The 288,358-nt window shown below is 41.2% G+C and overlaps 3 protein-coding genes and 1 pseudogene across 7 annotated transcripts; 2 read left to right on the top strand and 2 right to left on the bottom strand.

The window, feature by feature from the left end:
• The first annotated feature begins 49,607 nt into the window (after window positions 1–49,607).
• CROT (carnitine O-octanoyltransferase) lies at window positions 49,608–95,555 on the top strand. Of its 3 annotated transcripts, XM_037066131.1 has the most exons (18): window positions 49,608–49,714; window positions 51,107–51,180; window positions 55,669–55,804; window positions 60,593–60,717; window positions 62,229–62,410; window positions 62,575–62,699; window positions 67,296–67,404; window positions 72,362–72,455; window positions 72,889–73,014; window positions 74,506–74,607; window positions 78,819–78,902; window positions 78,982–79,089; window positions 79,318–79,448; window positions 85,443–85,566; window positions 88,825–88,903; window positions 88,991–89,084; window positions 89,204–89,323; window positions 94,371–95,555. In XM_037066131.1, exons 3-18 carry the CDS (start codon window positions 55,690–55,692, stop codon window positions 94,489–94,491), a joined length of 1,839 nt encoding a protein of 612 aa, XP_036922026.1. In that variant the 5' UTR covers window positions 49,608–49,714; window positions 51,107–51,180; window positions 55,669–55,689; the 3' UTR covers window positions 94,492–95,555. The 3 variants fall into 3 exon arrangements, with proteins under 3 accessions (XP_036922026.1, XP_036922025.1, XP_036922027.1); XM_037066130.1 differs by lacking the exon at window positions 51,107–51,180; XM_037066132.1 differs by lacking the exons at window positions 49,608–49,714; window positions 51,107–51,180 and adding an exon at window positions 55,277–55,376.
• A 1,094-nt stretch (window positions 95,556–96,649) lies between these two features.
• ABCB4 (ATP binding cassette subfamily B member 4) lies at window positions 96,650–175,427 on the bottom strand. 2 transcript variants are annotated; one of them, XM_037066128.1, is made up of 28 exons: window positions 175,220–175,427; window positions 174,936–175,021; window positions 170,885–170,936; window positions 167,590–167,740; window positions 161,489–161,546; window positions 157,409–157,600; window positions 156,188–156,359; window positions 155,024–155,148; window positions 152,163–152,334; window positions 150,078–150,191; window positions 148,920–149,030; window positions 147,416–147,541; window positions 142,594–142,797; window positions 142,063–142,233; window positions 130,131–130,292; window positions 125,852–126,028; window positions 122,969–123,115; window positions 121,097–121,201; window positions 120,186–120,263; window positions 118,814–118,897; window positions 117,566–117,769; window positions 113,656–113,756; window positions 106,558–106,698; window positions 104,057–104,213; window positions 102,888–103,085; window positions 101,051–101,257; window positions 98,464–98,610; window positions 96,650–97,742 (listed from the first exon to the last, which is right to left on the bottom strand). In XM_037066128.1, exons 2-28 carry the CDS (start codon window positions 175,013–175,015, stop codon window positions 97,536–97,538), a joined length of 3,843 nt encoding a protein of 1,280 aa, XP_036922023.1. In that variant the 5' UTR covers window positions 175,016–175,021; window positions 175,220–175,427; the 3' UTR covers window positions 96,650–97,535. The 2 variants fall into 2 exon arrangements, with proteins under 2 accessions (XP_036922023.1, XP_036922024.1); XM_037066129.1 differs by lacking the exons at window positions 161,489–161,546; window positions 167,590–167,740; window positions 170,885–170,936; window positions 174,936–175,021; window positions 175,220–175,427 and having other exon boundaries at window positions 156,188–156,282; window positions 157,409–157,497.
• Window positions 175,428–190,357: 14,930 nt separating this feature from the next.
• Window positions 190,358–270,410, bottom strand: ABCB1 (ATP binding cassette subfamily B member 1). Of its 2 annotated transcripts, none has more exons than XM_037066126.1 (28): window positions 270,327–270,410; window positions 269,631–269,701; window positions 264,162–264,222; window positions 251,354–251,525; window positions 244,837–244,888; window positions 242,438–242,629; window positions 241,649–241,820; window positions 236,645–236,769; window positions 229,403–229,574; window positions 227,040–227,153; window positions 226,783–226,893; window positions 226,478–226,603; window positions 226,166–226,369; window positions 225,697–225,867; window positions 223,191–223,352; window positions 222,212–222,388; window positions 221,567–221,713; window positions 219,174–219,281; window positions 216,215–216,292; window positions 212,360–212,443; window positions 206,939–207,142; window positions 204,925–205,025; window positions 203,547–203,687; window positions 200,775–200,931; window positions 199,718–199,915; window positions 194,337–194,543; window positions 191,765–191,911; window positions 190,358–190,940 (listed from the first exon to the last, which is right to left on the bottom strand). In XM_037066126.1, the coding sequence occupies exons 2-28, from the start codon at window positions 269,693–269,695 to the stop codon at window positions 190,734–190,736; spliced, it is 3,855 nt and encodes a 1,284-aa protein (XP_036922021.1). In that variant the 5' UTR covers window positions 269,696–269,701; window positions 270,327–270,410; the 3' UTR covers window positions 190,358–190,733. The 2 variants fall into 2 exon arrangements, with proteins under 2 accessions (XP_036922021.1, XP_036922022.1); XM_037066127.1 differs by having other exon boundaries at window positions 264,162–264,213.
• Window positions 270,042–274,382, top strand: LOC119000931 (cytochrome c oxidase subunit 7B, mitochondrial-like; annotated as a pseudogene).
• The last annotated feature ends 13,976 nt before the right edge of the window (window positions 274,383–288,358 follow it).

Below are 288,358 nucleotides of genomic sequence, written 5' to 3'. Positions count from 1 at the left end.
AGGACTGCATGGAAGGACTTAGGGGGCTGTGCCAGGGAGCAATGGACTCGCACCCCCCCCCCGCCCCCGCACCTCCCTCCGTCCCCGCCTTTGACATAGCCCGAGTCCCCATGTTCTCTGGGAGAAGCACTTCCTGGCTCTAATCCCCTTAAGCCTGAATACCTGCTGGGGAGAGGTGCATTTCCTTGCCTTGCTAGAGCGTGTCCTGGGGGAAAATCTGGCATCACAAAGACTTCCTAATAAACCTGTGAAATCTACTCTGCTAAGAGTGCTTTCATTCATATGTTAAGGGTTCGAGCAGGAAACCCTAAAACTCCGTTCCCAACAGACTCTGAAGCCCTCAGATTTCTTTAAAATGTTATCTACTGTTTGATCGTTGCTACCCTGTATTCCTGTGTATTACAGCCCAATAAAAGGCCCTGGAAGAGCGGGCTTGAGGCCTTTTTCTCCTCGGAGAAACTGGCCACCAGCCCATGACCTTTTCCCTCTGGGAAAATGGCCACTTCTCCTCCCCAAGCAGATCACATCGTATGTGGTCTGTCATGATTACTCTCCATCTGTGGCACATAGGGGGACTTTCGAGGAAAGTCGCTCTCACGGTGGTTGTCATAAATGGCCATGAGTGAGTGCTATGGTCTGGACCCTATGGGACGCTATAGGTATATTTGGGAGGGCACCCACAGCGTCAGGTGGCAGGGGAAGCTTCCTGGAGGGTCCTTGTAAATCAAGAACCGCCCTCCCCCTTCCCCCCCAGACACACAAAAGTGTGATTTAGCCAAGGTAAGGAGGAGCATCAAGAAGGCTGGCCAGAGAGGCCAGATGTTAGTGTCAGGGGTATTTGAGGAGAAAGGTCAGGTCAGGGATAACGATCCTCTCACTCTAGAGCTGCCTAGTCTCTTGTTTCATATCAGTGTTGTGCCTCTGCTCCGTTCTTTTTCCTAAGAACCAATTTCATCATGATTACCGCTCCCTAAAACCTCGACTTACGTAAGACTTTAGCATGTCTTGGGTGCTAAACTCAGGGAAAATGGATCTTGTAGCCCTACTGCCCACCACTGCTTTGGAGGTTCCATTGCTAGTTTTTAGTTCAGATTCTCATGAGAAATTTTCATTGGCTGAGTCCAGAGTATGGATTGGCTTCTACTTGTATCAGTGCCTCCACCCCCAACCTGTCCAGATGGGAGCAGATAGAACATATCTCTTTAAGGTTCACCCTCTCCGCCAGAATATGGTAGAGGACATTTCAATAAAGAACAGAGTATGTATGGAAGTCAGTGACAGGGTTGTCCAGTGTATTGCCAGTCAAAGTGTGTTCCCAGATGACCGAATTGTCATCGCCCAATACCTTGTTGGAAATGCAGAGCTTCAATCCTCACCCCAGATCTGCTGAATTGTAACTTGAATTTTAATAAGATCCCCAGGAGATTTGTGTGCACCTTGAAGTTTCAAAAGCACTTCTTTTATACATCTCTATTTTTGCAAATTGGGCCAAAGTCCATACAGATGACCCTCCCAAATACCATAGCTCCTTATTTTTTTCCCTTATTTTGCTTCAGCCACTCATTACAATGCAACATTCTGGACTTTGTCATCATCCAGAATTGCACCATGTTGCAAAGAAATCCAGGGAGACTATTTGGTTTGCCTTGTCCCCCAATCCTTCCACTTCTCTCCCCCCAACCCCCGGCCCCCACCCCACCCCACCCCCACACACACACACACTCACTCTCACTCTCATCAGTGCTTTGGCAACTTCAGTGTCTCTGATCCTTTGGTAGCTCGACTGTCTCCCTATGGATCTTCTCTCTGTTTTCACTTTCTTCCAACTTAGACTCTGTGTCCCATCATTGCAATTGCTTTTTTTAACCCTCACCTAAGGGCATTTTCTCATTGCTTTAAGAGAGATAAGAAGGAAGAGAGAGATACATCAATGCAAGAGAGAAGAATCAATTGGTTGCCTCCCACAAGCACTCAGACCGTGGATCAAACCTGCAACCTAGGTATGTGACCTGACTAGGACTGGAACCCACAAATTTTCGGTCACGGGACAATGCTCCAATCACTGAACCACATCAGGTAAGCCTGCAGTTGCTTAAAAAAAGAATATGTATATATAGCTCCATATCCTGTTCCCTCATTTTATTTATTTTATCACACTTGTGCAGAAAGTCCCCTGAGATATTAATCTCAACATCTGTGACCAGGTGTCTAGGGCAGGCGGTGGGAAAAAGTCATTAACGTTAGAGTAATTTTAAATTCAGGGCAGCCAACCTCAACTGTGTGTGCCCTTAAAACTAGTTGGAAATCCTGTGTTGCCTGGGCAACACTCCCTTACCCTCAGCAGGTGACTCAGTCACCTATTTCACAGGGAAGAAACCGAAGCCATTAGATGGGAATGCCCTCACCGTGCCCCCCACCCCAGCCCCCAGCAAAGCTGCACACTCATCTACACCACCCTCATCTGTTTCTCCTTCCCTTCAATTAAAATGGGAGAGATGCCAGTCCATCTCTCACATCGATTGCATCCCATAATCACAGGGGTCTCATTATTATGATGACACTTTTTCTATAAAACTCATTTCAACATGCTCGGTTTCAACCATGTTTTTTAAAAAAGTAAGAAGCTTCAATTAAGCTCATGTCTTCCTCTGGCTACCACACTCTCCTTCTCCATGCCCTCTGTGGAACTCTTGGTTGTCCAAATAGCCATCTCTCTCCTCCTCTTCTTCCTTGAAAGCAGAGCCTACCTCCCAGTATAAAGGGAACTAACGCCAGGTGTTCACTTGCTGAAACTCTCTTGTAGCCAGCGGAGACAGTAGTGAGTGTCAAAGCCAAGGAGTCGTCAAGGTGTGTCTGTTGGGAGCTTTCAGGAAGGTTTGCTCCTTAATAAAAGGGAGAGAGGCGCACGAGGAGAGCTGTCCCTCTTGGCCTTGTTCGCGTGAGGACAGGCTATTTGGAGATGCTTTTACTGTCTTAGAACCGTGAAGGAGTGGCCAGTGATATCCCCAGAGAAGCCAACTAGAGTCTAACCCTGTGAACCACCCACCTGGGCTGCTCTTTGATATAGATAGATAGATAGATAGATAGATAGATAGATAGATATAGATATAGATATATAGATATATAGATATACACATACACACATACATATATATAGTGTGTGTGTGTATTTTGAATAGGAGAGTCTCTATTATATACGTCACTTTTACTTGGGTATTCCCACGTTTACAGCTGAAAAAACATGGATATATTTTAAAGCCAAAATTTCTATTAAAAGGTCCGTATAGATTCTATCCACTTCCTTTCCTCTCAGGCGCATTTCAATCACCGAAATCTGGTTTACCCACACCACATGGCTCTACCATGTTCTCCCAAGAGGGGCCGGTGAGGATTTGCTGCTGAACCCACTGGACACTTGTCCAGACTCTCTCCCACATGGCCTCTCAGTGGCACTTGGCATTGTAAAATCCTGGGGAAAGCTCTGCTATAGCTCTGTTGCTCTCCCTCTGCACATCTTCCCTGTCATCTCCTTGGGCTCTGTCCTTAGCGTGTCTCCCTCCTCACTGCATGCTCAGCCAGGGCCAGCTCATCTGCCTCCATGAGTTCCATGTATACCTCTCTGTCTGTGATTTTCAGCCTCTTACATCGCATGGCACACATAAACTAATTACAAAAATTCTGCACACACCAAGAAATGGTATTTTTGCCATTCTGACCAAAAAAATAGGTATAACTTTGATTCATTCATACCAGATGGCTATTGTCATTTTTTAATTTGACAATCAAAGGGAAAAGAGGTCAGTGCCCCTGACTAAATAGTCAGGTATTGCATGTTTTAAGTATTCTGTGGCACAGTGGTTGAAATTCGCTGCTCTCTGCTAATGACTCCCAAACCTACGTGAATAGACTTCTACAAGTCGGCAGGAGGCATATAACTTATGAAAGAAGCCACTTAGAAGTTAAATAACTCTCATTCATGTTGAGCAGGATTTAACTGTTTTTCTCCTCTTTTGTCATCTCTGTAGCAAAGCCATCACAGAGAACAGTACTCTCAGTTCTGGCTGGATATTAAAATACTTGGGGAGATTTTTTAATACCCTGGTGCCTGGGGCTACAGCCCAGACCAATTATATCAGCATCTCTGAGATGAGACTCGGGCAGCAGTATTTTTTTAAAGCGCCTCACATGATTCTGGTGTGCAGCCAAGCAGAGAACCCTGGTCCAGGGGAGAGGACTAAGCTACAAATCTGGGCCCGGGGTTTGTGGGCTCAGTCCACACTCTGATGAGTCAGTAGCAAACCAGGGCAGAACCTGGTTTGAATCCTGGCTTACCCCTCACCAGGATGCATGGTTTTGAGCAACTTACTTTGCCCCCCTAGCCCCACTTTTCACTTGCAAAATGAGCAAAACAATACTTGGTCTACAGTGTTTCATGGCAATTAAATAAAATAGTATATGTTAAACACCTGACACATAGTTAGCACTGTATATTCTGCACATTATGAATCTACTAAAGTGAAGACTGTAGCAAAATGGAAAAATAAAATATGATTTAATGTTAGAAGGAAAAACTAAATATAAAGCCCAGACCGGAAGGGAACAGGTAGAATCTAAGAATAGGGGTTTTTAAATCAATCTTTCTTTTCCGGAATAGTTTCAAAGTTCCATGCCTTTGCAAGAAGTTAGGAAAACTGACAATAAGAATGCATTTTTGCCTCTTTCTTTCTCTTTTTTTTCCCCCTTACTCCATGCTCAGTAGGAACAGTGGCATCATGTGATCCTGCAGTAGCCAAGGAACTGAAACTAGAGGGCAGGAACCGGTGAGGAGAGAACCAGCACTCAGAGGCAGCTGAGGGAGTGGGAAGGAGGGACAAATCACTCCAGTACCCATCAGTGAGGTGGGTTACAGTGGGAATGAAGTGGTTATCCACGTGTAGCCTCCACTGGTATATAGAATTACATCAAGTAGCTGGATTTAGGAAGGGTCATAGAGTGGAATTTTGAAGAAATGTGCACTCAAGGATGAGAAGTGAGCATACCAGGTAATCTGTGCCCGGGTCTTAAGAAAGTGAGATGTCTCTCAAAGGACGGGGGTGGGAGAAACACACATCTCACAATTCTGTTTTCAGGGTGACCCTCACAGCCTCCCTCAGTAGACCCAAGAAAAAAGTCAGAGGCAGGGGGGAGAGTGGGGGAAGCAAGGCAAAATGGAATGAAGGGGGCAGTACCAAAGAAAGGGACAGAAGAAAAAGAAGTGAGCCCTGGCCAGTGTGACTCAGTTGGTTAGAGCATTGTCCCATAACTGAAGAGCACATAACCTAGGTGGCAGATTCGATCCCAGGTTCAGGTGCATATGGGAGGCAACCAATTGATGTTTCTCTCTCCCATCGATGTTTGTCTCTCTCCCTTCCTTCTGCCCTTCCTATCTCTCTCTAAAAGCAATGGAAAAAATGTCCTTGGGTAAAGATAAAAGGAGAAGGAGGAGAAGAAGGAAGAAGAAAGAAGAAAAAGAAGGTATCTTCCTACAAAATGGGCCAGTTACAAAAATTGGTCCACAAATACAAGAAATTTAGGCATTGCAACAGATTGTGTACATCAGTCTGAATGTTCTCCCAAGAGTAGATACGGTCTGTGGGCTTCCTGACAATTTCTTTAATAGAAGGATGGGATTTCTGCACACTCACTGCAAACTGGGACGGGCCTTACAAAAGAAACAGCTGAGTAATTGAGGCTCTCTGGTCTGGCTGAGCTTAGGAAAGTCAGCGCGGTACCAGTATCCTCAGCTGTAAAAGGCAAGACTGTGTTCGATCTTGCCAGTTCTAAAATGCTTGTAAACTGTGACAGCAAATAAAGGATCTCTTGTTAAATCTTTTTTTTTATTTTGAAATACTTTCAGATTTACAGAAAAGTTGTAGAGATAATACAGAGTGTCAGTATATATACCCTTCACCCAGATGTTCCTAATGTTAACATCTACACAGCTATGGGACATTCATCAAACCTTAGAAATGAGCATTGTTATACTATAAACTAAACTACACACTTTATTTAGAGTTCCTTGTTTTTAAATAAGGCTGACGTGTAATACACACCTGTGACCCTGAGCAAATCTCAGAGGCTCAGTTTTATGTGTGCAAAAAATAGAGAAAACAAATTCCTCCTCAGGCTTGCTGTGAGAATTAAATGAGATATGGTGGGTGAAATTGATTTTTATGTTTTGAAGTGTTATTCATTAGAATGAGGCACAACCGATAAGCAGTAATTTGGGGGTGTTTTGATAAAATAGACTCAGTATTGATACTAAAATAGCTAAAATCTGAACCAGTGGTCTGTTGCACACAGCTGAAACACAGCTGAAACAAGGTTCTCAACTTGAAAGTTCAAAATTTGCAGATAAACAAATATGCCAACTTCAGCTAATCCTCTCAAATAGAAGCAAATAGATTTTTGAGCAGGTATACAGTTTACTGAAGTTCCTGCAATAAATTCTGGTGTTGTTTTCATCTTTAATACTCACCGGAGGACATACTTACTAATTTTTAGAGAAAGGGAGGGAGACATCAATTTGAGAGGGAAACACAGTCAGCTGCCCCTCATACATCCCCAGCCCGGGATGAACCTGCAACCCAGGCATGCGCCCCAACCGCGAACGNAGGTTCTCAACTTGAAAGTTCAAAATTTGCAGATAAACAAATATGCCAACTTAAGCTAATCCTCTCAAATAGAAGCAAATAGATTTTTGAGCAGGTATACAGTTTACTGAAGTTCCTGCAATAAATTCTGGTGTTGTTTTCATCTTTAATACTCACCGGAGGACATACTTACTAATTTTTAGAGAAAGGGAGGGAGACATCAATTTGAGAGAGAAACACAGTCAGCTGCCCCTCATACATCCCCAGCCCGGGATGAACCTGCAACCCAGGCATGCGCCCCAACCGGGAGCGGAATGTGGGACCTTTCCGTTTACGGGACAGCACTCTAACCAACTGAGCCACACCGGCCAGGGCAGCTTCTGGGTTTCCAATCCTGTGTGTGCGTATTGTTTTTAACTAATTAATGTCATGGATTCTAAACATGAAAATAAAGATTCAAGGACAAGGTAGAAAATTTTTTAGGTTTTAAACTATAATACATTTCTTAAGCAAGCTTAGGGAAAAGTGATGGGAATAGCCTCAGTTATTCTGTTGTTGTTGTTACCATTTCATTCAAGATGTAGAATATTCCTGAGTACAGTTTTGAGTAACCTGTTTAAAATCCAGGCATTTAGCTTGAGGAGGAGTACATGCTAGGTCCTGGCCTGTCACTTAACGGTGTCCCATTTGGGTATTCATTTAGCACTAAGAGTTTCCATGGTCACGCTGTGGAATGAGAATGATGGAACAGGTAGGTAGCTTTTTAAAGATCTCCGGCCCTAAAATAATGTGACTCTTTGGCCATAAGTGAGGGGGGCCTAAAGTTAAAGGGGAAAAAGAAAAATACAAATGCAAATGTAGTTCACAGAAACAGTGTAGTTATACTGTATTAGCTTTTGATATAGAAACTTTGGATTTTTTTGGCCTTAGGGGCGGGGGTAAGATCTTTTTCACGCAGGTGTTCTCTTTGTGGGAAGATATTTTCAGTTCTGTAAGCCCAGCACCACGCACACTCAAGCCCAACCCTGCGTGCGAGCCCTGCTCCGGTTGCTCTTTCCATACTACTAGAGATGCTCTATAAATAGGCGTAACAATGGGGCAATCACACTTCTGTTCTTAGAATGTCGCTTTAATTGTTTTTAAGGGAAATTAGAGAGGAAATCCGGGCTCATAGTGAAAAATAAACATTTGAAGAAGCAAATAGTATTGCTTAACAATATATGTATGATGTCTGTTGTTAATTATGAAAATTTATCAAGTTACCTTTTCAATTAGGAAAATACAGAAAAGTACACACACACACACACACACACACACACACACACAAACCCCACCAAGAATGAGAAAGTTAACATTTGTCATTCTTACTTGTGACTTTTTAAATAAACAAACAGAACCTGACAGAATGGGTCTTGGGGAAGTTGTTTCTGTTGTTGTTGTGTTTTGTTTTGTTTTGTTTAGAAAAGATATTACTATCAGGGAAAAATAAATAAATAACAATTAAGATAAGTTATTTTACAATCTGTCCATCCCACAGCACACATGTTCTTCCTCCTCCGAGAGTCGTTGATATTCTGCTCAGAAAACATTAGCACCAATTCCCCTTGGCCGGGTTGCCTGCCAGACCTTCCAGTGAGAGAGGACATCTGCTACTGAGCCCCTACTTGGGGAAAAGGTGTTGAGGCTCGGAATACACAAAGGAAGAAACCTCATCTACAACACCCAGCACGTGCTTCTCACCCCATGAGCTAGGAAAGAGAGACGCAGAACCTCTGACAATCCAATGTAATCAGCTTCTCCCATCACAGTGTCTTCTGTTGCCTCCTGCAGTGGGTTGGATTGTGGACTCCCCAAAGATATGTCTACCCAAAACCCATGATTGTGGCCTTATTTGGAAAAGGGGTCTTTGTAGGTATAATTCAGGTAAAATTCTCAAGATAAAACCATCCTGGATTCGGGTAGACGCCAATTCCTTCACTTTTAAGAGAAGGCCTTGTAGAAGCACAGACCGAGGACCGTGTGAAGACAGTCAGTGGTCGGAGTTACACAGCCAAGGGACACCCGGGATGGCTGGCAGCTACCAGAAGCTAGGAGACAGGCGTGGGATGGATTCTCTCTCACAGCCACCAAAGTAAAACAACCCTGCTGACACCTTGATTTTGGACTTCTGATCTCCAGAACTGTGAGAGAATAAACTTCTGTTGTTTTAAGCCACCCAGTGGGAAGTAATTTGTTACAGCAGTCCTAGGAATCTGCTACAGGAACCTCTTCCTCCTTCACTGGAGATGTGCAAGAATCGATGTTGACAAAGCTTTCTCCTGAGATAAGTGCCCTAGAAGAGCCACTTGTCCCAAAGTCAACAGGGTCCTAAGAAAATCATGGAGTAAGAATACAGAGAAGGAAACCTATTGCCTGTATAGTTTGAAATCTAGCTCTAAAATAAGGACCCTGGATTTTAATAGACATACAGAACTTTAGAGTCATCCTACACTGTCATTCTTAGATGCTACACCTAGCTCAAGCTGCCATCTTCACTCATACAATACTTTTGAAAGTCTTCTTTTGTAACTGACCTGTATTAGTCAGCATTCTCTAGAGCATCGTCCTGATATGCCAAGGTTGTAGGTTCGATCCCTGGTAAGGGCTTGTACAAGAATCAACCAATGAATGCATCAATAAGTGGGACAACAAATTTCTCAATCTCTCTCCCTCTTTCTCTCTCTCTCTTCCTTCCTCTCGTTCTCTAAAATCAATAAGTACATTTTTTAAAAAAGAATGGGGTCATTGCAATTATGGAGGTTGACAAGATCCGGGATCTGGCTCCTGCAAATTGGAGACCCTGTAAAGCCTGTGGTATAATTCAGTCTAGGTCTGAAGTTCTGACAACCAGGGAGCTGGTGATGTAGATTCCAGTCCAGATCTAAGGCTTGAGCACTAGGAGTGCGAAGGACAGAGGGAGACTGATGTCCCGGCTCCAGCAATTAGGCAGAAAGGGCTGAATTCTTCCTTCCTCCACTCTCTTGCTTTATTCAGGCCCTTGACACATTGGAAGATTCCCACCCACACTGGAGAGGGCAATCGGCTTTACTGAGTTGGCTGACTCGTACACCAGTTTCATTCGGAAATAATCTCATAGATACACCCAGAAGTAACATTTAGCCAAATATCCAGGCACCCTGTGAACCTGTCAAATTGACACATAAAATTAACCATCATCCAAGAAAGACAATTTCATTTGCTTCTGGTCACAACTCCATATGTTACGATCTAATCCTTCTTCTTAGACAATTTAAATTACAAAGGCAGAAACCAATACTGAACTCGAATCCGCATGGCTTTTATTTTATATTATTATTATTTTCAAATTTTACTTTTCAATTAGTTTCCATTTAATATTATTTTGTATTCGTTTCAGGTGTATAGCATGGAGGTTAAACAATCATAAACTTTTCAAGGTGTTCTCAATAATTCCGAGCACCCACTTGGTGCCATGTACAATTATTACAATAATATTGACTCTATTGCCTAGGCCGTACTTCACATCCCCGTGACTATTTTCTAACCACCAATTCGTACTTCTGCTTTTAAAAAATCCTCACCTGAGGACATGTTTATTGATTTTAGAGAAGGGAAGAGAGAGAAACACTGATGTGAGAGAGAAACATCGATCGATTGATTGGTTGCCACTGGCACACGCTTTGAAAACCTGCAGCCTGGGCACATTCCCTGACTAGGGATCAAACCTTCGACTTTTCGCTCTCCTAACACTCCAGCCAACCAAGCCACACGGGCCAGCGCTAGGAGTAACTCTGGAGCAAATGCAGCAAGAGACTTGTGCCAGACTGTTCACTGTTAATGTTGCTGTTCAAGGTAACATTATTTGTGATAATAAAAATGGAAACAACGGAAATGTTCTTTAACAAAAAAATGGATAAATGGAACATATTCAGACAATGGAATATAGCGGTGAAAATGAATCAACTGAGTTTCATGTATCAACATGCCGATATGGACAAATCTCACGACCATAATTGTGAACAGTGATCAAGAGAAGCAATTGCAGAAGGCTCATGGAGTATGTCACAGATACTGGAAGTGTCCACTCACATCCCCATTAGGGCACAGGCCGGACCAACCCCCGGTGGTCAGTGATTTCCACCCTTTGCCAGAGGGTTTCTCTGCCTGTTTGCCAAGCCTTCTCAGGCCACACACGTGGCAAGCCAGAATGCCAGGGATTTGATGCCCTCTAGAAGCCAGGCCTCAACCAATGGTTTTTGTGTCTATGACTATTAATTTTACGTGTCAATTTAACTGAGCTAAGGGATGCCCAAATAGCTGGCAAACATAACTGGGTGTGTCTAGGAGGCCTGGGAGGAGATTAGCACTTGAGTGGGCACACTGAGTAAAGAAGAGCACCCTTGCCAAAGCAGGGGGCCTCATCCCACCTGTTGAGGACAAAAAGGCTGAGAAGGGGCAATGTGTTCTCTGTGCTTGAGCGGAGACACCTGTCTTTCCCTGTCTTAGACACTGGCACTCCTGGTTCTCAGACCTTCGGGCTGAATTACACCACCAGCCTTTCTGATTCTCCAGCTACAAGTGGCAGGTGGTAGGCTCCGATGCCTCCGCAACTGCGAGGGTCAATTCCTATAGTAAATATAAATCTCTCTCTCTCTCTCTCTCTCTCTCTCTCTCTCTATATATATATATATATATATATATATATATATATGCACATACACACACATATATATACACACATGCATATGCATATATACACATATATATCCTATTAGTTCTATTTCTCTGGAGAGCCCTGACTAATACAGTGGCTCACCTTCCAAATAAACCACTTTTATGAGAATGCATGCCTCAGAGTGTGCTTCTGGGCAAACAAAATGAAGACAGTAGGATTCTATTTGTATGGGATTGAAAAATAAGTAGAACAGCAATTTATTGTTAAGAGTAGGTACAGTGGGTAGTTGGGGTACAGAAGCTAGAGCAGACTGCCAGAGTTTGAAACCAGGGTCTGCCACTTACTGTGTGGCTTTCGACAAGTCTCTTAAACTCTCTGTGCTTCAGTCTCCTCATCTGCTAAATGATGATGATGTAAAGAATTTAGAATAGTGTCTCGCCAGGAGCAAACACAGAAAGAATGGTAGCTATTACTATTGTTAAGGATGTATACATTTGCAACAAAACCATAAGGGAAATGTTAAACTCAGAATTCAGAAGAGTGGTTACTTTTGGAAGGCAGGGAGCTTAATGGTTCAGAGGGTGGAGGGTCTCAAGGGTACTAGTCAGGTTCTATTTTTTAATTCGAGTAATGGGTCTATTTGCGTTCCATTAGTAGTCTTTGTAACATATATAAATTATTTCTTTTGAAATATTTATCAAATAGTGCATCGTTTTAGAAGTCTAAAAATATAAAACGATCTCCACCAAAGATGCTCAGCTTTTTGTGTCCTTTACAAGCTCGGGGTGCCCTGTGCTTCAGCAGTGCCCCCACTCCAACTCCCCAGTGTTCCTGAGGGGCACTAGCCACTGGGACTCTCTCGGGTGGCCCCCTTGAGGGTAGTTCCCGGGACACCTGCACCTTGCAAGGCCCCCGGGGTCCCAACTCTAATCACGTGATCCTCCTGGAGACATTCTGAAGCTTTGCACCGTTCACTCTTTAAAAGATGTTGATTTTAAAAATTCTTTCTTTCTTTTAATAAGAATTGCACTTAAAACATTAAAAAAGTGTATGCTTGTTTTAGGAAAATAGGACTGGTGCAAAACAAAAAAATATGCTCATAATATCATCACTCAGCAATAACTGCTATTCATATCTAGATATTGAAACCAAGGATCCTTATGGCTTTGATTAAATTTAGCTTTAAATCCTAGCTCTCTAGAAATCATCTCTCTCTCTCTCTCTCACACACACACACACACACACACCCCATCCTCCCCAAAGACCTAGCCTATCCCTGAGGATAATCACGAACTCCTCAGGCAGCAGAAGGCGGCAGCCTGGATCTGATTAATGGTCACGGGGCCGGGGCCTCTGGCAGGCTAAAAATAACATCTTGGCCTCAGTTAGGTTTCTGCTCCTGACCCCTACGGTGGAACGACTCCCCAGCCACTTTCCCACGAAACCAAGACAGAGGGACACCTGAACCCACCTCCGAGCTGACAAGACGGAAGAAATGACTCTTTTCCTTAACTCATCTCTGACCAATCAGCACAACCCCAAACCCCTGTCCCTCAGTGTCGTGATTATACCTTATAATCTGTAACCTACAGGCCATCAGGGGGTTCAGGCTTTTGAGCATTAGCTTTCTGTTCTTCTGAGTGTTGCATTCATAATAAACTAGCCAATATTTTTCCACTTCAATTCTCCACGTCTGTAGTTCCTTCATCTCTGCTACTGCAGTGTGAATGAATTCTTTCTGTTCCGTAACGATGTATATACTTCCAGATTTTACACTGAATTACACATTTTAAAACAATGCTACACACATTTTTAAATATTACAGTCTAAAAGAAATGCTATTAAGTGATATCCTTTTCAAAGTTAATGTATGGGGAACATCTTGCTTTTTATTTTTTTAATTAGAGCCTTTTGTAGGAATAAACAGAGGAGACTCCACTGCTGCTTCATCAGCAAAAGGAGGGTTTTCTGTTCGGACCCTCTCCACCCAGGAACGTGCGGATCCCTGCAACTCCCGGAAGGCGGGTCCGGTGAGACCAGGCCGCCCAGAGCTGGGAGCTCCGGGGACGTGGGCAGCAGGGTCCGAGATCTTCCCTCCTGGATTCCACACCATCGATGCGACTGCATTTCTGCTTCATTTGCTGCTCTCTCTTCTTTCCACTGACAGGTTTCCCGCCCTGTGTATCCTTTTCAGCTTGTTACATCTTTCGCTTTTTCAGTTCCTTCTTTCCGATAACTTCAGCTTACAGAAACCCACTCCCGATCCACTTGTTTGGGCTCTGCCACAGACAGCATTCCTGCCCTCCGCGTCTTCCCTGGCCAGAGCCTCGGGTGGACAGTGTGTCTGGCTAGAGTTGTGATGTCCTCTTGTGGAAATATTTGGTGTTACAAGCATGGTGTTTTCTTCTAGAATTTGAAATTATGTATACGTTAATTTAGGATGATAATAAAGAGCTTCCCAGACAAGAAGGTGCTGAAGGAGTTTATCACCACCAGACCAGTATTATAAGAAATGCTACATGGACTTCGTTTTTTAAGTTAATTATTTTATTGTTGTTCAATTACAGTTGTCTGCATTTGGGACTTCTTTAAGAATAAGAAGAAAAAATAAATAATTTGAATAATGAAATGTCAATAACTACATACTATTAACAATTGCTTTAAGTGTAAATGAATTAAATACTTCCATCAAAAGACATATAGTAGCTGAATGGATAAGAAATAAGACCCTAGTAGCTCAATGGATTGAGTGTGAGCCTGCAAACCAAAGGATCACAGTTTGATTCCCAGTCAGGCAGGGCACATGCCTGGGTTGCCGGCCAGTTCCCAGCAGGGGACACACAAGAGGCAACCATACATTGATATTTCTCTCCCTCTCTCCTTCCCTTCCCCTCTAAACATAAATAAATAAATTTTTTTAAAGAAATAAGATCCTTACACATTCTGTCTATGAGAGACTCACTTCAGACTGAATAACACACACAGGCTAAAAGTAAAGGGATGGAAAGAGGTATTTCATGAAAATGGAAACAAAAAAAATAAAAAATAAAAGGCTGGGGTAGCAATACTTATACCAACAAAATAGAGTTTAAAACAAAGAATATAATAAAAGACAAAGAAGAACCCAGCAATTCCATTTCTGAGTATTTATTCAAAGAAGCCCCAAAACCTAATTCAACAAGACATATACACCCATATGTTAATTGCAGCATTATGTACAATAGCAGAGATATGGATGCAACCTGAGTGTCCATCAGTAAATGAAGGACTAAAGAAGAAGCGTTGCATATATACAGTGTAGTGTGACTCAGCCACGACAAAGAATGAAACCTTGCTGTTGGCAACAATGTGGATGGACCTAGTGGGTGTTGTGCTGAGTGAAGTCAGTCAGACAGAGAAAGACAAATGCCATTCGGTTTCACGTCCATGTGGAATCTAAAAAGTAAAATTAATGAACAAACAGAACTGAAAAAACTCATGGATACAGAGAACATTTTGATGGTTGTCAGATGGGGGTGGGATTGAGGGACTGAGTAAAAAATGGAAGGGATTGAGGAGTACAGATTGGCAGCTACAGAATAATCATGGGGATGTAAAGGGCAGTGTAGGGACTACAGTCCATTATGTGTGTCTTACCTATGTATGGTGTCAGATGGGCACTAGACTTATCAGGGCGATCACCAGGTCATATAAATGTCTGATCACTATGTGGTACAACCAAAACTGTAACATTGTACATCGATTGTAATGGAAAAATAAAGCATTTAAAAAATTTAGGGTGATGAAATCAACTAGAGGCTGACACCCAGAATTCTAAGAATGGGACAGAATGGAATGGAACAGAACAGAACAAAAATAGAACAGAAAAGATAAGCATGCATCACATTTCTAAGATGGAGTATTGCTTCATGAAACTTTTGTTTCAGGGGTGTGTGTGCATGCGTATAAAGCAATGTATATAACATTCAAAAAACGTAAGGACTGGCATGACATGGAAATAGACATGCACGAGAAACAAGCAGCATCGTCGTCGTACTGCACCAGCTTACCCTCTGCACCTGTATGGCTGGGCACAGGTATGATGGAAATGCTTATTGCTTGTCATAGACATATCAGTAGAGTTTGAAAAACACAGTACTGGAACACATCTCAATATGGTTATTCATCGTAGCAAACACCTGGCATGGATTGGGGAATAATGACATTTATTGTATAAATGTGCTGGTCTTTGAGTACTAGTGAGGTAGAATAATTTTCCAAAGGCTCACTGGTCATTTGTATGGGACTCCTCAGTAAAACCCCTTGAGAGTGTATCTCCATGTAGAGTGACTTTTACCTGTGCTGCTCTTCCAATGAACCCGGGAGGCTCCCCCTTTTGAATCATGTACTCGGGCTGAGCACAGGTCAGAGTGCTGGGACCCAGCTGGCCCCAGTACATCCTGGCTGAGTGAGGCATCACTGGCACCACATCTGATCTCGGCAATGACTTTTTTTAAGATTTTTTTTTTTTAAGACATAAGGGAAGGGAGGGAGAAAGAAAAGGAGAGAAATATCAATGTGTGGTTGCCTCTCCTGCGCCCCCCACCAGGAACTGAACTCAGCCACAACCCAGGCATGTGCTCTAGACTGGGAATCAAACCAGCAACCCTTTGGTTTGCAGGCCAGCGCTCAATTCACTGAGCCACACCAGCCAGAGCTGATCTCTGCACTGAATTTTTGAGCAGAATTACCTGGCAGTCAGAGAAGGGAAGACATCAGACGGATCTACTCCCAACTGTCTCGAAATGGCCTTGGGCAAAGAGAGGCCCTACCCTTTTCTTGTGCTTCTGAGAATTGGATGATTACAGACGAGCGTTTAAATCTATTTCCTTTTTATTACTGCTTCTGTCTGGTGGTTGTGTGTTGAGATGTTGCCTTTCTCAAAGAGATTTGTTTTCACATTCCAGACTACACAAACACTGTAGTTCTGAATGGGACTGCCTTTTCATCACCAACAAGTATTCACAATGCAGCTACTGTGTGCTAGGCATGGGAAAGGCATGTGCATGGGGTGGGGGAGAATGGCTATACATATACAAAGTATAAAAACCATGTCTTCCCATAAGCAAGCACCGCAGTTGCCCTTTGTCCTTGGGGAATGATATGTTCTAGTACCACAGTGGATACCTGAAAGCAGAGATAGCATGAATCCTATACAATCATCTGTCAGTTAACAACAGGGATACATCCGGAGAAATTAGCCATTAGGCAGTCTGGTCGCTGTGTGAACACCATGGAGTGCACTTACACAAACAGGTGGTACAGCCTGCTACACACCAGGGTGCGGTGGCCTACAGTATCCCATACAGGAATGTGCTGCATGGGCTGCAGCCTGGGAGCACAGGGCCATGCCCCGTACACACCATGGTGTGGCCCCATGCTCCCAGGCTACAGCCCATACAGCACGTTATGGGATACTGTAGGCCACCGTAACACCGTGTAAGTATTTCTGTATCTAAATGTAGAAAAAGCGCAGTAAAGATACGGTGTGAAAAGTAACATGTGTGTACACACATGTCCTGGGGGGCAGAAGAGGGCTGTGGCACGGGGGGTGCAGACTGGGCCTAGGAGCAGAGAGAGAAAGAGGGAAGAGGGGCTTCAATGTAAGAAAAATCACTGATTGCCAAAATTAGATACATATTTTCCTTATTTTTTACTGAACTGTGTTGGAAATGTGCCCCATACTATAGTCATGTGCTGAAGTAAGAATAATGTATCTATTTCTGCCTGGCTACTAGGGAAATTCCAAATTAGTCTGTGCAGTCTTCGCTCGGGGGTGAGATTTGTTTCTTCAGGCAACCATCCCCACCCACCACGCCGGACCCCAGTCTTGTCCCGGTGGCTTGTTTTGCCCTCCGCTATCCAACCACAGCATGGGTGGGTGGCTTATAAACAACCGAAGTTTATTTCCCACCAGTCTGGAAGCTGAAAGTCTGAGGGATTGAGGTGCCATCATGGTGGAGTTCTGTGCAGTCCCTCTCCTGCGTTGCAGACTGCAGAAATCTTGTGTTCTCTCACGGCAGAAAGATGCAAGAGAGCTCTTTGGGGTCCCTTCTGTAAGAGCGGTAGTCCCATCTGTGAGAACTCCACCCTCATGCTGTAATCACCTACGAGTCCCCACTTTCTAATAGCATCACATTGGGAGTTGAGATTTCAACATATGAACTTCGGAGGGACCAAACATTCAGTTCATTACAGGAACCACTGGAAGGTGATTGGCCTGGTGGGCTGGCTGCTGATGGTCCTGGCGCTGCCACAGCCAGGGCCAGAATCTTCCACGTGGTTGCCTGGCACCTGCAATGGGTCCTCCCTGCCTCCCTCCCCCTGACTCGGTTCTCCTCTCTTCCCTCATTCTAGTCTCTTTTCACTCCTCCATCCTCTTCCCCAGTCTGAGTCTTATCTACTTTCTAGATATGCAACTTTGCTTTACAAAATTTGTTTCTAAACAAGTGAGTTACACCTACTGGTGTTTGTGATGAGAAGGAGAAAGCAGAGATTAGAAAAAGCATCAGGAACAATAAACACACAGGACAGACCTATGTTTATATGAGAGGAGACTCAAAAAACCCAGAATTTATTTATAAAAATTGTGTGTTTATTCTTACATATCTATACTTCAGTCGCCTTCAAAGTACTCCCCATGTGATGCAGTGTACCTATAGGGATGTGTTTACCCTGCTCCTAACAGTTTTTGAACTTGTTGATTTGGATGCCTTTCAGTGCTTCTGCCGTTTTCTGTTTCACTTCTTCCACGTTGGCAAAACATTTCCCTTTGAGGACTTTTTTCAGCCGGGGAAACAAAAACAAAGTCTCTCAGGGCAAGATCGGGTGAGTAGGGAGGGTAGAGTAGGACAGGGGTCATGCCATTTTTGGTCAAAAACTGCTGGGCATGTGTGCTCATAAATCATCCATCATGAAATGGGCAAACAGGTTAAAAGAATCTTCCAAAAAATTCACTGGAGCTGAATGCAGTGTCTCACAAAAACCCCAGCTGGTACACTGATACAGATGAGTTCCTAGAACACTCGCTTGGTGGGGGAAGCCTGTACTACAAGGGGCCCACCCTCCAGAAGATAATTCTGGTCTTTGGGGGGGCGGGTCCTCCCTTATATACTTACAGAAGTGAAATAACCATACATGCACTATGTTGAAGACATTTTAAACCTGACTGTGAAAATAGAAGTATCTTAGTTATTACACGATTTCATAAGTCACTACTCCTTTCATTGGGAACTGGACACCTGGTACTTTTCCTTCTTTTTCTAGCTGTCAGCTGCAGGCTCCACATTTATTCTAGGCTTTTTTTTTTGCCTCGGATGCTTTCATTGGGAGCCTAAATTGGCTTTATTTAAAATGGAAAATAGACTTCATAAACATAGGCACTACTGCACATGAGTTTTGTATTTAACTGTTTCAGAGATATTTATAATAAATTTTATCTTCCAACAGCCTCCTATTAAGTTTTCACTATAGTATTGCAGTGCAGGTCAATAGCTTCCATTTTCAGTGCTTTACTCACACGATCAACATTAATTGCAGAAAGAAAACTGAACAATATTAGCTTATTTTCTTCCACTTGTAAACAGGAGAACCTTTCTTGAAATCCATCCTTCAATGCCACAATTTTTTTAGGAATGTAGCTGCCATGAACATCACTTTCATTTCTGGGAACCAACTCCAGTATAGAATAGTGGGACAAATTATTTTTGGCCAAATTTGTGCACCAAAACATGCATTCACCCAACTATTTTTTTAAAAGATTCTATTTAGTTATTTTTAGAGAGAGGGGAAAGGGAAGGAGAAAAAGAGGGAGAGAAATATCACTGTGTGGTTGCCTCTAACACGCTCCCCACTGGGGACCTGGCCCACAACCCAGGCATGTGCCCTGACTGGGAATCTAACCACGACCCTTTGGTTCGTAACCTGTGCTCAGTCCACTGAGCTACACCAGCCAGGGCACCTTCATGCAACTATTGTTAATGTCCTCGCAGAGAAATATATTGGCTGTTATGGAAACTCCAACCACAAAGACTTTGATTTGCCTTTATGGGTGAACTGAGGTAGGAATTTTTCTCTTGGGTGACGTGAACAATCTAATTTCTTTAACTTTAATCAACAAAAAAAAATTACTTGGCGTTTTTCTTCTAAGTTCCCTAAAAAACTAGTGTGTGATAGTTCATTGATAGTTCATTATGTTGTAAATTATCTAAAACATGCCTTGTTTCCTTATATGGCATGGCTTTCATGAGCAGTTTAAACCTGGATGCTGTGTTATCGCAAATGCTTTATACTTCTTTTTAAATCTATTCAGTTACTGCCTCAGAAGAAATACAACTTCAATTTACCTAGCAAGTTTATCTACCAGCTCCTGCTGTTTTTTATGACTAGGGATTTGTGTTTCCATCAGTGTTTTTTCATTTGCTCATTTGTTTTTGTTTTCCTTTTCCTTTGCTTATAAATCCTCAACAGGGTTTTTTCTTTTTTAAAAAAATATTTTATTTATTTACCTTTAGAGGGGAAGGGAAGGAGAGAAGGAGAGAGATATCAATGTATGGTTGCCTTTTGTGAGTCCCCTGCTAGGAACTGGCCTGCAACCCAGGCATGTGCCCTGACTGGGAATCGAACCGTGATCATGTGGTTCGCAGGCCCACGCTCAATCCACTGAGCTACACCAGCCAGGGCAGGGTTTTTTCTTTTTTATCTTTAGCACCACAGATCCCTTCTTCGCTGTTCGGCCACATGTTTGTGTGCCCAAGGAGCAAGCATCGCTAGTGTGTCTGGATATGCGGCTGTAATCCTTGTGTTGTTTTTAGCATCGGTAAGTCTAGAATATAAAAAGCTTGTAAGAAAAATGCCAAGTGAACATTGGAGTGCCAACTAAGGATTTGAGACTTTCAAATTTTCATCTCGTGTTTTTCCGTACATTTAGTAAAAATACTTCTTAAATTGTATTACAAAGGAAGTATTTTTCTCTGAGAGGTAGACTAAGATTAACTAGTATTGTGCCATAGGTATGTGAAACCATGTTCTTCATGGCTTGGTGTTTCAGCAAAGCTGTGGAGTGTTTGATTATCGGCGCTACATGTTAAAGAGGTGGATGAATGATCTGAACCCTGAGAGAAGGAAGGAAGATAGACTCAGTCAGGCAGTGGGGAGATTAGTTGAATCCTTAGCGAAGGAAATTAGAAGCAACTGAAAAAGATGGAGCTACAGAATCTACCCAATAAAATCAGGGGCTAAAAGAAGAAAGAGAGTAGGCTAAAATCTTAAGATGATTGAAATGGAAAGATGCCTGGGGGTTCAGTGCTGTTGTGTGGTTGCATAACCAAGTCCTGGATACAATGGGGTTGGTGATCCCCCATTCACCCTGTTGGCCACGTGCAGCTGGAGGGCGGGGTCGGCATATCTAGCTATGGTTCGGATAAGTCCAACCTGGTGTCCAATTATTGATCGACAAGCGGTGAAGGCCACCTGTCCTCATGGGCTGCTGCTACGTCATATACCACAGCTAGAGAAAAAAATCTAAAATGAATCTAATATAAAATGCTGCCTTAAAATGTGATTTTTTAAAAAGTCACTCTCTCTATCACTAGGTGAAACTGTCACAAAACCAGATTTGACTCTGAAATTGCACAGCTGTCCCTGTCAGTTTAGTGATGATTCTTTTAGATACAACGATCGTGCGGGGGAATGTTGCTTCTCAGGCACAGGCTGACCGATATTGGCAACATTTTCCTTAAATTAGTATTTTGTTTTGTTCGTTTGGTGAACCAATTCTTTTAAAATATGACTCATTCGCAAAAGTTGGTAAGCAAAACTCATTTCCTTTTCTTAATGTTTTTGTTTCTGAATCTCACTTTCACACAGAACTATTTCATGGTTCAAAACCTTGAAATCTTGATTCTGGTAACTTCAGACCCTTAGAGATGGTAACCCTGCTTATAAATTAAAACATTTTAATTGATATCGAGATATATCTAGTTGTTGTTCCACTTACTTATATAGTCATTGGATACTTCTTGTATGTGCCCTGACCCTGACTGGAATCAAACCCATAACCTTGGTGTATCTGGTTGGACAATACTCTACCCAACTGAGCTACCCAGTCAGCGATCTCCTTATAAATTTTGTACTCACTGAGCTAAGCCCTTCAAATCTTGTGATTTAAGGTGCTTGTATATCTGATGTGTTAGGGAATCTGATATTTCAGCCAAGTGATTTTCACTTGAAATGTGTCATTGATATTACACTTTCTACTTTGACTTAGCAGGTATAGAAGAATTTTACTGTTTATAAACTGAATTTGAATGTTTAAGAGAATTTGATGTGTAAGAGTTAAATATTCAGGGAGATCTTGATCACGTGTCCTCTTTGGCTGACTCATTAGATGTGTGAAGTACTCAAGAAAGTCAGAGACTTTGCATCTGTACTTGTTGCTTTAAGGATTCAGTGGTTCTCAGAGGGTGGTCCCCAGACCAGCAACATCAGCATCACCTGGAAACATGTGAGATGTCCACACTCTTGAGCCACATCCTGGCTCTTCTGTGTCTGAAACTAAAGGGTGGGGGGGGGCGGTCACAGCTTGTGTTTTTCTTTATTATTTTTTTCACAAATTTCCAGAAGTTGATAAACCACTGGTTTAAGGTAATTTAATTGAATATGTTTATAAGTAGGTTATTTGCTCATGGGACTTTAAACTGTTAGGGAAACATTAAAGAATGTTTTCTAATATATGCAAAATTATTTTATTTATACATGGAAAATCAAGATCTCTAAGTTAAATTTAGTATCAAAAAAAACTAAGTTTGTGATGTTAATGAATTGAATATTAGTTGAAACACAGGCACGACAAAGCTCCCCTTGAACTTCAGAGAATTCAGCTGACAAAGACCTAGACATATTTTTACTTTATAGATTTTCTTTGGTCACACCAATGTCAGGACAAACAATTATGTGAGCTGAGGAGTTTTTCTCCTACACACTTCATATATTTCAAGATCTAAGAAGAAAAGATGTGCTAGATTAGAAAAGACACAACAAAGAAAAACTATTTTAATTTATTATTTTATTTTTCAATTACAGTTACAAAGAAAAGGTTTTAAGGCTAACTAGAAAATCAGCATGCTTCTCAGATTTCTAAATCTTGATATGAAATGTTGGGTACTTTAAAGTTGTTCATTTTCTGTCTAGCACTAAATTGTTTTCCAAATGTCTCATTTAGGAATGCCCGGGCCTTTTATACTGCTACACTTTAGTGTTAGTGCCAAGGACTGCATTTTTAGCTTTGTAACTCATCTAAATTGGTTCAAAATACACAACTAAATTGCAAAATAACAAACTACACAACTACATCACTTTGGTGTGGCAAAGATTTTAGCAGCTCTGGAAAACCAGTGGCCATACAAATAACCGAACATTCAACACTTGATAATAAAATGTATCATTACTGATAGATATGGCAGAAAGTTTGTTAAAGTATATCAAAATATAATAAATTTATTCAGTTGCGCCTCATTTCTGCAAAATGACTTTAGAATAGAAGCATTTTCCTTTTAAATCATGAAGACCTTATAGTATGCTGAAATCATTTTTTTGTTGTTGTTTAAGGAATTCTGTATTAATATGGATATCTTCCATCTTAAATTGATGGCTGCAAATAAAGTACATAAAATACTACAAAGTACACAAGATACTGCTCTTTTAATCCTCCCTAAATTCCCTCTGCCTTCTGAAGCAGTGGTTTGAGTTCAGCAAACTATTTTCTCTCTGAAATACACTCACACTTTTAGTGGTGAGCTAGAGTCAGTTTCTATCAACTTGCAAGAATGAAATGTGAAATTTCCAGGAAGTCCATGAGCCAGTCATTAAGCTCAGCCATTAGTAAAAGTTAAAGTACAAAAACGTATAATTAAGTTATATTTAAAATAGATACACTCAAAACTCATCATTTCTGAATCATTTTAATACATTACATTGTACCCCCTGCAGGTTGTTTAGGGTATTGCACCTGTACAGTGGCTGCACTACAGAACGATGTGCTACTGCCCGTATCTTCCCATCTTCGCCTTCAGTGAGGGCATTTTAGCAGCTTAAATCAGTCCCGGTGGGAGAATTCACATGATGCAAATTAGCAAGCACTTAGATCAAGGTTTTAGGGTGTGTCATTTGTTTGTTTTCCCTAGAGAACTCCATATTAAACACTCAGTGACAACCCACTGAATATACTGGTTAGGCCAAGCCAAAGCTATTAAAGGTATTCCCACCTATTTAGGGTTGCCAGATAAAATACAGGATGCCCTGTTAAATCTGAATGTCAGACAACAAACAATTGTTCTTGTATACCTGTATCTCATACAGTATTGGCGTGTATTTTTGGTATAATCGTGTCCCAGGTACTGCACGGGATGTGATTATATTTAGTAAAAAGTACTTTTTTAGTATCAGTATATCCCAAATACTTCATGGGACATGCTCATATTTTAAAAATTATTCATCATCTGTTTGAAATTCAAATTTAATGGAGCATCCTGTATTTTTATTTGCTAAATCTGGCAGTCCTACACCTCTTGTCTCTTCTTCAGGGACTATTTTCTGTGGCCTTATCCTACTTTGCTCTCCGTGACCCATCATCAGTGCAGCTGGTTGAACTTCGGGAGGGCACATACCTAAGAAGCAGCCGATGGAAGACCCTGCCCCATCCCACTTCATGGGCCCAAGCTGTTTTCAGTGGCATTTCCATACAAACAAGGCATCCTGGCACATGCTATAGACTTTCCTAAAACCTCTCAAAGCTCCGCAACCCCCAAACAAGTAGCATCTGACCTTGGCATGCCTTGTACCTCTTGCTAAGTGGTCCAGGCTCAGTGCTACTGGCAGCTGGCCTCAGTTCTTGGCCTCAGTTTGCCCCTTGGCCTCTCCCCAGCACCTCCAATGCCAGCACAAGTACCAGCCAAATGCAGATCACTCTGTAGCTCACATTAGGTGGCCCTGAGCAGGGCACTGGTTGTGGCTGATCTTGGCATACACGTCCTTCCAGGCCCCAGAGTCAGTGTACCTGTGGTCAGCTTCAGACCATGCTGGACCAGCATCCCCCAACCATGCTCAAGGGGCAGACTTATCAGGCACAGGAGCCCCATGTAAGTCAGTCCTACTCTGTGGATTGGCCCCTACACAGCAGCTCCTCCTCTCTGGGTGTGGCCAGTCCTCACAGCCCATTGGCCTGGCAGTCAAGGCTCAACTACAACAGAAGGATGCACACAGGCCACTGGTGGGGCACACCTGCAGCACCCAGCTCAGGTCCCTGTGGAATCTGCACCAGTGGGCTCCTCAGGACACCAGCTACATAAGGCCACTGTACAAGTCTGGAAGACATAGCAGTTTTACCTAATACATAGGAACAAATATGGGAAGGCTGCCAAAATGAGGAGACAAAGAAACATGTCTCAAAGAATAGAACAAAACTGCAGGAGAAGAATTAAATGAAATAGAGACGAGCAATCTACCAGATGCAGAGTTCAAAACATTGGCTGTAAGAATGAATGCTCAATGAACTTTGGGGAAGATTAAGTGAACTTAGTGAGAACTTCAAAGAGATAGGAAACATACAAATGGAGATCAAAAACATAAAAAAATACAGTCAGAAGTGAGGACAATAACTGAAATGAAGCATACCTTATCGGGAATCAACAGTAGAGTAGATGAAGCAGAGAATCAAATCAGCAATTTGAAAAAAAAGGAAGCAGAAACACCCAATCAAAATAGCAAATAGAATCCAAAAAATTGAGGATGGTTTAAGGAGTTTCTGGAAAAACTTCAAGCACACTAATATTCACACCATGAAGGTACCAGAAGGAGGGGAAAGAGAGCAAAATATTGGAAACCTATTTGAAAAAATACTGATGGAAAACTACCCTACTTGTTGAAGGAAATAGACATGCATATCCCGGAAGTGCAGAGAGCACTGAACAATAACTGAACCCAGCGAGGCCCACACCAAGACACATAATTAAAATACCAAGGTTAAAAAATACAAAGACAGAATCCTTATTTGGAAATAGGGCCATTGCAGCTGTGATGATTTACAGTCATGTCATACCAATAAGGGTGGGCCTCTAATCCAACCTGACTAGAGTCCTTATAAAAGAACACCGTGTAATCATACAGACAGAACACCCACACACAGACAGCAGTGTGATGACAGCCAGAGAGAAAGGGGGGGGGGGCGGAATGGGGACATCTGTAGTGGTGTCAACAATAAAAATAGTTTAAAAATAAAAATATATTTTTTAAAAACAATGCCGTGTAAGGAAACATACATGCACAGAGGGATAACACCATCTGAACATGAAAACAAAAATTGGGCCGATGTGTCTACAAGTCAGGAAACACTAGAGTTCCTGAAACCCCGGAAACTAGGAGAGTCATGGAACCTATTCTTCTGCAAAGCTCTTTGGGAGCACCAACCCTGCTGAGGGGTTGTCTGGGCCTTCCAGCCTTCTGATCTGTGAGATGATATATTTCTATTGTTTAAACCACCCAGTTTGTGGCACTTTGTAAAGGCAGCCCTAGGAAACTAATACAGCCACACACTCCTGTGACGTTAGGAATCCCATTATTGTGGTAGCTTTCCCCCCACTGACTCCCAGAGTAATAGGACAGGCAATGCCCTTTAACAATGGGTTGGCTACTGTGTACATCCAGAACGAGATCTGGACTGTTGCAAAGACTCCATTGAATTTCTGTCTTATGAAGTCTTCTCTAGGGTGGGACATGTTGCAGAGGGTGTGGAGGATCTGGCCAATAATTCCCATAATTCTAGATAGTTTGTGTCCTTGACACTACTTTGTTTCTCTCTAAGAAACAAGTGGCCAGTAACAGCTGGTGAAATAGAGCACTGTAAACAACCCATTCTCTAACCAATACTCTCACCTACCTTTGGCCCTTTTGATAAGGCTGAATTTGGTCAGTTCACTAAACTTGGTCAGTTGATTCAGCTCTCGATCTAAGCCCAACAGAAGTGAGGACTTCCACAAAGGGGGCCTGCTAGCATGCAGTACTCCGTGTGTACCAGAAGATGTCGCTCCACTCCAGATAGCACGTGCAGAAAGATCCAACTGCTTCTCACTGAACTCATTTCTACAACCAGGTAATCAGTTACCAGGCTGTCCCCAAGTACACATTTTCACCCAGAGGAGTAATGTTATTACCCAGAGGAGATTTGTCAGGACTTCAGATTACTTTTAACTTTTTGAAATACTTTTTAAATGAGTTTCTTTTTTAGTCAGGTATTTTAAGATTCTCAGTAAATGGTGTGTGCTAGGAGCTTTCTTAAAAGTGGGGGTACAATGTATGCTTTGCTTTCTTTCAGGATGAAGTCATTGTAGGAAATCTAGTCTTAATGAATAATTCTGTCAACGTGCTAAGAAATGAAAGTCTATGCTTAGCATTAAAGGGACTGTTTTGAAGACCAGCCACATAGTCTGACGACCTTTGCCAGGAGGTCAGATGTGGTGAGAGCAATGAGGCACAGAGATGGGCAGGATGCCGGTTCTTAAGGCACATTGGCTACTCTCTAGGTACATGGCACATTTTGCCTCAGATTATTCTCTTCCCTTGGGGGAAATGGCATTCATAAATTACACAGAGATTATACATGTAGAAAAGAGAATATGCTTCCCACCCCGGCCTCTCCGGCTGTGCTCTGGACAGAAGGATTGCAGAAGGAAAGAATTCTGTAAGCTTTAAACTGTTCCTCCCCTGCTTTTTGAGTCCAAGGACTCGGTTTGGTCAAAGGTAAAAATAAAGTGACAATCAGTGCTTCTGCTTGGACTTTTTATAGCTACGGGGTAGCCACCAGGGTTATCCTCTCTGCTGTTGGAAAGACACGATAATGGGTCTAATTTGTTTTTATAATATGAAAATATTAGTAGGTTCCTGGGCGAGGTCTGGAGGCAGAGAAATACGCATAGACGGTGCTCCGCACAGTGAAGCACTCTGTCCACTGAGGCAAAAGGACCTGCTCAGGAGGTTGCAGGTAGAGAAATGGTGCTGATCCTTTGTGTGGATGTAGATGCCACTGTGGCTGATTGTCTGTCCTTGCAGGGAGTGAAGCTCCGCTAGGAGCCTGCAGGAAGAATGAAGAGGCACATCCTCACTGCTCACCTGTAGAGAATTCTCAAAGGAGAATGGAAGCCTTGGAAGGGCCAAGCCCACATGGGGCCCACCTGATAAAGCTCTCCCCTCACCACACTCGATGTTAACAGTTGGAGAATTGTTCTGTGGCAACTTGTTGTCTGCAAGATGCCACTGGGGAAGAGATGGGGAGTCGAACTTCAGCTCTGGTAAGGAGCTTTCCTGAAGCATGGTGGTTTCTACTGAGAGATACCAAAAAGCTTTCCTACTCTCCTCTCTTTCTGAAGAAGTGAGTGGACACCGAGACAGGGAAATCCGAAGCGTCCAGGGAAGGGCTTAACTATTTTTGTTTATTTTTACGGTGGTGGTGGTGATATCATGTGGGGCTTAACTATTTTTAAGAAATCTGTAATGTGGGAGGTTATAATTAGCATATATTTTTAAGTTTTTACCTTACATGGAATTTTGCTCTAGTTACTCATGGCTCTTCAGTAAAGTCAGTTATGTGAGCCCAGTCTTAGGTTGGTGATATTACCTTTGCCCCTAAAATGTGGATTGGAGAAATAAAGCAATAGGTAGGCAGACACTCTCCACCTCCTCCCATAACCACAGAGAGAATTACGACTATTTCTCAAAACAAATAACAACCAGAACTGTTAGAACATTGAGCTGTATGTAAATTCAACAACAAAGGATTTAAAGAAGCCACGTTCATCCAGACGGGTAGGAGGGGCAGAGCTCAGAGACAGGTGGAGAAGCCCAGCATAACAGGTGGTCCCACATTCATGTGGGGTGGATACAAATCTGGAGGGATACCTTGGGAGCGGGTGGTCCCAATCCCAAGCCAGACTGCACAGCTCAGGGTTCCAGCACCAGGAAGAGAGATCTCCATAACTTGTGGCTGTAAAAACCAGTGGAGGTTGGAGCAGCAGAAGAAACTGCTGGCTTTTCAGGAGAGTTCATTTAAAGGACCTGCACAGACTTAGAATATATGCAAATTCACACACTCCTGGAATCACCACCTGAGCAACAGCTAAAAGGGCACCAGTCATGTACAGGAAGTGGATGAAGTGACTGGAAATGTGGCGAGTGCCAAGCAAGCCTCCAGCAGCCAGGGAGCAGTGTTGTCCCCTCTCTGAGCCCTCCCTCCACACAGAGCCACAAAACGATGAAGCCGGTTGCCCTGCCCTGGCAGTTGCTTAAGGCTCCATCCCATACAATTTACAGATGCCTTTTTCAGAGAGTCAAAGCAGCTCTACTTAATACATAGAAACAAACCCAGGGAGGCTGCCAAATTGAGGAGATAGAGGAATATGGCCCATAGGAAAGAACAGAACAAAACCCAGAAAAAGAACTAAGAGAAATGGAGATAACCAACCTAACAGATGTAGAGTTCAAAATACTGGTGGTCAGAATGCTGAAAGAACTCAATGAGTACAGCAAACACATTAGGGAAGAAATGAAGATTACACTAACTGAAATAAAGAAAAATCTACAGGGAACCAACAGTGGAGAGAATGAGGCTGAGAATCAAACCAACAATTTGGAACATAAGGAATAAAAAATCATTCAATCAGAACACCAGGAAGAAAAAAATAATTAAAAAAATAAGGATAGGCTTAGGAACCTCTGGGACAACTTTAAACATATGAACGCCTGAATCATAGGGGTACCAGAAGAAGAAGAGGAAGAGCAAGAAACTGAAAATTTATTTGAAAAAATAATAAGAGAAAACTTCCCTAAGTTGGAAAAGGAAATACACATACAAGTCCAAGAAGCACAGAGTCCCAAACAGGACCATACCAAGACACATCATAATTAAAATGACAAAGATTAAAGATAAAGAGAGAATCTTAAAAGCAGCAAGAGAAAAGCAGACAGTTACCTACAAAGGAGTCCCCATAAGACTATTAGCTGATTTCTTGAAAGAAACTTTGCACACAAGAACGGATTAGCAAGAAGTATTCAAAGTTATGAAAAGCAAGGACCTATAACCAGGATTACTCTATCTAGCAAAGCTATCATTTAGAATTGAAGGACAGATAGAGTGCTTTCCAGACAAGGTAAAGCTAAAGGTATTCATTATCACCAAGCTATTATTACATGAAATATTAAGGGATTTATTTAAGAAAAAGAGGGTCAAAACTGTTAAAAGGGCAACAAATTCACAACTATTGACAACTGAATCTAAAAAAAGACAAACTAAGCAAACAACCAGAACAGGAACAGAATCACAGATATGGAGATATTTGGAGGATTCTCAGCTGGGAGGGGAAAGAGGGAGAATGGAGGGAAAGGTGCAGGGATTGCGAAGCATAACTGGTAGGTACAGAATAGAGAGGGGGTGTCAAGAATAATATAGGAAATGGAGAGGCCAAAGAACTTATATGCAGGACCCATGGACATGAACTATGAAGGGCTGCTGGAGGGAATGGGGTACCGGGGGGAGGAGGGCAAAGGGGGAGGTATTGGGACAACTGTAATAGCATAATCAATAAAATATATTTTTAAAAAGGAAATAAAGCACTAGAAAGGGACAAGTGGAGATCAACTATCAGCTCCATTACTAAAAAGTGACTTAGAGAGTGTGGCATTTCAGAAGATCCCAGTCACCAAACGTGGGGTAGTTTGCTACGTAGCAAAAAGCAGCATGGGGTGGGGAAATGATGAGCCAGCAATTGAGGTACATAAGGGAGCTTTGTAAAACAGAGCAGTGTAAATTATTAACTCTCTAACCAGCCCTCTCACCTCAGTTTGCTTCAAAATGGATCTGGGCTGGACCCTGCTCTAATTTTTTTTAATATCCTCTTTAACAGACAAGACAATGTAAAGACTGTCTGGTGTCAGCCCTGGCAAGACTGATGAGAAATGACCCTTTTATAAATGAGTCCTCCTTGGTCTTCTATGGTCATTAACGTTTTTATCCTCACCAGAAGATATGTTTAATGTTTATTGATACTAGAGAGAGAGAGAAAGGGGAAGAGAGAGAGAAACATTGATGCACGAGAGAAACATTGATCAGTTGCTTCCTGTACACTCCCTGACTGGAGATTGAACTCACAACCTAGGTATGTGTCCTGACCAGGAATCGAACCTGCAACCATTTGGTGTATGGCAGGACATTCCAACCAACTGAGCCACCCAGCCAAGCATATGCTTGTTTACTTTTAACCATCCTTGTCATGTATGTTCACAAATAAGCATTGAAACTCAATCCAAAACTTCAGGTTCTAAGGCGAGCTCTGATGCTTTCAACAGCCAGATGTAGAAAACTGATTCACACTGGTTTAGTACGTAAATAGTGAGGCTATTGCTGTGTTTCCACTAGTGTGAAATGAATACTGACTCCAATAATTATCCTAATATTTTAAAAAATATACCATGTACATCACTATAACTGGCCAATAAATAGCATTGTTCCTAGTTCAGAGCAAAGAACAGTAAATTTAAGTAAATGGTCCACATTTCCATAAATCTACACTATTTTTCATTCAGAAGCTCATCTATTAGCTCCTTAAAACATCAGTCCTGTAATGTAGACAAGGATCTGCTTTCTGAAAGTGCATCAAAATTGGGATTCAAGTATTTAAGGTAGGGTTTTGCTGTTTTACTGGCTAACAGCCTGAGTTTAAGAAGGTAAATTGACCCCTCTCTCCCAACCCTAATGCCACTAAAAAGTTAAATATTTATGCCCTGGCTGGTGCGGCTCAGTAGACTGAGCACTGGCCTGCAAACCAGAGGTTGCGGGATGGATTCCCAGCCAGGCCACATGCTTGGGCTGCAGGCCAGGTACCTGGTTGGGGGGTGCAGGAGAGGCAACCTCACAGATCAGTGTTTCCCTCCCTCTCTTTCTCCCTCCCTTCCCCTCTCTCTATAAGTAAATAAATAAACTCTTTTTTAAAAAGTTGAGTGTTTATATCATATAACCATGTTCTCAAGGGAAATTCCATGTGGGCCGGCCTGATCACTTCTCCCGGGATTAATCCTCCCACCTCGGGATAGCTTCAGGCTCCACTCCCCCCAATCACTATTCCCACCCCCTATTCCCAAAGGAAAAAAACACCACTGCCACCCTAAGGGGCCGTGATCATTTATGCCTGGACTATTGCATAGAAATCACCTGGAGATCGTGTGCAAATGCAGATTCTGGTTCTGTAGTTCTGGGCGGGGGCCTGAGACTCTAAGGAGCTCTCAGGAGACACTACGCGTCTGGTTTCCAGAACCCGGGATCAGTACCGAGGATCTCGACCTGCATTCTCGGTAGGGGATCCCTGACACTATTAGAAACAACGATGACAGCAAGCACACATAAATTTAAAAAGTTATTCCTAACCCTTTTCAAAATACGCCATTACAAATTGGAAGAAGTTTTACGTTAATATCTGTAATTATCTGTGAACACTATCCCTTCACGTCCCTCTTATGATGAAGAGTTTCAAACTTCTTATATAGGAGTATGAATCTGATTACGTTTGTTTGTACTCTTAATACAACGTTGATATTTCCTAGTTTCGCACTGATTTAGGTCGGCTCCTCTTGGAGTCCTTCCCAGGACAGAACACAAGTTCCAACTGGTACTTATTTGCCAAAGACTTAAAATAGCTGCAGCACTCGCTCCAAAATTGATTGTATTTGTTTGCTCACGGAAGAAAAATCCAAATAAGGACCGCATTCATTCATCATGGGCCCCAGCAGAGGCACAGAGCTTATCCTAGGAGGTGGGTCTCTTTGGAAACTCATGAGATGAGTGGGGACTGTTTCTGCTCAGCCAACCTCTCTGGAAGTAGGAGCCGCAAGCCTAGGTGAAGACACTCATTTAAGTTTCTGAACATGTGCTCTCTGTTCACACTGGGCTACTTGCCAAGATGCAGCAGCCAGTGCCTTTAGGTATAATTTCCTGCCAGCTGGAGAGAGTAAACAAAGCTATGAGGTTTGTCATGAGGTTTGGGGCCAAACAAATGATAGAAGAATCTTGTCTTTGATGGCTTTCAGCGAGTTACTCCCTAAACCCGTACGGTGATGAAAATGGTATCTTCTGCCTAGAAAATTTGAGAGTATTATACAAGCTGATGTAAGTAAAAGACCTGCCAATGCAAGACACAAGGTAGCTGCTGTTTGTATTAGTATCAACACTGTCAGGTATTAATGAGTAGGAGCGACTCTTCCTATCAGTATTCATACTATCAAGGCTTGTTCAGCAGGGTCTGCCTCAGCATCAGCAGCCAGCTAGCCCAGTCTTGGGGTCTACAATTTACCACCTTGTCTCTCCTCGTCCATGTATGCTTAGTGCTCGGTTTCCACAGACATAGGATTCCTGCAGCCCTTCAGAAGTGCCTTTGGAAAAGTGGCCCAACTGCCTTTATTCTTAAGCTTACTCTTGGAATAAAAATTTGTTCCAACATGGATTCTAAAGGTTTGGCAAGACTGCTAATGAATGACTGGTTTTATTCATTTTTTTCTAGCTTTATTGAGGAATAATTGATAAATAAAAATCATGTCTATTTAGGGTATACAAGGTCATGATTGAATAACAGCATAAATTGTAAATAATTACCACAATCAAGTTCATTGAAACATCCGTCACCTCACAATGACCTCTTTTCTGTGTGTATGAGACACTTAAAATCAACTCTCTCAGCAAATTTTAACTGTAAAATATGGCATTATTAACTATAGTTGCCATGCTGTATGTGAGATCCCCAGAGCTTATATCATAACCCAAAGTTTGGCTGGTTTCAGAAACATCACTTGATGCTTTAGAAATTTCTATTAAACAAATAACTATCTCTGATTGCAAGTGTTCACCTCATACTCAAGCACCATAAAATCACCTTATTTTTAATTCAAGAAACATAGGCTGCTTTTCCTCTATTTTTTGAAATGCCTTATATTTTATTACGTGGAAAATTTTCTCTTTCCTGTGAAAGAGAAATTTGCTGTTGGAATGGCATCCTCCTATAAATCAGATTGTTTATAAATGTGATTTGATAATTAGACAATTTAAATTTTCATTCTCATTATTCTGTATTTTTTAAAGATTTTATTTTACTTTTTAGAGAGAGGGGAAGAGAGAAAGACAGGAAGAGAAATATCAATGTGTAGTTCCCCTACTGGGGACCTGGACCACAACCTAGGCACATGCCCTACACTGGGAATTGAACCAGGGACCCTTCGATTCACAGGCCAGCACTCAATCTACTGAGCAACACCAGCCAGGGCTTATTCTGTATTTTTAAATCTCAAAAATAAGAATGTTATGAAGAAAAGAAACAAAAATTGTGCAGATGATATTAATAATTTTTTAATTAAAAAAGTTGAGATTTAATTTACATACCATAAAATTTACCTTAATTTTAAAAATATATTTTATTGATAATGTTACATTATAATGTTCCATTCCCCCCCTTCATTCCCTCCACCCTGCACACCCTCTCCCACCCACATTCCCACCCTTTAGTTCGTGTCCATGTGTCACAGGTTCTTTAGCTTCTTCATTTCCCATACTATTCTTGCCCTCCCCGTCTATTTTCTACTTACTGTGTATGCACTTTTTCTCTGTACCTTCTCCCCCCTTCTCCTCCTCCCACTCTCCCATTTCTAACCCTCCATGTGATCTCCATTTCTATGTTTCTGCTCCCAATCTAGCTGTCCTTAGTTTGCTTTTGTTTTAGGTATGGTTGTTAATAATTGTGAGTTTGCTGTCCTTTCACTGTTCATATTTTTGATCTTCTTCTTTTTCTTAGATAAATCCCTTTGACATTTCATATAATAAGGGCTTGGTGATGATGAACTCCTTGAATTTGTTCTTATCTGAGAAGCATTTTATGTCCTTCCATTCTAAATGAAAGCTTTGCTGGATAGAGCAATCTTGGCTGTAGGTCTTTGGATTTCATGACTTGGAATACTTCTTTCCAGCCCCTTCTTGCCTGTAAGGTCTCTTTTGAGAAATCAGCTGACAGTCTGATGGGCACTTCTTTGTAGGTGACTGTCCCCTTATCTCTTGCTGCTTCTAGAATTCTCTCCTTTGTTTTCATCTTGGCTAATGTAATTATGATATGCCTTGGTTTGTTCCTCCTTGCATCTAATTTCTTTGGGACTCTCTGAGCTTCTTGGATTTCCTGGAAGTCTATTGCCTTTGCCAGATAGGGGAAGTTCTCCTTTATTATTTGTTCAAATAAGTTTTCCACTTGTTGCTCTTCCTCTTCCCCTTCTGGAACCCCTATAATTCTAATGTTGGAATGTTTAAAGATGCCCTGGAGGTTCCTAAGCCTTTCCTCATTTTTTTGAATTCTTGTTTCTTCGTTCTTTTCTGTTTGGTCATTTTTTTCTTCCTTCTGATCCACTCCATTAATTTGAGTCCCAATTTTCTTTCCATCACTATTGGTTCCCTGTGTATTTTGCTTCATTTCATTTAGTGTAGCCTTCATTTTTTTCATCTAATTTGCGATGAAAATCAACCAGTTCTGTGAGCATCCTAGCCATCATAGGCTGGCTATCTCTTTGTCACTTAGAAGTATTGGCTCTAGGACTTTGACATGTTCTTCTGCTTGAGCCATAATTTTTTGGTTAGGTCACACCTATTATGTATAAGGGGTGAAGGCTTAGGTGATCACCAGGGCGGGTCTAACTAGTTGCTGGGTTGTGACAGGAGGCAGCTGGGTTATGACAGGAGGCAGGGTTAGAGAGGGAGCAATGGTGTTCTGCTCTCTCTTGGATTTTGGTCCCCTCTGCTGCTTTCCTAAGCAAACTGGGCCCTTCTGGTGCTGGTTCCCGGGTGGGTGGGCTTGTGTGCACCATCTAGGACCCTGTGAGTCTCTCCAATGAACTCTCCTGTGAGTCTGGGAGTCTCTCCCGGCACCTCAGCCCCAAAAAGTTTCTCCAATTGGCGCTTTTAGGCTTTATTTCCATCACTGGGGCCCTGGGTTCTGAAGTCTGTCTCACTGACTGTTTTTAAACCTGCCTCATTTATCTGTGTACGAATGTGTGTCCTCGGTCAGCCAGCTACCTTGTGAGCCTTACTGGGTTTGTGTCCCATGCCCACGGCCTTTCCTGCTAACTACCGCCTTTTCCTGCAGGGACCCCTCTCCACCAGCTGCCAACTCTGCCCCTCTTACTGGTCTGGATGAATGGTTCGTTGTTGTTGGACTTTGGAACAGTTCAATTTTCTGTCTGTTTTGGTTGTGTTTTTGTTTCTAAATCTTTGTTGTCCCTAAATTTGGTTGTATGAGGAGGTACAGTATTTCCACCTACACCTCCATCTTGGCTGGAAGTCTACCTCCTTAATTATACAATTCAATAGTTTTAAAAATATATCCACAAGGCTGTGCAACCATCAGCACTATATAAATAGATGGTAGGTAGAAAATAGATGGGGGGAGGGCAAGAATAGTAGGGGAAATATAGAATCTAAAGAACTTGTGACACATGGACATAAACTAAAGAGGGGAGAATGGTGAGGGGAGGGGTGTGCAGGGTGGGGTGAAATGAAGGGGGGAAACAGGACAACTGTAATGGCATAATCAATAAAATATATATTTTTTAAAAAAGGACTATCCCACAAAATCAAGAAAATGACAAGGAAGTACAGTATCACCACTTCTGTTGGAAATTCTGGTCAGAACAATTAGACAGGAAAAAGAAATGAAAGACATCCAAGCTGGAAAGGGAGAAGGAATATCATCTCTGTTTACAGGTGGCATGATCTTGTATACAGAAAACCTCAAAGAAAAACAATAAAAGAATTAGAATAAAAGAATTCAGAAGAGCTGTAGAATAGAATATCAACACACAAAAATGGATTGCATTTCCATAAACTAACAATGAACAATACAAAGATGAAATTAAGAAAATCAATGCTATTTACAATAGCATGAAAAAGAATAAAACACTTAGGAATAAACTTTTCCGAGAAGGTCAAAGACTTGTACAAATAAAATATAAAACACTGATGAAAGAAATTAAAGAAGGCATAAATAAATGGAGAGTCATCCATGTTCATGGATTAGAAAGCTTAATATTGTTAAGATGTCAATACTACCCAAAGTGATCTATACTTATAATGCAATTCCTACCAAAATCCCATGGATGTTTTTGCAGAAATAAAAAAACTCACCTTCAAATTCCCATGGAATCTGAAGTGACCCTGAAGCCAAGAGATTGACATTTCAAAAGAGAGTTAATGGATATGAGGGCGATGATTTGCCAAGTGACCAAAAAGGTAATATTTACATTTAAAAATTATTTCTCTTTCAAATTTCAGATTTTATACAACTGAAGGTCCAGATATTTGTGTAGTTTAACTTAAATTTATATCTACTATATCTCTTTTCAAAAACAATCTTAGAGAGTTTACAACTCAACACATGAATAATATTAATAAAATGGAGGTTAGAAAAATTAGAACCCAGGTGAAAAGGGAGACAGACAGTAACCTTTACAGAAGATAATGATGAGCATGTGGTTGCTCTGAGTATAAGACAGCTAGGCCACAGCAGCTTATTTGCTTTGTATGTGTTCCAAAGGGACTTATTTAAATATTGTATAATTGGTCTCTCTTCTCTCTTCCATTGAAGGAAAGGATTTAGCATCCTGTTTCTTGGGTAGCCAAAAGATCTTTCTGAGCTTGTTTTTCAAAGTAAGCTTTAATAATGCCCTAGCTGGACTACCTTTAAAAAGCTATTCTTCCATGTAAATTCCCAGGGACCATCCCATAAGGCACTTGGCACATCTGTCACTCATTTCAGACTTGAAATGCTCATCTGATTACACGCAAGGCAGTTGCTCACAGACTTAAATGTACCAGAAGCTCCCATTCTTTCAACTTCTCTCCTCTTTATTGTTTTCATGCACTCCAGTCACACACCATAAGAGTGATGCAGTGTATTAAAAGTCTTTCCTAAAGCACTAATGTGTGTGAAGGATGAATGAACTTCCTGTATGAAAAGCACATCATATATTGCTAAAAGTGTAAGCACTCAAGAATTCAAAGTACCATATTTTGCCATGTATAATGCACATGTTTTTGCCTGAATTTTTGAGGGAAAAATAAGGATGCACATTATACATAGGTATAATGATGAAATACTATGGGTATAATAATGGGCAGAATAATCCCGTGTATAATGCACACAAAACCATGGGTGTGCATTATACACGGCAAAACATGGTAAGTAGGTCAGGGTGACAGTATAAGTAGGTGAAGGAGGAAGAGGAGAAGGTTTGGAGAAACAATATTCTTTCTCACTCAAGATTCACTCATGGACTTTGTTGCAATTGGTCTTATATACCACTGCCATGGGGAATTATAACACCAGGAAGACTGATTTGATAGCAAAACCAACTCAAAATACTGCCATGTCCTTTTCATAAATATTTCAGACTTTCATAAAAAAATCTCTAATTGAAATAACTCAGTAGATTCTTCTTCCCTTATTTATATGTAAGTCATATTGCTACAGTAATGTTTGAAGTATGAATTTGAGAGTCAAAGATGATCTGGGTTTAACTTACGATCCATCACTTCTAGTGAAAGGACCTTGAGGAAGTCATTGGTTTATCTATCTCATATTAACTTCCTGTTGCTTCTGTAATCAATTACCACAAATTCAGTGGGTTAAAACACCACAGGTTTTGTTTTTTTTTTAAATCTTTATTTTCTGGAGATCAGCAGTTCGAAATTGGGGTCAAAATCCAGGTGTCAGCAGAGAACTGCATTCCCTCTGGAAGTGCTAGGCCATAATCTGTTTCCTGCCTTTCCCAGATCCCCTGGAGAGGTAGTCCGTCTGGATGTCTGGGCCTCTGGCTCCCTGTCTGTTTTCAAAGCCAGCAATCACCTGACTCCCACCTCTGCTGCTCTAATTCCGACCCACCTGCTTCTCTCCTACAAAGCCGTTGTGATTACGTTAGGTCCACCTAGATAATCCTGGAAAACCTCCCAATCTCAAGATCCTTAATTTACTTAATTACATCTGGGAAATCCTTTTGCCGTCTGAAGTAACATATTCACTGCCCTAATCAGCACACATATGGGGTGATATGATTGCATTTTAAATACTAATTATATAGGTCTAAATAAAACCTTACCTTGTGTTACTGTCCCAAACTGGAACATAGTGAATGTTTATAGTGAGCTTGCCTTACCAATACAAGCTTGCTTTCTTTTCTTTTTCTGTTCTTTCTTCCTTCCTTCCCTTCTTCCTCTCCTTCTCTCTTTCTTTAAACTCTTGGTGGAGCAATCTCCTAGTCAGGTTACTGTAGAACAACGTGGACAATCTCTCTCTGAAGACAATACTGGCTGACGGAAGCACCCCTCTCCCACTAAAGCAGCAGCTGGAACTAACATTCTTCATGCTGGTTGGGACTATGTTAACATTGCTGCCTGAACTTGCTCCTTTCTGACCTCTTTTCTTGACTCCCTTTCTCTGGTTCTTCCCAGAGACATCCTCCAGCCTTCTTGATGTCCTCTGGTTCTTGGGCCTCCAGCCACATGGACCTTTAATAGGTCCCCTCAAAGTCTTTTTTTTTTAAATACTGTATTTACTCATTCATTTGTGGAGAGAGGAGAAAGGAAGGTGAAAGAGAAGGAGAGAAACATCAATTGGTTTCCTCTCACACGGCTCCAACCAGGGACCCCGTCCACAATCCAGGCTGGGAATTGAACCACTGACCTTCCAATTCATAGGCTGGCATTCAGCCCACTGAGCCACGCCAGCCAGGGCTTCCTTGAAGTCTTGAATGTGAGCTCCCTCTAGAGCACTCTCCAATCATCTTCACCTGATAACAATCTGGTTACCAAGTTACACCTTGTAACTTATTCACCCTTCAGATCTCAGTGTAATCTTACCTCTGTAAACAGCCTTTTTAACACCAAGTAAAAATTAAACTATGGATTAAAATAATATTTTATTTCACTTAAAAGAACTTAATTAAAACAATTTCATATTTACTTATGTATTTCGCTGGCCTGGGGCTGTCTCCTCACCTGTCTCCATGGCTTCTACATGCCACTACCACAGTCTTGCCCATGATGTTGCAGGAGCCTTGGGAAGGTCTTTAATTTTCCCCAGGTCCTGCCCAGACTTCCACTGCGCCCCTGTGTCTACCTGTCCAATGCTGCACTGTCCTCAGCAGCATGCCCTCCCCCCTCTTCTCGACAAACTCCCATTCAGATTCCTAATTACAAACCCTGGTACTGGATATTCTCTATTCTTTCCATTTTTTTCTTTCCCTACTTAAAATTCTAAATATGAGATCAACAGACACCTAGAACCTGAGACTCTCACACTTGCTGTGCATTCCATTTCCTTGGAGGGTGGTGAAGGAGTGCCTTGTTAAAAAGAGGCAGATTCCTGGGCCCCGCTCCTGCCTCCAGGTCAGAAAGTCTCCGGCCAGGCTGGGAATGGCGACTCCTACAAGCATCCCGGGTGTTCTGATGAAAACTGTAGCACATGCTTTGAGATGAACTAGGAGGGCTTGAATGAGCTTCAGTGGATCTGTGCACCTCCAGAAATTTTTTTACAACATTTTGTTTCAATATGTGGATTTTTCTAAGGAGAAGTTTCATAACATTTAACAAATTATTAAAGGAGTCTGTGATTGAAAGAATATTTTAAAGTAATTAATTATAATGTTAAATATTTACCAGGAACATATATTTGTCCTTGTTAAATAAAATGTCCTCCCTACTTTAGAAATAAAACATGAACACAGAAATATCAACCTGCTTTTTATTAAGAAAACAGTTTTGATTAATGGCAAACTAAGTAGTAGTTATTACAGAAAAAGGTAAATGAAGCCCTGGCTGGTGTAGCTCAGTGGATTGAGCGCGAGCCTGTGAACCAGGGGATCGCGGTTCAATTCCTAGTCAGGGCACATGCCTGGGGTGCAAGACGGTTCCCTGCAGGCCAGTTCCCAGCAAGGGACCCACGAAAGGCAACCATACATTGATGTTTCTCTCCCTCTCTCCTTCCCCTCTAAAGATAAATAAATAAAATAAAATCTTTTAAAAAAGGTAAATGACAAGGAAAACAATAACCCACAACCCAGAATCAATCACGGTTAATATTCTGTTACATATTTTCTTTAGAGCAAAATATTATTATCAAGAGTCTAATATATGAATTTTACTACATAAGACATCCTTAGATATTAAAAAACAGACATTTTCAAATTGATTAAGGATAGTATACACACACACACAAAAAGTAACCTGGACGGCACACTTTAAGTTCTGGAATACCAGAGATTTAACTTAAAGCTTCTTCTATGAGATGTCCTACCTAAACAGGAAACTGGGAAATACAGAATTGACTTTTTGATTTGTATTTGTATTTTACACAATACTGAGCAAGGACCAGTGCTCGATAAATACTTATTTGCATAGCCTTTTACACTCCATACATACTTATTTGCATAGACTTTTACCTAGTTAGCTTTCTTTAGCCATTATGAAACAAAGAGTGAACCTTTTGCACACCAGAGCAAGAGTGTAAAACACCAGAAATGCCAACAACAAAGTGACTGCCGCAGGCAACCACTGTTAACAAGGGCAAGTTGTCCTGTCCCAGCTCCTGTCCCAGCTAAGCAGCTTGGTAGCTCAGGCCCTCAGGGTGAAATTGCAGCTGAGAGCCATTCACAGTTAGAAAAGGAGGGACAGTGGGAAAGATCTGTGAAGAAAGAGGTTATGCAGTCAGCCTGGATGAGGAGTGAGACAAGGGCGGGAAGGCCGCCAAGGAAGGTTTCCTATAGGAGTTTTATGTGTAAGAAAGAGCAGTTAGTAGACCGAAGAGGTGCTGACATCCATGTTGTTTTCTGAGGATTTCTGTAAGTTCCCTGTGCTGGATTGCAAATCATACCACACCATGACTATTTCACCCTCCCATGGGATTTCTGCCCAGAAGGGGACATGGTCACAATGAACCCTGCTTCAGGATATATTATAAAGCTCACTGGGAGGAGCCATGGAGCTCCAAGAAGAACAATTTCATTTCCCAGAAAATGTGGGAGCCCACCCAAGGATCGAATGATTATCTCAAAAACACACATCCGTTAGCTGTAGAGGGTAAGGGAGGTAGAAAGGGAAGAGACAGAGGCAACATTGGCAGCACTTTACATATAATGTTTTTCCTCAATAAAACAATGATACAGTTGATACATTACTACACACTAATATGATAATGTATCTTTAATATTAGTGCCAACGCGGGCATTGGCAGCACTTTACATATAATGTTTTTCCTCAATAAAACAATGATACAGTTGATACATTACTACACACTAATATGATAATGTACCTTTAATATTAGTGCTTTAAAACAATTTGTTTTTATTGATCTAAAAGTAGGTCATTTGAAGTTTTTCCATAAATATTTTTTTCCCATAAATGTTTAATGAAATTGTCAGGTTTCTGTTTATCAGGAGAATTAACTATTATTAAGGAAAAGTCCTTACATTCTTCTTTTGGTGCCTGATTAAATGGAATATTTTCTCAAAAATAGTTTTGCATCAAGCAATAAATGTAAGCATTAAAATCATAGTATTCAAACTGATTCATAAATTCACTCTCCAAAATGTGGGAAAAGGCATCTTTCAGTGCCTTTCATTTTCCTGAAAAGTAGCAATGAAACAGAATGACTGCTCCATACACTGCAAAGATTTCTACTTAAGAGAATCCCTTATTAAATGTATCGGAGAAGTTGCTCCTAGGATAAACCTTAGTTTGTATTTATATAAATCCATATTACTTATATTAAATTTGCTTGATATAAAGTAATCAAGGAATGGAAACCAGCTGTCTTCCAAGTCAGGTGAGGCAGCTCAGTGAACATTAAGTGAAAGATTAATAATATTCCTAGAAAGGTCCCAGTCCGGGTCAGTAGGAACTCCTGTGTTCTGGCCTTGTCTTTTGCAATGAGGAACGATAGCAATAGTGCAGCAGGGCTCCAAGAGGACTCCTGAGCATCAAGCTCTTTTTTGCCACTTCAGTAAGGAATTCCTTCTTGAAAATGAAAGACTCTTCTTTGGTTCTACCTTTCCATAGCTTTGTTATACTTTCTAAAATCTAATTTTAAGTGTTAGTGTTTAATTTTAGTCACAAGCATAATAGGCAAAAAAACCAAAATGAAACATCACCCTGGAGCTCAGAAGACTTGCAAATTATTGAAGGCACCCTGATGAAATAACACAATAACATGACACCTTCCTTTTTATTTTTATTATTATTTTTAATTTCCATGCGTGTGGGGGGCTCCACTCACAGAGCACCCCTGTCCTCCACAGATGAGAATAATTCTACCAAGACATCTGCTTGGGGAGGAGAGGTGGCCAATGGCTCAGAGGAGAAGGACCAGGAGCCTGTTCCTCAACAGGCTTTTATTGGGTTCAATTTGCACAGGAATACAGGTAAAGGTAATCAATCATTGTCAGACAGTAAGGATCAAACAATAGATGACATTCAAAGAACTATGAGAGCTTATTCTGAGTCAGGGCCAGTTAGCTAAAGGGTCATAAAACCTTGGGGAACAAATTTATTCTATACTTGGGCCCTTATCAGAAAATGGAGAGCATTCTTAGCAAAGCAGATTTCACAGGATTTAACACATTTTTTCTTAGGCCTGATCCCCCTGGGGAACTGCCCATTCCAGGCCAGGGTAGCACTGCCCTCCGTCATTGTTTCAGGCTTAAGTCGAGTGGAGGAAGTAAGGCAGCTAAGAGATTAGGAGACTTCTTGCAGACAGAATGAGGACTCAGGCTATGTCAAAGCTGAGGGGCGAGGGTACATCACCCCCTTTTTCTATAGCCCCCAGGTCCTTCCCTGAGTGCCCCTTAGTGACCATGCCTGTCTTAGGTTGTCCCTCCTTTCAGGAATCTTACCTGTTATTGGCTAACCAGTGATCCATTCAGGGCCAAGCAAGGTGAAGTAAAAGGGGGACAGAAGCAGCACCCCTGCCAGGGAGATAACCTTTGTTTCCTTAGTGGCTTCTGGTCCCAAGGTCTATTTACTCAGCCTTTGCCATGGGGGATTACAGGTTCTGAAACCAGGCAGGGTGGTTCCCAACACATGCAAGGATGTGTTTTTATTGATTTGAGAGACAGAGAAAGAGAGAGAGAGAGGGAAACATTGATTAGTTGCCTCCTGCTCAGGCCCCAACAGGGGATCAAAACCGTAACCTTTTGGTGCTCAGGACAATGCTCCAACCAACTGAGCTGTCACTGGCCAGGGCCACATAAACCCATAATGGAGTTCCCTCTGTTTGGTTTATGGTATCCTTTTTGATACCTAGGTATCAAAATGAACACACAAACCCCAGAATGATGATTAACTACTCAGAAGTATTTTAAATAAGCAACACCAATATACCTTAAAAGAAAATGTACAAGCCCTGGCTGGTGTAGCTCAGTGGACTGAGCGCGGGCCTGTGAACCAGACAATTGCAGTTCGATTCCCAGTCAGGGTACATGCCTGGGTTGCCGGCCAGTTCCCGGCAGGGGCCAGTTCCCAGCAGGGGATGCACAAGAGGCAAACATACATTGATGTTTCTCTTCCTCTCTCCTTCCCTCCCCCTCTAAAGGTAAATAAATAAAATATTTTAAAAAAACAAACAAACAAAAAGAAAATGTACATGTTTCTTTCAACATACCAAATACATTATAAGGTATCTTTTAGAATATGAGGCATAATAATATGGAATGAAAATTTTAAAGACAAAATATTCAGTATATTCCAAAGGTAACAAATTACGAGTTGCCTTCAAAATCTAACATCTAACATTTTCTCCTAAGCACGCAATGCTGATTGATAAACTAAAAGTTGAAAAATATTTCTAAAATGTAAAAAAAGGTCAGGTTTAAATGTCAGCAAGCATGACAAAACAAAATTAGGTAGGTCACCCACAATTCCATGAGTGACCATTTTCTCAGATGACTTTTCCAAGTGAGATTCCTGATAATATAATTTGTGTAGAAACATGTCCTGTTAACTAGCCCCCACTGATGTTCCACTAGAGGGCTGACCACAGTACCATTTTTGTAAACTATGGCATAGTTATTTAAGGTGAAACTGGATATACTGGTTTTTCTTTTGAGGGTACACATATTGGATGTGTGCAAGAATCATTTCTCATTGGATGCTATATACTGTATATTGGGAAAATCCCCTAATACACATTAACATGAATATTATGCTATAGGTAGTTTATAAACTGTTGCAACCCTACAAGGCCTGGCAGGTTCATGATATTCACGCAGATGGAAAATATTCACAGAGCCGTTGGGTAGGCAGGCATGCATTTATTCAGGGGTGGGTGAGCCATGCACACTGCAAGTTGTGTGTCTATCTGCATGTCTCATGTCATGACCTTTGCTCCCCATCATGTCACCCATTGTGACACCTGTGCCCTTGTGTGTGTATCTCATCATCGCCCCCAGAAGGAATCCCTACCTGTTTCAGTACTAGAGGGGAACAAAGCCAGAAAACTGCCAGAACATTACATAACATAATCTGAACATCATGTTATGGTAACAGTTTATCAGACCCAGTCTCAAGGCTCAGAGTATAATGGTTATCAGGCCCCTCCAAGGCTATGGGAACACTGCTTCCCTTAGTTACCCAGACACCTGGGTGAGGAAGCCAGACTGTCTCCACTTACCCTACATAAACCTATTGTTATTAATAAATATTCATATTGAATTTTACATTTGTGAATTCTTTTTTCTATCATAACTGTGAAAGTGATGATATAGCTACTTGCTAGTGAAAAGAACTAAGAACACTGATATTTCCAGTTTACTAGATTAGACTGGTTTCTCAGAAGCATGATATATATGAAAAGTACAATATTTACGCACTAAACATCAATATTTGTGTCCTCTGGTGCCTCAGCTATATTGCAAAATGCTATTTTCTTGGAAAGATGATGAATGGTTTAGACAAAAAACAGGTGTATATAACACACAGACACAGTCAAGAGTGTGGTGATAGCCAGAGAGAAAGGTGGGTGGGGATAGGTAAAGGCGAGTGCACATGGTGAAAACAGAGTGGAAAGACTTTGCTTGGGGCAATGGGCACAGGATGCAGTGAGCAGATGATGTTTTGCTGAGTTGTATACTTGAAACCTGTATATGGTTTTGCTGCAGATAGAGATTGGGTCCAGGCTCTTGATGGTCATGAACAAAGAATTGAATGGACCACACAGAGATAAGCATTGCAAACAAATGTTTCTGGCATCATAACTGACAAATCCTCTGAGAAACAGGAGAAAGCCTAAAACCAGGAACACCGTCCAGAGCCAATACAGACCATCAAAATATCCAGGGAAATAAGTGGAAAACTTGACAATCAGAATCCATTAATTAGAGCTAGACCAAATCCTGAAATGGCCCCATATCTTCCTACAGCTGAAGTGGTCAGGCCAAAGGAGAAAGCACATCATTATACTATGTTAGGGAACATCTCAAAAGTTCCAAGTGAACTGATTTTCTTTCTTTCTTTCTTTCTTTTCATTAACAAATTATCAAAAATTTATGGAATTTTTTAATTTTTAATTCTTTTAATTATTGTTCAAATACAGATGTCTCCATTTCTCCCCCAACACTCCCCCCACCCCAGCCATCCCCACTTCCCAGCCTTGATCCCACCCCACTTTGGTTTGCCCATGTGTCCTTTATAAATATTCCTGGCAACCCTTCCCCCACTTTTCCCCCATTAACCCCTCCCATCTCCCCTCTGGTTATTGTCAGTTTCTTCTTAATTTCTACTCTGTGTGACAGCATGGATGGAACTGGAGAGCATTATGCTAAGTGAAATAAGCCAGGCAGTGAAAGGCAAATACATACGATCTTACCTATAAGTGGAACCTAATCAATAAAAGAAACAAGCAAGCAAAATATAAGCAGAGCTAAGTGAATTCTTTCTTTGCTCTTAAACTAACCCCTTCCCTATTCCCAGCCCTTGGCCTAATCATGAGATAAAAGGAAAAGAAAAGGGGGATAGGGACTCTAATCACACAAATTCCAAAGTCAAAATCATCCCAACGCACAAAATCCTCATGTCTTACAGCAGGGGTGTGAAACTCACTTTCACTGGGGGCCACATCAGCCTCACAGTTGCCTTCACAGGGCCAAGTGTAATGTTAGGACTGTATAAATGTAACTACTCCTTAACTAGGGGCAAGGGGCTCTACATCTGGCCCTTTGAAGGCAACCAGGAAGCTGATGTGGCCCCTAGTGAAAATGAGTTTGACACCCCTGTCTTACAGGAACCAAAGGGATAGTAGCTTCTGCCTTGGTTCTCTCAGCTTCATTATCCCAAAATAAGGAAGCAGGTGGCTCTCTTCCATTCAATGGTTACAGAATTTATAGGGTTTTTACTTAAGTTTCTACACATGCAATTTCCCACAATCCTCCTTGATTGCCCAGTTGAGGAGGAAGCCACAATGCTAATTACTATCAGGTGTCACAAGGACGTTCTCAGAAATCAGGATGCTGACTGATGACAGCTGCTCGCTCTAGGATTTCCCATTCTATGTCCTGCTTCAGTTTTTTGAACCAATGTCACCCCAATACGTTCAATTAACATTTTAAAAACATTATACTGTTTAGTAATAAGGAATTTTTCTGAGGTATAAAAACATCATAGTTATCTTAACTCTTCCCTAGAATTTTGGTGATCAATTTTTAAAATTGATTTTAGAGAGAGGGGAAGGGAGAGAGAAAGAGAAAGATCAATTTGTTGTTCTAACTATTTATGCATTCACTGGTTGATCCTTCGATGTATCTTGACCCTGGACCACACCCACAAGCTTGGCGCATGGGAACCATGCTCTAACCAACTGAGCTACCTGGCTGGGGCTGGTTGTCAATTTTCACATACTAAATATATATAGTAAATATCACAAATGACAACCAAACCAATGATTAGTTCTACAAAGAGGCCTCTGCACATTCATCTGCTGTTGGTCGTGGAACTAATCATCAATAACGGGTTGACCTTTTTGCACTCAACATGTTCAATTTGCTTTGGCTGCTTCCTAAAAGGACCACCCTTCCACTGCCCCCTCCACCCCCATTTAAAAAAGTAAAAGATCAATGTCTTCAGTATGTTCATTTTATGCATCCAAATGAAAGTAAGTTAATGGTATGTCCCATAGATTAGAGCTACTTATAGTATATCTCTTTACTTTTTGGAGTCGTAAAGTTTTAGCAGTAAGCTAGCTACACAGATCAAAATGTAAACCTTTAGATTTTTATACTTTTCATGGTGGAACTTAAAGAGCTACAATTTATACTCTTGTGAAAAATTCTTACTATCAACATCCTTTATGTGCCTGAAACATCTTTCTCATTAGAAAATATCTCCCACCCCATTCAAAGAAATGCAGACTAGTTCAAATTTAACCTGAACATAATATAATTTGGAATCTATTATTAAAAATATATTATGCATTTTGAAGAAAAATGACTTACAAATATATGGTTTGGGGGATTACTGGTGTACCTGCTTATTAGTATATTTTAAAAGTTACCTTTTTTCTCCTGCAAATTCAAGTCTCTGTTCAACTTATTTTCATTCAGTCTCATAGTTTTTTTTTCTTTTTCCAAGAATCCAGAAATCTTTACAGAAATCTTTTGTTTCCCTCTAAATAAATATCAAGGCTAGGATAATGGCAGTGAAGCCAAGTGACCCTAAATTCCATGCCCCCAACATGCATAAACTTTTTCAAAAGTGCTAAAATTCACTAGGAGAAAAAAGTTCAATGAAGGTTTTTGAGTAGCTTTTTATTACTGTTTAAAAATAAGAAAATTTTAACATTATTCACAACACAGTACATAAGTTCTTTATTGCTTCAGCAATTACTAATACGTTTACAATCCCTTATCGGAGACAATTTGGCCCGATATATTTCTGAATTCAGAATTAATGCAAAGGCATGTCTGTCAAATACTTTACAACACCTCCAGTGAGGGCTGGAACTGCATTATAATCAAGCATTATTATTTCTGTAGAAAATTCGTGAATATTCACACCAAGTGAATATTCAGTTATACATAGCTTCAGTTCCATTTAGGTCAGATTTCATCAAGGGAAGGAAAGGTAGATACAGAATTGGGACCTACAAAGACATGTTAATCTGAACTTTAGTTGTCTATATTTGATCTCCAGTTAAAGCTATTGTAAACTGTCGGGTTTTTTTTTAACCGAAAAGGAAAGTGTATTTGAAATGAAACAATCAATTGTATGTCAGGAGGTAAAATAGATTCACCTGTAAACAACAAAGTTAATTACATGATGTTATTCCTTCTAGAACTTGCCTAGCTCCTAAACGGAGTTTGAAAACTCCATTTTTTGGCGCAACAGTAAGACATCATATTAAACTCAAGCTTGCAGTGTGATCATCTCTGGGGGATTGAAGGACCTCAGGCTACATGAAGACCCGCAGAAGGGTAGGGTGGCCAGGGATGGCACAGAATCCTGTAGCATGTCTACGCTGGGCAAACTTCAGCCTTAGTGGATGAAGGTTAAGCAAGGTTCAGTAGGTACCAGTGTAGTTGTTCCCTTACTAGGACACAGGGTGAACAATAAGATTCCTTCATAAGGCGCTGGTGTAACTTTTTGCTTGGAGTTTGCATAAAGGTCGAACGGGGGAGGGGGGCGAAGCGACTGGTAAACCAGAGCTGGAGCTACTAGAGGAAGGGAAACAGGCCGCGGAGTCTTGAATAAGCTGGACATAAAAATCTGAGCCTTCGTTTCCCGCCTCCACCCCAAAGGGTTAGGTACCTGTGTAGCTGGAGCGTGGCCGGCCGAGACCCCATTGAGACCCCGGCCAGGGCGCAGGGCTCAGCCTGCAACAAGTAGTTTTCTATGGCCAGTCCGGGCTTGGACGGTTCCCCAGGAAACCACCGAACCGTTCCCAGGCCCGCACACCAGGGCCCAGCCCCGAACCTAGGATGCCTGCTGGAGGTGGGGCCGGGTCCCAACAGAGCGCAGGCCCGGCCCGCCCCTTAGCTTCGAGTATGGGGAGGGACCTTCGCGGCTCCTACCCAATCCCTGCTCCCTGGTGACTGTGGGGTGGAACCCTTGCAGCTTTCCACCCAATCCCAGCTCCCCGGTGGCCGTTGGGCTGGACCCTCACAGTTTTCCTTCCAATTTCTCGCTAGTTCAGAAGACTTAAGGGAGCGGGCAGGCTCGGCTGTTGGCTGCAGCGGAGTAGGCGAAGCTCGAGGGGTGAGGACGGACTGGCCCTGGGAGACAGCGCTCCCTCCTTCTTCTAACGTCGGGGGTGGGGGAAAGTTAAACAGTGTAGAGTTAAATAATGCAGGACGGCCAAGGTGCCAGGACTCTGCGAGAGAGCCGGGTCAGCAGGCATCTTGCCTGCCGGGGTCGGAGACATCGGGCCCCTGGGCTGGTCTGTCGTGATGCTTAGTTAGATTTCTCTCACTTGGCCGCCTTTTGAGTGTGCACAGCAGACCTCGGGTTGGTGGGAGGAGTCTCCGAGTTTTCGTCGCCCTCTGCGTGCGCCCCGCTTCTTTGGAGCCCAGCCTTGCACTCTGTCGCCCTGCGACTGGGCGCCGGCACCAGATAGAGACTGGGGCACCGAGAGGTTCATTGTATCGCCTGAACCTGTCTAATGGAAGGGAGTGCAGTTGCTTGAAACCTAGTGTAATTTTCATCAGTTTTCTAGCAAATGGACTAATTTATGCGTGTGTTTGCAGTGCTTTCCCAAAAGTTTGTCTTGGGGCCTCCCAACTTCTAGATCCTGTGTTCTCCACTTTCTTTCACCAGTTTTTGTTAGTATCCACTCCTTGACTCCGCCCTTGTTTCTTCCTTCCCATAGTCACCAGCCTTGTTCAGAGCCGTGTGATTTCAAAACAGAGGCTCCTGGCAGTCCTAAACCGTTCATCTGGTGCAGTGGAATGTTGACAGTCAATTTTTTTAAACTTACTGTTCTTAAGTCTCTTTCCCACTTTGAGTCTACAACTTATTGCCGCCAGTAAGCCTATTATAATTAAACCCAGTGTCATCATTTTCTTAATGAGAATATAGGTTTGGGGGGAATTATTTAATCTTTATGGTCGAGTTCAAAACAAATAATCCTTCTTGAAAGAACCTGATAATTTATATTTTCATGTGTACCTCTGGGTTAGTTAAGGCTGCACTGTGTATGGAATTGGAGTCTGTTAAACGGCAGGGAGGTATACAGAGAATAGCTTATCTTTTCTATATATGTGTACTCCTCACCTATTGCTGCCATAAAGATTTATTACAAACAATGGGGGAAAAAAACACATTTGTTACCTCATAGCTTCTATAATAGGATCAGAAGGATCTAAACCTACCTACCTGGGTAGGTTTAGCTGCATACTCCGTTTAGGATCTCACAGAGCTAAAATAAAGGTTTCTGTATGTAGGTCTGGACTCTTTCCTGGAGGCGAATCTATCTCCAGGAGGCTCATTGAGGTTGTTGGCAGAATTCATTTCTGTGAAGTTGTAGAATGGAGGTCCCGCTTTCCTTACTGGCTGTCAGCTGGGGCCTCTGTTAGTTCCTTAAGACCACCTGCGTCTTCAAAGCCAGACAGCACCTTTTGTGGTTTTAATCTCTGACTCTTCTGTCTCCAGCTGGAGAAAACTGTCTGCTCCTAAGGGCTCAAGTGATTACATTAGACTCATCTGGACAGTCACCCTATTTTAAGGTCAACTGTGCTGTGTGAAATAACCTGATCACAGCATGGAAATGAAAAATCTCATGTTCACGGTTCTGGGAATTAGGGAGGGGGTGGAGAATCATGGGGGCCATTCATAGAAATTCTGCTTAGGTAGCATAATATGGTCATTTTTACTAGATTAATTTATTTTTATATTAAATTATATAAATTGGGCAGGCAGTTTTTAAAAACTCTTAGCAACTCTGTCTGATCATTTGATTTTGCTCTCTAGTTAAGGAAGTGCGGTTAAAGTTAGTCTCCTAGGGGTACATGTTTAGAAAGTGGTAAACTTGGTATTTGAACCCAGATCTACATTTCCATTAGATCTAAAGCCATGTTTCTGGATGGTCAAAGTGAAGTGCAGCCAGAGCCATTAGACAAGAAGAGGCTGAGGAAGTATGAGATCTTTGTTGTAGCTCACTTTTGGATTGTCTCTTTATATTGGTAGTATAGGCTAATCAACTCTTGTACCCTTAACAAAGGAAGCACAAAATACAGTGGTGTGAATAAGAGAAAAGTTTCTATTTTTCATATATCTAGAGGGAGGAGTCCAGGGCTAGTAGGAAGATTCTGACAACCTCAATACAAGCATCCCTCATTTTATTGCACTTCACAGATTTGGCTTTTAGAAGTTGAAGGAAAGACACTCCACCAGCAAAACGATTAAAACTCACTTTATTGCAGTGTTTGGAAACCAAGCTCCCAGTATCTCAGAGTTATGCTTGTACATGGCTTCCATGAATGGGTCCAAGGTGCCCATTGCCTAGCCCATTGCCTAGGTGCTCACTGCCTAGCTGGTAGTCCAGTTGGGACTACCAGCTAGGCAGTGAGAAGGAGAGAAAGCACAGGGAGAACACATGTAGTCCTTTACAGGGGGTGACCTGGAGGTGATATGTGTATCACAGAGCCATTCTTAGCTCCAAGGGAGGGTTGGAGGTACAGCTCTGTAGCAGTATGCCCAGCTAAAACTTGAGATTCTGTTGGGAGACAAGGGGAAATTATATTGGTTGAAAAGAGTTTTTGCCACACCCTTGTTTTCATTAATGTTTTATTTTGTAACCTCTGATTGGAACGTTTTGTTTGTCTTTGCTATTAATTTTAAAAGGTAGTATTTAAAAGAATAGAAAATTCTTATTCAATGTTAATGTTCTTTGATTTCTCTATTGCTATTTTTTAAAAATATATTTTATTGATTATGCCATTGCAGTTATCCCATTTCCCCCCTTCAGTCCCCCCCTTTGTTCCCCTCCACCCTGCAAACCCCCTCTCCCCCATTCCCCCCCTTTAGTTCATGTCCATGTGTCACAAGTTCTTTAGATTCTATATTTCCCCTACTATTCTTGCCCTTCCCCATCTATTTTCTGCCTACCATCTATGCTACTTATTCTCTGTACCTTCTCCCCCCTTCTCCTCCCACTACCCTGTTGCTAACCCTCCATGTGTTCTTCATTTCTATGGTTCCACTCCTGATCTAGCTGTGCTCTTAGTTTGCTTTTGTGTTAGGTGTGGTTGTTAATAACTGACTTTGCTGTCCTTTCACTGTTCATAATTTTTATCTTCTTTTTCTTAGATAAGTCCCTTTGACATTTCATATAATAAGGGCTCGGTGATGATGAACTCCTTGAATTTGACCTGATCTGAGAAGCACTTTATTTGCCCTTCCATTCTAAATTAAAACGTTGCTGGATAGAGCAATCTTGGCTGTAGGTCTTTGGATTTCATGACTTGGAATACTTCTTTCCAGCCCCTTCTTGCCTGTAAGGTCTCTTTTGAGAAATCAGCTGACAGTCTGATGGGCACTTCTTTGTAGGTGACTGTCCCCTTATCTCTTGCTGCTTCTATGATTCTCTCCTTCATTTTAATCTTGGCTAACGTAAGTATGATGTGCCTTGATGTGTTCCTCCTTGGGTCCACCTTCTTTGAGACTCTCTGAGCTTCCTGGATTTCCTGGAAGTCTATTTCCTTTGCTAGACTGGGGAAGTTCTCCTTTATTATTTGTTCAAATAAGTTTTCCACTGTTGCTCTTCCTCTTCCCCTTCTGGTACCCCTATAATTCGGATGTTGGAATGTTTAAAGATGGCCTGGAGGTTCCTAAGCATCTCCTCATTTTTTTGAATTCTTGTTTCTTCATTCTTTTCTGCTTGGATATTTCTTTCTTCCTTCTGGTCTACTCCATTGATTTTAGTTCCAGTTCTCTTTCCCTCACTGTTGTTTCCCTGTGTATTTTGCTTAATTTCACTTAGTGTAGCCTTCATTTTTTCATCTAATTTGCGATGAAAATCAACCAGTTCTGTGAACAAGCTGATCACCAGTATTTTGAACTGTGCATCCTATAGGTTGGCTATCTCTTTGTCACTTAGAAGTACTAGCTCTGGGGCTTTGAGCTGTTCTTCTGCTTGAGCCATAATGTTTTGGTCAGGTCATGCCTGTTATGTATGAGGGGTGAAGGCTTAGGTGTTCACCAGGGCAGGTCTACCCAGTTGCTGGGTTGTGACAGGGGGCGGAGTCAGAGAGGGAGCGATGGCATTTGTTCCACTCTCTCTTGGATTTTGGTCCCCTCCACTGTCTCCCACAAGCAAACTGGGCCCTTCTGGTGCTGGTTCCTGGGTGTGTGGGCTTGTGCACATTCTAGGACCCTGTGGGTCCACGAACTCTCCTGTGAGCCTGGGAGCCTCTCCCTGCACTTCAACCCCTGAAAGTTTTTCCAATCTTTTGCTTTTAGGCTTTATTTCCATTGCTGGGGCCCTGGGTTTCGAGGTGTGTCTCACTGCCCATTTTTTTTGCCTAGATGCGAATGTGTGTCCGCAGTCAGCCAGCCACCTTATGAGCCTTACTGGCTTTGTTCATTTTGCCCCTGCGCCCACCCGGGTCCACTAACCTTTTCCTGTGGGGACCCCTCTCTGATGGCCGTCAACTCCGCCCTTCTTACAGGTCTCAATGAATAGTTCATTGTTGTCGGACTTTGGTACAGTTCAGTTTTGTCTGTTTTGGTTGTATTTTTGTTTCTAAATCTTTGTTGTCCTTAAGTTTGGTTGTGCGAGGAGGTAACAATATTTCCACCTATGCCTCCATCTTGGCTGGAAGTCCTCAATTGCTATTTTAATATATAATTTATTTTTAAAAGGCTTTAAGATTTTTTGAGAAATCTCATTTTTCATTTAGCACTTGTATACCTCATTCACATTTTGGGTTAATTTAATTTTTTATGAAAATTAATACATTTTGTTGAAAATGTGCAAGATTGCTTTGGGACACTTGAAACCATTCATATAGGCCTTACATCATCCACACTATTAGGTAGCAGCAGCTTCTCCTGTGATTTTGTTCATTCTGTAATATTCTGTAACTGCAGAATGTTTGCTTTCCAAAGCTCCCCCTGTCAACCTATTACTTTTTTCTGTACATCTGGATTCTGCCCCCCAATTTAGATCTACTCAGGTCCCCTCCCCTCTAGTATGTAGTGTTTGTACGGGAGGGAAGAGTATAGTCAAATGGATCGGGGCTTGCATTTTGGGTTTGGTCTTAGGCAAGCTACTAAATCTGAGTTTCTGTTTCTTCATTTGTAGAATGGCACTGAATGCCACCTTTCAGAGACAATATGAAAATTAGGAAGATAACACATTTTCTGTAACAAGTACTGCAGTATTTGGCAAATAGTAGGTGCTCAGTAACTGATCATTAATCTGGTCCCACTGATCACTCCTTGACTTCTAGTACCTTGAGTTGTGGGGAAGAAACATACTTTTCCTACTCTTCTAAGTTCTTGTGGTTGGCCTAATAATCAAATTGAGGTGAGACAGAGTAACAGGTGAAAATAGCCAAATTCATTATGTAATGCATACAGAGGTTCTGTAAGAATCTGGGCACCCAACCCCCACCCAGGAGAGATCAGGCAGTTTAAGGCTTAAATGCTATCTTCAGCCAAGAAGTGGGAGGTGCTCTGGGACTACAAAGGGCAGGGACGCAATTCACGTGGGTGAGGGTAAAGAAAATGTTTGGTAAATGTTTTCTGGGTCATCTTGACGTTCCTTTCACTGTGGGACACTGAGCAAACTAGAGCAAATAAATGTCTTGCCAGATTCCTCCCTCTGTTCGCACTTGGTTCATACTTAACTGTAGTTACCAATTGCTCCCTTTCTGGAGCAGGTTTTCTATCTGAATGTTTTTAGGCTGTTTGAAGGCAGGTGGGTCAAAGTTTTTCCTAAGTCTTCTTTTTTTTTAAAAAAAAATAATGAGCTTAAACTAATCAATATCCCCAAAAAGGCATGTTTTGGGGTGGCAAATTCTGTTTTCCATCACTCTACAATTTTTTTTTAAGTTGGTTCTTTCTCTGACAGGTTCATGAAAATGTTTATTAAGGACTAGGACCAAGTCCTGAATGTACTGAGGTCCCTAAATATTGATTTTGTGAGTTGGACCTACCCCATATACGAATATTTATGAGATTGAAATTCTGAGGCCTTTTTTTGTTTTTAGTTTTTCAATTGTGATTTCATCATGGAAAATCAATTGGCTAAGTCAACTGAAGAACGAACATTTCAGTACCAGGATTCTCTTCCATCACTTCCTGTTCCTTCACTCGAAGAATCATTAAAAAAATACCTTGAATCAGGTATGTTTGTAATCTTTCATGTAATTACTGTTAGCAACTTAGAGCACTATGAAATTATTAGAGGTTAGTGGGGGTCTAATTGCTTTTTCTTTCAGACTCATGATAATTAAATATCCTTAAATGTCCAAAATGTTCTCCTAACTTTTCCATGTAAGTTTAAAAAGCCAGATCTTACTATTAGGCTTACAGTAAAAAGTGGTGGTCCTTTGCCTCGCCGCCCATGCCCTGCAAACCCTACCCTGTCAAGCAAGCACTTTCAAATAATTTACCATTTTTTATATTATCTCCAGGCTTAAACTACTTAAACTAAATATCTTATTATTTCTTAGATTTTTCGGAAAATATTTTAAAATGTTGATATTATGAGTTGGCTCTTAAAAATACGTGGATTCAGCTCTCTTACTCCCTAACATCCCCCTGCCCGATATGTCCAATCCAACACATCCACATTTCCCTCTCATTCTCTCAGTATAGTTATACAAACCGCCATTTAAGAATTAATTCGTATTTACCTGATTTAACTTAAGGTTCCACCTGATATAACTCAGTCTTTACTGAATTAATTCATCTACTCATTTAGGGTTTATGGTTTTGCAGTTATTCATAACAGAACAGTTGGTACACTTTGATTACCTTCTTGCTGCATTTCCCCCTGTTTTTCATTTGCTTAGTTTGCTTTGTAGTCACAGCTAATTCATTCTCATACACTTGTACACGGAGTGTCCCTGACGATATTCAATAATAAGATATTCTCTTAGTTTCATTTCTCCTTGGAGGCATCCCTCCTGGCACCCTCTACCCTCCAGGCCCAATCAGCGTGTTCTGGGGCTTGCCATTGGTCCTCATCCTGGCAATTCGCTTCACCTCTCCAGTGTTGGATTCCATGGTTCCTGGATTCTGTCTTCCTCTCTGTCTTCCCAGATTTTAGTGTACTATGTTTTCAGTAGCCGCTTGAGAAAGGGTATCTGGGAGGAAAATAATGAAGGACCTGAAAAACATTTATTCTACCTTCATTCCTGGTTGTTTGGCTGACTCTAGAATTCTGGGTTGGAAATTATATTTTTAAAGAGTTTTGAAGGCGCTGTTCCTTTTAAGAAGTCTGATGCTGTTCTGATGTTCAGTCCTTTATAAGTTTTTAACTCTCTGAGTGTGTTTGAAGCCCCCCTTTTTATCCCTACCATTCTGAATTTCTCAATGATATCTCTTACTTTTTAAAATTTATTTCTCTGAATACCCAGTGGGTTCTTTTAGTGTAAAAAGTCATATTCTTTAGTTCTAGGAAATTTTTGAAATATTTGATAGTTTTCTCCTTAGTTCTTTGCTCTCTTTCTGGAACCCCTGTTACTTGGATCTGGGTCCTTCTGGGCTAAGCTTTTCATTTAAAAAATGTTTTCCTTAAGGTATTAGTGTGTTAATTGCTGTTGAGTCAGCTTTTGCTCCTGGTGACTCTATAAATGAGTGATGTCCCCAATGTCCTGTCTCCACTCACCTCCTATAGACTCATACCTATGGCTTCTCCTATGTGATTGATCCACCTGGTCTTCCTCTTTTTCTGTTGTCTTCTGTTGTACCCAGTTTTATTGTCTTTGCCAAAGAACCCTGCCTTTTCATGATATGCCCATAGTATGACAGCTACAGTTTTGTCTTTTTGCCTCCAGTCATATTTTGGGCAAATGCTAGGACACACTTGTTCGTCTTTCCGGTGGTCCAGGGTATCCATAGAGCTCTCCTCCAACAACATGTTTCAAACGAAGCCGTTTCTTCCTAAAAGCCTTCTTCACTGTTCAACGCATGCATCTGGATATAGTAATTGAAAATACATAGGTGTGGGTGACCTAAGCTTTGGTCTCCAACAGCACACCTTTGCCTTGGTGATCTTTTCTAATCCTTCTCTTGCTGCCCTCCCAAGTCTCAGCCTTCTGTTGATTTCTGGGCTGCAGTCTCCGTTTGAATTGATGACTGAAACAAAGTAAGCAAAATCTTAACAATGTCATTATCTTCATTGTCTATGTTAAAGGTGTGTATTTCTTCTATAGTCATGAGTTCTGTCTTGATATTCAAATACAGCCCTGCTTTGGCACTTTATTCTTTCACTTTCGTCAGAAGTCACTTCAAACCATTGCAGCTTTCTGCCAGTCAGATAATGCCCTCTGAGTATCTTCCATTATTGATCTTTCACCAGTTTTCACTCCACCTTCCTTTGATTCTCATCCAGTTTTTCATTTGCTATGTTTGGTGTACAGATTAAACAAGTATCCTTGTTTAATAAAATGTATCCTTATCTGACACCGTTGCCTATAGGAAACTGTTCAGTCTTTCCTTATTCTGTCCTGACAGTGGCTTGCTTGTCCACAGTACAGGTTACATGTCAGGATGACCAAGGGCTGAGGCACGTCCACTCCTTTTTACAGCAACCAGTAGCTCTTCGTGCTTGAGGCAGTCGAAGGCTTTACTGTAGTCTGTGAAACATAGGCTTTCCTTCTTCTGAAACCCGTTGGAGCACTCCGGCATCCAACAAGTGTGTGCAGTTCAAGGGCCCCTTCCTTTTCTGAATCCAGCTTGAATATCCGGCGTTTCCTCAAAGGCACAAGCCTTTGTTGCACCACCTTGAGCGTCACTTTCGGTGTGAGCAATGGTCCTATAGTTATTGTACTCCTCGGCATCCCTTTTCTTGAAGCTTGGGGTGTATATTCATTATTAATGCCTTCCCCTTTTGGTCTGTTTACTGCTTAATATTACCAATCCTTTGTTAGTTCTGCTTTCTGACTCTCATGTGAGAGGCTTCCCTTGAGTATTTGGCAATCCTTAGGAGTTCTGTGTGCATGGGTGAGACTTTGTGGTCGGTGAGCCTTAGATTGAGCCTTTTAGGGTAGTAGGACCGAGATCCAGCAGTTCTATTACATCATACCCAAATACCAGAACTCCTTTCTCTTATACTTACCACTTTAGTCAAAGAAGAATCTTACCATTTGTTTAGAAGGCTCCATTTGTTAACAAAATCTTACATTTTGTAAACAAATCTTACCATTTGTTTATAAGCCTGACTCCCCCTTTTTTGGGAGCTTAGCTGGGGGAGGGGGCTGGAGGACCCATTGTTGTGAGTATAGGCTTTCATTGTGATCCGTTCCTCTTTTTTTCACTTTGAGCTAGAATCCTTGTATTCTGCGTGTCTGCTTCAGCTTTTCCTGAGAGTAAACCTCCACGTTTCTACTGGCATTGGGAGGAAGTGGCCTGGCTTTCTGCACAGAGGAGAGCGTGGATGGAGGGATTGCTGCTTCCAGAGACTTTCAAGCAGTCCTCCTGTTTTCGGTCTCACTTTGCCCCCTGCTTTTGGAAGTCCGTGTGTCTTGAATTCTTGAACCTTTCTGGGATTCTACTACAGGAATGGGCTTGCTTTTTGCTTTGCACCTAACTCTCACATGACCTTCCACTCTCCAGGCTTTTGATACTTTCTCCATTCTACAAAGCCAGTTGTCATTTTCCCATGTGTTTTATAATTTTAAAATGTTAGCTTAATCTGTCTGCTGTTCTCTTTTTTCACTTTTTGTCCTTATGGATTTATACCTTTTTAGTTACTTTACTGTCATTTTAGTGAGTTTCTAGAAGTAGGGGAGGTAAATCTGTGTACAGTCAAACCTTGGTTCTCGAACACTTAGGCTCTTGACCAAGTTGTTCAAGGAAAAATCGTCTCAGTTGTCAAACAAAGCTTTGGTTCTCAGTGCAGCAACCTGTCATGCTGGTACCTGTATGATCACTCACGCATCTCTTAGGTGACAAAGGAGAGAATGCGCGAGTGTGACTGTGATTTTGTTTTCTAACAAACGGCTTCTCCAGTAGGCTTCTGGAACAAATTAAGTTCGACAGCAGAGGTTCCACAGTATTTAGTTTTCTTAATTTAAGTGGAAGCCCTCTGCTTTTTAATTTTTAAAGTTCTTTATCTCTTTTCTTTTTTCTCATCTACTTTCATCTGGGAATTATAGTATTTTTTTTAAAAATTCACTGGTTAATCACTGTTTTTGATCATTCACTTGTATACTTTATGAATACAGATATTTAAATTGATTTTAAGACAAGATTTTAAAGAGGCAAACCACAACAAAAGGAAGATAATAGTGCCCTAAGATTTCTAAAATTTATAGCTTAATTTTCAGAGCACTTGGTTTCTTGGTTTCGATGGACTAAGAACCCTGTATCCTTTCTATCCTTTGTTTTCCTCCCCTTCTTTCTTTCCTTCTTTCCTTCCTTCCCTTCTTCCCTTTCTTTGTTCCTATTCTTTGATTCTTTGTTTCCTTTCTTTGTTTTATTTCTTTCTTTCCCTCTCTTTTTGAAGGAAACCAAAACCAGCACTGCCCTGGGCAGGCTTTGCACTTGCGTGTTGCATTTGCACACAGAATGCCCGAGGCTCTGCTTGAACATTGGTGGAAAGACGCTGATTCGCTATTCGAGGCTAAACAGCATTTACTCTCCTACCGGACTAATAGCTACGCAATAGTCCTGTCTCTGTTATTTGAGTCATCATCATCCAGAGTGATTTTAAAATAATTTCTCAGAAAATGGTTATTAGATTACATAATTTCCAGTTTTATTTTTTTACAGTATTCTGTATTGTTACTTTTGAGATATTTTCAGGTTGTAAATTCTAATTTATTGGATGGCAGTGATAATTAATATATTCATAATTATTTTACATAACCAAGTCTCTGGATTTGTGTAATAATAATTGAGGTGACTTTGTGGTACTTGATGTGCAAGTACTTTAATGCATATATGCGTATTCTTTCTTTATAGTAAAGCCATTTGCAAATGAAGAAGAATATAAGAAAACTGAAGAAATTGTCCAAAAATTTCAAAATGGCATTGGAGAAAAATTGCACCAGAAATTGCTTGAAAGGGCAAAAGGAAAAAGAAATTGGGTAATTATGTTATTATATTTAAGATCAGAAAATTGGTGATGCTTAAAAAATAAAAATGTAAATAACTTTTATTTTTAAATTATTACTGTAAAAATTCTTGCGGTCAGTGTGGTCATTCAAAAGAATTAAGAAATCACTGAACTTTGTAGAGTTTTGAGTGTTGTGAGTTGGAAAACTTATTAAAATGCAGATTTCCTGGGACAAAAAATTTTAAGTATCTCTAAAAATTTTAGTATCTCTGGAATGGGGCCCAGAAATCCTTATTTTAACAATTACTCCAAGTAGTTCTGATGCAGGTGATTTGTAGACCAAGCTTGAGAGAAACATTTTGTTAGGGTATTAATTGCCTAAAAAATTCTGAAACACTAGTAAAATAGATGTGTCACATAGGTGACAAATGTTTAAACAATGCATGTGAAAAAAAGGGCCATTACAAAGATGGAGTGGAGAATGGTTATGAGTATTCTCTGTTTCATATAGATTAATGAGATGTTGCTATAATAATTATACAGGATATCAGTTTTCGACAAGTAATCTTCCTTTGGCTTCTTTAGCTTAACTACTCTAGGTCTGTAGTGTAACTTGAGGGTTTAGTCTAGGAATAATGATTGTGATTATTTTTTAGTTTTAGAAATTAAAAAACAAGCTTATCTTTTCATCAGCTGTTGATGCCTATGATGGAATAATAAAATTTTATACTTCCAGATTCCTTTATTCTCAATCCTGAGTCTTGAGTGATTTTAATTAAATTAGGGTAAAGGTAAGAAGGTGTTGTTCTACCAGCATCTTTTTCATTTATATCTTTTTCTGAATGATTATAATCGAAAACATCAACTTCTTTTTTTAAATTAATTATTTATTTATCTTTAGAAGGGGAGGGAAGGAGAGAAGGAGAGAAATATCAGTGTATGGTTGCTTCTCATGTGTCCCCCGCTGGAAACTGGCCCGCAACCCAGGCATGTGCCCTGACTGGGAATTGAACTGTAATCGTGTGGTTAGCAGGCCCGCACTCAATCCACTGAGGTACACCAGCCAGGGCAAAAACGTCAATTTCTTAAAAAATAATCCCAAGTAATTCGATAAGACCTGCTTATTTGTGCGTGAAATGAAAGTGCTTCTAGTGAAAGGAGGGCACACACATCACTGTGTGAAAAACCTGAACTAGTTTTTAAAAACCTACTGACAAGTTTTTCTATTTCTGATTTAGTGTTTTAGTTTTTGCTTAAAAAGGGAAAATTGTAAATCTCTTAAGAATTTACTGAACCTCTGTTGTGCTCGAGGTGCTCTGAGGAAACACACCCAAGTTCCGTGTTGGGTATTTGTGCCTTCAACATGACCTGTCTGAAGGTGCTTTTTGGTTTAACATTTTTGCTAATGTAGTTAAACTGAATAGTATTTAAGACCCTACCATTTCAAAAGAAATGAAAGGAAAAGAACCATACAGATAGTAACTTTGTTTCTCACACTTTCCCGGATCTTCAGTAGCACTGGGCCAGTGTTCTTTATTTCAGCTGGAAGAATGGTGGCTGAACGTGGCCTACCTGGATGTCCGCATGCCGTCGCAGCTGAACGTCAACTTCGGGGGCCCCGCGGCCCATTTCGAACACTACTGGCCTCCAAAGGAAGGCACACAGCTGGAAAGAGGAAGCATAAGTCTTTGGCATAATTTGAACTACTGGCAGCTACTAAGAAAGTAAGGCTGCTTACGTGAATTTGGTACAAAACTTACCCAAAGTCTTGGGTGGCAGAAGCTGAGATTTAGTTACTTATTTGGGAGTGAATATTACAGCTGCAACTATTTGGTGTAAAGTTTTATAATGACTTCTTAATCAAAATATGTTTCTTTTGTTTTAATAGAGAAAAAGTGCCTGTTAATAAAGTTGGGAATATTCCTCTAGATATGAATCAATTCAGAATGCTATTTTCTACCTGCAAGATTCCAGGAATTAAGAGAGATTCAATTAGGAATTATTTTAGGACTGGTAAGTAGAAACTGCGGGTACTTTCTTTGGTAAAAGCACTGGGATTTTGGGTAGTTCTGTTGTAGTTTCTATGACATGGTGAAACATTATTTTGAAGAGTATTTCTTTTTGGATTTTGACTAATCAAAGGCTTTCTGTGAACCTTATCTTTAAGTCATCCTGATTAGTTGAGAGTGATTTATGGGAATGGATTTTGTAAATTTTGTCTAATGTGGTTCTGTACAAACCTGATGCTTATGTTGCATCATTTGAAAATTTAAATTTTAGTTAAAGAGTGGGATTATGAAGAATATTAGGAAATCTGGGGAATATGATTTGGATCCTTCTGTTTCTGCCCTCATTCTGTCACGGGACGGTGTCCAGGCCCCTCGTGGGTCTGCCTCCATCTGGCTTGTAGTGTGTGGGGTCTTGATTTTGGACAGGACCGATTCCATAATTCCAGGTGATTTTGAGGGTGTATTTACTAAACCTGGGGACAGTGAAACAAAGGAAGGACTTAGGGTAGAAGAAGCAATAAAAGACATCCTAGGTGGGGCTCTGCTTTGGCTCCCTAGAACCGTTACAGGAAAGAAGTGAGTCAAGTTGGGGCTGCTGTTGGCTCACTGGGAAATAAAGGTCACAGTGACGGAAGTAAGCCAAGGTCGGGGCTGCTTTTAGCTCACTGGAAAGTCAGAGAAAAGGGACCTGGAGGTGGCTTGAGCTGCCACTGCCTGCTGTTCCCCTTGTTGCAGGTTTCATGGGGACGCTTCAAGTTGAGGAGGAAGTAAAAAGTTCATGTCCAAGAAGGGGCGTGGGCATGCTCTAGAGAGGGTGCGTGCTGGTGTCCTTTACCTTGAGAGTTTTATTTCTCTCCCACGAGCCAGAATCTTACTGAAGGATTTTAGGAGAATATTCATCAGCTTTTTAGGTGTGTTTTTGTTATGCTGATGCATCAAAATGAGCATATACGGGAGTTTGGGATTATTCTTTGGTCTGCTATACTGTTTTACTTTTATCTTGGGTCTCTCTGGTTCTAAACCGGCTTTTATTTGTTCCCCTGACTTCATCTGTCCTTGCGTTTGGCTGGCACAAATGGCATTAATTGGTTCTCTGTTCTCTATCTCCCTGACCAAGGTGATTGGAGCTGTGTTTTCTCTGATTAGGGAGGGGAGATGCAAACCATTTGCTCTCAAATGTCCTTGGTAAGGAAGATAAGGTCTTATGGCTTTAAGTTCTTCAAATTATTTGGCCTTGTTTAATTATCGTGTCTCTATTTCCCCATTCCACTTGCCCAGGAATTTTCCTAGCATCTTAGTAGCCTGCCTCTATTCCTTCTTACCCGAAGTCTCTTTTTGAGTGTTTGCTTATATGTTGTCATTATGCCCCTTTCATTGTGAATGTACTTTTCTTTCCTCTTGTATGAGGTGAGAAGATGGGGATCAATCTTTTTTAAGGAACGTGAGTTCAGATTGACTCATCAAAGTCTCTGTAAAGTTTTTACTATTAGTTTAATGACAGTTTCTCCTTGGTGTCTTAGCATATATTGAAATGGAAAAGTCTGTGGTAGTAACTGCTAGTTTTGTTACTTCAAGACTTTTATTTTTTACAGATTTAATGATATATATTATAATTATTGCAGAATGTATGAATGGATATCTTTCTTATGTAAAATTTTATGTAAAAGTGAAATTTCTTTAGCCAACTTTGCTTATAGTGTGAGAGGTATGAGTTCATTTTCATGTACAACTCAAGTCCTCTTTGTAAACCTCTTTAGGTGCTTGGGAATAATATCCACAAGCCTATACACATTTACCTGATGCTACAAGGGAAAGAATTTTTTAAAAAAGGATTAAGGAACTTGTTTACTTATGGCATAAAGTTTAAGGCTCAAATATGAATGAAAAAGATGAACAGGAAAAATTGATATGAGAACAACAGTAGCAAAAAGAGATAAATTAGAACTAATCCGTTAAGAATATCAGTACACCTGGCTTTGAATTCAGTATTTATCACCTAGTGTATATCCTGATATGACGTAACTCCTTTAATCTACAGTATGTCAAAGGGGGATTAATTAATTTAACAATGTGCCTCCTGATACAGTGGCATAAGCTGTCATGGTTAGAATATTCTTGAACTTATGGCTCTGTGAAGAGGTGTAGATAGGGATAAAGCTGAGATAATGAGTAGACATGAAAAATCAGAGTTATTATCAGAGACAAATACCATACAGAGAATTCCAACAACATGAGTACTGGGTGGGTGTTTTAGATTCAAAAGTCAGGGGAGACCTCTCCAAATATCTGAATAAGATGATCCAGCACAGTTTTTTGGCGTTTTCTTTTTTTATTTCATTCAGTTTGTTGTTGTCATTGTTGCTGTGTTTGTGTGTGCGTCTTGGGGCAACGCTCTAGGCATCATAAACTTGGCATGTTCAAAGGGCATTTTAGCTCAGTAAGACCATTTCAGTCTTCTGGTCCCCAGACCTGTAAAGTAGTAAGTTTGTGTTGTTAGTGGTAAATTACTGAGTTAGTGGAAATTTGCTACAGCTGTCATAGCAAATATACTCATTTCAGTATTTTCCCATCCTACAACCCCCTTGTATTACATTAATGCAGTCATATGTTTTGCCTTCCCTTTTTAGAAATGGATGAACTGTTCTCACTCCTCAGGATGCTTCTGTGTGGTGCACTAGGCCCCTCCTCCTCTTGCCTAATCAAGGACCTTATTTCTGGATTATCCTTTCTCTCTGTGCTGTGTTACCAGTTTTACCTTCTTACTGGATTGTTCCAATTTGTAACATCTTCCTCCTAGAAGAAAAAAAAAAGTGACCCCTTCTCACCTTCAAGTGTACACCCTAGTCAAAGCCCCCATGACCTGCTTAGGCTATTTTCTCCCAGACTACAGTTACTTCCTAACTGACTTTGCTGTATATGCTCTTTCCTCTTAAAATCTGTTCTCCATATAGCAGCTCGAGTGACCTTTTGAAAGTATTAATTAAATCGTGTCACGACTCTCCCACTTAAAACCCACCATACTGAGAATGGAAGGCCCTTTCCGAAGCTGGTGTCGTTTGGCCCCAAGCTCATCTCCTGCTCTCTCCTCTTCTCTGTCTGCTGCAGCTGCACTGACCTCGTTTTCTCACAAGGAGACCAGCTCATTTTTGTCCCAACGCCTTTGTGCTTGCTGTCTCCTCTGCCTGGAACTCTCTTCCTGCAGATATTTCCATGGTTCGCTCCTCCAGTTCCTTTGGTTCTCTGCTCAGCTAGCCTCTCCAAGGTGGAGCCTGAGGGAGCACCCTCCTCTCCCCCTCCTCCCAACCATTTACTGGTTATTTTTGCATCAAGCTTATTATCCATGTTCTTTTCCAGCCTTACAGTTGGGATAGCTGTGTTCAGTAGAGGACAGCGATAAAAGTAGTGACAATAGTGTAAAAGGGAATGGGGAGCGTGGGAGGGGAAGGGAGCAGGAACGGACTGGGGTGGCCATGAGGGACGGGGAAGATACAGGCCTCACCTCCTAGGACTTGAGGAAATAGGGTCTCAGGGAAAAAACAGCAGTACTCTCAGGAGGCGTTCCTTCCTCATAGCTGATTAGTAGATTTCATGAGATGATAGGTGTAAAGCATTTAGCACGGTTTCTGTACATAGCATCAACCAGTAAATTTCCTTCCAGTGGCAGCGTATATCTTTTCTAAGTTTTATCTTTTTTCCCCCTTTCTTAGAGGGAAGGAGCGGGAGTCATACAGGAAGACCCTTGTTTGAGGGACTAGTACTTGAAAAATGGGGTACAACAGAACAGTCTGAAGCCTACAGCGAACCAGTAGTTCTTGGGAAGTTAGTGTGTATCAGAGGAAACATTGAATCAGTTACCAGTGGCTTACTGGGTATCAGAATAAAGCTACAAATTAGGCAAAATTTCTTTGTCCTTGCCACTCATGCATACACTGCCCTTATTCTACTGGAAACTATTTTCTTGAGAAATCATAGCTAGATATTACTGCAATTAAATTATCTAATGAAAAATGAACATTACAATAATCTGAAAGCAAAACTGGTTAATTCAAATAGCTCTCCCAGCAACATGACAGCTAAGGGCCATGGGGGTCGGTGGTGGGGGAGGGTAGGGGGTGGAGGGATTGAGTGAAAAGGAAAAAGGATTCATGGACATGGACAACAGTGTGGTGACTGCGAGCTGGGAGGTGTGGTATGAGGGGCTAAATAGTAATGGGGGAAAATACAATAAAAAATTAATTAAAAAAAAAACAAATAGATCTCCAGAACTCTTCTGTTACCCTTTCCCCTTCCCATTCCTACCTGTAAATAAAACTAGAATTCCCTGTAGTGGTTTGGGATATAAATGGTTCTCAAGGTGTGTGCATATTTGAAACTCCCATGGATTTCTAGATGTTTCACATGGACAGGTTTCAAGAGCGTGTATTTATATCATAGTAACTGAATTCCATCACCTTATTAAAGCATTTTTGCTCATGTGATATATTAAATACATAATATGTATAATATTGGAGGAATGATTTTTTTCTATTGGATGTAAATATGCAGCTTTACTCTTGTTTGAGATACTTAATCTTGTGTTTTCTGGTTTTTTTCCCCCCAGAGAGTGAAGGGTGTTCCCCAAGTCACGTTGCAGTGCTGTGTCGAGGCCGAGTCTTTGTCTTTGACGCAATATACGAAGGATGTTTGATCACCCCACCAGAGATCCTCAGGTTTTCAAACTGCTTTCTTCAATCTTGTTAGGTCTTAGGCTTTTGTATAGATTGAAAAATAAATGTTCAGAATCGTCTGTTTATAAAGTGACAGAAAAATAAGAATTTTATATGTGGTGAATTTTTTAAAATACATTTTTTATTTAATAAAAGAATATATTTTTATTTTATTTTTAAGTTAAATTAATTTTTATTTTAGTAGACATATATGAATATATTCTACTTGGAGAAAAGGAAAATTTTGCAAAGACTACCATCTCATTTTCTGCCCCAGAATTAATCACTGTTACTAGTTGGGTGTACTCTAGGCTTTCATATTTATTTGTACACACATACATTTTAAAAATATATATATATATTTCATGTATAATATGTATTACATACAAATAGGTTGTACATATAGTATATAGTGTGTATAGTAGTACATAGTATATAGTTGTATATAGTTTGCATGTTTGTAATTTTAAAGTGCATTATGGAAAATTTCAAAATGTGGAGGGAATGTACTCCCCTAGCTTCAATAGGTATCAACTTCTAGCTTCAGCAACGATAAATTCATAGTCTTGTTTCAACCGTACCTCCTTGTGACCCTCCTCTCGTTCTCCCATGGATTATTTTAAAGAAAATCTCAAACATAATCTCCTTTCACTATAAATATTTTATTTTATTTAATCTTTATTTTATTTTCTTGATTACCATTTAGTCCCCTTGTACTCCCCCCCCCGCCCCCGCGATCACCACACTCTTGTCCACATCCGTGAGTCCTTTTTCCTTTTTGCTCAATCCCTCCACCCACTTACCTCCCCCCTCCACTAGCTGTCATCTGCTCTCCATCCATGAGTCTGTCCCCATTTTCCTTGTTAGTTCAGTTTGCTCGTTAGATTCCACCTATGAATGAAATCATATGGTGTTTTCTTTCTCTGACTGGCTTATTTCACTTAGCATAATGTTCTTCAGGTCCTGATGGAGTACAGTAGGTGTAAATGTCCCATAGTTTTGTGCATTCATCTGTTGCTGGACACTTGAGCTGCTTCCATATCTTGGCAATTATAAATAACACTGTGATGGACATAGGGGTGCTTATGTTCTTTTGAATTAGTGGTTTGGGTTCCTTCAGATATATTCCCAGAAATGGAATTGCTGGGTCATAAGGCAGATCCATTTCAGTTTTTTGAGGTATCTCCATCCTGCTTTCCACAGTGGCTGCACCAGGCTGCATTCCCACCAACAGTGCAGAAGGCTCCGCTTCCTCCACACCCTCACCAGCACTTGTTGTGTGTTGATTTGTTGATGATGGCCATTCTGACAGGTGTGAAATGATAATCTCATTGTGATTTTAGTTTGTGTTTCTCTGATTAGTGATGTTGAGCATATTTTCAGATGTCCATTGGCTATCTGTATGTCCTCTTTGGAGAAATGTCTATTCAGGTCCTTTGCCCATTTTTTAATTGGGTTGTTTGTTTTGGTGTTGAGCTTTGTTAGTAATTTATAAATTTTGGATATGAACCCCTTATCAGATGTATCGGAGATTGTGTTCTCCATTCTGTGTGTTGTTTTTTATTTTGTTGATAGTTTACTTTGCTGTGCAAAAACTTTTTAGTTGGAAGTAGTCCCATTTGTATATTTTTCCCTTTGTTTTCTTGCCTCCATACATTCTTCATAGTCATTGATATTTAGAATTCAAATTTGATTATATTCACTGTTGCTTAAGATTCTTAAATTGTTCCTTGTAGTCTAGAATAAAGTCCCCGGGTCCTTAGCTGTGGTCTAGATTTGACCTTTGACCTTTGCCTGTCTTCAGCCCTGTCCCCTGCTCCTTCTCCTGGTGCATCCTATATTCCTACCCCATTTCTCTGCTTGCAGTTCTTGTAATAGGTCAGATTATCTGTGACCTTTGCATGCACTCGTGCCTTCTATGTGGAATGCCCCCTCCTGTCCACCTCTTGAGTAAGCATTCTTACTCATGCTTGTCTCTGTTCACCTGTCACCACAAGGTCAGCTGTTTCCTAATTTCCTATTCTCTTTCCTAACCTCTAGCTGCAAGGATTGCCTCCTTTAGTCTCTTTATATGCCTTATATTTATCTGTTATATTGATGATAATGTTTTATTCAAATCATTTATTTCTGGTTTTACATGCATGTGCTGGGCTAAGATATTAGTTACCAGGTCTTTTTTTTTTTTAATACCCTTAAACAAAGCAAAAGTGTGTGTGTGTGAAAGAGAAAGAGAGAGTGTGTGTGCGTATGTGAATTGAATTGTCAGGCCAGTCTTGTGCATTAGGAAATTTTATATAGAAATGTACAAAAAGATACATATTAGAAGAGGAAGATAGATGGGTCAGATTCTGAATCTTAAGTGACTTGGAGCCACAAAAAGAGATATTAAAATCTACAGTAATCCAGGAAAGAAGTAAGAAGTTGGGACTTCAAAAGATGGTGCAAATGTAGGAAATGTTTTGGAGATAAAATTAATAACACTTGGTGACTGGATTTAGAAAGAAAGATCAAATATGACCTGGGTTTTTCAACTTGGACGAGTAGATGGCATTACAATAGGAGGGGGCAGTAGAAGAGCCAGTACCATTTCAGGTCTTTTTCCCTAGCTTTTAATGACAGCTTTACTGGGATAGCATTCTCACAGCATACTTTTCACCCATTTAAAATGTACAATTCAACATTTTTATTTATTTATTTATATTTTTTATTTTTAAATATTTTAAAAATAATTTTTTATTTTATTCTTGTTCAAGTACAGCTTTCTGTCTTATATTCCCAACCCTGCCCGCCCCCCCCGGTCAACATTTTTAATATGCACCGAATTGTGTAAGCCTAGAAGTCAGTCAGTTCTAGAACATTTTTGTCATCCCTCTATGTAACTCCATATCCGTAAGCAGTGACCCCGCTGCACCCCAGCTCTTACCCCATCTATTAGGAGACACTTCCTGAACCTCGCCAACATTTCCACACCACCAGCCCTAGGCACCTCCCACTTAGTTTCCTGTCCTGTGTCTGTTCAGGACATTTTATAGAAATAGAAACTTAAATGGACTCTTGTGTCTTGTTTTTTCACTTAGCATGCTGTTTTCTAGGTTCATCCATCTTGTAGCATGTAGTTGTACCTCCTCTTTCTGACTGAATAATCTTCCATTCTGTGGATGTGCTGCGTTTTATTTACTCATTCATCAGCTGGTGGACGCTCGGGTTGTTTCCACTTTTTGGCTTCTAAGAATACCCATGTAAAGATTTTTGTGTGGATATAGATTTTCACTTCTCGTGGAATACTTAGGAGTGGAATTACTGAATCTTAACTCTGCTTAACCCTCTGAGGAACTGACACAGTTTTCCAAAGTGACTGCACCATTTCACACTCACAGCAGTGTGTAAGGCTCCAGTTTCTTCACATCCTTACCAACGCTGGCCTTTCTATCACATCCATCCTAGTGGGTATGAAGTGTCCTGTCATTGTGCTTTTGGTTTGCTTTTCCATTAGAATGATGTTGAACATCTTTTCATGTGCTTATTGGTCATTTGCATATCTTCACTAGAGGAATGCCTATTCAAATTCCTTGCCAATTTTTAATTGGGTTACTTGTCTTTTTATCATTGAGTTGTAAATCTCCATTATATATTCTGTGTACAAGTCTCTTATCAGACATATAACTTGCAAATATGCTTCTCCCACTTGGGAACTACCTTTTCACTTTCTTCCAGGCCTCCTTTGGAGCACACACATTTTAATTTTGACAAAGTCTTACTTATCTAATATTTTTTAGTTGTTCGTGCTTTTGTTGTTGTAGCTACAAAAAAAATTGCCTAATCCAAGATCATGAAGATTTATACCTATGTTTTCTTCTAACTTTTTTTAAATTGTGGGATGGAGCAGGGAGATAATTTTAAAATGAACAACTAGTTTGAAGTGTTGGTAGAAACTGACAAAGAGATTTCAGCAAGAATTTGGAAATTTGGTACCAGAAATTTACAGAGAAAATGGAGATGAAATTAGAGATTTGGTGGCCTCTTACGTAAAGGTGATAGTTGAAGTGATTAAAGTGGATGAAATTACCAGGAGTGAAGTTGTGGAAAGGGTTGGGGGAGGCTAGTGATAGAAATTTGGGGAAGATGCTTGTCAGTGGAAGAACAAACTGTCAATGAAGAAGACTGAGCAGTGAGCGAGGGGGTAGATCACAGCGAAATAAAGGTACAAAGCCAAGGCAGGAGGTAATTTTAAGATTTACTATTGGGTCTTAAACACTGTAATGAGGAAAATAATGGAAATTAGTAATTGTATTTTTTCCAGGCCACTAGTGGTGCCATGAGGAAGTAAGGCTGAAACTAAATTTCTGTGGATTTTTTGACTGATAAAAATTTATTTTTTTATAAAAGAACCTTGTTATTTACCTGCCATATGTTTTAAAATACATGAAACTCATTAGACTGGGGGTATATGGTGAGAAATGATTGATCCTTAGCTAATAGAGTCTTTAAAATAGTTATAAATAACAACACAGTACTACATGGCTTAAGTACACAGATATTAAGTAGGTATGGAGTGAGTCCTCTGAAATACACATGCATGATTTTTAGTTAGATGTGTAGGGTATTTGTGAGACTATTCATGAGAATATTATTTCAGTTCTCCATTGTGTAAGGGGTGTTTACTTGGACCCTAAGAATACATGTACATTTTGAAAGTATAAATTATATCAGCCAAACACCAAATTTATTTACTTGTTATTGTCAAATGCACTTTTGGTGTTAATTGGCCACATAATCATCTTTTTAAAAAAAATGATGTGGTATGGGAATAAATCCATTGCTGTTGAGATCATAATCCCTTTTTTTGGATAATACATCAAAATATTTCAACACTGGCAAACCTTGTCACCAGTGAAAGGCCCAAGTAGCTAGTGATCCTGCCAACACCCCCTTCAGCCCTCTTTCTTTAACCTTCCATAAGGCAATTGACTTACATCTACCAGAAGTGCCATAGTCAGCCGCATGGACCTGGGATAGCAGCGCTGACCAGCGAGGAGCGGACCCGATGGGCCAAGGTTGTAATTTACACTTTCCTTTTTTACTAAGGTATAACTGACATATAACATACTGTTTTCACCCATATAACCTAATAATTCACCATTTGTATGTATTGCGAAATAATCGCCACAATAAGTCTACTTAATGTGTCTTCATAGTTTCAACTTTCTTATGATGAGAAATTTTAAGGTCTATTCCCAGCAAGTTTCAAATATGCAGTATATTATTATTAGCTAAACACTGTTTAAAAAAATTGATTTACTTTTAGAGAGAGGGGAAGGGAAGGAGGAAAAGGAAACATCAGTGTGTGGTTGCCTCTGTAGTGCCCCCTACTGGGGGCCTGGCCCCCAGCCCAGGCATGTGCCCTGACTGGGAATCTAAACACTTTTTCTTAATGAGCCTTTCCCTGCTGGATTTAATCATTATCCCATTATCTCCCTTGCCCTTTAGGCACGAGAATATTTGATTAGTCTTGATCCAGAGAACTTGACTAAGTTAGAAAAAATTCAGAGCAGTTTACTGGTATATTCCATAGAGGATGGCAGTCCACACGTAACACCTGGAGATTATTCGCAAGTACTTAACTCTCTTGTCTTATCTATCTTGTTAACTATCTGGTTCTGTTATTTCTTCCCACATGTAGCAAATTGAAGCTTATACATAGGTAAATCATGCTTCATGAATTCTTTCCTCATTGTTTAGGTCCATTTAGAGAAATCTTGTATGTTGTTTAGAGAAGTATGACTATTCGTTTGCATATTACATGTCAGTGTCTCTCAGCCTTTTCATTGAATGCATGTGCAGAAAAGTTGCATGGGTCACTGGGCTAAATAAGTTTCTCCTGCCAAAGGTAACATGAGACCCTACCTATAACCCACACTAGTGTGCCTTGACACCTTATTTGGTGAGGTCCTAAGAATTATATCAAACAGTAATTTATTTATTTTATCATTTGGTTTTATTGAACAAATTGACTATAGTGAGTTTAAGAGTAAATGTGGCCTTACTTTTTTTTTTTTTTACCCTGGAATGATAATGTCATTTCCTGGGAAATAATAAAAGGCAGTAGTCATATTTTTAGAATTCTCAGTCTTTTAAACACAAATTATTTCATAAACCATTCATCAGTGTTAAATGATGGCAATAAAATAATACGGAATTGAAAAGCCTTGTAGCTAGAAACCAACTTTTCGTCTCCTTTAGTTTTATTTTTTTAATGGGAGAATCACCAGACTTCTTGAGGAAAAGTATGTTTTAATGCAGCATTGTTGAAACCTTTTCACCGCCACCTCCAGCTGGACCTGCATTCCGACCGCAGCTGCTGCACGCGCGCCTGCGCACACACGCATGTAGCGGAGGCCCCACAACATGTAGTCGCTGTCGGTGCCGCGCTCCCACGCTCACGTTCTGTTCTGTTCTTTCTTGTTGTAAGAGTGGTCACTGTGTGGCGCTGATCTGGTTTCATGACTCGCTGCAGACCAAACCCACTGACTGAGAAATAGGTTTAGAGGGATGTGAAATCTTGAAATATTTTTGTCGTAACTAAAGTTTAATGACTAAACTTATCAAGGCCTCTTAATATTATTCAAGTTGCAAAAGCCTTATTCTTTCAGTTGTATATTCTGTTAACATTTATGAATGCTGTACCAGCAATCTCTTTTATGGAGGACTTCTTGAGGGTTGGGTTTTTTTTTTTTTCAAATTATAAGAGAAAGTTTATTTAGAAAGTTGCAGAGGTAGTAGAAGGGAGCCCACTGGGCTGCGCAGGCTCAGGAAACAAGTTACAGAGGTGGACGAAGGGCCCTCGGAGCTCAGGAGAGAGAAGGGTAGGGGTAATGCTCCTCGTGGGGAGGAGAAGGGGGTAGGGAAGGTGTGGGCGTGCTCCCAGGAGGGAGAGCGCACCCCTTGAGAGTTTAAGAAATATCTAAAGTTGGGCCAGAACCACTCTCTTGAGCACAACTGTTATCATTTATTAAATTTGGTTTACCCAGAAGTGAAAAGTCAGACTCTCTATGAAAAGTCAAAATACTTACAAATTGATATTAAAATCTTTTGGGTGGATTTTAGGTCATTGCAGTGATCCTCACTGGAGATCCAACAGTGCGCTGGGGTGACAAATCCTATAACTTGATTTCCTTTTCTAACGGACTACTTGGCTCTAATTGTGATGTAAGTAAACTAAGGTTATTTTTTTTCTTTTAGTTTTTAGGTTTATTCACTGGCAGGAAGCCATAATACTTATGCTCTACTATGATGGTATGAGTAAACACTTCTTCAATTTTATGGCATTATCGTAAAATATTTGGTTATGATTTCTCAGTGAAAGTAGAGTATGGGACAAGTTATTTTCAGTATTAAAGCTAATAGTTTAGTGTATCTGCAAAGTGAAATTTGCATGTATATGCATGGATTATAAACTCTTCAAAATGCACTGTTTGTTGAGAATTAGAACTTTTTATTTTATTATTTATTGATTTTTAGAGTGAGAGAAAAACGCTGATTTGTTGTTCCACTTATTCATGCATTCATTTGTTGTTTCTTGTATGGGTCCTGAGCAGGAATCAAACCCACAACCTTGGGGTATAGGAATGGATGATGCTCCAACCAACTGAGCTAGCCAGACAGGGCCCAACCTATTTTAAAAAGATACTAGAGTAGCATTATATAAATGTTCTAACCACAGAGAAATATATGTGGATACATTCCTTTATTTACCCAGTAATTTTGAAGCTATTTTCCTAAAATGAATGACACATGATCTTGGAACATTACTTATGCTGTGGATATTGAAATGTCTGGTGCAAAAATAATACCATTTTTGCCTGCCTTATAAAAAACAACAAAACTTGTTTCTCTTCTGTTCTCCCATGGTCTTCTTCATTTGCTCTACCTTGCCCTTTTCTGGTGGACAGTCAGGAGGCCTATGAATCAAGAAAACATAAAAATTCACCTAAGTCAGAGTTGCAGTGCACAACTGTAATCTCAGTATAACATTTTCGTAAAGTATGTAATTTGGCGTAAAGTAGTGTGATGTAGATTTTTTGTTAGTTTTGGGTGGCCTTCCTCTAAAAGCGTTTGGTGACTGTAAAATACTAAAAAGACCTGCTACACTGTTCTGGGCTCAGTGGTTGTGTTAATTAGTATTTATTTAGTTTTAGCTGATGGAAACTGGCATTAGCTTAGGAAGATAGGGGTACGGCTACATTTGGGTAAGGCTGACTTCCAGTGTCCACATTCTCCCGTTGGAAATTACTCTTTCTATTTTTTGGTACTACTTCTCTATGTTTGACTTTTTCTGGGGGAGACTACCCGTGTAGTTGCTGTACCCACCATCTCAGCTCTCTTCGTGGGTGGGCGTTCCCCATGGCAGTTGCCAGCTTTCCCCCCAGTGGCTCCAGCAGGAGGCCTGGGAGTCGTGCTCTTGACTGTGACTGGCATGTGTGAACCCGTGCCTGTTCCAGGGAGTCGGGCACTCTGAGTTGCCTGGTCTGGGTCACATGCCAAACCTTGGAACCTAGAGGCAGAATCACTCTTACTCCAACCACCACAGATATATGTGGTGGCTGCCTAAAGGCAAACAAAGTTACTATCGTCACATGAGAAGGTGGAGTGTTTGAAGAGCTGGTAATTAGCCTCCTTGTCTTTTGAAGTAGTTCATCAGAGAAGGTTGCTGCGAGTCATTTTGTTGGCTTTGCTCCTCCTTGGAGTCCAGTGTTGACAAAATATTTCTTGTTAGTTGGCCTCAGTTTTCTTCTCTTCAGCTCCTTGTTCCATCTTCTTCACCTTCTCCGTGTAGTTTGTATCCTCACTAGGCAGCCAGCCTTTGTAAGGGAGCTGACTGCCCCCTGGCTTTTGCCCTCCCCCTCTCTCTGACAGTCTGCTGCAGTTGGTTGCCCTCTTCACACGGCACTGACACTGTCTCCATCCTCTCACCAGTCTTTTCCTGTCCGTTTGTTCTAAAACTGACCTTAGTAGTGGCCATACTTTCCCCCACGTGCCTGCTCTCTTCCCTGGTTTAATGCTTTGATTGGCCATTTTTATCTAGGTGGTTTGCAGTTACACTTTTCCAGTTTTTACCTGTTCTCACCTGTTCTGTGTCACCGTATGTTAAATTGTTCAGACTGGGTGTTACTCAGTGCACTGTTACGTGGGGCTAAGTTGCTCTCATCGTTAAGAAGATGAATCATCTTGCTTTTCTCCCTCATTCCCAACCCCTCCTCCACAAAAAAGCCTTGCGCTACTTTGATTTTTACTGATACCACTAGCTTCCTGTTGTTTGCTCAAATTCTGCATGAAAATAACATGATTTTTCTGTCTTTGAATAAAGAGTATTGGTCCCATGATCAGCATACATCCCAACACAGCTACGATGCTTATTCTGCAGGACGTGTAGGACATTTTATACGTGTGCATCAACACACGTGTGTGTCTAACGTCAGTCTGCTTTTCTCCACATGATAATCTGCTTTTAAAAGTCTATGTAGCGCTCCCTTGTAACCTAAGATGCTAAGAAAATGCAATTTAACCTATGAAAGCATCGTTGGTAAAGTATATATACTGTCAAGTAAAGCTGTTCTTAATTCAAAGCCATGTCGTTCTCTTCCATTGGTGCTTGAATGTGTACTTCTGTGATTATACTAATTAATCGCCTTTCCCTCTTGGGATTTAAAAGCCTGGGTTTCTCCACGTAGCCTTTGTGGAGGGCACATAAGAAGCATGTAATGAACATTAGTTGTTAATATAACATTAGTTGTTAATATAACAGCAGTGACCAGTTATTGCTGAGGACCAGGTTCTATAGTAAGCACTTTATAAGCATTGTTCAAGTCATTTTTCACAGCAGCTGTGTGAAAATAGGTATTGATATTATCATGCCCACTAACAGGTGAGGCAATTTACTTAAAGGATTAAGTAACTTTCTCTCAATTGCACAGCTAACGTGGTGGGGTTTGGACTCAGAACCAAAGTCCACATTTTTTAAATATGTGTTGCACATATTGCCTTCCTATAAAATAAGTGAAATAAAAATGGTCAAACTTATGTGAACAAATAAAGCATTAGGAAAGCATTTGAATTTTTCATATTTTCTTCCCCCCCTTTTTTGAAATTGATTATTAATTTTCTATCAGGAGACGGGTGGGTAGAATTATGAATTGAAGAGATTTATATGCATCAGTCTTGCTCTTTCTAACTGGTTCCAGTAGAAGAGTTAGAGATTAATACTATTGTCTTAAATGAAATAATGTATGTGACGTCTGTGAAAATTCTGTGTAAAGCTGTAAAGCACCACACAGTTGCGAGATGCGGTGAGACAGGTGGTTTGTCAGTCACTGTTATGTGAGCTCTTGCTGATGGGGGACCAGCTGCACCTGCATCTGCCACCGCCCGCCCTCGTGAGCCTTTCCTGGTATTTTGGCCGCTCCCTGTTCCACAGCAGTGCACTGTGCTTCCAGGTTCCATCAGGCCGGACAGGGGGCTGCAGAGCTGTGTAGGGTGAAAGTGATGTTTTAGACGCCTACCTACTCCTTCTGAACCTGGGCCCAGATGGGCTGGGTTTGTGTTTCAAGCCCTCTTCTTCCTCCCCAAGGCCAGCAGTGTCACATTCAGTTCGTGAATGGCGACTGTGTTTCGTGGAAAGTGGTAGCAGTAACACAGAGGAAAAAAAACAATCTGATGTGATTGTCATCAAAAGAACATGGAGAAAATAAGTCAAAAAGTTTGGCCTCTGAAATAAATGATGGAAAAGTTCACTAGCTGCAATTCATTCCTCTAAATATAGCTTTCAAACCTGCAGCGCCCTGTAATTTGGCGCGTCTTTCCCGTATTCCTTAAACCTGGAGAATTCTGCCCCTTCCGAATACTGTTGTATATATGTTCACAAAATTACTAGGTTTTAATATGCATCTAGTGGGCCTGTGTCTTTCACACCCACCCTCAATTTAGCCCTCAGATAGTCCGCCATCCCCATGGCCTTTGACACAGTGCCCTCACGCACAGTTCCACAACATCTTGGCATTGCACACATACCCCTGCTTTGACTGCCAATGCAAACAGTGTAGTTGCTGTACCCACCATCTCAGCTCTCTGTCATGTAGTGTTTTCTTTAGATGGTTCACGTTCACATCACACGCTCCCCATTACCTCAAGACCTAATTAAGTGCTTCCAACTATAAATATTTCCTCTTTCTCAGAGAATAAAATGTAGCAATCACTATATTGTGTAATACCCCTGTCTTTATCATTAGGCAGTAAGAGCATTTGAGAATTCTGCACTTTATCATGTTAAGAATGGAGGAAAAGTGAAAATGAAACACTGGGTTAAGTTTTATCTTGATATAAACTTTGTGTTGTACTCAAAATATCCTGTATTTTTGTTTTAGCATGCTCCTTATGATGCAATGGTTATGGTAAACATCAGCTATTATGTTGATGAGAAGGTTCTCGAGAATGAAGGGAGATGGAAGGTATGTTAGAACAAATATTTCATCCTTTTTCTCCTCGTATTTTATAGATACAGTATTCTTAATTCTTCCCTATTTTCAGGGATCAGAAAAAGCACGGGCTGTACCCCTCCCAGAAGAGCTTGTTTTCACTGTGGATGAGAAAGTATTAAGTGACGTCAGCCAAGCTAAAGCCCAATTTCTCAAGCAGGTAGATTTGTCACTTTTCTCTTAGATAGTGATGCTTTCTCTTTTAACTGCTGTATATAAAAACTTGCCTAGCATCTACTATGACAGCATGAAACACTTAAATTACAGCTTTAATGCCTTTAATTATGTTCGGTAGTTACTTTAATGAAAAGTATAATTTGGTTATCTTCGAGATATTCTCCTTAGGTGATTGTCACTGTTCGTGTTTAATATTTTTTGCTGTTGTTAGTCATCTGATCTGCAGGTTGCGGCACATCCCTTCACAGCTTTTGGCAAAACGCTAACCAAGAAAAAGGCGCTTCACCCCGATACGTTTATTCAGCTTGCTCTTCAGCTGGCCTATTACAGACTTCATGGACGGTGAGAGCCATTCATTTTCTGCCTTCTGAGTCTTGAGCTCCAAGGGTACATCTTTACCATAGCGATTTCATTCTAACTCCCAGTGTTTTTTCCTACTTTTTTCCAAATGACACCATGTCTGAATTTGTACTTCCATGAATAATAATTGCAGAAAAATGACAGATTTCCATCTGTGACATTTTTCATAGTCTTACCTTGTTTTTGATTATCTTAATACTTCTTAGGGGCAGGGGGAGTTGCCATTTTGGGGGATTCAGGTCATTTGGTTTTCATGCAGTTAGTTTTCTGATGGGTCCGTAAAGAGGTGTGATTTTGCAGATTATCTTAGCCTGTACTCATTTTTAGAATAGAAGAAATGGTATGTTGCAACTTTCTATATACTAAGCAGAAGTAGAAACTCCTTGATCTTACTTTTTAAAATCCAGTCTGAGAATATCTGTTTTAAATGGGATGTTTAAATAATTTACATTTAATTATCAGTAAAGTTCAGTTTATGTTTACCATCTTGCTGTATATTTTGTCTTTATCCCGTCAGTTTTTGGCCTTTCTTTATCTTCTTTTCCATTGGTAGAGTGTATTTTTAAAAATTTTTCCATTTTGTCTTCATAGTCTTTTCTACTGGTTTTTTTTTTGTTTCTGTTTTTGTTTTTTTAGTAGTTGCCCTAGGATTTACAAAATACATCTTTAATTTGTTGCGGTCTACCTTCATATACTATCCAGTTGGCCAGAAAGTCCATTTAGTTTTTTTCCATAAAATAAAAGACACATTTTTGTTTTCACCAATAACTTTATTGATTTGGACATTTTGAATATATCGGCTGTCTCCTGCTATTGGCTTCTAGCAGTTAGAGGCCAGGGGCGCTGCTAAACATCTTCCAATGCCTAAGACAGCCCCTCAGCAAAGAATTATTTGGCTAAAACGTCAGTAGGACCAAGAAACTTTGCAAACCACTTTTGACACATTCAGTCAGTCACAGCACCTTCTCCCTACACAGCACAAATCTTTTTTTTGCATTTCAGTTGCATTTTTACCTTTCTTGGAATAAAGTATAATGTGCCGAAAATGTTGCATATCTTCTTTCATCTTCAATATTAAAGTGGCTGCACAAAAATTCACCAATTTTGATGTTGCTTTTTATGCACGCTGATATGATAGCTGTTGCAATACAATAAAACAAAATTGTTTCCAATGACATTAAAGACAACTAGGCACTACTAGAGCCCCTATACAGAAAAAAACTAAAGGAACATTTTGGCCAACCAAGTATTTCCCACTTCATGTATGATGTAAGAACCTTAAAACAAAATGTGTCTATTTCACTCCTCCCATTCTTTGTGCTGTTGTTGTACATTATACTTCTACATATGTTATAAAGCACACAATGTATGTTACTATTTTTGCCTTAAGCAGTTCCTTTTTTATTATGGTAAAATGTGTATAAAACACAGCTTGCCATTTTAACCATTTTTAAGTGTATAATCCAGCAGCAGTAACTACATTCACAGTGTTGTGCCACCGTCACCCCTATAAGTTTCTAAAATTTCTCATTACCCCAAACACAATCTGCACCCATTAAGCAATAACTTTCCGTTTCCCCTTTGGCCCCACACCCTGCCAACCTCTAATCTGCTTTTTGTCTCTGTGAATTTGCCTGTTCTAGATATTTCCTATAAGTGGAATTGTATAAAATTGGTCCTTTTGGGTCTGGCTGATTTCAGTTGGATAAGTTTTGAAATCTGGAAGCATGAGTCCTTCACCTTTGTTCTTGTCTTCAAGATTATTTTGACTCTTCTGGGTCCCTTTGAATTCCGTAAGAATTTTAGGATGTGTTTTTCCATTTTTGCAAAAATGTTGCTAGGATTTTTTGATAGAGATTACATTGAAACTGGGACTGCTTTGGGTAGTATTGTTATCTTAACAATGTCAAGTCTTCCAATCCATGAACGTGGAGTCTCTTTCCATTTATTTTTGTTTCTTAAAATTTAGCAGTGTTTTGTACTTGTCACTGTACAAGTCTTTTCACCTCTTTGGTTAAATTTAGTCCTGAATATTTCATTCTTTTTGATGCTATTATAAATGGAGTTGTTTTTTTCAAGTTACTTATTACTAATGCATAAAAATGTAACTTGATTTTTTTGTGTTGATTTTGTATCTTGAAACTTTGCGAAATTTGTTTATTATTTCTAACGTGTGTGTGTGTGTGTGTGTGTGTGTGGACTTTTTTAGGGTTTTCTAAGATTAGGTATCTGTGAATAGAGATAGTTCCCCTTTCCAATTCAGATGCTTTTTTCCCCTACTGGCTAGAGCAGCCAGTTCCATGTTGACTAGAAGTGGCAAAAGCAGGCATCCTTTCCTGTTCATCCTAGGTGGGGAGTTTTCAGTCTTTTACCATTTACTGTCAGGTTGGCTGTGAGCTTTTCATATAGGCCCTTTGTCATGTTGTGGAAGTTCCCTTCTCTTTATATTTCATTGAGTGTTTTAATTATGGAACACGGTTGGGTATTGTCACATACTTTTCTGGTACCAGTTGAGATTATCACCTAGATCTTTTCTTTCATTCTATTAATGTGGTTTATTACATTGATTTTCATTTGTTGAACCACTCTTGCATCCCTGGGATAAACCTCACTTGGTGATGCTGTATCATCCTTTTAATATGCTGCTGGATTGAGTTTGCTGATAATGTAGAGGATTTTCAAATCTGTATTTATAAGAATTATTGGTTTATAATGCCCTCTCTTGTAGTAGTATCTTTGGCTGGTGTTCATATGAGAGTAATGCTGGCTTTGTTATGAGTTAAGAAGTGTTCCCTCTTCTTCAGTTGTTTTTTGTTTGTTTTTTTGCGGGGTGGAGAGAGTTTGAGAAGAATTGATGTCAATATTTTAAGTGTTAGAATTCATTAATGAAGCCATCTGGTCCATAACTTTCCTTTGTTGAGAGGTTTTTGATTACTGATTCTTCTTACTTATTCTGGGTCCAGTCACATTTTCTTTTTTTTTTTTTGAGTCATATTTGATAGTTTATGGGTTTCTCAGAATATGTTCATTTCATCTAGGTTATCCAATTTTTTTAATATGTTGTTGTTCATAATGTTAATTTATAATCCCTTGTATTAATATGAAGTCAGTAGTAATGCTCTCTTTCATAGCTAATTCCAGTAACTGCAATCTTCTCCCTTTTTTTAGTCATGTAACTAAGGTTTGTCAATTTTGTTGATCTTTTTAAAGAACCAGTTTTTGGTTTAGTTAACTTTCTGTTTTTTCAATATCTGTATTTTATCTACATTTTGTTAGTTTCTAGCATTTTCTAGCTTAGGATCTAGTTTGCTCTTTTTTTCCTGATTCCTTAAGGTGTGCAGTTAGTTTATAGATTTGAAATTTATTTTTTAACATAAGTGTTTACAGCTATAAATTTTCCTCTGAACACTATTTTTGCTTAATCCAATAAATTTTGGTGTGTTTTTTCCTTTTCATTGATCTCAAGGTATTTTCTAATTTACCTTGTGATTTCTCCCTGACCAATTGGTTTAAAATCTGTATTGTTTAATTTCTACACATTTGTGATTTTTCAGTTTCCCTTCTTTAATTAATTTTCTGGCCTCATTTCATTGTCATTGAAGAAGATACTTTGTATGATTTCAATCTTTTAAAATTTATTGAGACTTACGTGCCCTGATTTATAGTCTATTATGTGCACTTGAGAAGAATTTTTATTCTGCTGTTCCCGAGTGCCATGCTCTGTAGGTATCGGTCAGGTCTAGTTATTTGTACTGTCCAGTCCTCTGTTTCCTTATTGAGCTTCTGTCCACGTGTTCTGTTTATTGTCGAAAGTTGGTATTGGGTATTGAAGTCTCCAACTATTACAGAGCATTTGTTGGTGTTTGTTGCTTATATTTTAGGACTGTTGTTTTGTGCATATATTTTTATAATTTATATCTTGATGAATTAAACCTTATATTAATATATTCTTTAGTATTCACCTCTTTTAACCTTTTGACTTAAAATATATTTTTCTGATAACAAGATAGTCACTCCGAGTCCTTTGCTTACTGTTTTCGTGGACTGCCTCTTTTCGTCCTTTTACTTCTCGCCTCTTAACTTCTGTTGATCTAAAGTGAATCTCTTGTGGGCAGCCTATAGGTATTCTAATCCATTCAGCCAATCTCTGTCTTTGATTGAAGAGGTCAGTCTATTGACATTGTAAATAATTATTGACCAGGGATTTGTTTCTGCCATATAGCTATATTTTTTGTAGGTGTTACATGTTTTTTATTTCTCAGTTTCACCATCACTGCCTTTATTGTGTATTTAATTGATTTTTTGCAGTGTACCATTTTGACTGCCTTCTTCTTTCTCTATATTCTTTAGGTATTTTCAATGCGATTACCTTGGAGATTACGGCTAACATCTTAAGCTTATAACAACCCAGTGTGAATGATGCCAGCTCAGTTTTAATAGTTTACATGCTCTCTGCTTCTCTGCCCCACCCTCTTTTATTGTGTTACTGTCATATGTTCTATCTTTGTGCACTCTGTGCCCACCAATATCAATTTATTGTTTTATGCATTTGCTTTTTAAGTAAAAAAAAGTATTGCTCTGTATCCCCTGTTTTCTATAAACTGGTAATTAAATCTAGAGACTCAAAAATGATCAGTTATTTTTTACAACAATAAATCAAATAGTCAGTGTTACTGATTTTTCTCTTTCATTGTTTCTGGCTGAGAGTTCAATTTCAGCCGACATCCATTATAAAGCTTCCTTCTGAGTTGGTTCCCTAATGGTTTTAGTAGCCATCTGTGACGGTTACCATGGTCCGCTGTTTTATTAGAGGTTGCAGAGTAGTGGTGTCACGTCATTCATTCATACTGCTGTTACTTTTAATCTGCTTTTAAAAAGAATGTTATTTTAGAGGTGCTTTAAATCTTTATACTTTCTCCTTCATATTTTGAAAGGTTATCTTTCTTCTCAGGGAAAGAGCCTGACAGAAACACAGAACAGAAGAGACTCAGTAACTCTGAACCCTTTTAACGACATTCCAACATTTTGCTTTCACTCCATTTGGTCTCTTTACCTCTAAAGTCTAACCACCAGGAAAGTAAGAGAGCCTTTTATCTAAAATTTTTATATCATTCTCCAACCCAGGAAAATGGTCATCACTTTGGGGAGCTTCTTAAATCATGCTTTTACTTAATTCTGCAGTCGTTCAAATTCTAAATTAAGGCATTAAAGGCCAGGGATTCTGTTTTTTCTGTTGCCGTATAACATCACCCCAGAGCTTAGAGGCTTAAAACAACAAACACTTATCCCCTCACATTTTCTGTTGGTCAGAAACCCAGCTGCAGCTTAGCTGGTGGCCTCCGACTTAGTCCGCAGCAAGGTGGTAGCTGGGGTGCCTGCCAGCTCAGTGTTCTCCCCTGAAGGCACTGCTCAGAGCGGGTCTGCATCCACACTCACTCACTGGTTATCAGTGGGGTTTAGTTCTTCTTAAGCTGTTGCCAGAGGCTTTCCTCAGTTTCTTGCCACGTGGGCCTCCTTATAGGGCAGCTCCCAGCATGGCAGCTGGCTTCTCCTCGGAGCAGGGTAGTGAGAATGAGAGCAGGAGTGAGCTCTCTTTGTACCTCATTTCAGAAGTTTCATGGCACCACCTGTCATGTGCTTTCATTGGAAGTAAGTCACTTAAGGCCATCCCACATTCAGAGTGGGGCCGAAGAGGCAAGAGGCAAGGATCACTGGGGCCAGCATTATAGAGACCACGTATCACAGACTCCAGTGTGTGTCACCTGATGGCAACTGAGCCTTTGACACATTCCATATAGAGCTTCTTGTTCTTTGATGTTGAAAATAGCATCTTTGTTGTTGAAAGTCTGACTGTAGTCTACATTATAGAACTTAGTCTCTGACCAAAGCGAGCCTTATTGGGTAAACTCTCTTTGTAGCAATATTAGAGCATTTTTTATTGTGATGCATTCTCTTATTTTCATTTTTTTCTTGCAGCCCTGGTTGTTGTTACGAAACAGCCATGACCAGGTACTTCTATCACGGCCGCACAGAGACCGTGCGGCCATGCACCGTGGAAGCAGTCAGGTGGTGCCAGTCCATGGAGGAGCCGTCTGCCAGTGTGAGTGTTTAAGAAGACAAAATTAACGGGTTTTCTTTGTCCTAAGGGAGCTTTGGCCCTTAAATAACCTAGCTTTAATCTCAGTTCCCATGCATCAGTAAAATGCTTTCAGACACTTTTTTCTGAAGTTTTCAAAAACATTCGTGTGTTCCTTTGCCAGTGAAGTGTATACTTGGAAAGAATAGGAAACGGGACCCTGAGAAGAAGCCCATTAGTGTCATTCTCTAGGCAAAGCGTCTTCAACACTTTGCACATTTCACTACTATTGACCGACCTTCGGAATAACACCAATAAAATTCAGCCACTCCCAAGTGCCTCTAAAAGGAAGCTTTTCTTTCTCTCCTCCCCTTCCTCCCCCGTCCCTCCCTCTGCTTCCCTTCCTCCCTCTTTCCCTCTTCTTCCTCTCTTCCCCCACCCCCTGCCTCTTCTTTTTCTTGTTTTTGACATAGCTACCAGTCACTGATACCAAAAGAAATTCTCGGCTCAGCTTCTTGGTGTTAGTTTCTGACTCACTGCCTTGAGCAGATTACCCCATGTGTTCAAGCCCAGGTCATGTGCCCAAATCCTAACTGCAAAGAAGGCTAGGAAAGTGAGTAAATGCACTTTGGAAAAGGCTGCCTCCTACCAAGGCTCGCAGAGTGGGATGTCCTCAAACACAAGAAAAGAATTCAGATGCTGAGTAGGCAAAATTTCCACCCCTCCCTTCTTGCCCTACTTGCATTTTCAAGATGGGCCTCTTTACAATTCAGAACTAACTCCTCAGAGGCCTCTCTTCGACCACCTTATCTTAAAAGATCTTCAGCCTGTTGTCATCTGCACCTGATTCACCCGCTGTTTGCAGTGAAAAGGGCACCAGGTGTTAGACTGGTAGAGTCAGACGTGACCTTGGTTCAACAACCTCAGCACTTGAGTTCTGGCTAAGAAAGAATTCAGAGCCAAGACTAAAACTTTAATAGAAAGTTTATTTAGAAAGTCATAGAAGTAGAAGAAGTGACCTGTAGAGGTAATGAGCCAGCAGAGGTGCGCAGGCTCAGAGAAGAAATTACAGAGGCAAAAGGAGGTTCCTTGGAGCTCAAGAGAAAGAAAAGGACAAGAAAAACACACCTAGAGGAAGGGGATGGGGAGGTCTGGGCTCCATAGTGTGAGCCACCTTAAAAGGAAGCTTTTTTGTTTGTTTAAGGGTGGTACATTTTTATTTTTATTTTTTAAAATATATTTTATTGATTATGCTATTACAGTTGACCCATTTCCCCTCCACCCCCTTCCCACCTGCATTCCCCAACCTTAGTATAACATGTCCATGGGTCATACATGTAAGTTCTTTGGCTTCTCCATTTCTTATACCATTCTTAACATCGCCCTGTCTATTTTGTACCTGCCATTTATGCTTCTTATTCCCTGTACCTTTTCCCCCATTCTCCCCCCTCCCCATCCCCACTGACAACCCTCCATGTGATCTCTATTTCTGTGAATCTGTACCTGTTCTAGTTGTTTGCTTAGTTTGTGTTTGTTTTTCTTATTTTAGGTTTGCTTGTTGATAGTTGCAAGTTTGTTGTCATTTTGCTCTTCATATTTTTCATCGTCTTTTTCTTAGATAAGTCCCTTAAAGATTTCATATAGTAAGGGCTTGGTGATGATGAACTCCTTTAACTTGACCTTATCTGGAAAGCACTTTATCTGCCCTTCCATTCTGAATGATAGCTTTGCTGAATAGAGTAATCTTGGATGCAGGTCCTTGCGTTTCATGACTTTGAATACTTTAAAGTCCCTTCTCACCTGCAAGGTTTTTTTCTTGAGAAAGCAGTTGATAGTCTTATAGGAACTCCTTTGTAGGTAATCGTTTCCTTTTCATTTGCTGCTTTTAAGATTTTTTTCTTATCTTTAATCTTAGGTAATGTAATTACAATGTGCCTTGGTATGTGCTTCCTTGGGTCCAACTTCTTTGGGATTCTCTGAGCTTGCTGGAAGTCTGTTTCCTTTGCCAGATTAGGGAAGTTCTCCTTCATTATTTTTCCAAATAAGTTTTCAATTTCCTGCTCTTCCTCTTCTCCTTCTGTCACCCCTATGATCCGAATATTGGAATGTTTGGGGTTGTCCTGGAAGTTCCTAAGCCTCGCCTCATTTTTTTGAATTCTTATTTCTTCATTCTGTTATGGGTGAATTTCTTCCTTCTGGTTTGTGGTGCTATATGTGGGGGAGGGGTCCAAGAGGGAACAATGTCACTTACTCAAATCACTTCCCTTGCTACCCACAAACAAATTGGGCCCTTCTGGTGCTGATTCCTGGGTGGGTGGGTTTGTGTACATTCTAGGACCCCGTGTGTCTCTCCAATGAACTCTCCTGTGAGGCTAGGAGTTTTCCCTGCCACTACAACTGCCACAGGTTTTTTCACTCAGGTTTTGAGGCTTTATTTCCCCCACGATGGAGCCCTGGGTTGTGTAGTTTGTCTGGCTCCCCAGTTGTTCCTCCTGGTGTATCCTCACACAAAAGTCTGCCAGCCGCCTTGCCTTGTGTCCTTTCCACCCTGGCTGCCCATCTTCACCCCTCCTACCAGGCTGGATGAGTGTTTCTTCCTTAACTCCTTGGACTTCCATACAGTTCGGTTTTCTGTCACTTTGGGTTGTTTTCTGTTGTTAAATTTGTCATTGTCCTTCTTTTGGTCGTGCCAGGATGCACAGTTTATCTATCAATGCCTCTGTCTTGACTAGGAGTCCAAAGGAAGCGTTTCCTAATGTGGCTGAACATTTCTGAAATCACAGATTCTTGTTTTCATATATTAGAACCAGAACAGCTTTATATGTTCTGTTTTATACCTATCTTTTGGAAGCCTTTAGACAACACGGTAGTTCCTTCCCACTGCTATTTTGGCATTGCATTTGTTTCTTTACTTTTGATAGGCATTGTATATATTAATTTATTTTAGTATTAGAGAGCTGCATCATTATTATTTTTGTATAACTATTCTTTAGTTTGAAATCAGAGTTGCTTCTTTCTTTATGCTTGATAATGTCATTTCATTGCCTCCCACAAGTTCTTGTTCTGTTCCAAGAGAAAAGTAATCAAGATGCAAGGCGTATGGGACAGGAAAAGCAGTGGGAGGAGTGAGGGAAACACACAGAAGCCTGTGTCTCAAGATCTTCCTAGAAAACCTTTTCTCTCCCAAATTACCCAAACCCCAATTACTCTGAACTCAGGTTTTTTTATTTGTTTGCTTTCTGTACAGTTTGTTATTGAAGTGTCTCTTGCTTTTTAACACAGCTTCATGAGCAGCAGGAAAAGATGTTACAAGCTTTTGCAAAACATGATAAAATGATGAAAGATTGTTCAACTGGAAAAGGTACTTATATTGTAATTATGCTGACTTAAAAAAAAGCCTTTCATGCTGGAAAGCTTTTCTGACTTCAGCTGTGGGGTTCCGTTGCAGGGTTTGACCGTCATCTATTAGGGCTGTCACTCATAGCGAAAGAGGCAGGCCTCCCGGTCCCAGAGCTCTTCACAGACCCGCTCTTCTCCCGAAGGTAATGAAACGTAGTGTTTGGTAACTTGACCAGTTCATTTCTTTTTTCCTGAACGTTGAAAGCTCTTCAGAAACAGTGGAGAGCCTCATATAACATCTTTTTGTGTGTGTGTCACGCAGTGGAGGAGGTGGCAACTTTGTTCTTTCAACAAGTCTGCTTGGTTATTTAAGAGTCGGGGGAGCGGTGGTCCCCATGGTCCACAATGGCTATGGCTTTTTCTACAACATCGGAGATGACAGGTGAGGCCGTGCCTTCTATTTTCCTGTGTTCTAGGGTAAGGAAGCTGTCGCTTTTGTTTGAATGTCTTCCTACACTGGGATTCTGATTGTATTGTCATCTGTCGCTTGCTAATGGGTACTTATTTTTACCACTTAGGTATTCAGTGTGTAATTGTTTCTCGGTCCTGCTTCTGAACCAGTCATTTAGGTGTTTTGTACAGAATACCATTTAAGTTTGACTTAGTGATCATATCATCGTCATCCTCAAAAGTCAGTACACATATAAACATCTTTGTTCTACCCAGGGTATTTTTGGTAAGTTCAGAAAGAAATTTGACAGCCTGTACCTGTGGGCGGTTCATGTAGGCCTAGTAGTAATGAGATCAAGACAAGAGACTAGATAAATTAATTTATATTAAAAAATAAGTTTTACCAATTTAGATGCATTTCATTTGGCTTGTACGGGGTTTGAGTTATGTTTACAGAAAAAGTAAAAGAAAACATAAAACCTGGTAGGGGAAAGGGAGATGGAGAACCAGGTAATCTAGAGCTGATAGGAAAGCATGGCCGGCTTTATAAAAAATACTGTGGCTACAGTCAGCACGTAAATAAGTGAGCAGGCTTGGAGGCACTTCAGATGGAATGGGAAGATCTGGAATGACAATATGTATGACAAAGTTCAGTTTATACTGTATTTTTATACTTTTCCTTTTTTAAAGAGTTTATAGTTGGTGTTATTTTTTTGAAATGTTATCAGCTGCTTCCATGTCAGATGTGATGGTCTGTTGTGCTTGCATTTGTTGATCTGTAAGTCCTTGGATTATGTGTTTTCATAGTTTGTGTACATTAATCTACAAATTAAAGGATGAACTATAACGGTTCCATATGGATCTTACTGATCAGAACAAAGTGTCGGAAGGCTAAAATTATCACCATAGACAGGTAATAAGTAAGCAGTCTGACATATTGCCTGACAAGTAGTGGATTCCATATTACATGCGATAAGAGTTTTTGCCAGATATGCCTTGATTATCTGACTGCTTGAAAAATACATTTTTAATGATCCTGGGCCAGAATTTTCATTCTGTCATTCAGAAAATACTTAGTAAAAACGTGTGGTGTGCCAAGGTGCTAAGGACGAAAGACAGACAAGCTCCCCTCTTGTATAGATTTTATTTTCTACTTGGGAAAGAGGGACAAAAGCAAGTGAATAAGCAGGATAACTTCAAAGAGTGATGAATGCCGGGACATCTGCAAGTTGACGTGAGCGAGACTAACTGGCAGGGAGAAGGAACACTGCTGTATAGAGAGGGTGGGGCAAAAGTAGGTTTGCAGTTGCAAGCACACAAAACACAAGAGTTTATTCTTGTATTGTTATGTATTAATTACTGTATTCTTTTCCATACAATGTAAACCTCCTTTTGGCCCACCCTGTGGTGTGATCAGGGACATTGTTCGAGGAGTGGTAAGGAAGCTGAGATGTTACGGACCTAACATCTGAATGGACCTAACCGTGTGAATAGTCGAGGAAACAGCTCCCTGGAACCTGGTCACTGCTTTCCACCCCCAGTGCTGTCACCGAGCTGAGCCACTCCCTTCTCCCACTCAGGTTATTGCAACAGGTCCCCCTGGGCTCTTCTCCTTTCCACCTTCCCCTCCCTCCAGGTCATTCTGTCTACCCAGCAACCCCAATGGTCCTTTTTAAAATGTAACGCTAGTCATATCACACTCTTCTACTCAAAACCCTCCAAGGGCTTCTCGTTTTACTCACAGCGAAATCCAGATCCTCGTGTGGGACCCTGCATCTGACCCCGTGTCTGCGTCCTCCAACTGTCCTACTATCGCTCTGGCCACACTGCTCTTCCTGAACCTCGAGCACCCCAAACAAGCTCCCTTCTCGAGGCACTGACAGTCACAGTTTCCTCAGCCCTAGTACTCTCCTTCCTTGTAATAATTTGTGAGAATCACTCCCTCACTTTATACAGAGATTTGCAGTCACCTGAGAGGCCTGCCCTGAGCATGTGAAATACTGAAAGCACTTCCCCCTGCCCCACACATGCCTGCTGCATTTAACACTTAAAACCACCCAATATGTGTGTGTACATTATAAATGTGAGAATCTCCCATCCTAGATTATAAACCCACAAGATTTGTTTGCTGTTATATCCCCAGCTCTGTAACATGCCTTGCAAATATGGTGTACTCAGTAATATTTTCACGTGACATTGTTGTATGTAAGTGTACAAGTCCTGGGGTAGGGACAAGCTTGGCCATTTATAAGGAAAAAACAGGCAGTACTGCTATAAATCAGCAGTCGAGTGGGAGAGTGGTAGAAGCAGCAGCAGCAGTGGGAGAGAGGTGCAAGAGCTAAATCCTGTAGGCAGCGTTCTTAATCCTGAGTGCACATCAGGATCACCTGGAAAGCCTTAGCAGTACTCCTGGAGAATACAGATTTGGCTGGGGCAGTCTGTTGGTGTAGGGCCCGGTACCATGGTGAGGACTTTGGATTTTCTAGGAATAATGGGAGGCATTTTACCAGTTTTGAGCATGAATGTTACATGTTGTATTTACATATGAAAAAAACAGGCTGCTACGTGGAATACGGGTTAAGTAGACAGTGGCACAGGAAAGAACGAGATGAGGGAAGTCAGATGAGGGTGGGTGGAGCAGTGCGGGTGTGACGGGAGGGTGGAGAGGAGTGCAGGGATTGGAGAACACGGTTTGGAGGTGGAGCTGGGAGCACTTGATCACAGATTGCTGATGCTGATGGTGGCATTTCATGGGATAGAAAAATGAGGGGAGGAACAGGCTTTGGAACATGTTAGGGTAGAATAAAAAATTGTTTTGTCCCGATCAGATGGCTCATTTAGTTAGAGTGTTGTCTTGTACGCCACAGGGTTGCGGGTTTGATCCCCAGTAGGGACACGTACATTGATGTTTCTCTCTCCCCCTCCCCTCCCTCATCTTTCATCTCTCTCTTAGATCAATAAATACATCCCCAGGTGAGGATTTAAAAGACTTGTTTTGTACATGTTGACTCTGAGCTAATGCAGGGATTCATTATATTTATATAAGAGAGGACATTGGCCTGGAGGCAGTTGGACCTAGTGTGGAGTCAGAGCAGAGGTCAGGACTTGAGGTGTTCCTCCACGTCATCACTGCGAACACACCCAGCGTGGTTTCAGGTGGAGCGCACAGGCACTGTCCGGAAAGGATTTTTTAAATTGGTTGTTAAGTGTGAAAATTACATAACTTCAAGAAAATTGGTTTAGTTTGTTAAATAGCATTTTATTTTAAATATTGCATGCTCATTATAAAGATTTTGTAAAATATTGAAAAATTTAGATCATATTATAAATATTTTGGTGTCCTTTATTCTTAATATTATTTCAAGCTATTCCCAGTGCCATTAAAGATATGCTTTGAAATGCCTTAATGGTTGGGTAATGTCTAGTCTTAAGGATTTCCATAATTTATCTAACCTCCTACCTAGAGCTTCCAGTTCTTCATTACTACAAACAATGAAATATATCCATCCTTATTTCATCACATCATTGCCAACTCTAAGCATTATAAAACATTCTTTACAATTTATAGGAAAAAATAATATACCTTGAGTTTTTTAGTGATGACAACTTTTTTTTTTTACTGGTATCTGTGTACATTCTTTTGTGAAGATAGTTATTTCTTTAATTTAGAAAGATAACTGATTTTTTATTTTTATTTTTATTATTTTTTTGATTTTTTAAAAATTCAGCTTAAATAAGAATGTTGGTCTCTGCAAAGAAATATACTTAGATGTTGCTAAGTATTTGAGAATTATGTGCAGTATAGCTGGAAAATGGCAAGTTACACGAAAGCACTAGGTAGAAACAAGGCAGGAAGGACTTTCTGTAGGTTCCTGAGTTCTGTAGCAAATATACTTCACTTAGATATTAGCTTCATTGGTATACACTGGGCCAGAGCATGTTCTCACTGCACTCTGCTTCCCTGAAGTACAATACATGTCAGCACTGCCTTTTTTAGTGATGAGAAAATCGCACGGTTGTCCACCATGGATGTCAACCATTTTGGTTGTCCACCAAAATGTTGTGTAAGCTTCTTCGTTACACAACATTTTAACTTGAGCTTAATGCATGTTTTGCTATTAAAAAATTTGAATGTCTGGAAAGCAGAAGGCTAGTTTCAAAAGAGTCAGTAGCCTGATTTCTGCTCTGAGCCCACAGAAAGCCCGGCTTCTTTCCTATTTCCTTTAGCTTCTGGGGCCACTTTTACCACTTGCCAGATGGGAGATTTCTTCATCAGGAGGACCTAGAGCAGGGGTGTCAAACTCACTCTCACTGGGAGCTGCAACAGCCTCACGGTTGCCTTCAAAGGGCTGAATGTAATTTTAGGACTGTGTAAATGTAACCAGTCCTTATCGAGGGGCAAGGAGCTCGGTGCCGGTGCCGGGTAGAAACAAGGTGCAGGGGCAGATAAAACAAGGTGGAGGGCCGGATTCGGCCCACGGGCCTTGTGTTTGCCACCTGTGACCTAGAGGGAGGTGGTAGAAGGTGGGCCTAAGAGAGTTTCTTTCTGGCTTTCCTAGAAATAGCTTTTTTCTCCTCTGTTTTATTATTTTTTTACTTTCTTCAAGTGCTATATTTTTCTTTAAAAATAGTTCCAGTTTCATTGCAAAACCATGACAAGAATTCATGTTCCACCTCATTCTACTTAGAACACATTCAGGGAGGTCTTTTTTTTTTTTTTTTTTTTTTCCGGTTTGCTTTAGTTTATTTTAGAGATCCGTTTGTTTTAGTGCAGGAAGACCTTCTTCTGACTACTCTGGAGCCCTGGATAGTTTCTGTTCCCTTTTGTCTTAGTCTCTAGTCATGTAGTAAATTAGGTGTTCCTTGCATTATGTATACCTATGGCTTTACTTTCTATTGTGTCAGGTGATGTTTAATGTCAGCAAGAATTCATACTTTACATATTAACAGCGAGACAGAATAAAGGTCATATTGTTGGGAGCCCTTTTGTGCTGTGATTTTTGCATAGCATTTCATCATTTATTATCTGTGCTTCACAGGTTGGTTGTGACCTGTACAGCCTGGAAGTCCTGTCCGGAGACGGATGCAGAAAAGCTGGTCCAGCAGGTTTTCCAAGCATTCAGTGATATGATGCAGCTGGTGACCTCTGCTTCTCTTTAGAGACTGGTTATTCATGAAGCACCCACCAAAATAAATCATTTAAACTGGGTCTTGGGAGTGGGCTGGTGAAGTGAGATAGGGAGGAATGTTGACCTGAAGGAAATGTAGAAATTAGTAGAGCCATTCCCTCTAAATTTATTCTGACACCGAAAGTAGAAGTATCGGGTTTTAGCTTTCTCCGATGCAGCAGCAATGCAAACTTTTATGCAGGGAATCCAGAACTATGCAAAGGTTAAGGTAATCCTCAACAATGCAAATCTACAAGTTTTATCGATGTAAGTCTAACTTTAACTTAAATATTTTTATAGGTACCTGTATAGATTATAAATTCTCTCCCCGAACATCCTTGTAGAGCAGTGATTTTCAACCTCTTTCATTTTGTGGCACACACAAAATAATTGCTAAAATTCTGTGGCACACCAAAAGAATGTATTTTTGCCAGTCTGACGAAATAACAGGTCTACTTTTGCTTCGTTCACACAGACGGCTATTGTTGTGTTGGCTCTTGTCGTTTGCTTACTTGACGGCCTGAGGGAAAAGAGGCCCAGTGCCCCTGACGGAATAAAGAGTCAGGTATGGCATGTTCTGAAAGCGGTTGCTGTGCACCGGGTTGGAAACCGCTGTTGCAGAGTCTGTCTTTCAAGCACTTCAACATTTCCTAGTTGCCAAAGGGTACAGAATACATGACTGGATGCTTATTTCCCTGGAATCAGTGTCTTTCGCAGTCACCACGGGGACACAGGCTCACTGTGTCAGGGACAGTCCCCTGCACTTGAACGGTGATTGACAGAAGCAGTCTCCCTCGGACAGACAGAGGAATTAAACTGTAGGAAGATTTACACCCTCTGACACACACATACACAAAACCCTAACACAATTCATTTTAGTATGTTATTGTAAGTAGTTTTGTGAATGTAAAATTAAAGCACTTACATATAAAACTAGATGTCAGGATTAATGACATTAAAAGGATTAAATGTGGAACGATATTCTCAGGATTACGCTTTTTTTTCCTCGGTTCAATTTTGTAGTTTCTACCCTCAGAAAATAAAACTTAAAATCATATAGCTTCTTGTTTTTTTGGCTGATTCATTCCAGGTTGACTTTATACTTTCTGATCTGTTACATATTGTTGTGTAATAAATCATTGCGCCCAACTTACTGTCTCCCAACAATTTATTATTTCCATGATTGTGCCCGTTGACTGTGCCCTTTGGAGTTTCTGCCGGTCTTGCCCGCGGTGTTAATGCGGCTGCCACCTCAGGCTGCTGGACTTCAGCCCATAAGGCTGAGAGGGCTTCACCCACTGTCTGGGGACTTGGTGGCTGGGACCCCTGCTCCTCATGCTGCCTGATTGTTCACTGTCTTGGACCTTTGTACTTGGCATTGGGAGTGGTCTAAGAGGGAAAGGTAGACGTTGCCGGGCCGCTTGAGGCCTGGGCTCTGAAGTCCCATGATGTCACGACTTTTGCGTCCTGTTGGTTAAAACAAGTTACAAGAGCAGTCCAGATTTAAGGGGGTTGGGGAAAATCTCATCTTTTCTCAAGTCATTTTGTAAATAACTTTGTATATGAGTGAGCACAGGAGACGACCTGACTAAGTGGGAGCCATTTCTGTAGCACACTACCACATAAAGATTATATTTAGTATTCTGGTTGGATGTTCTTTCTGTTCTTACATTTTTATATGTTCTGAATTTGATAAGACTATTATTTCTTTGTGAAAACCTTCAGAGTTGGCTTCTATGGCATTTGGTGTCTGAAGTATGGACCTTTTTCCTTACTGGTATCATGTCGTCGGCTACATTCCCAGATACTTTACAGTCATTCGGTTGGTGGTTTCTAAGTAATATCTGAAGACTTGGGTATTTCTGAAACAGAACACCTCTAGGAGAAAAGCCTCTTTTTACTGTGCTTTATCCCCGCATTGCCTAAAGTAAAACGCCACCTGGAATGCTTTTGACAGAGGTCTTGGGCCTCAACCCAGACCTAGTGAGTCAGAATTTTAAGGGGCAGGTGCCCCACGATTCTCATGGGGTAAGTAAGTTCCAATAGGTTGGATTCTGTCCACGTCACTGACCTGGTTTACCCCTTACCCCATTCTTCTCTTGGTTAATCGGAAATTGTCTCCTGAGACAGACAGCCACATTTGAAACATCTTTGGTAATACAGTACGTGGTTTATTACAGGTAGGAGAACTTGGTTTGAATAGTTTACTGACCTAAACCACTCATCACAGCAATGAAAACTGATACTGCTTCAGTAAACTATGGAAGAAACATTTCAGTGTGGTTAGTTTCCAAGGGTTGCCCAGCATATTTCTTTTTTGCTCTTTTGTCTAAATATATTTCCTTCTTATAAGGAGAAATGGATTCACATTCTGGGAATATTAGAATTATTTGTAAAAAGTAATGCAGTTGCTATGGAAATAGCATTTTATTATTTTCATTGTTACAAATTATGTGTAGTAATTATTCATGAGTTTTAAATACTGCTTTCAAAGAAATACTTAATGATACATCTCTTTGCTTTATGGAATGAATGTGTGCCTATAGAGTTACCTTGTCTGAGAGAATTTTCATTTTCTCTTGGACTATTATAAAGCTGGGGATACATTCACTTTTAAAAACCTCAGTGCCCCAGTAGAAGAATTTGGAAAAACTTACCGTAGGAGAGAGAGTAGACTTTTGAACAATTTGTATTTTCTTAATTTGGGGAAATTGTTCCCAAAACATCCTGTCATCTACCCAACTATTCAGGACCATAAGAATTTTCCTATGTCTGTGGGTTCTGTTAATTTCACAACTTTGTATACCTGAACTTTGTGGGGTTTCTTCCCCTGTATGTTTCTGATAGGAAGAGCCAGCCTGTTTTCATATTTCATCAAGAAATGCGTCATGATGACTCATAACTCCAGAATTTTAAATGTTGTAACATCACACCCAAATTGGATGTACCTATATATTACAATGACTTAGAAACTTTTTTTTTGCAAAACTTGGAGAATGATTTTCATTTATTTATAAGCTATACTGTAACAAAAGTTCATAAGTTCTGTGTCCCAGCCTGGACGCTGACCATGGAGAAGTAGACGCCCTTCTGCGCAAGCAGCTGCTGGTGGGTGCCCTGCTCCCTGACCCTGCCGTTCTGAAACACCACGATCTGGTCTGCGTTCTGGATGGTGGACAGGCGGTGGGCGATCACGATGCAGGTGCGGCCTTCTCTGGCTTTGTCCAGCGCTTCTTGGACAACCTAGTGATAAATCAGAACACAAGACTGACTCCAAAAAATATATAAATAGGTTTTAGCATTAAAGGAAATTTAATAATTTTACCGTCCAAGCAAGAATTTTTTCATGTCTAATCTCTCTTTTTTTAATTATTTTATTTATCTTTAGAGGGGAAGGGAGGGAGAGAAATATCAATGTATGGTTGCCTCCTGTGTGTCCCCGCTGGGAACTGGCCTGCAACCCAGGCATGTGCCCTGACTGGGAATCGAACTGCGATCGTGTGGTTCGCAGGCCCGCGCTCAATCCACTGAGCTAAACCAGCCAGGGCTCATGTCTAATCTCTTTAATCTTTGTTTTTATGCATATGTATTTATATAATTTGAGTTTATAGTTATGTTCTTTATAATAAATTCTCACACTGTAAATAATCTTCAAGTATTTAAAATATCTAACTAGTCACAAATTTCCCCTTTAGTATTTTATTTTCCAGTTTTTTATTAGTGTTAATGTGCTAAAAATGACTTATGCAGCTTTTTCTTTTGAATACTTTTATTGTGTTAATAAAAGTAATATATTTTAGAAAAATTGGAAAAATACTGAAAGGATTAAGAAAATAATTGTACTTCGAAATAACCCCTGTTTAAATTTCTATTTTTTTCTGTGCTTACATATGTTTGTCATGGCCCAGGGCACAAAAAGATTTGTTTCACAAGTTAAGTGTGGGCACGGGGTGGGAGGCCCTACTTTTTCACTTTCGGTGTCCAGCGCCGACGTGGCCTCGTCCAGCAGCAGGATTCGAGGCCGTCTGATGAGGGCCCGGGCGATGGCGACCCTCTGCTTCTGACCTCCTGAGAGCTGAGTCCCCTTATCTCCCACTCTCGTGTCGTATTTCTGCAAGGGAGTCATTAATGAAGTTAATAAAGTTCTAACCCAGAAAAGTTACTAGTTATATACTGAATAAACTTTTGCTTCTTGTCCTATGACAGTGCTACTTATAAGGAAAAAATCTTTGGAATCAATAAAAAGTTCCCATAACAGCTACATAGTGGTCAATATAAGGTCAAGTAAGTAACAAGTGAGTAGTAACCGGGACGTGCTGTGAACGATCACAGAGGGAAACGGAAGTCATGGAGATAGAGTGGGAGGAGGAGAGAAGTTAAAGATGTCCTTGTAGGGGAGTTGGGAAGCTTGAGACTGCGAGGATTCTAAGCCAAAACATGGAATAAACAAACATGCAAACTGAGTCGGTTCAGTTTGTAGTGAACTGAATTCAGCGTACGTCCTGTGAATGAATGTCCTAAAGGCCACTGTCAGTTAAATAAAAGCTGAGTGAAGCTTTAACACTTTTCAGTCATACCCAGTACTTGAAGTTGGTGACACTGTGTTCAGGGCTGGTAAGGCCAGCTTGCATGGAGGGTTTACTTGTATTCGGGAATGTGATTTCTAATCATAGACTGTAACGGCAGAAACAGCTGTATTTCAGTTCAGTCCCGGGGACCCTAGGGCACGAGATGATGGGCACCACAGGATGAATGACCCTGTTCCTCGGTGTCGGGTTCTCAGGTCACCCTTCCAGGACTGCTCTTGTTTACCAACTGATGACTTTTTTTCACTGAACTCTTTTACCTTAGACATCTGTCAAAGCCACGGCGATGTTCAGAGCAGCTATAATGAGGTGATAGGGAATGTTAGGGACCATGGAACCTGGAGAGTGCATTTAGTGGTTCTCCCAAGTGAACCATTAAAGAAACAGAACCTTATACCAACATTAACTCAACGGAGCATGTACATGTGAAATGTAAAACCATAACTCTTAGGGGAAATCAAGGCACAGAAAATCTTTAGGGCCTGGGGCTAGACAATTAGACTTGACACCAAAAGCACATTCTGTAAAAGGAAGAGCTAATGAATTGCACCTCATCGAAGTTAAAAACTTGGGCTCCTCAAAACACCCGGTTAAAGGGATGGAAAAAAAAAGCAACAGACTGGGAGAAAATATTTGCAAACTGCGTACCTGACAGAGGACTAGAAACAAGAATATATAAAAATCTGGCAAAACTCAACAGTAGGAAAAAAACCATATTAGAAAATGGGCAAAGGACATGAAGAGACATCTCACCGAAGAGTGAATATAGATGGCAACTAAGTATATGAAAAGATGTTCAATGTCGTTTGCCATTAGGAAATGCAAATAAACACCACTTGAACACCCCTATCCGCCTATCAGAATGGTAAAGACAATACAGAACAGCAGGTGCTGGCAAAGAGAAACTATCACACACTGGGGATAGGAGTGTGAAATGGCACAGCTGCTGTGGGAACAAAGTTCAGCAGTTTCCCATCGAATTAAACATGCAGTTACCACACGGCCCAACAACTGCACTCCTGGGTGTTTCCCCCAGAGAAATAAAGCCTTAGGTCCACAATAAAACTGCTGTGCAAATACTCACAGCAGCTTATTCTTCCCTGCCCCAAACTGGAGTCGGGACTGGTGCTTAAACAAGGTCCATCCACACCACTAACCACCACCCCGCAACAAGCAGGAACACACTAAAGACACAACTTCAGGGAATGAGGCTGAGTGAGAAAAGCTAATTTCCAAAGGTCATACACTGTGTGTTTACATAATTTTCTTAAAGTAAGAAACCACAGCAATGGAGAACAGTCAGTGGCTGCTGGAGGTTGGGGGGAGTGAGGGCAGGAAGGAGGGGCATGTGGCTATGAAAGGCCAACGGTGGGGTGGGGGGGGGTCCCTGTGGTGATAGAAATGTTCTGTATTGCGACTGTGATGGTGGACACACACATCTACACACACAGTAAAACTGCACAGAACTAAACACACAAATGTGTACAAGTAAAGCTAGGAAAGTCTGAATCAGACAGTGGATTGTACTGATGTCCGTGTCATGGTTGATTGGCATTTTGTCCCTGGAGGAAACCAGGGAAAGTGTACATAGGCTCTCTTTATTCCTTACAACGCCATGTGAATCTCTAACGATCTCACGATGAAGTGTTTAATCAAAAAAGGAGAGTGTCCTAAGGGTAAACCAAACCTGGCCACAGTCTGAATGCAGCCCCCAGTCACCAGAGCGCACCCCGAGATACTGTGCACTCACTTCCTATCACCTCCCCTGCCTCGTGCCACATTTGTGTGAGGAAGACACGACGTACGGAGACTTGGTGTCTCTGACCTTGCCGAAGGTCAGAGAGCTGGTAAATAGACACACCTGCTACAAGCCTGCTGGAGTATGACTGCGGGAACTGTCTGGGGGAGGGAACCTGTGTAGACTTGATTCTGACTTCATCCTAACGGAGTCAACAGTTAACTTACGTGGGGCAAGGTCTCGATGAAAGGGTGGATGTTGGCTGCTTGGGCGGCGTGCACGATCTCGTCCTGGGTCACGACCCGGCTGTTGTCTCCGTAAGCGATGTTCTCGGCGATGCTGCAGTCGAACAGGATGGGCTCCTGCGACACGATGCCCAGCTGGGCTCGGAGCCACTGGACGTTGAGGTTCTTCGCTTCTTGATCATCGAGGAGCTGAAAAAGCAAGTCCACAAGCTATGAGAAGGGCTAGAAAAGAAGAAGAAGAACTAGGCAGAAAGTTACTAGATTCACCATTTGCAGGATTTTTTTGCATGTGGGCATCAGCCGTTTGGGAAATGCCAAGTCTCACAGCCTCTACACACGTGCACTGTGGGAAGCCAACCTAGCCAACAAAAGGATATTTTTAAAAGATTTTTTTGAGAGAGAGGGAGGGAGGGAGAGAAACTTCAACTGGTTGCCTCTTGCACACCCACAAACCAGGCACATACCCTGACCTGGAATCAAACCTGCAACCTCTCGGTTTGCGGGATGACGCCCAACCCACAGAGCCATGCCAGTTGGGGACAAAATTATTTTTATGATAATTACGCCATCCCTTTCTTGGACCAACTGATCGTATGGTAGCACAGCTGGTCCTGCGTTTTCACATTCTCCCCTCTGTCCTTCCCCACCCTCCTCCAGACAAGTGTAACCTCCCCAGACTCTAAAAAGCTTGAAACTAGACGTTCTGCTCATCGCTGCTGTCCCCTGAATGAATCCAGCCTTCCAACTTGACTTTGTTCCCCTCCTGCAGGCATAACAGACTGAAAAGCAGATTCTGAAAGCTGATCACCTCCTGCCCTGCTCCTCTCCCCACTGTGAACTGCCAGCCTTACACTTTTCCCTGTTTGACAGCACTAAGGACAAAGGTTCAAGGCCACAGGGAGCAAGCGCACAGGGCAGTGTCTGGGAGAACAGTTTTGTTGGAGGTAGTTTTCATTATTTCTTATTTGTTTGCAGTACGCAGGAGGCCTGATGCTTCTAGAGGAGCCTTGTGGCGCAGTGCGTGAGAATGCAGCTTCCCACAGGTTCACGGTCACCAGTGTAGGGACAGACACAGGTCGGGTTAGTCGTGACCACTCAATAATGACATTTCTACCCTGGATTAGCACAGCCTACAGAGTGTTGAGCTGATTTGCCTAGAGTAACTATGGCGTAATTGTAATGGTGGAAGCATAAGAATTTACAGAAAAGAGACAACTAAACAAGGTTTAACACTTTGGCAACTGTCTAAATGGGGCTCGGTTCTCAGGGTTAGGTCAGTGGCTGTGACCCCAAGGTGACAAAGAGGCATTATCAGAGCCCCATCTCCACCTCAGGAAGAGAGCTGGGGGCTACCCCCAGGAAGTCCATGATGACAGCCAAATACGAAAGGCCTGAGGGTGATCAAAGTCAGCGAGCCTGGAGTTCAGGGTTAGAGAGAGATGGCAAAGCAGAAGGTGGGGGGAGAGAATGAGCAGGCACTGGCCTGTGCTGCAGGCCTGCTCGGAATTCTGGCAGGAGTTTGCACTGACCTTTATAAGCAGGAACTGGGGATTTACGTAGGAGGATGAGGCTGCCCCAAAAGGCCCACGGGCAGGCCGAGGTCAACCTGACATCCAGCATTTTCTGAACTACACTAAATTGCAGATGGTCTATCTGGCTGTCCCTGTATATTTGTCTGTTTAGGGTTCACAGGATGTGGTCATGTATTAAATAGAATTGTGGGTCTTTATTGGTCCAGTTTTTTCCATCGTGGGAATATTGGTTCAGCTACTTGAAGCAGTGCCTCAAATCAGGTTACTAACAAAGAAAGGGTGCTCACCACTGATCCGGCCAGGGGGTCGTAGAACCGCTCGAGGAGCTGGACCACCGTGCTCTTCCCGCAGCCACTGCTGCCCACCAGGGCCAGCGTCTGGCCCTTCTTCACCTCCAGGCTCAGCCCCTGAAGCACGGGCACGTCTGGCCGCGTCGGGTAGTTGAACACGACTTCATTAAACGTCACATTCCCCTCAAACTTATCCTAAAAAAGTATTTAAGATGTTGCTATTGTAATTAGTCTGGTAATTATTGCAATGAAGAGTATTATTTCAAGGAAACTTTGCCAAAGACTGTAGTGGGAAAACATGAAATTCATACTTGGTACAAATGCTAGCACCAGTTCACATCAATAGAAAATTGTTATATAAAGTGAAGATGGGAGATGAGGGTATAGGTAGGTAGTCATATTACAGAGAGATGTTATCCGAACTCGATTTCTGGTTCACTCAGGACAAATACGTAGCTTTCTCAAATGAGGACTTGGAGGCTGGAGCCACCCCAGTGGATAAAGGTTCAGAGGCGTGGGGACCGGGGCGGTGTCCCCCTGCCGTCTCGGGGACAGCCCTTGTCTCAAGCTCTGGCAGCCCCATTCTCTCACTCTCTTCATCTCACCCTCTGGACCCAGCCATTTCCTCAAAACGCAAAGCACCTGGCGAGGCCGCGGAAAGGGGAGGTCCCCGTCTTTACCACACCGCTTCTTGCGCATTACATGCAGCAGCTGGGGGCAGGCAAAGAACCCTCCGATCTGAGTCTGAGTTACCTCTGGAAACGCTGAAGTACAGGATGGTTACTCAGCGAATAAAGTTGTCTTCTCGCCAACTGTAATTTGGCCATTACAAGATGTGGTTAAAGCCAAATGGCTAACCGTTTACGTACAGAATTATACGCATATTACCTTCATGCAGAAATGACTAATGGTTTTCACAAAAGTTATCCAGATCCAATACATCTGGATTTTTGGCTTTTTACTTTTGATGGACTGAACTTCAGAACCCTTGCAACCCCCTATGGAATTTTAAAATGCCAGGAAAGTTGGCCAAATATTAGCTCTGTAAATATTAGAGGTGAACGCCAGTGCCATCACGACACATCTATCCTGTCATCGCAATCTAGCAGACAGCAAACCTTGAGGGAACAGTTAACCAAGCGCTGGGAAGGCGGCCCAGGACTCACAGGCCTCAGGCCTCCTTCACTGTAGCTGTCGATCGGAGGCTGCCTTTCAAACAGCATGAACAAGTGGGCAGCAGACAGCTTGGCTTTGGCATAGTCTGGAGCAAAGGAACTGGCGTGTCCTAGGGCCACAGCGCCAAACACAATCGCAGAAAACACCCTAGACCGGAAGGAGAGGAGTTTGAAAATTAGCCTGTGTAATTATATAGCTCCATGGTGCTTAAAAGTTCAAAGACATACTGCTTACCAGTACCGACATTTTTCGCTCCCTTAATCATGCCCCCACCCCGCCCCTCCTCACCCTGCCTGCGCATGGTCCCATGAAATTCCACGAACTGGGAGGGGTTCTTTTTTCCCCCAGGAGCCTCCAGTTTCCCAGAGTTAATATAACTTTCCATAGTTCTTCTCTTTTTAGAGGTGCCTTATGACAATCTGATTTGCGATCTCAAGTAATTATAGTAACTAGTTACACCCTTTTTAGAGTTGAAGGAACTGAGGCCCAGTGTGTTTATTCAGGGGTTTGACCAGCACCAGAAAATCAAAGACGTTTCCTGTTGAATCTGCAGCCCCGACCTCCAGTGTGCAGGTTCTCCACTCCCACACGACGAAACTATGCTCTCTGTAGCGAAAGAATTTCTACCAGGAGAATAAGCCTCTACCAGGAATAGCCTTTCTCTTATACTTAAAGTATAATACTCACACTACCCCAGAAAACAACGGTTCTAAGCTAAAGGGTCATCTTCCAATTAAACCGTCTTTAAAGAACAGATATGAATTAGGAGAACTTTCAGGAAGGGCCACAGACTCAGAGGGTCGATGCCTCCACTAGGCTGTTCATTTCTGACACCGGAAGCCCCCTGGAGCCGGGGAGGGAAGAACATTTCTATCTAGTCATCATGGAGAACTTAAATTTTTTCCTCTACTAAGCTTCTAAATCTAAGATAGTAAAACGTGTTTTAAATATGGGTATATTAAGGCTGTCCCTTAAATACTTGGTACGGTTGGTTACCAGAAATTAAATTTTAACATAGTGATGAACTCATGTGTGGTTCCCTAGCTTTCCTATACACCCCGTAATCCAGCTTTAGCATGAAAGATTTAAAAACTGTCTTCCAGTTATCTGTAATGTAACAGTTTAATGGTAAAAACAAAACAACAAAAAAGCAGGATGAATTTTCTAGACAACAGAAACACTCCAAGTTGTAAACCCCAGAGCTGAGCCGCATGTTTCCATTGGATCTTCCAAAACCGCCGCCTGCTCTCCACGCCGGTCTGGCCTGCGACATCCCAGGCTGTCAGAGGCTGAGCCCTCGGGGCCTCGGGGCCTCGTCAGCAGGCTGCCCGTCCTCTGGCATCCTCGACTGGGGTTTGGCAGTGACGGGACAGCCGGGGATGGGAGGGCTGGGGGAGAGTGAGGCTGGGGAATTTGGTTGGTTTCTGTCTTGTTGGTTTGTTGGGTTATTGGTGTCCCTCCCCACAAAGAGGACAGAAGGCCCCCACACTGGGTTCTGAAAACCTTTCCCTTCTCTCGCCCTTGAGGCTTAGGGTATCAGCATCCTGACGCCCGGGAACTGATGAGCAGCTAACAGCTCCCTGGGTACCACTCTCCTTAACACTTGTCCCACCTTTGTAAATAGACCCTTTAGCAAGCTCTCCCCAGTTACCCCATCTGCAGTGTCATTTGTTTCCTGCTGGGACCCTGATTGCTACAAAGATTATGTACTTTTTTTAATGGTTTTAAAAATTTTGGATGAAAATAAAAGAGCAGCTTTTAAACACTTTCACTTTACTTTTTTTGACCTTGTTTGAGGGGAAAAAACCCAGGTTGTTCGCTACCACTCTAGAATTATCCTATCAGAGCAGAAATATGCCAAGTGATCTTAAAAAGGAGACTGGATGAAACAGTCCAGTCCCTTCGGCAAGACTGGAATGAAACCTAGTTGCATGTATTTAGCATATGTTGAAAAGAGGAATGCATCAATTAGGAAAACCAGTGGTTAGTCGTGGACATCCAGGAAACCAGAGAGAGGCTGAGAGGCAAATGTCGGCTGGGTCAGCCCAAGTCCCCTCTGTTCGAGGGGACAGAGCCTGGGCCAAACTTGGCCACACATCCCCATTCCATTGACCAGGCCATCCTCGGTTGCTGTTAAAGAGCAAGCTATTTAACCCTCTGCATTTGGAGTCTGTGGTCACTGGCACCTTTGTAACTAGTGATTTCTTCCTGCCTACAATATACAATAAGATATTTTGCTCTCCTTCTCTCTGGACTTCTATGCATTACTAAAATTCTGGTTTATGATGATTTTCATGAGCTTGCTTAGTTTTTGCCCACTCCAGTGATTGAACTGTCCTTGGAGAATTAACCAGATCAGGTGTCTGTAGTTGATTCAACTCTCCTACCTCGTGTTAGAACAGAGGACTTTCCCCCCCCTTACTCTAAACTTTTGTATAGATCTATTAAAACCTTATTACAGAATAATCTTAATATTTTTAGAGTTACTTACAGAATAACATCTCTGAAGAGCATATGTCCATTCACGATGAGATAGGCACCGAATCGAAAACAACCAGCATAGGAAAAATACATAAATGCTTGTGAAATGCTAAAAGTGATTCCATAGATGTGTGCCTTCCGCACAGAGTTCCTGCAAAGCAAACCGGTGTATTCATCACCATCTCTTCAAGCACCCACAACACTGTGTTTGGGGGAGGGGGGCACAGCTTGGAAACGTCGTTGACCTGGGTTTAAATTCTGCTTCTGGTTACATCGCAATAACCTTTCTCCAAGTCAGTTTTCTGATTTGTCCAATGGGGATAAGCAATATGGTGCAGAATTGTTTTGAGGACTAAATGAAGAACGTAAATGTCTAGTGTAGGACCCAGCTCCTAGTGGCTGCTCAGATGATATCTGCTGCTATTACACGTTAATATCTGATGACCCCGACATTCGACTCCTGTGAGGTAAACGTGAATACTGTGTGAAAAATATTGAGGGTGTCAAAGTCCTGACTGAAATTTGGACTGTCTGAGTGTGATTTCCTTAGTATTATTCTCTTGTGCTCCGTGACTAGTAACCATCTCTTTTTGTCAACATTCATGTTTCAGATTCCAAAATGCATGGTCACGAAAGTTTAGATAGAAACACATCTGACATTCGTCCCGAACCAGACCCCACCAGCCCTGATAGAGGTTTAGTGCCATTTCTAGTTAGGTCCCATGCTCGGTGGAGCTACTTTAGTATAAGTTCTCTGAAAGAAACAATGATTAACTTTTAGATTAGAAGCCAGGCATTTGCCAAGAGGGAGCATTTAAAGTATTACTGATTTGGGTGACTTAGTTATGTGCCGTGAGCATGGTGTTACAACGTTTAATGTCACTGACAGATGTGCTGTTACATCTTTAAATTACAACCAAATTAGAAATTAGCTCCAGCTTTCTATTATTCCTTAATTCTCTTGAAGTTTAAAATAAACCATAAGGCCATAGATAATGGCACATATATATTTATATGTCAGATATCAAGTGGACAGAAAAATGTAGCTGCATAAAGTATATATAACTAAGGAGATTAAATAAATTGAGCATTCCAACTAGCCCTTTTCAAATCTGTCAGTGTTCAAACTATTCTAGGCTACACAGCTGTAATCTAAGTGGTATTCAAGTTCATTCGTGTTAAAATAGACTTATCTATAGCCATGGGGATGTAAAGTACAGCATAGGGGATGGAGTAGCCAAAGAACCTGTACACATGGCCATGGCCATGGACAATGGTTGGGGGATGGCCTGAGGAAGCAGGGGGTGTGGGGGAAGGGATGCTAAGGGAAAGAAAAGGGACAACTCTGATAGCATAATCAATAAAATATAATTAAAAATAAAATAAAATATATTCAAGTGGCAACTAGTGCCACTGGGAGTGTCTTAGATTGCTCAAGTGTAAATGAGTGGAGTCAGATGTGTGTCTTTGTGTTTAGGGCAGGTGGCACCTGGTCCTCACCCAGAGATCAAGAGGAATATAGTAGCCCTTCCCTATCCACAGGGGACAGAGTCCAAGACCCCCAGTGGATGCCTGGGACCAGGGACAGTACCAAGCCCTACATACACTATGTTTTTTCCTATACATACATACATGCACACATACATATATACATACATACCTATGACAGAGTGAACTTATAAATGGAGCACAGTAAGAGATTAACAATAATAGCTTATCATAAAGTAAAACAACTGTAACAATATACTGTAATAAAAAGTATGTGAATGTTGTCTCTCTCTCGGTACTCCTTCTCGTACTGTATTCCCCCTTCTTGTAATGAAGTAAGATGGTAGAACGCCTCACTAAGTCAAGCACTTTCACCTTCCGGCTTCTCTTTGGCACACCTAAATCGCCAGCACCACCACTCTCGTCCCCTGGAACCAGGACTAAGTACAGCGGGTGTGACTTGAGCACAAGCACCGCGACACCACGGCAGTCTGTCTGCTCACCGAGACAGCTACCAAGCGACTGAAGATGGGTCGGGCCCACAGCATGGACATGCTGGGAAAGGTGCGAGTCATGTCTCAGGCGAGCACAGAGCTCGGTTTAAAAGTTACGGCCACTTTCTTACAACACAGACAAGAATAAACTCCAACTGGATTAAAGACTTAAATGTGAGACTCAGAACCATACGAATCCTAGATGAAAACATAAGCAATAAACTCTTCGACACTGCACGGAGTAGGATTTTTTGGGATATGTCTCCTTGGGCAAGAAGAACAAAAGAAAAAAGTAAACAAATAGGACGACATTAAACTAAAAAGTGTTTGCGCAGCAAAGGGAATCGCCAACGAAATGACAAAACCACCTACTGAACAGGAGAACATATCCGCAGATTATGCAACTGCTCTTTTCCACAACAAAGGATAAAAGGATCACAAACACCCCTCCCTGATGGGGTGACACACAGCAGGAAGCAATCTCACCAGACACATGCTTCTCTCAGAGGATCACGGGCCTGACATGTGGCAGCCTAACTCCCAGGTGGCTGCATTGAAGAGACAAGTGCCACAGCAGCTGACTTAGAAAACCAGTGGGGCTGACGTTAACACCTAAGGGACCCATAGGGCTATGGGCAAATGAGGCTCCCCCCTTAAAGGACTCATGGGCAGTCGTACTTAACCCAAGACCCAGCAAAAACAAAACGACAACACAAAAACATCAGTTAATAAAGCAACCAGACTACATGGGAAAGATATTCAACCTAAAGCCCAGCTAGTTGAAAGTTGCCCAAAGCTGCCCAGAAGCAGAGGAGCTGATGCACGCCACTACTGCACTCTTACCTGACCTGCTCACTCAGTGGGTGTGTGGTCAAGGTACTACCATCCCACTGCCTTGCTGAAACCAGGTAATAGTGTGAGTCCTTTTGGAACTCTTCCACACTCCCTGGAGGGACAGGTGACCTGGAACCTTCAGTACTCTCCTGCTCCTTCAGTACTCTCCTTAGCTAAAATCTGCAGGTGCCAGCCATTGCAAAATCACCCTGCCCTGCAACCCCTCCCTGCCAGGGCAGGCAAGGAGCCGCAGCATTCTCCCACTCCCAGCCTAAAGCCTGCATGCACCCAGACACAGCACTCACTGGCTGCAGTGCTACAGCCCATGGGTGTGGGCAGCCAGGGCGTTTCCCACGGCCTTCTTGGATCCAGCTAGAGAGGCCACTCCCTGCACACTACAGCTACCTTCCAAAGCCAGAGGGTATGCTCAGTCCACACAGGGGATACTCCTTGAGGCTTGATTCTGGTGGCCTGAGGCTGGCATAAATGAGTTCTATGGGACTGTAAAAATCCAAAAGACAGTTCTTGGCAGGTTGCTACCCCCAGGGCACTGCACAAACAGCAGAATGAAGTACAACTTCAGTCTTCCGGTGAAACAGGCCTATTTATAAATTGAAGAATATACTAGGGAGGGGGGTGTCAACAGTAGAATGGATGAAATAGAAGCGAGAATCAGTGAGCTGGAAGACAAAGCAATGAGAAACACCTAGACTGAACAGCAAAATTTAAAAAATATTTTTAAAAAGTGAAAATCAGATAAGGGTCTCTGGAATGACGTCAAATAGAATAATATTAGTATGATAGGGGGGTTCCAGAAGGAGAAGAGAGAGAAGGCCAGAAAAATTCTATGAGGAAATAATAGCTGAAAATGTCCTTTATTTGGGGAAGGAAATAGTCACGAGTCCCCTAGAGTTAAAAATAAGATGAACCCAAAGAGATAAACACAGAGACACATTATAAGTGAAGTAGTAAAAGTTAAAGATAGAAGATTTTAAAAGCAGCCAGGGAAAAACAACATATTGCATACAAAAGAAACCACTGAAGGTTATCAGCAGATTTTTCAGCAAAAATGTCACAAGTCAAAAGGAAATAGCCCAATACATTCAAAGTGCTGTAAGGATAAAAAATTACCAACCAAGGATTCTCAGCCCAGCAAGGTTGTTATTCAGAAATGCAAGAAACACTAAAAGTTTCCCAGGTAGGCAAAAATTAAAGGAGTTCATGACCAGTAAGCCAGCAATGCTAAAAGGCGTTCTCTAAGCCAAAAAGAAAAGACATTAATTAATAATAAGAAAACATGCAAAAGTAAAGACCACACCAGAAAAACCAACTGAATGAAAAAGGTAGTGTGTCAATTACTTACAAATCAAGCATGAAGGATAAAAGATGAAAGCCATAAAATTTATTTAAAAATACAATTAGTTAAGAGATAAATAAAATACTAAGATATAAAATACACCATAAATATAAAAATGTGGGGGGAAGAGTAAAAATGTAGAGTATTGTCGTGTGTTTAACTTTAAGTTACTACCAAACACACTGTTGTATGCATAGAATGTTATATACGAACCTCACAGCACAAAGAAAAACTTACAGTAAATACACACCCCCCAAAAGAGACAAGAATCTAAACACAGCACTAAAGAGAACCATGAAACCACAAGGGAAGGGATAAACAGAGGATGAAAGGAACAGAGAAGAACAGCATTAACCAATAAAAACAGACAGACCAAAAGTAAAGGGATGGAAAATATTTTCCATGCAAATGGAAGTGAAAGAAAGCCAGGATAGCAGTACTTATATCAGAAAAAAAAAAAACCCCTTTAAATAGAAGAGCATTACACAATAGTAATGGAGTCAATTCAACAAGAGGATGTAATATCTGTAAATATTTGTGTACCCAACACAGAAACACCTAAATACAGGGTGTGACAAAAGTAGGCTTATAGCCCCGGGTGGTGTAGGTCAGTGGATTGAGTGTAGGCCTGTGAACCAAAGGGTTGCCGGTTCGATTCCCAGTCAGGGCACATGCCTGGGTTGTGGGCCAGGTCCCCACTAGGGGGCACACAAGAGGTAACCACATTGATGGAAACCACATTGAGAGAAACATCGGTGTTTCTCTCCCTCTCTTTCTCCCTCCCTTCCCTTCTCTCTAAAAATAAATAAGTTCTAAAGAAAAAAACACCAATGACATTTTTGTATAAATAATCTAGAACAAATAATCCTAAAATTTGTATGGAACAACCAAAAACCCCGAACAGCCAAAGCAATATTGAGAACAAAGTTAGAGGTGTCACAGTCCCTGATTTCAAACTATATTACAATGCCACAATAACCAAAACAGTATGGTACTGGCACATAAACGGACACACAGATCAATGGAGTAGAGAATACAGAAATAAATGACACATATACAGTCAATCTACAACAAAGGAGGCAAGAGTACACCAAGGGGAAATGACAGTCTCTTCACAAATAATGTTGACAAAACTGAATATGTGACAGAACAAGAATGGACCACTATCTTATACCATGTCCAAAAATAACCTCAAAATGGATTAAAGGCTTGAATATAAAACCTGAATTCATTAAAATCCTAGGAGGAAACATTGGGAATAAGCTTTTGACATCAGTCTTAGTAACATTTCTTTGGATATGTCTCCTCAGGCAAGGACAACAAAAGCAAAAATAAACTATTGGCACTACATCAAATAAAAAAGCTTTTGCACAGCAGAGGAAACCACCAACAAAATGAAAAGGCAACCTACCTAACGGGAGAAGAAATTTGTAAATGATTCATCCAATATGTAGATAATATCCAAATTTATAAAGAACTTGTACAACTAAAGATCAGAGAAACAAACAAAGCTGTTAAAAAAATAGGCAGAGGACCTGGCAAAGATAGACATTTTTCCAAAGAAGGTAGACAGATGGGCAACAGGTACATGAAAAGACTTTTAACATCATTACTCATCAGGGACACGCAAGTCAAAACTACAATGAGATACCACCTCACACGAGTAAGAGTGGGTATCAACAAAAGACAAAAAAGAGCAAGTGCTGGTGATGATGTGGAGAAAAAGGAACCCTTGGGCGCTGTTGGTGGGACTGTAAACCGGTACGGCCCCTGTGGGATGCAGCATGGAGGGTCCTCAAAAAATTAAAAATAGAGCTACCAAGTGACCCAGCCATTCCACTTCTGGGTATTTTTCTGAAGGAAATAAAAACACTAATTCAAAAAGACATATGCACCCCCATGTTCATTACAGCATTATTTACAATAGCCAGAATGCGGAAGCAACCCAATAGATGAGCCCATAAAGAAGATGTGATACGCTAGCACACACATGCACACACACAGTGGGCTACTCCTTAGCCATAAAAAATGAAATCTTGCCATTTGCAACAACATGCATAGAACTAGAAGGCATTATGCTAGGTGAAATAAGTCAGAGAAAGACAATATCATATGATTTCACTTCCAGGTGGAATATAAAAAGCAAAATAGAACAGACTCATAGATACAAGAACAAAATGGTGGCTGCCAGAAGGACATGGAGCGGGGAAGGGAGCTGCGTGAAAGAGGTGACAGGGCCTACAGGGGACAGATGTGCAGTTGTAAAGTAAACAAGTCTTGGGGACACAACACACAGCATGTAACACAGCGTCAACAACACTGTAACCACTTTGGTGACAGAGGTAACTAGACTTGTGGCTATCATTCCCTCAAATCACCATGTTTACACCTGAAACTGATATAGTATTATAAGTCAACTCTACCTTGGTAAAAAATAAAATAAAACTTCTGAATTATTTCTGGAATGTTCTATGGAACATTTCAACCATGGTTGGCTGGGTTACTAAGACTAAGGAAGGCAATGCTGTGGATCAGAGAGGACTATTGTACTTTAATTAACGAAATAGCAAGTCTCTTCTTTAGTTCAGTCTACACAATCCAAAGAACAGGTTTGGACAGTTCCCCCAAAGAACGCTGACTCTGCGTCACCAGGATGGGCGGTTGATCTCGCCTGCAGCAGTGAGCGAACGGAAGCACAGTCCTTGGCGCTGACCAGTTCTCGGAGACCCAGTGCACCGTTTTTACAGGAGATATAAAAATTCGATCCTCTGGCCCACTTGCATCAAAAAGCTATCTATTTCAGTGAGATCATTATTTTAAAATGTCATCCTTATAGTCACATTATTCAGAGGAGCAGAGTTTCTATTATCTTTGGGGACAATAACTCAGCCTCAGGAAAGCACTGTGTTCTTTGTACTGATCATACGCTCATTACCTGTAAGGTCCATACAATTTCTCCACATACATTGATTCAAATTTTCTTTCCTGGGTCAAGGACACAACAGTCCTAATATTTTCTATTGCCTCTGTTGCAATCTGTAATATAGAAGAGATCTTGATTAGAAATGGGGCTTTTACTTCTGAAGTAATGAAAAATATAAACCTTAGGACACTGTCAAAAGAATCATGGAGGGTTTTTAATTCCTACAATTTTGGGAGCAAAGGCATAATAGTGTGTTCTTTAAGATGAGCTCTATGACAAAACTGACGATCTTGAAAGCACCCCTGATTGGGCCAAATACAGTGGGCAAGTTGCCGTATTCTCAGGGAGCCTGACACGTTTAGGGCAAGAATGGTGGCCTGGGCACCAGCAACCAGATTGTCTTCCCAGCCCTGCCACCAGGCAGTTCCTTGACTGGCTTTAGTCACACGCCTCTGAGGCTCTGCATTCCTCCTAGGGGAGTGTCCTAGGGAATTGGGCTAAGTGATTTATTTCTAAGGGCCACTAGAGGCTTGATCGTTTCCTCCACAAGCATACCCCTACAGAGAGGAACTGCTTACGCATAATTGGAAAGAAGATCCAGATTGTCAACAACACAACCCCGAGGTAAATCCAGTTAAATCAGGGACAGACATCTGACTGATGCAGGCCAATCAGAGTCTGTTTCCAGGATTGGGGCCAACTGCTGAAGTGAGGAGACCTGTGGATTTGGAGGCCAAGGTCACCGGGGTGTGTGGGAAGCTCCTTTGAATACAGAGCAGGTGAGGAACAGAAAAAAATGTATAGAGAGTCTCAAAGACAACAGAGCTTATGGCTGTAAAAGAGGAGCTGCTGGTGACTTTCCAGTAACCCAAACCCTGGGAGTTCCCTGCACCTCCGCGCCCTTACCCCTGCTGCCCAAACCAGCCGGAGCGGTTTCTGACTCTGACGGCCAAAGGGCGCCTCATTAGTGGTGATTGTCTGTGACAGCTGTTTAGTATCAAAACCATTAGCACAAGGAACCCAAGATTTTAATTTTAGGTTTTGTTTTAGCAGCTTTACAACTTTTACCTCAGTTCTCAGCTTCTGTAACCAGATGAAAGCAAGATATTTGATACTTCGGGCTGGATAACCTTTTTTATCTTTACTATAAATGAAAAACCTAACAGTAATAGTAGCCAGAGTAGAGAATACTTATGAAGCTTTTACTGCATGCCAGGTATTACCTCACTTGCTGACATGATCTCATTTAGTTTCCCAATAACCCTGTGAGGTAAGGATTGTTATTCCTGTTTTCACACATGAGGAACGATACACAGAGATGTTAAATGACAGACATTTCTATCGTCTACCTGAGGCCAAATCCAAGTTCTTAACCCACTGAGCCATTCTTTTCTCCCCGCTTTGTCAACACAGGAAGGAACAAGTTGTTCATGACTAGTTCCACACAACACTTGATTTTCTGGCCCTGGATTAACTGCTGGGAGGTCAATTCTGATTCAGCAGGCCCCTAGCGTCAGTAATGTGAGTGGAGAGGGTTGCTATTCACCCTCCTTCTCCGTCCTCTCAACCCAGCAGTCAATACCCTCATTACCGAGCCCTTTTTCAAAAAACAACAGGGGACACTATGCTATCCCAAATCCCATTGTACTTTAATCATGAATAATCTGCACCCAGATAAATGAGAACTTTTCATTAAAAAACAAAACAAAACAGTGATGTGGGAGTTTTCCAAGACCACTTTCTAACCCTATTCTATGCTAATCAAGAGCTGGCTAAGTGCCCTGACTGATGTGGCTCAGTGGGCTGGGCATTGTCCCACAAACATAAAGGTTGCTGATTCAGTTCCGAGGCAGGGCGCTTGCCTGGGTTGCAGGCCAGGTCCCGCGCTGGGGACATGGAAGGGCAACTGATCGATGTTTTGCTCCCTCTCTTTCTCCCTCTCTTACTCTCTCTCTACAAATAAATGAATTTTTTTAAAAATTGACTAAATAAACAAAATTTAAACTACAGTTAAATTGCTGACAATTAACATGAATAATTTCCAATCTTTCATATTTCTTTAAAAATATTGTATTGGGTTAAAGTGGCTGCTAAAACAAATTTTAGACTGGTCAGTCTAAGTTATTCATTCTTTGATCCCTAGAATGACAGAATATTTATCAGGTGAAAGGAACTCGGGACATTATCTGGCATAATTTCTCATTTCAGAGAAGTACAAAGTGAGGACCAGACAAGTGGGGGAGCCTTTTCCAGTATCACACTCTGTGAGTTGCAAGGTCAAGACTAATAACTCAAGGCACTGGGTTTTGTTTGCCATAGTGCTCAATTATAACTGCCCTGCCCCTGCCAAAATTCTGGCAACTTTAAGTGTTATTAGCCACTTATCATAACGACTCTGTATCTTAACTAGATTCCAGATGTTTTCTTTTATGTTCCTAGCCTAAGAAAAATTTACCTTCATTCGACGTACTGACAATTCACCCCTCTGAAATGTGAGCGGAAGCCGGGATCAGAAGGAGAAAGGAAACAAAGCTATGTACAGGGTGTTCTTCCAGCAGTCAGTTGTGACAAACAAGTCAAGGAAATGATGCACGAAAGTACCCACAGAGAGCAGCCAAGAGGATCCTCAAGAACTTGGAACACCCAGGGCTTCTTAAGTTTGGGGACCACGCACAGTTCTAGGAAAGGAGAACTGATCTGCCCCCAGGAAAGGAGGCAGGAGGAACATGAGAAGGAAGGGTTTTGATGGAAACCAGGGGGAGAGACTAACATTGTTTTGAACTCAGCTCATGAGTTCAAAGAGAGAGACAAGAGAGAGAAGGGGCAAGGATTTCCCTGGATGTAACGGGTTTAGGGGAAATGTGCTGGAGCGGAATTCTAATCTCACCCTGTACGTGCCACACATCTGAAGCGAGTCACTGGACTTCTGGGTGCCTTCTTCCCTGTGAGGTGGAGATCCTGTCGGCCCCACCTCAATAACTATAGCAAAGGCCGGTTGCAGTCAATGTTTGTGAACAGGCTTTGTGCTGTAGAAACTATCACAATTTATATTCGCGAACTGCTTTACCTCCTAATGTTTAAATAAAGGATAATATCCACATAAATAAGAGTAAAAACTATTCTGGCTGTAATCTACACTTGAATACTTCCATGCATGTCCATGTAAATAAAATGTTTATCTGTAGATCTGGACACATTTAAAACACATGTAAATGGGCTGTGCCATCAAGAGTTCTGAAATTAGACCTGGATTTGAAACACAGCCATGCCTTCAACTTGTTTGATCCTCCGGTTTTGTGTCTGTGAAACTGGGGTACAATGAGTACCCGCCTAGTGGATTTACTGTTAGGATATGAGTGGATGCCCATAAATACATACTTAGAACAATAATTGGCACAAAACAAAGACCCAGTGTTCCTTGATTGTCATGGTAGTGAGAGCCGCAAACCAAAGCCTTACTGCCATCTAGTGGCTTCCCAGCTCAGCTGCAGAGAGCAGAGCCAAGAAGAAAAGAACTGTCTCTTAAGTACCAGCAAATCCCCTACCCTGTACAATTCACTTAGATTCTGTTTTAAGGACGCCTCAGCTGTAGGACAGGTGGCATTCGTCCTAAAAATGGCATCAGGATATGAAGTAAAAGGTAAAATGAACTTTGGAAATTCAGAAATTCTCCATAATGACCACACATTAAGGGTTTCCGATAGGCTAAAATCTTTCCATTACTTCATGTTGAAATTCTAGGGCTTCTTCATGCAGTAGACTATTTTATGTACAGTGTTGACAATTATTAGTTTTAGTGAGCACAAGCATTTAATTACTGAAGCATGTATCTTGTGATAATTCAAATAAAACATATCAAAAAATAATTCTTATGCTAACAAATAAAACATATGCCAAAAAACGGAAGCTTTATTTGACCTACCTTGCCAGCCATTTCCAGTTCCTTCTTATCTCTTTTGGCATTTCCAGCCAACATTTTCATTTCAACAATTCCTGACACAGCAATAATTGGAACAACCGATAACAGCAAAAGAGTTAGTTGCCAACCGTATATGAATGATATGACAATGCCAGTCCCCAGGTTGGCTGTATTCTGTGCAATTAAAGCCAGCCTGGTCCCGGTGGCCTGGAAGAGCAAGAGAGAGGCAGTTATGTTTTCAGGCACAAATCCGTGAGCCACAGACTCAGGCCTCCTGGTGGGAATGGTGACAGGGGCTGGGTGCCTATGCCAACATGGGCTCCCTTCGTCACAGTGAGGCCGGGACACCTGTGATTCACTCCTGAGGCCCCACAGGTCTTTCTTTGTTCACGCCTTTCAGCTCTCATTTCTCTCCTGCCCATGTGAATTCAGCACTACAGAACCAATAATCGGCCACTCAGCTTGGGGAGTAGGCTGTGGGGCACACACACTTTTTTATGAAGGCCCTGTTTCCAGAGGAAACTAACCCCAGTGTGCCCCGGTCATTTTAAAGAGTATTTGCTTTAAGTGTGTAAGAGGGAAGTTTACATACTTAAGAGCAGAGCTGTTGCAAAGTGGACATGTCCTGAGAGGCCATCCACTGTAAAGTGTACAGAAACACGAATTATGGTGTGTGCCACTCAGAAAACAGGGCTGGTGTAGACGATACTGAAGTTGCCTAAGTTGTGTGGTCACGGTGAGGTTCACAGGGACAGGCCTCAGCTCCAGGGGTGGGACCCAAGCCAGAAAGGGAGCATGGTATTTCCCAGACAGTTATTGGTTCAGGGTCCAACACATGACCCAAATTAGCCTGAGTCAGATCAAAGGGAAGGCTGCTCGTTTGACAGTTGAAGTACAGGTGGGCGCTCTTTCCCTGGGTGAGAAATAAGGAAGCTTATTTGTGGCTCTGGTTACCGTGGGCAGCACCCCAGGGCAGCACCCCAGGGCCCCGAGGGACAGAGCCACAGGATGGAGCCAGCACTGAGGATGGAAAGCCACTCAAAGGCCCCCACACAAAGGGGACCTGGGTCCTTCACAGTATTTTTGAGCCAGTGGATCAATCTACCCTGAAGTCTAGCCTTCCTCTCTCTTGTTTGGGCCAGTTTGAGTTTTCTGTTATTTCTAGCTGAAAGCAACTTAACAGATGCAGCTATGCCACACGTTTATTCAAAACCTGTTAAAGGAAATGGTATTAGAGCGCAGCCTACGTACTCCTTGTACTTGGGAGGCGTCAGTGGCGAGTCTCGTAGAAAGGGCACCGGTACTGTTTCTGTGATCATCAAACCAGCTCATGTCCTACAGCACAAAATATACCTCTGAATTAGTTCAAGATTAAAACAAGCAAAGAAACCCTGGGGAAATCTTGCAATCCCTCAGTGCTGAGAAAGGATCCACACTGAACTCGGGTACTGGCGTTCAGGGGGGCCTGACATACAGCAGAGAGTCCTGGTCCTGCCCTGGGCACACCCCTCAGAGCCTCCCAGGACCTAAGCCCCAAGGCCGCTCTGCTGCGGAGCAGGGACAGCACCTCTGACGGGGCAGGTGTGTGTGCAAGACTTGCCCAGGCTGCAGCCGTGCTCCCTGCCAGCTTCACCTGGTGGCATGTGCATGCAGTGTCCTGTCACCCAGGGCCCATAGCTAGCGCCATGAGCACTTCCTCCTGCCACAGAGGGGTCTCTTACGAAGGCAGAGGGGCTGAGCCAAGCTGGGCATGGCTCTCCTGTGAATTCTGAGCACGCGAAAATCAGTCCTGGTTTCTCACTGTGTTATTGTTTTGTTTTTCAAACACAAATAAAAGAGTGTATCTTAGAAACGATTTTAATTATAAGTTACTCATCCACAGCATCTTTTAGCTTCATAGGAAATAATTTTCCCGACATAGCAACAGTTTAAAAGGTACTGAAAAAAAAAAGGTCTGTAAACCCAGAATTGCTGAAATATGATTCATGCTCTGTGCCCTTTTACGAGCAGGAAAGTAATCAATTCCGGTCAACTGGATGAACAATATCCTGGCCCTCTCCTAAGACTTCTCTGTAAAAATAGAGAATCCCCTTAACACGTTTTCCCACGTGTCCTTCTCTAGACTGTGAACCTTCCCAGTGGGCAGACAACGCATAAGTCCCAGCTGCCAGCACTCTGTCTGGGTCACAGCGGGTATAATTTAGTGAATTTACAGTTGAAAATGTGAAAACAGAGATCAAGTAAGTCAGAAACAAAACCATTTCTCAACATTTGGGGAGACTTAAGTTAGCATGGTTGACTGTGGTACGAGTCGTACCAACCTCTTTTCCCTTTGCTTAAAGGCGCCCTGCAGTCTCAAATGACTCACCAGGGCTTGTGTGGAATCCAGAGAAGGGATACAGGTCCTTGAAATGATGGCTTCCACATGGATAGAGATAGTTGCAAAATAAGCCGAAAAAGCTACCTACATTATACTCCCATGAAAACCCTGAGAGGTCTCTGGACATTGAAGGACCAATCCTTGCACGACCACCGGAGGTGGTGGGGACAACATGAAATAAGGTTGGAGAAAGAGGCTTATAATGAACGGGAACAGAACGCATTCTCCAGCGCACACACCCACCTGTCTCAGCATCGCTTTAAAAGCCATTGACCGGAGCCTGGTGGTGAGGATCTCGCCAGCTTTCCCAAAGGTGAAGCCCTGGTTGACAGAAAAACAAAACAAAACAAAACAAAATAAAAATCTAGTATTCTGACACAGGTGGGTATATTCCCACTGATTTTTACAATACTTATATAATTACTCAATGATTCAATTAACACAACTCTGTGAACAAACACTATTTAAAAGTCCTACCTTAGCCCTGGCTGGTTGTGGCTCAGTGGACTGAATGCTGGTCTGTGAACCAAAAGGTCATTGGTTCAATTCCCAGTCAGGGCACATGCCTGGGTTGCAGGCCAGGTCCCCAGTGGGAGCACGTGAGATGCAACCACATGTTGACATTTCTCTCCCTCTCTTTTTCTGAATCTTTAAAAAAAAGCCTTAACTTAAAATTCATGTACTGCTATGTCATTAATATGTAATTGAGAGGAAAAACCTTAAAAATGTCCAGTTCTGGCTTCTGGATAGGTTTCTAAACCTATTCTAAATAGGTTTCCTTTTCAAAACTTTCAAGGACAACATCTCAGTGAGAACAACACTGAGTCTAGTAACAACTTTCAGCATGTTCCTATTACTTGAGACAGAATTCCAAGCAGGAATCCTTTCAGCTCCTGGAGGAGGAGGGCGGGTCTGCGGTAAGATGCTCCGGATGAGTTAAGAGCTGGTGAAGGCTCTGTCCCGTAAAAAAGCCCTGTGCCAATCGTGTCTGCCGTTCATTTCGGTCTAAGATGTGGAAACCCCATTAGGTCTTGATGAATGGATAATTAGTCAATCTACATTAATAAATAGTTACAATCTGATCAGCAGATGATTAGTCTATAGCCTCCAACTGAATCTGCACCCTATGAGAAGACCACATCATAGGTACCTACCTGAAGGAAGAAAGTAAAAAAAGAAGCAATTCCCAGACCCAAAAACAGCAGTGAGATCATGTTGCACTTCTGTTGCTTGACGTCATCGTCCCCTGGTCCAAAGATCTACAGAAGCACATTGAAAACACCCCTTGGTTTACAGGATCCTTGTCGATTCCTCCCCTGAACAGTGGCTGGAGCATCACATTTTAAAAAGTCACCTTTGAAACATGTGGGCTATTTTTACTGGGGTAAACTATGCATCACATACAATGTACCGTTTTAACCATTTCTAAGAGTACAATTCAGTGGCTTTAGGTACATTCACAGTGTTGTGCAACCTTCACTACTATCCTCCCAAACGGAAACTCTGCACCCACTAGCAGTAACTCCCCATGCCCCGCTCCCCAGCCCCCTGGGACCCCTATTCTCCTTTGTGTCTCCACGGATTTGAGGACTATGTGGTTATTAACACGGCTGGAAGCACTGCATGTGCACTGTGTGGTTGTGCATTTTGGTGTTTGTCCCTCTTCCCCTGGTTGTCGCCTCAGCCCGAGCTCTTTCCTGCCCCCAGGCCCAGCCCTTTACCCCCCAGCGCCACTGCCAGATCCTGCTTTCAAAACGCTGGTCCTCCTTTGACATAGGATGGGTTTTGTTTTGCTTTGTTTTGTTTCGCATGTGTAGTAAACTGTTTGAGGGAGGACTTGGTTTATTTTGTTTCCTGCTGTATCTCCCGTGCCCAGCACGGTGTTTGGCACAAAGGAGACACCCAAGATACAGAGACAGTACGAATAGCTCTTGAGGTACAAGGGAGTTGGGGATTGCACTATTGTTAATTCAAAAACATCTGGAGGGTCCTTTCTTTTTTTTTAGATTTTTTAATTTAATTATTTTTCACGTACAGTTTCCTGTCTTTTACTCCCATCCCAGCCCCCCCGCCCCGTGTTCCCCACCTCCCTCCCATTTCCACCCCCCTTAGTTGTTGTCCATGTGTCCTTTATACTAGTTCCTCTAAATGTGGAGGGTCCTTTCTAATTTCTTTATTTCTTGGCTTGAGGTCTTCATTGTAGACCAACATCCAATGTTATAAGTGTAATGAACTCAACACGATGGAGAATAATTCATTGTTAACAAAAAAGTCTCTCCAAAAATGTTACTGGTTAACTAAGGTTATACAATAGCCATACTGGGTTTTATGGAGCCTTGGATACTTCTGACAACTTCCTATAAATACCCTCTCATTGAATTTAACAATGGGATAGCGCGAGTTTCCCTTCTTAGTCTCAGACTCCCCAAGCATTGGAAGGACTGCTAAAACGGTGACGTGATGGCTATCCCTTTTTGAATACTTACTGAGAGGCAGATACTTAAAAGCTTTCCGTATAGTTACCTATATAATCTCTTCGCCTCCTCAGCTATCCTGTGTGGTCAATTTGTTTTATGGATGAAGAAACTAAGGTACAGAGAAGGACCACATCTTGCCCAAGTTTGCAGATATTAAGTGGTGAGGCCAGTCTGCACCCAGAGCCTGGCCTATACCCACCATGGCTGGACCTCTTCTCTCCTGCACCCACTCCCAGCCTCCCGGTGCAATGAGCATCTCCTCTCCACAAGGGGTACAGACCATCACCTGACACCGGTGTGATGAGAGCTCATTAGTATGCCTCCTTCCTTGATTTTACAGTTTACAATGTCATTGATATCATAACTTGGAATGGTTCATATTTTTTCTTTGGCCTCACATTTTTCCTGAAAAGGGAATTAAAAACTTGGGCTCGGTTTAATGTGACACTGTTTTAATCCAAAATGGACCCGTTGGTGAGGGTGGCATGAGAACTGATGTAATGATGAAGCGATTTAATTCAAGTTATTAAGCCACGTTTTCAAACTTACCGCCATGATCTCTGAGAATATGACTGAAAATGCTGGCTGGAGTGCCCCGTTGGCAATGGCACATACCGTCCCCACCACAAAGTAGGGCCATTCCGTTCTGCTCAGCTTCAGGATCTTCAGGAAGGATACCGGTGGAACAGTTTCATCCTAGAACACACCAGGATAGACTGGTGACAACACAACAGCCACCAGAGTTTGTAGACATAGGAAAGACAGGGCATCGCCCTCAAGGAACTTGCAAACTAGGTGCAGACCACCTAGAGTAAACTATGTGCCCGAGAGGAGGACAATGCACTGTAAAGGTTAACAATGTTCTCTGATGACGCAGCATAAGCTGAGTATGAGTTGTTCACCCAAGAAGCAACCTTCATGGTGTGATTGGTCTATTCTGTTCCAGTCTCAGACCCGTGAGCAGAAGCAGGGTCTGGGCACAAAAAGCCCTGGAATTCAAGGCCCGAGTCCACTCAGGGATGGTGTTAGGGTCCAATGAGACCATGCCCGTGAAGAGAAGGATAAACGTCCACACAAACGTGGAATACTAGTATGAACCCAACAGCATGGGCCTGGTCTCTACCCCCCCCCCCCNTATCGCCCCCCCCCCCCCCCCCCCCCGCAGAACCCAGCCCAGGGCTGCCTTCTCTACGACATGTGCCCAACTCACAAACCCAAATTCATCATACCCCTTTCCTCTCACCACTGCTCCCTGTGCAGAGGTCTCTCCTCATAGCTCAGCTTGTTTTTGTTTGTTTGGTTGTTGTTGTTATTCGCACTTCTCCTTTTCTAATATGTGACCTTTTTTGAAGGTGAAGACCACATCTTCATATCCCCCCAAAACTAGCCCTGTGCCTGGCACATACCAGATTCTCAGTAAATGTCGCACTTAATGTCTGGTCAAGCTTGAAGTATTGGGGTCACATAAAGGAAAATATTCTGACTATGAAGGTAATTTAACATTAAACTAGATACAAAAGCTGCCTACGGAATGTCACAGCTTGTGGTCACTTAAATAGGTCCTGCCCAGGTCCTGATGAAACACAGAACATAGGAGCAAGTTCCACTCAGCCCTCTTTTTGCAAGCCACCCATTTTCTCATTTCAGTGCTTTGTTTTTCCCCCCAGTTAACATTATCTTTACGTCCTTGTCTCCAGCCTGACTAATGAGCCGTTTTCTCAGGCTGCTACTCAACACAAACAGGTCTTCGCAGGTCCCTCTAATCAGACTCAATTTCTCCCTCCCCCTGGACAGGCTGTTTATCCCCTATGGTGGCACTTGTGCAGACCTTGCTGGCTGTGGCATTTTCACTCCCCTCTGTGCCTGTCTCCGAGAGAAGTGCTTGTCTAGACCTGCAGACTCTACACACCTAGCAGCGTGACCCTCAAGATAAATGAGAAACGGAAAGTGAATACTTCCATAGCCAAAAAGGGGGAAACTGTTTACTTATCCTACTTGTGATAATTCATCTCCGCAAGGTACGATTGTTATTCTTTCTATAGATTCCCCAAGATGAAGAGCCCTAGAGGGTCCTTGTAATTTCTGAAGTAAATAATACTGTGGGCAGAGGAGACGAGATGCAATGAATGCTCAGTATGCATAGTTTCCTCAAGTCAACACCAGAGAAAAAAGATTCATTCTTTATCCATAAATAACATCAAAGTGAATTCTCAAACCAGTTCTTGAAATAAGAAAATATCTTTTTAAAAAATGCAAAACTGTGTTATTTCTGGCCATGCTCCCCTTTTCCTTAGTAAGAAAAACCCAATCTAATTCAGAGTGGCAATGCATACAGCAAATTGATTCCATTTTCTCCCCTCCCAAGAAGTGCACTTAGGGATGGCTGTAGTTACTGCCAATGGCATGTAAGTAAAAGTACTGTGTGGAACTTCTAGAACACCTTTGTGTCTTCCTGCTGCTCGAAACAGGGATGTGATGGCTGAAGCTTCAGGAGCCACTTTATATCATTGAGGATGGAAGCCACGTGCCAGGATAAGAGACAGAAAGATGAAAGGAGCCTGAATCCACGGTAACTGTGGAGACACCGTTCTAGCCTGGGTTTCTCACCTCTAACGTGCTCCTTCTTTAATCCTCACCTAAGGAAATTCCTGCATTGCTTTCGGAGAGAGAGGACGGGAGAGAAGAAGGAAGAGAGAGGGGGGAGCATCGACGTGGGAGAGAAGTTAGCGCTCGGCTGCTTCCTGCACATGCGCAGACCAGGGATCAAACCCACAAACCGAGGTAGGTGCCCTGAGCGGAACCAAGCCCACAGGCCTCGGTCACGGGATGATGCTCCAACCCACTGAGCCACAATGGCCAGGGTCTAAGATTTCTTTTCATGTGAAAAGGAGGTAACTCTTAATTTGCTGAAAGTGGTGTTATTCTGGGTTACCTAGTATAGGTAAGCACATGTGACCCTACCTAATAGAGTATCCAACTATCATCACCTCTTACGGTAGACTACCCTAACGGGCACGCTTCATTTTACTGCAGGTCACAGGTGTTGTGTTTTTCCTACAAATTGAAGGCAAGACCCTTCCTGAAAGGTTACTGCCCGCTTTATTGCAGTGGTCTACAACCAAAGGTGCCAACATCTCGGAGGTATGCCTGTATTTATCTCTGTATCTCAAAGATGAATGGGATACCTAATTTTGATATTAAGCATTTAAACTCAAGGCCTAAGTTTTTGGATGCATTTTTTCCCATTGGAAATTCAGTTTTAGTTGGAGTTGATTTCAATTCACTGTCAAATACATTTAACCCCTGAAATTTCCATTTTTCCAAGAACAGTGTAGTTCACAGAAGGAATCACCTGTGCCTGCAACATTCCTGCAAGGCTGAGAAGTTCAACGGAAAACTACACAATAAAAGATTTAAGTGAAAACAACTCACAAGGTCATTGGTTTCCTCCTCAAGGCCATTCTGATACCTTCGTGAATTCCTCAGGCTTTTTTTAGTAGAATTCCTAAGTATTTGAGATTTCCAGCCATTTGGGGCCATACCCGTGGCAGCCTTCCCATCATTTAGTTCAACGTCAAGTTTGTCGGACTGGATCTGATTTCCTGATGTCTGAAAGAAGAACAAAATGTTCACGTGTGTGCGTGTGTGGGCACCTGTGCGCAGAACTGTATAACCTCCAAGTTTAGAACTGTAAAGCCACTTTCAATATTACATGTGTCAAGGCCGTTAGATTTCATAACAGCATCACACTCAAGATTAGCTGGAAAACTGTAGAGAAGTATGCCAACACATGGAAGTAAAAAAGGTTGAAAAGGACAGAAAGGTTATATTTAATTTGATCAATGTGAAAATTGGAGTATAAGAGTATTTTCTAAGAAATACAAGGCAATTTTTTTTGTCATTCAGCAGGTATGTAGGAATTTCCTCAATGTGTAAGAATCCAGAGAATAAGGTGTGGCCACCAGGAAAGGGAAGAACAATAAAGAGAAACATCACCAAGGGCTCTCTTAAAGCTACAGACAAGAAAAAGATGGCCACTCCCTCACACGAGGCAATTAAACTGCATTCCTTGACTGACTGAGCACCATCGGCTTTCTTCCTCACAGTCCTGCTCAGAATCACACTTCATTCCAGGTGACCCAACCTGCAGGCTCAACCTCATTGCAGGCTTTTGGATTCTCTCCCTAAAGGGGTAGGGAGGGGTCATTTAAGGGCCTCTGTGTAGTTTAATGCCAGGTAAGAGACCATCAAGCCAGCCTTACTAGGAGTCTTGAGTCCGGTTCCCTGTTTGCCGCCTTTGTGTCTGAGTACACATCTTAACGGTTCGTCCAGGACCTCAGCCCCTGTGGGGCTGGCTTGTCCTTGCTCCTCCCCCTCAGGTTCCGTCCCCAACCCAATCTGACGACCAGTGCCTTACTGCACGTCAGTGACCTGTCTATTTTGGTATCTGCTCATTATCTGATCCTAGATTTCCACTTTTGTTTTCAACACCCAACAGAACATTGCCCGTGTGCCTTGAACCACATACAAAGCTGTGCCCTGCTTGGCCGACTCCTGCACTTGCTTACAACTGGTAGCGTTTTATACCATCTCCCAAACAAAGCCAACCTAGACTCAAGATTTAGTCTTGTAACGGATCCTTGCCTCCTCGCTTCCACCCACTCCCACACTATCAGATGTGTTTTCCTAAAGGGTAGCTCTGCTCAAACTACCACAGCTCAGAAGTCTTCCTCAGCAGTCCATCACATACTCAAGCCTGGCTCTCTCCAAATTTAGTTCATGGTAATTCACACCAGGCCATCTCTCATAAATGCCTCCTGGTACCTTTTCCTTCTTTCATAATCTTACCTACACTATCAAGGATAGCCCTTCCGTTAAGTGCATTCTGATTTTAGCCTCTTCCTATGATCAAATGAACACTATCCCTCCATAATATTTTTTCCTGTGCCTTCCCCAAAGTCCTCATTTAGTGGGTGTTGAAGTCACCAAGCTGCAAAGCCAGGATGGCCCTTGTCATCAGGTGATCACAAGTATATTTAAAACCAATAGCCCTCATTTCTTACACTTGAATATACTTCAGCTGGCTCAAATATTTAACTGTAAAAAGTGAAACAATAATGTTCAAAAGAAATATGGGTGGATATCCTTTTTAAAAACAACCCCAGATCCTGAAGACATGGAAGAAAAAATAGTTTAATTACATACAATTTAAAATTTTTTATGGCAGCCAAACAAACAATAAAGTGAAATTCAAAGAACAAAGTAGAAAAAATATTTTCAATATGTGTGGGAGAAAAACACATTTCCTTTTATATGCAAGGTGCTCTTATAAATCAATAAGCATATTCTAAACAACCCAACCACAAAACAGTTTATTATAAAACAAGTTTATTTCACAGAGGAAAAAATACAAATGGCCAATAGGCATGTGAAAACAGGCTCAATTTCATGAATAACTGAGAAAATATGGAGTTACTCTTTAGCTCTTTCAGGTTACCAAAATGAAAAATAAAGACCAAATAGCTATCAGCAGAAGTTTGGGTTATGGGAGACTTTCAAATTTCTAAGATACTCATGATTGAATTTTTTTAAATGCTTGTATTTTAAGAAATAAGAATGCCTTACATTTGCAATCTGAGAAAATTAAGGTACAGCTCAAAGAAACAACTGAGACCGAACAGCCCACCTAATGGAAAAGCTGTGTTCATTCTGTTTAGAAACAAAACCAAGAAAAGGGAGTTTTAACACCAGGTTGGACTCTGGAGTTTGAGGAAGAAAAAGCAGAGTCAGCGGGAGCGTTCAGTGAGCCCTCAGGCTCCCTGCAGCCCTTCCCTCCATCTGTCCGACAGCACCGACAAGGGAAAGGTAAGGCCAACCCCAATCAGAAGTGTGAAAGGCACGGGGACAATGGCGGAGTCCAAAGGGCCTCAGAATCGCAGAACGCCACAGCTGGTGGAAACATCAGCAGACATCTCAGTGCAGGCTCTGCTCACCTAACACGCAAGGACACCGAAACCCAAGGGCGTGCCCAAGCCATTGCTTAGTCGACAGCAGGCCTTTTCCATCACACCAGGCTGCTATTCAGTATTTGGTCACACACCTTTCCCAGGAAACAAAGCTTAGGGAACAGGCTAGAGAAAGCTCAGAGCTGCCCTATCTGCTCGGCAGTCTCCCAGTCTAAGCCCTGGTGGGAGTGGTAGGTCATGGTTTTGGGGACACAGAAGCAGGTCAGCCCGGGGGAAAAAAGTGGTGACCTCACTGGAGGACCCAACAGCAATTAGCAAACACACCATGATTAATCTCCTCCTGCTGGAGAACATTCTCTGGCAAAACGAAGCAAACGTTACAAAATTTTCTATTATTTCATTGGATATTTTCACTTAGGGAGTTTGTACATTTCAATAAATATCATTTCCCATGCAACTGTTTTGTGTCAGGTGCTTCTTTTTAAAGATTAAACTGATTAAAGATTAAAGATTAGAACAGTCTTATTGAGACATACCATTCACGTACCATAAAATTCAACCCTTTAAAGAGTGTGTCTGTATGTGTGTGTTTAGTATATTCTTAACCTTATAACAATGTAGCATGGTAGGTTTACTATTTCAAATGTAGAAACAGGCTCAAATAACAAGTTACTTGTCAGAAAACAGAGCAAATTTTTGGCTTAACTTTTTTTGATCCACATGCTTCAAGAGCTATTGCTCTTGCGTATTTAAATAGGAAAATACTGGGAACAAACCAAGCATCCAGATTTAGAGAACTGACTAAGCAATTAATTACACTTTAACGTAATGGAGGGCTAAGCACCCATTAAACAGATAGTATTTGGATGACGTGGATTTGAAATATTAAGTAAGATGAACAAAAATATATATGTACATGCTGGTCACAGTTCTATCAGAGCAAATACATATACTTTTACAAATATAAGAATTATGTTTATAGGATAAAATAGTTTTAGGGTATATATTTTGCAAAGTTCTTCAAGTGAATAAGCACAATAAAATATCTTGTAAAATAAGACAAACCGATGATTACCAATATCACCCATTTTAGGAGTTAGAGTGAATAATTTTTTTTAACAAAAACGAATGGCAGGCACGTCCTATTTTCACCACACTTCACTTTACTGTGCTTCACAGGTAGTGCATTTTTTACAAATTGAAGGCAAGCCCCTCCACCAGTGAAAAAGGTTAGGGTCACCTCCTAGTGATACTAGCTCTGAGTCAGTGGCCTGGAACCAAACCCTCAGTATCTCAGGGGCATGCCTGTGTTCCTAGCAACATGGTGCTTGCTGCCAGTTTTGTTAGGGTTCTCTGGGAAGCATTAAAATCCCATGAGAACCACCCCTAATCACCAGAGATCCTGGCATTGCCCTCTTACTCCTACTGCCAGGTTGAGCTTCCTTAATCTTATGGAGGAAAGGACCCGTTATTGAACACCGCCCCCAGGCAATTCAGAATCTCTGTCCTAAAGAACAAGTTCAAAATAGTTTAGGCATCTTCTTTTATTTCCCTCCTCTCTCACCTTTTTCTCTTTCGGGACTATTTCACTGAATGCTGAATTAAAGCCTCAAATGTATACTTTTAGGTATCATCCTGAATACTACTTAATCCTCAGTATGACATCAGTTGTATGATACTCTAACCATGTAAAGAATATTACATTGAGGAGCAAACAGCGGAAACACTTCCTGGGAGACAGATACCTGCATGTTAACAAGCCTGAAGTACAGCCCTTCCCTCTTCATCAGTTCACTGTGGCTTCCCTGCTCCACGATGACTCCGTCCTCAAACCCGGCGATGACGTCCGCGTTGCGGATTGTGGACAATCGGTGTGCGATCACGATGGTGGTCCGGCCTTCTCTGGCCTGAAGGGGAAAAGGACAAACGTGCAGGGCAGCAGGTTTACAAAGTCCACACACTGTCCATTAACACGCACAATTAAGCACTTGGCGGACTGGTCTGCGGTCGTTGAGACTGCAGCTTTCCCTCCCCATGTGATTAGGGCACAAAGGCATCATTCATGTATAAAAGGTCAAAGTGCAACTTGAGCTCTGGATCAGACAGGAGGCCAGTCCCTGCGGCGTGAGGATGGGTCAATCGGAGGCGTACCCAGTGTTGGTCTTTACTCAAGAAACAGGAGAAACATTGGACCCTTCTCAGGTGTGGTCATACTTGCCCCAGGAGCCCTGGTCCTGTTATATGGCACGCTAGGGACTTGAGCAGAAGCACATTAGGGGACTTAGGGGCACCTGCAGCCTTCTCCAGCGCACTTCTGTAGGGCTGCTTTGGAAGGGCCTGATTTTACCTGCGACTCTGGTGCACTGCACGTGGCAGTCTAGGTAACAATGTGCCTTGGGGTCCAAATGGTTCAAATATGTACTTCCAAGTCTATCTGAATCACAACCTCTGAAGTGGGGCTAGTAAGTTTGATTTTTAATGAATGCCCCAAGTGATTTTTGTATACAGGCTAAAATCTACAAATCATCCCTCTAAGTAATTCAGTGAACTGGCATGCTGACTTGGTGGGTTTATTCATAGGCATTCAAACCCTGGAAAGTGGGGGAAAAAAAGATACTGAGGAACAAATACCATATGATCTCACTTTTAACTGGAACATAATCAACAAAACAAATAAGCAAGCAAAATATAACCAGAATCATTGAAATTAAGAACAATCTAACAATAGCCAGAGGGGCAGGGGGAGAGGACAGTGGGCAGAAGGGTTTTCAGGAACTACTGTAAAGGACACATGGACAAAACCAAGGGAGAGGGTGGAAGCAAGGGAGGGAGGTGGGTTAGGATGGGTTGGGAGGAGTTGGGGGGTAAATGCAGACAACTGTAATTTAACAACAATAAAGTAATGTATGAGACAAAAATAAATAAACTCTGGAAAATGCTCATCAAATTATTTTTGCTATGTCATTAATAATGGTTACTCTTCTTGATGTTCATTAGGCTAACAGTTTCTTTCTTTCCTACAGGATTTTATTTTATTTTCAATGAGTTTTTTTGTTTGTTTATTTGCTTTGCTTCATCCCTTTGCCTTTCTCACCCAGCCTGCCAACCCCCCACCATCTGACACCTGTCAGTCTGTTCTCTGTATCTCTGAGTCAGTTTCTGTTTCATTTGTTAGATAATTTTGTTCATTACATTCCACATATGAGTGAAACCATTTGGTATTTCTCTTTCTCTAATGGTCTTTTTTTAAAAATATATTTTATTGATTATACCATTACAGTTGTTCTATTCCCCCCCTTCATTCCCCTCCACCTGCACACTCCCTCCCCCACCATTCTCCCCCCCTTAGTTTATAACCACGTGTCTCAAGTTCTTTAGATTCTATATTTCCCCCACTATGCTCACCCTCCCCCTATCTATTTTCTACCTACCATCTATGCTATTTTCTGTGCCTTCTCCCCCCTTCTCCTCCTCCCACCCCCCTGTTTCTAACCCTCCATGTGTTCTTCATTTCTATGGTTCCACTCCTGATCTAGCTGTCCTCTAGGTTTGCTTTTGTTTTAGGTGTGGTTGTTAATACCTGTGTGTTTGCTGTCCTTTCACTGTTCATATTATTCATCATCTTTTCCTTATATAAGTCCCTTTAGCATTTCATATAATAAGGGCTTGGTGATGATGAACTCCTTGAACTTGACCTTATCTGAGAAGCACTTTATCTGTCCTTCCATTCTAAATGAAAGTTTTGCTGGATAGAGCAATCTTGGCTGTAGGTCTTTGGATTTCATGACTTGGAATACTTCTTTCCAGCCCCTTCTTGCCTGTAAGGTCTCTTTTGAGAAATCCACTGACAGTCTGATGGGTACTCCTTTGTAGGTGACTGTCCCCTTATCCCTTGCTGCTTCTAGGATTCTCTCCTTCATTTTAGTCTTGGCTAATGTAATTATGATGTGCCTTGGTGTGTTCCTTCTTGGGTCCAACTTCTTTGGCACTCTCTGAGCTTCCTGGATTTCCTGGAAGTCTATTTCCTTTGCCAGACTGGGGAAGTTCTCCTTTATTATTTGTTCAAATAAGTTTTCCACTCGTGGCTGTTTCTTTCCCCCTTCTGGTACCCCTATAATCCGGATGTTGGAACGTTTAAAGATGTCCTGGAGGTTCCTAAGCCTCTCCTCATTGTTTTGAATTCTCATTTCTTCATTCCTTTCTGGTGGGATGTTTTGTTCTTCCTTCTGGTCCATTCCATTGATTTGAGTCCCAGTTTCCTTTCCATCACTATTGGTTTCCTGGACATCTCCCTTCATTTCAATTAGTTTAGCCTTCATATGTTTCTCTAATTTGTGACTGTAGTCTACCAATTCTGTGAGCATCCTGATAAATAGTGTCTTAAATTGGGCTTCTGAGAGGCTGGCAATTTCCCGGTCGCTTAGGGTTATTGGCTCTGGGACTTTGAGTTCCTCTTGCGCCATCTTTTTGGCTGTTCGTGGCTGTTCGTGCCTGTTAAGTAGCAGGATCGGAGCCCTAGGTTTTCACCAGAGCAGGGCAACTCAGTCACTGGGTTGTGACGTTGTATGTGGGGGCGGGGTCAAAGAGGGACAATGGCTTCCCTCTGCCGCCTGCTGCCCGACCCCCACCGGCACCGCAGCCACCACTGTCACTGGGCCCACGCGTTTCATTCCACTGCACTCGAGTGTGCCACCGCTGTCGGCCCTCCACCACTGGGTTCGTCCCCTGGGGCCTGCGTGGTCCGTCTCACTGTGCGTGAATGTGCGACCTTGGTCAGTCTGCCCCGCACCCCGACTGGCTTTGGGCTGCCCGCGCGCCTAGCGCCTAGGTCGGGGGATCTGTCCTGCCCGACCCAGCTCCGCTGCTGGCTCCGCCTCTCTTACCGTCCCCGTTGAACAGTTCGTAGCTGTCGGATTCCATATAATTCCGTATTCTGGTCTTTGGGTGTGTTCTAGTTCTCCAAAACTTCTGTTGTAGTCAAACTTGGTTGTGGGAGAAGGCACAGTGTTTCCACCTATGCCTCCATCTTGGCGGAAGTCCCAAGTTTTTCTCTAATGGTCTTATCTCACTTAGCATAATGCTCCAGGTCTACCCATACTGTTGCAAAGGAAACTATTTCCTACTTTTTAAAAAAGATTTTATCTATTTATCTTTTAGAAGGGAAAGGAAGGAGAGAAGGAGAGAAGTTACAATGTACGGTTGCTTCTTGTGAGTCCCCTGCTGGGAACTGGCCTGCAACCCAGGCATGTGCCCTGACTGGGAATCGAACCGAGATTGTGTGGTTCGCAGGCCCGTGCTCAATCCATTGAGCTATGCCAGCCAGGGCCCATAAGTTTTTACTGATATGGCAGTTGCATGGCTTGGCCCGAAGACATACGGGAAAAGGCACGATCATTCTAAATATATTCATGATACTAACAGTGATTAATAAATTTCTAACAGTGGCTATGTTATCATTATGATCAAAGGTTGATACTATATCAATACCAAAAAACCCTCCAAAAACAAAAACAAAAAAACCAAACAGATTAGAATCAGCTTTGTGAGTGACTGACTGGTATGCCAAAGAAACAAAGTATATATTTGTGAATTTAAGTTAGCAACTGTCACCCCTGACCAAAAATTTCTGGCTAGAGTAGAGATTTGACACAAAGAGATTTTTTTCCCCTGGCTTCTCAGACACCCCAATGATGACAACACATTGGCAGATAAACACCCTAGATTCAAAGGCACCCACTATTAAGAATCTGGACCTTGTACTAGTTTGGGATGTGCAGGGATGAAAGGCAGGCCCAAACAAAGGGGCTACTAATCCATTAGCCTTTCTGGAACTTCTGGGGGAAAAAGCATGAAATGGAACCTTTTGGAATCATTTCATAAAATCACCACGGAGGCTAACCGTTGGTTCTTTTCTTACCCCTCCCGTCTGGTGATGCTATGAGCAAGAGAATGCAAGCAGTTATGAAACTTGGTTATTGATTTACTTGAAAAACCAAAATATCAAATCTGCTTTTGTATTCTTTAAGATCTTATATTTAAAAACTTATTTTTCAACAAGCAGCTGCTATCTACTTAGTCAAAGGCTAAAGTGGTCATTAATTTTTCTTTTTTACAGCAAACATGAATTATCTCAATGACCTGGACTATGATAATATTGATTCAGGCTCTACTATGTGCAAGGCATTGGACTAAGTGTTTTAAAGATACAAATATGAACAATTTATTAATTTTGCCTCTTAAGGGGCTTGTTCTTTCTGGGTCATATAAATAAATAGTTCACTATGGTAAGTTGGTATCACATGAGAGGTACTGATTGATATGTAAAGGATCCACAAAAGGAAAATATTATTTTTCCAGGATAGGTAATGGTTAGGGAGGGATAATGATAGACATAACAGTGATATGTCTTTATACTTCAGAGGAAACATAATAAATTACAAAATTCAACTTTCCAATGTTAAAAGAAAGTTGGTTTGTAACTTAGAATGACTGGCCGATTGATTCACTATAATCATTGGGGAGGGGCAGTAATAAGGATTTCCCTTTCAAAGATACGGTTTATTATCTGCAAAATACACCAGTTTAATTATCCTGCAAATATGGAGTCAGTTAGGTAGATCATAAACTATTCACAGCAACAATTGTAGAGTAAACACAGTAACAAGCACTTTGCAGCTACTCCCATCCAAAGGGAGATTTCTCCACCTCCTCGAATCGGGGCAGTCCTTGTGCCTTGTTTTGACCAGAGAGGCATGTGAAGGAGTTGATGATTGTTTAATTTCTGGAGCCGAAGCTTCAAGGGGCCTTAGAGCCTGTGTGTTTGCCATCTTTGAACACTGTCTTGAAACCACAGTGAAAGGAAGCTGGTCTGGTCTACTGGAGGATGAGAAGCCTCGTGGAGGAGAACCCAGCTGCTTCAGGCGACAGCTGTCATCAGCAGGGCACACCTTGAACATTCTGGCCCCGCTGACCCTGAGCTGGAAGTAGCTGCCTGAGTGAGACGAGGCAAAAAGCAGCAGAGGCACCACACCAGCCAAGCCACTAAGTTTGATTTGAAGAAATGGATATGAAAATTGGTAATTAGATTGGGGCGCTACTGTAACAAAAATCTAAAACACGTGACATTGGCTTTGTGATTGCAATCTGAGTGGTAGGCAGTGGCTGGAGGGAGGCGATGATATTGTTAGCTGAGAAAAGTAAGGAAATTACTATTGGAGGCCGGAAAGAGGGTGGCTTGTGTTCTGTAACCTTGGAATAATTAGAAAAGTGTTTCCAGCAGTACCTTGTAAGAGAAATATTTCATCTCATGAACTTGTACATTTAGCTAAAGAGATTCCAGAGACCTCTAAGCAGAATGCTGAAAGTGCCAATTACATTCCACTAGCTGGACACAAGGTATGGGAAGAGAATGACGAGCTAAAAAAGGAGCTATTTGATTTTCGAGGAGAATTCAGAGACCACACAGAAGATCCAGAGTATTTGCTGGGTAAAACAAAGTATCAGTCATCAGTGAAATGGGGCCAAAGGTCAATTCAGGGTGTGGAAATGAGATTTTTTTTTTTTTTGGTTAAAATTTCCAACAGATTCAAGGCAGATTGTAGTAGACTGTCTCAGCTTGATAAAAGGGCTTCTATGACTCATAAGTAAGGATTTTCTCAGAGCAGTTTCACATGCATCCCAAAACAGAGAGAGGTTTGTCCTGAAAAAATTATGGGTGTAGCTTTAGGGGCTTGAGTATTCCATAGTCATATTCTAAGAACACTCATTCTTTAACCGGGTCCTTCAGCTTGGACTAAAGGAGACTGATAAAATTAAAAATGTTACCAGGCTTCTGGGTCCCAAATTTCTATGGGCAGAAAGCATGCTGAGAAAACTACTCAGCTACAGATGCAGGTCATTTCTTTTACAAAAGAAAGGCCTCTCAGAGGAGGATCCACAGGATGGAGACCCCAAACCAAGGAGAATAATGGACTATGGAGTCCACGATGAGGGGCAGAATTGGCCTTAATCAAGGAATATTCTCCTGCCCTGGGGAAGTGGGATAATTGCAAATGCGGACCCAAATGCACTTCAGACTCCTTAGGGACCACTCACTGCTATATGCTTCCCATGTTTCTGGAAAGGAGTGCCTGTCATGATCCTGCCCCTGTATCACCAATATATGTTGAGCATGTGTGGGGGATATAGTTTGTCTCCTTAGTCTCTAGGTCTCTGGATCAAAATGAGCTTAACACAAAAAACCCTCATCCTTATTTGGACCACATACGGATCTTCAGAAACTAAACTTTTGAGCCTGATGTTATAACTTTGAGCCCGATGTCAAAATGTATGAAAATTTTGAGGGTCATGAAAAGAGGTCAGTTTATGTTGCATGTGGGAGAGAAATATAAATAGTTGTGGCAGGGGGTGTGCTATGGAAGACTAAATATGGTCACAGATTCTTTATAGTTCGCCCATCAAGAGGTGGAATATATGTCCTCGCTCCTTCAATCTGGGCTAGCCTTGTGACTTGCTGTGACCAAAAGAATGTAATGAGGTGACATTGTGCGAATTCTGGAGTCTAAGCCTCTAGATATCTTACAGCTTCTGCCTCTGGGGCTCCAAGCTTGAGACTTCTGTGTGAGGAAACCAGGTAAGCTATTGTACTAGTACAGGTATGAGCACAAGAAGCCCCAAGAGCAGAACTGCCAGTAACCAGGATGTGAGTGAACCCATCCTGGGCCATTTTATTGATCCTCCAGGAAAATGCAGCCATAATGTGCCAGTGGAAACAGCAGATCCACCCAGTCAATCCACAGATTCACTGGTTTACACCGAAATTTGGAATGGTTTGTTATGGGGCGACAGGTTACCAATTTATTAATCAATAAAGTTAATAATAATCATAGTAATGGTAATCAACATAACAGCAGCTAACAAAATCAAGGGTTTCCCATGCATGAGGCATGTGCTAATAACTTTATGTGCAGTATTTCATTTAATCTTTTCAATTATCCCATGATGTTATTTCTCTTCCCTCCCCAATCACCTCTGTTGTATCTGACTGTTAGAGAGGTCAGTTTGCTCAAGGTCATGCATCTAAAAGAGAATAAAGCCAGAACTCCAACTGCAGCTTGCCTAGAACCAAACTCTGTGCTCTTAACCACTGCTCTAAGTTGATAATGGCTTTTCTTGGGGGGTTTAAAAAATTATGAGTGATTCATCAGCTATTTTTTTATTTTAAATTTTATTTATTTATTTTTAGAGAGATGGGGGGGGGAGAAAGGAAGAGAAACATTGATGTGTGGTTGCCTTTTGCGTAACCCCTATTTGGGGACCTGGCTTGCAACCCAGGCATGTGCCCTGATGGCAAATCAAACCAGCAATACTTTGGTTCAAAGTATCAAAGCAGGCAGGTATTCAATTCACTGAGCTACACCAGCCAGGGCTTAATCAGCTATTTTTAAAGTCAATACACAACTGGTTATTGACTGAGGAGTAGGCTATAGTCTTATAGAACACAAATTGCTAAAATAGTGATGTAACTTATCCAAATATGAATTAAAACCTGCAGGCTACATTCAGGATCCAGATAATAAAAAACAACAACTTGAATAAGTTTTTTCTTTTAGTACAGCAAGGGCTAATATACTGAATATTTGTATCCTATAAAGTATTAGCACCTAGGCCTTAAGGTTGAATGGGACTATTTTTTCCCCACAAATATCTCTCTTATTCTACTAACTTTATGCTACAAAGTCTATGTAAACACATGTATGCCTATTTATATATTTTAACTCAAAATTAACTGCTTAATTTATGCACTTTTATTTTAAAGATTTTATTTTTATTTTTTTAAAGATTTTCATTTATTTTTTAAATATTTCATTTATTTATTTTTTAGAGAGAGGGAAGGGAAGGAGAAAGAGTGGGAGAGAAACATCAATATGTGGTTGCCTCTCATGTGTCCCCTACTAGGGACCTGGCCTGCAACCCAGGCATGTGCCCTCACTGGGAATTGAACCAGTGACCCTTTGCTTCACAGGCCTGTGCTCAATCCACTGATCTATTCCAGCCAGGGCTATTCTATGCATTCTTAAAGAATTTCTTGTTTTAAGTCACTTCTAATTAACCAAATGCTATTCTCCTATATATTACAGTTTGGTTCCTTATCAAGACTTTATGTACATGAAGGCAATGTAATTCAGTGCAAGAATTTATGAGAATAATTATCATTACCTTATTAGTTATCATTAAAATAAATTCTATAAGATAAGCCAAAATACTAATCTGATAAACCAGGAAGCACTGATTAACTATAGTTTATAGCACACAAGGCAGTTGGGTTTACTTTGGATTCAGGAATAAATTTTCCTGAGAAAGTAAGCTTCATATGGCTCATTTCTAAAATTGTAGGAGGGACTTCTGGTCAAGATGGAGGCCAGGTAAACATGCCTCACCTCCGCCAGCAACTATGCCAAAAAATACACAAGAGTAAAAAACAAATAACACCCAGAATTTTCAGAAAATTGAGCTGTATGGAAGTCCAACAACCAAGGATATAAAGAAGCCATATTCATCCAAATGGGTAGGAGGGGCAAAGATATAGATTGGCATGGAGAGGCATAGAGAGGCATGGAGAAGTAGAGGGACATGGAGACAGAGTGGTGCAGAGAGGTGTGGAGACAGGAATGGGTGGTCCCACATCCCCATGTGTTAGGTAAAAAATGGGAGGAATACCTTGGGAGCAAAGGATTCCAGCCCCAGTCCAGACCACCCTCAGTCCAGGGTTCCAGCACCAGGAACATAAGTCCCCATAACTTCTGGCTGTGGAAATCAGTGGGGGTGGGGCTGTGGAAGAAACTGGGATTCTCAAGAGATGCCTCTTAGAGGGCCTGCAACAGACTTTGGACTCATGCTGACCCACCCCCTCTGGGATTCAGCACCAGGGCAACAGCTAAAGTGTACCAGAGGCATATGGGGAGAAAGTGAAGTGCAAGTGTTAGGAGACAGCTTCCTCCTCGGCAAAGCTGAGGCCGGGCAGCAGCACTGTGCCCTCTTTGAGCCCTTCCTCACACAGAAGAACAGAGAGGTGAACAGGTTGCCCCACCCCTGAGATTACTTAAGGCTCCACCCCATACAACTTAACAGGTGTACTTTTCTACAATAAGCCACCCTGCTAAGACAGGGAGTCAAAGCAGCTCTATCTAATACACAGAAAGAAACACAGGGGGGCTACCAAAATGAGGAAACAAAGAAATACAGCCCAAATGAAAGAATAGAGCAAAACTCAAGAAAAAGAACCAAATGAAAAGGAGATAAGCAACCTATCAGATGCACAGTTCAAAACACTGGCTATCAAGATCGTCCAGGAAATTATTGGGTACTTCAGTGGCATAAAAAAGACCCATACAGAAATGAAGGTTGTATTAAGTGAAATAAAGAAAAATCTGGCCCTGGCTGCTGTAGCTCAGTGGATTGAGCGTGGGCCTGTGAACCAAAGGATCACGGTTCCATTCCCAGTCAGGGCACATGCCTGGGTTGCAAGCCAGTTCCCAGCAGGGGATACATGAGAGGCAACCATACATTGATATTTCTCCCCCTTTCTCCTTCCCTTCCCCTCTAAAAATAAATAAATAAAATCTAAAAAAAGAAAGAAAAATATACAGGGAACCAACAGTGGAGGGGATGAACCTGAGAATCATATCAACAATTTGGAACATAAGAAAGGAAAAAGTATTCAATGAGAACAGTAGAAAATAAAAAAGAATTAAAAAAAGAAAACAAGGATAGGCTGCGGAACCTCTGGGCTATCTTTAAACATACCAACATCTGAATCATGTGGTGCCAGAAGGAGAAGAGGAAGAGCAAGAAATTGAAAGCTTATTTGAAAGAGTAATGAAAGAAAACTTCTCTAATTTGGTGAAAGGAATAGACATGCAAGCCCAGAAGGACGGAGAGTCCCAAACAAGATAGACACAAAGAGGACCATACCAAGACATATTATAATTAAAATGCCAAAGGTTAAAGATATGGAGAGAATCTTAAAAGCAGCAAGAGAAAAGGAGACAGTTATCTACAAAGGAGTTCCCATATGGCTATCAGCTGATTTCTCAGAAGAAACTTTGCAGGCTTTAAGAGACTGGCAAGAAGTATTCAAAGTGATGAAAAGCAAGGACCTACAACCTAGATGACTCTATCCAGCAAAGCTATCATTTAGAATGGAAGAGCAGATAAAGTGCTTCCCAGACAAGGGAAAACTAAAGGAGTTCATCATTACCAAGCCATTATTATATGAAATGTTAAAAGGAATTATATAAGAAAAAGAAGAAAATCAAAACTATGATCATTCAAATGGCAATAAATTGACAATATCAACAAATCAATATAAAAAATGAACTAAGCAAACAAGCAGAACAGGAACAGAATCATAGATATGGAGATCATTTGGAGGGTTATCAGCTAGAAGAGGGAAGTGGAGACATAGGAAAAAATGTGCAGGGATTAAGAAGCACAAATTGGTAGATACAAAATAGGAGGATGTCAAGAACAGAATAGGTAATATAGTAGGCAAAGAACTTATATACATGACCCATGGACATGAACTAAGGGGAGGGATGCTAGAAGGAATGGTGATATCAGGTAAAAAGGGGCAAAGGGGAAAATTTGGGACAACTGTAATAGCATGCAAATATATTTTTAAAAATCAATAAAATATATTTAAAAAAATAAAATTGTAGGAGGTAATCTGGATAGAACCTGATATTTGAGCATTTTATTCCTGAACTATCTAAAATCCAATATATTTATGATGTTTATGTGTTTGAAACTCTTTTATACAGTGTCATCTGACTCTGGTTTTTACACTTCATTGTTATCACAGATGACATCAGCACTGATGCCAAAAGTGCCCTAAGATAAGGTTCTTTTTTTTTTAAATCTTCACCCGAGAATATGTCCATTGCCTTTTCGAGAGAGAAGGAGAGAGGGAGAAACATTGGTTGGTTGCCTCCTGCATGCACCCCAATCACAGATCAAACCCACAACCTAGGCATGTGTCCTGACTAGGAATTGAACTGGCAACCTCTCAGTGTGTGGAAGGACATTCCAACCAACTGAGCCATGGAGCCAGGGCCTAAGAAAAGGTTCTTCTTGTGAAGTTTCACCTTAAAGATGACAGTGGAAGGTTTAGAATACATGAGCCCGGCACACAAGCTCAGCATCCTTAAAATACGTTGCTTATTTTCTATACGCTTACGAAAACACAAGTTGAACTTTATTTCCAGGAAATCATTCCTTTGCCCTTATGAATAAAGATAATGTCACTACCTACAAAATAAGGCAACTATTTTGACTGTTCTGCAGTGAGACAGTGCCTAGATAACCAGATTTGGGGGGTAGAATTTTACACAACTACTTTGGATCAAAGTCATGACCTATCTGCAAGGAAACAATAAAGACCAGTCACTCATTGCATAGCCCTGGCTTTCAGCTCTCTTCATCTTAGTCAGAGCCAGCCAGTTAATGAAACAGCCACCTCTGCAATCTGACCTGACAGAACGGAGAAATAAATAAAGCCCGTGGAGAGAGCTTCATTTGCTCTCCTGTTTTTCAGCCTGCACTCACAAAGCATTGGCAAGACTTTTCATGAAGTTTCAGTTCGGTGGTCCTTAGGTGTTTTGTTTTGTGTCTACTGACCTTATCCAGGGCCGCCTGCACCTCAGCTTCGCTCTCAGTGTCCAAGGCCGACGTGGCCTCGTCCAGCAGGAGGATCTTGGGGCTGCGAACCAGGGCGCGGGCGATGGCGATTCTCTGTTTCTGTCCACCGCTCAACTGGGCTCCTCTCTCTCCAACCAGGGTGTCAAATTTCTACAACATGAAAAGCAGGGAAGAGCCGTTGAAGTATTGTAAACAGAAAAGGCTATGGAGTCTAGAAATTCATGAAGACGACATGAAGCTTCATTATGACTATTGCAATGAGTCAATTGTAACAAAATAAATGAAAACTGAATGCTACAAAACTACTAATACACTCTGTGTAAAAATTTACATGATTTATGTACCAGGCCATAGTCCTTAAACCTCCAACTGAACAATTCAAGGGACTTACCTAGCAAAGTTGGACACCCTTGTATCGCAAACGTTATTAGCTTAACCTTTGAAGAAAGAACTCAGTAACACGAGAGGAAACTCTAATTTTGAGGGCAACTACACCAACAAAACCTTTACCTGAGGTAACTTCATGATAAAGTCATAGGCGTTGGCTTCTTTGACAGCTTTCTTTATCTCATCCATGGTGACATTTCCACGGCCATAACGAATGTTTTCAGCAATTGTGGTGGAAAAGAGCACGGGCTCCTGACTCACTACTCCAATTATTTCCCTCAGATACCTTACATTAAAGGTCCTAATATCCTGCCCATCGATGTTAATCTGAAAAAAACATTGAGCATTTTCATCAAACACTTTAAACCATCTGATAACTAAAGCATCAAGACTCTTTCATGTGTTATGAAAAAAGTCTCAGATAATACTGAACTTATTTCAGTGGAGAGGAATGAGAATTGGAAATAAAGAGCCAAGTGCAAGAATAGAAATAAAAAGTATATGCTTTTTTTGATATTTATCACTTTATATATATATTTTTTTCATGGATGGATAATTCCACATAACTGATTTGGTTCATATATTTTTGACATATCATTATTTTTTCTTACCATTATAAATTTGAATAAAAATGTCCACTTTCCTACCTAGTCTACATATTATTTTGATGGCACTATGGTGTTTAAACATATGTATTTAATACACCAAAATTTACCTTAGCATTTGCCACCTCCTGCATATTTGATTTCCTTCCAGGAATATGGAAGGACAATTACTGGAGAAGTAGAGAATTTCCAGGCCGGTTTATTTTCTCTTCTTTAGTAACAAGTGCTTGCCTTTACAATTAGTAGTGTGTGTTGGGCATTTGTGATTTGCTGAATATATGTTGAAGAAACAAGCCTCTAAAAAGATTTTAATCATGTCAGCAGGAATATGCAAATGTATTTGCTCCATTATAATTTACTAGCTCTGGGTTTTATCACTTTAATCTGTTTTTCCCTAATTAATAGGTATGAGGTGGTAGCTTAAATTTGTTTAAATTTATATATATTTATACATGAAGATGACCACTTCTGGAAACTTTTTACAAATTTGTATTTATTACAGAAAGATTTGCATGTTCTCATCCTACTTTAAATTCTCATTAGGGAGACTTCCGCCAAGATGGAGGCATAGGTGGAAACACTGTGCCTTCTCCCACAACCAAGTTTGAATGCAACAAAGGTTTGGAGAACAAAGATGCAGCCAAAGAACAGAAAAATTGAAGTCCAATAACAACGAACCATTCTACCGGACAGGTAATAGGGGCGGAGCCAGCAGCAGGGTTGGGCAGGAAGGATCCCCGGCCCCAGGCACCCAGGCATCCGGGGTAGCATCGGGCGGACCCAGTGAGGGCTCGAGATGGCGGGAGTGAGAAGTGAGACAGACCGCACAGCCCCCAGCAACGAACCCAGCAGTGGCTGACCGCAGTCACACATTCGTGTGCAGAGGGATGAATCCTGTGGCCCGAAGTGGCAGTGGGAGGAAGCAAAGGGTGCCCGCCATTGCTTTCCTTTGGCCCCGCCCCCACATAGAGCGTCATGACCCAGTGACTGGGTCACCTGGCCCTGATGAACTCCTAGGGCTCTGCTCCTCATATGTAACAGGCATGAACAGTCCAAAATATGGCTCAAGAAGAACTCAAAGCCCCAGAGCCGATAACTCTAAGTGACCAGGAAATAGCGAACCTCTTAGATGCAAATTCAAGACAGTGGTCATCAGGATGCTCACAAAACTGGTTGACTTTAGCCACAAATTAGAGGAATGTATGAAGCCTAAACTAATGGAAATGAAGGGAAATGCACAGGAAACCAATAGTGATGGAAAGGAAACAGGGACTCAAATCAACGGGGTGGACCAGAAGGAAGAAAGAAATGCCTAAACAGGAAAAAGTGAAGTTACAAGAATTCAAAAAAATGAGGAGAGGATTAGGAACCTCCAGGACATCTTTAAACGTTCCAACATCCGAATTATAGGGGTACCAGAAGGGGGAAAGAAACAGCCATGAGTGGAACACTTACTTGAACAAATAATAAAGGAGAACTTCCCCAGTCTGGCAAAGGAAATAGACTTCCAGGAAATCCAGGCAGCTCAGAGAGTCCCAAAGAAGTTGGACCCAAGAAGGAACACACCAAGGCACATCATAATTACATTAGCCAAGATGAAAATGAAGGAGAGAATCCTAGAAGCAGCAAGAGATAAAGGGACAGTTACCTACAAAGGAGTGCCCATCAGACTGTCAGTGGATTTTTCAAAAGAGACCTTACAGGCAAGAAGGAGCTGGAAGGAAGTATTCCAAGTCATGAAATCCAAAGACCTACAATCAAGACTGCTCTATCCAGCAAAGCTTTAATTTAGAATGGAAGGGCAGATAAAGTGCTTCTCAGATAAGGTCAAATTCAAGGAGTTCATCATCACCAAGCCCTTATTATATGAAATGTCAAAGGGACTTATCTAAGAAAAAGAAGATAAAAAATATGAACAGTGAAAGGACAGGAAACTCACAGGTATTAACAACCACACCTAAAACAAAAGCAAACCAAGAGGACAGCTAGATCAGGAGTGGAACCATAGAAATGAAGATCACATGGAGGGTTAGCAACAGGGGAGTGGGAGGAGGAGAAGGGGGAGAAGATACAGAGAATAAGTAGCATAGAGGGTAGGTAGAAAATAGACAGCGGAGAGGGCAAGAGAGTAGGGGAAATATAGAATCTAAAGAACTTGAGACATGTGGACATGAACTAAAGGAGGGGAAGGGTGGGGGAGGGGTGTGCAGGGTGGAGGGGAATGAAGGGGGAAATAGAACAACAGTAATGGTATAATCAATAAAATATATTTAAGAAAGAGATGAGAGGGAAAAAATTCTCATTAGAACTGACCTCTGAACAATGTGGGGGTTAGGGGAACTGATCTGCCATGCAGTTGGAAATCCACCAATAACTTTTGACTCCCCCAAACCTTAAATACTAATAGCCTCCCACTGACCAGAAGCCTTACCCATCACACAAACAGCTGATTGATCATGTTTTGTATGTTATGTGTGTTATATACTGTATTCTTATAATAAAGTAAGCCAGAGAAAATAAATTGTTATTAGAAGAAGTATAAGGAAGAGAAAATGCATTTATAGTGTTCGTTGAAAAGTATCTGCTTATAAGTGGACCTGCACAGTTCAAACCTTGTTGTGGAAGGTCACTTGTAATTTCTAAAATATTAAATATAATAGTTTTCCCATATATATCATTAATCACTTATCCCAACGTACTGCTTTTCTTTTTTTTAATTTTTTATATTTATTTATCTTCAGAGGGGAAGGGAAGGAGAGAGAGAGAGAAATATCAATGCATGGTTGCTTCTCGTGCATCCCTTGCTGGGAACTGGCCGGCAACCCAGGCATGTGCCCTGACTGGGAATCGGACCGTGATCCTCTGGTTCATAGGCCCGTACTCAATCAACTGAGCTACACCAGCCAGGGCCTACTGGTTTTCTTTATTACAGTTTTGCTGACTTATATTGGAGAGAGGTTTAAGGAAAAATTGAATTAACTGACTATACTACTAGGCGTTTCTTCCAAAGTTTTAGTGGTAGAAAACTGTTATATCATGATGTGAACCATGAATATCTCTGAGTTACCAAATTTCTGAGGACTTTTTTTCCCCCTGCTGATGTGTATATTTTCTAAAAATATATCTAATACTCCAGAAATAATTTTTAAAATAAAATATTTTCAAATGCTTATCCTCAGTGGTTAGTATTTTGCTAGGTTCTTTTTCAAAAAATAAAGAAAAATGTTTACACTTGAAACAACTTTGTTTGCTTTAGTAAATGATGATGGGCCTGTGTTCATCGTAGTACCAGATATTTCCAGGAATGTTTATTAATTTTATTAAATAAGTAAGTAATGTATTTATCCTAGAAAATTTTGTATTAATTCCTATAATCTCTACTTCAATGCCTTTCTAATATACTATTTGTAACTTGCAATTATCTGTTTCCATAATAATATACTTTCATAGCACATAAACCCAAGGTATTAAAGTTGGCAAAATTTTAATACATATATTGTGGGTTAGTATTATATTAGCATTAAATTACTACTTTTGATCACTGTTTTGTGGTTATATAAAAGGATGTCCTTCTTCTTATAAAATGTATTCTGAAGTATGTAGGGGTTAAGGGAAATGATGCCCTTACCTTACTTTCAAAGGTTCAGAAAAAAAATATGCATGTGTACATGCATATATGTGTGTTTTGTTTTCCATTTAAAGAGAGAGAGAGGATGATAAAGTGAATGGATTAAAATATAAGCAGTTAGTAAATATGTGTGAAGGTTGTAGTGAGTTCCCTACATGCAATTTTTCTGTAGGTTTGAATTTATAATACAATTTTTAAGAGGCAAAGAAAAAATATACCCATATACTCTAGGCTATTACTGTCCCCCATGTTCCCAAAATTCTCATGAGACTATCCCCTTTTCCCCTTCGGATACTCCAACATTTAAGAAAACTCAACTGTCTTTGATGACCTGAATTACTGTCCTAAGGTTTCTTGTAATCCTGATTACCAAATTACCAACAACAGTGACATGAAATATTTTTGGCTGAACCCAATAACTCCTTAAAAATAATTTTCTCAGTGTATGGATGACAGTTTCTGGTGATTTAGTGGGTTATGAAGAGCTTAGCTGTAACAGAAAGGAGTGTTGTATAGTTTCTTTGGCTTTTACCATCTTGAACACTTTTGTTAAACCAGCCCCCAAATTTGAATGCATTATCGAATACATTGCCATTCCATAGCCCTTTGACCAAAATTGCATTCACATGCAAATTTGTTACTAAAACACAGTTCCAATGGACTAAGTGGTACCTAGCTTCCTAGTTTGGAGGACTTGGTTCTTCCCACTTACCATACCCTCATCAGGGTCATAGAGCCTCTGTATCAGCTGGATTGTCGTGCTTTTCCCACAGCCACTGTTCCCAACCAGGGCTACCGTCTGTCCACTCTGGACCTGCAGGTTGAGGCCCTTCAAGATCTGTGAGAACAACAGAGAAAAAGAACACTTCACAACAAAATTCTAAAAGGAGAGTCATTCGACTCAATTTCAAATGTGAAAAACTACCAAATAGGCTCCACCCTCAAGGGCCCAGTGTGACTGAGGAGCTGGGCTGCCACCACCAGGCCACCACACTCCTGCTGGCATGGTGCTAGGAGCAGCACAGAGCCTGCAGACTGCCGCCCTGGGGCCTGAGGGTGGATGCTGTCAAGACGCTGCACCCTGGCCCCCATCTGCTTTCAGGAAGTAACACAAATGGATAACAACCGAAAATGGCATCAGAATAGTGGGAATCAGCAATTTTGCACAGGAAGCGTTGGGAGATGTTTACTGCAGTCTGCCTGAAGTTGGGACAAAACTGAACAAACTAGATGGGTCTGGTGCTTTGGAAAGTGTGGAAGCTGCTAGTGAACACGATTTTCCTCTAACAGAAGTAACTGAAATCAATGAGGCTCTTGCAAAAAGTCCAGGACCTAACAAAACTTGTATGAAGATGACTGGCTGATCAAGATGACACTGACTCCCCCTACAGAACTAGATGAACTAATATGTGAGAAAAAGCATGAGAAATACATAAAATCTATTGAGGATTGAAAATGGACAACCTCTACTCCCTAATTAAAGTAGTATGAAACAATTTAATCTAGCATAGTTGTCTTAAATTAGTGGTGGATACAAGATTTAAAATAGCAACTTTTGGTAATACCAGTGGAAAAAGAAACTATTTACAGTGCTACTGGAAGAAAATAACCTTAACTTTCTAACAATATTCAGGATTCCTGAAATTATCTGTTATAAAATTTAGCTATAGAAATTATATAATTGAAAGATCACATTATTACAAGCCTTTCATAATACAATGTGGGGCAAAAGTAGGTTTACAGTTGTTCATATGGAAAATAATACAACACTTAATAAATAATAATACAAGAATAAACTCTGTTTTGTACACTCATAACTACCAACTCACTTTTGCCCCACTGTGTATTACAACTTGCTTACATCTGCCCCTGGATTTGGGTCAAAATGCTGAGTGATCTTCCCATTGGAAACGGGAAGTGGAGGAAAGCTTGTTAAGTGTTATAGTGTCAGATGATGGACACACCCCCTTCAATCTGCAGTGCACTGCATTTGCTGGTGCGATTTTTATAGGGTGAAGCAAGAGCCTTACAGGAAAAGAAGGAACAGTTTAATAACACAGCTTTCAACTTCTTCATTACAAACACTATCAAATAAAGGAATATAACCCCCACAGGAAAAACCACATAAATATCAGAATATTAGAGTCTTTAGGTCACTTAAGATGATTAAATAATCAATTTGTTTTGGGAATTCCTATAAATACTATTTACAGTACCTTGACATTAGCGCGAGCTGGGTAAGAAAAATGAACATCATTGAACTCCAAATTCCCTTTGATGTTGTCTGGTTTGTGTCCTCTCTCTGAAAAACTGTCAATTTTAGGATTCTAAATAAAACAAAATTCAATGACTATTCTAGAACAGAATAAACAGCTGCATTTTCTAAGGAATATGATTCAGCAAATCCCCAAAATAAGGCCTGGAATGGTACAATCTCCCTCCCAAAATAGAACCCAAGGTAAAGATTGAGTGTGTATGTGTGTTTAAGGAAATGTTCATTCTCAGAAAACAGGCATTTCCTTAAAAGAACATAAGAGATATATCCATTTTATTTCACACAATATTTCAGTTTAAGATTTTGGCATATCCTTATAAATTTTCTAAATGGTCAGATAATGCATGTTTATACAACTGCATTAACAAAACATAATAAAATTGATATAGCCAGGTATTTCATCATTTAGTGAAAATTAGCTTTTTCTAAACAATAAATGTAATGGATTGGGTTGAGAAGACTGACTGAACAATTAATTGGTTGGAGCCAAATTATTGAGGGACAATGTAAACTTTCAACGAATTTGGAAGCTGAGTACTTTTCCATGACTTAGATCAATGAAGCAGGAGGAATCACGTGAATTAAATGATCAAATCTCAGTTATCTTCTATGGAGTTAGTGCACAAACAGTGACATATTTTAATGTGTCAAAACTATTTTCTTTATTCCACTACAGTCAGTACAACTTATTCAACACAGTTGATTCAAAATTATATCAAACATACGGTGTTCATTTTCTTTATAGGGCAACCCAGCAAAACATACTGTCAATTTTGGTGCCACTGATAATTTTTCCACCCACTCATCCTCATTCTGGCTACAAAATGAAAGAGAGAAGGGGAAAAAACTCAGAAGACAAACATCTTTGCTCTGAACTCTAATAATAACACAAGTTCAGATGCACCTTTCCAGAATGAGGCCAGGATTATTATATTACTTAAACTTTTAGAAATATTAATGAGGTTTTTTATTTCATTCATTACCAAGGAAAGGTTGTTAACTTCACATAATTAATTTTCACTTGATATTTAAACTAAAGCCAGATTTAATTACTCAAACCTCAAGGAATTTCTCAGCATCAAAATAACCAACAACTCACATTATCTATAATGGCAAAGATCACATACGCAGCTCCCCTTGCATTGGCAAAAGCATCAACACACGGGGCCGCCTGTCCAACGCTGAAAGCTCCAATCAGAATTGAAAAAAACACCTGAGCAAAGAACAACAGGAAAAGTTAACAGTCCCATGTTGGGGTCCACTGTCTCAAATAGGATTTGTTGGAAGCACACACTACACAAAGGACTGAGTTCAGGTTTAACCTTTTCATTTTGTTTTAGCCAAAGAACAAATTTTAGAGCATTACTATAGTATTTCATTGCACGAATGGTTTTTCTTCAACCTCAAAAATATTTGCCTAGCTTGCCAAACTATCTATTGCTCTTCTTCTGAACTCACAGTCAGAGTTTTCAATCCTGTTTTTGTGATGCTATTCTGATGCTAATGCAACCGGAGGGAAGCATTTTCCATCAGTATTATTATTCTGAACTTTTTCTAACTATGTATAGAATATACGGAATGCTCAAGATGAAACATGGTAGATATTGACCCCATGGAATTTTCCTTAAAAAGCACCACTTTCCATACATATTTTAATAAGATTTTAAATATAAGAATTAGTCCACATATTATAAAACGCTAAATTACATCTGTATACCCTGATTAATAATTCCTTTACACAATTATTCTATACTATACCACACAAACCTTAACACCTTTTCCTTTATATTTTTCTACTAGGAAAATAAATTGATACAGAAAAGCCAAGGATATAGCCTCAGGAATACAGATTATTAGTATAATTCAACTGAGGAAAACAAATGAAGAGAAATTACTCCTGCCTCTCTGGGCATGGAGAAACTTTTACATAGAATTTGGCTTTTCTTAGAAGACAGTAACAATACTACCCATAACCAGAACTCAAATACCCCTCTCTCTCCACTGTCTGCATTACAGATGAGGACCAGTAAGAAAGCAAAACAGGTGTTATGAAACCAATGCACTGGAGCCCTTATGCACAGGGTGCTGCTGGGCCCCAGAGAGGACACACTCATCACCGAAGGCACACAGCCAAGTCGGGATTCAGTCTCCCTTCTTCATAAAATGTAGAAAGCGAGAAACTGAGGTGGAGAGCTTCTAAGCCAACGATCAGAGAGGAAATCAAAATGAGAAAAAAAGGCACAGCAATTCTGAAAGTTCTTCCAGCCAAACAGCCCTCAGCAGCTCAATGGGGTCTGAAGACAGCGCTCCAGGAAACGGCTGGAAGGGATTAATCTTCATAATGGCCCTGTGTCACCAGCAAAGGGCCTCACTGTGCTCAGTGTCTTTTGTTTAGAAAAATAGGGAAGTTCAGGTTTTAAAAGATCAAAGATCGCTATTTGAAGTGGCACATGTTGTTCTAATTGTCACTGACATGGAAAGGTGGTCACAAAGTATTTCTAGTTTATAAAAAGTTACAAAATGATATCCATAATACCATCCCAGTTTTGAAAGAAAAAAAATTGCATTTATATATAGAAAATGAACTGGAAGATATACAAAAGTTATCATTAAATGTATATGAATTATTAGATTATAAGTAATTCTAACTAATTCCTAATTTTTTACATTCTGTATCCTAGTCATTTTGTAACTAGTATGTATTATTTTTATAATCCTAAAGTAAAGCTATTTTCATTTTGAAAAAAAGAAACTAAACTAACGTTTCACCCCATATTTTGGATAGCTTGTGTTTTAGATTATGTAAACTTGACCTATCCCTCACTATATGACTTATCTACGATAATGTTCACTTTCTCATTTAATAAAAAACAAAGGCAGAATGAGGATGGTTCCAATCCATATTTGTTCATTCACAAGTTTACTCAATTTTTATTTCCTTTTATATGTTGTATATGTTTTTTAATCGGCCTTCCTGTATGCTATTCTCTTGCCCCCACCCATAATTACACCTTGTGTATTCTAGAAGCCAACTCAGCCCACAGGACAGAGCAAAGATTCCCCAAAAGAAAAAAGCCTATAATCATGGTCCATCCTTCAAAAAGGAGGAATACGAAAATAGAGAAATGGTATACGAATAAACAGTGTTTTCAGATTCCTCATGCACACTGGGGAAACTACTTACTGTCATTGCATTTCCCAGAGTGTATTCTTTTGATATGACTAGAGTGGATCCGTACCAGAACGCCAGTGCGTATGATGCATAGATCAACAGGAAGGCAATGCCCATGGAAATGTTTGCCGAGACAGCTTTTTTAATTCCAATCTTTTTGGCATTTTCTAGATGTTTCTGATACCTACCAGAAAATGAGGGGGAAACGTCATAATAAGTAAACAATCCATAATTTGAGCCATATTCACCTCCTGTATAGTTGGAGATTTGAAAAACAAAACCATCAAAGTTGAGAAATCCCTGGGGGAGACCCAGCTTCCTGGAAAGTGAACCAACTCAGGATCAGACAGATGGGGTTAGATAGAACCTATCTGCGCTTGCTCTTTACTGGCCTGGTCCCATCTCCTTTTGTCCTCACCCATCCAAACAATGTTCCCATAGCTGGGATATGGAAGAGCTTCATCATCACCTTCACAGCCAGAATCACATGTCAAGGTTAAGATGGAAGGAGTAAAACCCAGCCAACCAAGAATCACAGCAAAATGTAAACACTTTTCAGGATTCTTAAAATAGCTAGATTCTTAACACAACTCTCTAGAGAAAAGAAAATCCTCCCTCTATTGCCCCAGAGAGTGAGGGACAGGAATTTTAAATGTTCTTAAACGTAGGCCTTTATTTTTCATTGTTGTTTTTTTGATCAATGGACCTTGAACTGTCAAGCCAGAGTACAAGGTTATGAAGTGGTCCTTACTTGTTGGATATGGGTTCTTACTCAGTTTTCCTAGATTTTAGTTTGATCATCTGCAAAATGAAGTTAATAACGCCCACCCTGCAAGATAACTGTGAGAACAACAGGTACTTAAACAAAGCAGTTAGTATAGTGCTGGTATAGTTGCCAAGCCCTGACAATTCTTATTCTGAATACTATTACCACTATTGTTCTTGAGTTTGCCTAACCTCTTTCCGGATATTGCTCATTGTATTATTATCATATTTTTGCATAGTAATTAAAATTCATATTACTGGTCTCTAGGATTTGATACTAAGGTACAAATGTCTAGAATGGTTCTGTTAAACTGCATTTTTTTACATCAATTTAAATTAAATCTACCTCTTGATGCTAGACACAGAGAGTATGTAAATTTTACTTTTGGCTCCCTAAATCCAGTGGGGGGAAAGCGCCAATGGATATACAATGAGTCTTCGGGGAAAATATCACATAAAAAAAGAATGTTTCTGCTTCTAACAAAAAACAAACATATTTTTTTAGTTAACCAAATAAGATGTTGAGAATTTATTACTTTGTACAGAATATATGCTGCCACCAAAAAGTGTTTGTCTTTTTTTTTAAAAAAGCACTTCTTTTTTTAAAGGTTTTCTTTATTTATCTCTAGAGGGGAAGGGAAGGAGAGAGGGAGAGAAATATCAATGTATGGTTGTTTCTCATGCATCCCCTGTTGGGAACTGGCCTGCAACCCAGGCATGTGCCCTGACTGGGATGTGAACTGTGATCCTTGGGTTCGCAGGCCTGCCCTCAATCCACTGAGCTACACCAGCCAGGGCAAAGTGCTTGTCTTTTTAATTACTTGAAGCACCCAACTCTCCAGCATCCTTTCCTGGGGCTGGGCGGGCGCTGCCCTCACTTGGCGCAGCTGCGTCCAAGGGAGACGGGGAGCAGGCCAGGCCCAGCCCCGGCATGAGCCCTGGGCTGGGATCCAGGCAGTGCAGGCATATTTACATTGGCCCCGGTGTGGCACAATGCTCCAGTGACCGTGGTGGGCATGCTGTAATTACCTTCGCTCAGGCGGCTTGCTTGCTGCAGCTAATGGAGCAGCACTGATTACACTCACATCCTGAGGTCCACCTGAGAGTTAGTGTGGCCTGTGTGGGCTATTGTGTACAGGAAGCAGCAGTAAGAGAGAAAAAGGGAGAGATTAGAGAACCAGGAACGGTGGTTTCAGGGAGGGTGGAAGGGTAGAAAAATGGAAAACGACACGGAGGAACCTGGGAAACCCTGGCTTTTAATGCTGGAGAATGGCCAAGATTTCTATTTCAAAAGTGTGGGTATCAGGAATCCCACAGAACAGCAAAAGAAAAATACTTTACACAGAATTATACTTTGGCTATATCAGGGGATATTATTATTTAGAGAGAACTGGTTGTGGACATTTGAGTAATGTGGAGGGAGTACCCTTCAGCAGTGACCTTTGTTCTGATATTTAGGTTTTGTATATATCAAGTTCCTTTAGAGCAGAGAAGTTGACCTGGGAACTTGAATGGGGGAAAATTACCTCTTTATTGTCACTAACTGAAATGTAGCATTTCCTTTTATTATCAATGAAGACAACAAACCACTGTAGAATTAGCTGTAACTGTGACTTTGTTGCCAATAGAAATACCAGATCACTCTTATATCATGTTATAATCACTACAAATATCTTGAAGTATCTTTTACCCATACCCTACTTTGGAACTATAGTAGCTATGAAAACCACAATTAGCTCTTATTACTTAATATGTCAACAAGAGAGACACATACTTACTATACCACAGTTTAAAAACATTATAATAACTGTTCTTCAATACCATTGGTGTCCTTTGTTAGACTATGTATTTTATGCATTTGAAATCGTTCATTAGTCAAAGGAGGGAGACTGCCGAAGGAGCCCGTGGAACATAAGAGGGTCAGAACCCTGTTTCAGAGTGACTTTAAACTCTAGCCATCAGTGAAGGGCACCTGTGTTTTGTGGGAGAGTTTTAATATCAGGGAAAGGAAAGTGATGAGCACATACCACAAAACAATGAGCAATGAAACGTAAAACCAAAACGTAAAAGTGGGTTCTTTGAACCAGTGGACAAAGAATCTTTCTGACCTTTCCAGCTCTTTGTTCTGGCCCCCAAAAGCTATCACGGTCCGGATGGCCCCCAGAGCCTCCTCGGCTACAGCGCCTGCTTTTGCATATGCGGCTAGTTCTTTGTCACTGAATGCTGAGAGTATCTGGACAGAAAAGAAACATTCGTGATTTTGTACCAGGAGGAAAGTTAAAAGGCAGTCTGCTCCACCCTTAGTCACTTTTCCCTGCGCAACCAATCCTGTACTAAACACCCAAGACCTGAAGCAAAGGCCGTCAGTGCACCAGCTGCCGTGGCTTCTTCCACCTCCACACTAGTGAGACCTGCCCGGCCCTCACCATGTGCTCCCAGGAGTGGAGTTTGTGGAGTATGAGACAGGAAGAGGAAATTCATGTGCAATTCTCTAAATAGCGTTTCTGGGAACAGTTCAAGCTCCACATCTACTATGCTTTTTTTCTCAGTTGATTGCAAAATAAACAAAAATAAAATCTTCCTGCTTCGAAAGGATTGACCACCCTTTCCCTCACTGTGCCACACTTTTGAATGACTGTGTAAAAATATTCCCAGATCTACTCATGGGCAATATACTGCATACTAAGGTGGTTAAAGAAAATACTGTAAGAGGAAGAATCAAAACAGAAGAGATACAAGTAGTTTGTTAAGTAAATCGTCAACACCAGAGTGAGCAAAAATTGCCAGTAAAATCTCTCAACTCTGCAGTGGTGGCTGAAGTAGAACTGGCTATATGTATCTTACTTTCAGGCAAAATTGTCAGAGCACCACTTAACTAACATGTTAACAGTTAAAAATAAATACAATAAACCCAAACTGTACTTAAGTTTTTTTATATTTGCACAATAGGAGGAATGACATATTTTAAAAATGCGTGTTTCCTTAAATAAAGACATAACCATATGTTTAACTTAAACTATTATGTGAGAAGATTTACCCAAAGAAATAAAAGCAGTGTAAAAAATCTGTAATTCAGGTAACAGCTGTGATATTTTGAATCACAATTCAAGTAAATTTCCCTATTAAAGCACCATACTAATACTATGCTTCTGAATGTGGTTTCGCCCGACATTTAACTCCGATCTGCACAACTCTAAGTGCCAGAATCCCGCATCTTAAAGACAACCCCTCGTATGTGTGTTAGCACACAGGAGAATGCACGTGTCACACACCTTGGCCCAAACGGCTGCAGAGAGTCCCAGGATAGGGCTGATGGCCATTATCACAAGGGTGAGCTTCCAGCCTCGGATGAACCCCACTATGAATCCTGCAAAAAACGTGGCTACTGCTTGAAAGAACATTCCAACCTTGTCACCAATTCCTTCACTGATTTTGGAGATGTCACTAAAAAAGATCACACCTAAGTGGTTACAGGCAGGAGGTCGTCGGTTGGAAAGGTGAAGCAGACATCTAACAAACACATAGACAGGTAAGACTTCTTCATGCACTGCAAGCCTCTATCAGAGTCTTAGCCTCTGGAATGATATTTTCCCCATGTAAACACTGTACAAAGGAAAAAATGGATGCTAATACCATTGAAGCTGATTCTATTAAATTAGTTAGCCCTGTTAGAGCAGCATTACCCTTTTGAGCACGAGTCAGTTTGTTTAAGAGCAGAAGCTAGGAGGGCATTACAGCCCTAACAGGGAAGTGCTCCTTGCTTCTGCTGTTGGTCCTATTCTCAATCTACTCTATTCTCAGTACAGCAGCCAAGGTGACACTTCGAAAACGGAAGTCTGGACAGGACTACTCCTCAGAAGAAAAAAAGTGCCATCCCTGCCTATTTCACTCAGAGTGAAGTCCTGACTGAGGACTGGTCTTGAGTCAAGACCAGTCCTAAATGTCTTGACCTTCCCTCCTTTTTGACTTCACTTGCTCACTACACACTTGCCAGACACTCCAGTAAGAAAAAAGCTATCATCTAACTCCCACTGCGGGAACGTAAGCAACAAGATGACAAAGGTCTTTGTCTTGGTCGTTGGCATATCACAAGCATCTAGACCAGTGCCGGGCACATAACAAGCCCTCAAATTGATGAATAAGCAAAGAGTCAGCAATTACTAAGACAAGTCTCTTTGTGAATTCATTCAACCATCTTAACTGAGTATACAGCATCAGTCAGGGCCTGTGGTAAGCTCCATGAGAGATAAACAAATGTATAAGATGTGAGCTCAGGCCTCAAACAAACCTACTATATAACTGAGGAGAGAAAGTAACATAAGAAGATGCACTGTGGCACAGGCTGTAAGTGCTAGAAATGGCTGTCAGGTCATCTAGTCTCAATACTATCAAATGCTTTATCTAGTAACTTTTTCATTTAAAATCCTCCCACAACAAATGTTCACACAGTGGATAACCTCTTTACACGAGTGTAACATTAACAATACACTTACTCTGTTAGCCGTGTGTTGAGTTCAGTGGTGTCACTGACATCAAACCAGCCTATTTCTTGTCGGAGAACAGCATGAAAGAACTCTTTCCTAATTTTCCTAATCTGTCGGCCAGCTGCCAAAGTCCAAAATGAAACTTGTATATAGGCAGCAACGAGAACTCCAGCACCTAGTCCTGAGTAATAATATGCGTATCTGGAAAATAAATAGAAAGGTTCTTTTATATACTGCTCTTCAGTCACCTCTTTCAGGAATAATCTTCAGAACTGGGAATAAATAAATTTACTGAACTGATCATAGATATTGTGTAAAACATTATAACAAATATACATTAAATTCTTTTCTCATTTTTTAAGTTATGAGAAGATGATTACAAATTGATTTACATGAATTGGGTCAAAGAAACCAGATACATTTTTGTGGCTAACTGCAAAAAATAGTGATGCTAATGAATCATTTTAAAACTGATACCACCTTGGCTGGTGTAGCTCAGTGGACTGAGCACGGGCCTGGGAACCAAAGGATCACGGTTCAATTCCAGTCAGGGCACATGCCTGGGTTGCAGGCCAGTTCCCAGCAGGGAATGCATGAGAGGCAACCATACATTGATGTTTCTCTCCCTCTCTCCTTCCCTTCCCCTCTAAAGATAAGTAAATAAAATCTTTTAAAAAATAACTAAAAGTTTATTATAAAAAAATAAAATAAAACTGATAGTGACAATTTGTACACACAATTTGATTCTTCTTTCATAATTAATGTTCTAGACTTGTATATCTTGTATTGAAAGTTTATACTATTCAACATATTGCAAACATAGAAATAAACAGGTTGAGCATGTTAAATGTTTCTTAGTTAAGTCTCATATTGTTTATATAAAGAACAAAAAAGCCCTCTTCCAATTTAGCAGAATTTGAAAAAAGTTTAAGTAGTAAGCTAAAATTTCACAAGTTCAAACTAATTTGGAGGACTCAACTAAATTAGAGGACAGTGAGTATCTTTATAAATAATAAATTCAGACTTCTGGTCAAGATGACAGCAGAGGCAGACATGGCTACCTCTTCACACAACCACATCAAAGTTGCAAGTAAAATATAGAATAAGCATCTCTCAGAACCATTAGAAATCAAGTTGAATGGAAGTCTGATAACTATGGAATTGAAGAAATCACACTTATCCAGACTGGTAGGAGGGGTGAAGATGTGGAATGGGCTGGTCTCACACCCATGTATGGTGGATAAAAATTTGGGAGGGATATCTCAGGAGCAAGGAGTCCCAACCCCACACCAGGTCCCCAAGCTCAGGGTTCCAGTGCCAGAAGATTAGCTCCACAACTTCTGGCTACAAAAACCAGTGGGGACTGAGTCAATGGAAAAAAACTTCTGGAGGCCCAAGCAGTTCCTCTTAAAGAACACGCACATAGACTCACCTACTCAGACTCACTCCCTCTGAGCTTTAACACCAAGGCAGCAGCTTGAAAGGCACCGGGGGAAACTAAAATATCTGGCATCAATGTGAGCAGAGGCCATTGTCCCTTTTCTTAACCCTCCCCCAATAGAGCCAGCAAGCTTGTGCCATATCTGAGACTCCATCAGTCTGGCTAACACTGTTTGACATGCCTTAGAGATCCCCAGAGATTCTACCCCACCCAACTTACAGGCCCACCCAAACTGCTTTTCCAGATGAATGACTCATGGCTCTTGGCTCATGCCTCACAGCTTTATAAATCCTATCAAACAAGCAACAGCTGGCCTCAGTGAGTCCCAGGCCTAGCACTAGCAGCAGCCAGACTAGATTCACAACTTGTATTCACCTGGGAATCTCTAAGCCCAGCACAAGTAGCAGCCGTGTCTGATTGTTTTATAGCTCAGGTTGGGTGGCCCCAAGCAAAACACAGCTGGGGGCTGACCCTGGCCTGCACCACCTAGGAAACCCCAGAGTCTGCACACCCAGTGGACAGCTACTGACCACAATGGAGCACCACCACCCTGCCCCTGCACAGCTGATCCTCCATGGAGGGTGGAGGTTGGTGGTCAGTGGTCACAGCCAGTCTTTACAGCTGACTGGCCTGGGTAAATCTCTCCATTGGCCTGCCAAGAGCAACCAAGGCTCAAGTATAAGAGGAGGTGTACTCAGTCTACACAATGGGCACATTTTGAGTACCCAGGTTAGGTGATAGGGGAGGCTGTGCCACTGGACTCTATAGGACACCTACTACATTAAGCCATACTGCCAAGACAGGGAATCATAGCAGCTCTATTTAATACATAGAAACAAACACAAGGAGGCTGTCAAAATGAGGTGACAAAGAAACATGGGCCAAATGAAAGAACAGATCAAAACTCCAAAAAAAGAACTGAACAAAATGGAGATAAGCAATGATCAGATGCAGAGTTCAAAACACTGGTTACAAGGATATTCAATGAACTTAGTGAGGACCTCAGCAGCATAAAAAAATCCAGTAGGAAACAAAGTAATTGAAATAAAGAATAATTTACAGAGAAACAATAGCAGAGTGAATGAAGCCGACAATGAAATCAATGATTTGGAGGATAAGGAAGAAGAAAACAACCAATCAGAGCAACAAGAAGAAAAAATAATCCCCCCCCTCAAAATGAGGAAAGTATGAGCAGTCTCTGGGGCAACTTCAAGAGGTCCAACATTTCCATCATATGGGATGCCAGAAGGAGAAGAAAAGATGCAAGAAACTGGAAATCTATTTGAAAAAATAATAAAAACATTTCCCTAAGCTGGTGAAGGAAATAGACATGCAAGTCCAGGAAGCACAGAAAATCCTAAACAAGATGGATGCAAAGAGTCCCACACCAAGATGCATTGTAATTAAAATGCCAAAGGTTAAAGATAAAGAGAGAATCTTAGAAGTAGCTTACCGACAGTGTAAAGAAATTAGTTGCCGTAAGGGGCATCCCCATAAGACTATCAGCTGATTTCTCAAAAGAAACTTTACAGGCTAGAAGGGATTGGCAAGATTTAAAGTTATGAAAAGCAGCCAAGATTAGTCTACCCAACAAAGCTATCACTTAGAATCAAAGGGCAGATAAAGAGCTTCCCAGAGAAGAAAAAACTAAAGGAGTTTACTATCACCAAACCATCATTACCTGAAATGTTAAAAGGGGCTTGTTGAAGAAAAAGATCAAAACTATGAATAGCAAAATGGCCAAAAATGCATATCTTTCAACAATTGAATCTAGAAAACAAACTATGCAAAGAAGAACAGAGACAGAATCATGGATACCGAAGACGTTTTGATGGTTGACAGGTGGGAGGGGAGTTTGGGGAAATAGGGGGAATAGGTGAGGGGATTAATAAGTACAAACAGGTAGTTACAGAATAGCCATGGGGCTGTAAAGTACAGCATAGGAAATGGAGTAGCCAAAAATTTATATGCATGACCCATGGACAGGAACAATGGTGGGGGGACTGCCTGAGGGAGTGTGGGGTGCTGGGTGGAGGGGGGCAAAGGGGGAAAATCAGGACAACTATAATAGCACAATCAGTAAAATAAAATTTTTAAAAAGAAATAATCCAATGAATTGTGAGGCAGGTCACTGCTGAGAATGAGATGGGGAAGAGGTGTTGGAAAAAATAATAGTAATAATAAAATCAGTTTCAGTATTTTCAAACGTATTTTTTATATAAATTTTACAAACTTCCTCTATACAGAGGCCTGCCATAACATAGGAATAGAACTCATTTACGTCGGCAGTGTTCACTGATATGTAAACACACAAACATTATGTTACAGGCCTTTGAGATTTCCATTAAGAAGGCTAAAGTAGGGGAGAAATGCCATTAATGATTTTATTGGGTCAGTTGACAAAATTGGAATACAGGTCGTAGATTAGATCAGAATACTATACAATGTTAAATTTACTGAAGTTGATAGCAGCACTGTGGTCTGAAGAGAACACCCTATTCTTAAGAACCACACTGCAGTATTTGTTAGTAAAGGGCCACGATGTATGCAACTTACTTCAGATGGTGGGGTTGCAGATGGTATAAATGACAACAATAGGTTAAAGAGTATAACAAAAGGTAAGGAGTACATATATATTAGCTAATTACCTAGTCATTTCTTCTTCCAGAATTCTGCCTGGGTTTAACATTGACAATGAAAAATTCACTAAATAAAAACAAAACAAAACAAAAATAAGACATTTTTGAAAGTTTGAACTATTAATAGACATTACTAGGTTTTAAAAATCTATTCTCTTTTCTCTCTTCTTTTCAGATTCAAGCGCACTCTTTTCTCTCTACTCAAGTAAAGAACCCAGTGGGTTTAGGTGCAGGACACCTAGGGTCCCGATGCAGGGAGATACTCCCTCGCCGGGTCCCCTCCCATCCTATCAGTCAGCCAAGCAGCTTCCTAAGGCAGTAAAGAGCAGCTACCGCAAGCAGAGGAGGAAAAAAGGAATTATCCAAAAAGAAAATACAGGACTTAAGGGGCACTTTTTTCTTAGTGGCTCAAAGCACTAGGCTGATACTTGCTTCTGTAAATTTTATTTTAATATCTGTATGTTTCCCTTTGCATGTTTCCTAATGACCTAAGTAATAGGAGGAAAGGGAAGAAAATATAAAGGAAGAAAAATCAAAGACAGGGAAGATAACTGAGTTGTTCAGAGGCAAGTCAGTGGATCACTGGCAATTAGTCATCATCCTGAGTTTCAAGTCTTGTTTACTAGCAAAACTGTTATCAGGAGCTTTTAAAGCAGTATTACTTGGAAGGAACTATAGTATCTATTAATTTGAGCTACCATATTTTTTGGATCATAAGACGCACCCAGGTTTTTAGAGGAGAAAAATAGGGAAAAAATTTTTGAAGCAAAAAATGTGGTAAAATATTTAATAACATAAATAACATAATATTTCACCAATATAAATGTAAACAGAACTCAACAGCAGCATCAATAATCATTATTCCTCCCAAATTTGGGGGTGGGGTGGGGTTTGTCTTATAGTCTGAAAAATGTGGTGATTTAATAAAAATGTCAGTGTGCTTTTCCTGGTTCTCATTATAGCTAGCATTTCTTGAGTATTTATTATATGCCAGACTTTGTTCTGAACACTTTACAATACATATATTAATTCATTTAATTTTCAGAACAACCCTATGAGGTAGGGCTGTTTTACAGATAAGGAAAACCCCCATTTTTACAGATAAGGAAATTGAAGCACAGTGAGACAACATAACTTACCAGTCACACAGCCAGCAAAAGCCTCAAGGTCTTCACACTGTGCTGCACAGCTCCTAACACTACACTGTACTGACTGATTCATGTGGTAATCACTTACTTTCAGCTTTTCAAAAACATAAAGTGAAAAAGTAAAAAGGAAACAACCCACGGTTGACTACATTTACAAAATAACAGGATTAAGTATCATGGAGGTATTGGTGAGAAAACGTACTATGGGTAGGTACTTCTCATTCACTATGATGCTCAGAGACAAACTAGTATATCTTTCTTCCTTTATCTTGTGTAAATAACCCAGAGGTCATGTTTTCCAGTGCTGCGTAACTTCCTTATCTTCTTCCAAAGGGAGATAACGCTGAAATTGATTTAAAACTTAAACTACTATAAGGATAAATTGCCAGGCATAATTTTTCCCTCAGGATTGTAATTTCTACTGATGCTCACAGTAAAGTGATTATTAATCTAGCTTATTATCAGCTGTCAGATCCTTGAGGAACCAAACGATATTTTACTTCAATTCTTATCAGTTGCATTCTGTGTGTTCATTTCCTTCCTGAGTTCTTAAATATGCACCTCTGATATGCCAATTTGGAAATGTTTGGAATTAGAGGCAGACAAGCTATCCTACAGCTGTGGTATTTATAAAAATCATTGTTCAAAACCTTGGGAAATCTCAAGATTCATGTGTACAGGCTAGTTTTTTTCTTGAACTTAGAAATCAGGTGAAATCTTAATTAAATGAGATTTACTCTCCTCCTATAACTACCTCAGACTTTTTAATTCTCTTAGTGAGGATATTATATTTCAGATTGATCTTTCCTCCTAGGAAATAAGAATTAATGGGTATTCCAAATGCAGCAACCTAGTTTTGGGTTAATAACCCCAGGAGCTTCAGAACCCCCTGGAAACCAAGAATTTCTGCTGCCTGGGGACAAAAGAGTCAAATGTGTTGCCGGGACTCTAGACCTGGAATTCCAGATATGTAAATATGGGGTTCTAGAGCTGGGGTTCTAGAGCTGGCATTCTAGATCTAGACCATTCATGGGATTCTAGATCTGGAAAGGGCATAATACTGCTTTTCTCAGATGCTACTTCTGCTCCGGTCTTATCAACAATCTCCAGAGAGTTATCTGGTTTGGGAGAGCTTAATGCTATCCACCTGTTACAATCACATGGGGAGCCTAAAAAAGCACAGATGCCCAGGCTGCATCCAACACCATAAATCAGAACCTTTGACTGAATCTAGGCATATTTCTAAAAATGCCCTGGCTTCGCTCTAATGTGCTGAGATGGAGAACTCTCACCCCCACCTGCCCGAATGCCTTTCATAGGCATGGAAGGCATCCAAGGCAACAGGGAATCCTTGGAGCTGCCTATTCACTTCAGAGAGCTCCCAGAGAATGCATCCCATTTACAGATTAGTAAACAGAATTTTATAGTAGTTGTGTCACTTCCAAGTTCTCACAGCTAGTTTTCCCCAATATTTATTGGTGATTTACTATGTTCCAGACACTTTACTTAAATCATCTCACTTACTACTTTATGCAAATCATCTCATTTAATTCTATCAGTAAATCTATGTTTACCTTTCAAAAATGAGAATGGTAAGAGTTATAGAGGTTAAGTGACTTGCCCAAGGTCATACAGCTGGTGGGTGAAGGGCATAAATAATACAGTATACTTTAAGGATTACTCAAGGAGACATTACACAGGGAGGCTGGACTGTCACTTTTGAGTCTCAAAGTAAATCAATGTCTATCTTCCTCAATCCTGTCTAAAATTTTTTTTTGTCATACGGAAATACTCAGCACAAAACAATGAGGTGGTATATGTCTAGGGAGCTTAGGCAGCGTGGGCAGTTAAATAAGGTAATAGGGGGCTCAAAATGCCTTTTCCTCTCAATCCTAAGACAAGCGAGGACACACAGTGTTTATCAATTTCCCTGAAGAATATCCTGGGTCATTACAGTCACCGAGACTTGGCATAAAATATATCAAGTTCTTGATACTCTGCAGAAAAACTGTTTCTTAGGACTTTGCCCTTAAGGTTTTGGATGCAGAATGTATTATGCATAGTTTCTGCACAACTGAGTCATTATAAGGGGACAACCTTGTCACGGAGTGGCCTTGTTCTGTTGACAAGGATGGGCTCTACTCACAATAAGTCATTGTCAGACCCTCTTGTAATTTAAACCATTTTTTCTTCTAACATGCCCTTCTCATTTAGCTGCCCAAGAATCCAACAATTCTAAAGAGTGGACTCTAAATAAACACGATCTCTGCGAGATGGGCGAGGGAGCTCAGCTAAGTATAGCTTTGTACTCTGTCTTCCCTCAGCTTCCATGACTGCTGCTACCTTCTGCAACTCTAAACATGACAATGATCTCTCTGGACTGAGGGTGGGTACGGAATTTAAAGGTTTCACTTTCTCCGAAAGGGCATAAGGATATTACTTTTATAAACTGCAAAAGAGCGGACACTGTAAAATAATAACATTGAAGGGAATTCACCTTCCAAATCCTCCAAGACAGCCAACAACAAACGTGATTATCATATACCAAGGGTCACATCGTTTGGAGGCCACAGAAAATAAGTTGGCAACTCTGGTGAGTTTAGTGCTCCAGCAATCAATCATAGGTCTGTAAGTGACTTGCCTGAGACATTCCCCAGAGAGACCTTGAATTTGGCACTGGGCACAGCACATGGCACCTGTCTGCCACTTCCAGCTTCAAAGCCATTCAGTTGCGAAATTGTAAAAAAAACAAGCAAACTGCTCCAAATCAGAAAGTTGTAGAATTATTCTGGTATTCTAAAAACAAGACTAGTAAAGTTGGTACAGATGCTAATTTCTCTGTGACACGTGACTTTTTTAAAAGTTTAGTTGTGATAAAATACACATCACATAAAATTTACCATCTTATCCATCTTTACATGTACAGTTCAGTAGTGTTAAGTATATTCATATTGTTGTACAATCAATCTCCAGAGTTTTTTCGTGTTTCAAAACTGAAACTCTATGCGTTAAACAATAGCTCCCCATTTCCTCCTCCCCCACAGTGCCCAGTAACCCACCACTATGGTTCCACTTTCTGTCTCTACGAATCTGACTACTCTGTATACCCCATATAGGTAGAGTTGTACAGTGTGTGTCTTTTTGTACCTGGCTTATTTCCCTTAGCACCATGTCCTCAAGGTTCATTCATGTTGTAGCATGTGTCGGGATTTCCTTCCTCTTTAAGGCTGAATATCATTCCATTGTGTGATACACAATATGTTGTTTATCCATTCGTCTGTTAATCTGATTTTTTAAATCCTGAATTGAAATCAGTTTTGGATGGATGCATCTGAATACAGGCATCATTCTGCTTTATACATATATAATCAATGCATAATAGGCCTACAGAGTTTCTAAAACGTAGAAAGAAAACAAAGAGAAAATGCCTACCCCTCATGTGCTCAAAGACTTTTAAAACTATCCTATGTTACTCCAATTTTATCTTTATGGTATTTATACTAAAAATTTGGTCATTAGTTAACCATAAGTAATCCATTTACCTTTCCCAAGCACACTAGTTTTTAAATAGAAAGCAAAATTATTTACATGGGCCATCTAATGTATTTATATGGTCATGATGAGCACAGTTTGAATGGCAGAAGACCTGATTTGAATTCTGTCCTAACGCTCACCAGCTACGTGACTTTGGACAAGTTACAGATCCTCTCTAAGCCTCAGTTTCCTCAGAGGTCACAGAGGGTAGAATTAGCTATTGTGCAGGATTGTTCTTACGAGGGTTAAGTGAAGTAGGACCTGGAAGATACGAATACCATAAAAGATCAGTAGTAAGGGTTCTTCTCAGAGACAACAGGACTTGAGAGTAAATAAATAAACTAGCATTGTAGGAGCCTTTCTTTTAATGCAAAGCATGCTTTAACTTTCTAAAAGGAATAAATGTTTATCAATATTTAGGTAAGTAGGTCCATTTATATAGGTCAAGCAATGAAATTTTCTTAAGTAATTACACTTAAGTCCTACAGTGCTAACCGAACACGTGGGGCTCAATCGGTGAACACTGAGAACTCTTACTGAGTGTTCTCTAAAGGACAGGGCACACTTTTTCTCATGTATCTTTGCTATGAAAGCTACCTTTCCTTTATTGGTATTTTTCTTTATATTGCACCGTCTGTTAACTGATAAAGCGCCATTCGGCCTTCTCCAGTCTAGTGCCCACAAGGTCTCTTGGGAGGAATTAAGTCTCAGGCTTGCTACAAAAAAAGCATGGAACTCTTCCTTTCTAAGTACAGTTGGGCTAATGTGAAAATAACTATGTCCACTGGAACCTCACTCCAGTGCTGTTGGCGCAGCCCCTCTTTAGGTGACATTAGCTTATGGGACTCCTCCAGCTTCAGTAATTAAGAGACGTTTGGGTGCGTTTCAAACCACATCATTATCATATTTAGTGAATATTAAATTCCCTCTTTAGTGAAGTGTTCTACCAAGTTCCAGCCTACCTGGTTGATGCAAAAATTAGACACAGAAAATGGCTATAATTTTAACAAAAAGGGAGGGGGAGAGAACCAAGAAAGGCAGAAACAGCTCTACAAACTGAGCACAGCTGACAAGCACAGCCACGCTATCAGGTGTGCTCTAATACTCACCAGCAGTCACGAGTGGGACGGACGCTGCGAAGATGCACTCGGCTACTGTTCTCAAACGCAGTGACTTCCCTTCTTTACTGAGAGGCAAAGCCTTCTGTACCTTTCCTTATTCTTTCAGACAGCACACAACTATTTATTGAAATCTAAATGAGTGTTTGCAGAGTTTTCTGAGCTTTTACAACTTCTGTGATATCTAAAGTCACCCAGATGTCTAGATCGTGAAACGAGTGCATGGCAAATAGCAATGTCAATTTCCAATCCTTCGCCTAGTTAAAGGAGTACTGTGCGTGAGAGAAAAAGAAAGTAGAGAAATGCTTACCTGGGAAGGAGAAGTTGCCTGCAGTGCTAACAAATTTGTCCGTCATTTCTCCGAACACTACCATCATGAGGGGCAGGCCTGACCCGTGAGCTATGGCCATCACGGTGCCCACGGACATAAATAATTTATCCTGCCAGTCAGAGTAGCGAAACTGGAAAAAAAAGAAAGAAAATAATATTTATCTTACCTTAAAGGACAGAATTTCTCTTTTCCACAGTTACGTGTTCTTTGGATTTTTTATTTAAGGTCAGTACAGTTGTAATAGTTGCAAATGTACTGACACATGTAATGAGGAAAAAGGAGACTTTCCATCCAAATCAGTGAGATCAATTTTATGGTTCTGTTTATTTTGTGTTCTGTGAAGAAGTCAATAGGACCCTGTTTAATCAATACCTTCTTTGGTTGAATGAATGAAGTATAAGCAGAAGGAATAAAGGTTTACTTCTACTTCCAGAACTCCTGAGGTTGTGAATTAGGAACAGCTAGGAGTACACACATACACACCGCATCCTTTAAAATGTCACTCCGTATATTTCAGGGGGAGAATTGCAAATGGGGGGGAAGTAGACCCTCTGAGTTTTGAGGATAAGATCCCTTTAAGAGGTTTACGTTAGCTATTGATGGACAGCTCGGTAGTGAAAAGCAGCAAACACTGTGGAGTGCCCATCTGTGTGCTTTAGAAAAGTCTTGCTCATGGGGATGATGCTCATTACAGGATCATCAAGGATAAGGGGCTTAGCTGAAGAAGAGTTGGGAATGCAGAGAAAATAGGGGATGTTTAGACTTAGAACAGCAAGGTGACTAGAAGGTGCGTGAAGTGCTCAGATAGCTAGCTCTGTGGGGTAGAATTCCTGAAGATCCCACCCTCCTTACACAAAGAGTGGGAGACTCCATTAGAGAGAAGAAGAAAGGCTGTGGGCTACACCAAGGATCTTGGTCTTAGTACTATTCATGGACAATGTACTTCGTACTATCACTTAGAGAGGAGACACCTGTTGTCCCAGTAGAGTGCCCAACAGCCAAGTACTAAGCAGCTGATCAGTGCCATAATGCTCCAAAGACTTTTTCCTCATTGTTTGTGTAGTCCTCTCTAATTTCTCACTTTTTCTCCTCATTTTTGGTCAACCATTCTATGGCTCTCTCTGTGCTTTTTTCTTCTTCTGCCTCTCAGACTACATTTTCGTTGCCTTATCTTTCCATTTCTATACCTTCCCTCCTGTCCCTTGCATCTCTCCCCCTTTTTAATTCTTTTTCTTCTACCCATTTTCCTCACATCACCCAACCCCTTTCAGGGACAAACAACCATCATTGGGGAAACAGCTGATGAGTCAGACTTCACAGAATGGGGTCCTTGAGAGAACTAACACTGAGTCAGACACACATGGCAGGGAGGGGAGATGTGTGCAAGCTGTTTTCACAGAGTTCCAGAAATTCAATGAGAGAAGACAAACCAACTCCATCATCTAACACACAGGGCAACTGAGAGTGCCAACAAACGGTCAGAAGCCAGGTGGAGCTTGGAGCAAAACAAGGGGAGGAAGTAAAGTCAAGAGTAAATGGAGCCCTGGCTGGTGGAGCTCAGTGGATTGAGCATGGGCCCGCGAACCAGACAATCGTCTGGTTCGATTCCCAGTCAGGGCACATGCCTGCGTTGCGGGCCGGTTCCCAGCAGGGGACCCACGAGAGGCAACCATACATTGATATTTCTCTCCCTCTCTCCTTCCCTTCCCCTCTAAAGATAAATAAAGAAAATCTTTAAAAAAGAGTAAATGGAGATGAGTTCCTAAAATTGCCACCAAAGGGACCTGTGTCCCCAAGGTTCAATTCAGTGGCTGCCAGGGAAGGGAGATGGAGCACTTGGACCCACTGGCTACAATCACAAACAAGGCCAAGGTCACCCCATAATGTTCTCCTTCCTGAATATTCACACGAAATTGAAGAATGTTTTAAATGCTTTTCAAATTACTGCATAAAAATTTTCGTCTTCAAGCTTAAATTTGAAACTACATAAATTTCATAGCAACATCCTAAGTTAACCTAGATTTTGTCCTGAATCTCGTTCAGGACAAAAATTATTATCTCTTCAGAGTCTGAAAAAGATTACACGTAAACTTACTTTAAATTTTAACTTTTAAATTCAGATCAAATTTCCCATGTTCCTACTTTGTGTAGGGTATTTTATTTCCTGTAGGAGGCAAACCTGTGCGTTAAAGCCAGATCTACTTTTACAACTCATTTTCTAAAGCACTAAATTGAAGGGGAAAAAACGCCGTTCCCAAAACATCACGAGGATGAGGGGGAAGAGAATGAACAGGGGCTCGGCGGTGCCGGGAGACATCTGCAAGGCTGCTCTAGACCCAGGTGTTTCGGTGCCTTTTTGCTCATTATTTTTTAAGCTGGAGGCTTCAGCTGACATGCCATTTCATGTCCACTTCTTTGCCAGCAGATCATGGCTCTCATAGTTTGAAACACATATTTATCAAAAGTGGGCAAACATTTTCTTGGGCCACCGGAGACATACTACAAAGGACACACCCAGGCTGGCTTGCTTTGTGCCAGCAGGAAGCCACTGTGCCATGTGTCACACAGGGTCGAAATGCCTGATTACTCTAGGTTACATCTTGGATGCCAAATGTGAACACAGATTTCCTAATTACTTTTAAGTTTCTGTAGTTAACGATCGCTCTACATGAAAGCTTATTTCAAGCTATTTGTGGGGGTTTGTGAAACAAACAGAGATACGAGATATATATTTTTTTCTGAAATGGGTTTGGTGCTACAAACACAAGTCCAGTTTTCTTTTTCCCTTATTTAAGGGTATTTTATTTTTTAAGATTATTTATTTATTTTTAGAGAGAGGGCAAGGGAGGGAGAAAGAAAGAGAGGGAGAGCAATGTCAATGTGGGGTTGCCTTTCACATGGCCTCCACTAGGGACCCGGCCTGCAACCCAGGCATGTGCCCTGACTGGGAATCGAACCTGAGACCCTTTGGTCCGCAGCCAGTGCTCAATCCACTGAGCTACACCAGCCAGGGCCACAAGTCCCGTTTTCAGTGACCCTGTGAACCAGGTAGCACTGCTCTGTTTCACAGCCAGCCTCTCTCCACCTCCTCTTATCACCAGACTTGGGAACATGAGCCATGGCTCCAATGAGCCAGCTGAAGACAGCACAGGTGCAGCAAGGAAAACCTGTTATTGCCTGCGGACGGTCGTGAAGTACTGGCTCTATCAGTGCCGACTAAAGACACCAAATTTGAACGAAGGAAAGAATTATTGCATTTTATTTCACAGCTTACCAATGTTAATGGTCCAGTCAAATTCACATTCTTCATTTTTTTTCTGTCTTGGCTGTTGAAAAAAATATAGAACCGTTTGAATTTAAAACTGTTACCAAATGTTTCCCAGTCAATTGAATATAAACTTAAGTAATTATCCTATTCAGCTATTATAATATTTCAAATATAAAACAGCGATGCCCACAAATCGTCAAAATTACACAGTTTAACAAATACTGCAAAGCAATCACTTAGGAACTAAGGTAACTGTCCAAGGTGCTACAGGAATGTCTGGGTAAACAAGAAACAGTCACCCGCCTCACAGAGACCCCACACCCTTGCTTGGAAGGAAGGTGAACGTGTTGGCGAAGTCTGCCAAGTCAGTCCCAGTAGCCGCCCTTTCCCACCCACGGTTTTGCTTTGCGCCCTTTCAGTTACTCACAGTCAGCTGTGCACTGAAAACATGAAATGGAAAATTCCAGAAATAAACAATCATAAGTTTTGAATTGTGTGCCAGTCGGAGTATTGTGCTGGACTCTCACTCACGCTGTCCTGCCGCAGCCTGCCCTAGATGTGAATCACCCCCTGTATGTATGTTGTATGGGGTCCGGCACAAATAACGCCCCCGCTTTGTTACATAAAAATCTTCTATTACAAAATCACAGGCCTGTAATTCCATAACATAACAATATCACACTCAACCACACCATATTACTTTTTAGATGATATGTTCAAATTGCTCGTGTGAGACATTCATGTGCCCTACCGACCTCACCGAGTGGCATTAGTCCTGCCAGACCCTGTATACAATCACCCACCTTTCAGTCACTCAGTTGCCGTCTGTTATCAAATCGACTGTTGTGGCATCACAGTACTTGTGCACGAGTAACTCCTTATTTGACTTAATAATAGCTCCGATGTGCAAGAGTAGTGATGTTGGCAATTTGGACATGCCAGAGAGGAGCCATAAAGTGCTTCCTTTCAGTGAAAAGGTGGAAGTTTTGGACTGAATTAGGCATTTTGTCACCTCACATCATCACGAGAAAAGAAGAGGTGAATACAGTACAGTAAGATATTTTGACAGAAAGAGAGGTATCATTTATACAGTGGGGGTAAAAGTAGATTTACAGTTTTAAGTGATCAAAACAGAGTTTATTCTTGTATTATTATTATGATACTATTTTCCATACAAACAACTGTAAACCTACTTTTGTCCCACCCTGTATAACTTTCACTCCAGTATATGGTTATAATTTTTCTATTTGATTATTAGTTATTGTTGTTATTCTCTTACAGTACTTAATTTATAAATTAAGCTTTATCAGAGATATGTATGTTTAGGAAAAAACATTACATATATAAGGTTTAGCACTATCGGAGGTTTCAGGCATCCACTGGCAAGTCATGGAACACACTCCCTGTGGATAAAGGGGGACTGCTGTAAGTTTTTCTTTGACTAAAAAAATAATCCTAAGAATAGTAAAGGCTACTTTTCTGAAGGGTTGTGGGGAGCGGTGTCAGGAAATCTTGTTTGCCGTATATGCAAACTACACCTAGAATTCGACTGGTGCTCTCCACTTCTATTGTTCCCCCATTAGCCCAGGAGAATGCTTGCCTAGTCTCTCTCCTTCCACTTATGCCCACCCTAGTCTGTCCTCAGTAACCAGAGTGATCATTTAAAAACTCAGTACACATTCTGCTCCTCCTCTGCTCAAAAGCCTACAATGGCTCCCAGGTTTCTCAAGTGTAAAATCCAAAATCCTACATTGGCCTCTAAGGCCGTACGCCATCTGTTTCCTCGTTCCCTCTCTGACCACATTTCCCACTTCCACCTCTGTTTCCGCTGCTCCAGCTGCCCCGGCCTCTGCTGTTCCGTACACACACCACGCAGTTTCCTGTTGTAGGGGTCTTCACATGGTCAGATGCGTGTTGCCAGGAATGCACCCACACTGCTCTCCCCTCTCACTTCGTTCAAATATTGCTTTCTAAACAACACCTACCTTGACCACCCTATTTAAAATTGCAAACTACTTTCTCTTTGCACCCTGATTTTCTTAGCCTTGATTAACGTTTGTCCGGAGCATTCAGTATCTTCTAGCACTTGCTGCAGTATACTTGTTCAACATGTGTATTATCAACACCTGTCTACCATACAGAAATGTAAATTCCATGAGGATAGAGATTTTTTTAACCTAAAATGCATTTATTTAGCTTAAATTTCCAAGTAGGCGATAAAATTAACCCATAAAACTTGATTCCAAATTATTTAGGACATTTTCTAAAGCCAAGGAACAGGCATCTGCCACTAAATATATTTAAAAGAATGTGCCACAGGCAACAGCAGCATGAGTGGAATGAGCATATAACTAAGTTTCAATGTGCCCCAAATAACCATAAGGTGAGCTCAGCAGCCTCTGATTGTACAAGCTTTGGTCTGCTTTCTATAAAAATTAGCCTCGTTATATTTAATTTCATAATCCTTCAGTCTTACTGTATTCCTAACTTTCTGCACGTCTCTTCTGACCTTCCAACACGAGGCTGGAGCTCCGCCTCCCATGGACCTCTCCAGTTCTGGAGTGTCACCGCATTTTGTTGTGGTCGGTGCAGGGGTAGCTCCCTGGTGCCCTCATCAAATGCTCAGCCAGGGCAATGCATAAATAGCCTTCCGTGTGAAAATGCCATCTATTTATAGAGTCACAGTCAACCCCAGACTGAATTGCCAGCTGAGGAAGACCACATCCTCCTGGTAGAAATACTACCATCTATCTGTTTCCAATTCTATGTGGCAAGCTAAATTTTCTCTGAATGAGTGGCAAGGTACCCAGAAGTGACAGAGCAATATCACTGTAAGGAGTTAACAGACTAGAATAATGCTTCGGTTTAAACACAAGATAGGCATGTTTCAGTTGGCTAATCAGGCTCCCTGCAGCTGGAAGACACACTGCAGAACTTGATAAATTCTTCCCTCTGGGTCATTACTCCATGACACAGGTCAGTTAGTTCGGGATGGCCTGGTGTGAACTCGGAGGCCATACCAGCCTCATGAACTATTTGAGGCTAAAGGCGAAAATGATTTCCACAGCAAAAGAGGAAACTAAGACAACACACCATTGACTGGTCGCTTCTGCTCCTACTAAGGCCTGTGAAGTGCACTTACTAAGGTCCCATAGGAACCAAAGAGCCTTCGTGAGAGAAACAAGCTCAAGCAAAGGAAGCGTTGAGCTTTCCCCCTTGTATTGGAACAAAAACTAATTTGGAAGCGTAGGTTACGGAAGAATGAGGCTGCCCAAGGCCCCCCTCCCCACCNCAGCCTCATGAACTATTTGAGGCTAAAGGCGAAAATGATTTCCACAGCAAAAGAGGAAACTAAGACAACACACCATTGACTGGTCGCTTCTGCTCCTACTAAGGCCTGTGAAGTGCACTTACTAAGGTCCCATAGGAACCAAAGAGCCTTCGTGAGAGAAACAAGCTCAAGCAAAGGAAGCGTTGAGCTTTCCTCCTTGTATTGGAACAAAAACTAATTTGGAAGCGTAGGTTACGGAAGAATGAGGCTACCCAAGGCCCCCCTCCCCACCTCCCGGACCAGAGCCAGGAAATACGGAACCCGCCTCGGGCTGGGAGGAGGGGGGCGGGGGTAAGACTAGGAGGAAGAGGAACAAGGAGGGGGAGAAGGGAGATTTTGCTTCACTGCCCTCGTTCTAAAAACATAACCATCAGCAGCCGTTGTCTATAAGCATGAAAAATGAGATGATGTTTTTGGAAGTTGTTTGTAAAAGTTTAGAGTTATACAATACAAGGAAAATTTTACAACGGTGATATTCACCCAATCACCCTGCACAAAGGGAAGCGGGCACTTTTTTAAAGACAGCCTCTTCTTCCCGAGCCTGTTGCAAAAGGAGCCCCAGTGACATTCCATGAGAAAGGTCAGAACCTCAGACAAGACCCTCCAAAGCACCTTCAAGACAAAGGCCAAAGGCATCAAACAGATTTTCTCAACTTCTTTCCAAGGCCGAATTTGGCCCCCGCTGATTCGCGCGTAACAGAAAAGCCGTGGCTGCTGGTGAAGTACCTGCTGCCGCTCAGTTCAAAGTCACCTTCTGCTCTCCAGGGGCGCTGGACTGTTCCGTTCCTCCCCGCCTCAAGATCCATCACAGCCTGGGGAGAAACCACACCTTCAGGTCCAAGTGCACCCGCCCCAGCTCGAGGAGGACCACCAGCCTCCTCGCAGCGCCCTCCCGACGGATCCCAGCCGGACACAGGAGTCGCAGGGCCGCGGGCGCCGGGTGGAGGTCCAGCCGTCTTGGCCCCGCGCCCACCGTCCCGGGCTTCCCGGCGCGCCCGGGCCTCCCTCACCTCGGACCTCGCGCGTCTCTGGCCCAGCCGCCGGGCGCGAGGGCGCTGCGATCAGGTGCCTGGACTTTGCTCGAGCAACTTCACCCCGGCCCCCCGCGCGCGTAGGGGCCCAGCGACTCCTTCCCGCTGCCGCGGGGCTACGGCCCGGGCCCGCAGGCGCAGCTCCCGCCGCCCGCCGCTCTGGCTCCACCGGCCAGGCGCGGACGAGGGGCCCAGCGCGCCCCCTCGCTGCCGGGGGCGCCGGCGCGGCCACCGCCCACTCGGGCGAGCAGCCAGCCGCCGCCCCGCGCGCCAGCTGTGGTCGGCGATCAGTCTGTTGCCGCCGGGTGCTTGGGGAGACGCGGCTGTCGGCCACCAGAGCCCCTAAAAGTGACTGTCACTCTCTCTCGGCGCTGTTTTCTGGTCAGACCCAAGCGGGCTCAACAGCCGTAGGGGACCAAGGACCTAGAGAGAGCACTAGACTCTCTTTTCACCATTTCTACATCCCCAGGTCTGGTCCCGCCGGCTCTGAACCCAACCATCTCGAGACCGCGGTGCTAACTCCGGAGCACCACGCTGCGCTCGTTGGAGAAGAGGAACTTTGTCGGTGCCCTCTCAATACTTAGAGAGACAGAACTTCAGAATTGGAAGGGATTTTAGAGATGCCCTGATTCAAAACACACATTTTCTTTTCTTTTCCTTTTTTTTTACAAAAAGAAACTGATGCCCAGAGGTTAAGTCCTGCCTGAGGCTAGTTACATCAGCCAGACCAGGGTCCAGTCTCCAGTGCCCCCCACCCCCATTGGTTTCCTGCTCTGATCTTGGACTTTTGCCTGTATTCTAGCTGTCTCTACACCTAGAGCCTATTGAGTCCCCTGTATGGTTTTCTTGTCCCTTCTGATTCATTTCTCTGCCCTCAGCCAAAAAGAAAGGGTCTACAATATGGAGCCATAAGTTATCAAGGCTTTGAAGCCAGTGGGATTAGAACTCAGACCTTCACATCTTATTAACTATGTTAATGAGTTAACAAGTGACCTTGGACACTTGGCTCACTTCCAAAGGCCTCAGTTTCCTCGTATGTATTAGGTTACTGGGAGGAATAAATGAATTAAGAGGTTTAAAAGAAAAACCTCAAAAACTAGAACTATGCCCAAAACATAGTAGGTGCTCAACACATACGGCTTTCCATCCTCATCAGGTAGCAGGATTGCTTGCTGGTCCTTGCTGGACCTGCTCTGTCTGCCTAACACAGAAGTCACCTGAAGGCTTCCCTGGGCTTCCGGAGAACTGTAAAGCAGAGTGTGGTGTAAGAACAGGTGCTGTGGGCCAGACCCTGGCACAGATCTCACCTCTGCCACTCACTAGCTGTCTGGCTTTGGGCAGTTTATTTAATTCTTGGCTGAGTCTCTGAAAAGCAGGGGTGTTGTTAGGATTAGATGCAATGTGTGTGAAGGGCCCCCAGCACATAGGAGGCACCTAATAAATGGTAACTAGAATGATCGCTAAAAGATCAGAAGAGGCTGATGAGGAAAGGCTGGCATAGGAGCCAGCAGCTCTGCCACTCTCTCAAATGTGCCACTTTTCTCCGTCTGCTCTGCCTGTTAACCTTGAGCTAGGCAGAACTTGACTTCAAGAATACGAGTATGCTGGCAATTAGTTGAATCTATAGCATGTTCTGGAACCATATGATAGAAATGGATTTACTGAAGTATTTTTCCACAAAGTGTTTTTCTCCTTACCTGGTCCACCAGAGCCATGAGGATTCTCTTCTTCGATCACCTAGAATTCCTCCTCTTCAGGTGCTGAACAGGTGGTCAGATCACTAAAGATACGCTGGGAATGAAGCAATTGCAATTGTTTAGTTTGAAAGAAGGCTTTGTGGTGACTGGAAGACATTATAAAACTCAGGGCCTTTGAGGAGATGACAGCCTCTACAGTTTCTATAAAAGAAGTCCTGGGGTTGGTGGGGGGTAAAAAGGCAGATACTTGAGGAAGTAGGAAGCATCTGAGCCGAAACAAAAACAAACAAAAAGCACGCAGACGTAGGACATGCTTGCCTGCCTGTCCGTCTAAGTCAATTCCCAGAGATGTCCCTCAAAGAAGTGCTCGTGCGTTCTGCGTGTGAGGGCACAGGAAGACAGTCTGGTCGGGTGGAGGGAGAGGAGCCATGCCTACGTACATGCTTGTGTTTGTGTGTTTCCCGTGTTAGAGACAAATCCAAAGGCTCTTTTTATATCCGTTTGAAAACAATGAAACAACTCTACATGGTGCGTCCCACTGGGCTGTTCCTTCATTCAAACACGATATTCAAGCCCCACTGGATTTCCTGATGGCATTTGGGCTGTGAGAAAGCGTGGCTTTCTCTTTGTGTTGGGATACAGAGTTACTTCTTTGTTCTCATGACGTAGGGCGAATGCCCTTCCACTTCTGTGCCGTCTTACTTTTTTCTATTTCTTCCGTTAGTGCTGTCTTTCCTTTATAATCTTAACTTTTGCCTGTTTTTTTGTTCAATGGAGTATTTTTATGATTTAGGTTTCCTCTCTCTTAGCTTATTAGGTATATATTCTTTTACTGTGTAATTATTCCTTTCTAGAGATCACAACATGTACCTTTGACTAATCATTGTTACTTTCTCCTCTAGGAGAAAGTAAGGGCAATTCAAGGGCAATTCAAGGATTTTTAAAGCCCTCAAACATCATTTATCCACCTGACTTAAATATTATTCTTGACATGCACAGTGCTCTAATTTTCTCTATTTATGGCTGTTGTAATACTTTATAGAGTTGATATTCCTTTAGAGTTATCTCTGTATTTATCATTTTCTTGCCATTTATTTTTTCCTACATATCAGAGCCACTACCTTGGCTCATTTTCCTTTTACAGAAAGAACACTCTTTCGTGTTTCCTTTGGTTGGTGATGAATTTTCTCAGTTTTTTTTCCTGAAAATCTATTTCATCTTCATTTTTAAAAATTATTGGAGATTTGTCTCACTGGACACCAAGACTTTTTATTATGAAACTATGGTAATTAATGTGTTTTGGACAGATATAAACAAAATTAAATATTAGAGTGGAACAGAATAGAGATCTTTTAAGGGACAGAGCTGAAGTCCACTGCAGGCAATGTTCTCAGCCACCACTTTAAATAGGGCAGGAAGTAGGGACAGAGGAGATGGGTCAGATGTACCAGATGGTTGAACACATCCACCCCCCATCCACTGATCTTACCCCCTTATTCTGTTCTTCACTTCCTTGATGTGCTCTCTTCCTCCATAACCCACCTTGTAAATATCTGCAGCCCTCTTGCCCTCTCTTTATCAGGCTTACTTGGTAAAACCACAAACCTGGCTAATTTAAAATATTCAGCTCCTGCAAGCCTCCACTGTGTAGTGGAGCATGGCCAAAGAAAAACAGGAATGCCTCTGACTGGTCTCACCATGAAATTAAATGGCCCTTGACTATATATTGGATTGGCCACAAAGTTCTTTTTCTTTTTTTCAACAAGATGACTCTGGTAGTGCTTAGTTGTCTTTAACTTCATTTGAAGCAAGTTTTTTAGACAGTATTGTAACACCTGTCATACCAGCGTCCATTTTAAAAAAACTTATCAAAATTGGTGAATTTTTGTGTAGCCATTTTAATATTGAAGATGGAAGAATATATGCAACATTTTCAGCATATTATGCTTTCTTATTTCCATAAAGGTAAAAAATGCAACTGAAACACATTTTTTAGTGAAACACACAAAAAAGATTTGTGCAGTGTATGGAGATGATACTGATTGAACGTGTCAAAAGTGGTAATAGAGATTTCTGACTGCATATGCTCCACGGTCAGGTAGACCAGCTGAAACTGATAGCCATTAAACTAAGACATTTAACTGAGAACAAGCAGCCTTCTACCATGCTGGGGATAGCCAACATATTCAAAATACCTAAATCAATAAAGGAATTGGTGAAAATGAAAAATACGTCAGTTTTCCCTGAAGACAGTTTAACGAACTTGGTTCTCTCTCCATCTAGCTTTCATTCGATGCTGATGTGCTTTGCAGTTTTTTCCCCATTGCATGGTGTTTGTGGCTAACAATTCTCCAACTTTTTATCTCTGAAAATAGACGGTTAGATGTTATCTCCTACTATTATATTTGTGCATGGCCACACCTACATTCTATTTCCAAATTTCCTCTACAAATGCTTTTCAATCTGTCTAAATCTTCCATCTTCTCAGAATTTCTAAATCTTGATTTCTCTTGTCTTTATTTCTTTCAAATCATGTAATCTCTTAAGCTTTTCTCCAAAAATTATTTTTAAAATGCTTCTCACTGCTTGAAATCCAAAACAAAAATCCCTCTCCAGCTTTGGAGAGGACCCCTTTTCTCCTAAAAATCATATATGTAAAATTTATATATATTTACATTCACATTTATAAAGTTTATCTAGCTAATTTGGCCCCATTACCTGTAAGGCAGTCACGAAATATTGAAGATGAGGGTAGTGCTGATCCATCGCTCTTTTCCGATGGCCTCTTTCTTACATCCTTTTAAACCAAGGTGGGCTGGCCCAGGGGCCATGACCAAATATAAAGAACCAGTTGGGAAGAGTTTGCTATCGATCCTCATGCCACATCATTTCCACCAGCATCGAGGAATGACACACTGAGAGTTCAAAGGTCACATTGCCTAATGGGATTTTTGTGTTCTGTGTGGATTATAGGAACTGTTGGGTAGATAGGGTGCCAAGGTCGGAGATGAAATGAATAAGCATGAGCTAGGTTCACCATGCTTTAGGTCATTCATGTTGACGTACTCTTCAGTGTTTTTTCTTTCCAATTAAAATATTAGTTTTATTCGATTTTCAGCTTTGTGTGATTGCAAAGAACACTCCTTTCTTTTCCATTTTATTTTGATCATTTCAGGTGTATAGTTTAGTGGTTAGACCACCATATACTGAAATCCTTTACATAGTGTTCCCACCAATATGTCCAGTATCCCAACTCTCACCATAGCATAGTCATTACAATATTATTGGCTATGTTTCCTAGGCTTTCCTATGTCCCTGTGACTATTTTGTAACTACCAGTTTGTGCTTCCTTAATCCCTTCACCTTAAGGCTATTCTAAATACAGTATTTTGCTACAGATGTAAATCTTTGCTAACACTGTACAGAAGTGTCTATAGGTAATATAACAGAAAATAACAGTAACATCAGGTATGCCTTTGGCGTGAGTTCTCAATTACTCATAGCGCTATTTCTTAGTCCTAAAACTGGGGCATCCGAGGGGCTTCTCAACCACTTTAAAGGGTATTGTGAAATGCTTAGGAATCCACTAAAGCAAATTAACTTGGGTTTGTAATCATCTGTGCATCAGTTTTTTGAGCTGTACTGATATAAGTAAAAACTTATGAAATAGAAAGGTGAAGAGGTGTAGAGAGCATATGGGCGTTTGTCGCTAACATAGGACCTTAGCCTGGATGTGCAGGGCTAGTATGTAAAATGGTGGGTTACAGTAGCCTTTCTGGTGTACATGTCAATTTTGAGAATTTAAAATGTACTTGAAATTTAATTTTACCTATTAGTAGCCAATAATAATCCAGAACGAAAATTTAGCTGCACAAAAAATTTGATTTTAGAATGGAAGTACATGCAAAAGACTAATTCATGAGTGCTAAGTTTTGTGATGCAACCAGTGTTTTGTATTTAGCCTTCAACATGATTTTTTATTACAATATTATTGACCATATTCTCTATGCTGCACTTTTTTCTTTTAATTTTTTTCAATTACAGTTGACACTCCAAATTGTATTCATTTTGGGTGTACAGCATAGTGGTTAGACACTCTTATAATTTACAAAATGACCACCCAAGTACCCACCTGGCACCGTACATAGTCTGCAACAGCATTGTCTCTGTTCCCTGTGCTGTCCTTTACATCCACGTGACTATTTTGTAACTTCCAATCCGTACTTCTTAATCCCTTCCCCTCTTCCACCCAGCCCTCCAACCTCTTGCCCATCTGGCAACCATCAGCCTGTTCTCTGAAACAGACTCACAGATACAGTTTGTTTGCTTGTTTAGTTTGCTGTGTTATAGTCTACATATAAGTGAAATCACACAGTATTTGTCTTTCTCTGTCTGATTTATTTCACTTAGCGTAATAGTCACTAGGTCTGTGCATGTTGTTGCAAATGGTAATATTCTATTCTTTTTTGTGGCTGAGTAGTATTCCATTGTATATGTGTACCCTCTTCTTATCCAACTGCCAACTGATGGACACTGAGATTGCTTCTATATCTTGACTTTTGTAAATAATGCTTCAGTGAATATAGGGATGCACGTATCTTTTTGAATTAGTGTTTTGGATTTGTTTGTATAAATACCCAGGAGGGGAATTGCTAGGTTATAAGATAGATCTAATTTTAATTTTTTAGGAACCTCTATACTCTTTTCCACAGTGCTGTACCAATTGGCATTCCTGCCAACAGTGCACTAGAGTTCCCTTTTCACCACATCCTTGCCAACACTTGTTTATTGATTTTTTATATATATAATTAAAGATTTTATTTATTGATTTTTAGGGGGAGGAGAGAAGGAGAAAGAGAGGGAGAGAAACATTAATGTGTGGTTGCCTCTCGCATGCTCCTCAATGGGAACCTGGCCTGCAACTCAGGAATGGGACCTAGACTGGGAATCAAACAGGCGACCCTTTGGTTTGCAGGCCTGTGCTCAATCCACTGAGCTATGCCAGCCAGGGCTGTTTATTGATTTATTGACGATTCTGACAGGTGTGAAATATCTCATTGTGGTCTTCATTTGCATTTTTCTAATGATTAGTGACTTTGAGCATCTTTTCATATGTCTATTTAGCCTTCAACACTCTTAAGTACCCTTTTAAGTATTTGTTCTCATAGAGAAAACCTATTCTTTTTTTTTTCATTTTTACCCAACCATGACCATTTTGGCATACTTCTCTTTAGATTTTTTAAACTATTTATTTATTTATTTTTAGAGAGATGGGAAGGAAGCGAGAAAGAGAGGGAGAGAAACATCAGTGTGAAAGAGAAACATAGACAGGTTGCCTTTTGTATGTGCCCAGACTGGGGACCAAACCCCTAACCCAGCCATGTGCCTGACTAGAATGAAACCCACAACCTTACACTTTGCAGGGCAACACCCAACTGACTGAGCCACACCAGTCAGGGCCTTTTCAGGTTTTGTCTATATGCACATGTTCCAGACCCGGGCTCCCTGATCCCAAAGAATTTTATACTATTTTTTGTCTAGGGCAGTACAATGTTGTGGCCACATGATTTTTTTCAAATAAGGTAGGTAGCCTCAGCCCCTTTCCTAAAGCAGTGTAGGAAATCCATGGAGATATCCTGTCTGAGCCACCTGTGCAAACTCTGTGGCAGTAAGGAGACCCACTCTGAGAAATGAGCCTTGCATGCGAGAGAATCTAAAAGGAATGCTTTTGGAAATTAAAAAAAATGGTCATATTCTGGTAGAATAAGAAAGCCTCACCTACAAACTGGTTTGATTATAGAAACAAAATATGAGAACCGTGCCCTTGATAATGTTTACTTTTTTCTATCTTTTGACTAAAAGAGAAAAACCCTCCTTCCCTCCCTTTGACGTTTCCCCTCATCCCCAAATAGAATAGTGTGATTTCCTGCCTAAGATGCTAGTATATGGAAACTGTCTCTCATGGCTGAAATGATACAGCCTCTGAAACTCTCTTGCAGGTTACCCCTATATGCTCAGGAGTTGCAAGGCAGGTTTCTAAACTGTCCTTTTCTTCCTTTACTTAGAAAGTTTGTAAAAGGGTTATATTTTTATCTTCATCATGAATATCAAAAATGTAAACATACTTTATTTTATAAAACCTCACTGCGCATATATGTTTCTAGGAATGTGTACATTCTGAAATAAGGTGTGTCTTGACACTCTCACTATTTCCAATAAACTATTGCAAGAATAAACATAAGTCTATTCTGGTACCCCAGGCCTTTCAGACCCAGGTCCTACTTGACCTCCTGGACTCATTTCTGTGGCAGCCACCACCCAACCCTTCCACAGCCGACACGAAACTCGGACCACCACCCTGAGTCCCTTCTGACTCCAGGCTTCTAGACTTTTCTATGCTGCTCTCCACATCCACGTCTTTTCTCTACTGACCAACTGACAAGTAGATTCTTGGCTCCCATTACTAAACATATTTCCTGCCTCCTAAACTGTGAGCTTCTTGTCTTATCATTATGCTCCCAATATGTAGTCCAGTAGGCACTTAAGATAATTGTTAAATGAATAAATACAAAATAAGTCTTCCTCTTTATGCAAGAGTATTGGTAACCTATAAGAGCATGAAGAATATGAAGTAGTCCTGGCTGGTGTAGCTCAGTGGATTGAGCGCGGGCCTGTGAACCAGAGGATCACTGTTCGATTCCCAGTCAGGCCACATGCCTGGGTTGCAGGTGGGTTCCCTGCAGGCCAACTCCCAGCAGGGGACGCACAAAAGGCAACCATACATTGATGTTTCTCTCCCTCTCCTTCCCCTGTAAAGATAAATAAATAAATAAAATCTTAAATAAAATTTTTAAAAAAAGAATATGAAGTAAAGGCAATTGACATTTTTTGCTTATATTTGGTGTATTGGGAAGTGTTCTAAAAACTTTTTTATAATATTTAGTACTTGAGTAAACCAAAGAGGTAGCTATTGAAATCCTTCAATTGCCGATGAGGAAATAAAGACTTAAAGAAAATAAGTAGCTTGGCCAACGACTCATACATGTTAACAAAACCCAAAGCCAAAGAAGAAACCCAGGTGCTTCCGACTGGCACACCTGGGTGCTTCTCCACACACCAGGCAGCAGTCCGTAAGTTCCATTCAGTGTGACTGCCCAGGGGAGAAAGTGAAAACGTTCACCTCCTAACTCCAAGGCCACCTTTCTTCATGACCCAAAATGACACTTTTGAAAGAATATGGGTGAAAAGATTTCATCATGGGGCTTTGCCTCTTGCACGTATCTGTAAGCATTCCAGCTTTTCTCTTTGATACTTTGATTTTGCCAGAACCAAGGGCAGAGGTTTTTCACCTTGCTGTTACAAGTTCCAAGTGGAACAAAGGACAACAGTTGCAGAAGTTACTCCGACCATCTTTTGTTTAATCTTTTTTTTTTTAAAGAGAGCAATGAACCTCTTTTTTTCCATTTAACAAATATTTTTATTGAGGACACTCAATATGCCAGGAATTGATAGAGGTGTTGGGGTACACGAGGAACCAGGTGCCCACCAAGCTACTGTAGCCAGAAGGGATACATTTGAAGATCAAGTGGGCTAAGTTAGGTGAAATTCCTTTATAAGGTATGAGACTAAGAAGGGTTATTACTTGTTCAAGTGATCGACTGGGTTAAAGCAATGGTTTTTAGGATGCTGCACAGTTCTGTGGATTCACTGGACTCAGCCGGGTGATTCCCGCCTCATGTGCTATTGCCTGGAACGCAGCCATCTGAGGGCTGGTTGTCTGAGAGACCCAGTAACGTCACTGGCCCTGGATGCTGGTTGTAAGATGGGGGCTCGGTTGAGTCAAATCACATGGTCTTCCCCACGTGTCTTGGGGCTGGGTTCTGAGAGAAAGGAGTCATCATAGATCAGGCTCTGGTTCTCAGGTCAAAACTCTCCCAAACTCCATTTTGTCAGGCAGGGCTCCCAGAGGAAAGCAAACATCTGTACTTCGCCCACCAGATGTCGCATGCCCCTCCCCCCTGCTCAGCCCGCTCCAACCACAATTTCTTCCCCTCTGCGTTTCAAATGCTTCTCAAACAGCCTGTTTCTTCCACCTGAAACGCTATCCTTCCCTCCTGTGTCACAGCCTGCCTTCCCCATCCCCACCACCTCCTGGGGAACTCCTCACTTGTCAGACTTCACCCAAAGGATCGCTTTAAGAGAAGCAAACACGCCAGTAAAGTTTTACCCTTCTTCTTAACTTCTTGTTGTGAGATACTATAGACTCACAGAGGGTGGCAAAAATCGTGGAGGCCTATGCACCCTTCACCCAGCCTCCCTGAACGATGATGTCATAACCGCAGTACAAAAGCAAACCCAGGACATGACACTGGCAAAGCACTCTTACCAGACTATTCCAGTTTCTTAGGAACAATTTTTTTCTTTTACAAAATTATGGATGCAATTCCCATAAGGCCTTCTCTTTTGTTCTGTTGAGTAGATAATGCTGGGTCACAGGTCATATGGTAATGATGGGTATGTAAAATTATATGGCCTTACATAAGAATCATTTTAATGCATCTTCTACTAACAAAGGACTTTTCACATGCTAAATGGTAATAAAACAAAATTGATCCAGAGGGTGGTACATACTAGATCAAAACCTTGGCAAAAAGGGTAAACACGTACTGAACCTTTGCTATATGCTAAGGACTTTGCCAAACACAAGAACATAGTGATGCAAAAACAGGCCTTTCCTCAAATGGCTCACAAATGGGAGCAGGCACCTGAAACAGAGATGTAAGAAAAATGAATTAAAAAAGACATTATTGAAACCTGGAATAAATGGCTGCTTTGTGTGTAGGAACAGATTGAAACACATTTTGCCTAAATTCACAAGTTAATTATGGTGACCAAAGGAGAAGGGCCATCATTGTTCAGAGTTGGAAATGGCTGGATAATCCTAGGACGGAACTAGCAAAACAGAAGGTAGTTGAACTCAAGCACACAGCACACACTGGGACCCCATCTGTGCTTAGTTCATGCCTGAGGCCACACTTTCAACTGCCTTCTACTATAATGCTGCCTTCGGCTAAATGAACAAATCATCTTCCTCCTAAGACAGTTCATCTCCATCAACGTCACAACAGTTCCCAACTTTTGTCATCCTTCCACCTTTCACATCTAAGCTACGGATGTTTCTCACCACCACCTGCTCTTCTCTGGCCTAACCAGCCCAACTCAGAGCCTGATTACCTTCACACTGAACAAAAAGGAAATAAAAATAAGGAATAAAAATAAGGAAAAGAACCTTATTTAGCTTCCCTGATTTGAGGCTTCTACTCTAACAAATTGCCATACATTTGCTGGCTTAACATGATGGAAAACAGAATAGAGGTTACTAAGAAAATTAAAAAAAAAACAGAACTACTATATCATACAGCAATCCCAATTCTAGATGTATATCCAAAGGGAACTAAATTAGCCATACCGTGTTCATTGCAGCTCTACTCACCAAAGGCAAGATATGCAAACAACTTGCATCTACCGATAGATGAATGCATAAAGAAAATGTGACACACGCGCGCACACACACACACACACACACACACACACACATTGGACTAATACTCGGCCATAAACACGGAGAAAATCCCTCCATTAGTGAGGACATGGGTGAACCTGGAGGACACCGGGCTGAGCACAATGAGCAGGACAGGAAGGCACGCATGCGCACATCACCATAGCATCCGCAAAGACAATTTTACTTCTTCCTTCCGATTGCGATGCCTTTTACTTCTTTTTCTTGCCGGATTGCGCCAGCTAGGACTTCCAGTACCATGCTGAACAGGAGAGGTGACAGCAGAGACCAGACTCTTGTCTTGTTCCTGATCTTAGAAGGAAAGCTTTCAACCTTTCACCACTGAGCATGGTGTTAGCCGTGGGCTGTCTATGTGGCCTTTATTGTGCTGAAGTGTGTCCCCTCTGCACCCAACTTCTATACCCGTCCTTCATGAAAGGACATTGTATTTTTGTCAAGTACTTTTTCTGTATCTATTGAGACAATCGCGTGACTTTTAACTTCCCTTCTATCAACATGGTGTATCACATTTGTTGACTTGCCTACATTGAAACACCCTTATATCCCAGGGATAAATCTCCCTTGACCATAGTGTATGTTACTTACAATGTGCTATTGAATTCAGTTTGCTAGTGTTTTGTTGAGAGTTTTTAAACTTATATTCATCAGACATATTGGTCTGTAGTTTTTTTGTAGGGTCCTTCTCTAGCTAGGATAATATTGGCCTCTTAAAATGACTTTGGAAGTGTGCTCTCCTTTTCAGTTTTTTGAGAAGTGTGAGATGGCTTGGCAGTAATTAATCCTTCATTAAATGCTCGGGAGAATTCACCAGTGAAACAATCTGTTCCTGGGCTTTTCTTTGTTAGGGGGTTTTTGATGGCTGATTCAATCTCCTTACTCATGACTGGTCTGTTCAAGTTTTATATTTTTTCATGCTTCAGTCTTGGTAGAGTATGTGTAATTTTATTTATAATTATATAATGACCTTTTTTGTGTCTTTAACCATTTCTGACTTAAGGTTTGTTTTGACCGATGTAAGTATTGCTGCCCTTGCTCTCTTCTGGTGTCTGCTCGCAACACCTCTGTCCTTCCCTTGACTTTGGGTCCATGTGTGTCCTGAAAGCTGAAGTGAGTGAGTCTCTTGTGGGCAGCACACAGATGGGCCTCGCTTTGTTATCCTTCCCGTATGTTTGGATTAGAGCATTTAATCAATTTATATTTAGAGTAAGGATTGAGAGGTAAGGACTGAGAGGTAAGGACTTACTCATGCCATCTTATTCACTGTTCTCTGGCTGTTTTGTAGTTCCCTTGTTTCTTTATTCCTCTCCTACTGTCTTCTTTCATGCACTGATGTTTTTCTCTAGTGGTATACTTTGATTCCCTTCTTTTTATTTTGTGAATCTATTGTAGAATTTTGCTTGGTGGTTGCCTGAGGCTTACATAAAACACTTTACAGGCATACACAGTCTATTTTACACTGGTAACAACATCTATTTCATAAAAAAACCCTAACCTTTTGTGCTGCCCTTTTGTTTTTAACATCACAATTTACCCTATTTATATTGTGTATTTATTATTACAGTAATACTTATTTTTATTTATTTATTTAACAAATAAGACTTTATTTTATTATTATTATTTTTAAAGATTTTATTTATTTATCTTTAGCGGGGAAGGGAAGGAGAGAAGGAGAGAAATATCAATGTATGGTTGCCTCTTGTGAGTCCCCTGCTGGGAACTGGCCTGCAACCCAGGCATGTGCCCTGACTGGGAATCGAACCTCGATCGTGTGGTTTGCAGGCCCGCGCTCAATCCACTGAGCTACACCAGCCAGGGAATACTTATTTTTAATACACACCCTTTAAACTTTATACTAAAGTGATAAATACACCATCAAATTACAGTATTAGAGCATTCTGAATTTGGCAACATACTTAGCTTTACCAGTTGTTTACTTCCTTGTTTTAATGTTAGTCATTAGCTCCCTCTCATTTTTGCTTGCAGAACTTTTAGCATTTCTTGTGAGGCAGGTTTAGGGGTGATGAATGCCCTGGGCTTTTGTTCTTCGTTTCTCTCCTTCATCACCAGTAGGGGCGCACACAGAGATCCAGCCACAGGGTCAGGGGTGCATGCCCGTGAGGCGCACTGGGCCCTGGGGGCGTCCTCAGCAGCTTGTGGGCAGGCTTCTTGATAGAGCCCGCAATGTAGTTAGTAGGTGCTGCATACCTTTAGTGCCCTCTGGGAGTCCTATCTGCCAAGCTCCCAGTCTTTTCCTGCCCCGTGCCCGAGTCGTCCAGCTCACAATTTGGTATTCTAGATGGGGTCAGAGAAAAATGCACTTCTTTAGGGGAGGCTGGGGAGGCCCGGTGCTCACTTACACACTCACTCCCCTGTGAGAGAAACTGCAGGCTGAGATGGCTGTGTCGCCTGAGGGGAGAAACGGGCAAGTCGAACTGTTCCTTCTACCCTCTCCCGAGCTCCAGTGATATGTGGGAACTTCTCTTGTGAAACCCGGATTTTTACACTCTCTCCTTCGTGGGTGATCCTCTAAGACAGTGAATGCCAGGGGCTCCTGGAGCTAGACCAACACGGGCTGAAGGTAGTTTCCCGGTCACTGAAGGACTCACAGCCAGGACTGAGGTCTGTATGCCCGTTACCTGACACACAGTGGGCCAGACTCTTCTCAGATCCCTCAGCGGATGGTGCGGGATCCCACAGTTCCCCAAAAGGCACTTTTGTCTGTGGACGGATGCCCAGTTATTGTTGTTGAGGGCAAAACAGGGGATGTCTTATTCCCCCATGAGGCTGATGCTACTTCCGAAAGAGTATGCTGTTTTAATCCGAATTTCTCTGAGGTTGTGCACATTTTTGGTCATGCATTTCTTTTTTAGGCATTACCTGACCATATTCTTTATCCATGTTTCCTTGGAGATGATGGCATTTTTCTTTTTAAAATTCTTCATGTTTTTAAGGATATCAATTGTTCATAATAAATATGTTATTATAATAAGTATGTTATTATATGGGGCAAGTGTTGCTCCCAGCTTCTGCCCTTCAGTCTTGTTCATAGTGTTTTCTGGCTTTTTATTTTGTAGTCAGAGTATCATTCTTTGTGATGTTTCCTTTTTTCATCGTATTTGCATGATGATATATTTAAATCTATGCAACATTTAAACATCTGCCATCAAAAAATTAACTACTGGTCAAAGTGGTTCAATATTGAAACAGAAGAATAATTATAATTTTTGAAGTATAAAAATAGTAAAATCCTGTAAGAGCCCTGAGTGAGGTTCAGTGGGTTGGAGTGTTGTCCTGTGCATCAAAGGATTGTGGGTTAGCTCCCTTTGCAGGGCACGTGCGGGAGGCAACTGACGGGTGTCTCTCTCTTACGTCAATGTCTCTCTCTCTCTCTCTCTCTCCCCCCTTCTCTCCCTCTCTAAAATCAGTAAACATATTTTGGGGTGAAGATTAAAAATAAATGAGTAAATAAATAAATAAATCCCATAAGAGTCCCTTATAAGAGCAATGCAAAATATTTAATGTACCTCAGCGTATGTCCACCACGATTGTGCATCCTATGACCCACCCCAACCCCCCAAATCTTGTACTGATCTCTGTGGTCAATTTGAGAGCCATCAGAACGCAGAAATGCAAGAATCAGCAGGGTCAGTTCCAAGAATGAAGGCAGACGGTTCTTTAAGACCCAATGTGAAGAGACATTGGAATCACTTACACTATCTAACTAATCCCACCAAAATTAATGGGAGTTTTTACAGGGGTCTTTTTTTAAAATGCAGGTAGGATCTTCACTATTCCAACTGGGAGGCAATATATTTACAAGTATTTAAGACACGATAATGTCAGTCATATAAATGCTTAGCTTTATTATAGGCACTTTATGCAGACATTCAGCACTTTTTGCTTCTTCTGTAATACTTTTAGCAAGGCAGTCAGTTACAGTTTAAATAGGCAAATAAAAACAAAAGTTACATATTTTATTACCAAAATCTACTTTGAACTATTATACAAATTTCTAATGCAATTAAAATATTTATTGCATTGATAATGTTTCTTCTAATTTCTTTAATGATAAAGTCTTTAAAGAACTGGATGGAATGAACTTTAAATAAGTAACTATACATAGTTTTTCCAGTAAGTGTTCCCCTTTTAACTTTGATTAAATGCTGTATTTTAACACAAACACTAGAAAATATTTAACAGCTTATCTGGTCACAGTTTACTGGCGCTTGGCTCCAGACTGGACATTGACCATGGAGAAGTAGATGCCCTTCTGCGCGAGCAGCTGCTGGTGGGTGCCCTGCTCCCTGACCCTGCCGTTCTGAAACACCACGATCCGGTCTGCGTTCTGGATGGTGGACAGGCGGTGGGCGATCACGATGCAGGTGCGGCCTTCTCTGGCTTTGTCCAGCGCTTCTTGGACAACCTATTCAATACTCGTGCAAATTAATTCTGATAAAAATAGTCTTTTCCCTTCAATTCCTCTTCCATAATAATCCTCCAAATTAATTTATCTAACAATAGGTCCTTCTTTCACAATGATACCAGTGAAATATAACAGATTTTACAAAGCAAAGGATTTGGCATATCAGGAGATGACTAAATCCTAGTTTGGATTAGTTCTGAGGCATGAATTACCTAGTCTCAAATATATGACTATAAACACAGCCCACCAAATCATTTAAAAGCATTTACTGGTGTGCCTGGCCACACAGCACCCCTCAAAGCAGCCCTCTGGGGCCAGCTCACCAGCAAATTTGGGAAGATTGAGCACAAAGACAGCTTCCTTGCATTTTGGTATTTTCAAGATAGGAAACATCTCAGAATGAGTTTGTCTTTCTAATGCCCGAATAACCAACTTTTTCTCAAACTGGAAATGATTATTCACTTTCTCTTAAGGCCCTGTCTGCTTGGAACAGCATGGTGTCCGCCCACGCGCTCACGCCGCTGCTGGGGAACTGCTGCCGGTGGACATGGAGATTCGTCTCTTGAATGCAGCTCCTTAGGACAATATAAAGTAACCTAGGACTGTTTTTTGAAGCACAAATGCGATGAGACTAATTTGCCTTATTTTATCTCAGTTCTTTTGAATAACAACTACAGAGAGTGTTCAACGTCCACTGAAGGGTGACATAAGAAACAATCAACACACGTGGCTGAGTTCTGCTCTCTACGGTGGAAGACGGAAGCATACATTGCATCTTAAGTACGACCGACTCAAGTGTGACTATGTCCGATGGAAACGCTCACCTTTTCACTTTCGGTATCCAGAGCTGACGTGGCTTCATCCAGAAGCAAAATCCGAGGCTGTCTTACGAGGGCGCGTGCTATCGCGATGCGCTGTTTCTGGCCACCAGAGAGCTGAGCTCCTTTGTCTCCCACTCTGGTTTTGTATTTCTGTAAATAAGAGTTTAGTAATTATGAAACGTGGAACTCAGATTCTAGAGTTTGCTTACAAAAAAATGAATAACCGCTTCCATACCTACAAAAGTTTAGGTTCAGAATTTAAGAATGGGTTCACAGGGATTTAAACAAACAGACACACCTCTAAATGGCAGGTTTGATCTGTCTTCTTGAAAATAGACCACTTGTGTCTTAAAAGCTGTATTTTAGTATAAAGAAGTCAACATATTTATGAGGAAGAATAGTGTTGCAATGTTAGTCTCCTCCGGAGTTCTGGTTTCATTATGTGTGGGACAAAGATTGGCAGGAGGAGGGAAATTTGATTCGAAGGGGCTATGCCTAAGAAAATAAATGAAACTTATTTTATATACAACCAGCAGGTGGCGCCTTCTGCATTACTGTAAAGTGAGAAAAGGAAGAAATTCTTCGGTGGCTATTTTTACAAAACTATCTCCTGTGTTTCAATGATTTCAGTAGATGTTAAGAAATTCTGTCTTGATACGTAACGTTGAAAGCTGAAATCTGCTTTCTATTTTTCACATATTTGTGGTCCACATTAGATAACTCTCACTATTCCGGAGGATGACAAGGACAGGGTGTGTGGGGAGAGCTGGCCGGGATGTGACAGCACCCAACCTAGAGGACAACACTATCTTCGGATTGACAGGCTCTTGCCAGGGTAGATTTTAGCCAGGCAGCAGGCTCTGATTCTGACACCCCGAGTTTGCAAAGTTCACGTTCTAGGCAGCGTTGCCCCCCTCTTTTTTTTTTGCTGTATCTGGCAACCCCAGCTCTGTGGCACTCAGACCAAGAACTCCACCTGCAGATGGAATAAGAAGAGGCCAGGGAGGTTCCGGCAGACGTTTGGGACTGGCCCTGCCCCAGGCTACATCTGCCTGGGAGACAGCAGGCCTCCTGCATCCCAGGTGAGTGTGAGGGTGGCCGGGCTGCCCTGATAATGTACTGAGCCTGCTGAGGCAGGGAAAGGCAGGGCTGTCGCCCTGAATGACGCAGGGAATAAGACCAGCCTCCTGCAGGGCGAGGTAAATCCCAGTACAAATCACTCAAGGGAAGAAATTGCTCCTCAGACAGAAAATAGGACTTAAGAGGTTTGCCTTCTCTTTCCTTGTCTGAGAAAGAATCACGAGACCTACAGGTGTGCTCTGTGCGGCAGATGGAGCCCAGGAGCCCAGAAAGGTGGGGTCCCAGTGGCAGACAGACGCCAGAGGGGAAGGCGTATTTAATAAGCTAGGTAATAGTTCCTCTCTGTTTGTCTTTGTCCACCCCGAGCCCTGGGGCGCTCAAACCTCAGCCTGGGTCTGTCACCTGGGCTACTAAAACATCGATGGCTGGACCCAACCTCCAAAGGTTCTGATTCAGCAGGTCTGGGGCAGGGCCTGAAAACCTGCATTTCTTACAAAGTTCCCAGGGGAGGTTGATGTGCTGGTCCACACCCATACATTGAGAACCCTGACCTTGTCATTAGTAAAGGAGACTGAAACAATGTTTTAAAATGCACAAGCCTTGGAAAGGGTCAGTTATTCATAGATGGAGCAACAAGGTAAAGGGTAGGAGGGGGACAATGACCCCTCCTGGGGCCTATGATGGGGTGGCACCAGTTATCCTAAGATGAGCCTCAGGAAAAGAAAAGCTGGGGAAAGAGGGCCACCTGGTATGGCCATCCTTCCCTATGAGGAGACTGCCTTCCCTGCTAGTTGGGGATACTGAGCTTTCTCTTTTAGGCAGTACTTCGTACACAATACAGAACATAACAGAGGAGAGGGAGGGGGAGATGAGTTATGTCAAAACGCACTTGAAAATACAGGACTTAAGGGGCTTAAGAGACGGTGAGCAGTTCTGTTTATCTCGCTTTTTAGGAGGAAGTCAGAGGCCAGCCGTTGGACAACAGCCCAGGGGAGGTCTCAGTGACCAGCCCCGTCAAGCAGAGCGTGGAGCCCTTGAAACATGCACCAGTGACAGAGTACACAACATCACCGCCACCTCAGTGGCTCGGCCCCACTCAGGGCTGCCCGACAGCCTGGCCTGGCCCCACAGGGAGGTTTGAGGCAGAGCTGCAAGGAGGCAGGAGGGAGGTTGGGAGAGAACCCAGAAGGGAGGGGCACGCCTGCTTCTGGGGACCCTGCAACTTAGGCTTGAAGGGAAGGGCCCCTCAGACGTAAGCTCTGTTAGATCAGGCTTGTTCACAGGGAAAGTGAGTCACGTGATCCGGTAAACACAACCTCAAATGGGGACAGGAAGCGTGTCTAGAAGTCTGCATAAAGAGGTGTGTACGTGTGGGTGTGTGTTTGTGGTTACTGATTTTTCTTCCCCTTTGGTAAACCAGCCCTTCAGATATCAAACTCTGGGTCAGGGAGGCTGCCCCAAGGCTCCTGGACCCCTAATTTGGAGGGAGACGCACCTTAGGCAGCGTCTCAATGAAGCGGTGGATGTTGGCCTCCTTGGCGGCCTGCTCAATCTCCTCCTGGGTCACGACCCGGCTGTTGTCTCCGTAGGCGATGTTCTCGGCGATGCTGCAGTCGAACAGGATGGGCTCCTGCGACACGATGCCCAGCTGGGCTCGGAGCCACTGGACGTTCAGGTGCTTTATTTCTTTTCTGTCAAGGAGCTGAAATCAGGAGTTCACAGGTCAACTTCAGGACAAGAACATTCTGAATTTAGCAAAATTAATAGCATTACTTCACACACTACAACTGCCAAATAACTGCAAGACTACATTTTTGTTGTTAGGGTTGTTTTTTTTTTTTTGTATTATCAAGGAGAATTAAGTAAGGTTATCATTCTGAGGGACTATCATATCTCTTCTGTTTGAATACTAGCTTTTGATATAGGCATGTGGTGTGTAAAATAACGCCCTCCCCCAAACACACACCCAAGATGCCCTTGTTCTTCTAATGCATGAAACCTGTGTTATGTCACACAGCAATCGGGAATTGTGTAATGTTGCTCATCAGCTGATCTCAAAAGGGAGAGATTATCTTGGATTATCCAGGTGGGCCCAATGTAACCACAAGGGTCCCTAACTGTGGAAGAAGGAGGCGGGACAACGGAGATCAGAGTAGCGCAATAGGAGGAGGACTCGACCAGTCACTGCTGGCTTCGAAGACGGAGGAAGGGGTCAGGCGCTAGAAAACGTCAGAAAACAGATTCTCCCTTGGAGCCTCCAGAAGAAACTGGCCCTGCTGACCCCTTGATTTTGGCCCAATGAGATCCATTTCGGACACCTGACCTTCAGAATTTGTAAGGTATTAACTGTGTTGCTTTTCTTACACCACTCGATTTGCTGAAATTTGCTACGGCAGCCACAGGAAACTAATACAATGCACTATATTTCTGGAATGCTTCCTGGCACCCTCATTCTCAGGTAGTAGTTTTTCATAAAAAAAGTAGCTGACATTAGATTGGAAATAAATAACCACTATGACCACATAATGGGTGTGCAGGTCAGGTTTCCAATCTGATCTGCATTTATTAGGCTCAGGGTCTTGAGGAATGGGGTACAGCAGTTAAATGGCATAGAAGTGTGTGTGGGGGGGGGTGCTGCTAGACTCTAAGCAGGTGCTATTGTTGGGAGGTGATATAATTTCTCGAGAGTTTCCTTATGGGAACTGTGGTGATTCCTAAACTCATAGAATTAAGGACTAAACAAGACCATGCACGGACCCCAGTTAGCACAGTTGCTGGGCAGAGTACGCATGCCAAGGACTGCCAGCAACGTGGACCTTTCTGTGCTGTGCTTGGAGCTCCCGATGACGGAGAAGTGGCTGATGGACAGACATCTACCATGTTGAGCCAGAGGAGCAGGAAAGGGAGGCTGGCCCTTCTCTAGTCACTTGGCTCCCCAAATTATGCTGCAGAAGCCTGGGGTGCTGCTCCTTACAGCCTTGCTGATAAAAATCCTTACTCTCTGATGTGGAAATGTCTGCTCAAAACATCTACTGTGCAAGAGAATTCAGTCATTCAAGTGAGAGCACTGTTCATCCCCTCTGAAGAAGTGAGTGGCTCAGCCTCAAGCTTTTCTGAGAGTGGTGATGAGCATATCCTGAGCCATACAGATGTGCTGTATCCTGTGTGCCTGGCTGGGTACCCCCGGGAGACAGCTGGCCAGGGGTAGGGTACAATCTCTGCTGCAGGAAGGCAGCTTCTGTTTGTGAAGCTTGCAGATGCAAATGGAAAGCACAGCCACGACCTTACTGATAGCAAGCAGAGTTTCCATGGAAACTGTTCCAAGCATCTATGCCCCAGGCTTCTTTACAGTAGGAAGTGAACGTGGAGAGGGGCAGCAAAAACCATACAAACATGTGGTGAAACAGCAGATCTTATTAAAGGGAACACTGTCCTTGAGGAATAGAAATTTGAGGAAAGAAGGAGTAGTTACACGTTTAAAATTTTTCTTCCAGGTGTGTGCCCCTGGCAGGAAAACAGACACTGCCTAACTATCGTAATCAAATTTAGAACGATCCCGGCAAGTTTAAATGAGCTTCCCCACTGCACTGAACACATTAACACTTTGTGCTTCCTCATCCCCACACAGTGCACCAGAGTTGCAAACTATTAAAAATCTGTGTGAGCTGAAGAATCCTTTTTCAGGGAAGACACGTTTAGAAGCACACATGTAAAACAGATGCAGGCGGAGCGTCTTTGGCTGAGGCCTCCGTGGTGGTCTGAGGAAGGAGCAAGGCGCTCTGACCCAGGGAATCAGCGAGTACCGTTCAAAAGATACAGCCTACATAACGTAATTAAGGAATTAAACACGGTGGTAATAATAATGTAAGGCCTAATTAAAATGACTAGCTATCTCTATTCTAGATTGTTAAAGCCACTGCTTGCTTTCATTTCATACGTACTATTCTACTTATACGGATTCACTCTGAAATACTATTATGGATAAAATATTGACCACTGACTGTACCACGGATCCTGTGATAAGCAGGTTTCATGAATTCTCTTGTTAATCTTCATGACAACTCTTGTGAGGGTGGGGTGTGACTTTAGTCTGCATTTTACAGACTCGGAAATGAGCAAAGTTATGTAACTTGTATAAAGTCACTTGGTTACTGGGGGAACTAGGATTGGATGTATAGGTTGGGGTTTAGTAACACAAGTGTCTCATAGTTGAAAGACAATTCCTGTCCAGCCTCAAAAGACAACTGTCCCCCATCTTAGCTCAGGCAGCTACTCCGTCATGCCCAGACAATGACAACAGGTGTCTAGCTGTATCCTCGGAGGGACAGAGGACTCTGACAGTGGTGTGTGGGATGCACCAGAGAGAGGAGAAAGGGAAGGTCAGGGGAAGACTCAAACCAGAGGCAATTTAACAGTGAAGCAAATGGACTTAAGCTTCAACGGCAGGTAAAGGCTGGGTGTTGAACGGTGTTCTGGGTGACAGGAAGGCATGGCTACAGTCAGGAAGTTTGCCAGCCAAGTACTGTATTTACAATAACTTGTCTAAAGTAGAAAGGCACGGGAATCTTTAAGTTTTCAATATTTGGTTGTGATATTTTCATTCCAGACAAATCTTTACTTTTCTGTAAAAAGTAATTTTGTATATACCTTTGCATTCTTTTAAGTAGGGTCCACAAAACTGTGTAATGCCCCACAAAACTTGGAACCCCCACTCTGTATAATTCCTTAGCTTGGTTTTTCAACCCTCTCCACAATATACCCCAAACCTTTCAAATGTATCAGTTTGGTGGTCCTCAAACTGTAATTGGTTTCAGAGTCACCTGGGAAGATTGCAAAAATTAAAAGGCTAAGCCTTGCTCTACTTCAGTGCGCCAGAATGGCTCTGTTCATTAGGTCTCCAGGCCTTTCTGCTATACGCCAGCTCGAGGACCACTGCTCAGGTTAACGTTTCAAAAAAATAATTCAGTGCCCACTGATGGTCATGAGGATTTCCTGACCTTCGGGGTCAAGTACATTTTTTAAAAATTTTTTTCTGATCAAATGATGTTTAAATCCGTCTACTCATTTTTACAAGGTAATAAGAAGCAATTACTAGCAACCTACTGAGTTATTAATGGCTACTAACTGATATTCATAAACAAAACTTGGCACTTTTACTAGTGTTTCTTGGGGACACTCACACTAAGTCTGGCTGCTATGCACCACTTGGCAGTAGATCTAATGCAGATGCCCAGGAGCCGACGACAGGATTCCCACAATAGATGAGAACACTTTGTTTTCGCTGCACTGTCCGTGTTTTCTTGAGATGGTCACTGTCCTATGTACTCAGCACCCACTGCCATACTGTGCTGTGTCTCTCTTCCATAAACCAGGGACTAGAAGGCCAGACTTTGTTCTGGTTCTGGAAGTAACTAAGGTTCTACCAGTGAGATGGCCACTGCAAAATCTGGAAGGCAGAGGCCAATTCTCTTCAGCAGCAGTTAAGCCAACACACATGTTCCAGCAGACGGGAGGCTTTGCAAAATCCACACCCTGCACTTAGATCTTCAAGTTTGCAGCAGCCATGACATTGGCCTACTTTTCTGCAACTTCCTGGCCACAGCATCCCGGCTGCAGTGCTGTGACTTGACTGTCTTAGAGCATTTGCTTTCTTTCACTTTCTACTTTTAGTCTTCCCATGAGTTTTTTCTTATTGTACTTTTCCCATTCTTCCAAACACTTTGCAAGCACCTAATTCCCTTGACAAACCACTTATCTACTTAAAATCCCTAGAGCAGTTTCTGTTTCTTCCACGGAAACATCACTGATATGGTCCGTGTTTTCAACTGTGCTCCCCTTCTGTTTCTGTGTGTGTAGAATTATTATCAATACTTTCTTTTCTTTCTTCTTGTTAATTATTCTACTGAGTTTCGACTCAACTCTGTCATCAAGTGCTTTTTCCAGTAAAGAGACCAGGAGTGTGGCGGTGAAGCCATGACAATGTGTTTGTCCTTCCTAGATGGGTCACGGTCAAAACAGTGTGGGAACCTCGATCCTGGGTTAAGCCCATTGTTTCAGCCAAACTGGCCGAAAGGGACACTGGGAACAAATCACTTATTGAACACAGACCACATGATCTGTATTTTGTCACACGATCTCTTGCATCAAATGGCATCTTGACTGACTGCTTACCCCCACATCCTTATGCAACCAGCTCTACTTATCCCTTAAGAAGCGACTCAAATCCATCCTCTTCTTTAATCCACCTCATTGAAGTATAATCAGCATCTCCTCAGTGAGGGCGGACACTACGTGCTATCACTCACTGGAGCCCAACATGTAACACACTGCCTAATAAATGTCCATCAAGGGCCACAACCAGTGCCTGAGAGCCAACGATCCCTCCTTGGTTTCCCCTCCCAACCACACCGTAGCCATGATCGACTGCTTTCTGTCACTACCTCTTCACTGAGGACCCCTTGGAGCACCAGCAGGAGCCCATTCATGGCCAAATCTGGCCATGCCTTTCAGTCTTCATCCGACCCTCCACAGCCTTAGTCATTGCTGCCTACCTGCCTCCCCTTGAAACACGCCCACCCCCAGCCTTAGCTCCGACATTGTCTCTCCTACACACCCCCACCCTCTATCTTCATGGCTACTTAAATTTTTTTGCTGGGTCTTACGTAAGCTGAAACCCAATTAAGGGAAGGGAGAGGGGCAGTGTCGAGACAGAGGCTGGAGGTGTTCGCTGAAGCAGATGACAGCTTGGAGATCATACCTAGGATGTCAGAATTCAAGTGGGATGGTGGTTTAAAGGCTCATAGTGAAGAATTAAATACACTCAGGCTTTAAGATGATGAGAAACTTCAAGTGAGCTGAATAAGAAAGGGTGCTCACCACTGATCCGGCCAGGGGGTCGTAGAACCGCTCGAGGAGCTGGACCACCGTGCTCTTCCCACAGCCGCTGCTGCCCACCAGGGCCAGCGTCTGGCCCTTCTTCACCTCCAGGCTCAGCCCCTGAAGCACGGGCACGTCTGGCCGCGTCGGGTAGTTGAACACGACTTCATTAAACGTCACATTTCCTTCTAACGTGTTCTAAAATCAGAGCAATATCAATAAATTTCATTGCAGTAATCCTGGAAACATATCGTATAGCTAACACTCTCTGGTGCCAGGTGTCAAAGATAGTGAACTTATCATTGTTTTTCATTTGCAACTGCTAGAATTTAATACATAAAATCTCAGAGTCAATGTTTTATAGCTTGTATTATAAATATAATACAAATGTGATGACTCAATCTGCTCTCCAGGAATAATCTACATATTCCCCAGGAATAATCCATATAAAATAGATGAGTGGATAAAACAACTATGGGACATTTACACAATGGAATCCTACTCAGCTTAAAAAGGAAAAAAATTTTACCCTTTGCAACAGTATGGATGGACATGGAGAACATTATGCTAAGTGAAATAAGCCAGTCAGAGAAAGGAAAATCCCATATAAGTTCACCCATATGCGGAATCTAACTGAACTAAGAAAATGAGGATAGACTCACAGATGGACAGCAGAATGATAGCTAGTGGGTGGGTGAGTTTAGGGGGTGGAGGGACTGAGCAAAAAGGAAAAAGGACTCATGGACACGGACATCAGAGTGGTGATTGCCGGAGGAAGGGCGTATAAGGGGACTAAATGGTAATGGAAATGATACAATAAAGATTTTTAAAAACCCAATTACAAGATTTGCTTATCAATTGGGCAATAGTCCTATCTCCCTGTAACTCTGTCATATAAAAAGTACTGGATGTTAATACATATTATTAACAGTTGTTAAAATGAATCCATGATCTAGAAAGTTCCATTTTATCACCCGCGAATTTTAAAAAGCACAGATGTTATACTTTCACACTCCTCAGTTAGGAGCAGGTCATATAATCAAGACGTGCTACTCACCAGCTTCTGGCCTTCCGTGCTGTAGCTGTCGATCAGAGGGGATTTTTCGATGATCATGATGACGTGGGCTGCTGACACTTTGGCTTTGGCATAATCGGGAGCAAATGAACTCACCTGCCCCACTGCCATGGCACCAAAGACAACAGCTGAGAACACCCTACAAAAAAAAAAAACAGAGACAAACCGTGTGCAAAGAGTGTTCACCTCCATGCTTGGAAGCTGGCACTTCCAGCCAGAGAGCATTGCATCAAACAATGACAATACGGAAGTTAAAAATCACTTTTCTTTATAAATGTATGAAGGGGTACCAGATGGACTGTAAAAGGACCCCATTTTTCATCTCTTTCTGTATCTTCACCTTCTTGCAATGTGACTTTGCAGCTCCTCCATTTAAGAAGTAGAATTTGTTTTCCTACCCATTGAATCTGGACTTGGGCTTGTGACTTGCTTTGATCAACAGGATATGGTGGAAGTGACTGTTGCCAGGTCCAAGTCTGGCTCAGGGGGCCTTGAATGACTCTCTCGCCCCGCCCAGTTCCCCTCCCTCTGAACTCAGCCACGACCACAAACCCAGCTAGCCTGCTGGAGGACGAGGCACAGACGGAGGGGAGCTGTGCGGGTCCCAGCTAACTAGCTCATGGCTCACTGCAGACACCTGCATGAGCCTAACTGAGCTTCATTATACTTAACCAGCTGCCCGGTTAAGTATAATGAAGTAGAAAGCAGAACTGCCCAGCTGACCCCCAGACTTGTGGGTGAAAATAATGTTTATCATTGTATGCTACTGTAGTGACTGGTTGTTATGCAGCATTTTTGTGAACCAATAATGGATATAAGCGGTGATGCTGGAATTACATCAGAGTCTTAGAAAACCTATGAGCTGTGTGGTAAGGAGTTCCTTACAGGCCCAGATGCACCAACCCTCTTAATCTGTGACATGGGCACCACAGCAGCCCTCACAGGAGATCAAGTCCAGCTCCCAGTGTTTATGCTCAGGCACTTCCCCTAAACTGGCTTCTCTCCTCTGTTTTAGGAAGTAGCAAATTGGATTGAGTCTACTGTTAAAAATTTCTTCAGAAGACACTGAAATAGAGAACAGGTTGACAGTGACCAGAGGGGAGAGGGGAGGGAATTTCAGGGGAAAAGGGGAAGGGTGTATAGGAACAAGTATAAAGGACACATGGACGAACACTAGGGGTGGGGGTGGGGGTGGAAATGGGAGGGAGAGGGGGAGGGCTGGGTGGGTGGGCTGGGAGTAAAAGACAGAAAACTGTACTTGAACAACAATAAAAATAAAAAAATAAAAAAATTCTTCGGACTGAAGAAATAATTCCTTTTGCTTAAGACAGCTCTTCTAATATTGGGATATTGTGAATAGTCAGAATGGCAGAAGGTAAGAGCTGGAGAATTTCAGAAATGACAAAGGGAAGCAAGACTGGGATTCCCGCTACGTCACAGGTACGACGTAGACCATTTGCTTCTCTGAAAACTCCTTTCATTCTCAGCATTCTCGCTGCTTTCCTCTGGACACATTTATCCACACACCTTTCTAAATAGTGTGTCTGGAACTGACCTACAACGCGGGAACCCTCGCAGATAATACTGTGAGTCCGTGGCTTCCTCTTCACCAGAGTACAGACCCCACGCCTTTGTAAATGTAGCACATGGTGTCTTTTTTTAAAAAGCTCTAAATGAATCATACAGATGGTTAATCTTGGGCTTGTTCTCACTGAGACCTGGGGCATCTTTTCAAAACGGTATGATCTCTGATTAGACAGGTCTCCTCTTTCCTTTACGTGGACAACAAATTTCCTGAATCTAAACACCCAACTGTCAGCAAGTATTTACTCCGTTCAATACTTTCCTGTGGAGGGGAGCACCATATCAAATAGTTATCTAATCAAAGCCCCAGTGCCAGTGATGCCCAGTCTTGATCTTTTGGTCACAGTTAGAAATAGTACCTGCATTCATCACAAAGAGATACTGAGTGGAATTTCAACCTGTTGGGGCCGTCCTGAGAAAGCTAATGCATCCTCATGTCCATGTCTAAAGAAGATGACAATGTTATACTAACACATTATGCTGCCAGGCTCAGATGATTCTGGCTTAAACGTGAAACCATATTATTACTAGTAATGGTATGTATCCTTACCCAGCACCGAATCTAGACACTCAGAAAGATCACACACACTTTTAATACCCAACTGCGTAACGGACTACTTTGGAACTGCACTGAAGGTCAGGTCTTGTCCCCCTGACCAAGGTACAATCTTCTGCACTCACAGGGATGTAGCAGGAATCCCAGCCTAGCTTGCCCCTGTCATTTCTGAAATTCTCCAGATCTTACCTTCTAGCTTCTCTTCTTTTGTCAAACAGACCAAATTTATCCTGGACTCTGCCAGGGCTCACGGATCTCAGAGCTCCACAGCTGCCCTGCATAGAGTCCCTTAAGGAGGAGCCAGGTACCTGGATCAGGCGTAGGCTTCTTCCCAAATGCCAAGGCCTTCTGGAAACCTCTTACCGAATCACCACCCCCCCACCTAGCCACAGACCTGAAAGGTCAAGTGTGAGTCAGCACTGGGGTGAGCGAGTCACTGAGTCCCCAAATGAAGAGGCCTTCAACTCCACTACAGACTCAGAGGCGAACTGACACATTGTGAACCGCTGAAATCTCTTCTTGAAGATTCACAGTACAGGCTTCCCGTGCAGGCATAAGCATGTTCCCCTGTTTCATTTCTAGAGTTTAAGTGTAAATATTAACCCAATACTTACAACAGAACATCCTCAAATTTCATGAAGTTATTTGCCACCAAGTAGGCACCAAACCGGAAACAGGCAGCATAGGAAAAATACATCATCGCCTGGGTGAAGGAAAATGTGATTCCAAAGATGTGTGCTTTCCTCAAAGAGTTTCTGAAAAGAAGACATTTTGCAACTTACCTGGCTTTCTTTTCTCAGCCCTTAAAACGTAACCTTTGATCAGTGAGTGGTGGTGCATGGAGGCCTGGCAGACAAAAATGGGTTTAGTTCGGTCCTCACTTTACCACCTGTGAGCATTTAGGAAACTGCCTCATCTCTGAGCCTCAGTGTCTTCTATCATTAATGAAGGATGAACCACACTTCAAAGTATTGAAGCAGTTTAAAAAAGCCAAGGAAAACACGAAGAGCCTGTAAAGGATTCGTAAATGGAGGTCCCTTCCCCTCCCCTCCTACTCTTGGACATACAGCATATGTACTGTATGGTAAATGCCCACTCAACACACATTTACCCAACACCTGTGGCAGGAACCACACTGGGCAACACAGAGGAATGAGGCATGTTCTTGCCCTCAAGGGCCCAGGCGTCAAGTTGGATTCGAGTATACGCAATGGAGGTACCTTATGAATAATGTTTGGGGGAGCTAGAGAAGGCTTCACGAAGGAGTTCACACTCACAGATTTTCCGAACCACAGGGAAGTCGGCCACGTGAAGGAAAGAGCAGGCTGATGAGGGTGCAGCCCTCTGGGCCTTGTACTATGGCTTCAGGAAGATCAGCCCCGTTACCATCTACTTCATACAATGGGATTCCAAGTGAAATTTTTTTCCCAGAAAAAAAGGCTCTACTCTCATAAAAAAAAAAAGTTTGAAAACCCATTGATAACCCACCGAAAACACATCTTTTACTATAAAAAAAACTGAGACTCGGAGGTTGGGCTTATGCTCAGATCACTGTTTAGAGCTCTCACTGGGTGAGCAGAGCACAGGAAGGGCGGAAGGCTTCTCCCAGGGACAGGCAAAGAGAAGGAGAGAAGGCGCACTGCAAGAAGCACCACCCCTCGGGTCCACCAATACCCAAATTTCATATTCCACAAAGAACTAATTTCCAACAAGAGCAAATAACAGTGTCACTATCCAAACTTGGCAGCAGAGTCATTCTTAATATCCATCCTCTCTCCCACCCCTCCCCATTGGGCATCTGTTCATACAGGTTCTACCTCAGAGATGCCCCGGTCTTAGGTCAGGGTCTTGTCATTCCTCTCTTGGATAATTACAAGTACTTGCCTAATGGGTCCCTTCTAGGAGTATCTCCACTTGTCCCCTGCCTTCCGGGAACACCAATCTGGTGATTGGAAAACTCCCACTCCCCGCCCACTCTGCAGTGGTTATTACCTGTATGGTACCTGCAAACTCTGTGCATACATTTGTTCAAACTTCTGCTCCCGAGTCAAGGAGACAACGGTCCGGACGTTTTCAATTGCTTCCGTAGCAATCTACAACAGAGAGCACTTGGTCACTAAGAGCCACAAACAATGGCAATTAGTTTGAGTTCCATAAAAGAGATAAATACTGTGCATTAATAAATTAATATTATTAACTTACTACGACCTATGAACTTCTTTGCTATGAAAAACAATACTAAGTAATTTACCAAATCGAGTTTTAGATCTGGAAGGAAGATCAGTTTAATTCAATCTCCTCTTTACAGAAAGAGAAGCTACAGCTTAAACAGATAAAGGCACTTACCTAAAGCCACAGAGCTTTCCAGTGGCAAAATTAACCTGCGAACGCAGTATTTCATATCTACTGCAGTGCTATTTCTTCTATGATGGCTAAACACTTTGAGTTTATAGTTTTTTATATTTTTAAATGTGCTGTTTACATTTTTCTCTTTATAATTATCATTCATGACAACTAATATTTGGGAAACATTAAAAAGGTACAAAAAGTAACACAAAGTTATGTACTGGAGTATTTGACATATTAGCTCACATGTTGTTTTCCTAGACATATACATATTTAACAAAATCAGGATATAATTCCATATTTGGATTTATATCATTATTTTTTACCTTAACAAATATCAGGAGTACTTTTTAAGGCCATTAAATATACATTAATAATGGGATGTGTAATGGGCCACTTAATATCTCAGCCACTTAAGCATTCCTTTGTTAATAAACAAGGTTTTCAGGGTTTTTTTTGATAAAAATATGCTGTGATAATCATCCTTGTACAAAAACATTTGCCAATGTTGAGTTATTTCCTTAGGAGAAGTTCTTTAAAGGGAAATGCCTAGCTCAAAGAGAATAAACTAACTTTAAGAAACATGGTATATACTACCAATTTGTTCTCCAGAGAGTTTCTATCATTTAATTGTTAAACATTTTTTTAATTTTTCAATTCCAGTTGACATACATTATACTAGTTTCAGGTGTATAACATAGTGACATTTATATAACTTAGTAAATGATCACCCTGATACTTCTAGTACTTACCTGACGCCATACAGAGTTTGTACAGTTTGTCAACTATATTCCCTACGCTGTACTTTACATCCCTGTGACTGTTTTCATAACTGGCAACTTGTACTTCTTAATACTTTACCTTTTTCACCCATTCCCTCATCTCTTTCCCTTCTAGCAACCACCCATTTGTTTGTTCTCTGTATTTGCGTTTGTTTCTGTTGTGTTTATTCATTTATTTTGTTTTTCCAGGTCGACATATAAGTGAAATCACATGTTATTGTCTGACATTTCACTTAGCATAATATCTTCTAGTCCATCCATGTTGTCACAAATGGAAAGAGTTCTTTTTTCTGGCCAAGTAATGTCCCATCGAATATATGCCCCCCCCCTTCTGTTTCCATTTGTCTATTTACATGAACGCTTGGGTTGCTTCCATATCTTGACTATTGCAAAAATGCTGCAATGAACCTAGAGATGCACAAATCTTTCTGAATGGGTGTATTGGATTACTTTGGATAAATACCCAGGAAAATTACTGGGTCATACGGTAGTTCTGGTTTTAATCTGTTGAGGACCCTCTGCACTGTTGTCTCCAGTGGCTGCACCCCTCTACACTCCCACCGACAGTGCGTGAGGCGGACAGGTGCGAGGCAGTGGCTCCTACTATGGTTGCGAGTTGCATTTCCCTAATGACGTTGAGCAGCATCGTTGCATATGTCTGCTGGCCCTCTATAGGTCCTCTCTGGAGAAAAATGTTTTTTCATGTCCTCTGCCCATTTTTGATCAGATTTTTGGTTATTGATTAGTAAGATTGCTTTGAGGAATAGTTTTAAAAACATTCTTTGAGCTTCTAAGCAGTAGTGAGTTACAGTAACAGAACAACACTCATTAGACCATTTTACTCCACTTAGGTCAGCAAGTCAGTTAGTTTGACTCACCCTCCCAGAACCTTCTAGCTCTTTCTTGTCCTTTAGTGCATTTCCAGACAACATCTTCACTTCGACAAGTCCCGCTATTGCAATGATGGGCACAATGGCAAAGAGTAAAAGTGTTAGCTGCCAGCCGTAGATTAAGGATATAATGGTGCCTGTCCCAAGATTTGCTACGTTCTGGGCGATCGTAGCGAGTCTAGAGCCTGTTGCCTGCAAAACAAACAAAACAAATTAGATAGACACTTTTACATTACCTTTAAAATCTACATTTCCATTTCCTCTAGGATTGTGACAGTTCAGCTTCATGAAAATCTATTAAGTATCTTCTCATAAGACAAAAATAAATGTTTACTTGTTGGCTTATTCGGTTGAGAAAATGAAGATTTTCACCCCAGCTGATGTAGCTCAGTGGATTGAGTGCGGGCCTTCGAACCACACAATCGCAGTTCGATTCCCAGTCAGGGCACATGCCTGGGTTGCAGGCCAGTTCCCAGCAGAGGATGCATGAGAGGGAACCATACATTGATGTTTCTCTCTCTCTCCTTCCCTTCCCCTCTAAAGATAAATAAATAAAATCTTTAAAAAAAAGAAAATGAAGATTTTCATGACTTCAGAATAAATACTGAGAGTACAAGGTCAATGATGCAGAAATCAATTGTACGTTTCTATCTCTTCTGATTTTTTAATACCAAGAAAATATTCATTAATCAAACCATGATCACTAAAGTGAACTCTGAAAATTAATAAGATAAAAGAGCCTGACAAATAGTAAACTGGGCATGTTAGAAATTTCCAATGTTAGATGCAGAACTACTTATAATTTAAGCCTAATATTTGTCATTAAGGATATTCGAATGTATCTTGGCATCTTTCAGATCTTATTGTGCTTAATTTAACCTGCATTTGATTTGGAAAAAATACAGAGAGCTGACAGTTATGGAATTGAATGAGGGAGAGTGAGCAGGCATCAGATCCTTCAGTGTGAATGCCAGTGCCAGGAAAATAAAGCCTGGCTATAAAAACCACTGGGGGCTGGGGCAGTGGAAGAAACTGCTGGTCTCTCACCAGAGTCCATTTCAAGGGCCCACAGGGTCCTAGAATGTATGCAAGCCCACCCACTCTGGGAATTACCACCAGAGCAGCAGCTAGAGGGTCACCAGTCACATAAGTGATTGGAAGCTGGGTGAGTGCTAAACAAGCCTCCAGCAGTCAGGCAGCGGCACTGCCCCTTCTCTGACCCCTGCCCCACATACAAAGCCACGAAGCAGTACAGCGGGTGCCCCGGCCCTGGCAAGTACCTAAGGCTCCACCCCATACAAAGTAACAGGCGCACCAAGACATGGAGTCAAAGCAGCTCCACCTAACGCACAGAAACAAACACAGGGAAGACGCCAAATGGAGGAGACAAGGAAATATGGCTCAAATGAAAGAATGGAACAAAACCCCAGTAAAAGAACTAAGCAAAACGGGGATAGCCAAGCTATCAGATGCAGAGTTTAAAACTCCAGTGATAAGGATGCTTAGATATCTCACTGAGTTCTGCAAAAGCATAAGAGAAATAATGAAGGCTATACTAAGTAAAATAAAGAAAAATCCACAGGGAACCAACACTGAAGGGAAGGAAGCCAGGGTTCGAATCAATGAGTTGGAATATAAGGAAGAAATAAACAGTCAATCAGAAAAGAAGAAATAAGAATTCAAAAAAAACAAGGAGAGAATAAGAAGACTCTGGAACATCTCTCCACACTTGCCAACATCTGAATCATAGGGTTGCCAGAAGGAAAAGAGGAAGAGCAAGTAATGGACAACTTATTTAAAAAATAATGAAAGAAAACTTTCCTAATTTGGTGAAGGAAACAGACATATAAGTCCAGGAAGCACAGAGTCCCAAGCAAGTTGAACCCAAAGAGGACCACACCGAGCACATCACAATTAAAATGTCAAAGGTGGAAGATAAAGAAAGAAATTTAAAAGCAGCAAGAGAAAAGCAGAGTTACCTACAAAAGAGTTCCCATCAGATTATCAGAAGGAGCTGACCAGAAGTATTCAAAGTTATGAAAAGCAGGACCTACAACTTAGATTACTCTATTTAGTAAAGCTATCATTTAGAATGGAAGGGCAGACAAAATGCTTCCCAGACAAGGTAAAGCTAAAGGAGTTCAGCATCACCGAGTCCTTATTATATGAAATGTTAAAGGGATTTATTTAAGAAAAAGAAGATTAAAACTATGAACATAAAAACGACAACCCACTCAAAAATATCAACAACTAAATCTAAAAAACAAAAACAAAACAACCTAAGCAAACAACGAGAACAGGATCAGAATCATATACATGGAGCTCACAGGGAGGGTTATCAGTGGGGAGGGTAGGGGGGAGAACTAGGGGAAAGGTACAGGGGTTAAAGAGCATAATTGGTAGGTACAAAATAGGGGGAAGTTAAGAACAGTGTAGGAAATGGAGGAGCCAAAGAACTTATATGCACAACCCATGGACATGAACTAAGGGGTAGGGACTGCTGGAGGGAAGGGAGGTACTGGGCAGAGGGGGGCAAAGGGGAAAACATTGGGACAACTATAACAGCATAATTAATAAATCATACTTAAAAAAGAAAAAGAAATGCCTTGAACATTCCCCAAGTTCAGGGCAGATGCGTCATATGAGCACATAACCTTTCACACATATAAATATTAGCCCTGGATGTTAGTCAAGGCCACAGAAATGAGTAAAATGGATTAAAGATGACAAGTTGTTTTATGTACAGGAAAGATGAACTAAAAGATCTAGGACCATTACTTGGGGTGGGGAGAGCTTAAGCCCCTGGTTAATTTAATTTAATTTCAAAAAGGAGGGCTGAGAGGAGATAACACGGAACACCACAGCCCCGGTGTGAGGCAAGCAAGACAAAAACACTTTCCCTCTGAAACCCACAACACCCCTCACCACCTTCCTGCTGCACTCGGAGGTATTTCCGTCCCACTTCCTCTCCTGCTCATTTTTCTGCTCCCCTTTCCCTGTTCTCCCTCTCCTGCTGTCTATTTCCTCCTCAAAACACCACCATATTGCTTGAAACACAATTTGAAAACATTTGTGCTTACTGAATGAACGTGTATTTCCTAGACCTCCTTCTGAAGTCAGAAACATTGAACTGTATCTTTCCCTCAACCACCTTCTCACCCTCTCAAAATTTTTTTAAAAATACAGAGCTGCTTTTGATTTCTATATGGCTCTCCTTTGCTTTTTCTCTCTGCAGGAGTCTAGTTGTAATACCAAAATAAATGAAATTTACCAGCCCACTATTTCATAGGCAAATATTGAGATATATTTTCTTCTGATTTGTGTTTAGTAGAATCAAGCTACTCACTCAAAAGATATATTTGAGAAAATGCACCACTAGTGGTGAGGTAAAATATGAAAAACAACATAACCTCAATAAGCATCATCACTAATGACATACACACAAACCTGAGTTAGCCCTGCCTTGGGTGGCAATGACTGGTGACAGCGCTACTCATCTTAGGTAGTTTTATACACAAAAAATTAATTGTGCGACTTCCCACTGTGGAACAGGCAGATACGAACATATGTAGGCATACATATGCATGTGTTTTTTTTCAGTTGTGCAGGTCAAAAATTTTGGAGTCATTCTTAAATCCCCTCTATTTCATATCCCAACCAAGCAACCGATTTTTTTGGCTGGGCCTTCAACATATATCCAGAATCTACTTACTCTGTATCACCTTCAGTATGGACACCCCGTTCTGAAACGCTATCAACCCTCCCCTGGATCACTGCAGTGGACTCCCTGCCTACACCCAGGTCCCCTTCAGCCTATTCACACAGCAGCCTTTACACGTCTCAGATCGTGTCACTCTGGTATTCAAAACTCTATGATGGTTTCCCATCCAATTCCATACATTGCTGACTTCAACTCTTATGACTCTTCCTTTCACTCACTCTACTGCTGCCACACTGCCCTCCTTCTGTGGTGGAAATGCTCCAGCCTCAGGGCCTTTGCACTGGCTGATCCTTGTGTTTAGAATACTCCTCTCCAGGCACCCACAGGGCTGGCAGGTTTCCTTCCTTCAGGCCTCTTGTGTATATCAACATATCACTGAGGCCTTCCTTTCCTGACAACCAGCCCGCCCCTACCCCCCCATCCTGATGCCATTTTCCCCCCAGAGCACTTAATGATGCTCTGACACGCAATGTACACTCTGTAAGGTCAAGGTTGTTGTCCATTTTAGAAGTTCAAAGGTACTTCAAGTGGTGCGCATTGTGCTCTGCTAGGTTTTACAATGTGATCTAAACCTCAGTCTCCGTCGATTTGTTTGCTTTAAGCAAAGAAATCTGTATGAAAACAATGCCTAAGATTTATATTGCAATTTTACAACTCTCAGTATGCTAGTTTATTCTTAGAGAAGCCCCATGTATTTATAACTTAATTCATTCTTGCAGAAGCCCCATATACTAGGTAAAAGAAATGTTATAATACTACCTTACAGAAAGAGTTAAAAGCTAAAGATTGATAAGGTCCAAGGGAGAGAAAGGCAGCAGAGATCACATACTCTTTCAAATTTGTTGTCACCTTGTGGAATTTTGTGCGAGCAGTAGCAGTTGTAGAAGAAACTGTCGATTCACCCATAGGTCAAACACGTGCTGGTTCAACACTTTCTAGTCACCTCAGTTAAAGAGACTTACATTCAGGGTCCGACAGAAATAACGCCTGCTTGCGTGTGGCTGGTAGGGTCATAATATGGGTGTGATAATTTACAGCTTTAATTCGAACACTTCATCTAAAATGCCATACAGTGTGCTTGAATGTGACATTGTTACGTTACAGAATTACATGCTTGTGATTTTGTAATAAAAGATTTTGTATTAAAAAGGGGGCATTATTTGTGTCGGGCCCTGTAGCAGCAAAATTTCAGCTATTTCATCTGTTCATGTTGTTTCTTTTACCTTTGCTTTAATTTTTGAATGTGCTTCACATTCATTTCTTTCAACATTTGTTTAAAGGTTTTCTCCCCTGCCCCCTGAACTTTCTTACAGCAACTACGCACATTCCTTTTCCTGGAGGCAATTAAAATTTTGTTAACTGAATGTTAAAACAGACTGATCCTGCATGATACGCTGATAAATACTTCCTCTGCTCAATAGTTATCTTTCTGCCTGTGTCATTAATAGCTTAAACAAGATGGCAAATAACAAAAGAAAACTTGGAAGTCTTCTATACATTAAACAGTATATGACGTTTAAATAGTTAACATTTTTGGTATAAGGCACATAATATACTGTGTAGGTTAACTGTTTATTTAACATTTTGTTAAATACGATGGGAACTAACACCTGTAACGAGATCCTTAGTTTCATGCTGAGATTCAAAATGTCCAATTAAGACACACCCCAGAGAAAGGAGGCACGTACCCCTTTAACTTGAGCAGCGTCATTGGCAAGCCTGGTGGTCAAAGCTCCAGTGGTATTTTTAGGGTCATCAAACCAGCTCACATCCTGTGGCACGGAAAACAATTTCATTACCTTACAGTCCTATTTATAAGGCTCTTAGCTCTGAAGAACAATGACATAGTCAGTTTTGTTTATCATTTATAGCTCCTGCACTTAGCACTCAGAATTTGACACTCAGTAGAGAAGGTCTGTCTGACCTTATAGAAAGACGCATAAATTTGTCAAGTTTTTTTCAAATCTCTACTTTGTTCCAAACATGATTTTTAAGTGTTCAATCTATATAATAGTGACCAAAAAACCCTGGATTTTAGAGATGAAAGCCACAAATGACTAAATATACACAATGCTAGGAGGTAATAATGCTATGAAGAAAAACAGAGCCCTGGCCAGGTTGTTCAGTTGGTTGGAGCATCATCCTATACATCAAAAATATTGCAGGTTCAATCCCTGATCAGGGCATGTATGAGAGGCAATAGATCAATGTTTCTCTCTTTTTTTTTTAAAGATTTTATTTATTTATCTTAGAGGGGAAGGGAAGGAGAGAGAGAGAGAGAGAGAGAAATATCAATGTATGGTTGCCTCTTGTGCGTCCCCTGCCAGGAACTGGGAACTGGCCTGCAACCCAGGCATGTGCCCTGACTGGGAATCGAACTGCGATTGTGTGGTTCGCAAGCCCGCACTCAATCCATTGAGCTACACCAGCCAGGGCATCAATGTTTCTCTTTCACATTGGTGTTTCTCTCTTCCTCTCTCTCCCTCCCTCCCTCCCTCCCTCCCTCTCTCCCTCCCTCCCTCTCTCCTTCTCCTTCTCTCTCTCTAAAATCAATAAATATATGCTCAGATAAGGATTAAAAAAAGAAAAGAAAAAGAAAAATAGAGCTGGTTAAGAAGAAAAAAGTAAGGAAAGGTGCTATTTTTCTAGACTAGGGAGGTAACAGAGAAGGCCTAAGGTGACATTTGAGAAGATATCTGAATGAAGAGAAAAATGGAAATATGTGAGAGAAGGTAGAAATAGCATGTGCAAAGGCCCTGTGGCAAAGGCATACTTGATCTGTTCATGCACTAGCAAGAACGTCTTCCGAGCTACCATTAGCCTTAAAAGCATCTTTGTAACGCATGAATTTGCAAACTTGCCTCTTCCTCTAGACAGATTTCCTTTCTTGTTTATCTCTCCCACTCCTTCCATCTCATGGCTTTATTCAGAGAGTCTGTGCATATACTGACCATACACTGAAAAAATGGCTGGGGCTGTGGGTGATAGATCGGAAAGGCAATGGGAGCCACACCACGTGCAACTTTACAGGCAACTGTAAAGGTTGCAGATTTTTAGCCTGAAGGATACGAGTAGCTTTCAGCAGGTTTGGCGCAGAGGCTGTGATCTGACTCACACTTTCGGAGAATGACTCTGGCTCTTGGGAGATGAATCTACTGGGTTAAGATAAGGATGAAGGCAGGGAGACCAATTAGGAGGCTCTTGTAATATTAAACAAAAAGAAAGGAGTCAAGAAGGACCCTAAAGTTTTCAGCCTGAACAAGTGGTGGCATGGAGCTCCCATTTACTATGTGGGGGAAACTACACAGGGAATAACCCTGCAAGGAGAGGAGAGCTTGAAGCTCAGTTTGGGAGATGTTAAGTGGGAAATGTTTATTAGACATCCAACAGAGAAGCTCAATAGCAGTTAGGTAACTGTAGGTCAGAGCAGAATAAATGAACTTAGTTTAAAAAAATCAATGAAAGAAATCTAGATTATAATTTCATATTCAGCATAAAATACGATTTTCTTTATAAAAACACTTGTTTTTAAATATGGAAATATTTAAAAGATTGTATGGTCGAGATATAAATTTATATCCATTACAAAAAATAACTATGATCTAAAAAGTTATCTGAGCTGGTGATTTGCATTAAAGCAGCATCTATCATTTTCTCCAAAAATAATTAAGAAAAAATAGCATTAAATTAAAAATGGATCTGCCTTTCGACCCATAGATCCCACTCCTGAGAATATAACTGAAGGAACCCAAAACATGAATACGAAAGAACATAAGCACCCCCGTGTTCATTGCAGCGTTATTTATATTCGCCAAGATATGGAAGGAGCCCAAGTGCCCATCAGTAGATGAGTGGGACATTTACACAATGGAGTACTACTCGGCTATAAAAAAGAGGAAAATTTTACCCTTTGGGACAGTATGGATGGACCTGGAGAAAACATTATGCTGAGTGAAATAAGCATAATAAGTCAGAGAAATAAGCATAAATAAATCAGAGAAAGACAAATACCATATGATTTCACTCATATGCAGAATCTAATAAACACACTGAACTAACAAGTAAAATAGAGACAGACTCAGACAAAGCGCAGATGACAGCTAAGGATGGGGAGAGGTTAAGGGTGGAGGGGTTGAGCAAAAAGGAAAAAGGACGCATGGACATGGACAACAGTGTGATGATTATGGATGGAGGGAATATATGGGGACTAAGTGGTAATGGAAAAAAATACAATAAAATTTTTTTTAAAAAGACAGCATTGTAACTTATTATAGTATGCATCAACTTATTCTTTAAAACTGTGAAGCCCCTAAGTGCCTCTCCCATGGGAATATAACTTTCTTGATGACAGGGTCCATTCAGGTTTGAATGACTTACAATACTTAGTATAATGCCTGGTAAGCAGAAGGCACTTCAATGTAGCATGACTGGACTTAATTTATGGAAAGGACATCACGAAACCATCAGCTCAGCTTCCAAAATGAAATGGACATAGGAGCTGGCCGGGGGGCCGCTGGATAGTGCGGCATTTGGCCCAAGACCAAGGTCAGCGGTGAGCCTAAGAGGAATCTCAGCTATCAAAACTTGACTGAGTCCTAGGACAGGGCCCTCCATCAAACAGTACCCCATCACTCACGAGATTCAGTCTTACTCTGTTGGTCATAAGCTAGCAATTCTGATAACCAGGTCTTCTTTTAAAGTGGCATTGAGTGATAGAAGTCGAAAAGGACTAAAGAACCAAAGACACTGGGGAAACTCAAGGTCATTCAGAAATCCTAACACTGCAAACTGATGCTTCTCAGCAAGGGCTCAAGTGCCTGTCTGGAGCCTCCTTCGGAGCATCACTTTATTCACTAGCAAGGGATTAGTGGAGAATTATATTACAAAGTCACAAAACTTTCATGTTGTTAAAGAAACTTCCCGGTTTGAACTGGGCTACTTTGGGTTATAGTCCCTGAATCTCCTGCCCCCCCTTCCCCAGGAAAACATCACATCTGCACATGAGGGTTTTGAAGGTCTAAAATGTGAGCATCATTAGATGAAGTCATTATCAGCTAGTTACACTGCAGCTTGAGTTAGTCCATCCGTCTAGCCCCGGCAAAGAAAATGTGTGGTAAAGACACGGGCTGTGGGGATGAATTTCGACTGTGGAAAGAAAGGGACAAGACGGCATCTCTTGGTGGGAAGAAACACAGGCATCCAGGGCCTCCCAGGGGAAGGAGGGAGAGAGGAAGAGGCTGAGGGGCACTGAAGACCACTGGCGCCTACTCTGCCTCCAGCGGCTGAGACAAAGGCTGGAGGTGAGTCTGCTCAGGAGACTGTCTCGCAGCCATCCTGTGCCCACCCACGGCAGACAGATGGCTGGGCCTCTGAGCCTGCACCTGGGCGGCATGCAGCCTTATCTGCAAGATGAGAGCCAGGGAAGAGCAACACAGGCGCTTCTCTGAGGAACCTGACGATGCTCCCACTTCCCGAGTCCACAGGGCCCAGGAGAGGACCCAGGAGTTCTGCGCATCCTGGGGCACAATCCTCAACAGAAATACCTGTCTCAGCATGGATTTGAAAACCATGTATCGAAGCCGCTTGGTGAGGATCTCTCCGGCTTTGCCAAATGTGTAGCCCTGTGAAGAGTGAGAACATACTGTAAGGAAGGGGACTTGTCAGAGACCAAGACGCTGATTACACAAAAGGAGGAGGCCCTGATGTCATTGCTAAAGAGGACACTAGACAAAGTCGGAAAGCTTGATTTCTAGAGGCGACTACGTTTCAGTGACTGTATACCATGGTGGCACAGCCAGGGGGCCCAGTTTTGAAGTTGACACCGCCACTTCCCAGCTAGCCAGCAGGCCGCCCCTACTTATTTCCCCAATGAACCAGGGTCTGTCACAGAAGCTGGAGTTGTCCCCAAGGCAGGGGGCACTCTAAACAGGGTGGCTATATAATGTATCATGCAAACCAGGACACTTTTGAGAGTGAAAAGAGGTACTATTAATCGTTATACAAGGACCTGAGGTGTAATCTGGGAAAACAGGAATATACGGTCATACCAGCCACAGAAGATGCAGAAAACAAAGACATCAAAATGAAATTCTTAGTGTCTACGTTTACAAAAAGCCCAACCTAGGAGAAAAAACAGGCTGGGGAAGGACGCTCACTGAGAATTTTCTGTGCTACTCCTCTCCACCCACCCAGGACGCGACCTTCTGTGTCTGGAGGGAGGAAGGAAGTTACTGGGCAGGAACAGAGGAAGCTGTGATTGTGCGCCTGTGTCGGGCTACTTCTAGGGGGAAAGGGCAGCAGAACTCTCACCCCAGTGAGTTTGGGGGTACAGGACTGAAGGAAGCAGTGCCCCCTCTCTTTCTGGAGTGCCGGGAAGTGGCAGGTCGCAGAGGACGCCTGCCACACAGTGGCACCGGCGAAAGCAGAGTGGAACGTCTCCACGGTGCATCAGAACAGCAAGGCCCCCTGACAGCCCGAGTCTCCTGCAGAAGCAGAGAAGTAGATAGAGGAAGGCAACCGCATCTCCACTGTGCTCCCGAATAGCATGGCGGACATTATGGAGAGAGAGGGCAGAAACGGATGCAAAGAGCACAGGTGAAGATGGAACCAGTCCTTCTACGTGGACCTGATAAAGGGGAACAGCCAAGTGGGGCCACGAAACTGAAGGCAGATGGGGACATGGCGCCCCTCCGGCTGCCAGCATGAAGCGGACCATTGCCCTCCACCCTGCGCAGCAATGCTGCACAACCCCTCTGCTATCTCATGCCAACCCAGGGAGGAGGAGGACAGGAAGGATTCCATTATCTGAGCTTAAGCCCGAAATTACTAAAACGGTTACATTTACTTGGAAATGACCAGGTTAAGGTCTCGGCTATTAGGCTGAATGAAATGTGAAATACCTTGCCCACTACAGGAAAATAGTTGTTCTTATACTGGAGGCAATATAACAATGAAGAGCCAGCTGTTGTTAAGTGCTTCCTCTGACCCTATACCTATGTTAGCTCATTAAGTCCTCTGGACAACCCTATAAGCACCACTGAGATTTGGAGAGGCGACTAAGTTGCCAGAGGCCACAGTTCTAAGGTGGCACAGTTGAAACCAGAATCTGGGTCTCTGAGAATCCTTACCAGAGTGGGAACCCAGAGCCTGAGAATTCATCACCTACTAAGCGCCCTCCTTATGTTTCTAAATGAAGGGCTGGGCATTCTAACATCAGACTCAGTGCCAAGCCTACACTTCTGGGGCCTTAGCATTCAGAGCCTTCATTCTTCACGTGCCAGGCAAGCCAGGCTCTAGTCTCCCACGTATCACTATGGTACAAAGGTACTGCTTTAACTGCCTTGGCTTCACCAACCCCAGTCTCTCAAGTTTGAGGGACCAGCTGCAAGCCTACCTCCCTCCAAATTCTTTAACCAACTTCACCCTCAGCAATCTTTGCCTTTTCCCAGCACCCATGGCATTAAGATTGGCAGGGAAATCTTGGATACAGTTAGAAGGTCACATCTATTTTACAGTATGGTCAAATTCCCCAATGAGACTCAAAGTACTTAGTAATGAAAGAGTTCAGTATTTTTCTTTTGTGCCTCCTACACAGTGCCTAGAAAAATGTTCATTAAAAATACTAATACATAGCCCTGGTTGGTGTGGCTCAGTGGATTGAATGACAGCCTGTGAATTGAAGGGTCACCGGTTCGATTCCCAGTCAGGGCACATCCCTGGGTTGCAGGCCAGGTCCCCAGTGGGGAGCAAGTGAGAGGCAACCACACATTGATGTTTTTTCCCCTCTTTCTCCTTCCCTTCCCCTCTTTCTAAAAATAAATAAACTCTTTAAAAAACACCTAGAATGTCATTTTAACAGAAATTAAAAAATATATATTAATAGATGCTTACAACACATTAAATAAGGAAACCTATTCAGAATTCTGTCTTTAAAAATTCTAAAAGACAGAAAACTGTACTCAAACAACAATTAAAATAAATTTTAAAAAAAATCATATGTGGCTAATAATTTACCCATTGACTAAGTGAGTAAGTGTTTACAACTGCCTCACATGGGCCTGGAAACTTAGTCACATTATTTCTTTTAATCACCTAGAGGCAGTTAACCCCTACATTACAGATGAGGAAATTAGTCTGAAACCATTTAAATTACTTATTTGCCTTAACATATGAAATTAACTTCTACTCTCTCTAGGTCGAACACCAAATTCACAGTGCCTTACCAAACTAATCTCTTAGAGCATTTAATTCCTTAGCTCCGTCCCCTCAGGTTTTGTTAATATGTCAGCCGGCGGGAGGTAAGAGTGAAGAGAAGAATGTAAGCCAGGGAGCCAGAGGAAGCAAAACATCTTTCAAAAAAATACCCCGAAAGACTTGGCTAAGAGCCCAGTTAATATAGGAGCAATTCTACTAAAAAGTAAATTACACAGATGTTTACAAATTCCCACAAGTGAATAATGATGAATTTCTCCGAATCAATCAAGTGAAAATGTAAACATTTACCTGAAGAAAAAATGTAATGAAAGAAATAATTCCAAGGAGCAGAAACAACAGTGAGAACAAGTTACTGTTCTGTCGTTTTGTTTCCGGATCTTCATCTCTGGTAAACACCTGTTAAGAAAACAATGAAAGTGCTTTCAAATCAATCACTGGAGGAGTCACGTGGGGTCAGACGCATTTCCCATGTAGCACGGTGTCCAGGGGGTCAAGCGAGCCTCTGTGTAATGGAGGTTGGGGTTGGCCTCCCCAACCCCAAACTTAAAGGTGGACGTACATTCCCTTCCTTAGTCCCCAACAGTGAGTCTGTCACCCCCCAAATCCGCCCATCACTTTTCTGCTCACTTTCTCTTGGAGCAATAGCACCACACCTACTATGGAAATGAGAACTGAGAACAAATGAACACTTTCTCCCCCCTCTGGTGGAAAACTACCTTGTATGGCAATTCATTGTTTCATAATTTAGACATTTCAAATTGTCTTAAGGTGTCTGGAGACAAATCTGCTGATGTGACTTGGTGAACCAGAGAGGTGGTCATTCCCTCAGCACACACACAAAAAGGTGTTTCCTTGACCCAGCCCGCTTTGTAGGATGGCCAGTTAGAAAGTCAGTGAGAACTATAGCCAGCTGACCCTGCACCACACTTGGAGACATTTCCAGAGATGGTCAGAAGAGCTATACAGGTGTTTGGGGCTCTGGGAGCACAGACAGTAACCACTCCACAGGGAAAGAACATGAACATGGCCCTAAAGAGCAGGCCCAAGTCAGTGTTGTAACAGGGCCGTTTTCCTAACCAACCCAGGCAACTCTATCCTTTGTAAAGGGGAAAAAAACTATTTAGAAAAAATTAGAAAAAATGAATTTTTCTTGATTAGTCATTCAACATAAATGGCAGCTACCAATCAGTGTGCTCTCACTCTGTGCCAGACATTATTCTAAGCAAATTCATGCACACTATTCCTTTTATCCTTGCAATCACCTCCTGAGGTTTGTTGTGTTATCATCACTATTTCACACAGGAAAACTGAAGCACAGAGAGGTTAATTAATTTGTTCAAGGTAACTCAGCCAGGCATGTGATGATCCAAGGATACAAACCCACACAATCTCACCCAGAGCTCACAACCTTACACTCGGTGTCACAAACCTTCAACGAGGCAAATGGCTGGTACCTCCCTAATATTTTAGGAACTACTGTGTCAGTCCTGCACTGCTTGTTTTTAGACCTATCGTTATGTGAGAAATGACGAAAACAAAAAAATCCTTAAGTTGAGGTTTTTTATACACAGCTAAATCCTTCCCTAACTAATCTAATCCCACTTGTTTCTAATGATGCCACTGTCTACCTCTCTGCCTGCAAGACAAATTTCAGAAGAAGAATTGGCAACGTACGGACCACCAGACAAAGGTTTATGTAAAGTGTTACCTACTTTTGGCACTACAATGGCAAAGGTGAGTATTTGCCAGAGGGGCCATATGGTTTAGAAAGCCTAAAATATTTACTAGCTTATCCTTTATATAAGTTTGACTAACCCCAGCCTAGAACATCTGCTCCATGCAGTTGGGTACCATCTCCTTCTTGCTACTCTTCCTGCCCCTAGGACAGTGGCTGCCACAAGACAGACACCAAAAAAATATTTCTTGAATGAATACATTAAACAAATGAATGTCAGCCTGAAATACGTTAGCCAGACATGGACAGACCTGAATGTTTACAGTGGTTTTTTGACATGATCAGAAGTTAGTGTTTGGCCTAAGTTTTATGTAGTGATCAACTTCTGCTTCCACCGTGTTTCTAGAAGTTAGACCAAGGGATCCTCAGCTTGTGGTTTAACTCTTTGTCACTAAACAGAAAGCATTCCTGCCTGGACTGTAACTTCATTGTTGAAAATGCCATCAACAAGAGCAGGTGCAACCGATGTAGGACCATCTCGGTCTTTTGGAAGCTGCTCCATTTGTTTGCATCTTCACAAGTGGGACGGACACCTTACAGAGGCAGCAAGCAGGGCCTGCTCAAGTCCTGATGAGCGCGTGCACCAGAGAACAACTGCCTCTCCAGCCAGTCTGACGAACACACGAGGAACTCTCTGAACAGTGATATGACAGTTCGTGAGGTTTTTTCTCAGAGCCCAGTGATGGCAGGTAGGGGACAGTCACCTAGTCAGTTTCAGAGACTACTTCAGGGATCTGCTACCCTGGGCCCTGGTAGAAACCTACTGCCAGGACAAAGGGAGATTCAGAAGATGAGCTTTGCGATCTCCAACCAGACTTCTACCCTTACATCTTCAAGCTGCACAGTTTCATATGGAGGTACACATCTTTTGTAGCTTTTGTACACTGTTAGGAACACAAGCAGCTCATTCTTTAGTCAGGACTCACAGGTAAACACAAACACTTACCCCTACGATCCTTGCAAATACTACGGAAAATGCTGGTTGCAGGCCTCCATTTATAACGGCACAAAATAAACCCACCACGAAATAAGGCCATTCGGGTGCATTCAGCTTCATAACCCTCCAAAAGCCAACTGGAGGCATATTTTCATTCTAAAAAAACATAAAAAATTACAACAGCCTAGTTAGAAAGAAAATTCATTCTTAATTGGTTTAAGGATGAACAGTTCTTCCATATGCACATCAAAAATTTTAATGAATATATCTAATTCTTATTTTCATATCTATTGATGGCTCTTCAGCTTTAAAAAAGCGATGACAAATTTTGTTAAATTATTGCTCTATTTTTAAAGAAATAAATGACATTTCCACAAATATGCAACATTTAAAACACAACAATATCTGCAAGTAGGGATCGAAGAATAGAAGTATTTATATTTGAAAACCCATTGACAATTTGTTTCTTTACATTATAAATTTTAACTCTAAAGTTCTTGACCTATAAATTAGCCTTGATAAACTCTCACTCGAGCCTAAAATGTTGATATTTTGGTTTGGGGAACACACTGGGGGATAGAGTAAGAAGATTCTGGACGACCCTTTCTGGTTCCCACTCCTCCCCCAGCCCCAGCTCCAAATCTGCCTCCGTACCAGGCGCTCTTTCTCACTAAGCTTTTCCTCTTGGCCCTGTGTCCCCTGGAAACTCCTGCGAGTTGATTTTCTTCTTATTAGACTGGACCCTGAAGCTCTTGGAGACTCCTCCGGGGCATCCATCTCATTTCTGGGTTCATCAGCTGCATTTTCCAATTCAATTTCATTTCCCTTTGTCTAAAATAAACAAGATACATGCATAGGCTGGTTAGGGTCCTTTAACCAATAAAAATTAATCACCGAATATCAGATATCACAGAAAACAATAATCTGAGTAGATATACAGGAAAAGATAAAGTTAAACTGCTATTTCTTTTTTGTGATACATTTGAAAATCAAAACCACTAAATAAGAAGGATTCTCACTAAACTTGCTGAAATAACATGGCACCTACTCCACGGGGCAGATTAGTCATCTCCGTTTCGGGTGTTTGGGGCTCAACCACGTTGGCTGTGGGCCGGTACTGCCCATAGCAGCACATGGCACAAGCCATACTGTGAGCCACAGTTGTCATTTTTAATTGTCTCAGCAGCCACATTAAAAAGTGTGACAGAAGTAAAATCAATTTTAATCATATATTTTATAAAACCTAACGTATCCAAGACATCAGCACATGTAATCGATGCAGAAATGTGCTGAAATCGTTTGCATCCTTTTCGTGTACTAAGTCTTCAGAATCCCGTACACGTTTTCCACTTACAAACACTCGATTCAGATTAGCCACTATTTCCCTCAACAGCCATTAGCGGCCACGACAGTACATGTTTACACTTTTCTTTAACTTTCATTATCCTTCTTTAGTTGCTCTCCTTTAAAGAGAAAAATAAAAGACCTAAAACACTGGTCTAATCCCGAATCCCTCAAGTTATTTTTTTCTCCACATCTCATGATAATCAAGTCTATTCATGTATAGCATCCAGCACAGCAAAGTCGGCATACTCCTGAGACACTTGAGGAGAATTTTAGAGCCGGACAATACCTGCATCGTGACAAGTTTGAAGTAAACGCCCTTCTCTTTCATGAGTTCCTCATGGGTCCCTTTCTCCACGACAACTCCATCATCGAAACCAGCGATGACGTCGGCATTACGGATGGTAGACAGCCGATGAGCTACCACAATGGTGGTCCGGCCTCTTCTGGCCTAAACAGACAAAAATTTTACTTTTAAATGCAAGAACAATTTTATGCAAAAACTCATTCATTCAATTTGTATTTAATGAGTTATCAATGCCTTGGACACTGTAAAACCATCCAAGCTAATGTGAGGTAGCCCTGTGGCTTTAACAAATGTCTAGGCAATTGATAACAGTTTAAATGATATTTTTAATAACAAAGATGGTTACAAATATAATAGTCATATATTATGTACACCTCTAAGTGTTTCAGTTAACCTCTATCAGCCTAATAATCAGGGATTTATACAAAGTGGAAAAACCTAGAGCCCAGTCACTGGCCAATTAGAGCAGACAGAGACCACTGCATGCACACCAGCTGAGGACCAGGCCTGGGAATCACCGTGTGCTATTTCACAGACTATTTGGATGATCAACATGGACAGTAAGTAGGCGGCAGCAGGGTTGGACTTCAGTGTCCCATGGATGGGAGCTCATAGTTCTGCTATTTACGAATCCCAGGATTTTATCCAGATCTTGTCACCTATGAGGCTCACTCTATGCACAAAATGGGGATAATGGTACTCAATTTTTTAGAGTAATTGTGATGACTAAATAAAACAATGCACATTAAGCACTGGGACATAGACAGGAAGTGCTAAGTAAATGGCACTCAGACTAGGTGGGAGCAATACGGAAACACTGAAGAGCTTTGTAAATGTTTTTAAATGCCATTCTCACTTTTATTTTAATACGAGACACAGCCAGGTAACCAGAACTTGTCTGAGATTTCTTTAGGCTTTGTAACTTTCCCAATGCTTACGATCTGTATTGTTCTATATTTCTCACCAGGAACTAGCAATAACATTCTCAAGACAAACTGACCAAAAAAAAAAAAAAAAAAGGTATCAGGATCAATGTGAGAAGGAGAAGTGGAAAACCCTGAGGGGGAAAAAAAATACATGTAGAAAAAGTAGGTGGTGGCAACCAGAAAGTAGAGAAGAAAATGGCTCAATTCTTTGGATGTTTTCAAGAAAAGGGGGGAGGTATGTGAATTCCTCCCCTAAATGTACATGTTAACAAAAAGTATTTTTAAAAGCAACCTTTTAAAATAGTTTTTATTTATAATTTAACATAGTTCTATTGTAGAATACTAAGAAAAACACAGATGTGAAATTACAGATAAGCATAGTGAAGGAGGAAAAAAACCGTAATTTTGGATCACAAAATTTTTATAACCTGCTTTTTCCTCCCTCCACAATCTATTAAGCACAATGACAGGATGTTTCAAGGAACACACAGTGTGTTTTATTATTAGAGAGAGGAAGAGTTGGAACAAATATGAGTTCATCTTTGAATTCTACTGTGACACCTCAACTCAGAGCACTTTCGAGTTAAAAGGGCTCCGCGCATGCCTTGTCCTCACAGAGCCTGGTCACCATTATACACCAGAGACCGGGATAGCACACCGCGCCTATCCGCTCTGAGAAAACAAGCACTCAAATCTGATTTGGAGAATGAGTCACATGGACTCAAGAACTGCAGGAAGGTCAAACCCTGTTGATAATCAAGGACATGTCATGGCTCAGGTAAGTTTCCAATATCATCAGCTCTCTGCCCCTCTCCTGCAAATAAGGGGTTTCTCATTTCCCACAGCATCCTCAGGCATTTAACATATTGGAAATTAAATATGAACCTTCAGATTATGTTTTCTTCTTGTTAACAACAGTAAAAACTCACAAAACCTCAATAACAGGGTTATCTCTAAAGCTATCTTTTCAAGATTACAATGAAGACCAGTTTTCCTGTAAGTCTGTATTCCTCATTGTTTAATTTAAAAAAATTGGTAAGTAGCTTTCAATGCAAGTTTATTCATTTCTACTTAAAAAAAAGAAATAGAAATTAAATAAACAGACCGTTTGAACAAGAGTTAAATAAAAAAAATAAAAAATAAAAAAAACAGACCGAAAGCCTGATGATTTTATTTTGATAGTGGAAGAGATTACTTTAAAAGTGACTAGAAATTTCCTTTAAAAAAATAATACTAAGAATAGCCCTGGCTGGTGTGTCTCAATTGGTTGGAGTGTTGGCCATGGACCAAAACATCACAGGTTCAATTCCCAGTAGTGCACATACCCAGGTTGATGGTTCAATTCCCCACTGGGGAACACACGAGAAGGCAACCAATTGACGCTTCTCTTTCGCATTGATGTCTCTCTCTTTCCCCCTCCCCCTTCCTCTCTCTCTAAAAGCAATGAAAGCAATGTCCTCAGGTGAGAATGAAAAACATAATGAAAATAATACTAAGAATAATTTAGGATGAGATGTTCCTATGCTTATAAATTGGGTTGGATTGAACTGAGGCTCACAGACCTTATCCAGGGCCGCCTGAACCACAGCTTCACTCTCAGTGTCCAAGGCCGACGTGGCCTCGTCCAGCAGGAGGATCTTGGGGTTGCGAACCAGGGCGCGGGCAATGGCGATTCTCTGTTTCTGTCCACCGCTCAGCTGGGCTCCTCTCTCTCCAACTAGGGTGTCAAATTTCTACAACACAGAAAGCATGGGAGGACTTAGCAAAAGAGCAAGTTACCTCAGCTCTCATTTTAATGTGCTAGCCTCACAGGCAACACAATCCAGTTTCTTACAACTTAGCCATTACCAATCCTAACTTTTAAAAATATGCCTCATACTAGTTGATGCTGCTAGAGCCGTAATATCTGAAGTGATCTTGCTTTCCCTTCTTAGGTGTTTCCTCCAGATTAAAGTCTCTTAATTCATTATGCATTAGGTCAGCATTCCATTCTTTGACCCTGTAGCACGACAAAGACAAAGAAAGACTTACATTAGGCAGTTTCATGATAAAGTCATAGGCGTTGGCTTCTTTGACAGCTTTCTTAATCTCATCCATGGTGACATCTTCCCGGCCATAGCGAATGTTTTCGGCAATTGTGGTGGCAAACAACACAGGTTCCTGACTCACCACACCGGTAATTTCCCGCAGATACCTTACATTTATGGTCCTAATGTCCTGTCCGTCGATACTGATCTGAAATGAAAAGTAAGTGTGAATTTCACACATGGCAGAGTTGCGGTGGGTGATCTGCTACGGTACTCATGATTGCTACAGCAACTAGCTCGGCAAGTGCCAGCTCACCATGCCTTCGGTGAGGTCGTAGAGCCTCTGCATCAGCTGGATTGTCGTGCTTTTCCCACAGCCACTGTTCCCAACCAGAGCCACTGTCTGCCCACTCTGCACCTGCAGGTTGAGGCCCTTCAAGATCTACCAGAATGAATGAGAAATAAACTCAGATGCCATACACAGGTAGTGGGATGAACTGACAGTTGAATTTAAAAGGAGGTTTAAATATCCACATTCTTTCACTATCTCTGAAGGAAAGTATCAGAAACTCTTTATCCAATGCATCACTGAATTAATCGGTTAATCATTTGTCACTGTACCTTAACTTCTTTTCGAGATGGGTAACTGAAGTGGACATTTTTGAATTCCAAATTTCCCTTAATATTATCTGGTTTGTGTCCATTGTTCGAATAGCTGTCAATGTTTGGCTTCTAAACAGAATAAAGTATCAGAAGATTACTAGGTACAACAACTACTTTTAGTGACATTTGTGGAAAGCTGGAACAAGTGATAAAGAAATCTACTTTTAAGTAGCAAAACTTTTAAACAGCTGTATAAACAGCCAGCCCAGACTTACGTGATCAATTATCCTGAAGACTTCATAAGCTGCTCCTCTTGCATTTGCAAATGCTTCAATGTTTGGAGATGTTTGTCCAATACTAAAAGCCCCAATTAGGACAGAAAAGAAGACCTGAGGAATGTAAAGGAAAACTATAAAGTTATTCAAGTACTGTTTAATGCATTTTTAAAATATTTTTTCTTTTCATGCAACTGATTAAATTTTAAAATAGCAAGGCTATATAAATATGGAAACTGGGCATGAAAAATGTTTTTTAAAGTGTTAAGTACTTGTTAATTTAGAATGCAAAATTAATCTTACTTGCTCAGTGAAACAATGGTGTAAGTTCTATAGGACCAGGATATTATAATAGACTGTTTAAATATTTCTTGGATGGCCAAGAATTTTGGTTTAGATCATCAGCAGAGAATAGTGAAAATTCTCTGCGTCACCCTAGTAGGAGACACAGAAGAGCCAGGTCTGAACTCTGATTAAGCACTGATTGACTATGTGTCTTCAGGCAATTCTTCTCAAGTTTCTGGGCTTTCATTTCCTCATTTGCAAAAAATAGGCAAGATTCTGTTTTCCATACCTGGCAACCTTTTACAATATATATATTTATTTGTGTATATTAACATATCAATATATTATACTAACATTAAGTATTAATATAGTAATGTGTCAATATCAAAATAGTAATATTATGTATATATGTAATATAATTATGTTTACTATATATAATAAAAGGTATATTTATATATAAGTACTTTGTATTATATATAAACACCATATATACAAATACTTTGAATATTATAAAGCACACAGACCTATGGCATTATTCTTTATCAAGTTGTCTTTTGTTTTCCTCTGCTAAACTGTGTTCTTTGAGGTCTGATAAACAGGTTGTTTTTTTTTCATTTTGCCCAAATAAGTTTCTTACTGATGAAGACCTGACTTTGTTTCTCATCAGGGTTAAAGTGAACTAATGTCACTATTCATTTCTTTCTAAATCACACAGTAATTATAGTCCCCAATAATTTACATAGAAAGAATTTTGCTAAGTAATTCCTTACAACAGTACTGTCATCTCCACTTGGCAAAAGAGGTACAAAGGCTTGAAGAATCTAGAACGGCTGCCCCAAATCATACAGCTAAAAGTTGTACAGTTAGAATTTGAACCAAATTGGCCTCATCAAATCCTGTGCCCTTACTTGCTGTTCTGGATTCTTCGAGTTGGTAAGGCAGACCTGAGTCCAGTGATTGCTGGATTTCAAACTGCCTGTGTACATCACAATGAAACAGAATACTTCTCTTATCACAGCCTAGGTTCATCCACAGTATCACTATCCTAATAAAAGCTTTTTGGTTAAAACTATTCGTAACTGAATAGCCACATATATTTTGGCTGAGACAACAGTCTGAAAACACAAGAGATGTAAGTATCATATCCACGTTACGAGTCTGTTTCCTGAGAGAGGAAACTGTTCTAAGGGACTCAACAAAATTTGGTCTGTCATTAACTGAATATACTTACACTTGGCCTAGGAAAAAGGAACTGAGTGACACTTCTAACAATATGTACTTCATTCGATCAAGATGCAGACTGAGCCCTGACTAGGCGGCTCGGTTTCTTGGAGCATTGTCCCATACCCCAAGAGATTTCAGGTTTGATTCCCTAGTCAGGGCATATCCCAGGTTGTGGAACCCCTGGTCTGAGCATGTACGGGAAACAACCAACTGATTGATGTTTCTCTCCCTCTCTCTCTAAAAATCAACAGACATATCCTTAGGTAAGGATTTTTTATTTTAAAGACAGAGATAGAGCTTGGTCAGTGAATTGTTTCATTGTCTTTAACTATAAAAGGACAGCATCAAATGGCAAGCCTTCAACACTTGTACAAAGATCTGTAATGTAGAGAACCTCCAAACATACATTCTTTTAGAAAGAGCAACACTTGGTACTTCCATAAATTGGTGAGGTATACTAGCTATCATTAAAAGATTTTGAAAAGAAGTTAAAGTGCATTTTGCCATTTGGAGTTATGAACAGCAAAGCAAGAAATAAAAGTAAAGTGTTTAGCATAGTGTCTTGACACAATGAAATAATCCCAGCCAATGAAAAGTTCATGCTATAGAGAGTGGTACTGGTTTATTTTTTAAGCCACGGGACAGACTATGCAAAGGGAGGGGGGGTCCAAAAAAGACAAAACTGGTTGTTAAATACATCTAATTTCCTTTTCACTTGTTAACCTAGTAGTGCACATCTCTTTGTGTTATTCAATCGCCCTTCCAAATGTATTCTCCAACAGTCAAGCCAACACCACACTGCAATTTCACTGGGTTTTCAACAGTGGATCTTTTCTTAACACAACACCACTTACCGTGAGTACTTCTCCAATAGAATACTCTCCTGAGAGGACCAAGGTGGTCCCATACCAGAATGCCAGAGCATATGATGCATACATGAGCAGGAAAGCAGCGCCCATAGCAATGTTGGCCGTGATAGCTTTCCTTATGCCAATTCTTTTAGCTTCTTCTAAATTTTTGTTGTACCTACGAGGAGTAACAAAAGTGATCACATGTACTTATAAATCGTATAAATTGATCAATACAGCATGATGCTCACTGAGGATTTAGAATGTGCCCAGCCCTGTGGACGTGTTTCATACACGTTTTCTCCTCTTGTCACACACTGACCCTATGATGTCAGTATTATTTAATCCCTTCTTCTGGGAAAGGAAACGGAGGCTTACAGAGGTCAAGTGACTTGTGGGAAGGCCTTCTAAAAGCCTCTTCTCTGGCCTTAGCCATAGCGAAACAAGCGGAGTAAAATTTAACAAACATTTAGAACTAGCATGGTTTCGTGCACAAGACAAAAGAGATGCTATGAACACTGTGTTTTCCCTTTAAAATTTGCATGCTTTTTAAATTTATTACTAAAATGAAGATATAGTGCTACAAAATGTTCAATGTAAGTCAGTCCTTTAAGTCTCTGAACATTACAAAAGCTTTGGAGACAATCTGCACCCCACCCTGCATCCCTCTGGGGCCACTGGAAGGACCAGTGCAAAGAATACAAGCGAGGAAGAAAGTGAAGGACTGAAATGGAGTCACTGTAGTCAAGCTGCTAAATTACTCAAATCAAGAAGGCTGAGGCATGAGGAAAGGCTTCTATCCTCACTTTAACTAGCCGAGAAAGAAACTTTTGAACTTCCCAGTCTTTTCTCAATGCCCAGACATTTAGTTACCTGCAGCTACCCCCTGACTATCCCCTAAAGAACTCAGGGCTAGACTCCTAGTGCCTATCCTCCACACCACCGGGCACCCAGCAGCCAGGCCTCCTGACATCGGACTGATAACTGCTCTGGACCAATCCCAGGGCTAAGAAGGCATGACTGATTCTCCTCAAGGATGTGACTTTTATTATAAGAACTCTTAACTTTTCTTTCCTCTTTGGAACACTTCTGCGTTTTTACCTAGCGGTGTTTCCAGTTTGCACACTCTAAGAGCCTCGAATAAATCTTTGTTATTTATTTCTAGAAAAGCCCCCAGACATTTTTCAGTTGGACTGACTCATGTGTAGGAGTATTTTGAGAGCTATGGATTGAGATGTAATACATTTAATATTTAAATACACTGTATAGTTTCTCTTATTTCCATAAACGTTCATTTTCAAAAAATCACTGACCTGAAAAAAATTATTGGGCTTAAAAATATACAATAATCCTTCATTATGTACCAGTGTTCCTTCCTTAGTCTTTTTACACATTGCCCATTACCCTATTCCCTCTGTCAGAGCCCCCGACATGGGGTTGTCATGGCTGCCCACTGTGGAAGAAGGGGCTCTGACCAGCTGGCTCAGGGACTGGGAAAATGAAAGTCTCGGCACATCTAGAACCCTGTAACCTGTTTACAGCACAACGATCTCTACTGCGTTACCCAAACTTGGAGCATACACATCAAAATTTCTCACAGAAAATACAGTAAATTGAGCATATTTCAAGTCAGTGATTTTTAAAATAAACATCTATGGAAATAAGATAAGCTACCCAATTTATGTCAATGTGAGAAGCATTCCACAGCACTTCAAATTACACAAAAGAGGGCAAAAGCAAGTGTGCAAAGAAAAGCCAAAAACCTGTTGGAGTCCCCTGATAGATTTTTTCTCTCCAGTTCTAATGACTTAAGCTCACTCCCAAATGTTAGTTCCAGTACTTTTTAAACTCTCAGACAACAGTCCATTTCTGATGGTAAGGAGAAAGGAGGTGGTGTCTGTAACTCTATCTTGGTGTGAAAGGAACTCAGCAGACTACTAAGCTCAAGAAGAGAGACATGGAGATACGATAATGAGAGCCAATTTTAAAAGAGGAAGATCTCTGTAAATATAGAATCAAGGTAATATTATTGAATATTAGGGAAATCGACCAGATTATAATTAAGCTTTACATCTGTCTTTATCCTGTTACTCACAGCCCTGCAGAACTCAGAACACTGCCTTAGAGAAAGGAGTTCACAACTGTTGAAATGAAAGAACTCAGTTCCACATAAAATTCAGACTTTGAGGTCTTAAATCCACAAAGACATGACTATACAAATATTGTATGAGCATGCATTCTTTCTTGCCTTCAGGACTTTTTAAATTAGCTACTTTATCAGTTGTGAAAGTGTGCCAATGAAATTTGCATGACCCCCACGTTCACTAAAGACCAAATTTAAACGGAAATTTATAGTGATAAAATAGTAGCATATTGTCAGTGTCTTCTTCCAAAAATGTCAACCTCCACCTTGCCAGTTATAATCTTTGAACAAAAACAATTATCTTTAAGAAACACGTTTCAATGGTTGATATATATGTACACACACACACAAATATGTATGGGTGTGTCTGTATATCTTCCACTTCATGAACTGACCCAAGGCGAAAGTACTACTAGGCACAAATTATATGATTACACAGTAACTTGAATAGTTGTGACTCACACCCTGTGATCTCCTTTATTTCAGTTCTTGCTTACCGAGACTAACGCAGAAATCGTTTCATTGATAAGCTGTTGTTGCATGCTGCCAGAGGAAACATTTGCACAGGAAGAAGCAACAATAAGGAAGAAAATCATTTAGATGCCAGAAAAGATAAAGGAAGAAAGGAAGGGATAAGGAGGGAGGAGACATAAACAATACTTTTACTTTTTGATTAGCATTTTAATAAAAATATCACAATACAGAATCAACTACTACTATCATCCAACCACTAAAATCATGGAATTGATAAAATGGTAATTAAAGTAGGAGCTCCTAAAATGGACTAAAGTCACATAACCAAAACACTGATATTTAGAAAACATTATCCTTCTTAAATATTATAAAAATATTTATCAGTGATGCAACAGCCATTTACAAGAGCAAGGAACAATTTTAATGAAGCAAAAAGAAGTCATATTAATAGGTAAACACCTACAAGACACAAAGATAAAAGCTTTTTTTAACTAAGCTTTTTTTAACTAAGCTTTTTGAAAATAAAACAATTCTCTACTATTAATTAAACTTGTTTTAAATTCTGGTTAGTTTTCATTTAAGAGAGTCAGTTTCCTCCTGCACCTGCTAATCTGAAGAGAAAGACTCAGACCTTAGTTAATTGTCTATTTGGAAGCAGAGAAGGGAAGGGGAAGAAGGAATTGGGAAGAAAATCGAAGGGTTATATTTGGTCTCAGAATAGTTTTACCAATCCTACTTCCAAATTATAACCCAAGTCTCTGTACTCGTCACCCCTCCTGCCAGCAGTCTCGATCAGGCCCCGGTAAGCCCTCTCACCTGGACTCCTGTCTCTACACTTAAACTGCTCTCACCTATTCACCAAACCTCTTACAGACAGAGAAATAATCTTAAACATAATATGGATAGTCAGTCCCTTATTTAGGACTCTCAACCCGTTCCCTATGGCCTTGGAATAAAATCCTAACTCCTCACCATAGCCTGCAATTATCCATATTATGGCCTCGCCTTTGACAGCCTGTCTTCACCTCCATCCCCTTCACTCAGCTGAACTCCAGTCGTACAAGTCTTACGTTACAAGTCTTACGTTTCCTAGAAAACACCAGCACTGGCATCTCAGGAAATCCGGAAGACCCTTGTATCCTCCCCTCCAGCCTGGAAGGCCATTTCTCATCCCTCACGTCTCAGCCTACATGAAACGTCCTGAGATGCCTTCCAAACCAACACAGTTAAAATACATTTGCCTCCCTCACCTTCATCAGCACGCTCTTTGATTCTTCCACAGCACGTTTTATAGATCTATGGTTAATTCATTTTTTGATTTCTTTCTTATATTCCTTCTTACTTTCCTCCCATCCCTTTTTTTCTACCTCACTACTTTGACTAAGGATCACAGGAGGGCAAATATCATCTATTTCCAATTCACTGAAGCCCCAGAGCCTCACACAGCTTTTCAGCACCTGGCACGTGGTAGATGCTGGCTACATCTGTTGAAAGAATGAACTTTCAAGCAATGGCCCAGCTGGAAAGAACCTTAGGCCATCAGGTTGTTGTCCTAAATTGCCTGTTAACCTCCAGGCAAAACTAATTTCTTATTTTCCAGAGGAGGCTTTCCTTTCAAAGATACATCCCAGTAACTATTATTCTCTGAGAAAATGTTTCCACACACAGAATGAGTCTTTGAGTAGAGTTGCACAGGCCCATTTGCTTATTCTTATAATAAAAATTTGATCACTATCTTTTCTAGGAAAGAAAATCTTTCTGTACTGCTAATCAAAGCACTCCATTTAAAAAATATCTTGCCCTGGCTGGTGTGGCTCAGTGGATTCAGTGTCAGCCTGCAAACCGAAAGTTTGCCAGTTCAATTTCCAGTCAGGGCACATGCCTGGGTTGCAGGCCAGGTCCCCAGTAGGGGGCGTGTGAGAGGCGCGCTGGCACTGATGTTTCTCTCTTTCTCCCTCCCTTCTCTTCTCTCTAAAAAATAAATAAAACCTTTTAAAATATCTCAATTCCTTTTGCTTTTAGTGAACTAAAATGATCAGATTCATCTAAGTTCTGAATATTGGACTTGACTCTCACTGTGCCCTTCCCTTCTACCCAGGTTACCTCCCATCTCTCATTATAGTTTTGTTGCTAATAATAATATCTTTCAAAAGCATCATATTTATGCCACATGGACAGTGACAGCAGGAAAGCCTGGGTGTCCTAACCCTGGCAAAAGGTAAAGGCAGGAAGAAAAAACCTCCCCTGGGCATTTGAACCACAAGGCAGTATCACGCAGGTCTGAAGTGTGAATTCATACTAGAAGTATAGACAAAGAATTTAATGTAAGGGGGTCTCAGGTCCCAGTGAATAGTGTAAACTCAAATCCTGCCTGGAAGAATCGATTTCTATCCAGAGCCATAGCAACTGTAAGAAGGCAACGCTGTAGGCTTTATCTCAATGCCGAAGATGATGAACTGTGACAGAAAAATGTGCATCTCAGAAATGATGCAATACTACGTATTCTGTAACTGTCCACCGCTGGCCCACGGAATGCCTTTTTTTCTGAATCGGATCGGGTACTCAGAACTTATCTGACATTGTTAGCTTGCAGAGTCTACAGGATTTCCATGCCTATAATCACATCACCTGCAAATAATGAAAGTTTTGCTTCTTATGTTCCAACCATTATAGCTTTTATTTATTTTATTTTATTATCCTTACTCCTTGTTTCCTTGGCCTGCAGAATACTATAAATTCAGAGCCTTAATGCCCATGAGGTGTGGGCCTGAGATTTTGACTTCTATAGGGAGATGCTTTCCCCAGCTCAGATGCCAGGTTGAAGCAGGTGAAATCTGCTTGTCTCCCTTTGCTGGTGGACACATCGTTTTTCTGGTCCACCTTTCCACTGAGGACAACTGGAAAGAAACCCAAGATACTTCATTCTGCATCTGCTGAAGCATCAACTAACCAGAAAGGACTTTCTGAATAACCTCTCTGCATAGAAACCTCTATGACCTCTAAAAAGCATTTTATTTCCCAATAACATTACCCCAACGGGTACATTAGGCATTTTGGTGTTTGTGGTTGTCTGTGCCCTTCCTTTGCCCCATTAGAATTTAAGCCCGAAAAGAGGAGAAGCTTTGTCTGACTGGATGTTTGCCTGGTCACTAAGGAAGAGGGCTCAGGTTAGTAATCAGACAAATTTGAAGGGAAAAGCAAAAACCTCAGCAAAAAATCGAGATAGGTCTTTCCTTCGGACTAGTGCACATCATCATCAGAAATAATTCTCAGAGGGCATCACTGTGGGGTAAAATGTATCACGTGAACAAAAGAGCACTCAAACTCATCTGCACAGTGCACAGAACAGTTATATAGTGAAGGGCCGTGTAACGACCGCTGAGGTCAGGAAACAAACCACTGTCAGGACCACAGACCCCTGAGGCCTGTCCCACTCGGAACCCACTGCCCCTCGTCTCCTGACAGGGGTTGCTCTTCTGACCCACAGACTTTACGGGACTTTCTTTATGGCTTTACCAAACAATTACAATCTTCCAATCAATACAGTTTAGTTTTTCGTATTTTCAATATATATGTATATATATATTCCTAACTGAAAATACTGTATCAGACATTATTTGAAGTAAACTGTGCTGCTGCTCAGAAACCAATGATTCTAATACTATAAATTTCAATAACTTACCATTTTATACTCGAAGAAGTCTATTAAAAGGGACTAGTTGCAAGAAAATCATTAAACAACACAGTAAAAAAGATGCTGAGCTTTTGTACAAATGTGCTTTTTAGTTCTATTTTCGTCTTCCAAAGCATGGAGCATAACTACTGACCAGGAGCTGGGGAAGTGAACCACAGATTACACTGTCTCCATAGATCTTACACTCAATACTCATTCAACCTCAGAGAATCAAGGACGGTATATGTCAATTCTATCAAATAATGAATAAGAAGTTACTGGATGGAAAAAAATTATCATCGGGGATATAAAATATGTTTCAGCCCTAATACACTATTTTATGTCACTACCTACCTGAGACTAGAAATGCTTTGAATTAGCAAATATAAGAAAAGACTCATAGATACAGAGAGCAGATTGTTGGTTGCCTGATCAGTGGTGGGTGGGGGGCAGGTTGGGGGCTGGGTGAAAAAGATTAAGGGATTAAGAAGTCCCAATCGGTAGTTACAAGAGAGTCAAAGGGATGTAAATTACAGCATTGAGAATAAAGTCAGTAATACTATAATAAATGCATGTGGGGCCAGGTGTTTACTTGAAATATCAGCGGCAGGGGCTGGGGGGAGGGTGGGCAGGGAACACCTTGTAAAGTATATAATTGTCTAACCACTCTGTTGTACACCTGAAACTAAAACAGAATAACATTACTGAATGTAAACTGTAATTAAAGAATTGTAAGTGGTTAAAAAAAAAACAAGTACATAACATTAACAAAAAAAGGAGTACAACCAGAACTACTACTTCTCTGGAATATTAGTCATGCTGTAACATGGATGAAGCTATTTAAAGACACATATACATATTTGAGAAAACCCTTCTAATCAACACTGTCAACCCGAAGGGCAGGGCAAGACGACACAGAAGTTAACATTTCTCTCAACTTAACAAAGGAGAGTCCAACCTTTCCAGCTCTTTCTTCTGCCCTCCGAATGCAATCACGGTCCGAATGGCCGCCAAGACCTCCTCCGCCACTGCTCCGGCTTTTGCATATGCACGGAGTTCTTTGTTAGTAAACGTAGAGAGGACCTGTTTAAAAACACAAGTTCAGAGCATGTAAATTACTAACAGGTTAACTTTATCACTTGTAAAAATAAACACATGCACACGCTGCTTGTGTATGTGAATATACGCATAAAACAAAATCTTTTACTTGTGTTTGGTCATGATGTTCTAATTTTTAGTACATACATATTCACACTGTAATCCACCGAGCTCATATATAATAAATGCAATTAAAGTTTTTATTTTCTCACTAAATGCTTCGTACTAGGGATGTGGGGTGATCTTCTACACAAAAGAAGGCATATGCTATAGTTATAAACAAATGCAGAAGGAGGCATTACTAGACCAAGGAAACAGAGCAATCGCTAATGGCACTCTGGGTTAGAAGTGTGGGCGTGGAGGCCAGCAGTATTCTGGGAACCAAAAGCACTGTGTGGTGATGGAACTTCAAGAAAGTTTTGCAGGCCAGGGGAAGCTGGCTCTTCTAAGCAAAACAACACATGCAGCCACCAGGGAGGGCTTTGTTTCATGAATGTCCTTTGATCCTTCTGTTGGTTTCCTGAGCATTTACTCTGTAGAAGAAACAGTACTGGGTACTTTATATACACAGGATCTCATTTATTCTTCTCGACTGCACAGTGAAGTAGGTACTATTTTCCCCACTTTACATGTGATGAAATGGAAGGATGAAGAGGTTACATCATTTTACAAATAAATGAAATATCCAGGGTTCAAGCCTAACTCCCTATGACTTTGGCACCTGAATGAACAGCCACTGGAGTGCTTCTCCCTCTGAAATCAGCCAGAGACGTGGGAACTGAGGTCCCAGAGGGCCTGTTACAAAAATGGAATCAACCGGAACGGGCAAAAAACTAAGGTTATTATTTATATACCTGGAACGCTTTCCCTCTAACTAAAAACTACACACCAGCTAAGAACAAAATGAATAGAAACAGAGGCACAGACATGGAACAGACTGAGAGCTGTCAGAGGGAAAGGAGGTGGGGAGGACTAGATGACATAAGGTGAAGGGATCAGCCAAAGACCGTACACGCATGACTCACACACAGAGACAGCAGTGTGGTGATGGCTGGGGGCAGGGCAGCAGGGCCTGGGTGGAGCTAGGTAAAGTGGGGGAGATGGGACATCTGTCTGCAATAGTGTCAACAGTAAAAATAAAGAAAAAAATTAAAACACAAAAGGTAATATACTATACAGAGTGGGCAAAAATTAGGTTTAGAGAAGAAGGCAAATAGTATAAGAAATAATAATAATACAAAATAACAGACAACTGTAATTGGACAACAATAAAATAATTTAAAAAATAAAATAATAATACAAGAATAAACCCTGTGTTTCATGTACTTGCAACTGTGGGCCTACTTTTGCTCACCCTGTATATCAGTCTATGACTTGCTTTTGAAAAAATAATAATAAAATAAAAAGATTACACATCAGCAATTCATAATATAATACTGATAACAGTATTATACCATTTCATACTTTCAAACTAATATATTCTGAAGCAATTTTTTTGCCGCTTGGAGAGTTTGACCTTCATCTTTGTTCCATTATGTCAATGTAGGTTCTAGATTTGAGATAATTTGTACATTTTTTATATATATATAACTGTAGATTCACATGCAGTAAGAAAGAAGTCAATGAGATCCCATACACGCTTCATGTAGTGTTCCCAATGGAAACATCTGGAACATTTCAGAACACTCTCCCAACTAGGAACTTAACACTGATAAAATTCACCAATGTTACTCACATTTACCAGTTTTACATGCGTAGGTGTGTGTATTTAGATCTATGCAATGTTATCACCTGTGCAGAGTCATGTAACTACAGCCACGGCACAGAGCAATTTCACCAGAAGGAGCCCTTACGCCAGTTTCCACAACCACGGCTGCCGCGTGCCCTGCCCCTTATCTGTCCTCCCCTCCCCGGCACTTCAATCCCAGGAAATCACTGACGTGTTTGTTCTCTGTCTGCAATTCTGTCATTCCAAGAATGTTATATAAATGGAACTACATGACAGGTAACCTTTTCGGATTGGCTTTTTTTACACTGTAGAATTCCCTGGAGATTCCTCTAGGTCACCAAGTGTATCAAGAGGAGGAGGGTCTAGGGGGATACATGGTGACAGGAGACTTGACTTGGGGTGGTGAACACACAATACAGTGCACAGATGATGTGTTGTGGAACTGTGTGCCTCAAAACTGTATAATTCTGTTAACCAGTGTTACCCCAATAAATTCAGTGAAAAGGAAAGATAGATAAAATAAGCAACAGAATGAGGTATAAAATATATAACTTACAGAAAATAAAAATATATACACATTAAACAGGTAAAAAAAATAAAAATAAATAAAAAACTCAAAAACAAAGAGTTCTTTCCATTTTACTGGTGGGTGGTACTCCACATAACCACACACCACTTTGTTTCAACCTTCCATTGTTGAGGGACAGCCTGGTGTTGTTGGGTCAACATTTCCAACCATTATTTCTTCTGAGACTCCTTCCAAGACTCCACTCTCTTTCTCCTCCTCTTTTGGGATTCAATGGCAACAAATGCTATTGTCCTCTGGATCTTCTGTTATTGTCCCACAGGTCCCTGAGTCTTTGCATTTTCTCTACGTTTCAGAACAGATGAATTCTATTGTTCCACCTCCAGATATGCTGATCCTACCTTATTATCTCCACTCATGAGACAGAGTCATCCATCGTGACTTTTATTTCTCATGAGACAGAGTCATCATCACGACTGGTATTTCTGCTGTGGTATCTTTCAGTCCTCTAACTTCATTTTGTTCTCTTTTTATGACTATTTCATCGCTCATATTTTCTATATTTTCTTTTGTTTCAAGAGAACTTGTCATTGCTTAGTGAAGCATTTTTATGATAGCTATTTTAAAATTTGTGTCAAATCATTCTCGAATCTGATTTATAACAATATTGGTGTCAGCTACTTCGGTCCGCCACCCNCCGGCCCCCCCCCCCCCCCCCCCCCCCCGCCCATTGAAGTTGTGGTTTTCTTGGTTCTTGATGTGACAGGTAACTTTTTATTGTATCCTGGACATTTTGACTATTATGTTAGGAGACTCTGAGTCCTATTTAAACCTTTACTTTAGCAAACAGTTACTCTCTTTGGGTTTAGCATGCAATTTTTGGCCTACCTTTTTTAAAAAAGAACTTTCAATTACAGTCCACATTGAACATTATGTTGTATTAGTTTGGCCTCCTTTTGTGTGTGAGCTGTGGTTCTGGTGGCAGTTTAATATTCGGAGGCGGTGTGGTACTATTTTGGTTGGAGTGGTTACCTGGAGCTGCTGGGGCTCCTACTGGCCTCTGCTTCAGCTACCTAAGAGAGCAGAAGTGGTTTCTCAAGGTCAGCCACTGAGGATCTCTTTCTGGGGGAAGAGACTGTGGTTTCTCCTTCTTGTGACCTCTAGCTGCTCCAGTCTTGGGAGGTGGCAAGAGAGCCACCAGCACACGTCTAAAAGGCTTCCTGGATGAGGGGGGCTTGCTGGGACTGTGTGCCCTTCCATTCTGCCTTCTTACCCCAGTGCCTCTGGGTTGGGTAGGAGAGCCTCAGGCTCATAGGGACACAGAAATTTCCCAGACGGGACCACATTTCTTTTAAAATGGCTGACAACCAGAACATTTAAGAAATGTTCTGGTGTTACTCTGAGCAATAAATTAACAGACACCTCAGGACTTCAGTTTGTTCTTCTGTAAAATGACCTAATAGCTATACTTAGAAAGATAACTCATGTATTTGCCTGACATAGTAGATGCTCAATAAATGGTAGTTACTGTTTGCAATAACAAAACAATATCCATCCTACAAAGTAAAAGTCTAAAACTTCTTAATATTTACAGCCTGATGAATTTTATGTTAGCTTTGGCTTTGGTTGGCCCTCCTTTATTTGATATCCTTTTGCCACAAGAATTTGTAGTACCTTCTTTAAGCTGCGTTGTATCCAAAGGAAATTACATACTAGGCCAATCTCTCCACCATGGCCCACTCTTACATCAGTAAGTTAAAGTGAATACAATGCCCAGCCTTAAGAGGGAAAATAAGTTTTACTCTGCCTTTGTGATTGGGAGAGAGAACTGCAGGCTTAGGATTTACATGCACATGGGACTAGGAAGTATTTTTAAAAATTACTTTCATGCCAACGGATTTAAATATACATAAACTCAGAACCATTTACAATGCTGACAAAACTGTAACACTGATTTATGAATTAAGCAAAATCTCCAAAACCAAAAATATCAAAACCAATAATAAGGTTAACCGAATGAGACAAATGTGTCAATCACTGAACTTGAATCTGTTTGCTGTGTGTATATGGAATTGTCAACTAGAGAACACAGCTCTTTAAGAGCTGAGTATGCCTTTTTTAAGAAGGCAGAGGATGAGCCCTGGCTGCTGTGACTCAGTGGGTTAAGTGCCAGCCTGTGAGCAAAAGGTCATGGGTTCGATTCCCAGTTGGAGCACATGCCTGGGTTGCGGGCCAGGTCCCCACTAGGGGCATGTGAGAGGCAACCACACATTGATGTTTCTCTCCCTCTCTTTCTCTCTCCCTTCCCCTCTCTCTAAAATTAAATAAATAAATCTTTAAAAAATAAAGAAGGCAGAGAATGAGATTTGAGAATTATTCCTTTCTTTCTCATTTCATCCCCAAATAAGCCCTTGGCCAGGACAGCACAGAGTCCTGGCAACAGCAGAACTCAGGGAAGTGGCTTCCGCTTACACCCCCTGAATATGAACAGAAGATTTAGAAACAAGTACCAAGAGCAAAGCCAGCATCGCCATTTGGTAAAAGCAGCCTTCCACAGGTGGGGTTGGGGTGGGAACAGCTGAGAGTCTGGGTCCACAGGCCTCACCTACCTTTGCCCAGATGGCTGCGGACAGGCCAAGAACAGGACTGATGGCCAAGATCACAAGGGTTAGCTTCCAACCACGTGTAAATCCCACGATAAAGCCGGTGAAAAATGTTGCCATTGACTGAAAGAGCATTCCAATTTTGTCACCAATTCCTTCACTAATTTTGGAGACATCACTAAAAGAACAGATAGTGTTAGAGATAAATACTGGAACTATGAACACACAACTTTTCTCCTCAATCCAGTTGGGTTTTTGTTTGTTTGTCTGAGTATGGGGTAAATTAGTTTACATCTAAGATCGTGCTCAGATATACTGCCAGAAAGTCTCACATTTGCTCTATTCCACACGCTCAGAGGCTTTTGGGTTTGTTTTGTTTTTTTGTTTTTTTTTGTCATTTAGTGCTACTCAGGCAGGTCCCCTCACATCCTGTCTCATGTAATGGGAACAAAAAGATGTATAAGACATGGTCACTGTTCAGAAGGAATTTAGTCTCCTCATTACTTCCAAGTGATGTATTAAGCTCTAACAGATCTCTTACCATCCCTTCATCTTCATGAGAATAAGAATGACCCTGGCCAGGTCTGATCCCAGGTCGGGGTCAGGGCGAGTATGGGAGGCAACCAATCAACATTTGTTTTTCTCTCTACCTCTCTCTCCCTCCTCCCTCTCCCTCCCTCCCCCTCCTTCCTTTCCTCCCACTCTAAAATCAGTTTTACAAAAAGGTATGCCCTTGAGCAAGGATTAAAAAGAGTAAGAACCACACCTGAGTCCAACATAAAACTAGGCACTTACTCTGTGAGGCGGGTGTTAAGCTCCCCAGCATCGTGCACGTCAAACCAGCCCATCTCCTGTCGCATTACAGCGTGAAAAAAATGTTTTCTGATTTTATATATCTGTCTTCCAGCTGCCATGCACCAGAATGAAACCTGAATGTAAGCAGCAACAAGCACGCCAGCACCGATCGCAGAGTAGTACCAGGCATACCTGAAAAACAACAAAAATCCTGCATAGGCTCTGTTTCTCAGCTAATGCATCTTTCCCAAACAGACCACTCATTTTTGCTTTTTCGGCTATCTGGCTATCTTGCCATTTTTAACAAAAAATAAGGTGCTGTTACGAGCAGAAGTGATGGTATGCATTTAACTATGTCTGTGCTGGTGCAGTGTGGGATGGTTAACTGTGCTTTCTGCATTGGCCCAATTACCTCTTTTGTACTCATAGGCAAGCTGCTTAACCTTTCTGAGTCTCAGTTTTCTAATTGGTAAAATGGAGATAGAATAGTAATGCAGTAATGCACATAATACACTTAGGCCAACGCCCGGCACACAGTAAGCACTCAGAGGATGCCAGTTGTTGGGAAAGACATGCGTGGCACCTCGGAGCATCACAGCATCAGGCAAGCTAGGCCGCTGTCGTCCTATCTGCTTAATGAGCACCAAGAGGTATTTTCTGCACACTGGCAAATGCAAAGAAGGAACAGACTTGCCAGAAAGTGGAACCAAGAGACAGAAGTGGCCTTTTTGCTCTTAATCTAACAGAACTGGGATGCCAAGAGACACCTGAAAATAAAAGTATTTTATATTATATGCTCAATTGGCCATCATGAGTTATCCTACAATGTTTAATGAATCGAAGAGCAGTCCTGCCAGTTTAAATTCTAACAATAAAAAACCTGAGCATCTGCCCTGGCTGGTGTAGCTCAGTGGATTGAGCACGGGCCTGGGAACCACACGATCGCGGTTCGATTCCCAGTCGGGGCACATGCCTGGGTTGCAGGCCAGTTCCTGGTTCCTGGCAGCGGACACATGAGAGGCAACCATACATTGATATTTCTCTCCCTCTCTCCTTCCCTTCCCCTCTAAAGATAAATAAATAAAATCTAAAAAAACAACAAAAACCTGAGCATCTTCTAGAATCAGACCCTTGATCACCCAGAAATGTTGAATTTATGTTTCCTTGCTCTGAGTTTTCCTGTTTAAGAATGCAATTAAACCCTCTTGGGTTTTACTAAGCAATTAATTTTTAAGTTAAAGACAAACATTCTAAAATGAAATATAATGTATCGATGTTCCCATTTTACTCATTATTTGCCCTCTTCAAATAAAAATGTTTGTATAAACCATGCAAAGGCTTTAAAAAATGGTTACGTAATAATCAGATAGTCTCTGATCTCACTGCTCCCAACTTAGTATTCAACTCAGCAGAAATCCTGGTAAAGATTTCGTCCCAGACCTACACCTTGTAATTTACAATGTTTATCAAGGAAGGTGTAATTCAATATTAAATTGTACTTAATAGATAACTCAACATTTACTTATTATCCAAGTGTTGATAATCTAGCAAGACACAGCTACAAAGAAATCCTATTTAACAAGTAGAACTCATGCTTTGAGAATCAGTTGACGTATTCTTCACCACCAGTTTACATTTACTCAAACAAAATACATTTATGTTTAAGCATTTATAAGGTGATTAGAGGACAATTTTATCCTCTCCAATATTTTAAAAAAGCCTTTTCATATAAATATCATAGGAAGCACTTGCTTCTGATCTTTCAGAAAATGATCAAGTGTCTCCATTCTTCAAATCTACCAGATCACTTATAGGAAAATGTGGAATCATTATCTTCTGATTCACCAACTCATACCTTTGGGCATCTTTCGTAAACTGCTTTTGGGTACAAAGTTCAAAATGTGTAAGTCATTAACAAAAGCTTCCCTCGGGTGAGTTAAGGTTATACTGACTAATATTTATTCTGGGATGTTTTGTTTCATTGTTTAAAATTACATGCTGTGTTAAAAAAAATCCTGTTGATTGATCTCATTATCGTATCATCACTGAAAACATCCAGGAAACAAACTAATAATAACAAAGCCATTGAAAATAATGTGATTCTTAATTAATTCCACATTATGAAAGGCCACTTTGAAACCTAATTTCCCTATATATGATAGTCTAGATTTACCAACACACACATAAATCAAATCTAGGCTTAACCCTAACTTAAATACATCTTACGTGGCAAATTATTTTCTTAAAAAGCTTCTGCATCATATCTCCTCCTAGAAAACTAACAATGGTATTGTTCCCTCCCAAATTTTAAATCTTTATTATATGTAAAATTTTAAACATTGCCACAATCAGTCTAGAGACAGAAAAGCTTGACAACAGTTAGGAAAACGTTGAATTACTTGGTCATGTCCTCCTCCAGCTTGATGAAGACGTCTGTGCCGTTGAACATACCTAGACCGCCCAAGACAAAAGCAAAATAGACATGTACCATTAGTCTCTGTTCTCCACTAAAAATAAGCATCTAAAAATGAATCACATTTGTGTCACTGAACAACTTACACAAAAAGAGCTCAAACTGCTTCCGTTTCAATCGTGTGTAAACATTACAGCATCCATTCAAATCCTTTGCTGCGGTCATGTGTAGCCAGCCCACCCCCCACCACTAACCTCAATGAAGTTGATTTGCAAGAAGAAACCCACATTTACTGAGAAGCAGGACTACTGGTATCCTCGAATTAAAATACTTCATGAAGTATCACTCAGAGAAGACAGAGAAAAGTCTTTTCTGGTGACAAGTAAATATTAGTGCAGACCTGACATCAAAGCACAGTATTTAAAATCTAACACTGGCCCTGGCTGGTGTCGCTCAGTGGATTGAGTGCGGGCCTGCGAACCACACGGTTGCGGTTCGATTCCCAAGCAGGGCACATGCCTGGGTTGCAGGCCAACTCCCAGCAGGGGACGCAGGCCAACTCCCAGCAGGGGACACAGGAAAGGCAACCATACATTGATGTTTCTCTCCCTCTCTCCTTTCCCTCTAAAGATAAATAAATAAAATTTAAAAAATAAAATAAAATAAAATCTAACACTGAATTCATTTCTCCAGCTTTTTTAAACATACAATACAAAGAATAAGGTAATCAACACTAATGTAACAGTCAATATTAACATTGTTAGACAGGGCACATTGAAACTTTAACACCCCTCCTCCAACACACACAATAACCACTGTTCAATATTGTGGTGTGTCTGTTTCATTTTTTCTTTTCTGTATACATGTATACAAATACATACATACATGCTTATTTTTAAAAATAAAATGACAGCCCATATTTAGTGGCCAATTTTCCATGTCAGTTTGTGTCTTTTTACATGTGCATCTCTATTTTTTCAAAATTGCATCCATTTCAGTTGTTTCCAATATTTTACTGTTACAAGCAATGCTGTATTAAACATACTTTTATACACATATATGGATATATGGTAAATATTATCATACTCAAGGTTGATGGATCATTGGGGAGGCACACACTTAATCTTGTAATCATCTAAAATGTTACATTAGAATGTAAGTAACGTGAGAGGGCCTAGTTCCGACGAGTCTGATTCTGGCAGGTGTGGGGAAGGGGAGAAAAACTTCTGGCAAAGAGAACAATAGGAGCAAAAGTCTACGGCAAGTCTGGAGAATGAGTAAGCCAGTCCAGCTGGGGTGTGGGTTGCGTTGTGAGGGCGAGAAGACGTGGGTATGTAGCTGGAAAGATACTTCAGGCCCCACAGGTATGATGTGTAAAAACCAGTATTCAGTGATTTGAGTCTGGGATGACTTAGCTGCCAGCGAAGTATAAGATTAACTAAAACCGGCAGAGACCGAGACTTGAGCTACTGTGATTAACAGGAATTGCACTGAATCTGTATATTTCTTTGGGTAGTAAGGACATTTAAACAATATTAATCCTTTCAATCCATGAACAAGTTATATCCTTCCATTTATTTGCATTTTCTTCAATGTCTTATAGTTTTCAGAACACAGGTCTTGACCTCTTTGTAAACTCCACCCTTTTAGACTAAAATAAAATATTTTCCACACACTGAGAAAAGATGCAACAGAGCTGACGACAGCTTTCCAAGCCTTCATTCATCCATTCTGCTCTCTCTACCTGGAGCACCTTCATGATTTTTCTTCTGGAAAAGGACTCCTCCTTCCACAAACAGGAGGTTCAAATATGACCTCCCCTCAAATGGCTTACCTCCAGCAAAGGGACTAACCTTATCATAGAATTCCATCATCACCGACACATGATTCAACGTACCAAGTCAGTACTAGAATGGAAGCATGATGGTTTGTATCTGGCTCCTCCCCCAACTCCCCCAGGTGTGAGCTCCGAGAGAACCGACTGTCTTGGCTTCTTTGCATCCTCAGCGCACAGCCTGCTCTCTCCACTGCCACCTCGTCTGTGCCAAAGACTTACAGGGGCTTTCACAGAGCCGCCATACATGTGCACCATATAGCAAAATATTCCAACCACTCTCCTCTTTTGCATATACGTGTCTCACAAATGGTAAGACTGAAAAAAGACACAGTAGACCACTCTCTTACTACCTGGTAAGGAAAGTCTTTTCTAAATCCAAGCAAAACTTCAAAGAAACCTACAACTAAACAGCGCCCATCACTATGATGAAAAACTCCACACCGTTTACGGATCACTTTACATCACATTTTTATCTTACCCAAATACTTCCCTATGTCTAGTAGTTTTAACTACTGCAAGAAGGAAATCCTTTTGGCTTTCAGGCCCCAAACTGTGAAACCGGTACCACTGCTGAAATACCTAAAATAGTTTTTCCCAGGAACTATTTCCCCCTTATGAGTTTCTGCCCATTTGAGAAGCTGTAATAAACATGCAAACCAATAAATTAACAAGATGATAGTAAAAAGATAAGAGTAATAACTCCTAGCAGGTAAATCAAGCAGCATGCTACAGTGACTTTGGGGTAGGTTGGGAACAAAAAGTCATTCTGAAGGAGAAAGGACTGACTGGAGAGAGGCAAGCAGGTTCTGCATGGCGCCAAGGCAGGAAGAAGGGAGTATGGGCTGTCTGTACTGAGTAGGTGTTAAACAATGAGACTGACAGGAATGCGGGGGCCGATCCTATGGGCCACATAGGCCAAAGGAAGGAACCTGTATTGATTCCACACTACGAAATGTGACCTGTATTTTTTAATGCTCAGTGGGACAGTACGTGGAGAATTGTGTACAGGTGGGTAAGAGTGAAGCACTAAATCGGGAAATTAAGAGTGGTGGAGGCAAGATGTGAAGCTGGCCCTGGGTGCAGGCTGTAGCCGGGGACAGTGCACAGTGTAGCAGGTACGTGTGGTGGGCTACCCAACACTGCCAGGGGGCAGGAGAGCACACTCCCAGTGGCGACCCTGGCTCTGGGTGCCCCCTCTCGCTTTCAGCCAGGAAAGAATCCCTACCTGCGGTTTTATCTGGTGAGCCTCCGTGACTAATTAATTTTCAGCTGAAAAAGCATTCCCCCCAAGAGCAACCAAAAAGAAAAACAAACAAAAACAAAACCTGACTATATGATACTAATTCTAAAAAAAAATCTGTTATAGTTTTAAGTTTTAACTCAAATTTAAAAAATAAACTGCCACACTAAACAATACACTTGGAAGTACGAGTATATTGTTATTACTTGTTACTGAGTTGTCCAGAAATCTCTAAGAATTTTTTTAATGAAATGGTCAGCTGCAGAGGAAAGCCTTGAACAAGTAAAAAAAAAAAAAAAACAGATCCACTGTGGACATTTTTAGAAAGTATGTACTTACCACTGAAATATTAGCTAGCGTTCTAGTTTGGAGCCTACTCATAATGCTGGCCTTGATGACACAGATGGCAATGTCTTCTTTGTTTACAACACCAAAATCTTAATATACACACTCAAAAGCTGTACTTGATCTATGCACTCATAGTTTAAACACCAAAATATAGATGTTATTTTTGAGAACTGGCATTCTACAAATAGTTTTCTTGTTCCTCATAGGAGTTTTAGGCCAGTGAGGGAAGAGATTATAATGCTAAACATAAAAATAAATTATTTTTACTTTATCCCTTTTACTCTGAATTATTAACTCTTACTAAAATCTGGGTGTCTCATTTTCTCCCTTCCTCAGCCCACAATCTAGTAAGAGAAACGACCATAATACAGATACGGAGGAAGAGAAAAGCCGTCAATGTGGATATACCATAAACTGAATCACTAGAGTGAAAAAATAACCAAGAACTTACATAAAGAAGATCTCTGACTGCTAACCACTATGAGACGTGGCAAATTTCCCCCGTGCCCTTTAATTTCTGGATTAGCACCTTATCCTTAGAGTGTCCCTCCTGGGATCCCCGTTTCCTTCCGTGTGTGGACTTGGGGCTAGTCTGTGTTGATTCAAATGATGACTAACTGCTAACTCTATGACCTTGGGCCACTTAAACTTACTCAGCCATTAGGGCCCAATTTCCTTGTCCTTAAAGTGTAGATACTGTTGCCATCCTCACGTGCACAGAAGGAATAAAGGCATTAATCCATCTAAAGCACTGAGCGCAGTGCTCAGCCCGAGTTTAACGCTTGGTAGATGTTAGCTTCAGTCATTGTTAACTGAGCTTTTCCTCAAGGGTTAGGGCTCTCCAGTTCTTCCTACTTTTCTGTATATCTCATCCCAGGAGATTTAGTATCCCTTCAAAGCAAATTTTGCCAAGTCTCTAGTCCTAATTTTTATACCCAGATTCAGTCTCATTTCTTTCACTGCCTGAATGTCATTTATACTTGCATCCAACCTTCAACATGAAATGCCTGAAATCACAACCTCCTTCATCTTGGCTCATGTCCAAGATATTAGACAGTCTCGTAAGGAAGATGAGAATCCTATGGAAGTTCAGCAATGGTCAATCTTTGTTCCCACAAACTCATCCGTAGGTCCAAGTCATCGTAGATTTTAAGGCAAAGGCAAACACTGGCAACGAGGTGGAGAGAGAGGGAGTCGGGTATCAGGAAATCAGGTCCACAACAAAAAAGAGGAAGACAAAGGCTGGTGTCCGACCACCAGGGGCAGATGGGAGCACTAAGGAGGGGTCTAGTGCACACAGGCAAGGATCTGCTCTCAAAGAGTTCAGAGCAGTCTAGTTAAACCCCATGGTTAGCTTAACACTCTCAAGCTTTCAAGAGCCTTAGCAAATCTAAATCTCCTTAAGGAAGGAATACTTCTTGTCCAACAAGAAGGCTCTGGTACCTAAACTACCCTCATGGAAAAATGATGAGGTTCCACCTGGGGAAGGTCAAGTAGAAAAAAGTCTGAGAGGGTCTGGAGCCTCAGCAGTTCAGTAGGCTGGTTCTCTCTCCAGAAGCATCAGAAAATTCACTTGCTCTCCTCTCTAGGACCAGCATCGAAACCTTGGATGCTATCCTCCCTTTTGGTGAACAGCATAAAAGAAAGGTGCCAATTCAAAGGTGGCACAGCTCTTTTGGCAGGTCCCTTTAAATACCATGAAGGATTTTACACAGCTCAAACATATAATGAAATTGTTTGGCTTAACTCATTGCCTGCATTCACAGTATTGAAGTAGTCCTGCCTTAGGGTAAACAACATGCTCTTCGGGATCACAAACAAGGGGCTCTTACAATCCCCAGACAGGTATGAACGGTATAAATACCCAACACCATTGTAGGTATTTATGTGCTTGTTTCTGGGGAAAGGATTCATGGCATCCATCACCAACAAAGGCTGAAGGGCCATTGTAAAAGCTACATGGTTATCACTGTATTCGCAAGTGTATTTTCAAACAGGCATTTGAAACATTTTTAGCACATGAGTATACTCCAGGTTTTATGTCTTTGGGTAGCTTAGTTTAAATCAATACATCCTCAACCAAAGTTGACATGCAAACTCAGAGCTAGGAGCCAGCCCCTCCTCAATCAGGAGTGAGGAGTGTGTATAGGTTGACACCCCAAATATTCTAACAGCCGGTTTGCTCTCCCATTCTCCTGGAGGACTGGATTAGATCTCCCTTCTTTATCAGCCAAATGTCTTGCTTCCTACTGGACTCAGCAAAGTGAAGTAATCAAAAGGCAACGTTCACAAATTCTCACCTCCCCTTCTACCCACTTTTGGGCACTGGCGCAAATACTCCGTCTTCCTACCTGTTATTGTAGATGAACAACCCATGCGCCTAGCTAAAGCAAATCTTTCTTCTTGAGCATTAAATCCCATTCTCTCATGAAGAACACTGAAGCAAGCAAATCTCTTCCCGCTCTCTCAAAACATTACCTTCTCCTCTCTTAGGATCCTTTCATTAGCATACACACAAGCTATTCTTTCTCCCATCCTAAATACACACGAATGCGCAAGCACACGCACCCCTTCTCTTGGCCCCATTTCTCCATGTCAGCATCTGCTTCCAAAGAGCCCAACTTGTGACATGTCCAAAATTAAATTCCAGATATTAGCTACCCACCTCCCCTACTTTCCCCCTTGTGCATCTCACTTGGTGGTTAGCTGCATCCAGCTTATCAGGCTATAAACTCCAGAAACACCCTGGACTCCTGTCTCTTACACCCACGTCCAATAGGGCAGAGTTCCACTGGTTCCTAATTATCACCCAAGGTCCAGATTAGGTTCCTGTCCCTCTTTCTGACATGTCCCGGGATATTTCTGACCTCACAGAGCTCTCTCTTTTTCTACATATCTCTGCCAGCCCTTCCATTGGGCATGCTAATGCTCATCGAGATCATTTTGTCAAACTTATGTGAACTATAGCTCAGACCCCTCCACACACTAAACACACTAGCGCATATTTAGCAATATCACTCTAAGTGATTGATTTTTCTTCAGGCTTTCACTAAAATCGGTACCACCAGCAATACTTACTTTGATTGGTGATGTTTGCAAAAGTCATGTTTCTGGACTGTTCTGCATTTGCAAAGCTATCCGTCATGTCTCCGAAGATCAGCATGGTGAGGGGGAGCCCAGCTCCATGGATGACGGCGGCTAAAGTTCCCAGCACCATATACAGCCTATCAAGCCAATTTGAATAGCGAAACTAAAAAAAAAGAGAGAGAGAGAGAGAAATGTAGAGAATAGGAACAATTAGCACCGTTTTGAGGATGGTTTGTGTTCCATTCCATACATACCCCTTTCATTTTTCAGACTACTACTGCTACCATGCCAGTCCAAGCCAAACTCCTGCAATAACCTAGTCAAAAATAGATACCTGGTTCTTCTTATTGAGCTGTGACCTGCTTGTTCATATTGAATTCGCCATGTCTACTTTTCTTATGCATGAAGTTTGATGAGAGGAATGGAACGTTCCCCTGAGAAACTGTAAACGTCTTTAATGGTACAGAAATAGAAATATAGTATTTGTTGCTCTGATTTCCGAGAATAGAAGCCACTTTTCATCTCAAGATGTTTCAGTCAAGAAAAGTCTTGATTGCCAAAGGTCTCTCTGAGGACCCCACTGAGTAAACACACTTTGTTGCTCTAAGGAATTGGCTCAGGTCACAGATCTGCTGCACAATAGCACCAGCACAAATGCAAAAATGATTTTAATGTAATTAGGCCTCGGTAGTGAGGAGGAAAATAATGAATTAAGATGTGTGCTTGCTGCTCTGGCTAGGTGTCCCAGTTGGTTGGAACATCATCCCGTAAACCAAGAGACCGCGGGTTTGATGCCTGGTCAGGGCCCATAGGGGAGGCAACATGGATGTTTCTCTCTCATGTCAATGTTTTTCCCTTCTTCCCTCCCTCCCTCCCTTCCTCTCTCCCTCCCTCCCCTTTCCTCTCTCTCTAAAATCAAGAAACATACACTAAGGTGAGAATTTAAAAAAAATAAAACAAAGAAAAAGATACATGCTTATCAAAAAACAGATTTCTTGAGAATACAGAATTGGGCCTTAATGACTGACAGTATAGACCTGCACAATCTCTTTCATTGTAGGCCAGTCACCAAGAGAAAATACTTCTCTAGATCTAAAAAGAGACAGAAACAGAGCACCACGAGGGCAACGGGCTTGGGCTGTTGCAAAGGCCCACTCAGGGAACAATGACTATTTCGCCTGTACAATTTAAGGAACTAGGTAAGGACGGAAAGAAAAACCAAATGAAAGAAAACTAAAACAGAAACAGGATGAAGCCAGCTCCAGCTGTGGGTGTTTATGGTGGGTGGTTGTGTGGATTCAAGATGCAGTTACAGTCAGCAAATCTTTAGGGAGGAAGCTGGGTAAAAAGTCAGAGGTCCGGGCAGGTCACATAAACCAAAAGAAAGATTAAGATCAAGATAAAAGGCACAGCAGGAGAAAGAAAAATTTTAGAACTAACTTATACTCCACAAAGAGGGAGAAACCAATCAAGTTAGCTAACAAGGAACTTACAGAAGCAGGAGTGGGGGTAAGTGTTGAGTTGACAAGTAGAGAAATAAACAGAATAGTTTTTCAGGGTCCATCAAGTAGAAAAGAAAGAGTGAAGCTGGGTTATAAAATCAGTGAAAATTGGAATGTAGAGTAAGAACATCAAATACATACTTAGGTATTCACATTAAAAATTTTTCTTGCTCTTTTTTTTTTTTAAATTAACTTTTCACATTTCTTTTTTTTTTTTTAAAGATTTTATTTATTTATTTATCTTTAGAGGGGAAGGAGAGAGGGAGAGAAACATCAATGTATGGTTGCCTTTCGTGCATCCCCTGCTGGTAGTTAGCCTGCAAGGAACCAGCCTGCAACCCAGGCATGTGCCCTGACTGGGAATCAAACCAGGATCGTCTGGTTCGCAGGCCCGCGCTCAATCCACTGAGCTATGCCAGCCAGGGCTTTTCTTGCTCTTAACATGTACCAAATAAGGTTCACTTTGGGTTAATGACATATACTTACATAATTTAAAAACACTGTCTACTTTACAAATTAAAACCTTTATGAGAGATTGTTTGGGGCATTTTTCATATTTCATTGAGCCCCAGCTACATTTTATCATTATTTTGTCTTAACTGAGGATTCACCTACCTCTAACACACACACACTCATACACACTCATACACACAAAGGAAGAGATGGACAGAGACCATTTATCTTCTCTCAGATACTTCATTAAAGTGGATAAAACATCAAATTCCTCAATAGAGGCCGAGAAAAGATAGTTGTCATATAAGGATTTCTCTCATCAATACCCCACAAGACATTTTAACTCCAAGGCTAATCATTGACCATAATAAACACAAGCAGGCCCAATAAATGCCTACTCCATGGCAGATAAAGCCAGAGGTAAAGGGCAAAGACAGAACTCTTGCCTTCAGTGTTCAAACAGAAGGAGGAAGGCAAAGAAAAAAGTAAACACAATATGTGTTCCACGTGATCTGACAGCACAGTGTACAGAATTGAGCAAATGGTCATTCCCTCCTTTGTGGAAAAGCTGCTTCCTCCCAGCTTTGAAAGTTTGGCAAGTGTTTAGAAGCGAGAAGGAAGGCAGTCCAGCTGGAAAGAACAGCAAGCAGAGTAGGGCCAACAACAGTCTGCTAAGAGAACACTGTGGTCGCCCAAGCTTGAGGTCTGAGGGTAAAAGCAGCAAGCAAAAGCTGCCCAAGAAGCACCCTTCACTGAGTTAGGGCAAATGAGAAGAGATAGGACATTGGGGGAAAGAGGGCAGAGAACTCTCATTTAGTCCTGTTTGACTGCCCATCCTGGGAGTTTTACCCAGCGAGTATGAGAGAGAGAATTCAGAGACTGAGATGTAGTTTTGTGACACCACTAAGTGCATGTAAAAGAAGACATGGGAGTAGATAATATCACACAGAAGCAAATAAAGACTGAGCATGATTAAGAATAATTTGTAACCCTGGCCGGTATGGCTCAGTTGGTTGGAGCATCGTCCCACATGCCAGGAGGTTGGGGGTTCAATTCCCAGTCAGAGGACAGGCCTACGTTGCCGGTTCCATCCTCAGGAGGCTCACATATGGAGAGCAGCTAATCGGTGTGTCTCAATGTCTCTCCCTCATCTCTCTCTCTCTCTCTCCCCTTCTCTCATACACACACACACTTATACACAAAGAATGATTTGTAGATGAAGAGAGACAGCATGCTGAATGTCCTTTTGATGACCTTGGGGGAAGAGGAAGGAGAGAGAGGATGGTTACTAAAGGGATTTGCAATGTCCAGGGCTACTTCATTGTTACTATATTTAGAGGCAAATCATCCAAAAACATGATTGGTAAAAATACAAGAAGGAAACTGAGATGAAGCAATGTTCTAGAGAATAAAGAAAACAATTGTTTCAAGAACCAGAGGCAAGGGATCTTTAGTAAATTCTTAAACTGTTACATGAAACGAGATATCCCATTGTTGGGAACGGCCCTGCCTGGTTTCAGAAGCTGTAACCCACCTACCCTCCCCACCAATGGCTAAGGCTGAGTAAAAAGACCTTAGGACCATAAGCCACTAAGGAGACAAAACTTATCCTCCAGTCAGAGGCATAGCCTCTGCCCCCTTTACTTCACCCTGCTTGGCCCCAGGTGGATGACTGTTTAGCCAATGATGGGTAAGATTCCTCAAGGAAGGGACAACCTAAGATAGGTATGCTCATGAAGGGGCCCTTAGGGAAGGACTTAGGGACTATCAGAAAAGGGGGTGATGGACCCTCACCCCTTGGCTTTGTCATAGCCTGAGTCCTCATTCTACATGTAAAGAATCTCCTAATCTCTTCGCTGCCCACATCCCCCACCTGATTTTAATGCCCCACCTTAAACAATGCCAGAGGCAGGGGTGGTCCTGTGCTGGAATGTGGTTTTCAGGGGCAATCAGGCCAAAGAAAGAATGCATAAAATCCTGTGAAACCTGCTTTGTTAGGAATGCCCTCAATTTAAATTATAAGGGATAAAATATTTTCCAAGCATAAAATATTTTCCAAAGTTTATGGCCCTTTGATGTCACTCTATCTGACTCTGACTCAGAATAAGCCCTCAGAGTTCTTTGAATGTTATCTATTGTTTGATCATTACTGCCCAACAATGATTGAGGAGCTTTACATACATGCCCTGTATTCCTATGCAAGTTAAACCCAATGAAAGCCCATTGAGGAACAGGCTCAAGGCCTATTCTCCTCTGAGAGACTGGTCACCTTCCTCCCCAAGCAGATCATGTCTTGACAGAATTATTCTCACCTGTGGCAGCTTGAGGGAGCTCTGCTGGATGAACCGTCCCCACATCCCATCGTGCCTCAAATTCCCTCACAGCTGCAAGGAGGTAGAGATACTTCTATAATGGAGGGATCCAATCTGTCATCATCTAAACTAAGTGGTCAAGCTTAACACCGTAAAAAAGTAGAATTCCCTGACATTTGATGTTTTTAGATGTGATGAGACATGAAGTAAATACTGCCCCAGTGGAATTTTCTTAACCAAAACATTTCCCATGAATGTCTGAAAATCTTTAGAACTAACTGTCGGGATATAACAAATGCAAGGCATGGAAGAACAAGTTAAATGATGCCATAAGGAAGCAATGAAGACAGTCCAGAAGGTGAGACAGCCTGTACAGGACAATGGGTATGGTCTTCTCTACATGTCGATGGCATTTAAAAAGAGGAGAAAACTGTCTGCGCTCAGGAGACAGTGTCCAAATGTCATCACTCACTGGATCCTGTTTTGAACAAATCAATTGTAAGACTTTTGGGGGGGATATAATTGGAAAAATTTGCCTATAAACTGAGCATGGCATAACTTTAAGGAGTTATGTTTATTTTGTTAAATATGATCACTGTGTTATGTTTTATGAGAAAATGTTTTGAGGAAATTTTTAAGAGGCATAAACTAAGATAGTTACATATGAAACATCACAAAATCTATAAATTCAGGTGAAACATGTAGCAAAATGTTAACAATTATTAGGTATAGACAATGGGTATGTAAAAGTGAATTTTACTATTCTACTTTCGTATATGTTGGGAAATTTTCATAATAAAACTTGGTGAAGGAAGGAGGGTTCTCCAACAGGCAAAGGTATGTATCTCTTCATCTCAAGCAAGAAGGTAACAAGTCAGGAATGAGCACAGATGCAAACAAGTTTCCAAGAATTTTAAAAATTTGGGACAAAGTTAAGAGAGTTCAGAACGTCCTATTCATGTGTAGTCTGATGCAAGATTGGTTTCTGGAGCGTCAGTTGGTTGAAGGGTCCCTGGCCAGTGGCTCAGTTGGCTGGAGCTCAGCTGGGACACTGAAAGGTTGCGGGTTTGATCCCTGGTCGGGGCACATATGGGAGGCAACCAATGGAGGTTTCTCTCTCACATCAACATCTCTCTCCCTCTCTCTCTTTTCTCTCTCTCTCTCTCCTCCTTGCTCTCTTTCTAAAATCAATAAACATACCCTCAGGCGAGGATTTGAAAAGAGTGGAGAGAAGGTTGGAGGAAGGTGGCAGCACAATGCTGAGTAGGACAGAAGCCTCAGCAGAATGTCCCAACTCTGTCACTCGCAAGGGAGGGGACTTTGGAAGAAAAACAATCTCTAACAACCTTCAGCCTCAGTTTCTACACATAAAAAACAAGGACGACATTCATATACACAGTAAGCCTCATAGAGTTGTTATAAAAATAAGACTTAATAAAAGAAGCTTTAATTAAACATTTAATATAATAACATACTATATATAAGTAAATATTGTTATTGGTTTTAGAAATGTAAAACTTAGTAAGACTTTCCAGAAGCTTACAATGAAGGAGCAGCTTGACAAAAAAAAAGTGTATCACATCAGGTGAAATGTAAAATGGAGGTATAAATTAATTATAATCGGAGCCCTTTAAATACAAGGAAATGGAAAATATGTAGTTAGGTGCTGGCTGTGAAGAGGGAGGGGGTGAACCAGAACCACATGTAAGAAAGGTCCATCAACACTGAAAGACAGGGTTGGCCTGGGCGGGGGGCGGCGGGGGGGATAGAGAGTGCTGGCAGGAGAGTGGTTAGATAATATTCAGCAGCCTAGATGGCAAATATGACCTTACCATGGTGTCTGGTTGCAGAGGGTAAATCCATTCATTCACTCACTCATTCATTTAACATCCAAAATATATTTATTAAGCACCTACTAAGGATCATGTTTGTAGTTACTGGCAACAACAGTGAATGAGACAAGATACCTCGCCTCATAAACTTTGCATTCTAGTACAAATAGTAAAATATCCAAGTACCTACTAAAGTTCCAGGCACCGTTCCACATACTTGGAGTGTATCAATGAACAAAACATACAAAACCTCTGCCATCGTGGAGCCTGGGCCACAGTGACAGGCAGGGTCAGCTGGCTTAGACTGGCTAATCAGAGACGCCTCTATGAGAAGGCAATATCTGAGCTGTGGCCACAGTGACAGGAAGGCTATAAATTAGTTAGTTGTGTGACAATCTGAAGACGGAGCATTCCAGATAGGAAGAGCAAATGCAAAACTTTGTCTTGGGATGAATGTAAGCTTGGTGCGTCTCAAGGACCAAACAGAATTACCACTGTGGTAAGAGCAGAGTGAAGGAGAGGAGTCTGAAGTGAAGTCAGAGATGAGATAGGAAAGGTAGAGGGCCTTTTAGAGCTACGGGAAGGAGTTTGGGGTCTACTCTACACTTCCCATCTAAGTGTAAGGGAAAGGAGCTAGAGAGTTTTAAGGACAGAACCGAGGTGATTTGATGTGGCTACTACGGATAAAACGGTTTTTAGAAGAGCAGCAATGGAGGAGGACTAGCAGCAAAGAGAGTGATGACGAGAGCAAACAAACCTCTAGCTGGGTAGCTCAATTGGTTATAGTGTCATCCTGATGTGCCAAGGTTGCGGGATCCCCAGTCAGGGCACATACGAGAATCAACCCACGAATGAGTGGAACAACAAACCTCTATCTCTCTATCAGTAAAAAATCAATCAATCAATCAAAGTCTTGGCCAGGTGTGGTATGCAGAATAATGCCCTCCTCCTCCCAAATATGTCCACACCCTTATCCCAGGAACCTGCAAATATGTTTCCCTTTACAGGGTAAAAGGGACTTTGAGTGTGTTAGGATTTCAAATTGGGGAGAGTATCCTGGATTATCCAGGTGGGCCTAATGCAATCACAGGGGTCCTTATAAGAGGGAGCCAAGGGGACCAAAATCAAGAGCAGGAGAAATGAATGAAGACTTAAGTAAGAAGAAGTCAGAGTGACGCAAGGAAGGGGCCATGAGTTTCGAAATGCAGGCAGCCTTTGGAAGCTAAAAAAGGGAAGGGAACAGGTTCTCTCTTAGAGCCTGCAGCAGGCATTCAGCCCTGCTGGTGCCTCGATTTGCCCAGTGAGACTTCTGGCCCCAGAGCTGTAAGGTTATAAATCTGTGTTGTTTTAAGTCACTAAGTTAGCGGTATTTTGTTACAGCAGCTCTTGGAAATGAATGCACAACGTCAAAGAGACAAAGGATAGTAAAGAGGAATGGCTAGGCTAGAAGGAATCAGAAATTGAGGGTGAAGATATCCATTTGGGTTTACAGCTTCAGAGGTGGGAGTCCACCCAGATGCTAAGTCCATGGTTCTTAACCACAAATGTAACCTAGTCAAGATAAAGTAGGGGTGAAGATTGTTGGAACTGAAGAATTCAAAGAATGTTGAGGCAAGGAGTCATTAATAAGGTTACTAAAATAAAAGAATAATGAGAGAACGGGTAAATGAAGCAGAGGTAATCAAGTGCTAGTGTTCTCCATGAAGGAACAAAAGTAACTAGAAATCAAAGTAGCATAGACAGTAGGTAGAAAATAGACAGGGGGCTGGGTAAGATTAGGATGGGAAATGTAGAATCTAAAGAACTTGTAACACATGGAGATGAATAAAGGGGGGAGATGGTGGGGGAGAGGGTGTGCAAGGTAAAGGGAAATGAAGGGGGGAAATGGGACAACTGTAATGGCATAATCAATAAAATACATTTTTAAAAAAGTAACTAGAAATCTGTAGGATACCACTAAAACCAGACAAAACATACTATAGTTGTGCAGTTTTGCCTGAAAACAATTAGAAAACAGCTGTATGAAACTAGAGAAATGCCAACATCATCACTGACTCCTGGAAGAACGGGTTGAGGAACTTAAACTTCAAGGGCAAAAGTGATGCAAGAAAACATTGAGGAGCTGAGAGGAAAATAACAGACTGCAGCATTACAGAAGCAAACAGAAGATTATGGTGGAGAGTGTCAAGTGCTTACTGGTCAGGATAGAATCAAAACATGTCCACTGAATTTGGTGAATGGTAGAGACAAAGCCAAATTATCATATACTAAGAAGTGACTGGCCCTGGCCCGGTGGCTCAGTTGGTTGGAGCAGCATCCCATGCACCAAAAGGTCGCAGATTCAATCCCAGCTCAGGGCAGGTATAGGAGGTAACCAACTGATGTTTATCTCTTACATCGATGTTTCTCTCTTTCTTTCTCCCTTCCTTTCCAAAATCAGTAAATATATCCTCAGATGGGGATTAAAAAAAATAAACTTAAGAAAAAAAAAGTGACTGCAAGGTGAAACTAAAACAGAAAACCAAGGCAACTCTTGCGTGGGAAGCAAGTTAGAGGGGAATGATGATTAAAATCCACTAATAAGGACACTAATAAATTAAAGATACCTGATGTGTAAATGTCAACAGAAAGACCCGGTTCAGGGGGAAAGATACAAAAAAGAAATGATAACAAATAAGGTTCTTGAGGCAGATTATAGGGAGCCAAAGTACAAGGCAGATTATATGGGAGCCAAAGTACAAGTGAGCAGTGAGTTTTCAGGACCAGATGCTGCCTCTGTTATAATAAAAGGGAAGGAAGAGGGGACTAAGCCAGGTACAGGGAGGTATGTCTGTAGACTGGAAGAGAAGAGCTGAAAAACTTGTCAGGTGGCTTCCATTTTGTTTGTATCATAAAAGATGAGGTTATCTACGAAGAACGAGAGGTGTTGAGGGTGAGAGAGGAAGAAGTGGGAAATTGGAAGAGCGGAGGTTTGACACAGTGAAAAGAACGGAAAAACAGTACCCAGTCTGTGCTGGTGGCACCCTGCTGTGAGATATTGCCCCAGCACCCGTCAGATGTAGGGATTCAGGCACCAAGAAGGCAGATGGCTGATTTTGCCTGGGCTGCATATGACTAGTGACAGGTAAAAGGAAGTTTCTAGCATGGGCAAGTGAATAGCGAAAGAGATGGTCATTACTTTAAAGCAGCGTTAGGGAAAGAAGACAGGAAGGGGCTGAGGCCTAAGGACCCGGAGAGGACAGTGAGCATACTGAAAAGAGGAGTTGGCTGCCTAATTCAGGCTGGCTGCTTCAGCTGGTCACTTCGCAGACAGAAGTTTCAAAAAACAAAAGCCAGGTTGTGGGTATATGAGTGGATGGCTGGGGTGAAGGAGGGGGAAAGATTATTGCAGCTGTGAAGGTCAAGGAGTGGTGGTTATCCCTAACACCCATAAAGGCCACTCAAAATAACAGGGGTGCCAGGGGTGAAAAGGGAGGCACTGAACCAGGTGGTCTTCAATGACTCAGAAATGACCGAGTGATCAGAACTACTGACAAAGGACTCTTCATTTCCAGGCAGATAAAGGCTTACCCAGTCATAAAATATTGTAAATAATTCAAGTTGTTAAAAGCCCTGGCTCTAGACTACGCAGATCTGAACAAAATTCTTGACTTGCCCCCTTATTCGTCTTATGATTTGGTGACTTTGAATGTACCGCTTACCTTTTCTGAGTCCTTTTCATCCCCTGGATCATAAGGATAACCCAAGTGCCTACACATCAGCAAGTTATTGTGAATATTAAGTTAAAAAAAATACATGGAGTGCTTAACAAATGCCTGGCAGAGAGAAAGCAGGTAACATCGCTAGCTATTAGCTACCTGGAAAAAAACCGATGTTTCAACAAGATCCATAAAGTAGGAAACTGAGAGTTGAGTCCACAGCACAATCCTGGCAAGCAGGTACAATCTTTCAGGAATGCTTTGTACAGGAATCGCAGCCTAAGTTGCATTTTTTCCTGCCCTTATTTCCACTGGTCCCCATTTCTTCACCAGCTTTCAGTTGTTTTCTACTCATACATTTCTGTACGTATTAAAACAAGGCCTTATATAAATAAAATAAAGGCTAGTAGAAAAAATGAAATCTATTCCTTTTTTATCACTTTCTCAAGATTGCTAAGAAGTCTCCTAGTAGAAATAAGGGAACAGGGATGGTATGCAGAAAACAGTTAATAGTGCCAGCCTCAGAAGGCTAAGTTTACAAAGGCCTGCATAGAAGGCTGACCTCCAGAACCTGGATTTGGGGAGGGTCATGGCCCTCCTAACTGATAAAGCAGGCAGAACTATTTGCGCAACGCGGTTTATCCTGAAAATCTGCCTTCCTTCTGCAAGTCTGGAATTTGGGTACGTGCTGGACCTACAGGATCAGCCCCAGTAGAAACCTTGCTCACCCAGCCTTGGAGTTTCTCTGATAGACAACCGTTTACATGAGTTTCCACAACTCATCACCTGGGAAATAACATGCGACTCTGCTGGGAGAGGACTCGGGGAACTTGTGCCTGGTTTCTCCTGAATGTCCCTCTTTGTGCCTTTTCCCACGGCCAATTCTGCTTTGTGTTTCTGCTGAAACACACCTTAACCATGCTCAGTCCTGGGGGTTCCTCCACCGGATCATCAAACCTGGGTTCTTGGAAACCAGCAACACACACGAGTTTTTGTCTTAGCTGGACACTGTTATGAATTAAGCCATCTAGTAACATCGGCATTTTATCGTTAAACTTTCTTAATGTGTCCTTGCATTTTAGCTTTTACATACAAGTTCACAGTTTTCCATGTCAACTCTTAAGATACATTAGTACTATAGTACTCTATCAAAAGGCCTAGGATATATTCTTTCTATGCCATTCTGAGCACTGTGATTTAGACTGTGAACTTCCCAGCTCTGAATCCTGGCCCCCCTGTGTATCCTTAAGCAAGTTTATATGTCTGGCCTCAGTTTCTTCATCTGCAAAATTAGAATAACAACAGTATTTATCTCAGAGCAATATTGGGTTGGCCAAAAAGTTTGTTTAGTTTTTTCCATAAGATAGCTCTAGCTCTAGTGGTGCTTGGTTGTCTTTAACTTCATTCGAAACAATTTCATTAGATTGTATTGTAACAGCTGCCATATCAGCACGTATTTAAAAAACTTATCAAAATTGGTGAATTTTTGTGTAGCCATTTTTAATATTGAAGATGGAACAAAATAAGCAACATTTTCAGCATATTATGTTTTATATGTTTTTTCTGCGTTTCACAACTGAAACGCAGAAAAAGACTGGTGTAGTGCATGGAGAAGGTGCCGTGACTGATCAAACATTTCAAAAGTGGTTTGCAAAGTTTCATGTTGGAGATTTCTTGCTGGACGATGCTCCATGGTCATGTAGACCAGTAGAGTTGATAGCAATCAAATCAAGATATTAAGAACTATCAACATTCTACCATGTGGGAGATAGCTGACATACTCAAAATATGCAAATCAATAGTTATTGGTGAAAACAAAAAAAAATGTATCTTTTATTTTACGAGAAAAACTAAGCAAACTTTTTGGCCAACCGAACAGTACCTATCTCTGTAAGGAAAAAAATGAGGCATATATGAGATATTTAGAACAATATATGGCATATAGAGCTACATGTGTGTTATTACTTCACATTGTAATTCCAGATTTTTATTCTTTTGTGGCTTGAATTGTACTGATAGTGTGACCTCAGTGTATTAGTGTTACCTCAGTGTATTAGGTCTGTTAAATTTTCTAAAATATAAGATTCCCTTTGAAATTTAAGCTACAAAGCCCTGACTGGTATAGCTCAGTGGGTTGGGCATCGTCCCACAAACCTAAAGGTCGCCCGTTTGATTCCCCGTCAAGTCTCATGCCTGGGTTGCAGGCCAGGTCCCTGGTTGGGGGCATGAGAAAGGCAATGGATCAATGTTTCTCTCGCGCATCAATGTTTCTCCCCCTCCTCTTCTCCCTCCCTTCCCCTCTCTCTAAAAATAAATAAATAAAAATTAAGCTACAAATAATAAACACTACAAAAGACAGAAATGTTTTGGTTTCAAAATGAGTTTCGGTTCAATTCAAACAGAGAGAGACCATCAACCAGCCATATTTATAAAGCACATCTCTTATTCCCAATTGATTAAAGGGAGCCACTGTGCCAACAGAAAATGGGATCAAGAATTATATTAAGGTTTTCAAATTCTAGATTATTAGTTATTCAGCACAAAGGACATTACATGTACTAAGTTACAATAATAAAACAACTCATTGTAAACTATTATATAAGTACCTGGGACTTTGCTTTCAAACTGCCAATGTCAGAGTCATTGAAAACAGGGAACCTCGTGTCCTGTTTGAACCACGCCCTACCTGGCTGGTCTCAACGTGGTCGATGATAGAAGTAGATGTTACCTATGGGAGAGGTGCTCGCCTTAGAGCACTGGAGACTTAACTAATAAAAAGGATACTGAAATCTAGTGCAGGAAGGATGGCTACTGAGGCCCAAGTTACATGGCACGTTAAAACCAGCACTTCTCTGAAAATAAGCTAAATCAAACCAATACATTTTACCTCTTCATTAACATACGCTCCAAGAAATAATTGTATGAGGTGAAATATATCTTCTCTAGGTAAGGAGGAGTCAATTTCCTAAGTATTCTGTATAGTAAAGAAACTCAAAACTCACCATTGTCAATACACTGACAGTTGGTTTCTTTTCTTTCTTCTCATTTTTTTTACTGAAAAACCTAGAAATAGAATTACAATTTTTAAAAAAACTATGTAAATTTTAAATTACCAAACTAACATGGAGCTTATAACATGCCTACAATATATTATTCAATTAAAAAAAAACAGGTTACTATATATGATCCAATTTATGAAGTTTAAACATGTTTACAGGTATCTTGGAAATCTTTATGTGCGGTTATCACTGGGGGTTGAGATTTTTATCAAAATATTTTCTTCTTTATGCCTTTATATTTCCTAATTTTCTATGATAAACACACACACTACTTTTGCAATTAGAAAAAAATACTAGAAAGGAAAGCTTTCTATTTTTACTCTAATTATTCATCCTCCCCCGAACTAAAGTCCTTATCAACTAAGTAATTCTAGAAGTAGATAAGATATCTATTACCCAGATTAACCCTAATCATTCCCTGTACCAGGGGAGGGTAGTGGCAATCGAATATTGGGCATAAACCAACCCAGGAAGAAAAGTAATTAAATCACTATGAGCAAATCTAATTCTGAAATGATGTTTGGAGTCCTAAATAGACCCATATGGCAATAAATGCAACCTAGAAATGCTGCAGTCAAAGCCAAGGAAGACAGTCTGTAAACTGCAAAAACAGTTGCCCTCCGGCATAATAAGAAAGTCAATTATTATTCTGAGACTGGATTCAGATGACTCTACCTGTAACCCGTGTTCCACTCTATGTAACTGCCACCCGGGTCACAAAGAAAAGCCAGCCATTCATTACTCTCCTCCCCTGTCCATCTTCAAATGTACAAAAGAAAGACTATTTCAGAGAAGAGCCCCTTCATTTCCACGCAGGTTTTCAAGTTTAAAAAGTAAATTCTTCCTTGTCATTGTTCTTTACACCAAGCAAGGTCAAAGAGTTGAAGAGACTTCTAAAGAAAAAAACCCCAGAGTTTACCCCATATTTGGCATTGGAGTGATGTTAGAGAGACATAAACACACCAGATACACAAACATAACTCTTCAAACGTAGTCCCACCCTATTCTGAGTAAAGGCCTGGTTTCAGTAACTCTGGAACCAGAATGTGAGGAGAAAAATAGCTACACATAATCGAATTTTAGCTCCAAGCTTTTTATTTACTTTTTCCTTCTCTAAAACTGCTGCTACTTTGGAAACATTATAATGTTCTGGAGTCTCTGGCTAAGTAAGCACTTCCCATACATGATCTCATTTAGTACTTTTTAATTGTATTAAATTTACTGGGGTGACATTAGTTAATACAATTATATAGGTTTCAAGCATACAATTTTATAACATACAATCTGTATATTGCATTGAGCACTCACCATCCAAAGTTATTTAATTTTAATCTCTGTAAAGTAGGCACATTTTTGTCTTTTTAGAGACAAGAAAACTGCAGGGGACAGATGCTACCTGGCTTGTCCAGGGGGCTGCACAGCTTAGAACAAAGTCAAGATTGAAATTGAAAAGTCTACCCCCTCGAGGCAGATATTCGGTGCCACCTGGGCCTTCTGCGCCGCTGCACTGCAAGGGTGTGCACTTCCACAAGGACTCTCACCCCTGCTTGATTACTCCCTTCCCCCGTCAGCTTGAAACACAGAGCTGACCGCAGGGAAGTCACTCATCAGGCTTCATTTTAATTAAGCATCTTTATAAATACAGATAATCCAAGTGGTACAGTCATCCAGCCATCATACCTATAAACAAAGCACGTGCTTCCTTACAATTACAAATCAGAATACATAGTTAAAAAAAAACAAAACAAAAAACTCAGCCCTGACCCGTGTGGCTCGGTTGGCTGGGCACTGTCCTGCAAAGTGAAATGTTGCTGGTTCAATTTCCAGTCAGTGAAATGTCGGGTTTATCCTAGCTGGCATGTGCCAGAAGCAGCCAATAGTTGTTTGTCTCTCACATCGATGTTTCCCTCTCTCTTTTTCTCCTTCCCTTTTCCTCTCTCTAAAAATAAATACAAATCTTCAAAATAAAAAATAAATTTAAAAAACCACAAACTCCTAGAAAAAGAGATTAGATTTGTGGTTACTGGGGTTGGGGGGGGAGCAGGGTTAAGGAAGGCAGTCCAAAGGCACAAACTTCCAGCTATAAGCTAAAGTACAAGGGGTTTAGTAATGGGCACCATGATGGCTATAGTTGACAATGCTCTATGGCACACAGGAAAGTGGTTTAGGGAGTAGATCCTAAAAGCTCTTGTAGAAAGGAAAAAAATATGTTTTGCTTTTTCTTTTCATTGTATCTGTATGAGATGGATGTTAACTAAAATTATTGTGGTAATCCTTTCATTGAACTGGAAGTCAAACCATTATGCTTTATACCTTACACAGGACTGTATGTCAATTATATCTCAATAAAACTGGGGGGGAAGAATGTACAGGTTTATTAAGAACAGATTAATATCAACAATAATGAGCACAATGAGAAATGCTTAACTGAAAAAAACCTCTGGTTTGAAACAAGTCTGTGGGCCGTAATAAGAAGGAACACTAAAATGAAGTCATGTGCAGGCTTGAACCAATTTCTTTTACCACTTCCCACCACAAACTTTTAGTATTTCTTACCCCAATATCACCGTCTGCCTCCTAATTTCTTTAAAGTACTCAGAGGGTTTTTTTTTAGGTTGAAAACAAAAGGAAATGATCTACATTCTACTTTGTGAAGTCTTTTTGTTTACAGGAAAATTTTTTATTATAAAAATTTTAAATAATCAGAAAAATTGAAGTGGCAATAATAATAACACATTCACCTAGATTTGACCATTATTAACATTTTTACCATATTTTCTTCAGTTTTCAGCTGAAATACACATTGTCACTGTTAATATATTTTGCTGAACCATTTTAAAGTTGCAAATATCATTGCTAATACTTTCCTACAATTATTGCATCTAAAAAGACAGCAAGTTTTCTATAGTTTTTTTCTTTTTTGAACTCTGATGTAATCAAGGTCCACACATTATTTTTGCTAGTTATGTCTCTTTCATCTCTTTTTAAATATAGAAGTCCTTCCACTCCTCACCCTCACCCCATTGACTTTTTGTAGGAAAAAGAACAGATGTCTTACAGAATGTTCCACATCTTGGATATGTCTGTTTCACAGTGAATTCAAATAGAGATATGCGATAAGTATAAATATACAGCAGTTTTAAAAACTTGGAAGTCACCCCATATCTGTAGTTCCTCTTTCCATGGTTTCAGTTACCTGTGGTCAACAGTGGTCCAAAAGTACTAAATGAAAAATTCCAGAAACAAACAATTTATAAGTTTTAAATTGTATACCACTTTGGGTAGAGTGATGAAGTTTAACAGCCACCCCCTGGAGACATGAATTGTCCCTCTGACCAGAGTTCCTCTGACCAGGTAGCTGCTGTACAGATACCTGCCTCTTAGTTACTTAGCAGCTGTCTATCAGGTCAGGAGAACACAGTGCTGGTGTTCTCTAAGTAACCCTTACTTTATTAATGGTTCCAAAGCCACTCATCAGAATATCACAGAATATTGTTACAACTGTTCTATTTTTAGTTATTATTGTTAATCTCTTACTGTGCCTAACATATACATTAAACTTTATCACAGGTATGTATACATAGGAAAAAAATACAGTGCAGTTGACCCTTAAAAACTTAGGAGGGTTAAGGAAGCTGACTGCCTGTATATAACTTTAGTCAGCCCTCTGCACACTCAGACTCCCAATTGTCAGATGATCCCTGAACAACACAGGTTGGGCCTGTGGGTCACAGAAAAAACTAGTGAGCATAAGTCCACCTGTGTAGTTCAAACCCGCGCTGTTCAAGGGTCTACTGTATATGTAGTGTTAGGAACTGTCCTTGGTTTCAGGCATCCACCAGGGGTCTTAGAACACATCCCTCCAGTTAAGAGGGCATCAGTGTATCAAAAAGGGAATGTAAAGTAGCTGATTAATAATTCTGATTACAGGTAGAAATGAAAATGTTTTGGATATACTGGGTTTCTTAAGATATACTTTCAAAATTAATTTTGCCTTTTTCCTTTTACTTCTCTCAATGTTGCTATCAGAAATGAATGGTCACAAATGTGACTCACATTGTATTTCTATTGGGCAACATCAGTCTAGAAGCTCGGCTGGATTCAGACTAAATGCTTTTACTAACACATTTCCCAGGTGGCGTCTTGTCACTTACACAGTGTATTCCACCATGAGTGCTGTCAGGGCTGATCACTGGGATCAAATACTAACCGCAGAATCTCCCCACTGGAAAAGCACAGTTTTCTTTTTCCAGTTACTGAGAATTTTGGATAATTCTTAGATACAACTTTTCAATTAACAAACCTTGCCTGAATCACTTGTAACAATGCAGGTTCAAAAATGGTAATTGGCATTTTTCTGTACAAATGTTCCTTTATTTTTTCTCCGCCTCACCCTTTCAGTTTTTCTCCTCCTCTCAGAATTTTATTGATGATTCATGAATTACACTCAGTATTTGACAATCAGGTTTGGTCATTATTCTTTTTTTTTTCTCTCATACTGTCCTATCTGTGGCCAGTGGAATTCCCTTCAAGCAAATTCCTGTGTCCTTTGGTAACTTAACTCCACTTCCTTTTCAGACATAGCACAATATACCCTAGGCCCCTTTTCACCTGCCCAGACCTGCTTGGAATTAGCCATTTTTCCACAAGGTTCACAGTCCTTCTGGTGAGGAATGGTATTTAGAAACCATGATCTGGTACTCAGTGTGCTCGTTGCTACTGTCTCTTTCTCTAGTCAGAAATTGAACTATTAAAAACCCATATGAGTTCATATGAAAATTTCCAATTCAAATTTAACTCTCTCTATATATAGATATATAAGTATATATTTTATATATATTATTATATATAATATCACCACTCCCTGAGTGGTTACATTGCCAAATCTATAGACATTGGGATAATTCCACGTCATGCTAACAGCTTTTTTGGTACCAGTCTCTTTTCACAAGTCAAATGTCGGACATTAGTTGCCTTTTTATTTTTTTAAAGATTTTATTTATTTATTTATCTTTAGAGGGGAAGGAGAGAGGGAAACATCAATGTATGGTTGCCTTTTGTGCGTCCCCTGCTGGGAGATGGCCTGCAGGGAACTGGCCTGCAACCCAGACATGTACCCTGACTGGGAATCGAACCGAGATCCTCTGGTTCTCGGGCCTGTGCTCAATCCACTGACCTACCCCAGCCAGGTTAGTTGCCTTTTTAAAGACATCAACACCTACACGTAATTTTGGCCCATGGTGCCATCTGCCATACCACCAACAATACAAAGTGTGCGTCTGTTTTACCAGAAGCAAGAGACTGGACCACAGAGCAGAGCGCAAGCAGCTCAACACGGCTTGTAAAGCTGAAAAGGATGTTACCCAAATCTCTCACGCAATGTCAAGAATGAAAGTGAAACAAACTGGCTACCTTTTTTTGTCCATTTTCAAGAATTTTCCCCCTGCTTCTCCACTGCCACCTTCTTCAAGATCCATCGCGACCTGAGGAGACACCACAGCCCGTGAACCAAATGTGCGATCGCAGGGGGCAGAGGTGAGACTGAGCCCTAGGAGCGGAGCCGGGCCAGCGGTAGAGCAGGGCGATGCGCTCCCGCTGATGCTCCCAGCGGTCGGGCGGTGCGCTCCCCGCAGATGCTCCCAGCCGCAGAGGCTGGCCTCCGCCAGAGGCCACCAGACTCTGCAGGAGAACAGAGCTAGGGAACTTTGCCTAGGAGGCTCTTGCTCCCCGGTTACCGCTGCCTGCTTCCTCCGCCCGCCCGCCCACCCACCTCCCAAGCAGGGCCGCAGTTCACCGCACTCATGACTAAGTAATCCAGTACACATGGCCAGCCAGCACCGGAAACCTCGGGCTGGGGACGCACTCCCAAGTGCGTCCAGGTCTCAACCCAACTTAGTCCCTACGGCTTGTCCAGTTGGAATCCCCCCTTTCATCCCCTCCGAAGCCCGCCGCAACCCACCCCCGCCAAAGGGAGCAAACTCAAGAAAGTTCCCTAACTTTCCTGAGAACTCTCCCCATCCAGTAACAACTTCGAATTAGCCTACCTCTAGGGCTTTCCTCTGGACGCCACCAAAATGTGAATTTCGTTAGTAAAGAGGCAGATCTTACCGGGAAAGCTTCCGCGGATGCTAGCAGAAGTCCCAGCTCCCGTCCCCCTCCGAGAGTTAGGCGAGCCCGTACTGCAGCGCGCCTCAGCTCGCAGCCGCTAGAGGAATGAGCCGGGAGCGGAGCGCTTTCCTGAGGTTCTTTGGCCCAGCCAATCAGAATTCCTCGCTCGGTTGAGTGTTGATTGCCCAACCCATTATGAAACAGGTTGAATTTCCAGGAGGGGGGCCCTTGCTAGGCAGTAGCCCATCAGCAAAAGGGCAAATAGCGAAATACTTGCCAGCTGAATCATCGGGAGCGCTTCCATTTATGTCTCTACTTGTCCTTAAAAGTATCCATTTTGATAGAAATATATATTAATATAATATATACAATGGCTATACACATGGCTCCCTGGGTCTCAAGTAGACAAGGGAGACTGTCTTTGGCATCCCGTGTAACAGTTAATATAAAACAATCTTGACTTCGCCCATTTTGTAGCTTAAAAACGTTAAATTTCTCTCCCTAGCAGCAACTTTAAAGGGGTCATGTGAAGTTTTTCAGCAAGTCTTTCTTCAGTATATTAGTTTCGGAGGTTATCTGTTCATCCAATTTTTACTTAAAGATAAAAGGAAGAAAATAAATAGGAATTTTTAAAATATTTATATTGAAACGGACATTTCAGGACACCGAAATGTCCTTAAAACGGACATTTTAAGAAATAGTACTTAAATGTATGTAGTATTTTAAAATTTTAGCCGTCAAATAAATGCCTTTGGTTTTCCCAAAGCATTTCAAAACTTCTACATTCTAATTTGGATTATTAAAGTATTGTCCATTTTAGCATATTACTTTAGGTATAATTTAATTCCATATTTACTGCTACCGTTTTACTATTTTTTCTTGTCTACTATCTTTCTCAAGTTGTTGAAAAGTAAATGTAACCTTCACAAATCAAATTCATAAAGTAGTATTAACTCACACAAGAGTTTTTCATACTGCTTATAAATGTAGAGGAAACATGTTTTAGTGACCTTTAGTGTGCATTCTCTGCCTTACGCCTGTTGCCTCTCAGGTCACTGCAAAAGTTTAAAAGAAGCTCCTTTTATTTTTTTACTGCATAGTGTGAATATCTTTCCTGCATAGAGTGAATGTTTTTCGTGCTTTCTTTAAGTCGTACTTCAAAGCCATAATTTTCTTTCCACTTTAACTCCAAATCCTTGACTTGATTTTTTTTTTATATATGCAATCAGGTTTCTTCCTTTACAAACTGTTAAGTAGACTTTTTAACAGGCCACTGATTTTCTCGATGTTCTAACTGGATATACATGTGTGCACCATTGGTTCACTGCGTAAAGGCTTAACGCTAACCCAGTGGCCCACCTGGTGCAAATGTATAAAATTTTCCTCTTCGTTACAAGAATCTTTAATCTGATTTATGCCTCTGCTCTGTTTCCACTTTTGTTTTACATTGTCCCACCTTTAGTTCAAGATCTTGTTACATTTTATGTATACTTGTAAACCTCCTTGACTCCTCCCTAGAACAATGAAGGACATTTTAAAATATAATATTATGATGATTATACTATATCTATAGGCTCAAGCTTCAAGTGAAAATCTGTCAAGGACATACATATTATAGGATTAGACTAGTCTGTAGTTTTCCATAAAGCTTTGTTTTTCTATTATACATTTTGTAGTTTCTTTGCTCCATGAAAATATAGATATAAAATATGATAGACCTAAAACAGTGAGCAGTTCTAGCTGTTTCCAAGCCCTAGTCCTTGGCCTTTAAAGACCGACTCCTGTCTCCCATTACTGCCCGCCAATTCTGAGAAAATGGTAACAGCTGCCCTTGGCAGTTCCTCAGGGAAATGCAAGCAGCCCCTTTCTAAATCTTCACTCCCATACTTTCATTCAGGCCAGCTACTGTGTTGTCCAAAAAGTTGCTTACAGTTTTTCCATAAAATAAAAGACATATTTTTCTCTGGTTGATGTGGTTCAGTGGATGGAGCACTGGCCTGTGAACCAAAGCACACATGCGTGGGTTGCCGGGCAGGTCCCCAGGAAGGGGTGTGTGAGAAGCAACCACATACTGATGTTTCTCTTTTTTTAAAAAAAAGACACTTTAAAAATTTTTTTCACCAATAATTTTATTGATTTGGATATTTTGAGTATGTGGGCTTTCTCCCACTATTGGCTTCTAGTGGGTAGAGGCCAGGGGCGCTGCTAAACATTTTCCAATGCATAAAACAGCCCCACAGCAGAGAATTACTTGGCTAAAATGTCAATAGTACCAAGAAACTTCGTAAACTACTTTTGACACCATCATTTAGTCACAGCACCTTCTTCATACACTGCACAAATCTTTTTTGGTGTTTGTTTCATTTTTACCTTTCTTGAAATAATAAAGCATACAGAAAACACCCAAGATGTTGCATTGTTTTCATCCATTTTCAAAGTTAAAATGGATGCACAAAAATTCACCAATTTTGATAAGTTATTTTAAATCCACACTAATATGACAGCTGTCACAATATAATCTAACTAAGTTGTTTCAAATGCAGTTCAAGACAACTAAACACTACTAAAGCCATCATACAAAAAAATGTAATGGATTGTTGGCCAACCCAATATTTTTCCTTTTTGAAGTGGGCTTCCCCTTAATTCTGCATCTTCCAGTCCTCCACCAACATGCAGTCTTTTCACAGACTTGTCTGTACTCTCCCAATGCCCAGGACTTACATCCCTGTGCAGTCTATCCTATGCATATCTGTGAGAATAATAACACTTACTAAACACTTAGCATCTACCAGATACTGTCCCACGCATTTGAAAGAGACTAATTTATTCAATTCTCACAAGAACCCCGTGAAGTAGATACTATTATTCTCACACACAGTTTACAGTGCAAGAAGGTGAGGTTTACATTATTTGCCCAAAGTCACATGGCAGGTAATCAGCTGACCCAGAACCTGAAAGCCATCCAACTCTCATAACCAGACTCTTAACTGTCAGCCTACACTATGGCATGTGTTACAGTACACCACTACACTGCCCTTTCAACACCCATGAAATGTTTGCCCCTTATGACACCATCTTTAAAAGCCTGCAGTGCTCCCTACCACCAACTATGTCAGATCTAAGAGTGCCCACTTAGCTTTTAAGGACTATAATACATCACCTCACTCTGATCATCTTCACCCAACTCCCTTCTTTATACTCTCTCCCTTGAACCCAAACCTGCATATATATTCATTCCATGTCAGCCCAATTCACCTCTCAGATGATTCACTCTTCTTTATTCCCCACTCAGTGCCTTCCCACATATAAATTTTTAAATTAATTTACAATTGTCGTCTTCGGTACCTGATTTTCCTACACCATTTGGACTTCTGAGTCAGCAAAACTTAGATTCAAGTACCATTTCTGTTGTTTTGTTGTGTAAGTTTGAACAAGTTACTTAACTTTTCTGTTTCCCAGTTATCTCTTTGATAAAGAGGTGGTAATAATGGTACAGCAGCTTCTTGGATAACGGCATTTTGTTCATCGTTTAGTTGTAATGTTGATGAGATGCCCTAGAAGCTTATTTATACCAATTAGTTTATAGTAAAACTGGTTTTGTTACATGTCGTTTTGTTTAAAGTCACAGAACCTAACAACAATGTTAAGTGAGGACTCATTGTACCTTATAGTGCTGTTGCAAGATTAAGTGATGTGTGTATTTAAAAGACCTGTACATTTTTTAAGGGTTCTCTGCAAGGGTAACTGACACGAAGTTCCAACAAACCAGCAGCTGTGATTGCTGCAGGTCTGTCTTCAGCCTCCCGATATTTCCATTGGCCAAAAACACACTGTCATCCGAAGCATTCAGCAAATAACAGCAAGGCAGATCAACCAGAAATGAACACCTGATTTCCATGACAAATATGGTAATGCTGTATCAGCTAGTGAAACCACTTTCTGTGTGGCTGCATGGGTATGTACAGCAACACACATGAGAATCGGATGGAACTTGCCCCTGTTGGCAGGGTCCCCCCAAAGGAATGGAGAGATTGGTCGTCATCCCACCTGGTGTAATAATTAATTGTCTCGAAATTAACTCATAATTGATGCCAAGTGAAAGTACTATGTACCCATTAAAATATGGCATGGCTGAAGAAATAAAGTACATCTGAAACCTTCACAAAAGAAGACCTGTACAGTATCTGAAACTCCTGTATCTGAAACTACAGTATCTGAAACAATCAACAACTGCTATGTATTAGTAACGACACCTCCATTTCAGTCTGTTTTGGTCCTTCATTGGCATTCTTCAGCCCTCATGAATCTAGATACATATATTCTCTATTACATTCAATAGCATAAATTGAATGTAAAAAAGGGGGGGAAAGCCAGTGCCTAAATAATAATTAAAGAATGGACAAATGCAAAACCATTTCACACAGTCATTGCCACTTCTCCCAGCATCTGTCACCATGAATACTGAAATAGCATCAACTCAGGTCTCTCTGCTCCTACCTTGACTCCTCTTTAACAGTCTCTCTCCACCCTCCCCTCTCTAGGTCTATGGCTAAGAGTCAGTCATGTCAAATTCCGTCACTATCCAACCATTTCCCCTACCCATTGAGAGTAACATCCAAGTTTTTCCCAAGTCCACGACCTGGCCCCCTGTTAACTCTGACCGCACATCCTATTACCCTTTTCTCATTAATTCTGTTCAGTCTCATCAGCCTTCTGCTCCTCGAACAATCTTAAGTGTGAAGGGAATGAATGGGAAAAAATGAGTAGGTTAACTCAAGAAAGTATAGCCTAGTATAAAATTATACAAAGGTTTTTTGATTTTAAGACAAAGCATTGTTCTTATTTTGTATGCTACTTAAATATTTTTAATTATTCAAACTTATTGCACTATTTCTCCCTATATCTAGGCTTCAGTTCAGTCAATATTTATTCAACAAACATTTACTAAGTGCTTGCCATATACTAAATATTGTGCTAAATTTTAGAGTAGATAACTGAAACATTATATTTTGCCTTCAGAGAGATTATAGATTATTTTATTTGTGGCAGTTTTATTGTCCCAGATAGACTGAAATCATGTTGTGTTTATTTGTTTGTATAAGTTAGCCAAGTGCTTTTCCAGTGATAGAAACTCTATAAATGCTGTTGTCAGTCTAGTTGCAATATGTTTTGAACCTACTTGTCACCCAAATAACCTTTTTTCTAAAACACACCTTTCTACTTTACCTGAAGCAAACCTAATAGGCCAAGATCTATCAAACAACTCAATCTTCAGTGTAAAGAGCACTTGCCATGTGAGCTCCATAAACACAAGTTTCTCAGTGTGATAAGATATTAGATATTAGATGTAGAAGGCCCACCAGTGCCACTTGTTCTCTTAGTCTGGTAGCCTAGTAAATGATGCACTCACAGGCCTTAATTCCACTGTCTCCCTTTTTAACTTCTGTAACTATGTTGTTAATAAAAGGTTATCTATCTTTAATGTGGAATTTTCAGATTTTAAATTCTGCCATCAGTAGAAAATCCATTACATGTGTTTCTGTCAATCAATAAGCAATGACTAAAAATGTATCATATACACAGAACAGACTGATGGCTGCCAGAGGGGCAGGGGGATTAGTATGAAAAAGGTGAAGGGATTAAGAAGTACAAAATGGTAGTTACAGAACAGTCACAGGGATCTAAAGTACATCACAGGGAATCTAGTTGATAATATTGTAATAACTATGTATGGTATCAGACATGTACTAAAAATATCTGGGGGAACACTTTGTAAAGTATATTATTGTCTAACCACTATACTGTACATCTGGAACTAATACAAAATAATACTGAAGGTCAACTAAGTGAAAAAGTACAGTTTAAAATATGGTACAAAATAAATAAAAATATATTATAAAAATGAAGGCTCTATATGCAAATAAATACTCATATCCTGGCTCCCTCAACCCTTTGTTATTTCTCAAGCCACTCTTATAGTTTGTCTATTATGTTTTTTAACCTATTTTGCTTTCTTCTCCTGTGGGGGCAACTTTGCCCACAAGTCCCCCTGTCCGCCATGGATGAAGATGAAACTGCCAAGACATGATCTGCTTGGAGAGGAAAGGTGGCCGATCTCTCACGGAAGAAGGACCAAGAGCCTTTTCCTCAATGGGCTTGTATTGGGTTCGTTTTGCACAAGATTACAGGTAAGGATCAAACAATGGGTAGCATTCAAAGAAATATGAGGGCTTATTCTCAGTCAGGGTCATACAGCTAATGAGCCATAAAACTTTGAAGAACAAACTTCTTGCTTGGACCCTTATCATTTAAATGAGAGCATTCTAAACAAAGCAGGTTTCGCAGGATTCTTTCATTTTCTTTCTTAGGCCTGATCACCCCAGAATCTGCTCTAGCCAGCAAAGACCTGCAACACCCTCCTAGTCATAGGTTTTTAGGCTTAAGTGGATTAGAGCTAGGAAGCACTTCCTCTAGATAGAAATGGGGACTCAGGCTATGTCAGAATAGCTAGGGGGCGAGGGTCCATCACTCCCTCTTTGTTGCAGTCCTTTGAGTCCTTCCTTGATGGCCTCCCAAGTGATCATATCTGGCTTAGGTTGCCCCTCCCCTAAGGGGTCTTACCCGTCACTGACTAACCGACCAAGTGCTGGGGGCCAGAGATGGATGAAGCAGAAGCAGCATTGCTGCCAGAGACAAACTTTGTCTCCTTACTGGCTCACAACCAGAGGTGGCTCACTCAGCCTTAGCCATGGGGGGCAGTCCCCACTCCTGAAACCAGGCAAAGTGCTTCCCAACAGGGGATTTTTAAATCTTTAGGAGGATCTTCCCATGCCTCTTTTGTTATAAATTCTGTGTGTTTCTTTCCCTGATTACTCCAATAATTCATTTCCCCTGTCTCTCCTAGCTCCTCTCTTTAGCCAATCTTAGTCTGAATTAAAGGTTCAATTAAAGGTTCACTCTGAGAGAAGGAATGCGAGTTTACCTTGATGAACTTAGTTGGCTTGAATCAAAGGAAGAATGTACCTGAGATTTCCAGTCCAAAGAGCAAGACAAATGACTCACTTGTGGCAACAACAATAAAGGACCTACACACTCTCCACCCATTTAGGTATAATCAGTTTTTACATGTAGAGGACACGTGACTGTTTTGATGACAAGGAACACTGAATGACTGCACCTAAACTCACGTTGGATTATACCAGATTGCTTCTATGCATGTGTGCACTTTTAAAAAGCCCTGGCTGGTGTAGCTCAGTGGATTGAGCGTGGGCCAGTGAACCATACAATCGCGGTTCGATTTCCAGTCAGGGCACATGCCTGGGTTGCAGGCCAGTTCCCAGCAGGGGACTCACAAGAAGCAACCATACATTGATATTTCTCTCCTCTCCTTCTCTCCTTCCTTTCCCCTCTAAAGATAAATAAATAAAATCTTTAAAAAATAAAAAATAAAAACCCTGACTCTCAATGTAACTCTAATAGTCTAGTCATCTCCAAATAGGTTACTTCTCTTAACATCATTTAGCCAACACTGCAACATTGAAATGATAATCAGATAATGATAACTGACTTAACTTAAAATTAAGTGACTTAGCCATGGATAAGTCAATACCATATAAAAGCCTGAGTTTTATTCCTCTGTGAACCCATCTGTCTACGCCAGTCAGAAGTGGTTTCTAACCCTCCCCAGTCCTATTGCTCATTATCTGTGCTTCTCATTTGGTGTTTATCATTAATATTTTTATGATTAGAAATCTATTTTTCTATTTTAGCAATACAGAAACTTACAAAAATAAAGATTTAATAAATGCTTGTCAAAAATATTAAGTGTCAAGAGTCTGGTATTAGAGACAACTTTAAAGAAGTCAGAATAGTAGGGTAGCTGCCTATGTTATTATTAGGGTGCTTTGAAAGTTTTATAGCCTCTATCACCCTAAAAACATCTCTACAGAATCATCCTTCTGAGTAAGTCATTGTCCTCTATTAAAATAAATCTAACATAATAACACAAGAAGATTTTTTACATGAATTACAGAATTAATGGGAGAGAGGACGCAGGAGTAAAATCAAGAAAAAGATGAGAATAAACTAGGGCTTAGGAGGGTTTGAATTCCAACTTCATCTTTTAGCTGAGTGGCTTTGAACCATCTACTCAGCCTTTCAAAATTTCATTACTGCTTCATTAAAATAGACACAATGTAGGATATACCTAGGAATTTTTGTGAAAAGTAAATCAGGCAAGAATTGAAAAGTGTTTGGTATTGAGTACACAGTATTCTTACCCAAAAATCCTAATAAAGATGATCAATGGAATATTACAGCAGAAATGAAAATGAAGAACTTAAAAGTGTAATGACTGGTGTTGAAGGGGGAAAAAAAAGTCTCAAAATGGCGTCACTTGTGCTAAGAGTCCATGATTCCAAACCTAGACTCAATACTCGATCTAACTGCAAGTTGAACCTCTCCTAGAAACAATCTTACTCAACAACAATCTTAATCTGGTCAAGCACCAGTAAACGGACACATAGGCCCTCTCCATCTACCATAGAAAAAAAAAAGCAGTCTATGAGGGGGGACCCAAAAAACCCCAGAATTTATTTATAAAGAATTATGTATTTATTCTTATATGTTTAAACTTCAGTCACCTTCAAAGTACTCTTCATTTGATGCAATACACCTTATCGAGACTTTTTTTTCCCACTGCTCTAAACAGTTTTTGAACTTGTCAATTCTGAAGCCTTTTCCTGTTTCTGACTTTTTTGGTTTCTCTTCTTCCACATCAGCAACATGGTTTCCTTTGAAGACTTTTCTCATTTGGGGAAACACAAAAAAGTTGCTTGGGGTGAGATCAGGTGAGTAGAGAGGGTGGGGCACAGAAATCATGCTGATTTTGGTCAAAAACTGCTGAACACAGCTCAGTGTGGGTAGATGCACTCATAAATCACCCATCACAAAATGCGCAAACACGTTCAAAGAGTCTTCAGAAAAAAATGACTGAAGCCAAACACAGCCTCTCACAATAATACCAGTTGGTACACTGATACAGGTGGGTTCCTATAACACTCACCTGGTTGGGGAAGCCTGTTCTACAAGGGGCCCACCTTCCAGAAGATCATTCCAGGTTTTGGGGGGTCTCCCCTTATATATAATATAGACCTTTCCCTTCTATTCCCCTGAATACAAGATGTCCTAGGTCTAAAATAATATTTTTCCCCCATCTCTCCCCTAGTAGCTCACTTGCCCTGCCCTTCTTCCTATACAATCCTTTCATTTTGAACAACTCCTCAGAAGGCCCTCCTAGCTGCTGGATGGAATGCTGCCTAATTCATGAATCAATAAAGCCGATTAAATCTTCAAATTTACTCAGCTGAATTTTGTTTTTTAATACTAGAAAGGGTTAATGATGGTCATTGAAAAGATATAATGACATGGAAATAATAAAAATAATAGTTTTAAAGAAAGATAAAAAGAACATAAAAATTATCTTCAATAAATTCAAATTTAAAGGCAATGAGTAACCAAATAGCTATTTATTGCAAATAGCACAATGAGTTAATATTCTTAATACTTAAAGAGCTCATTTAAATGGATACAAAAATTTCAAAGATGAAAATAAGATACACAAAGAAGGCAATAGTTCACTGGCAAACAAAGGAGAATATAGTGAAATGTTCACAATAATAACAGAAATATGAATTAAAACAGCAGAGGCACTTTGAAAAATGAGACTATCAAGTATTCACAATAGTGAAGCAGAGCTCTGGCAGGGTGGCTCATTTGGTTGGAGCATCGTCTCGCACACAGAAAGGCTGAGGCTTCAATCCCCAGTCAGGGCACCAACAGGAGGCAACCAGTGGAAGTTTCTCTCTCACATCGATGTTTCTCTCACCGCCCCCTTCTCTTCCTTTAAAATCAGTAAACACTGCTAGTACCTCGTGCTTGAGTCCTGCTGCAGTCAAGTGAACTCTGTATACTTGAGCAGGGGCCTAGGATGAGTCCCTCATATTCAGAAGACATTCAGATACTTTTGAATGAGTAAATTAACAAAACTGAACTTCCAGCCAAGATGGAGCCATAGGTAGACACACTGTGCCTCCTTGCACAACCAAAAGAAGGACAACAACATTTAAAAACAAAAAGCAACCAGAACTGACAAAAAATTGAAATGTATGTAAGTCTGACAACCAAAGAGTTAAAGAATAAACATTCATCCAGACCAGTAGGAGGGGCGGAGACAGCGGCTGGCAGACTGGATAGTCCCACATTCTCGGGCAAGTAAACCAGGAGGAACAACTGAAGAGCAAAACAGATGGTGTAACCCAGGGCCCCAGCGCAAGGAAATAAAGCCTGAAAGCTTCTGACTGAAAACACCTGTGGGGGTGGAGGCAGCAGTGGGAGAAACACCCAGCCTCATAGGAGAGTTCCTGGGCTCTAGAATGTACACAAGCCCACTCACCTGAGAATCAGCACCAGAAGGACTTAATTTGATTGTGGGAAGTGGGGGGAAGTGATCAGCGGAGAGCAGAGCAAGTGCCATTGTTCCCTCTCGGACCCCTTCCCCACATACAGCATCACAGTGCAGCTACATGGGTTGCCCCACCCTGGTGAACGCCTAAGGCTCCACACCTTACTACAGAACAGGCACATTCAAGACAAAAAAAAAAATGGCCTGAATGAAAGAAGCAATCAAAGCTCCAGAAAAAATACAACTAAGCAATGAAGAGATAGCCAACCTAAACAGATGCACAGTTCAAAACACTGGTTATCAAGATGCTCCAGGAACTTGCTGGGTACTTCAACAGCATAAAAAAGACCCAGGCAGCAATGAAGGTCACAGTACATGAAATGAAGGAAAATCTACAGGGAATCCACAGTGACAGGAAGGAAAACAGGACTCAAATCAAAGGTTTGGGGCAGAAGAAACAAATAACATTCAACCAGAACAGAATGAATAAACAAGAATTTAAAAAAATGAGAAGAGGCTTAGGAACCTCCAGGACATCCTTGAACATTCCAACATCTGAATTATAGGGGTGCCAGAGAGAGAAGAGGAAGACCAAGACAGTGAAAACTTATTTGAACAAATAATGAAGGAGAACTTTTGCAATCTGGCAAAGGAAATAGACTTTCAGGAAGTCCAGGAAGTTCAGAGAGTCCCAAAGGAGATGGATTCAAGGAGGAACACACCAAGGCACATCATAACTACATTAGCCAAGATTAAAGATAAGGAGAGAATCTTAAAAGCAGCAAGAGAAAAGGAGAGAGTTACCTACAAAGGAGTCCCTTCCCATTAGACTATTAGCTGATTTCTCATAAGAGACCTTACAGGCAAGAAGGGGCTGGAAAGAAGTATTCCAAGTCATGAAAGGCAAGGAACCACATCCAAGATTGCTCTATCCAGCAAAGCTTTCATTTAGAATGGAAGGGCAGATAAAGTGCTTCCCAGATAAGGTCAAGTTAAAGGAGTTCATCATCACCCAGTCCTTATAATATGAAATGTTAAAGGAACTTATCTAAGAAAAAGAAGATCAAAAATACAAACAGTAAAATGAGAGCAAACTCACAATTATTAACAACCACACCTAAAACAAAACAAAACGAAAACAAACTAAGCAAACAACTAGAGTGGGAACAGAATCACAGAAATGGAGATCACATGGAGGTTTATCAGTGGGGGAGTGGGAGGGGAAGAGAGCGGGAAAGGTACAGAGAATAAGTAGCGTAAATGGTAGGTAGAAAATAGACAGGGGGAGGTTAAGAATGGTATAGGAAATGTGGAAGCCAAAGAACTTATATATACAACCCACGAACAGGAACTAAAGGGGAGGAAGGAATGCAGGTGGGAGGGGGTGTGCAGGGGGGAGGGGAATAAAGTGGGGGAAATGGGACAACTGTGATAGCAACAATCAATAAAATATATTTAAAAATAAAATCAATAAACATACCCTATGGTTATTTTTAAGTGTGAAGTAAAATAGTTAGGAAGTGAAAATTATTAAAATGAATAAGGAAACATTGTGGCAACATGTACCTTAAATATGTTTGTCTCAATTCAATTTTAGAAAATCTGTCCTTAAGAAATAATCCAAAGTATTGGGAAAAAAATCAGAAAGATGTTCATTGTTGCTTTATTTGGTAACAGTAAAAAATGAGACATGATCTAAATACTTAATCACATATGAATGGCTGAGAAAATTATGATACATTCACTTAAGGAAAGTACAATATAAAATGTTCTTACAAAGACTTTCTAGTAATATCAAACAATATCTATAGGGACCCTATCTGTGTGGCAGTGGCAAATGTAGCCCAGCCCCTGATTCAGAAAACTGGGGGTGAGTGAGTTGGCACACAGCAATTGAGGCCAGTAACTGAGATCCCTTTTCCCATGGAGAACCAGGCCTGCATTGTACCTAGGCTGCTATGAGGCTTGCTTTTTGCTAAAACTCCCTCACCCTGAATTGAAGCAGCAAATGTTTACTGCATATCTTTAAAGTAAATTCCTAAAGTCTGTGCTAAACCTCCCAAGTATGGAGTGTAACCAGTTCAACCACCTCTTCTTAGATAAGTTCCTCTTCTTTGAAGTAAGAAACATCCTCAGGATCTGAAACATTCTTTTCTTTGACGTAATTAGCAACATTCTTTCCTCTGTACAAGGTAACCACCTAAAGAAATGAGGACCATCCTTGACGTAAGGTACCCAGAAAAACAATAAAAGCTTGTCCAGGCAAGGGTCAGGGCCCTCTCTCACTTACAGAGTGGCTGTGCCATCCTTTTTTCTCCACAGGACTTCTGTAGTCCATGTGAATTTGTTGGTCGCAGCCACAACATACAGACCCTGCTGGCTGGAGTCCACATCAAATGCCGATGTTAACATTCAAGGAAGAGGGAAGGGGAAATTGTGACAGCATAATATGAACTATTAAAGCCAATTAATTGCTATATACTAGAAAGAAATACATCAAATTGTGAAGAATGTATTTTTATACTTATGCTTACAGTTTTATTATAGAGAATACACATAAGACGAGGTCTGGGGTGGATGCAGGGCATCCATGCCCTCTCCAAGAAATCAGGGCCTATCACTCTTCCTGCATATTGATGTGCTCACCAACCACGGAGCTCTCCTGAGCTTAGGTGTCCAAGGTTTTTATTGAGGTTTTATTATATAAGCATGATTGATCAGTCATGAGCCATGTGAATGAACTCAATCTCCGGCCCTAAAACCTCTCCCCAGAGAGAGGACTGGCACCAAATTTCAATCCTGTAATCTCGTAGTTGGACTTTCTGGTCCTCAGCCCCATCTTATAGGCCCACCATTAGCATAAAAAAGACATCGCTCAGAAAATTCCAAGGCCTTTACAGGGGTGCCTAACCACCATGAAGCCCAGGATGGCTATGAATACAGTCCAGTACAAAATCATAAATTTCCTTAAAACATCATGAGATTTTTTTGTGATTGCATATCAGAATGTATTTAGTGTGTGGCCCAAGACAATTCTTCTTCTTCCACTGTGGCCCAGAAATGCCAAAAGTTTGGACACCTTGCTGTAGGAGCTCCACACCTGGAATCCTGGACAAAGATGAGACAAAGTCTTCATTACAACACAGGTTGGTTTGAAAGACTGACTAGAAGTTCAGTAGACAGACAAGAATGGTTTTTTAGTGATAAAAGTTAGAACTTTTTTTTCTTTAAACTTCTTTATTTTACAGATATCCTATGTTAAAAGTGTGTTATTTTTACAATGGAAAAAAATAAAAATTTTATAAGGCATGGAAATGGGGGTAAGGAAGAGAGTTCAGGGTCCTAGTTACACTTACTCATCTCTTAGTAGGATTTGCTATTTATTGTAGAACTGTCAAATTTAGTGAAGACCAACATTAACTGACTAAAATAAGTAACATGAAGAACTCCTAATATTCTACATTTCTTAGAAAATTCTCATATTCCTGAAAATTTCTGTAGCATGCTTCTAAGAAAGACAGAGGTAAAAATAGAGATCATCTCTAAGCAATACAAAATATATGGTAGGCTAAAATAACTATTCTAGCTTTGGTTTTGCCATCAATTGTCTGTGTAACGTGGGTGCGTTTTTGTCTAATTGCTGCTTCCATATCAACCTCAAAGAATCATCCAGAAGATCAAAGGCCTGGAGATTTTTTTTTTCTTTAAACCATTTTATTTCTCTACCTGAGGAAGATAATGAGGAGGGAAGACCAATTAATGACTTAGTTGTCGTTTCCCCCGAAGATCAGATTTCTGTGAGGCTAGACATCCTGCTTCTCTTTTTATTAGGCGGTGCTGCTACTGAGTGTCACAAAGTGGAGCCCAGATAATAGGCACGCGATTTCTGTCTGTTAAATGGACATAGAGAAATTCTGATTAGCAGCATTACTTGACATTTGAACGCATATCCATACAAATAAAGATGTCCTTAGCCAGAGCAATGATTTCTTTCTTGATTCTTCTTTTCTTAACATTTCTACTGAGCACCGACTATGTGGCAGGTGCTCTGCTAGATGCTGACAACATGAGGATGAATGAGTACATTGTTCCTCGATGGTGTGTGTGTTTCCAGGAAGAAAATTACTGTAATTTCAGTCTACAGGGAGAGGGTTTTATTTTTGACAAACAAAATTGACATTTTACATTGAAAATGCGCATTATCATTTTCAAAGTAAATACATTAGGGAGCTATGAATCAATTTTAAGGAGGCCTGCCAAGAAATAAGTAGTTTGAAATTTTTTTGTATTTGTTTTTAGAATGCACAAAAATATGTTTTGAATGTTCTTGATGGTATCACATTTTGCCTTTTATTGATACATTTAAGTTTCAGAAACAAGAGACAAGCTAGCATTGCAATGAAGAACACAGGCTTTAGCATTAAACAGATTAAATTTAAATTCTGGTCATTTGACGTTGAAGAATTTCTTTATTCTCAGCACAGCTAAAATTCTTCATTTGTAAAACGAGACAGTAAATGACGAGCAGTTAGCTTACTGCCTGCATGTGTAAGTCTGGAAACTTTATTTCTATTGTTCTTTTTATTATTGTTATTATTAACAGGCTACTGAGAGTCTATCAATAGACATACTTGAGAGGTTTCAGTTCAAAATGAAATATGGATAAGAAGTGATGAGTCCAGTTTTCTTGTGTGTTCAGTAAATTTGTTCTGAAGATTATTCCCAAACAGAAATTCCTGTGAAGTTCAGTGCTTACTTGGTTGGATCAACCCTAGTATGTACCTACTTATCACTCTATAGCCAAAACTCTAACTCTCACACATCAACTCTGGGGAATTCCTAACATAATAAAACTACCTTAAATGGCTTTGAAATCACAGAGTTCATAAAAAAAATGTCATTCCCTTTTTAGTACTTTAATTGCTCTATGATTCATTGACTTTGAACTTTCCTGACATGAAATGAACTCTCTCCTGGGAATAAGGTCAAATAAGTTCACTGAGACAATGTTCACACACTTTAAAAAAAAAAGGGTTTGTATCATTTTGTAAGACAAATCTACTTGAAACATACTTCCATATGAAAGGAACACTGTGCTAACACACTAGTGCATGCATCCCCAACCACCTGGCCATGAGCGAAGCTCACCTAAGCTCTGCTCTCCTTCCACAAAACCAGTCCCTGGTGCCAAAAAGATTGGGGAACACTGGACAAATGTATAGTCGGTTAATTTGCTTTCAAAATTGTTACTGAAGTTGGGAATGTTTCATTTTAAATGTGTATTAGGAGTTCACTCATTCATCCACTCAACAATATTAATTGAGTACTTACTGTATGTTATGTGCTATTCCAAATGTTTGGCATACACCCATGAACAAAACAAATGAAACTCCCTGCCCAGGTAGAACTCATATTTGGTGGCAGGGTTAGGCAGATAGACAAAAGCACAAACAATAAGGGACTTAGTATGTGAAGAGCTGGAAAGTGCTATGGGGGATACAGCAAAGGAAAGAGACTGGGTGTGCCAGTGGGAGAAAGATTAGAATTTTCATGTGTGCCAAGACAGAATAAAGGAGAGGAAAGTTTTGAATGGTGCAATTAAGATCTTGGAAATCCTTGAGTATTAATGCTTGTAAAATTATTTCTGTGAAATAGCTTTTCTGTTGGGCAATTCTCACACTCCAGTGTTTCTTTCTAGATTCATCGATGTTCAGGCTTGTAAGAGTATTTAAAGAACATTTTATATTGCTCCTTTATTGTATCAAGTCTCTAAAATGCTAAGGAACTTGACCAAGGCCACACAATCGGTTAGAAAGAAGATCAAGTCAACGCTATAGGTTTTTTCAAAGTGAGTTTGCTCTTCTATCACATCCAGAGGGGATTCTAATGGTGGGGATTTCAGATTGGCTAGTGTGGGATATTTGTTAGGGGGGACAGGTGCAATCATACTCTCAAACCGTTTGAGTTCACCTTTGTGTAAAGTTTCTCTCATCTCATTTTACTTTTGCTCTTAATCAGTCAGACTAGGCTGTTTCAACTGCCATGCTTCCGAACCCAGAAGAAGGGCAATAGGCTCTACTGTGCATTCTATTTACCGCAGTAGTATCTGTGGTCCAATTATCTAGGATTCGAAAGTTGGCCAACTGAGGCCTGAAGTTTATTTTACTGTGCAATACTTTTAAAAAGGGTGAAATCAGTAGTGCTCATTACAAATTGCATTGTTAATTAATACCATTATTTATTAAAATACCTTAAATGAGTCCTGGCTGGTGTAGCTCGGTGGATTGAGTGCGGGCTACTAACCAAAAGGTTGCCTGTTTGATTTCCAGTCAGGGCATATGCCTGGGTCGTGGGCCAGGTCCTTAGCTGGGGGCCACAGGAGAGGCAACCACACATTGATGTATCTCTCTCTCTTTTTTCCGTCCCCTCTCTCTAAAAATAAATAAAATCTTTGAAAAAATAAAAGAAAATACCTTAAATGATATTAACACATAGAAAATGAGGGAATGGTGTTAACACGACGATGTAAAACAATGTTGCAAAACTTTCATTGCGTGACCTTTTCATGAGACACGGATGGCTTCCCTTTCTTATCTGTAGTTGGTTTCCTTTTCCCCAGTGAGGTGTTCTGTAACTCTGACAACAATTTGCCTATATGGTCTCTTTTGCTTGACATAGCATGCCATGGCCTTGTGGTTATGTTCCTTCTAATTGGCAAGTCATACTGCAGTGTTCTCTTTTAGAAACTGGCATTTAGTTTGCAGTTAATATTCTTCTATCATTTCTAGCTCTGTTCCTCTTATTTTACTGGTTCCTATGCATTGTAATCAAATAGTGCTCATCTAAGCCAGGTGTATTGTCTATACTACCATTTCATCAAATGGCAAAGGTGAGTCTTCTTAGTATTCTATAGTAAAGCTTTTTCATTCTCCATTTTCTTTGTCACCATCACAGACAGTAAATTCTAAAGATCATGCTGTGGGAATTGCGACCTGGGTGGCTCAACACATCTCACATTGAGCTCTGAACTTCTGATCTGGCTCCCAAATTGGCTTCTCTTTCAGCATGCACATCCAAGTACAGAGAACCAGCATTTCCTTTGTGTCAGAAACCTGGGGGTGCAAGGAGTCATCTGACACCCCTTCCGCCTTATTTTCTATGTCCACTCAGAATCTATCTTCTTCTCAACAATGATAATAACCTTGTCTAAATCACTATATTCTTTCTCACTTGGCGTGCTATCAGAGCTTCCTAACCAGTTTTTCCACATCCATTCCATCCCCCTTCTAATTCACTCCCCATATAGCAACCAGAGTAAGTTGTAAACATGTACCTATAATCAGGCCACACCCCCAGATAAGATTTGCAATGGCTTAACCTTGCTTTCAGGTACAATTCCAAAGGCCCTCCATGATCTTCCTTTTGCTCATCTCTCAAGCCTTAGGCTACTTCTCTCCCTGCTCCTTCAGGATACGGCTTCATGGACCTCTGACAGCAACTAGGAACTTTGCCCTTCACTGTGTTGGTGCTGCTTGTCCTCCTGATGCAGCCTTTCTCTACCCTCCCTCAC

Source organism: Sturnira hondurensis, unplaced genomic scaffold (genome assembly GCF_014824575.4).
Source record: "Sturnira hondurensis isolate 20B ecotype Veracruz unplaced genomic scaffold, ASM1482457v3 Scaffold0016462, whole genome shotgun sequence".
Classification (NCBI taxonomy): domain Eukaryota; kingdom Metazoa; phylum Chordata; class Mammalia; order Chiroptera; family Phyllostomidae; genus Sturnira; species Sturnira hondurensis.
Note: the sequence above shows the minus strand (reverse complement) of the source record. Positions and strands in the feature narration are given on the sequence as shown.

Excerpts from the sequence above, each read along its gene's own strand:
- ABCB1 (XM_037066126.1), bottom strand. The coding sequence starts at position 269,695 with ATGGATCTTGAAGAAGGTGGCAGTGGAGAAGCAGGGGGAAAATTCTTG. Across the intron at positions 264,223-269,630 it reads TTGAAAATGGACAAAAAAAG|GTTTTTCAGTAAAAAAAATG; the intron begins GTAGCCAGTTTG and ends TTCTATTTCTAG. Across the intron at positions 219,282-221,566 it reads TATTTGCAAGGATCGTAGGG|GTGTTTACCAGAGATGAAGA; the intron begins GTAAGTGTTTGT and ends TTTTCTTAACAG.
- ABCB4 (XM_037066128.1), bottom strand. The coding sequence starts at position 175,015 with ATGGATCTTGAGGCGGGGAGGAACGGAACAGTCCAGCGCCCCTGGAGA. Across the intron at positions 120,264-121,096 it reads TTTTTACTTTCTTCCTTCAG|GGCTTCACCTTTGGGAAAGC; the intron begins GTAGGTACCTAT and ends TCTGTCAACCAG. Across the intron at positions 113,757-117,565 it reads AACTGGAAATGGCTGGCAAG|ATTGCAACAGAGGCAATAGA; the intron begins GTAGGTCAAATA and ends TCTATATTACAG.
- CROT (XM_037066130.1), top strand. The coding sequence starts at position 55,690 with ATGGAAAATCAATTGGCTAAGTCAACTGAAGAACGAACATTTCAGTAC. Across the intron at positions 73,015-74,505 it reads CACCTGGAGATTATTCGCAA|GTCATTGCAGTGATCCTCAC; the intron begins GTACTTAACTCT and ends GGTGGATTTTAG. Across the intron at positions 88,904-88,990 it reads AGATTGTTCAACTGGAAAAG|GGTTTGACCGTCATCTATTA; the intron begins GTACTTATATTG and ends GTTCCGTTGCAG.